The following is a 226,673-nucleotide window of genomic DNA, read 5'->3' as shown; positions in this document are numbered from 1 at the left end:
AAACAGCATTGGGATTGTCTAAGTCAGCTTTGGAGATAAACATCAAAATGAAAAACTAAATTTTTCTATTATACTTTAATATTAGTTCTTTTTCTCTTTGGAATCTGTATTTTTACAAATGCTGTCATATTTCTGGGCATATATCTTCTTATATTTTTACCCAGTATATCTACTGAAATTTCCAAATGGAAAATCATGAAACTTGATTTTTCAGGAAGCATCTTTCACTCAATTGATCAATTTCAGACTGCAGAAGTTGGTAAAAATCTTCAGTTCCTTCATCTTTGGCCTTAGTGGTTGGTGTATAAATTTGAGTAACAATCTTATTAACTGGTCTCCCTTGTAGGCATATGCATACTATCCTACCACTGATAGTACTGTACTTCAGTATAGATCTTGGAATATTCTTTTTGGTGATGAATGCAATGCCATTCCTCTTCAATTTGTCATTTCCGGCATAGTAGACCATATGATTTTCCAATTTAAAATGGCCAATACCAGTCCGTTTCAGCTCACTAATGCCTACGATGGGGCCCTGGTGGATCACTGCTTAAGAGCTGGGATGCTAACCAAAAAGTGAGCTGTCCAAATCCACCAGCCGCTTCTTGGAAACCCTATGGGGCAGTTCTACTCTGTCCTTTAGGATTGCTGTGAGTCAGAATCGACTCAACAGAAATGAGTTAAAGCAGTTAAAAAAAAAAAAGTACAAGAAATTACACCCATGGTGAGGAGGATGTGGGTATTCATAAATTTGCCGTGCCAATATAAAAATCACACCAAAAAATAATACTTAGAGCATTCCTTAAATTCTATTTGTACCTAGAAATGTTCACCTGAAAGAACTGTCAGCACCTACCTTCAACAACCCCAAGGAGTGACTGATGGATTTGAACTGCCGACATTTTGGTTAGCAGTCGAGCTCTTAACCACTGAATGCCAAGGCTCCTTAACAGCTTTATTGAGATATAATTCACATACCATACAATTCACCTACTTTAAGTGTTCAATCCATCGGCTTTTAGTATGTTCACAGAGTTGTGCATCCATCACCACAATTTTAAAATATTTTCATTACTCCAAAAATTAACCCTGGTTTCTTTAGTATCACCCTCCAATTCCACCACCCTTCCTATAAGCAACTACTAATCTACTTTCTGTCTATTTCAAACATTTCATATAAATGGAATCATACATTATGTTAGTCCTTTGCGACTGGCTTCTTTCACTTCACATAAGGTTCAAGTTTCATCCATGCTGCAGCGTGTTGTCAGTACTTCATTTATTTTTATTACCTAATAATATTACATTATATCCCTGTATTAACTTTTTAAAATAATTTTTATTATGCTTTAAGTGAAAGTTTACAAATCAAGTCAGTCTGTTACATATAAGCTTATATACACCTTACTACATACTCCCATTTACTCTCCCCCTAATGAGTCAGCCCGCTCCCTCCTTCCCATGTCCTTTCGTGACCGTTTCGCCACTTTCTAACCCTCTCTACCCTCCCATCTCTCCTCCAGACAGGAGATGCCAACACAGTCTCAAGTGTCCACCTGATACAAGTAGCTCACTCTTCATCAGCATCTCTCTCCAACCCATTGTCCAGTCCCTTCCATGTCTGATGAGTTGTCTTCGGGAATGGTTCCTGTCCTGGGCCAACAGAAGGTTTGGTGACCATGATCACTGGGATTCTTCTAGTCTCAGTCAGACCATTAAGTCTGGTCTTTTTATGAGAATTTGGGGTCTGCATCCCACTGTTCTCCTGCTCCCTCAGGGGTTCTCTGTTGTGCTCCCTGTCAGGGCATTCATCGGTTGTGGCTGGGCACCATCTAGATCTTCTGGTCTCAGGCTGATGTAAGTCTCTAGTTCATGTGGCTCTTTCTGTCTCTTGGGCTCATAATTATCTTGTGACCTTGGTGTTCTTCATTCTCCTTTGATCCAGGTGGGTTGAGACCAATTGATGCATCTTAGATGGCTGCTTGTTAGCATTTAAGACCCCAGACGCAAAGGCTGTAATCTTTACAGAAGCAGATTGCCACATTTATCTCCTGCAGGGCAGCTGGTCGGTTCCAACCACCAACCTTTCAGTTAGCATCTGACCAATTAACTACTGTGCCACCAACCCAAAAAACCAAACCCATTACCGTTGAGTCGATTCCAACTCATAGCAACCCTATAGGACAGAGTAGAACTGCCCTATAGAGTTTCCAAGGAGTGCCTGGTGGATTTGAACTGCCGACCTTTTGCAGCCATTAGCAGCCAAAGCTCTTAACCACTATGCCACCAGGGTTTCCACCAGGACTCCTTATTTTGTTTGACAGGCCTCTTTTTTTTGAATACTAGTTATTATTGGGATTCCTGTTTGTCAGTTCTTTTCTTCTCTTTCTTACATTGTATGTTCTAATACTGACTTCTATTGTGAATAATAATTTCAAAAGTTTTAGTTATAAGTGATTTGAATACACCGTAATATGTTCTAAATTTCTTGTCCCTTTTGCTGTATTATTATTTGGTTGTTTGTGTTTTATAGGTGTTGGTGTGTTAAACAACTTGTTTGCTGTAGGAGGTCATGATGGTCCTTTTTATGAAAAAAAGGTTGAAGTGTATGATCCCACCACCAATGGATGAAGGCAGGTGGCAGATATGAACATGTTGGGAGACGTCAGTTAACTTATAATTTCTACTCATGACTACTTTTTATTGATGAATAGAGACTAATTAATTAGGGTAAAAAACCAATAACGTTGTAGTTGAGTCAATTCCGATTCACAGTGACCCTATAAGACAAAGCAGAACTGCCCCATAGAGTTTCCAAAGAGCAGCTGGTGGATTTGAACTGCCATCCTTTTGGTTAGCAGCTGTAGCTCACTGTAGCTCTTAACCACTGTGCCACCAGGGCTTCATTTAGGGTAATTCAATTTGATACTTGAATTTGTTCATTCTTAGCACACACATTTTTGAGTGCCTACTGTGTGTCATATACTTGAGATCACAGTTAGATAAGCTATGATCCCAGCTCTCAGGGAGTTTAGTCTAGTGGAGTAAATAACATGCCAGGTTAAAAAACTAGCTATTATCTGAATCTGGACAGGAAAGCCTGAGAAAGGTAGACCTGGTTTACACAATTCAAGATCTGCAGAAAATGGAAGAACTAAAGCAACAACAACAAAAAGATCTTAAGAAATCTCAACCAATATCAGGGGAAGCTCTGGAGCTGGGATACCCAACCACAGTAGTCCTAAACTAGGGTGAACGGCTGGGCCTTTATTACAACTGCATCAACTAGTCACTGAACTCCACCTGGTCCCTGAAAAGAAGGAGTGGTCTGGGGAGAGGTGACTCTCTGCCAACACTTGGCAGGTGGAGGAATGCCCATTTCAGTCCCAAAGAGGGGAATCTGGGTGGTGCACTACAGCATTCACCACGTGACATGACTCACATTCCTGCATACACCTCCTAAATACTGAGGCCCCAAGGCTTCAAAGAATAGGTCCCATCTCTTTTCACTTAATGGGGCTTCTCTATCATAATTTGTTACAAAGAATGTGTGCCAGCCACATGAGGCAGTTGGATGAATGAGTAGAGGTCACTTTTAACCTAACAAGAAGGGTACCTCCCTCAAGAGGGTCGTTCCTTAAGGAGACGGTACCTGAAGTGATGGGGAGGGATGGGCACGTGTGATTAAAACAAGTTTAAATGCCAATTTGAGCAAAGGCATGGAGGAGACAAATAACAGCAGAAACTACAAAGGACCTTCATCCTCAAAAGGGGCCCTTGTCCAAAGTTGCAAAAGGCACCCTGTTTCCTTAACTGAAAGTTTATATATTATTAAACTTTCTGAACCCCTGTACACAGTAGTTTAGTGTTGAGAGAAGGCATGAGATGAGGCTAGACAAGAATAGAAGTGTGTCGACTCTTCCCTGACAGCAATCTTGGTGCTTACTGTTCAAACTGTCCAGCACAGGAACGGCAACACCTGGAAGGTCTCTAGGCCCGTGTGCTCTGTTAGGCCAGTGCCTTAACACCCACAGGGGAGCACATTTAATGGCTCCGAGGTCCGTGCTGTCACCTTCTGTCTTAAGCTGGGTTCTCTAGAGAAAGAAAACCAGTAAAGTGTATAAATATATATAGAGAGAGATTTATATTAAGGAAATGACTCAGGAGGTTGTAGAGGCTGGAATGTCCCAAGTCCATGGGTCAGGCTGGAGGCTTCTCCTGATTCACACAGCTGAAGGGGCAGGCAAATCCAAAACCAGCAAGCCAGATAGCAGGGCTCTGGCTCACAGGCTGTGAACACCATCGAATCCCAAGATTGGCAGGCAAGATGGCAGGTAAGCTGCTAGCTAAGGTCTCAAGAACTGGATGGATGTCAGACAAACAGGAGCCAGCTACAGGATCCAGTGCAAATAAAAGCCCCGGAGCCTTACCAGAAAGTCTAACTATATTGGATGCAGGTCACACCCCAAGGAAACTCCCTTTCAACTGATCAGCTACTCACAGCAGATCCCATTGTGGAGGTGATCACATTACATCAAATCCCATTTAGGGGTGATCACATCATTATACAACTGCCAAACTACATCATAACTGCCAAACCACTGAGAATCATGGCTCAGCCAAGTTGACACGCAACCTTAACAATCACACTTCTCAACCTGCTGTTATGGCTTTAGAAACAATAAGACCTGAACAGTAAAACAGATCAACTACCTATTAAAAATGTGAGAGAAAGGTAGAAGTTTAGAAACTGTCAGTTCTACAGAAACTGTTCCAACTATTGCAAAGTGGTTTTTTTCCTCATATGCCATTCACAATCTGGTGATAAAAAATGTACAGTTCTACACAATACAGGCGAGGTCAGCACAACTGGACTAAACCAAAAGCAAAGAAGTTTCCTGAATAAAATGAATGCTTTGAAGGGCAGCGTAGCAGGAGTGGGGGTTTGGGGACCACAGTTTCAGGGGACATCCAAGTCTATTGGCATAATAAAATCTATTAAGAAACCATTCTGCATCCCACTTTGAAGAGTGGCGTCTGGGGTCTTAAACGCTAGCCAGCAGCCATCTAAGATGCATCAGTTGGTCTCAACCCATCTGGACCAAAGGATAATGAAGAACACCAAGGACACAAGGTAATTACAAGCCCAAGAGACAGTAAGGGCCACATAAACCAGAAACTACATCAGCCTGAGACCAGAAGAACTAGATGGTGTCCAGCTACAACCAATGACTGCCCTGACAGGGAACACCACAGAGAACCCCTGAGGGAGCAGGAGAGCAGTGGGATGCAGACCCCAAGTTCTCATAAAAAGACCAGACTTAATGGTCTGACTGAGACTAGAAGGACCCTGGTGGTCATGGCCCCCAGACCTGCTGTTGGCTCAGGAGAGGAACCATTCCTAAAACCAACTCTTCAGACAGGGATTGGACTGGACAATGGGATGGAGGGATGCTGGTGAGAAGTGAGCTTCTTGGATCAGGTGGACACTTGAGACTATGTTGCCATCTCCGGCCTGGAGGGGAGATGAGAAGGTAGAGGGGGTTAGAAGCTGGGGAAATGGACATGAGGGAGGGAGTAGGCTCTCTCATTAGGGGGAGAGAATAATTTTTTTTTTTTTTTTTAGCAAGGGTCAGGGTAGCAAGGTGTACCTTTTGTGTGAGAGACTGACTTGATTTGTAAACTTTCACTTAAAGCACGATAAAATTTTTTTTAAAAATGTACAGTTGTTCTTCAAAGGTTATACAGTGGTGAAGAAAAACAAAGGGCACACAATACATAAAATCCTAGAGATGCAGGTTTTGGAAAAAAGAAACTTTTAGGTTAAATATCTTTAAAAAAAAATTTTTTTTTTATCTACCATCTGTTACTTCAAAGTGACCAAGGTTCTTGGGAGAATAAGAAGAGAATTCTTCAGGGATCAATGCAGTTTGGTTACAAGCATCGCTGTGAGTCGGGATCGTCTGGACGGCAAAGGGTTTGGTTTTTGTGTTTTTGATTTAATGATAAAGGCACCCAAAAGTCTTGGAGCTCTGTCCAAGCTTCTGTGAAGTTATTTAATTTTAACAATGGTATCATTTTCTAAATTTCCCTGAGCTTCGCTTCCTCCTCTACCAAAGGAATAATAGCGAGTGCTTCTCTGGGTTGTTGCCGGGGTTACATTGCATTTGCAATCCTCCAACTTCCATATACAGGGGTTTATTAAAAGACACTAGGGCTCGGGGAGCAAAGGTAGCCCTCACAATGATGTAAATCCAGGATAAACCAGACAGAGGTGGCCGCCTATAAACACAGAAAAAAAACATTTCAAAACTCATTGACACTATTTTCATCCCAGGTTTTAGCTAAGTGGGGACCACGGAGGTCACATTTTAGAGTAATCCTGGACTCCACCGTGCTACTTACTACTCACTTCCCCAGGCAGCGCGGGCGCGAGCAGGTCCCTTACCAGAAAGTGCAGTTGCCATGGCGACTGTTCGCCCTTGGCGCAGGGCTGACGACAGGGCCCGCCTCCTCACGCCGTCCTCGCCCTGGCGCTTCCCCGCCTCCAGGAGCCCTACAGCGTCGGCCATTGGCTGTGCACCGGGGTCTCACTATCCTCACTCCATTCGCGGAGCCAATGGGAGAGGCCGTCAGAGGTTCGAGTCACACGTTGAGGGCAACAGCTTAGACCAATCACAGTGCCGTGAGGCCGGGGCTAACGTCCTCGTAGGCCAATAAGGGCAGGAGAAGCCAGCTCGCCTAACTCGGCTCCACCCACCAGCACGGAAAAGCAGGTTTTAAGGTCAAAGCACCTGACAAAATTCAGGTGCCGGTGGCCGTCAGTCTCCACGAAAAAGTCCAGGTGAGGCGGCCGGGCAAGTGTCTGTGCGCGAGGAAGAGGGAAGCGGGAGGGTTCGGAGCCTGTGCTCGGCGGGTGGGAGGGAGGCATGCTAGATGAGAAAGAAACGGATGAAAAAGGCTAAAACGCTTAAGTGACGAAATAGGACCCTTTAAGAGTTTACAGTCATGGGGAGAAGAGGTATATTAGAAGATGGGCACAGCACAGTGATAGAATGGTGAAAGTTTTACAAAAACAAAATTACTACAGGGGAGATAAGGTCATTTGCTATGTGCGTTTCGGGGAGTGGGGTTGGGGAGGACCTCTGAAAGAAGGTTGCTGCAGGATGGATAGGAGTTGGGTAGAAGGACGTTACCGGTGAGGGAAAGATGTTTTCATTGGCAGAGATAAACGAAGCAGCAGGAACAGTGAGCGGTCTAATATCGTGAGAATGTGAAGTGCAAGCTGACGAGAGGCGAGGGGAACTCTGGCTGGGCGTCTCGGGAATCAGGGAGGAGCTTCGTCTTTATCCGCAGGGGAAACACTGCCGTGGACTTTGGGGTCTGAAGAAGGGGGTTAACTCTGCTGTTTAGATAGATCAGGCATTGCTTCCTAGAGGTAACCAAAAAAAAAAAAAATCGTTTTTTGGTGGTTTTCTAGAGGTACGTTTTGAGAAATACAATCTTGGAGGCAGGGCGACTAATGCAGGTGAGGGAACGTGTGCAATCTGGACTACCTAAGATAAAATGTCAAAGGACAGACACTGGCAGACAGTACACAAAGGGAATCCACAAATAACTACAGTTCTTATTTCTGAGGATCAGCTTAGCCAGAGCAGGTTGTCCAGACTTCTTTGATAGCTCCCAGTCTGTTAGGCTGCCCACAACAGAGAAAACGAAAAGTCACTCTTGGGAGAGTTTTTGTTTTTTTTCCCCTCCTCTGCTTTTCTCTTTAATTCCTATTTTTGACTTCGTTCAGTTGGCAACTCTCTATCCCCTTTTTCCCTTGTGTATGGAGACCAAGCTCCTGCATCTCAATTAAATGAAACATCTCTAAGTTATGTGAGAGTTTGAAGGCTTCTAATGGAGGAAGCAGAGATAGGGGACGGAGTGGGGGAGGGCGGCTCATTCTTTTTAACATTTCAGAACATTCTGCCTGAGATGACCAAGTAGATGATGATGCAGTTCAACAAGTTAGGAACTAAAGAAGGCAGAAATTATTAGGACAGGAATTGAGAGGAGCAGTTTTTCAATCGTTTGGACATGTTGAGTTTGACATGCCTCTGAGCCGTCTAACTGGAGAAGGCCAGTAGACTGCTGGATACTCAGAATCTGGCGCTTAAGGGAGAGGGTTAGAAATAGAGATGGAGACACATCAGCATATTTTTAAAACAGAAAAGTGGTTAAGATCACTCAAGGAAATCTGGAATAGTTAGAGGGGAGTAAGGAGGGCACAGATAAGAAACTTTCTAGCCTCATTTCTCCAGTCTTCTCCAGGTCTATACCACAGACATACAGAATCATAAAGTGCTGTATCCTTTCTTATCTCCTGGTTGAGTTTTTGGACCTGCTCATCCTCTAGCTGAAACAATTACCATAGCCGTCCTAACATCACAAATCCTACTTTACCTCTTTTTAATCTGATCACCTCTCCCTCTTGCTTCAGGTCTCTGTTTAGATAGCATCCTCTAGAAACTTCTTCCTAGCCCACTGTGTTCTCATCCAGAAACCAAAACCTGTTGCCCTCAAGTCAATTCCAACTCATAGCGACCCTATAGGATAGAGTAGAACTGCCCTATATGGTTTCCAAGCAGCTGATGAATTTGAGCTGCCTGCCTTTTGGTTAGCAGCTGAGCTCTTAACCACTGCGCCTTCAGGGCTCCTGTGTTCTCATAAAACCCCATGCCATCGAGCCGATTCGGACTGACCTCAGAGGACAGAGTACACCTGCTCTATAGGGTTTCCAAGGAGCAGCTGGTGGATTTGAACTGCAGACCTTTTGGTTAGCAGCCATAACTCTTAACCACTGTGCCACCAGAGCTCCTTTTGCACTCTGTAATTCTCCCTTTAGTGCTTTTATCACATACTTTTGGTTTGGTTACTTTATATTCCTCATTAGAGTTTATGTTCTGTGAAGTCAGGGGTGAGGGTAGCAGACAGTGCAGTGGTGGTAGTAAGCACAAATTAAATAAATGTTGGAGTGAATACATGTGAATTTCAAGAACCAAGGAAGGAGAACATTTGAAGAAGAGAAGTGTCAAATCTTGCAGATGAGTGAAGTAAAATAAGCGGAGAGAATTTTTTTTTTATTTGGCAGGTGATCCTTGGTGATTTTAGTAATACTAAATTCCTTGCAGTGTTGGGAATAGAAACCCAATTGCAGTTGCAGTGAGTTGTGTGGTTGGGAGTTACGCAGTTAGAGACTTTGTGTAGATCTCTCCTTTGAGACAGAAGCTGGCTGGTTCAAAGAAAGAGAAATGGGATGGGGTTGGGGGGAGAGGTAATAAAGATCAGGGAAGCTTTTCTTAAGAAATGAAAATTCGAGTGCATTTTTAGACTTGAAGGGATAGGCTTGTGAAGAGGGAAAGATGAAAGTGAGAAAAGATAAGCGAAGGACGATATATTGATGAGGTAAGGCCAGATATGGGAGACATCAGTCTTAGAGGAGAGGATAAATGAACAAAGGGAGATCTTGAGGGTGGAGTGTCACGTGATGTAAAACTATAGCCTCCTTATGTAAGTCATTTCAGAATGAGCGGGACAGATGAATAAGGATGCAAAGTTAATCCAGAGACCTGAGGAAGTTGGCTAAGCTTCCCAGCATCCTCTCTGAGGAATGGGATGAGGGGTCAGTAGGGGGATAGAGGAGAAAGGTGCATTTTAAGCACTATCGAGGACTCCCTGAGGCTTTGAAATATTTATTTTTAGAGTGGTCCATCATAATTCATAAATTAGATACAGCACTGAACATTTTTGAGAGGTGACATTATTTGTGTTTTTTTTAATTTGTAGACTATTAAGTTTATTTAATATGTTGCTAAAACATGCTTGTTAAAAAAATTAAAATGGTACAGATGGTATAAAATGGAAAGTGAAATTTTTCTCTTGTCCTCCATAACCCTCCTCCTACACACATACACAAACACACACCTCTTAATCTCTTCCTAGGGGTCACCGCTCTAAATTGTTCCCTTTTTATCCCTCCATTTTTTTTTTCTTTTTCAGTTTCTGTGTGTGTCTGTACATACCTGTGCCTGTAAGTGCATAAATAAAATATCCTTTCATAAAAACATAAGTGGGGCTGTTGCTTTACATATTATTCTACAACTTGCTATTTCACTTAACACTGTATCTTAGACATCTTTATATGTAGAACATACATTTTTCACATTCTTTTAAATGGCTGTATCATTATTTATATGGAAGGACTTTCCCTAATTTCCTCCCTTGTTGTTGGGCTTGCCTATTTAGGTTTTGTTTTTCTTTCCTTCTCTTTATTTTTGCTGTTACAAACAATGCCTCCTTTAGTCTTAGCATGCGTCTTTGTACACTTGAGAGGAAATTACTGGGTCATTCATTGTTAGTTGTGAATTTTCCCCGTTATGTAATTTTATCCCCCATCAGCAATGTGTGATGAAGCCTTTCTCCCCGCAGCCATACCAGTACTGGATATTGGGCATTGCTAAACTTTCAAAGATTTGCTACTCAGGTAAAAAGAAATTCCTCTTTTAGGCTGCATTTCCTTGTTTTGTGAAGTTGAGTTTCTTACTTGTTTAGTGACCATTTGCATTTATTTATCTGTGAACTGCCTGTGAATGACCTTTGTTGTTTTTTTATAGGGATTTTGTCCTTTTTCTCTAAAGCACACTGTGTAGCCTTTTTTTCATAAGCCCTTTGACATATTTTCCTAGTTTGTCATTTGAATTTTTATTTTGTTTATGGCTGTCTTTTTATTCCCCAGGTAGAAGTACTTAATTCTAATATAGCAAGTTTGGCATTTTTTCCTTATAGGTTCTTGTGGTTTTAAATGACACTTTTAAACTCAATTAGTATTCATTGAAATTAGAAGTTTCTTCCATGGAAACCACACTTAAAGTCCCTTTAAATTCAAAATTCATTATCCACCGTCATTCTTGTAGATAATGCTTTTGAAAGTATATGTGGCTTTTAAATCAAGATCCAGAAATGGAGGTGATGACATCTATGATTTTTTGTTTTAATCACATTTGGGATCTGAAAAATTGGTACTCCTCTAGTAGTTGTTATTTTTAAAATTATCAGAAGCTACATTCTTTTTTAACTATTGAAATGTCATTTTTACCTCATTTATTTATTTTTACAGAATTTTAAGGCTGCCCACAGAGATTTGGAAAATGGCAGCAAATGAAAATGTCAGCATCTTTAGTTCAGCATCCTTGGCTGTGGAGTACGTAGATTCACTCCTACCAGAGAATCCCCTGCAAGAACCATTTAAAAATGCTTGGAATTATATGTTGAATAATTACACAAAGTTCCAGATTGCGACATGGGGGTCCCTCATAGTTCATGAGGCTCTTTATTTCCTGTTCTGTTTACCTGGATTTTTGTTTCAATTTATACCTTACATGAAAAAGTACAAAATTCAGAAGGTGAGTGCCATGGACTTTAAAAGGAATATTATCATTAGTGTTGTTGAATATGTTTAAATGGAATATAACTTTGTTTTGAGAGATCTCTGGTGGTGTATTGGTTAAGAGCTATGGCTGCAAACCAAAAGATTGGCAGTTTGAATCCACGAGGCACTCCTTAGAATCCCTATGAGGCAGTTCTACTCTGTCCTGTAGGGTCACTATGAGTCAGAATCAACTCAACAGCAATGAGTTTGGTTGGTTTTAAAGTTTTTTTCTTCAAGATATATTTTACATTATTATTCTCATCTTAAGTCTTTGAAATCTAGTGTGTGTGTGTGTGTGTGTGTGTGTGTGTGTGTGTGTGTGACTCTTACATTCCATCTCAATTCAGACTAGCCATATATAAAATGTTTACAAGGTGTGGTTTGCTAGTGGCTACTGCACTGGACAGCACAACCCTATATCACCATTGATAAAGTCTCAGAATAGTTTGTTAAATTGGACTTAAAGTAGATAAGATAGCTATCTAACTTGGGTTCATAAATTTTAGTCTTTAACCTAGCTAGAAGGAAAAAAAATGGGAATCTGTGGGTATTATTACAGTTTACCCAATCCCCTGGTATCCTAGCAAAGCTAAGTGTATGTTAATACAATAAGACCCTGACCAGGGTTATGAAAGTTGTGTTTTCCCCCTAAATATATGGTGGGTAGTTAGTTGTGCAGCAGTCATGTCGTCCCTAATAAGGAGGTGATGCTCCTAGTTCCTAGGTATTTGATTCAATGCACTAAATATTTCTTAGGAGCCCAGTATGTATATGACAAGTGTTGAGGTATACAAAATGCCCCTTCTCGATTATAAACATAGGGAACACAGCAAACTCTGCTAGTGTGTATGCTAATGAGCTTGACATGATTTCCAGGAAAGCATCAGAATTCATTTATTATTTATCAGCATTTGGTAAACCCATGATATTTCAAATGCTTCCTGTTTACCTTTCTAAAAATTCATGCCAAACTAAAACTCAGGGGCTCCAAGTGTTGCTAGAAAGTAGGCATATCAAGAGCGTTCATCACTGGAAAGTAATTTGCACTCACTGAGGAAACATCCGGGGGCCAGTCAGCGCGCACAGGCCCTCCTGTCAGTCTGTCAGCTTCACAGCCTCTCCCAGTGAGTCTCACTTTAAGCAAGTGCTGACATCGAGCCTCTACAGTGATGGTACAGGAGGCGAGGTGATGTGGACTCTCAAGAGGAAGGAATAAAAAGAGTGGTGTCCCAAAGAGAGTCTCCTGTCACTCTAAATTAAGGACACTGAAGTTCCAAAAATGATTTTTATGAAAAGGCCTGCTACAAAAAACAGTTCAGTTTGGATGTCTAGTTTCTAATGTGTCTTTAGGCGGCCAGGTGTCACCTGTTGTTTATGTATAGGGCTGACTGGTTACATGACAAGGTAGACAGAAATGTCCTTTCCCTTCTTCCCTGTCCTTATGGGCGTTCCGTGCTGCAGAGGCCTCATTGGTCAGAGGGGGGACGACCTTTTTTCATTAAGAGTATGTGAGTGGCTTTAAAATAAAATGCGGCAAAAGAAAGGCGAAAACAGTATGCTAGTTGGTTACAACTGGTTGTTTAAAATCTGATATCAGAAGCATCAGAGATTGAAAAGCTGTGTAGTATGTATTTAAGTCTATGCTCAGCATATCTTTTGAGCTTCACGACCTTAAAGTCCATACTTTGAGCTTTTTTGATACTGAAATAAATTGTGGTGGTAAATCAGTACAAGTTTTCACAATGTAAAGGGATTTAAAAGTTGATGGCCTTAATAAAGGGATTCCTTCATGTCAGAACCCAGTTATGTATAAAGAAGTAAAATATATTTAGGTGTGTTAGGTGTGACTTTTTTATTATTCGCTGTCTTTAACTAATTTATGTATACTTCAGACAGTATACTACGATTTTACTATCTATAGTTGGTTACTTTCCATGATAATTCTGTAGCTGCGTGGGTATCAGGTCTAGCCAGGAGTTTCTGTAGGAAACAGTGCCTTCGTTAGCTCAAGCCTGAGTCTTCAGTTTATTTTGTTCCCAATCACAGACCGGAGGTCTGGAGGAGAGGCCTCAGATAATACTCGAAACAGAAGTAGAAGGACAATTATAAATATCTTGTCTAAACCCCTCATGTTATTGCCCAGGAAACTGAGTTATACTCATCACAGAGCTAGTTAACGGCTTAGTGGTGGCCTTGGGGTTGGAACCTGAGCCTCCAGATTGATTCCAAGTTCAATGTTTTCCTATTCCTGTCGGGAAAAATAATTCTTCATTTCAAAAATCAAACTGGGTCTAGAGACCTAGATTTTAGTTAGACCAAGTTCTGCTAAGAACTGCCAGTGTGATCCTGGGCAAGGTGGTGGACCTCTTTGGGCCTCTGTTGATGCACATTCCACATTTGGATGTTGTGGTTCAGTTAAAAAATTGATTTGGCAGCATTCTGAATTTTAAAAAGCACTTTTTTATTTTCCCATCACCAAAAAAGTCTAAGTATAGCCCTATAAGTTGAACAAATTTAGTTTTATTATATGGCTTGCTAAGCAAATCAGCATTCCGGTGAGGTTTTATGAACACTTCACCACATTGGTCTCACTTTTCACATTCTGACATTGATCTGTGAAGTCGATCATCTCTAGGCAGTAGCTCACCTTTTGGAATCACAGGACACGTCTCTGAAGTTCCTCAGCCCGAGAATTTATAATCCTGTCGCTGTATATGAACAAACATGCACTTATAGGCAATCCTTGGGTTACGAACTTCCAGCTTACAAACAACTCGTGCTTAAGAACAGACTGCGTTTAAGCCTCTAATATTAGAAATTTGAGTTAAGTACAATGGTTGGTAATAACAAATGCAGGCACTACTTTGTGACACTCATGAAAATACTGCTTGGTTTGGAAGTGTTTCTTAAGTCTTTCATACGCATTGAAGGGTAAAATATATAGTATATATTAAGACAAACATTTGACTAGCTGATGGTGAATAAGAACCACATGTACCTGTTCTGACTTACCTACAAATTCATCTTAAAGAAAGAGTTAGGAACAGATGTCATTCATAACCCAGGATTTGCCTGTACTTTCTTGGAATGAGTCACAAAATGACCAGAAGCATCTGTTTACCTCTGTAATAAAGGCTTCCCATGTTAGTGTGTACGGCTCCTTCAGTAGCTGAGGGGGGCCTAAGTCTAATCTTACCATCACACATTCTTTCTTCTCTAAAACTTACAGTAAAAGATGTGAACTATCTGTGGGCAGCAAAGATTGGAGGGTTATTGATTCTGTAGTACTTCTTTGGTTTATATGAAAAGTCTTTATGCTTGGGTTTCTCTATTAAGTTTCTTCACCTTGTTAAAGTAGTCACAAGAGTTGTCAAGAATTTAGAAGAGAAGGTTATTGTGATTCCTGGGCCTTAGAGTAACATAAAATTATAATCCCATATAAACATTAAATAAAAATCAGGAATCCACTTCTAATTGTCAAGCTAAACTACTGATAGCAGAGGTTAACATTAAAATTTTTGATTTCTCTCCACAGGATAAACCAGAGTCATTGGAAAATCAGTGGAAATGTTTTAAAGTGCTTCTGTTTAATCACTTTTGTATCCAGCTGCCTTTGATTTGCGGAACCTATTATTTCACAGAGTTTTTCAATATTCCTTATGACTGGGAAAAAATGCCAAGATGGTATGTACGTTAAAATTTGGTTTTTATACTCAATCGTAGTTTATTGCTCAATTAAAATATAAACAGTAACCAATTGGTTATTACCATAACCAGTTACGATAACAGTGACAGTAAACCAATGACCAGTTGCCATCAAGTTAAGCTGACCCAACTCATGGCAGCCCCACATGTGTCAGAGTAGAACCGTGCTCCATAGGGTTTTCAATGGCTGCTTTTTCTGAAGTAGATTGCAAGTCTTTCTTCCAAGGTACCTCTGGGTGGACATGAACCACCAGCCTTTCAGTTAACACTGGCAATCTTAACTGTTTGTTTCACCCAGGGACTCCAATTAAAATATACATAATGTATATTTCTTTTTAATTTGATTAAGTTCTGTTTGATCTAAACTTTGGAAATAAATAAAACACGCATAGGTAAACCATAGTAGAAACTAAAAGTATTACCATTTTTATGTCTTTCTTTGTAAAATGTAATATTTTATTGGAAGGACAGTTTTTAGGATCGAAAGTTTCCATAGCGTCCTTTACACCATGACATACACATAGCATGCTTATATTGAACCGAAGATAACTGGTATAAAAAGATAGTGAGGAAAAACATTAAAGTCTAAAATGAATGAAAGAAATGAGAGAATATAAAAATTGTGCCTATAATGGGGGCAGTTCTACTCTGTCCTGCAGGGTCACTATAAGTCGGAATCAACTTGACAGCAGTGGGCAGTGGGTTATATAAACACAAATATATGTTATCCGAGTGCAAGTATTTGTAATCAAGTAATATTTGTATTCAGCTCTCTGTACCTGATATTACCTGAGTATAGACAAACCAATTTATAAATACATATTTTTCCTATGTAATATATATTCAGCATATAATAGAATTTCTAGGTATGTGTGCATTTGTATAGAAAATAATTTTTTACCTATAGCACTTAAGTTACGTCTTTCACTTTGGTGGAAAAAGGATTTTACTATTTATTAATCTTAGTTCAAGCCCTTTATCAATATTATTTTTTTCCTGTAAGTTTTCAATTTTGTTTCTTAACTCTGATTTCATACCTGTGAATTTGTGTCAAAGTGAATTAGAATTGGTGTTATGTTCGGTCTGTGCCCTTCAGTTTGTATCAATGTAGCCATCTTGCATCTAGTAGTTTTGAGAAAAAGTTGATCAATATATGCAATTAGTTCAGGCTGATAAGTGTGGGTATTTTGTTTTATGTAGTTTCTCAAGCCGTGATGTCACGTAAGAGTTTGAATTGTTTATGTAGAAATTATTTCATTCTCATTACTGTATTTTCACCTTAAAGGTACATGCTTCTGCTAAGATGCTTTGGCTGTGCCGTGATTGAGGATACCTGGCACTATTTCCTGCACAGACTCTTACACCACAAAAGAATATATAAATATATTCATAAAATTCATCATGAGTTTCAGGTATGTTAGAATTGTACTTAATACATTTTTTTTTATTAGACATAAAATGTCATTATTTTTACTGGGTAAGCATTTCTAAAAATAGTGATGTTTTTCTTTCTCCTTTGGCATGATTACTAGCAACGTAACACATATGCACAGACAACCCAGTTCTACAGCTTTTCTTTAGTGTCTAAATTTCATAGTAAATTGAGAACTGAAAAACAAAAAATTACATGAAATCGTTCAGTTTTCTTGTTTCTTTGGCCACAGTAGTATCCTGACACACACAGCTGGATATCTGACAATTTGATAGCAGCTGCAGTGATGCCAGAGTCATTCAGAAGGGCCCTAAATCAACCACCCTTTAATGGGGAAAGTTCTAAAACAGTTACCAGCTTACGTTTCACACATTTTCACTGCATTACTGGCTGGTGCTAAAGGTGGTGATTTTAGATTTTATTTGAACTGCTTTGACTTGGCCTTGACAAATGGGCTGTGTCAGAATTTTCTGCGTTGATCCTGACTACCTGGTGTACTAACACTAAATCAAGCAGCCTTTTCTTCTTAGAGCAAATTCATTGGCAAAGATCAAAATCAGAATTCAAGTCAATTGTTAAATTTCTTATTTAAACCATCACAGAGAGTTATTAAGCTTTTATTAACAGCATCCCTATGCCGTTCCATGTTGGTGTATATGAAAGGCTATTTTTATTAAGAATTACTATTTTTATGTATGTATGGCTAGATATACTATTACACGTAGGAAGAAAATATTTTATAAAATTGTATGCATAAGTAAGTTTGAATGTATTAAGGAATTCTCACCTATTTGTTTTAGGCTCCATTTGGGATGGAAGCTGAATACGCACATCCTCTGGAAACCCTGATTCTTGGAACTGGATTTTTTATAGGAATCGTGCTTTTATGTGATCACGTAATTCTTCTTTGGGCATGGGTGACCGTTCGTTTGATAGAAACTATTGATGTCCATAGGTGAGTTATGGTTGCTAGTCAGGTGATTAGGTATCATAAAATATCTTTATTTTCAAAAAGATACTAATTGTTGGAAACCCTGGTGGCATAGTGGTTAGGAGCTACGGCTGCTAACCAAAAGGTCAGCAGTTCGAATCCACCAGGCACTCCTATGGGGGCAGTTCTACTCTGTCCTTTAGGGTCACTATGAGTCAGAATTGACTCGATGACAATGGGTTTAATCATTGGATGAAGTTCAAGTAATACAGATATTTTTATAATACAAGTAGACTTTTGCCCTATCTATCCTGTTATCGTTTTTATACTGCTGCAGTTGTTGTTGAGTGCCATCGAGTCAGTTCCAACTCGTAGTGACCCTATAGCGAGAGAATATATTTTTGCGTCATTTGGGCAAATAAAATTTTGATAGTTCCTGCCAGACTACCCTCTCAAAGGGTTCCTTCTACTTGCACTTCTACCATGAGAATGTTTTCCCTTTCCCCAGCATCCTTCCAAACCTAGGTATTACACACTTGTAGATGTTTGTCAATAATAGGACAAAAAGAGCTTTCAGTTTTTCTATCTCCATTTACTCAGTGATTAGTGAGGCTAACCATTTATTTGTATGTTTATTGACCAATATTACTTTTTCTTCTTTAAATTACCCCTTTATGTCCTTTGCCTGTTTTTCATTAGGTTATATGTCTTTTTCCTAATGGTTGTATAAGCTTTGTTTGTTTTATGTATATGTTGTAAGTATTTTCACCCTATCATTTGAATTTAACTCTCGATGGTTTCTTCATGGTACTAACATTTTTAGTTTTCATGTAGTCAAATCTGTCAGTCATTTCCTTTATGGCTTCTAGGTTTCATGCCTCCTTTAGAAAGGCCTTCCCTGAAAGATTAATGTTCAAATAAAAATATTTTTGTCATTTCTTAAAAATTTGGTTAAATACCAGAATTCAAGATTAGCAATTCCGTTATCCTTCTTTAATGAATCTAAAGCTGTCTCTTACTTGAAAAAAATATGGAAATGTTGAGCCTTCACTGAAGAAGAATATTTCTCATATCTTCTGCCCTGCAGTTTTCTTTATTAATGACAAAAGCACTCACTGGTAATATGTACATATTTCAGATGCTTCTTGTCTGTCTACTGGAAGATATTTTGTGGTACATTATTTATATATAATGACGTTTTAAATGCCTAATAGCCTAATTTTTTTATTATTTTAAAATTATTAAATGCTCATGGCATCTGACTTGGGGCTTATGCCTAAAGGCATATTCTAAGAATTATTTTAAACCACTAAAGTAGCAAGATTAATGCTTCTCATCTTACCAAAAAAAAACCAAACCTAATGCCATCGAGTCAATTCCGACTCAGAGTAGAACTGCCCCCATAGAGTTTCCAAGGAGCGCCTGGCGGATTCAAACTGCTGACCCTTTGGTTAGCAGCCATAGCACTTAACCACTACGCCACCAGGGTTTCCCTTCTCATCTTAGGCAGAGAATATTCTACAGATGAATTGTAACTAACTTATTAAACTCTCCTTTTCCTTCTACCTTTCATTCCATTTTTCATTCTTTTTCTCCCTCCCTCACCTCACCAAAAGGAGGGAAAGTTTGGGGTGATTCACACTGCTATTGTGCAGGCATCACTGGATATCAGATGTTAGATATTTTTTAGTCAGAAATAAAGGAAAATACTCCAAATGTGACTCTTTTCTGCCAGCTATAGAAAGCAAACTCATATTCTAATTAATCATGATATGTTTAATCTTGTTATGTCTTTTGTAAACATAACAGAAATAAAATGACTTGCAAAGTAGAGTGCTACTTGGATTAATCAGTAGGTGCTTATCAATGAAAATGTCACCTATTTGAGATGTATTTATTTCCTTAATGATCTTTACCACTTTATTTCAGTGGTTATGATATTCCTCTCAACCCTTTAAACCTCATCCCTTTCTACGCTGGTTCACGGCATCATGATTTCCACCACATGAACTTCATTGGAAACTATGCTTCGACTTTTACATGGTGGGATAGAATTTTTGGAACAGACTCTCAGTTTAATGCCTACACTGAAAAGATGAAGAAATTGGAGAAAAAGACTGAGTAACCCTCTCTGTAAACCTTCTTGAAGATACACGTTTTTCAGGATTGAAACTAGTAGTAACATTGCTTCTGGGAGCAGAAATAAGCGCGTGTGTTGGCTACATAGTGATAAAAAGAACGTTAACAACCTTTATCTTCCTAGTGGGTACTTTTTCTACTTTACACACAAGTCCCATTTATGTACAAATAAAATGTACATTTAAATATGGTTTTTATAAGGAAATCTTAAAATGCCATTTTGTTAACCTTAAAAAAAGGTTTTAAGTACTGGAAGAAGTATTAATCTATCAGCTGGCCCCATGGTTAAGCGCTCGGCTACTACCTGAAAGGTCGGCAGTTCAAACCTACCAGCTGAGAAAGACGTGGCAATCTGCTTCCGTAAAGATTACAGCCTTGGAAACCTCATGGGGCAGTTCTACTCTGTCCTATAGGGTAATTATGAGTCATTATCAATTCGATGGCAGTGGGTCTGGTTTAATGCCATAGGTCAGAAGTTGAAACTGGTCTTTAATTCTTTTAAAAATGTAGTGCCCGTTTCAGAAGGCTCTTCATTGTGGTGTTGGCCTCATACTGAACTTTACACACTTCGTTGAATTTGCCTAAGGATCAAAATATCATGGGTTGAACCACAGAGACTAATACAGTGAGTAACTGAAGCTGTACTGAAGACTTTGCTGTAGCCTGGAGCTGACCATTTGAGGTGATTCTCCCTTTGGGGAGTTCTTTTTGATTCAGCGCACTACTGGCGTCTGTAAATTAGAGCTTTTTTGAACTGGTGTAAGTGGAATATTTTAGACTAAAGGTTCTCACAGTTACTTGAATTTTCTAAAACTCGAGGAGCTTTATTTCTGCTATTACACTTTCATTTTTGTATTTGAAGTTTTCATTGTACTTAAATCTGTATCTTGTAATTTTATGAACTGACTTGCTGTATTTGCACTTTGAGCTATGAAATAAATGTGATTTTTGTCTCATCTCGTTTCCATTTTTGAGCAGCATACCTTTCATTTTATTTTTTATATGAAAAATTACAGAAATCATGAAATTATTGTTTTATAGTAAAAGGAATATTCCTGCTTTAAAACTATTTCATTTGCTAAATTGGTTCCTGGAAGTTTCAAATGTAATTAGTAGGCTGCCTATTGTGAGAAAGTCCGTTGACGTGATAAAGGAGAAGATACGAGCAGCTCTTTTCACTCCACAGGAAATTTGTTTTCTGCACAGATGAAAATACTGAGCTAAACATTTCTAGGGCTGATTAATCTCAAGTATCTAAATTCTAACTCAAATCAGGAGTTGATAATTAGTATTCCAACTCATGGTGACCTCATGTAGGTCAAGAGTAGAACTTTGCTTCAGAGGGTTTTTAGTGGCTGATTTTTTGGAAGTGTATTGCCAAGCCTGTCTTTCAAGGCACCTCAGTGTGGGCTCCAATCTTTTATCTTCTACCTTTCACTCCCTAATCATGGAATGCAGAGACATCTGAAGTGGCACAAACTGTTAACAAGCTCGGCTGTTAAGTGAAAGGTTGAAGGTTCGACTCCACACAGAGGATTCTCAGAAGAAAGGCCTGGCAGTCTACTTCCCCCCCAAAAATCAGCTTGTTAAAACCCTATAGAGCGCAGTTCTATTTTGACGCACATGGGGTCACCCTGAGTCAGAGTCTACTCGATAGCAATTGGTACTGGTATTCAGCACTTAGGTAGAGAGTGACAGCTGCTGGACACTCAGCTAAACATGTGCTAACAATTTGGTGCATTCGCATGCACTCTTCGTGCACGTTAACACAGGGCAGGCAATTACTCTGTCACGGGCTCTCAGTGCATGCTCTCGCGTAATCTCGCTGACGTATATGACATGCCATTTCTCCGTTTCATAGTTGAAGGCTGAGAGGGATTAAGGTGCTCAAGATCACAGGGCTGGTCTTCAGAAGCTATCTCTAAAAATCACGGAATGCTTTCCAAAAATTTCCCCTCATTTTATTTACAACCTTTAGAAGTAAGTTATTTGAAAAGGAAGATGGTTCTGAACCAGTCTGGTTATTACCCAGACTGTAGTAATACTCATTCACAATCAGCTTAATACATAATAGATGTTAATAGAGTTTACTGGCAACACTTTTCCATTTAAAGTTATCTGGATTAAGCTTCTATCTTACGTCCTAGCACTTCACAATGAGACCAAAAAAAAAAGGAACAAAGTTGAAGACTAGCATACAAAACCAAGATACATGATTGTGATTCTACTCTAGGAATTAAGTTCTTTCTTGGATTATCTATTTTGGATCATACTGAAGTAGTAGTTTGAAAGCTTAATATTGTCATCAAAAAATATGCTTATAGTTATCATGACAGTTAAATAGCATGTTTTCTACATATTCTGCTAAAGACATTTAGGCCTTTGGACATGATTTAAGAGAAAAAAAAATTTTTTTTTTAGGTCTGTGTTATTTAGTAAGAGATGCTCACCCCAACTGCCAATTCTCATGCTCTTAAATAAAACCCAAACCTATTAAATTCCATGTTCAAGTTCCACATCTCCATAGCTGAAGACAGTGTCTAAGCTCTTCATGAAGAGTCAGTAGTTGAGGATATTCATTTCTGAAGGTTTAGATCTTAATCTATTCTTCAAAAAGATTTGAATATTTTTAGCCAGTATTCAGAATGGTGATATGTTGTTGTTAGGTGCCATTGAGACAGTTCCGACTTATAGCGACCCCATGCACAACAGAACGAAACACTGCCCGGTCCTGAGCTATCCTTACAATCATTATGCTTGAGGTCATGGCTGCAGCCACTGTGTCAATCCACCTCGTTGAGGGTCTTCCTCTTTTCCACTGACCCTGTACTCTGCCAAGCATGATGTCCTTCTCCAGGGACTCATCCCTCCTGGCAACACGTCCAAAGTATGTAAGATACAGTCTCACCATCCTTGCTTCTAAGCAGCATTCTGGTTGTACTTCTTCTAAAACGGATTTGTTCGTTCTTTTGGCAGTCCATGGTATATTCAATATTCTTCGCCAACACCACAATTCGAAGGCGTCGATTCTTCTTTGGTCTTCCTTATTCATTGTCTAGCTTTCACATGCATATGATGTGATTGAAAATACCATGGCCTGGGTCAGGCGCACCTTAGTCTTCAGGCGACATCTTTGGTCTTCAACACTTTGAAGAGGTCCTTTGCAGCAGATTTACCCAATGCAATGTGTCTTTTGATTTCTTGACTGCTGCTTCCATGGCTGTTGATTGTGGATCCAAGAAAAATGAAATCCTTGACAACTTCGATCTTTTCTCCATTTAGCATGTTACTCGGTGGTCCAGTTGTGAGGATTTTTGTTTTCTTTACGTTGAGGTGCAATTCATACAGAAGGCTGCAGTCTTTGACCTTCATTAGTAAGTGCTTCAAGTCATCTTCACTTTCAGCAAGCAAGGTTGTGTCATCTGCATAATGCAGGTTGTTAATGAGTCTTCCTCCAATCCTGATGCCCTGTTCTTCTTCACATAGTCCAGCTTCTCGGATTAATTGCTCAGCATACAGATTGAATAGGTATGGTGAAAGAATACAACCCTGACGCACACCTTTCCTGACTTGAAACCAATCAGTATCCCCTTGTTCTGTCCAAACAACTGCCTCTTGATCTATGTAAAGGTTCCTCATGAGCACAATTAAGTGTTCTGGAATTCCCTTTCTTCACAGTGTTATCCATGGTTTGTTATGATCCACACAGTCAAATGCCTTTGCATAGTCAATAAAACACAGGTAAACATCCTTCTGGTATTCTCTGCTTTCAGCCAGGATCCATCTGACACCAGCAATGATATCCCTGGTTCCATGTTCTCTTCTGAAACCAGCCTGAATTTCTGGCAGTTTCCTGTCAATATACTGCTGCAGCCGTCTTTGAATGATCTTCAGCAAAATTTTGCTTGTGTGTGATATTAATGTTATTATTCTATAATTTCCATGTTCGGTTGGATCGCCTTTCTTGGGGATAGGCATAAATATGGAGCTTTTCCAGACAGGTGGCCAGGAAGCTGTCTTCCATATTTCTTGGCATAGACAAGTGAGCACCTCCACCACTGCATCTGTTTGTTGAAATATCTCACTTGATATTCCATCATTTCCTGGAGCCTTGTTTTTTGTTAATGCCTTTGGAGTAGCTTGGACTTCTTCCTTCAGTACCATCGGTTCCTGATCATATGCCACCTCTTGAAATGGTTGAACATCGACTAATTCTTTTTGGTACAATGACTCTGTGTATTCTTTCCAACTTCTTTTGATGCTTCCTGGGTCGTTTAAATATTTTCCCCATAGAATCCTTCACTATTGCAACTCGAGGCTTGAATTTTTCGTTCAGTTTTTTCAGCTTGAGAAACACCGAACGGGTTCTTCCCTTTTGGTTTTCCATCACCAGCTCTTTACACATGTCATTATAATATTTTGTCTTCTCGAGATGCCCTTCGAAATCTTCTGCTCAGTTCTTTCACTTCATCAATTCTTCCTTTTGCTTTAGCTGCTCAACGTCTGAGAGCAAGTTTCAGAGTCTCCTCTGACATCCATCTTGGTCTTTTCTGTCTTTTCAATGACCTCTTGCTTTCTTCGTGGATGATGTTCTTGATGCCATTCCACAACTCGTCTGGTCTTCGGTCACTAGCGTTCAATGCATCAAATCTATTCTTCAGATGGTCTCTAAATTCAGGCAGGATGTACTCAAGGTCACATTTTGGCTCTCGTGGACTTGCCCTGATTTTCTTCAGTTTCAGCTTGAACCTGCATATGAGCAATTAATTGATGGTCTGTTCCACAGTTGAACCCTGGCCTTGTTCTGACTGATGATATTGAGCTTTTCCATCATCTGTTTCCACAGATGTAGTCAATTTGATTTCTATGTGTTCCACCTGGCGAGATCTATGTGTATAGTCGCCGTTTATGTTGGTGAAAGAAGGTATTTGCAATGAAGAAGTCGTTGGTCTTGCAAAATTCTATCATTCGATCTCCGGCATTTTTTCCATCACCAAGGCCGTATTTTCCAACTACTGATCCTTCTTCTTTGTTTCCAACTTTCGCATTCCAATGGCCAGTAATTGTCAATGCATCTTGATTGCATGTTAGATCAATTTCAGACTGTGGCAGCTGATAAAAATCCTCTATTTCTTCATCTTTGGCCCTAGTGGTTGGTGTGTAAATTTGAATAATAGTCGTATTAACTGGCCTTCCTTGTAGGTGTATGCATATTATCCTATCACTGACAGCATTGTACTTCAGGATAGATCTTGAAATGTTCTTTTTGACAATGAATGCAACACCATTCCTCTTCGAGTTGTCATTCCCAGCATAGTAGATTATATGATTGTCCAATTCAAAATGGCCAATACCAGTCCATTTCAGCTCATTACCCAGAACTAAAACCCAGTGCCGTCGAGTCGATTGCAGCTCACTAGTGCCTAGGATATCGATGTTTATGTGTTCCATTTCATATTTGATGATTTCCAATTTTCCTAGATTCATATTTTGTACATTCCAGGTTCTGATTATTAATGGATATTTGTAGCTGTTTCTTCTCATTTTGAGTTGTGCCACATCAGCGAATGAAGGTCCTGAGCTTTACTATATCCACGTCATTAAGGTCGGCTCTACTTTAAGGAGGCAGCTCTTCCCCAGTCATCTTTTGAGTGCCTTCCAACCTGGGGGGCTCATCTTCCAGCACTATATCAGACAATGTTCCACTGCTATTCATAAGGTTTTCACTGGCTAATGCTTTTCAGTAGACTGCTGTGTCCTTCCTCCTGGTCTGTCTTAGTCTGGAAGCTCAGCTGAAACTTGTCCTCCATGGGTGACCCTGCTGGTATCTGAATACCAGTGGCACAGCTTCCAGCATCACAGCAACACACAAGCCCCCACAGTACGACAAACTGACAGACACGTGGTGGAATGGTGATGTGCCCTGGTCAAATGAACGCCCTCTATGACTGGTAACCATCAAATGCTGACATTCTTATATAAAATCACTAGAGGGTCTTTGTAAAAAGACTTTAGGACACGTGCTTAGAACACTATTGTGTTCTGAATGTCTATAGAAAGAGAAAGCGTGAGGCTAGAGTCCAATATAGGAAATATTACCTTCAAACTTAAGCAATTTGCTCAAGGGACAGGTGCAGGCTCACTGTGCAATCACAAAGGAAAGGAGCTGGGACAAAATATGAACTGAGGATAACCAACCATACAGCTGCTCATGGGAGATTGAAACCAGCACTGTAGGGATGGTAGCCTCTTGCTCCATAGCTCAGGCATTATGATTGTGAGGATGGCACAGGACCAGTCACTATGTACAACAGAACTGCACCTAACAACAACAACCTATAACCAAAAGGTCAGCAGTTCGAATCCACCAGCCACTCCTTGGAAACCCTCTGAGGCAGTTCTACTCTGTCCTATGGGGTCACTATGAGTCAGAATGGACTAGACAGCACACAACAACTTGTTTTGCTACCTCTCTTTAGTCAAATAGAAGCTCTGGTGGTGCAAAGGTTAAGCATTGGTGGTGGATGGTTTGACTCCACCAGCTGCTCTATGGAAGAAAAGACCTAGGGATCTGCTCCCATAAAGATTACAGCCTAGGAAACCCTTCAGGACAGTTCTACTCTGTCAAGTGGGGTCATTTAAGGTTACTGAGTCATAATCAACTCAATGGCACACAACTTTAGTCAACAATTTTTATTTTGCAGTATGTATCGTCATTCTTCTCTACTTTTGCTCATATTTATCTCAGCCTGAAACCGAGGCTTGGTCAGGGTTATTAACGTGGTCAAAGTCATGCAAGTGGTGAGTAACAGAGCTGACTCCAGAGTTTGGATTTTCCTATTATATGTGTATTTTCTCACTTGTATGCTTGTTGTGCCTTTTATATAGTAAAAAACAAAACACTAACCAGTTGCCCTCAGTCAATTCCTACTCATGGTGACCCCGTGTTTCAGAGTAGAACTATCCTCCGTAGGGTTTTCATGGTGATGACCTTTCAAAAGCAGATCACCAGGCCTTTCTTCTGAGGCTTTTCTGGGTGGGTTCAAACTGCCAACGTCTTGATTAGTAGCCCAACACTTAATCATTTGTGCCACCCAGGGAAGGAGCTCAATAAATGTCTGTTGATTAAAAAACAGAGAGTGAACATTACTGTAGTAGCATCTTAATGGTAGGATTTGGCAATTAAGTTGCCATTTTAACAATCAATTCAGACAGTTTTAAGTAATAATAGCATATGGTGTGCGGGTAATAGGCAAGGAGAAAAAAGGGCCTTGAAATGCATACCAAAGCCAGAGTCAGGTGTGGGGATGCTTGGCTCACCTGAAGTCTGACTATACTAACAATTTGGCATCTTAAAGTTTGATTTCAGTAGTGCAAATTCTTGTGTACTATACAGCTTGATATATTCTTTCAGGGAACAAATTAAATATTACAGTGCATTTGTGGCAACTTAACTGAACTAAAGACCTTATTCAACTACTTAAAAATAAATACTTAGTTTAGTCTTTAGGCAGATTTGATCAGACTTTTCATATTCCATGAAGGTTCTCTGAGTTTTCCTTTACTATAAAATAATGTATCTGATAAAAATGAAATATCATGATCATTTATAGAAGAAGAACTAAGAGCAAGGACTTCGTCCCTGCCCAGGAGTAGATAATGTACTCTTAACATACTAGAATGGGATTCTAAGCTACTTAAATCTTGTGTTTCTATATCAAAGGAAAATGATCTTCCAGTTGGAAAAGGAAGCAAAAATAGTCCTTGTTATGGATTGAATTGTGTTCCCCCAGGATGTGTGTCAGCTTGGCTAGGCCATGATTCCCAGTGTTGTGTGACTGTCCACCTTTTGTCTTCTGATGTGATTTTCCTATGTGTTATAAATTCTGCCACTGTGATGTTAATGAGGCAGGATTAGAGTCAGTTATGTTAATCAGGAAGGACTCATTCTACAAGATTAGGTTTTGAGATATAAAAGAGAGAAGTAAGCAGAGAGATGGGGGACTTCCTACCATCAAGAATGCAGAACCTGGAGGGGAGCATATCCTTTAGACCCAAGTTCCCTGCACTGAGAAGCTCCTAGGCCAAGAGAAGGTTGATGACAAGAACTTTCCCCTGAGCCAACAGAGAAAGCCTTCGCCTGGAGCTGGTACCCTGAATTCAAACTTCTAGCCTCCTAAACTGTGAGAGAATAAATTCTCTTGTTAAAGCCATCCACTTGTGACATTTCTGTTACAGCAGCAGTACATAACTAAGACAGAATTTGATACCAGGAGTGGGGTGCTGCTCTAACAGATAACTAAAATGTGGAAGATGTTTTGAAACTGAATGGATAGAAGCTGGAAGAGTTTTAAAGCACCTAATAGTAAAAGCCTAGATTGCCCTGAAGAGTCTGTTGGTGGAATTCTAAGACAATTCTGGTGAGGACTCTGAAGGAAATGGAGAGAGCTGTTACACTGGAGACACAGCAGCACTAGATGACTAAGACAGTACTGTTAAGAGGAAACTGAATCCTAATATGGGGAAGGAGGTACTCAACCAAGTTTCTAATTGCTTTAAAATGAGTTTTAAAGTCTCCAAATTCAAATGAATTGTATTCTCGAGGACAGAGAGAATTTGCAAATGTGATTGTAAATCCATTTTAGATGACCAGGGAGCAAGTCAGCCTTTTCATCACAGGCTCCCCAGATGTGGAGAGCCAGAGGCTCTTTGGAAGACAGGCCTGGTGATCTGCTTCCAAAAGGTCACAGCCTTGAAAACCCTATGGAGTAGTACGATTATGCACACATCAGTCACCATAAATCAGAATAGATTCAACGGCAACTAACAACAACCACATGTGGGATGGGGGTCAGTTTCTCCAAAGAAGAATGTTCTAATCTCTGTCTGGGGGAGACTACGCCTAGATGCAGTCATTCTGGGAATCAAGTGTGGAAGGGAAACTGAGGATCCCAGTTCAGTGGGTGTCCTTTCACAGAGTCCATCTGTTCTCAGCCATATGCCCACTTCATAAGGCTTTGCCTATGGTCTTGTCCTATTAAACATGTTTATCATTGACTTGGATAAAGCCACTGATGGCCAGCTTATCAAATTTATCACTGACACAAAGGAAAGAAGGAAGCCAACATTTGTTTCTACACGACAAGCTCAAGATCCAACAAAATTTTTGCCTTGATTTATGGTCCAGCTGTGCAAATGGAAGATGGGAGTTATAGACCTGGATTAACAGCAATATACGCCTGAAAGATTTAGGATTTTAGTAGATGGCAAGTGTTAATTCCTAAAAAGTTAAGACAATTTTTATTTTTTTAAGCTGAATGGTTCCATTTTACTGTGTTTTGGTTTGGCAAACATGGAAAAGCATGTTATATTTATGGAAAAGCATGTTATATTTAGTGCATCATATTTTGACTAAAATTCAAAAGAGAGTGGTAAAGGGTCTTTGAAGGTATAGCAATAATGACACAAAATAGTTTAAGAAAATATAGTTGCATAGCCTAGAGCAGCTCTGTCAACTACGGTAGCCACTAGTCGTATGTGACAACTGACATATTTGACAGTACAGATTATACACAACTATTTCCATCACTGCAGAAAGTTCTACTGGGCAGCACTGGTTAGGCAAAGGAGAACTAAATAGAAGTATCAGTTTTCTTCAGATATATAAAATGCTCTTGGGTAAAAGAGAGTGAGGTATTCTTTGTTTCCCCAGCGGGCATAATTTTACTAGGAAATAAAGTTATAGGAGGTATTTTTTAAAGCCAATTTTTGGAAGAACATTATAACAACTAGAGCTAGTTGACAAGCTACCTGATGGTTTAGAGAAAGGCTAAACCTAAAACGTGTTGCCCTGGAGTCGATTCCAACTCCTGGGAACCCATGTGTTACACCGTAGAACTGCTCCATAGGGTTTTCTTGGCCGTAATGTTCATCGAAGCAGATTACCGGATTTTTCTTCCAATTTAGGTTAGCCAAATTTTAGGTTACTGGTCGAGCACAATACATTTGAGCCACCCAGGGACCTAGACAACAGCTACACGACCCTTAATCGGCATGTAACAGAGGAGAGTTCAGAAATGAGGGGGAGTTTGAGCTGAGTTATTTCTAGTGATGTTTCCACCTCTTAATGGTCCGTGGTTCTCATGCAGATATTTTATTGTTACAACTATTTTAGATATGGTTTACAAGCTTTTGCCTCGACCAACTGTATTTGTACCACTAGTTCAAGTAGCTTTCACCCTAAGCTTCTTTCTGTTCCTGGGAAGAGCATGTTCTGTCTTGCTTTTTGGCATTTGCACTTTCGTTTCCTGATGTGTATAACAATCTTTCCTCTCCAGGCACTTCTGCCCCCATCAACTGGCTAACTCCCACGCATTCTCCTGTCTGGGCTCAGGTATCACTTCTGGAAATCACTTGCTGACCTTTTCCTCAAGTCTGGTTTAGGTGCTTCTGCAATGTACTCCCATATTACTATTTCTTCTATCATGAGACTTATCACAGTGGATTAAAAGATGAATTTGCCGTCTGAACCCCCTACTACGAACTGTCGTAGTGTGTATCTTATTCACAGTACCTTCCCCAGCCTCTAGACAGTACCTAAGTATTTCTAGGAATGCTACAAAATAAAAATATGACTACTTTAAACTAAGACAAGAATAGGCTGATAAAAATGTCTAAAAGAAAAATAATTTCAAAGTAAATATTTATTGAATGAATAAACATTCCATCATTGTTGACCATGATCAGAATGACAAAAATCGAAAAACTTGGCAGTGATGAGAGAGAGAGGCAAAGAAAGAAAAGAAATAGCAATAGCTTAAAATTCAGTTAACTTTCATTCTATGGGGCCATACGTTCCTGATGCCAAAAAGCAGGTGAAGACATTACAAGAAAAATTACAAAAAACCGTATGGAGCCCAGTTCTACTTCGACATATATGGGGTCTCCATGAGTCTGAATTGAAGATAAGTGAGATTTTATTTCCTGAATTGCTTTCCTAGTATACTTCAAATGGACCAACAACAAATTAAATTCAAGAAAATGGAAAATTTGAGAGCCAGTGCAGAGCCTTCCTGGAAACCCTGGTAGTGTAGTGGTTAAGTGCTGTGGCTGCTAACCCAAAGTCGGCAGTTCGAATCTGCCAGGCGCTCCTTGGAAACTCTATGGGGGCAGTTCTACTCTGTCCTACAGTGTCGCTATGAGTCAAAATCGACTCGACTGCACTGGGTTTGGTTTTATTTTGGTTTTGCAGACCCTTCCACTGAAAATTATTATTTTTTTGACGTACATACCATTGATATGTACAGCTTTTACAAATCTTTCTCCATAAAAAGTCCCGTGTAGATATATTCAATAAACAAAAATAAATGGATATAATGGCACACATTTAAACTTAAAATAGCTATATATTCAACGTTTTATCACTTAGAGGATTTAAGAATAAAAACTTTTAAATTTTGTTTTCAGTTTGATGTGAAACTTTGCATTAAAATGCTTGTCAGTCATTTTATCTACCAGTCTTTCATAATTTAGTCCAAATGAATCATGTTTTATTTTGTAGCATCTCGTATAACACCTCAAAAATAAAAGTGATTTTCCTGTTGCGAGGAGTGCAGAGTTGGGTTGAAAGTTTAAAATAATGCAGGAACTTGATCATCCCTTAGACAATTTAATTAGCCAAAATAAAGGGTCTTTTCTGTGCTATTTTTATTCTATTCCAGTTTATTTCTACCATTTAGTCAATGGTATTTTCTAGCTAGCTCCTGGTTACTCCATCAAGCTCACATATTAGAAAGAATTCCTTAGAAAAGACTGTGAGAATTGACTAAGAATTGTTCTCTGAAGTGCTAATTCAGTGCAGTGAGATAAGCAACAAGGAAGCAACAGTATTGGGAGACTTCACTATTAAGAAATATCCCATTTTTTTTTAACATGGCAGCATGCCTGTTCTACAGCTTTAATCATTTATAGCCTGAAAAGACGCAGAATGAGAACTTGGCAATGACTAACATCTAATCTTGGCCAAGAGATGATTGGGAAAAGAGATTTTCTTCCAGAAACAAGGAGTGAGTTAGAAGTAAGACACAAAGCATTTTCTTGGCCTTTACCAAGATAACGAATATTGTTTAAAAGCACAACTCTAGTCTAAGTAGTTATATAAAGAATTCCACATAACAGGAACCATTCCTGAAGCCAACTCTTCAGACATGGATTGGACTGGACTATGGGTTGGAGAGGGAAGCTGGTGAGGAGTGAGCTTCTTGGATCAGGTGGACACTTGAGACTATGTTGGCATCTCCTTCCTGGAGGGGAGATGAGAGCGTAGAGGGGGTTAGAAGCTGGTGAAATGGACACGGAAAGAGAAAGCGGAGGGAGATAGCGGGCTGTCTCATTAGGGGGAGAGTAATTGGGAGTACGTAACAAGGTGTATTTAAGTTTTTGTGTGAGAGACTGACTTGATTTGTAAACTTTCACTTAAAGCACAATGAAAATTATATATATATATATATATAAAAAAGTCCACAAAGTCTGAAAACAGAGATAGTATTATTTTACTTACAGGCTGAATTTGTTCTTGATGATATTGTGTCTTTACCTGTGTTTCTAGTAGTACCCTGTAGATACTGGTGTTTGAAGTTTGCTTCCCCTTGCCTTTTAGAGCTCAAATTTTAGGCTTAACCTATCATAACACCACATTTTCTTGCCTCCAGTGATTGGCTTGTGAGTAGACAACTCATCCAAGCCAGCCAGACTAATCCCACAACATTTCTTTGGGATTTTATGTATGGACATTGAGAGGGACACTTAAAGTGTCTACGGAAATTCCTGTATGAAGTCTCTCCAAATTGAATAGAACGCAGAGACTAAAGCAAGAAAAGGACGAAGAGATGGATATATGGATATTCGTGATGCTGAGGGAGTCTCTGGAAGAAGCTGGGGAGAGGCCAGTTCCAGTTATGAGAATTAACAATTTTTTTCTGTCTTTTATTAATCCCTTCTTCCCCCTTTTCTTCCGTCTCTCCTTCCCTCCCTTCTTTCCTTTCTTCCTTCCCCTCTCCCCTTTCTTCCTTCCTTTCTGCTTAAGCTATGCTGAACTCACTTTAGTTGCATAAAATCAAGTTCTCACAGGTTCCACTACTCAAGACTTCTGAGTCAGGTTCCACTACTCAAGACTTCTAAGTCTTAGAGCTACATTCCAGGTTTCCCTTTGGTTACAACGGATATTTCCACATGAAGTGGCAGATGTAGGCAGCAGCGATGGGCTCCTCATCAAGCTCAGAACAATACTTCCCTCAGCTCTGCAAATGTCCAGAAGCACAGCCTTTTCCCGTAATTATGGAAGTCGTTGCAGCTTGCCGAATGTAGACGTTGAGCCAAGTATTTTGTACCGTTGAAGCTTGATTTAAATGGTGGGGTATCTGATATCAACTGATGAACATAGCTTGATCTCTTGAAGAATTTATATATTCATTCAGCCAATAAACACTTAGTATCCAGTAATCCCACTTCTCAGAACATATCCTAGAGAAATAAGAGCCTTTACTCCAACAGATGTATGCACACCCATGTTCATTGCAGCACTATTTACAATAGCAAAAAGATGGAAGCAAACAAGGTGCCCATCAACAGGTGAATGGATAAGTTATGGATATATTCACACAATGGAATGCTATGCATCAATAAAGAACAATGACGAATCCATGAAACATTTCATAACATAGAGGAATCTGGAATATGTTATGCTGAGTAAAATTAGACAGTTGCACAAGGACAAATATCGTACAAGACCCCTATTATAAGAACTCAAGAAATACTTTAAACAGAGAAGAAAATATTCTTTGATGGTTATAAGGGGAGGGGGAGGGATTTTCACTAATTAGATAGTAGATAGGAACTATATTAGCTGAAGGGAAAGACAACACACAATACAGGAGAGGTCAACACAACGGGACTAACCCAAAAGCAAAGAAGTTACCTGAATAAACTGAATGCTTCAAAGGGCAGCATAGCAGGGGCAGGGTTTGGAGACCATGGTTTCAGGGGACATCTAAGTCTATTGGCATAATAAAATCTATTAAGAAAACATTCTGCATCCCACTTTGGAGAGTGACGTCTGGGGTCTTGAATGCTAGCAAGCAGCCATCTAAGATGCATCAATTGGTCTCAACCCATCTGGAGAAAAGCAGCATGAAGAACACCAAAGACACAAGGTAATTACGAGCCCAAGAGACAGAAAGGTCCACATAAGCCAGAGACTACATCAGCCTGAGACCAGAAGAACTAAATGGTGCCCGGCCACAACCAATGACTGCCCTGACAGGGAACACAACAGAGAATTCCTGAGGGAGCAGAAGAGCAGTGGGATGCAGGCCCCAAATTCTCATAAAAAGACCGGACTTAATGGCCAGTCCCCAGAGGTCATGGTCTCCAGACCTTCTGTTAGCCCAAGACAGGAACCATTCCCAAAGCCAACTCTTCAGACAGGGATTGGACTGGACTATGGGATGGAAAGTGATACTGGTGAAGAACGAGCTTCCTGGGATCAAGTAGATGCATGAGACTATGTTGGCATCTCCTGTCTGGAGGGGAGATGAGAGGGCAGAGGGGGCCAGAAGCTGACAGAACAGACACGAGGAGAGAGAGTAGAGGGAAGGAATGTGCTGTCTCACTAGGGAGAGAGCAATTAGGAGTGTATAGCAAGGTGTACATAAATTTTTATATGAGAGACTGACTTGACTTGTAAACTTTCACTTAAAACACAATAAAAATTAATTAAAAAAAATTTTACTTAGTTTCCATTATGTTGGTACTCTGCTAGGCATTAGGATACTCCAGTGGGCATAAGAGACATAATTCCTACCATGACACAATTTATAGTATAAAGGAGATTATGGTCAATTTATTATTTAAAAACTGAGAGAGGCACAAGGAACTTGAGGTTCAGATAACACCAGGATTTTTCTTGCCTGATAGAGGCTGTTAGGGAAGATCCGCATAGGAAATAATGTTTAATCTGAGACCTGAATGGCAACCAAATTTGCCAGAAATGGAGGGGAGTAGAAGAGGAAGAGTAATCCAAATAAAGGGAATGTGTGTGCCAATATCTGGTGGTAAGAGTGGCTGTGGAAAACACGAAGTACTGAAAGAAGGTCAGCATGATTCAAAGGAATGAGGGAGATGGTGAGAGGAGATTGGAGAAATGAACCAAATTAGCTCATGATGGAAACCCTGGTGGCGTAGTGGTTAAGTGCTACGGCTGCTAACCAAAGGGTTGGCAGTTTGAATCCATCAGGTGCTCCTTGGAAACCCTATGGGGCAGTTCTACTCTGTCTTATAGGGTCGCTGGTACTCCTTCGAGCTTGTTTCTGCAGGGTTTCAGACAAGGGAGCTTGCCATGCTGTGAGGCTGTGCACAAGAGGCTACTGAGGTAGAAGGGTGATCACGGGCTTTGCGGATCATTTCCTTTCATATAACCTTCACTTGGAAACCCTGGTGGTGTAGTGGTTAAGTGCTATGGCTGCTAACCAAAGGGTCGGCAGTTCAAATCCACCAGGTGCTCCTTGGAAACTCTACCGGGCAGTTCTACTCTGTGGCACTGGGTTAACCTTCACTTGCTTTCTATTTCCTCTGCTGCTTAAGCCCATCAATTCAAGGTACCATGTGAGCCTTTTCTCTGTGTGGTGTTGTTGCACGAGCCTGTTAGCTGTGCAGTCAAGCGTATCTATGGGTTAGTCATAAATATCTAGAAGAGGATGAATTCAATGAATAATGAAATAGCAGAGGTGCCCTGGTGGCAGTGGTTAAGAGCCACAGCTGCTAACCAAAAGGTCTGCTGTTCAAATCCACCAGCCGCTCCTTGGAAACCCTATGGGGCAGCTCTACTCTATCCTATATGGTTGCTATGAATCAGAATCGACTTGATGTCATTATATTTGGTTTTTGGTTTGTTGGATTCTGACTCAATGGCCACTCAATGTGTCAAAGTGCTTCATAGGGTTTTCAATGGCTGATTTTTCAGAAATACAACATCATGCCCCTTTTTGCCAAGGTGTCTCTGGGTGGACTCAAACGTCCAACACACACACACGCTCCTCACTTATTATCTCGTTACCTGTCTTAGTCGCTAGTGCTGCTATAACAGAAATAGCTTCAACAAAGAGAAATTTATTCTCTCACGGTCTCATAGGCTAGAAGTCCAAATTCAGGGTGTCATCTCCAGGGGAGGGCTTTCTCTGTTGGCTCTGGAGGAAGGTCCTTGTTATCAATCTTCCCCCAGACTTGGAGCTTCCTCACACAGGAAGCCCAGGTCCAAAGGACTTGCTCTGCCCCCTGGCACTGCTTTCTTGGTGGTATGAGGTCCCCACTCTCTACTTGTTTCCCTTTCCTTTAATCTCTCGTAAAATTAAGACAAAAGGTGGTGCAGGCTACACTCTAGGGAAACCCCCTTTACATCGGCTCAGGGATGTGACATCAGTAAGGGTATTACAATCCCACCCTAATCCTCTTTAACATAAAATTAAAATCACAAAATGGAGGACAAACACACTATACTAGGAATCATAAAAATCCTAGCCTAACCAAATTCACATGTATTTTGGGGGACACAATTCAATCCATGACATTACCTGATATTTTGCATTTACTAAAATATTTAAAAAAAAATCCACTACCTATTTTGCACATTAACAACGTCCATCTGGCACTAATGAACGCTGAGGTGCGAGAAGAGAATAATACTGGCTGTGATAGTTAAGGTTATGTATCAACTTGGTTGGGGCAGGATTCTCAGTGGTTTGTAGTTACGTAATGATATAGTCAACCTCCATTTCCACATAATGCCAATTTTTGCATAACAATCTGGTCTTTGGAACCTAACTGTGTCAATAAGGGAGGAGAGGGTGTATCTCAGCCAGCTCTACTTCTCTACTTGTGTTTTCTTTTCCCACTGCCAGGTGAGCTCCTTGAGGGTAGTGACATTGTATGCCTCGTGTGCTGCTGTATCTGGAAAATAGCTCTTAAGAAGGATTTAATGAATATTTGTCTTATAATGACTTATATGTCTGTTAATAATAAGGAAACTGAGGCCCAATTTGACACAATGATTAAGTCATTATGAACAAACATATAAGACATTGATTCTTTCAACAAATATTTATTAAATCCCTTTTATGGGCTAGGTTCTGGTGACAGAGCAGCACACAAGGCAGACAAAGACATCTAACTATAAACTAGCTCAGACTTTATCTAACACAGAGAATGTAAATTTAAGTAATCTCCCTTGCTTCCTGAGAGATTATCTTTGGATTTCTCTAATTTTAAAAGCTCCAGACTACACTGAAGATTTGTGCAAATGAATGGGGACACCAGCCAGGCCGTAGACCACCAAGTAACCTAATGCCAGCTGATCTCAATAAGGGGGGAGGGGATGGCAATGGTTCCAACAATCATGTTAAGACTTGCCAGTGGTTGATTTTCTATTCTACTCTTGCCTTTTCTCTTTAAAAGTGTCATTGTAACTAACCTACATTGAGCCATTTGTTTTTCAGAAACAGAAACATATAGACTAAACGCCCAAATAAACCCTATGTTTTAATTGGTTTTATTTCTTCATAGGTCCTAACATTCTAGTTGGAAACCCCGGTGGCATAGTGGTTAAGTGCTACGGCTGCTGACCAAAGTGTCGGCAGTTTGAATCCACCAGGCGCTCCTTGGAAACTCTATGGGGGCAGTTCTACTCTGTCCTATAGGGTCGCTATGAGTCGGAATTGACTTGACGGCACTGGGTTTGGTTTTTGGTTTTTAACATTCTAATTTAAATGCACATGAACTTCTCATCTTCAAAGAAATAATAAATCTATAATAAAAGAATACCATTCCTAGCAGCCTTTTTATTAAATACTTAAAAGAGGCACTGTACTAATCATTGGTTTTAATCTTCCACGCCCTTACCATCTTTTACAATTAATAAAACCAAGGCTAAAAAAAAAAAAAAAAGAGGGGTCAAATAACTTGCACACGTTTATGTAAACAGGAAGTGATGAAGCCAGAATTGTGGAGAAAAACAGTATTATTTCCACAGTGTACTAAAGGGTTTTCAATTCATTCTTTCATTCAACAAACATTTACTTAGGACTTACTAGATGGAGCCCTAGTGGTACAGTGGTTAAACACTTGGCTGCTGACCAAAAGGCTGGTGGTTCTATCCAACCAACTTTTCCACGGGAAAAAGATGTGGCAGTCTGGTCCCCTAAAGATTTATGGCCTTGGAAACCCTATGGTGCAGAACTACTCTGTCCTAAAGGGTCACTACAAGTCCGAATGGACTCGACAACAAGTTTGGTTTGGTTTTGGATATGCCGAGGAAGGATCCCTGGTGCTGCAGCAGTTAATCGCTTGAATGCTAACCAAAAGACCAGCGGCTCGAACCTATCAGCCACTCTGTGGAGGAAAGATGTGGCAGTCTACTTCCATAAAGACTACAGCCTTAGAAACCCTATGGGGCAGTTCTACTCTCCTACAGGGTCACTATGAGTTGAAATTGACTCAATGGCAATGGGTTCATTTCTTTTTTAGTTAAATGCCAAGGTCCCCTGGGTGGCACAGTTAATTGCTTGAAGAGTGGCCGAAAGGTTGGTGGTTCAAACCTAACCAGGGGCACCTCAGAAGATAGGCCTGGCAATCTGCTTTCAAAAGGTCACAACACTGAAAATCCTATGAAGCATAGTTTTACTCTGACACACATGGAATAGCCAAAAGCTGGAACTGGCGGCAACTAATACTAACAACAATCACAACATTATATGCCAGGTACTGGGTAGTTAGTTATCGGGTAGGGTGTGGTCAGTGAGGAATGGAAAACTGATTAAGATGTGATGCAAACGGTTAATGCCATCACCTGCTAACCAAAAGGCTGGACGTACAAGTCCACCCAGACCTGACTCACAAGAAAGGCCTGGCAATCGAGAAAAATCAGCCACTGAAAACCCTATGAATAGAAATTGAAAAGAAGAGGCTCTGGATACTGATACTGTAGGGGATTTGGGTGAGTGGACATGTGGCTGAGGACACAGGGATTCCGTGAAAGGGAAATTCTACTAAAAGTCTAGAGTTCAATCTGAGGCCAACACCAAGATTAAGAGCTTTCTGAAATGGGCACTGCATATTTAAAAAATTTAAAGACCAAATTCCGCTTCAGATCTATGGCATTCCTGGAGGAAAAAAGATAGATTAATATGTCTCCCAGTACTTAAAACCTTTTTTGTAAGGTTAGCAAAATGGCATTTAAGATTTCCTCATGAAAATGACCCTTAAATATGTATTTATTTATTTGTACATAAACAGAATTTAGATGTAAAGTAGAAAATGTTCCCACTAGGAAGATAATTAAACATTGTTAATGTTCTTTTCAAGCCCCGTTAGTTCAGTGTTTAAGAGCTTTGCTGCTAACCAAAAGGTCGGCAGTTCGAACCCGCCAACTACTCCTTGAAACCCTACGGGGCAGTTCTACTCTGTCTTCAGGGACACTAAGAGTCAGAATCAACTCGACAGCAACAGATTGGGGTTTTTTAATCACATAGAACCCAAGACACATGCTTATTTTTGCTCCCCGAAGCAACTAGTTTCAACTTAGGAAAATGTGTATCTTCAAGTGAGTTTACAGGAGAGGTTTATTCCGTCTTTTTTTCCAATTTCTTCATCTTTTCAGTGTAGGCATTAAACTGAGAGTCTGTTCCAAAAATTCTATCCCACCATGTAAAAGTTGAAGCATAGTTTCCAGTGAAGTTCATGTGGTGGAAATCATGATGCCGTGAGCCAGCGTAGAAAGGGATGAGGTTTAAAGGGTTGAAAGGAATATCATAACCACTGAAATAAAACGGTAAAGATCATTAAGGAAATAAATACATCTCAGATAGGTAACAATTTCATTGATAAGTATGTGCTCTTTAACTAATTCAAATAGCATTCTACTTTGCCTGAGTCATTTTATATCTATTATGTTTACAAAAGACAAAAATTTACAGAAAAGGGTACATATTTGTCATGGATTGAACTGTGTCCCCTCAAAATATGTGTCAATGTGGCTAGGCCATGATCCCCAGTATTGTGTGGTTGTCTTCCATTTTGTGATCTGATAAAATTATTCTTCATTTTGTGATGTGTTGTAAATCCTAATCTCTACATGCTAATGAGGTAGAATCTTTATGGGATGTATCTTGAGTCATACCTTACAGATGGGTGTGACTTGATGATTCATACCTACAAGACATAAAAGGAGAGAGAAGAGAGCAGAGAGGAGAGGAGCCGACCTACCACCGAGAAAGAAGAGTCAGAAGAAAAGCGCATCCTTTGGACTCAAGGTCCCTGCACTGAGAACCTCCTACACCAACAGGAAGATGGATGCCAAGACACTTGGAGATCCCCAAGGAAGGCTGGGCAAACAGATGTTGAAAGGACACAAGGGTCTTCCACCAGAGCTGACAGAGAGACAAAGCTTTCCCCTAGAGCTGGTGCCCTGAATGTGGACTTCTAAACTCCTAAACTGTGAAAGAATAAATTTCTGTTTGTCAAAGCCATCCACTCGGTAGTTCTGTTATAGCAGCACTAGAGAGCTAATATTCTAGAAAACACAGTAAGAAAAAAAAAAAAAAAGATCTATGGAAACTGTGTATTAACTACTTCAGGGGATGAAAGACAATAAATCTTTTGACATAGATTTTCAAAAACTGTTTTTCTTTTCCGTTTTAGAAGAGAGTTCTCACCACAGATTATAGCAGCTAAATAATGCCACAATACTACATATGCCTTTAATAAAGGTCATGTGAAATTAATATCAAGAATTAAAAAAGTTATATCAAGAATTACTGTGCAGCTACTTCTTTTATTTCCTTTATTTCTGACTGTATATCTAAAACCTGATACCCAGTTATGCTTGGCTACAATGAGAAGCATCAATCTTGCTACTTCAGTGGTTTAAAATAATTCTTAGAATATGCCTTTATGGGCAGAATAAGTCCCAAGTCAAATGCAATGAACATACAATAATTTTTTTGAAATAATAAAAAATTAGGACATTAAAAAAAAATTTTTTTTTTTAGGACATTAGGCATTAAAAAAGTCATTAAATATAAATAATGTGCTGCAAAAGGTCTTTCAATGGACAGAAAAGAAGCGTCTGAGATATGTACATATATAGGTCAGTGCCTCTGTCAATTAAAAAAAACCGCCACACAGAAAAAACGAGAAATGTTCTTCTTCAATGAAGCCTCACTGTTTCAATTTTTGTTTTTTTTTTTTGTAAAAGAGATTGCTTTAGATTTATTAAAGAAGGATAAAAGAATTGCTAATCTTGGATTACGGTATTTAACTAGATTTTTAAGAAATGACAAAAATATTTTTCCTTCAACATAATCTTCCAGGAAAGGTCTTTCTCAGCAAGGCACAAAACAAGAAAGCCACAAATGAAGTGACTCATATACTTGACTACATGAAAATTTAAGACTTTAGTACCATGAAAAAGCCATTGAAAGCTAAAATTCAAATAACAGGGAGAAAATATTTATAACGTATTTAAAAAAACAAAGCTTCTGCAACCAACAGGAAAAAGATGCATAACCTAACAGAAAAATGGGCAAAGAATAAATATAGTAAGGTAACTTAAAGAAGAAAAAGGTAACACTGGTCAAAAAATATACACACAAAAATAGACTTTAAAATTAAATCCACCAAAAAGGACAAGGAAAGACACTATACAATGGTTAAGAGGACAATATACCAGGAGGACATAACCATATTAAATATTTATGCAAACAATGACAGGGCTACAAGAAACTCTAACATCATTAAAAAGTGAGATAGACAGCTCCACAATTACAGTAGGAGACTTCGACACACCACTTTTGGTGAAGGACAGGACATCCAGAAAGAAGCTCAATAAAGACACGGAAGATCCAAATGCCACAATCAACCAACTTGACCTCGTAGACATATACAGAACACTCCACCCAACAGCTGCAAAGTATACTTTCTTTTCTAGTGCACCTGGAACAGTCTCTAGATAGGCCACATATAAAGCAAGACTTAGCAGGATCCAAACCATCAAAATATTACAAAGCATCTTTTCTGACCATCAGGCCATAAAAGTAGTTATCAATAACAGAAAAAGCAGGGAAAGAAATCGAACACTTGGAAACTGCACAATACCCTGCTCAAAAAACACTGGGTTATAGAAGACCTTAAAGATGGGATAAGGAAATTCACAGAATCCAGTGAGAATGAAAACACTTCCTATCAGAACCTTTGGGACACAGCAAAAGCAGTGCTCAGAGGCCAATTTATACCAATAAATGCACACATCCAAAAAGAAGAAAGGGCCAAAATCAAAGAATTATTCCTATAAATTGAATAAATAGAAAGAGAGCAACAAAAGCGTTTAAAAGAAACCTTCAGGCACCAGAAGAAAGCAAATAATAAAAATTAGAGCAGAATTAAATGAAATAGAAAACAGAAAAACAACTGAAAGAGTTAACAAGACCAAAAGCTGATTCTCTGACAAAATTTACAAAATTAATAAACCATTGGCCAAACTGACAAAAGAAAAACAGGAGAGGAAGCAAATAACCCGAATAAGAAATGAAATGGTTGATATTACAACAGACCCAACTGAAATTAAAAGAATCATATCATATTACTACGAAAAACTGTATTTTAACAAATTTGAAAACCTCGAAGAAATGGACGAATTCCTAGAAGCACAGTACCTACCTAAACTAACACAAACAGAGGTAGAACCACTAAATAGACCCATAACAAAAGAAGAGATTGAAAAGGTAATTTAAAAAACTAACAACAACAACAACAAAAAAAACCCTGGCTCAGATGACTTCACTGCAGAGTTCTACCAAACTTTCAGAGAAGAGTTAACACGACTACTACTAAGGGTATTTCAGAGCATAGAAAAGGATGGAATACTACCAAACTCATTCTATGAAGCCACCATATCCCTGATACCAAAACCAGGTAAAGACACCACAAGAAAAGAAAATTATAGACCTATATCCCTCATGAATGTAGATGCAAAAATCCTCAATAAAATTCTAGCCAATAGAATTCAACAACATATCAAAAAAATAACTCACCATGATCAAGTGGGATTCATACCAGGTATGCAGGGATGGTTCAACATTAGAAAAACAATTAATGTAAACCACCACATAAATAAAACAAAAGACAAGACTCATATGATTTTATCAGTTGATGCAGAAAAGGCATTTGACAAAGTTCAACACCCATTCATGATAAAAACTCTCAGCAAAATCGGAATAGAAGGAAAATTCCTCAACATAATAAAGGGCATTTATACAAAGCCAACAGCCAACGTCATCCTAAATGGAGAGAGTCTGAAAGCATTCCCCTTGAAATCGGGAACCAGACAAGGATGCGCTTTATCACCACGCTTATTCAACATTGTGCTGGAAGTCCTATCCAGAGCAATTAGGCTAGGTAAAGAAAAAAAGGGCATCCAGATTGGTAAGGAAGAAGTAAAAGTATCTCTATTTACAGATGACAAGATCTTATACAGAGAAAACCCTAAGGAATCCTCAAGAAAATGACTAAAACTAATAGCAGAGTTCAGCAGAGTATCAGGATACAAAATAAACTTAAAAAAATCAGCTGGATTCCTCTACACCAAGAAAAAGGACATCGAGGAGGAAACCACCAAATCGATACCATTTACAGCAGTCCCCAAGAAGACAAAATACTTAGGAATAAATCTTACCAGAGATGTAGAAGACCTATACAAAGAAAACTACAAGACACTACTGCAAGAAACCAAAAGAGACCTACATAGATTGGAACAACATACGTTGCACATGGATAGGAAGGCTTAACATTGTAAAAATGTCTATTCTACCAAAAGCCATCTATAGATACAACGCAATTCTGATGCAAATTCCAATGACATTTTTTAATGAGATGGAGAAAAAGATCACCAACTTCATATGGAAGGGAAAGAGGCCCCAGATAAGTAAAGCATTAGTGAAAAAGAAGAACAAACTGGGAGGCATCACGCTACCTAATTTTAGAACCTATTATACCACCACAGTACTCAAAACAGCCTGGTACTGGTACAACAACAGATACATAGCCCAATGGAACAGAGTTGAGAATCCAGGCAGAAATCTATCCACATATGATCAGCTGATATTTGACAAAGGCCCAAAATCAGTTAAATGGGGAAAATACAGTCTTTTTAACAACTGGTGCTGACATAACTGGATCTCCATCTGCAAAAAAATGAAAAAAGACCCATACCTCATACCATGCACAAAAACTAACTCAAAATGGATCAAAGATCTAAATATCAAATCTAAAGCGATAAAGATCATGGAAGACAAAATAGGGGCAACGTTAGGAGCCCTAATACATGGCGTAAACAGTATACAAAACATTACTAACAATGCAGAAGAGAAAGTAGATAACTGCGAGCTCCTAAAAATCAAATGCCTATACTCTTATATTATTATTATACTCATCGAAAGACCACCAAAAGAGTAAAAAGATTATCTACAGTCTGGGAAAAAGTTTTTTGCTATGACATTTCTGATCAGTGCCTAATCTCTAAAATCTACATGATAACTGCAAAAACTCAACTACAAAAAGACAAATAACCCAATTAAAAAAAGGGCAAAAGATATGAACAGACATTTCGCTAAAGAAGACATTCAGGTAGCTAACAGATACATGAGGAAATGCTTACAATCATTAGCCATTAGAGAAACGCAAATCAAAACTACAATGAGATTCCATCTCACTACAACAAAGGCTGCCGTTAATCCAAAAAAACAGAAAATAATAAATGTTGGAGAGGTTGTGGAGAGACTGGAACACTTATACTTTGCTGGTGGGAATGTCAAATGGTACAACAACTTTGGAAATCGATTTGGCGCTGCCTTAAAAAGCTAGAAATAGAACTACCACATGATCCAGCAATCCCACTCCTTGGAATATGTCCTAGAGAAATAAGAACCTTTACATGAACAGATATATGCACACGCATGTTCATTGTAGCACCGTTTACAATAGCAAAAAGATGGAAACAACCAAAGTGCCTATCAATGGATGAACAGATAAATAAATTATGGTATATTCACACAATGGAATACTACGCATCGACAAAGAACAGTGACGAATCTGTGAAACATTTCATAACATGGAGGAATTTGGAAGGCATTATGCTGAGTGAAATTAGTCAGTTGCAAAAGGACAAATATTGTATAAGACCACTACTATAAGGACTCGAGAAATAGTTTAAACAGAGAAGATATTCTTTGACGGTTGAAGGGAAAGACAACACACAGTACAGGAGAGGTCAGCACAACTGGACTAAACCAAAAGCAGAGAAGTTTCCTGAATAAACTGAATGCTTCGAAGGCCAGCACAGCAGGGACGGGGGTTTGGGGACCATGGTTTCAGAGGACATCTAAGTCAATTGGCATAATAAAATCTATAAAGAAAACATTCTGCATCCCACTTTGGAGAGTGGCGTCTGGGGTCTTAAACATTAGCAACTGGCCATCTAAGATGCATCAATTGGTCTCAATCCACTGGGAACAAAGGAGCATGAGGAATACCAAGGACACAAGGTAATTATGGGCCCAAGAGACAGAAAGGGCCATATAAGCCAGGGACTACACCAGCCTGAGACCAGAAGAACTAGATGGTACCCAGCCACAACCAATGACTGCCTTGACAGGGAACACAACAGAGAACTCCTGAGGGAGCAGGAGAGCAGTGGGATGCAGACCCCAAATTCTCGTAAAAAGACCAGACGTAATGGTCTGACTGAGACTAGAAGGACCCCAGTGGTCATGGCCTCCAGACCTTCTGTTAGCCCAAGACAAGAACCATTCCCAAAGCCAACTCTTCAGACAGGGATTGGACTGGAGAATGGGATAGAAAAAGATGCTGGTGAAGAATGAGCTTCTTGGATCAAGTAGCCCCTGGAGACTATGTTGGCATCTCCTATCTGGAGGGGAGATAAGAGGGCAGAGGGGGTCAGAAGCTGGTGGAATGGACACGAAAAGAGAGAGTGGAGGGAAGGAGTGTGCTGTCTCATTAGAGGGAGAGCAATTAGGAGTATACAGCAAGGTGTATATAAATTTTTGGGTGAGAGACTGACTAGATTTGTAAACTTTCAATTAAAGCACAAGAAAAATTAAAAATAAATATACGAATAGATGCTTAGGCTCAGGAGACACAGAAGAAATGCAGATGGAAAAACTGAAAGCACTTTCTACCAAATATTGAAAACATTTAAAAGAGTTTAATATGTAGATTTGGAAGGATGTTGGGAAAAGGGAAAACATTCTCATACATTCATGGTAGGAGTATAAGTAGGGGCCTCTATGGAGGGCAGTTTGGCAGTACCTATCAAAATCTTATTTGCTGGAATAGTAATGAATATATTTTCACTATATAAAGGATAACAGTATAGAGATGTATTATAAAAACATCTCTATTACTTGAACTTTTATCCAATGATAAGTCTTTTTTCTTTTAAATAATAACAGTTAACAAAATTTAATTTCTCCTGTTAGTCTACAGATAATCTTATGGGCATGAAAAATCAAGCTATTTCATGGTTTTAATTATCTGACTAGAAACCGTAACTTACCTATGGACATCAATAGCTCCTATCTAACGAAAGGTCAGCCATACCCATAGAAAAACTGCATGATCACATAAAAGCACGAATGCAAGAACAAATCCAGTTTCAAGAATTAAGAGATCCAAGGGATGTGCGTATTCAGCCTCCATTCCAAACGGAGCCTAAAACAAATGGATAAGGATGCTTTAATATATTCTGTTACTTATGCATATAGTTTTTAAAATATATATCAGTAATATATATTTAAAAAAAAAGTTGCAGTCGAGTCGATTCTGACTCACAGCAACCCTATAAGACAGAGCAGAACCGCCCCATAGAGTTTCCAAGGAGTGCCCGGTGGATTTGAACTGCCGACCTTTTAGTTAGCAGCCGTAGCAATTAACCACTGCACCACCAGCGTTTCCAATAATGTATATAGTCATATATAATAGTAATAATTCTTCATAAAAATATCCTTTTGTACACACCAAAAATCTAAAGATCTAGGGATGCCCTTAATAAAATCTTAATGGCTATCTTTCATGGTTTAAATGAAGGCATTTAACAACTGACTTGAACTCTAATCTTTGCCTTTCAATTTGCTCTAACAAGAAAGGCATGTTTGATTTAGTACTAGTACACCATGTAATCAGGATCAGTGCAGAAAATTCTGACATAGCCAACTTGTCAGTGCCAAATCAATAAAATAATAAATAAAAATAAAATTTAGAAAAAATTTAAAAGTCATGACTTTTGTGGCAGTCAGTGGAAATGTGTTAAACGAGCTGATAATGTTTTAGAACTTAAAACATTAAGGGGTGGTTGTTTTGGGTCCCATCTGAATGACACTGGCATCCCTACAGCTGCTATCAAATTCTCAGATATCCAAATGTGTATGTCAGCATATTGCTCTGGCCATAAAAATGAGAAAAAAAGTATTTCATGTAATTTTTTTGTGCTTCGGTTCTCAATTTACCATGAAATTTAGGCACTAAAGAAAATCTGTAGAGCTGGCTATGTGTGTGTGCCTGTATTATGTGCTCAGCAATCATGTTAAAGGAGAAGGAAATGAAAACATCAACAATTTTTAAAAATGCTCACACAATAAAAATAATGACATTTCGTGTCTAATAAAAAATGTATTAAGTATAATTCTAACGTACCTCAAACTCATGATGAATTTTATGAATATATTTATATATTCTTTTGTGATGTAAGAGTCTGTGCAGGAAATAGTGCCAGGTATCCTCAATCATGGCACAGCCAAAGCATCTTAGCAAAAGCATGTACGTTTAAGGTGAAAATACTGTAATGAGCACAAAATAATTTTTATGTGAACAATTCAAACTCTTACTTGAGATCACGGCTTGAGACGTTACAGAAAAGCAAACACCCACTTAACTTGACCTAATTGGATATACTGATCAACTAATTCTCAAAACCATTAGATAAAACATGTCTATATGATACAAATTAAAGTACAGAGATTTAACATAACACCAATTCTAATTCATAGGTATCAAATCAGAGTTAAACAAAATCGAAAACTTATGGGAAAAAAATAATATTGGTAAAGGGCTTGAACTAAGGTTAATAATAGTAACATCAAGTTTTTCAACCAAAGAGAAAGACACAACTTATGAGCTATGGGCAAAAAAATATTTTATATACAAATTTGCAGAAATTCTATTATATGTTGAACATATATTACTAAAAAATACGCATTTATAAGTCGGTATATCTACGTTGCTAGGTGCCATCAAGTCAGTTACACTCATTGCGACCCTGTGTACAAAAGAACAAAACACTGCCTGGTCCTGCGCCAATCTCATAATCATTGTTATGCTTGAGCCCATTACTGCAGCCACTGTGTCAACCTGTTGCCAGCGCCTCTACACCTTTAATTGAAGAAGGTTCTTGCCTTTCGCTGGTTAAGAACAAACAGGTGAGGCATGGAGAATTTTCCATAGGAACAAAGCTTTACTGAAGAGGCTTGCAAGCGGAGACAAGGAGAGCCTAGGCAACGCTTACCCCTGTCTCTCAGAGCAAAGAATTTCCATGGGTTTTTAAAGGTTTTTTTTTTTGGAGAGGGTAAGATTTATGTTTATTCATAGGTATAGACGAGGCTTTCTGGTAAATGGCCCATCTGGGCCGGGATTTGTTAACTACGGTGCACACCCAGCAGCTTTATAAGATGGCTTTAAGATGGCTCCTGTCCCGGATGCTTCTGGGATTTGGTGCAGGCCTTATTATGGGGTGTTGCGTCTGCACAGTCTTTCCTGTGGTGCCTGGTTAATTCCTGTCTTGGGTATTTGCATCAGGCATAAGTCATCCGTCGGTCACCTTGCAGAGGTCTGCGCATGCTCCAGGGACCAGATCTGGTCAGTCCTTCTGAAAAAACATCTTACAAGGGAGTACACTGTTTGTTCTTTTCTTATCGCACATTCCAGGATGGGGGTTTTGCTTAGCCAAACACATTGTAAGTAAGTTGCAAGTTGTAGGTGTTGCAGGGCTCCTTGCCTAGGGGCTCGGTCCCTGTTTCTTTCCTATCTTAAATGCATCTCATGGGGAGTCCTCCTCTTTTTTCAATGATCTTCTTCTTTACCAAGCATCATGTCCTTCTCCAGAGACTGGTTCCTCCAGATAACATGTCCAAAGTATGTCAGACAAAGTCTCCGCCATCCTTGCTTCTAAGGAGCATTGTAGCTGTGTTTCTTCCAGGACAGATTTGTTCGTTCTACCGGCAGTCCGTCGTATATCGTATATTCAATATTTTTTGCCAACACCATAATTCAGAGCTGTCAATTCTTCAGACTTCCTCATTCATTGCCCAGCTTTCACATGCATATGAGCCAATTGAAAACACCATGGCTTAGGTCAGGCACACCTAAGTCCTTAAAGTGACATCTTTGCTTTTCAATACTTTAAAGACATCTTTTGCAGCAGATTTAACCAACACAACACGTTGTTTAATTTCTTGACTGCTGCTTCCATGGGTGTTGATTATGGATCCAAGTAAAGTGAAATCTTTGACAACTTCAATAGTTTCTCCATTTATCATGACGTTGCTTCTTGGTGCAGTTGTGAGGATTTTTTTTTTTTTTTTTTTTTTTTTTTTTTTGTTCTTCTCAGGTTTACTATTTCTCAAGATCTTATAATAGTGGTCTTATACAGTATTTGTCCTTTTGCCTCTGACTCATTTCGCTCAGCATAATGCCTTCCAGGTTCCTCCATGTTATGAAATGTTTCAGAGATTCGTCACTGTTCTTTATCGATGCGTAGTATTCCATTGTGTGAATATACCACAATTTATTTACCCATTCATCCGTTGATGGACACCTTGGTTGTTTCCAACTTTTTGCTATTGTAAACAGAGCTGCAATAAACATGGGTGTGCATATATCTGTTTGTATGAAGGCTCTTGTATCTCTAGGGTATATTCCGAGGAGTGGGATTTCTGGGTTGTATGATAGTTCTATTTCTAACTGTTTAAGATAACGCCAGATAGATTTCCAAAGTGGTTGTACCATTTTACATTCCCACCAGCAGTGTATGAGAGTTCCAATCTCTCCGCAGCCTCTCCAACATTTATTATTTTGTGTTTTTTGGATTAATGCCAGCCTTGCTGGTGTGAGATGGAATCTCATCGTAGTTTTAATTTGCATTTCTCTAATGGCTAATGATCGAGAGCATTTTCTCATGTATCTGTTGGCTGCCTGAATATCTTCTTTAGAGAAATGTGTGTTCATATCCTTTGCCCACTTCTTGATTGGGTTGTTTGTCTTTTTGTGGTTGAGTTTTGACAGAATCATGTAGATTTTAGAGATCAGGCGCTGGTCGGAGATGTCATAGCTGAAAATTCTTTCCCAATCTGTAGGTGGTCTTTTTACTCTTTTGGTGAAGTCTTTAGATGAGCATAGGTGTTTGATTTTTAGGAGCTCCCAGTTATCGGGTTTCTCTTCATCATTTTTGGTAATGTTTTGTATTCTGTTTATACCTTGTATTAGGGCTCCTAGGGTTGTCCCAATTTTTTCTTCCATGATCTTTATCGTTTTAGTCTTTATGTTTAGGTCTTTGATCCACTTGGAGTTAGTTTTTGTGCATGGTGTGAGGTATGGGTCCTGTTTCATTTTTTTGCAAATGGATATCCAGTTATGCCAGCACCATTTGTTAAAAAGGCTGTCTTTTCCCCAGTTAATTGACACTGGTCCTTTGTCAAATATCAGCTGCTCATACGTGGATGGATCTATGTCTGGGTTCTCAATTCTGTTCCATTGGTCTATGTGTCTGTTGTTGTACCAATACCAGGCTGTTTTGACTACTGTGGCTGTATAATAGGTTCTGAAGTCAGGTAAGGTGAGGCCTCCCACTTTCTTCTTCTTTTTCAGTAGTGCTTTGCTTATCCGGGGCTTCTTTCCCTTCCATATGAAATTGGTGATTTGTTTCTCTATCCCCTTAAAATATGACATTGGAATTTGGATCGGAAGTGCGTTAAATGTATAGATGGCTTTTGGTAGAATAGACATTTTTACTATGTTAAGTCTTCCTATCCATGAGCAAGGTATGTTTTTCCACTTAAGTATGTCCTTTTGAATTTCTTGTAGTAGAGCTTTGTAGTTTTCTTTGTATAGGTCTTTTACATCCTTGGTAAGATTTATTCCTAAGTATCTTATCTTCTTGGGGGCTACCGTGAATGGTATTGATTTGGTTATTTCCTCTTCGGTGTTCTTTTTGTTGATGTAGAGGAATCCAAGTGATTTTTGTATGTTTATTTTATAACCTGAGACTCTGCCAAACTCTTCTATTAGTTTCAGTAGTTTTCTGGAGGATTCCTTAGGGTTTTCTGTGTATATAATCATGTCATCTGCAAATAGTGATAACTTTACTTCTTCCTTGCCAATCCGGATACCTTTTATTTCTTTGTCTAGCCTGATTGCCCTGGCTAAGACTTCCAACACGATGTTGAATAAGAGCGGTGATAAAGGGCATCCTTGTCTGGTTCCCGTTCTCAAGGGAAATGCTTTCAGGTTCTCTCCATTTAGAGTGATATTGGCTGTTGGCTTTGCATAGATGCCCTTTATTATGTTGAGGAATTTTCCTTCAATTCCTATTTTGGTAAGAGTTTTTATCATAAATGGGTGTTGGACTTTGTCAAATGCCTTTTCTGCATCAATTGATAAGATCATGTGGTTTTTGTCTTTTGTTTTATTTATGTGATGGATTACATTAATGGTTTTTCTGATATTAAACCAGCCTTGCATACCTGGTATAAATCCCACTTGATCAGGGTGAATTATTTTTTTGATGTGTTGTTGGATTCTAGTGGCTAGAATTTTGTTGAGGATTTTTGCATCAATGTTCATGAGGGATATAGGTCTATAATTTTCTTTTTTTGTAATGTCTTTACCTGGTTTTGGTATCAGGGAGATGGTGGCTTCATAGAATGAGTTGGGTAGTATTCCGTCATTTTCTATGCTTTGGAATACCTTTAGTAGTAGTGGTGTTAACTCTTCTCTGAAAATTTGGTAGAACTCTGCAGTGAAGCCGTCCGGGCCAGGACTTTTTTTTGTTGGGAGTTTTTTGATTACCGTTTCAATCTCTTTTTTTGTTATGGGTCTATTTAGTTGTTCTGCTTCTGAATGTGTTAGTTTAGGTAGGTAGTGTTTTTCAAGGAATTCATCCATTTCTTCTAGGTTTTCAAATTTGTTAGAGTACAATTTTTCATAATAATCTGAAATGATTCTTTTAATTTCATTTGGTTCTGTTGTGATGTGGTCCTTCTCATTTCTTATTCGGGTTATTTGTTTCCTTTCCTGTATTTCTTTAGTCAGTCTAGCCAATGGTTTATCAATTTTGTTAATTTTTTCAAAGAACCAGCTTTTGGCTTTGTTAATTCTTTCAATTGTTTTTCTGTTCTCTAATTCATTTAGTTCAGCTCTAATTTTTATTATTTGTTTTCTTCTGGTGCCTGATGGATTCTTTTGTTGCTCACTTTCTATTTGTTCAAGTTGTAGGGACAGTTCTCTGATTTTGGCTCTTTCTTCTTTTTGTATGTGTGCATTTATTGATATAAATTGGCCTCTGAGCACTGCTTTTGCTGTGTCCCAGAGGTTTTGATAGGAAGTATTTTCATTCTCGTTGCTTTCTATGAATTTCCTTATTCCCTCCTTGATGTCTTCTATAACCCAGTCTTTTTTCAGGAGGGTATTGTTCATTTTCCAAGTATTTGATTTCTTTTCCCTCGTTCTTCTGTTATTGATCTCTAGTTTTATTGCCTTGTGGTCTGAGAAGATGCTTTGTAATATTTCGATGTTTTGGACTCTGCAAAGGTTTGTTTTATGACCTAATATGTGGTCTATTCTAGAGAATGTTCCATGTGCGCTAGAAAAAAAAGTATATTTTGCAGCAGTTGGGTGGAGAGTTCTGTATAAGTCAATGAGGTCAAGTTGGTTGATTGTTGTAATTAGATCTTCCGTGTCTCTGTTGAGCTTCTTACTGGATGTCCTGTCCTTCTCCGAAAGGGGTGTGTTGAAGTCTCCTACTATAATTGTGGAGGTATCTATCTCGCTTTTCAGTTCTGTTAAAATTTGATTTATATATCTTGCAGCCCTGTCATTGGGTGCGTAAATATTTAATATGGTTATGTCTTCCTGATCAATTGTCCCTTTTATCATTATATAGTGTCCTTCTTTATCCTTTGTGGTGGATTTAAGTCTAAAGTCTATTTTGTCAGAAATTAATATTGCTACTCCTCTTCTTTTTTGCTTATTGTTTGCTTGATATACTTTTTTCCATCCTTTGAGTTTTAGTTTGTTTGTGTCTCTAAGTCTAAGGTGTGTCTCTTGTAGGCAGCATATAGATGGATCGTGTTTCTTTATCCAGTCTGTGACTCTCTGTCTCTTTATTGGTGCATTTAGTCCATTTACATTCAGGGTAATTATAGATAAATAAGTTTTTAGTGCTGTCATTTTGATGCCTTTTTATGTGTGTTGTTGACAATTTCATTTTTCCACATACTTTTTTGTGCTGAGGCGTTTTTCTTAGTAAATTGTGAGATCCTCACTTTCATAGTGTTTGACTTTATGTTAGTTGAGTCGTTACGTTTTTCTTGGTTTTTGTCTTGAGTTATAGAGTTGTTATACCTTTTTGTGGTTACCTCATTATATACCCCTATTTTTCTAAGTAAAAACCTAACTTGTATTGTTCTATATCGCCTTGTATCACTCTCCATATGGCAGTTCAATGCCTCCTGTATTTAGTCCCTCTTTTTGATTATTGTGATCTTTTACCTATTGACTTCCATGATTCCCTGTTATGTGTATTTTTTTTTTAATTAATCTTAATTTGTTTGTTTTTGTGATTTCCCTATTTGAGTTGATATCAGGACGTTCTGTTTTGTGACCTTGTGTTGTGCTGTTATCTGATATTATTGGTTCTCTGACCAAACAATATCCTTTAGTATTTCTTGTAGCTTTGGTTTGGTTTTTGCAAATTCTCTAAACTTGTGTTTGTCTGTAAATATCTTAATTTCGCCTTCATATTTCAGAGAGAGTTTTGCTGGATATATGATCCTTGGTTGGCAGTTCTTCTCCTTCAGTGTTCTATATATGTCGTCCCATTCCCTTCTTGCCTGCATGGTTTCTGCTGAGTAGTCAGAACATATTCTTATTGATTCTCCCTTGAAGGAAACCTTTCTTTTCTCCCTGGCTGCTTTTAAAATTTTCTGTTTATCTTTGGTTTTGGTGAGTTTGATGATAATATGTCTTGGTGTTTTTCTTTTTGGATCAATCTTAAATGGGGTTCGATGAGCATCTTGGATAGATATCCTTTCGTCTTTCATGATGTCAGGGAAGTTTTCTGTCAGAAGTTCTTCAACTATTTTCTCTGTGTTTTCTGTTCCCCCTCCCTGTTCTGGGACTCCAATCACCCGCAGGTTATCCTTCTTGATAGAGTCCCACATAATTCTTAGGGTTTCTTCATTTTTTTTAATTCTTTTATCTGATTTTTTTTCAGCTATGTTGGTGTTGATTCCCTGGTCCTCCAGATGTCCCAGTCTGCATTCTAATTGCTCGAGTCTGCTCCTCTGACTTCCTAGTGTGTTGTCTAATTCTGTGATTTTATTGTTAATCTTTTGGATTTCTACATGTTGTCTCTCTATGGATTCTTGCAACTTATTAATTTTTCCAGTATGTTCTTGAATAATCTTTTTGAGTTCTTCAACAGTTTTATCAGTGTGTTCCTTGGCTTTTTCTGCAGATATCCTAATTTCATTTGTGATATCATTAAGCATTCTGTAAATTAGTTTTTTATATTCTGTATCTGATAATTCCAAAATTGTATCTTCATTTGGGAAAGATTTTGATTCTTTTGTTTGGGGAGTTGGAGAAGCTGTCACGGTCTGCTTCTTTAAGTGGTTTGATATGGATTGTTGTCTCCGAGCCATCACTGGGAAACTAGTTTTTCCAGAAAATCCGCTAAAAAAAAACTGCAGTCAGATCCCTATCAGAGTTCTCCCTCTGGCTCAGGCTATTCAGATGTTAATGAAGCCGCCTGGGGAGGGTGGGGGAGGGAACAGAGAGATAGGAGAGTAGCGCCTCAGAATATAGCCAGAGTTGCTTGTCTTGCTTGGAATGACTCTTATATCTGAGATTCCCGCGGGCGCGTCGCCTATGTGTGCTGTCTGTGTGGAGATTGCCCCCGGGGGGTCTGGCCCGCTGGAGTCACGGTCAGATCCTCCGCTTCCAACCCCACGCCCAGCGTCAAGGCTCCCCTACTGGGACGGTGCACTCTCGACTCCAAAATCAGTCGCTGCCTCCCGGGGACTTCCCGTCCCTCCAGCCGCGTGGCCGTGCCGCCCCCGTGAACCAGGTGGGCCCCCTCCCGGGGTTAGTTCAGATGGGTGGAGTAGCTCCCCGTGCTTGTGCCGCGACCGAGTGTCCCGGCTGGAACGCTGTTCTCCCCGCTCCAATACCAGTCGCTGCCTCCCGGGGACTTCTCCTACCGGCTGCGTCCCACGCCGCCCGCGCGACCCGGATGGTCACCTTCCCGGGGTTAGTTCAGGGGGTGGAGCAACTCTCCGTGTTTATGGCGTACCTGCGTGCAGTCCAAATCCCTGTGGGACGGTTCCCCGGCTCGGATGCTACTCTTTCTGCTCCAAGATCAGTCACTGCCTCCCGGGGACTTCTCCTAACGGCTGCGTCCCACGCCGCCCGTGGAACCGGCTAGTCCCCCTCCCGGGGTTAGTTCAGGGGGGTGGAGCAGGTCTCTGTGCTTGTGCCGTACCTGACTGGTATGCTGGCTCCAGGCTCTGGAAACAATCGCTGCTTCCCCGTATTAGTTCGTTCTCCGTCTCTAAATCTGTGTTTGTTGTTCAGGGTTCGTAGATTGTTATGTATGTGATCGATTCACTTGTTTTTCCGTGTCTTTGTTGTAAGAGGGATCCGAGGTAGCGTCTGCCTAGTCCGCCATCTTGGCTCCGCCTCCCAGTTGTGAGGATTTTTGTTGTCTTTATGTTGAGGTGTAACCATCCTGAAGGCTGTAGTCTTTGGTCTTCATCAGTAAGTGCTTCAAGTCCTCTTCACTTTTAGCAAGCAAGGTTGTGTCGTCTGTATAATGCAGGTTATTAATGAGTCCTCCTCCAATCCTGATGCCCAGTTCTTCATATAGCATAGCTTCTCAGATTATTTGTTCAGCAAACAGATCGATTAAATATGGTGACAGGATACAACCCTGATGCACACCTTTCCTGACTTTAAACCATGCAGTATCCTCTTTTTCTGTTCAAATGATATGCCTATTGGTCTATGGACAGGTTCCTTATGAGCACAATTAAGTGTTCTGGAATTCCCACTCTTCAAAATGTTATCCATAATTTGTTATGAACCACACAACCTAATGCCTTCACAAAGTCAATAAAACACAGGTAAACATCTTTCTGGCATTCTCTGCTTTCAGCCAGGATCCATCTGACATCAGCAATGATAACCCTCATTCCACATCCTCCTGAATCCACCCTGAATTTCTGACAGTTCCCTGTCAATGTACTACCTCAACTCCTTTTGAATGATGTTCAGCAAAATTTTAATTGCATGTGATATTTATGATACTGTTCGATAATTTCCACTTTCTATTGGATCATAAGTCTTTGGAATAGGCATAAATATGCATCTCTCTAGTCAGCTGGCCAGGCAGCTGTCTTCCAAATTTCTTGGTACAGACAAATGAGCATTTCCAGCCCTGCATCTGTTTGCTGAAACATCTCAATTGGTATTCTGTCAATTCGTGGAGCCTTGTTTCTTTCCGGTGTCCTCAGAGCAGCTTGGACTTCTTCTTTCAGTAGTATTGGTTCTTGATTATATGTTACCTCCTGAAATGATTGAACATTGACCAATTTTTTTGGTATAATGACTGGATTTCTTCCATCTTCTTTTGATGCTTTCTGCATTGTTCAATATTTTGCCATTAGAATCCCTCAATATTGCAACTTGAAGGCTGAATTTTTTCTTCAGTTCTTTCAGATGCCATATACCCAAGGTCATACTTTGGCTCTCATGGACTTGCTCTAATTTTCTTCAGCTTCAATTTGAACCTGCATATGAGCAATCGATGGTGTGTTATGCAGTTGGCCCCTGCCTTGTTCTGACTGATGATACTGAGCTTTTCCATCATCTCCCTCCACAGACGTAGCCGATCTGATTCCTGAGTAGTCCATCTGGCGAGGTCCACATGTATAGTCACCATTTATGATGTTGAAAAAGGTATTTACAATGAAGAAGTCATTGGTCTTGCAAAATTCTATCATGTGATCTCTGGTATTGTTTCTATCACCAGGCCCATATTTTCCAACTACCGGTCCTTCTTTGTTTGCAACTTTCCCATTCCAATCACCATTAATTATCAGTGCATCTTGATTGCATGTTTGATCAATTTCAGACTGCAGAAGTTAGTAAAAATCTTCACCTTCTTCATCTTTGGCCTTAGTGGTTGGTGTATAAATTTGAACAACAGTTGTATTATTAACTGGTTGTCCTTACTGGCAATAATATGGATATTTTACCTCAGGGTATGTTTTGCAATATTCTTTTTGACTATGAATGCAACCCCATTCCTCTTCAATCTGTCAGGTTATGTTAAAGTTATATGTCAACTTGGCTGGGCCATGATTCTCAGTGGTTTGGGAGTTATGATATAGTTTGGCAGTCATATGATCATGTGATCACTTCCATGATGAGATCTGCTGTGAGGAGCCAATCATTTGAAAGGGAGTTTCCTTGGGGCTGTGACCTGCATCTAGTATAAGTGGACTTTCTGGCAAGGCTCAGGGGCTTTTTTGCTCACTCTGGATGCTGCAGCTGGCTCCTGTTCCTCTGACCTCTGGTTTTTGGGACCTGAGCTAGCAGCTTATCTGCTGTTTTGCCTGCTTATCTTGGGATTCATCAGTCTTTGCAGCCTGTGATCCAGAGCCCTGCTATCTGACTTGGCGATCTTGGGTTTACCAGCCCCTGGGGCTACGTGGGCTACATGAATCAGGAGAAGCCTACAGCCTGACCCATGTTTCAGCCTTTACAACCCCTTGAGCCATTTCCTTGATATAAATCTCTCTATAGATATATTTATACACTTGAATGGTTTTGCTTCTATAGAGAACCCAGCCTAAGACAGTAGACCATATGACTGTCTGATTCAAAATGGCCAATACCAGTCCAATTTCAGCTCACTGATGACTAGGATATTGATGTTTATGTGTTCCATTTCATTTTTGACAATTTCCAATTTTCCTAGGTTCATACTTCATACATTCGATGTTCCTATTATTAATGGATGTTTGTAGTTGTTTCTTCTCATTTTGAGTCATGCATACCAGCAAATGAAGGTCCTGAAAGTTTGACTCCATCCACATCATTAAGATCCACTCTACTTTGAGGTGGCAGCTAGCTCTTCCCCAGTTGTATTTTGAGTGCTATCCAACCTGAGGGGTTCATCTTGCGGCACTATATCAGACAACATTCTGCTGATAGTCATAAGGTTTTCACAGGCTAACTTTTTTCAGAAGTAAACCATCAACTCCTTCTTCGTAGTCTGTCTTAGCCTGGAAGCTCAGCTGAAACCTGCTGGTATTTGAATACTGGTGGCATAGCTTCCACCATCACAGCAACACACAAGCTACCACAGTATGACAAACTGACAGATGTGTGGGTAGTAAATCTATATTGAGATAATATAAGGTACAGAGAGTTGAATACAAATATTAGAACACAAATACTTGCATCCTCCTAGTATATATATTTGTGTTTATATGGGCACAATTTTTACACACCTCACAAATTATTCAATTCTTTCATTCATTTTAGCCTTGAAATTTAATGTTTTCCCTTATTACCAGTTCTCTTCTGTTCCATATAAGCATGTGTATGTGTATAAAATGATATAAAGGATGCTACAGAAACTTCTGGTGCTAAAAAATCTCCTTCTAATAAAATATTATATTAGAACAAAGAAAGATTTAAAAATGGAAATATTTTAAGTTTCTAGTATGTTTTATTTTTGTACATTGTATTTACTTCTAAAGTTTAGATCAAACAAGTCTTAATCAAATAAAAAAAGATACACATTATGTATTTGTTAATTGGAGTTCCTGGGTAGTACTAACAGTTAAGAGCTCCACTGCTAATCAAAAGTTTGGTGGTTCAAGTCTACCCAGAAGCACCCTGAAAAAGGGCCTGGCAATCTACTTCTGAAAAAATCAGCCACTGAAAACCCTACAGAGCACAGTTCTACTCTGATGCATTCCGGGTCGCCATGAGGCGGGTCAACTTGACGGCAACTGATATACTCTTATTGCTATAGCAATAACTAATTGGTTACCGGTTATATTTTAATTGGGTAAAAAATTATGATTTAGTATAAAAATCAAATTTTTATTTACATACCATCTTGGCATTCTTTCCCAGTCATAAGGAATATTGAAATATTCTGTAAAATAAGAGAGTCCACAAATCAAAGGCAGCTGGATACAAAAGTGATTAAAAGATATCACTTTAAGACATTTCCACTTGTTTTCCAATGATTCTTGTTCATTCTGTGGAGAAAAATCCCAATACTTAGCATTAACCTCTGCTATCGGTTAAAAAAAAAAAAAAAAAAAAAAATTTTTTTTTTTAATCAGTAGTTTAGCTTGACAATTAGAAGTGAATTCCTAATTTTTATTTAATGCTTATATGGGATTATAATTCTATGTTACTCTAAGGCCCAGAAATCACAACAACCATCTCTTCTATATGCTTGACAACTATTATCACTACTTTAAAAAGATGAAGAAACTTAATAGACAAATCCAGCATAAAGATTTTCAAATAAACCACAAAAGTACTAGAGAATAAACAACTCCCCAATCTTTCCTGCCCACAGATCATTCATATCTTTTACTGTAAGTTTCAGAGAAGGACAAATGCATTTTGGTAAGATTATAGTTGCCCCCCTCAACTTTAAAGGAGTGGTGTACACAATAACACTGGGAGCTTCTATTACAGAGGAAAATTGATGCTTCCAGTTATTCAGTAACATTCATTTCAGAACATAAATACATTTTTGTTTATACAACGACAAGTTATAGACTCTCTGGGCTGAAGAACTCCAGAGATGTGTCCAGTGGTTCCCAAAGGATGGAACACTACTGCCTACAGATGATGAAGTTCACAGATCCTTGTACAAATGAGAAAAGTGAGATCAATGCAGTGAGGTGCTCATAAAATCGCACTGGAGTGCTGATGTGCTCAGCAAGCAATATCATAAAATTAAATTCATTTAAAGTGAGGAACATGCTCCTTAGTTCCGCCAAATATACAAGACCAAATGGGGAGCTCCTGCCCAAAAGCAAAAAGGGAAGGCAGGAAGGGACATGACTGAACAAATGGACATAGGGAAACCGGTGTGGAAAGGGTGAGAGTGCTGTCACATTGTGGGGATTGCTACCAATGTCACAAAACATTACGTGTATAATTTTGGAATGAGAACGTAACTTCAACTGTAAACTTCTACCTAATGCACAATAAAATTAAATAAAGGGCTACACTCATACTTTTTTAGTGATAAGAAAACGTACTTTTCACCTTACAAAAAGATAGCAATAAATACTAGTTGTTGCTTGATTTTAAATGTCCTTACTTAAAAATTCAGAAAGCTGCCAAATTAATTTTTTTTTAACTGGACCACAACATCCAAACTGGGAAGCACTGTTCATCAACAGAGGCCCAAAGAGGTCCACCACTTTGCCAGGGATCACACAGGCAGTTATTAGTAGAACATGGTCTAACTAAAATCTAGGTCTCCAGACTGAGTGGGATTCTTGAAATGAACAGTTTATTATTCCTGAAAAAAATAGGAAAACATTGACATGGGAATCAACCTGGAGACTCAGGTTCCAACCCCAAGGCCACCACTAAACAGTTACCTAGCTCTGTGATGCTTACAATTCAGTTTCCTGGACAATAACACAAGGTGTTTAGACAAGATATTTATAATTGTCCTTATCTTTCTATGGTGAGTATTATCTGAACCTCCTCCTCCAAACCTCCAGTCTGCGACTGAGAACAAAATAAACTGAAGATTCGTGCTCTGGTCAACAATGGCACTATTTCAGATAGAAAACTATTGGCTAGAACCTGATAACTGTGCAGCTACAGAAATTACCACAAAAAATTAATCAGCTATGGACAATAAGGAGCCCTGGTGGCATAGTTAGTGGTTAAGAGCTACAGCTGCAAACCAAAAGGTCAGCAGTTTGAATCCACCAGCTGCTCCTTAGAAACCCTATGGGGCAGTTCTACTCTGTCTTATAGCATCACTATGAGTTGGAATTGACTCCATAGCAACAGGTTTTGGTTTCTGGTTTATGGATAATAAAATCACATAGTATAATGTTTAAAGTATACACAAATTAGTTAAAGACAGTGAAAAATAAAAGTCCCACATAATGCAATATAATATGAGTTTATCATATTTTACTTCTTTATACATAACTGGGTTCTGATATGATGGAATACCTTTATTAGGGCCATCAACTTCCAAAAGAATGATTTTAGTACATGCACCTTTAAGAAAACATTTCTGGAGAATCAATCTATATGACTATTACTTCAGGAAAAAGATCCTGCAAGATCTCTTTTATCTTACTTTCATTCTTATAAATCTTCCCACTGTTAGTGAGCGTGCCCATTACCTGTCAAGTTGTCTATTCGCAAGCAGAAAGTTTTTACTATTATTTTATCACTATCACCAAGTTTTACACCTGCTTTGTTATTTCAGGTATTTGTGTTCCAAAAGCATAAACTCATAGTTAATATGTACTGACAGTTTTGTTTGCTTTTAAATCCCTTTTTATTGTGCAGACTTGTACTGAATTACCATGACAATTTATTTTTATCATCATAAAAGTTCAAACTATGGACTTTAAGATTGTAAAGCCCAAAACATATGCTGAGTATAGACTTGAATCCATACCACCCAGCCTTTGAATCTCTGATGCTTCTGACATCAGATTATAAACAACTAATTCTAACCAACTTGGTTACTGTTTGTCCTTTCTTCTGCTGCGTTTTATTTTAAAGTCACTCACATATCTTTATCTGAAAAAGGGTTCTTGTCTCTCTGATTAGTGAGGCAACTGCAGGATCGAATGCACATAAGGACAGTGAAGAAAGAAAACCACTTGTTCGCCCTGTCATATAACGAATCAGCCCTATACATAAATATAGGTGACACCTGGCAACCAGAATCACCCTAAAGACACATTAGAACATAGACATTCAAACTGAATTGTCTTTCATAACAGACCTTTTCATAATAATCATTTTTGGAACTTCTGTGACCTAAGTGTAGGGTGACAGGAGACTCCTTCCTCTTCAGAGTCCACATCAACTGACCTACTGTACCATCCCTGTAGAGGCTCGATGTCAGCACTTGCTTAAAGTGAGACTCACTGGGAGAGGCCGTGAAGCTGACAGACTGACAGGAGGGCGTGTGCGCTGACTGGCCCCCTGATGTTTCCTCAGTGAGTGCAAATTACTTTCCAGTGATGAACGCTCTTGATATATCTACTTTCTACCAGCACCTTGAGTTTTAGTTTGGCATGAATTTTCAGGAAGTATTTGAAATTATCATTGGCTTATCAAGTACTGATAAATAATAAACAAATTCAGATTCTTTTCTGTGAAGCTCATTAGCATATGTATTAGTAGAGCTTACTATGTTCCCTATGTTTATAATTGAGAAGGGGCATTTTGTATACCTCAACACTTGTCACATACATAGTGGGCTCCTCAGAAACATTTAGTGCATTGGATCAAATACCTAGGAACTAGGAGCATCACCTCCTTATTAGGGACGACATGAGTGCTGCACAACTACCCACCATATATTTAGGGGAAAAACACGACTTTCATAGTCCTGCTTAGGGTCTTATATTAACACACACTTAAGATTTGCTAGGATGGAGTAAACTGAAGTATTTATACCCACAAATCCCCATTCTTTTCCTTCCAGCTAGGTTAATAATTAAAATTTATGAATTCAAGTTAGATAAATATCGTATCTATTTTAGTCTAATTTAACAAATTATTCTTGAGACATTATCAATAATGATCAAGGGCTGTGCAGTCCAATACAGTAGCTATTAGCAAATTGTGCCTTGTAAACATTTTATATATGGCTAGTCTGAATTGAAATGGGCTACACGTGTAAATCACACACTGGATTTCAAAGATTTAATACGAAAATAAATCATTAAATTTTTAAAAAATTTTGATTACCTGTTGAAATGACAATAATTTAGACTTACTGGGTTAAAGTATATGAAAATTAATTTCACCTTTTTATTTTATGGATTCCACTAGAAAATTTAATTGTACATAAGTGGCTCACATTATATATTGGACAGCACTGATCTAGATCTCTAAAACAAAGTTATATTCAGTTTCAAAATATTTAACAACACTAATGATAATATTCCATTTAAAGTCCATTATACTCACCTTCTGAACTTTGTACTTTTTCATGTAGGGTATAAATTGAAACAAAAATCCAGGTAAAGAGAACAAGAGAAAAACAGCCTCGTGAAGTATAAAGGATCCCCATGTTGTAACCTGGGATTTTGTGTAATTATTCAATATATAATTCCAAGCATTTTTAAATGGTTTTTGCAGAGGATTCTCTGGTAGAAGTGAACCTACATACTCCACAGCCAAGGATGCTGAACTAATAAAGATGCTAACACTTTCACTCGTTGCCATTTTTCAAATCTCTGCCGACAGCCTTAAAATTCTCTAAAAAATAAATAAATGAATAGGGTAAAAATGAAATCATAATAGTTAAAAAATACCTAGCTTTTGATAATTTCAAAAATAACAATTACTAAAGGAGTACCGATTTCTCAGATCCCAAACATGATTAAAATTCTAAATGTCATATCATCTCCATTTCTAGATACTGATTTAAAAGCTGCATATTACTTTTAAAAGCATTATCTAAAAGAACAATAGTGGATAATGAATTTCAAATTATGTTTAAAGAGACTAAGTGTGGGCTTCATGGAAAAACTTCTAATTTCAATGAATAATTATAAGGTTTAAAAGTGTCATTAAAAACCACAAAAACTTATAAAGAAAAAAAACCATACTTGACTAGGTAAGAATTAAATACTTCTACCTGGGGAATGGAAACCCTGGTGGTCTAGTGGTTAAGAGCTATGCCTGCTAACCAAAAGGTTGGCAGTTCAAATCCACCAGGTACTCCTTGGAAACCCTATGGGGCAGTTCTACTCTGTCCTATAGGGTTGCTATGAGTTGGAATTAACACGAGGGCAAGGGTGTGATCTGGTCTGACGACCTGGGGATAAAAAGACAACCATAAACAAAACCAAAGCTCAAATGACAAACTGGAAAAATACATCAAAAAGCTTAAGACAAAAGGCTACAAAGTGTGTTTAGAGAAAAAAGGCAAAACACAACAAAGGTCATTCACAGGTATTTCACAGAACAATCAATGCAAATTGTCACTAAAAAGTAAGAAATTCAACTTTATACAAGAAAATGCATCCTAAAAAGTAACCTGAGTAGCAAATCTTTAGAAGTTTAAAAGTGCCCAACACCCAATTGGTAAGCATGGGGGAAAACAGGCTTCATCATATATTGTTGGTGGGAGTATAAATTATGTAACATTGGAGGAAAAAATTCACAATTATGAATATACCCTTTGACCCTGCAATTTTCTCTCTAGTTTACAAAGAAGCATGCTAAGATGAAAGGAAGCACTGCTTAAAATTGGAAAAAAAAAAAAAGAAAACCAAATCGTAAATAAGCAAGCCTATCAACAAGAAAGGAGTTAAATTAGGGGAAGTCCATCCACACACACTTATATAACCATTTAACAGAATGAAGAAAATGTATGTTCTATGTATAAAGATGTCTAAGACACAGTGTTAAGTAAAATAGCAGGCTGCTGAATAATATGTATAGCAACAGCTCCACTTAGTTTTTGTGAAAAGGATATGTATTTTATTTATGCACTTACATGTGTGTATGTACTGACACACACACAAATGGAAAATGTAAGGAAGGGCATAGAGGGAACAATTTAGAGTGGCAACTGCTAACAAAAGAGATTAAAAGGTGTGTGTACGCGAGTCTGTGTATGTGTGTGTGTGCACCTGTGTGTAGGGGAAGGGTTAGGGAGAAAAATTTTTACTTTCCATTTTATACCTTCTGTACCATTTTAATTTTTCTTAACGAGCACGTTTAGTGACTTATTGAATAAACTTAAGAGTCACCAAATACAAAAAAAAATAATGTCACTTTTCTAAAAATGTTCACTGCAATTATCTAATTTACGAATTATGATGGACCACTCTAAAAAAAATATTTTAAAGCCTCAGCAAAGTCATTAGCAGTGCTTAAAATGCACCCTCCCCAATGGCCCCTCATCTGGGAAGCTTAGCCCACTTCTTCAGGTGTCTGGATTGACTTTGCATCATTACTCTTCTGTCCTACTCTTTGTCAAGCGACTTAAAACATGGAGTCTATAGTTTTCTGTCACATGCTACTCCACGTCAAAAATCTGCTTTGCTCTTTTGTCCTCTCCTCTAAGATTGACCAGTCCTCCCGTATCTTACCTTATGTCATCAAGATATTGTCCATCACTTATTCTTTCTCTTTCATCTTTCCCTCTTCACAAGTCTCTCCCTTCAAGTCTAAGAACACACTCAAGTCTTCCTTTCTTGAGAAAAGCTTCCCTAACCTCAATTACCTCTTCCTCCAGCCACTATCCCATTTCTTTGAACCAATCAGCTTCTTTCTCAAAGGAGAAATCTACAAAGCCTCTGACTGTATAACTCCCAACCACATAACTCACTCATCCACATGCAATCGAACTCCCCACCACACCAAGATATCTTCAATGATCCTCTAAATTGCAAAATAAAACAACTTTCCCAATCCTCAGTTTTGGTGAAGTCATTATCAAATTTGGCAATGCTGAACCAATACCACTTACTAGCTGTGTGACATTGACCAAGTTATGTTGCCTCTCTGAGCCTCAGTTATATCATCTGCAAAATGTACATAACAATAATTCTTCCAATGAGTCCATGAGATAATGTGTGAGACATGCTTAACATAGTACCTGGCACATAGTGGCTACAAGAAGGTAACAATACTGAGCACTTTGTATATGAGAGGAAATGTGTTCTAAGAGTACTTACATTTTCTCTCTATATTAACAACTTTAACCCTTATCACACCTTCATGAGGTAGGAGGCACTTTTATTACCCCCATTTTATAGATGCAAAACTGGGGTGTAGTCAAGACTAAGCAACTCACCCAAAATTATGCAAATGATAAGTGAGGCTGCCCATGCTCTCATCCATTATGCTACACTGTAATAATAAATAAGCATGCAGTAAATATTACAGTAAGAGGGTGTCTAGTTATCTAGAGACGCTATGACAGAAATACAAGTAGGTGGCTTTCACAAACGTAAGTTTATTGTCTCATGGTTTAGGGGGCTAGAAGTCTGAATTCAGTGTGCCGGCCCCAGGGGAAGACTTTCCTTCTCTGACAGCCCTGGAGGAAGGTCCTTGCTCCTTTGAGCTTCTGCTCCTGGCCAGTCTTCATATGGCTTGGCATGTCTCTTTCCCTGTCTCTGTTTCTTTTGCTTGCTGTTATACGTCCAAAGAGACTGATTTAAGATGTACCCTCTATTAATCTTGTCTCGTTAATGTCACAAAGACAACCCATTCCTCAATGGGATTATAACCACAGGCATAGAGGTTAAGATTTGCAACACATATTGGTAGCAGACACAATTCAATCCATAACAAAAAAAAAGCAAACAAACAAACCGACTGCTGTTGATTCCGACTCATAAAGGCCCATTAGGACAGAGTATAACTGTCCCATAGAGTTTTCAAGGAGCGCCTGGTGAATTTGAACTACCAACCTTTTGGTTAGCAGCCGTAGCTCTAAACCACTATGCCACCAGGGTTTCCAAATCCATAACAGAGGGTAATAAAGCTTTTAGTTTATTTAAGCCTCCTGAAAGACTATTCTACATTGGATGTCTTCATTGCCTCATTTTCCACTTATCCTCTAGCAATTGCAATCTAATTTCTATTCTCACCACCGTACTCTATTTACTTTTACTAAAATCATGAAAGACCGAAAAATTTCTCAACATTTTATTCTTCTCTTCTGGAAATATTCTCCACCCTTGGTTCTTGAGATTCACATGTATCCACTATGACAAATATTTAATTTGTTCTTACTGTGTGCAGCCACTGTGCTGGCTGCTACCTTCGCTCCTGCCTTCACAAAATAATAAATCTAGTGAATAATACAAAGAAATAACCAAACTAAAAGCATGTGATAAAAAACACTACAGGGGGATTTATAGGGTACTACGGCTGCTAACCAAAGGGTCGGCAGTTTGAATCCGCCAGGCGCTCCTTGGAAACTCTATGGGGCAGTTCTACTCCATCGTATAGGGTCGCTGAGTCTGAATCGACCCGAGGGCACTGGGTATCTGGGATGAGAACACAGGAGCCTTGGTGGCACAGTAGTTAAGAGCGTGACTGCTGACCAAAAGGTCTGCAGCTCAAATCCACCAGGTGCTTCTACTCTGTCCTACAGGGGTGCTGTAAGTCGGAAGTGACTCAAAGGCAGTAGGTATGGTTTCTTTCTTTTTTTTTTAATGAGAACACAGAGGACTAGGAAGACGTTACTAGAGGATGCAAGCAAAATTGAGACCTGAAGCAAGGAGAGGTAACCAGATAAGAGAGAGGTAAAATATGGTTTGGGGTGGGAGGGTTAGGGTAAATGTTTCAGGTAGAGGGGCAGTAGGTTCAAAGACTCAACCAGGAAATGAGAAAGGATACAGCACTTTCTGATTCTGTATGTCTGTGGTACAGATTTTGAGAAAACTGGAGGATTGAGGCTGGAAAGTTTCTCATCTGTGCCTTCCGTACCTCCTTCTAACTATTCCAGATTTCCTTGAGTGATCTTAACCACTTTCCTGTTTTAAAAATATGCTGATGTCTCTCCATTTCTATTTCAACCCTCTCTACTAAACTCCAGATTCTGATTACCCAAAACTCTACGGGCCATCTCTAATTCAATAGTTCAGAGGCGTATCAAACTCAACATGTCCAAAAGTTTCAGCAGCTGCTCCTCTCAACCCCTGTCCAAATACTTTCTGCCTTCTTTAGTCATCTACCTCGTCAACTCAGGTACAATGTTCTGAGATGTTCAAAGAATGACCCCTCCATCTCTGCTTCCTCCATTAGAAGCCTTCGAACTCTCATTCAACTTAGAGACATCTGGTTGAATTAACATGCAGAAGTTTGCTCTCCATAAACAAGGGAGAAAGGGGATACAGTGTTGCCAACTGAACAAAGTTAAAAATTGGAATTAAAAAGGAAAGCAGAAGAGAGGGAAAAAAAGTCTTTGAATTTTCTTTTTGTTTTCTCTTTCGTGTGCAATCTGATACATTGGAAGCTATCGAAGAACTCTGGACAGTCTACTCTGGCTAAGCAGATCCTCAGAAATAAGAAATTTACTTATTCGTGGATTCTCTGTGTATGTCAGCCAGTGTCTGTGCTTTGGCATTTTATCTTAGGATCTTGGATGAAAGCAGAGGATACCAGAAAGATGTTTACCTGTATTTTGTTCACTAAGCAAAGGCATTCAATTATGGGGATCATAAAAAATTATGGATAAGATCTTGAAGAATGAGAATTCCAGAACACTGAATTGTGTTCATGGGGAACCTATAATTAGACAAGAGCAGTCATTCACACAGAACAAGGAGATGTTGTGTGGTTTAAAATCAAGAAGTGTGCATGTGAGAGTTTTAACCTTTCACCATATTTGTTCATCTGTATGCTGAGCAAATAATCCGTGAAAGTGGACTATATGAAGAAGAACGTGGCATCAGGATTGGAGGAAGACTCACAAACAGTCTTCTATATACAGTTGACACAACCTTGCTTGCAGAAAGCGAAGAGCACTTAAAGCACTTATTGGTGTAGATCAAAGATTACAGTCCTCAGTTTGGAATACACCTCAACATAAAGAAAATGGAAATTGTCACAACTGGACCAATAAGCAACATCATGATAAACAGAGAAAATACTGAAGTTGTCAAGGATTTCATTTATGTGGATCCACAATCAACGCCCATGGAAGCAGCAGCCATGAAATTAAACTATGTATTGCATTGAGCAAATCTGCTCCAAAGGACCTCTTTAACGTGTTAAAAAGCAAAGATGTCACTTTGAAGGCTGTCTTAGGTTGTGTTTTCCAGAGAAGCAAAACCAGTAAAGCATATAAATATATACATAGAGAGAGAGATTTGTATCAAAGAAGTGGTTCACGCAGTTTAGAGGCTGGAACATCCCAAGTGTAGGGGTCAGGTCGAAGGCTTTTCCTGACTCGTGTAGCCCACGTAGCGTCAGAGGCTGGCAAACTCAAGATCGGCAAGTCAGACAGCAGGGCTCTGGCTCACAGGCTGCAAAGATAGATGAATCCCAATATTAGCAGGCAAAATGGAGATAAGCTGCTAGCCCAAGTCCCAGGATCCGGAGGTTAGAGGAACAGGAGCCAGCTGCAGAATCAAGTGAGCAAAAGCCCACGAGCCTTGCCAGAAAGTCCACTTATACTTGATGCAGGCCACATTACAAGAAAACTCCCATTCACCTGATTGGCTACTCACAGCAGATTCCATCATGGAGGTGATTACGTTATATCAAATTTTATCATGGAAGTGACCATATCCTTTAAGGGCTGACAAACTACATTGTAACGGCCAAATACTGAGAATCGTGGCCCAGCCAAGATGACACACAACCTTAAGAGCCACAAAAACTAAGGTGTGCCTGATCCAAGTTATGGCATTTTCAATTGCGTCATGTGCACACAAAAACTTGACAGTGAATAAGACCCAATAATTTATGACTGAATTATGGTGCTGCGCCACAATACCAAAAATACCGCGGACTGCCAGAAGCATGAACAAATCTGTCTTGAAAGAAGGATAAACACAATGCTCCTTATAATTAAGGATGGCAAGACTTTGTCCCAGGTACTTTGGACGTATTATTAGGAGGGACCAGTACCCGGAGAAAGCCATCACGCTTGGTAGAGGCTCAATGAAAGAGAGGAAGACCCTCGGTGAGATAGCCTCAAACATAGCAGTGATTGTGAGAATGGTACTGGACCAGCTACTGTTTCATTCTGTTGTGTATAGGGTCGCTACGAGTAGGAATCAACTCAATAGCACCTAACAAGAAGAACAATGAAGTCCAGATTGCACAAGTTCCCTCATCTGCAGAAGTTGCCTTGCATTTCTCAAACCTTATCTCTAGGAAAAAAGGCCAGAATCTATCTAAACAGCTGTGGGGGCATTTCCCCTAAATACTAAGCTCCTCCAGGACGCACAAAAGGTCTTGCCAGACTTCCCACCACTTGTCACTCTGCACTTCATATTCTCACAATATCTGACCACTCATTGTTCCTGCTGCTTTAGCTATCTCTGACAATGAAAACAGCTTTCCCTCACTGGTCATGTCCTTCGACCCAACTCTTATTCATCCTTCAGCAACCTTCTCTCAGAGGTCCTTCTCGACCCCACTCCCCCCAATGCAAATAGAAAAATGACCTTATCTTCCCTGAAGTGCTTGTTTTTGTAAAACTTTCATGATTCTATCACACTGTGCTGTGACTACCTTCTAATATATCCCTTCTCCTGATGATTGTAAACTCTTAAAGGATCCAGTTCCATTACTTAAGCATTTTAGCTCTTTTCATCCATTTCTTTCCCATCTATCATCTGCCCCCCTTACCCACACTAACCTGACTGGGGAATATCTCACACCAATTACATAGCAGTTCCCCCTCCCTCTACCTCTCACCTCTACTAACCTGATTGGAGACTCTTTCATACCAATTACACAACAGTCCACCCCGTCCTTTGCCTCTCACCCATACTAACCTGACTGGAGACTGTTTCACACCAATTACACAGCTGTTCTCCACCCTCTCACCTCCCACCTGCATTCACCTGACAGGAAACTCTCACACCAATTTCACAGCAGTCCCCCCCATCATGTGCCACCCACACTCATCTGATTGGGCAGCCTCTCATACCAAGAGCCTCTCATACCAAGAACACAGCAGTCATCCCACACTCACCTGACTGAAGGATCTCTCACACCAACTACCCAGCAGTCCCCCTCTCACCTCCCACATGCATTCAACTGACTGGAATTTCTCTCACACCAATTACATCACAGCCCTTCCCTCATCTACCACCCAAACTCACCTGACTGGAGATTCATACCAATTAAACAGCAGTGCCCCCTCACCTCCCACTGGCATTCACCAGACTGGAGGCTCTCACCCCAATTACACAGCACTCTTCTCCTCACCATGGTTTCCAGTACCCATGTAACTGGGCTGTTAAAAGTCTTATTTTTTTCTAAAACTATGTCAACATTTGGGAGGTGACAGCACTGACCTCAAAGCCCTTAAACATGCTCCACTGTGGGTGTTAAGGCACTGGCCTAACCCAGCACATGGGCCTAGAGACCTTCCAGTTGCTGCTGTCACTGTGCTGGACAGTGAGAACAGTGAGCTCTGAGATCGGGTCGGGCAAGAGTTGACCCACTTTTATCCCTATCTAGCCTCATCTCACGCCACGCCGTCTCTCAACACTAAACTACTGTGTACAGGGGTTCAGAGGGTTTAATAATATACTAACTTCATCTTTCAATTAAAGAAATTGTGCAGATTCGCACAAGTGCCCCATTTGAGGGTGAAGGTCCTTTGAAGTTTCTGCTGGTGTTTCCTCCACACCTTTGCTCAGATTGGCTCTTTTACTTGTTTTAATCATCTAGCAGCTCCTTAGGGAAGTACCCTCTTGAGGGAGTTGTCCCTCTTGTTAAGGTTCACGGTGACCTTACTCATTCATCTAACTGCCTCATGTGTCTGCCACACATTCTTTGTAACACTTTTTTGATTAAATTCTTTGTATTTCCACTTACAACAGAAAGTTGAACTAAGTATTAAGTACAGTTCTGTGTTTAACCTTTTAAATTCCTCTTCTGATGAACAGTTGGAATACCCCATCACATCCTGCCTTTTCTGTGTCCTGAACATCGACTCTTCACCCCACTCCTCTTTCTCCCATATTTCCTTGATCTCTTTACCTGGTACCAAAATTTATCTCTCAGCATAGAGTAGATATTTTTTTCTATGACTTTCTTTTTAGTTCATTGCTATCTGTTTTATCTTTCTTGGTGTCCTGCCAAACCATATTACGGACCAAGGAATACAAAATCTTTGAGTTTCATCGACCCTTGGGAGACTTTTCCTCAACCCCTTTCTCAAAGAAAAATTTTCAGTGATTTCAATTATTGATTTAACAGCCTTGTTTTAAAGGTTCCTTCAGCAACAAATTAAAACTATAGATTTGTGAAGCTGGAAACACAAATATTACAAAAGAACAGAAAAACTAACCAGGTAACTTTCTTGACAGCAAATTAAAAAGATAAAAATCAAGAAGTTTGTGAAACAAATAATATACAAATTTTTATTCAAAGATAATTCAAGAAAGACATGTTCTGGTCATTTTAAAAGTGAGAATTAATTGAAGATCTCAGGGAAATTACATCTGATCAATGCACATGGCTACTCAGAAAGTTCTCTCTTCTTTAATACCAGCTAAATTTGTACACACAGAAAAAATTCTTAAAACCATGCAAATTAACTGAACTCCACACATTCATATATTCATCAAAAACCTGAAGTAATGTTCATGCCAATGTGTCACTTTGAAGAAAAAAAAATTAAAAATACACACCAAAACATGACCAAGATTAAACAAAATAATAAATAAGCATAATTTATATTTTATTCTAAAAAGTTTGGCATCACACATATTCAAGTGTGTTACACCATGTTCATTCCTTAGAAGTGGCATTTTAAAGTGTTAAGCATTGTTAAATATCAAAAAATACAACTCTGTTTTACAATGTAGTACTGGCATAATTCAAGTACTGTGCCAATTATTAATAGTATAATCAAGTTTCAAACATCTTTTCAAACATACTTAAAGGAAAGCATATAGACACACACTATATGCACACAATTTATGATACTCATGTAATCAAATATGTTTTATAAAAGCAGACAGTTTTATCCCTCAATTAGTTTGTATACTTACATAGATTTTAACACCTGTCCCAAGATTTTCGGTTCTTGGGTATACAGGTTTTCAGGAGAAGGAATAAAGATAAAATTTAATTTTACAAGAACACACATTACTTTATTCTCCTTCACAAAATAGTCCACAGTCATTCAAGGTTGGTAAGAACCAGTCTTTAGGAAGCAACTGTTGTCTAAAGACTACAGAGTCAGTGCTGCAGTCCAGGTTTCTTATTAAAATTCAGTCAGCTGCTGCTCATTGCAGAAAAAGCCTACACGGTGCTTCTACCAAAAATAATCTTCAGTATCCGAGGCCTATAAAGGCAGACGATCTTATCCTCTGCTGAGACTTAAAGTGCAGCTACAAGTGGAGAAGTGCTAGATTCTCAGTCACTTCTGAAATACTTGCTGAAGACTCTTTCTCCTGTATGAATACGCTGAAAATGTCCTTCAGGCTCATAATGGTTTATCAATAACTGTGACCCCTGAACAAAGAAATGAAAAAATAAAACACAAGTCATAGGCAGCATTCTGTATCTCCCAGAAAATACTGAATTCTTTGTTATTACTAAAGCAACAGGAACTGAACAAACCACAATGTTTCAAAATCTCTTTATTTAACCTTCATAGGACTATCATTTTCATCGAAACGACAGCGGAATCTGTTTTGTTATGGAGCAGGACTACTATTTCATCCAGAAGTAGTCTTTTGCCCTCTGTAGTTACAATCTAGGGAAAATAGTTTTATTCAGGAAATACCAAAATTCATCTAACACTCAAAGGGGTACAAGGAAACTTTTGGGGTGATGGATATGTTCATTATTTTGATCGCGGTGATGGTTTCAGAGATATATAGATACGTCAAAATTAATCAGATTGCATGCTTTAAACATATGCTGTTTATTCTATGTCAGTTATACCTCAGTAAAGCTGTTAAAAAAATTCACCTAATATTGAGCCTTGCTATTCTGGGATCCTACTATATATAGCTCTTCTACTGGGTGGTGTTTTGGAAGATGCATAAACAACAGTGATGGTTAAATAGTATAATTTTTTTCCCCTCCACTATTACATCAATTTTGTCACTAAAACATCCTAATTTTTAATGCAACATAAATAATAAATAAGCAGCATACGATTTTAAAGACTCGTCATTAATGTCTAATTTTTCACAACAATCCAGTTTTTATGTGTATTGAAGAGTACCATCATTTCTGTTACTAAGGGAATGGACCAGACGTGACATTATTCAACCAGTGCTGTGCTTAAGAAAGAAGTTATCCCGTAGCCTCACTCTAACACAGCCTCATGGAGCCCTGCCGTGGGGTTGTAGCAGGGGTCACATTTCACGGCCCTCTGAATAATTAAAGCCTTGCCACATAGTAAGTTCCACTCCACTGCAAGCAGATTTTGGCCATATTTTACTTTACACTATGATTTTGCATTACAAAGATTTGGGATTTTGAACACAAATGACTGTAGAGTGACAAATGATACTGGTGCTTAATTTTGGGATATATAAATCTGATGTTAATTATTTTAAGAATAAAACAAATGTTCAGAAAAGACTTTCTTCTTACAGTAGAAAAATTTTCATAATATGAAAGTCATAATGACGTAATCTTTTTTGTGGTACACTGGAAGACTGTAAGAAAATTAGACAAGTATTACCTGCATAGCTTCTGCCTGTGCTCATACAAGATGACACGACTGTCCATTTATCAGTTGTTGGGTTATAATATTCCACTGATGCCAAGTTACAGGAGCCATCATCCCCTCCAACTACATATAACAGACCATTAACTGCACAAACTCCTTTAAAAAAAAAATCACAGAGAGAAAACAATTACTTTAACGAATATAAATACGCTGTACATGTTTGGTGAGTGATCCAGAGGCACTTATCAGCATGAAAAAAGGCAAGAAGATGGTGAATATGTAAAGACTTCCTTTTATACATGGAAGCCCAATACCACTTCTAAGTTCCTACCATGCATCTGTTAAGCAATAGTTGCTTTATGTAAGTATAATTTCACTTAATCTTCGTGATAACCGTATTTTATAGATTAGAATTATTTTCATCCTCACTTTATACAAGTTTTGTAATTTTTCCAAAGTCAGCTTTGTGGGAACCCTAAAAGAATTTACTAGCAGGAGGTAAAAATTATTCTTAATTTTAATTATTATACTGAATGGTTAACTATTTTATCTCCCTTAAAAGGGGGGAACAATACTATTTATTAGAATACTAGAAATAACTCATTTCTCATAAAAATTCCAAATGTCTAGAAAAGTATAAAGAAAAAAAAGATCACCTGTAATTCAATACAACTGAGAATAGCTTCCATTAAAATTTTCGTCTCTACTTTTTTCTTCTTTTTCTATGTATATATACTCTGATCCTTCTTTTTTCAATTCAAGGTGGCTCACTCTGCTCATTATTTTATTACCCACCCACCTGCACCAATGTATCAGAGACATCTCTCCAAGTTAATAAATATAGATCTGTATCATTTTTAATGACTGAATGTATAATACAGTAATTTATTCAATCATATTTACTCAAGGACATTTATTTTCTATTTTTTTTTTCTCTCATCAATGATGTTGCAATGAACAGGATCACCCTGCAGACTTCCTTGCTTACTTATCCAACTATTTTCTTTACATAAATTTTTAGAAAACTGGTGAGTGAAAAGGTAGACATTTTTCAAAAGTTGCTTATTTCAATTTAATTTTGTTTACATCATACTTAATATTCTAAAAGTAGGTTTAGCATTATTATGAGCAGGTAACTGGAGGGCTTCAAAGAGTCCAGAAGAATACCGTCCACACGCTGGTTTTTAGATAAATCCACAGACGATATGCTAACATAATTCACAGTTGCTTGTAGATTTTTAACATACTAACAAAGTAATAAGCCTAAACCTCTACATAGCATTTAAAAGTGTACTAGCAATAACACTCTCTTCTGTGTAAATGGGGCGGATCTTCTCCATGTTACTCAAATTTAATCTGTGAAGAAATCAACATTCTAGTTGCTTCACAAGAAGCAAACTCCTATCACTTTAAAGTAGTTCAAATACTTGGGGAAAAAAAGAGCTCGATATTGCTGCCACACCACCTCCCCAAAGTAGTTGCTTATATGTGTATGTAAGCCTTGATCTTAACCCACTGGCAGACGAAACACAACTGCTTGGAGATAAGCCCCGGTGGCGCAGTGGTTAAGCACTTGGCTGCTAACCAAAAGGTCAGTTTGAACCCACCAGCTCCTCCACAGGAAAAACATGGCAGTCTAGTTTCGTGAAGATTACAGCCTTAGAAACTCCACTGGGCCGTTCTATGCTATCACATGGGATCACTCTGGGTCAAAATTGACTAGGTGGCAATGGTTTTTTTTTTTTTTGGCAGGGGGACTATGTTATCCTAAAAGACATTCCCAGTTAGATCTACTAGCGGCTCATACGTAAGAGTGTCCCACTGCAAAGGAAGAAGGCAGTCCGCACATCCTTTTGAATACATGACATATATAGTCAAAAGGCTTCAAATTTACGAATCACTTGATAACCTCCGGATTCCTTTTAGGCAAGAGGAAAAAGCCAAATCACTCTGCCAAAGGATGCACCTTCCTGCAAATAGTGTTTAGCTCAGTTTAGTTCATCACAATCAGACACATGTTGAGTACCCGTTATAGATGTGCTAAGCATTATAAGCTAGTCCAAATTTACTTCATTTTTCCTACACATTTGATGTCACAGTTTATCACACCTTTGCAAAATTCTGTAGATTCCTTGCTATTTCAACTTTATATGGACCTGGTCACTTTCCCCAATCAAAGCTGAACACATAGCCTCCTCTCCTTGCCAGCTTTGCCCCTTTTCTTCCCAATTTATGTACTTGTGTGAGGTCCTCATCCTAAGATATTAAAAAGGAAGAGCTGGATAGATCTTACCTGAAGCTTGTTTTACTTTTAAAATACTCTTTTATGAGTTTACATAAATAAAGCAAAAATAAGGTGTTCAGGATAGGATTATACTGTATGTTTTAAATTATAGAAGTGAATTATTCAAATTCCATTATTTACATACAAAATATAAATACTAAGTCTATTGAGGAAAAAAACAAACTACAGAGCATGCTTTCTTATTTTCTTCCTTTCGTGATGATTACCTAAATAAAAAGTTAACTGTTGTTCCAATCAAAGTATTAAATAACTTTTCGATGGAGACTTAGGGAAAGTTCCTTCCTAAATAACACCCTTCCCCACAATATTTTCAAAGAGCAAGACAACAATAGCTCCACATACACAAATTATCTCCTTATTCTCCTGGTTGGAAACCCTGGTGGTGTAGTGTTTAAGTGCTACAGCTGCTAACCAAAGGGTCAGCAGTTTGAATCCTCCAGGTGCTCCTTGGAAACTCTATGGGGCAGTTCTACTCTGTCCTATAGGGTCGCTATGAGTCGGAATCGAGTCGACAGCACTGGGTTTTTTGCGTTCTCCTTGTTAGAAGAGATAAGCTAATTTTGATTTGATAAGATTAGAACATACATAGAAAAAAAAATAAGATTACTCCAATCTTTGGGAAAATACTAATGAGGCTGAAGTTGTAAATGAGTTTCTTAATTCAGGGATATATACACACACAGTTCTACCCTGTCCTATAGGGTCGCTGTGAGTCGGAATCGACTTGACGGCAGTGGGTTTTTAGTGGATATACACGCACAAATTCCTTTGCTTTCTTGACTCAATACGTACTGGAGTCACGCACTTATTCCACTTACGGCCAATTATTTGTAGGTCCTAGTATGGTTCTGACCTACCTACAGCTGAGAGGCTTTTAGTACCTTACGAATAAAACTGACTAAATGAGATGCAAGATCATGTAGAATTAGTGATAAATTCTGTTCTGCTTTTGACAGTTCTTGCGGTTCCACATACTTAGTATCACTTAGTCACTACATTTACATTAAAGAGAAATCAAGAGAGTATTTTTTCTTGCATCTTGCAACATCATCCAATGGTGCACAGTGAGTTTGAGAATCATCAGGAACGTATTTCGGATGATGGGAAATGGTGTCAAGATCATGGCATTTTAAAGACAACTAGCATTTCCTGAAAGACTAACTAGCTATGGTGAATCTATTTTCCAATTCTTTTTCCCTTCCATGGATCTTCTTTTCAAGTAGTTTGCTCCCTAACCTCGAAGACTTCTGCTTTCTTAAAATTATTTTGTTGTTGCTTTAGTTCTTCCATTTTCTGCAGATCTTGAACTGTATTAAGTTAGGGCTACCTTCCTCAGGCTTCCTCGTCCAGATTCAGGTAATAGCTAGCTTTGAACCTGGTACAATATTTACTCAAGTAAACTAAACTCCCTGAGAACTGGGATCACAGCTTACCAATGTCTGATCTCCAGTACATGGCGCACGGTAGGCACTCAAAGACGTGTGTGGTAAGAATGAACATTTTCAAGTATCAAATAAAGAGGACTCTTACCCTACTTAATTAGTCCCTATTCATCAATAAAAAGTAGTCCCCAGTAGAAATTATAAGTTAACGGAAGTGTCCCAAAAGGCTGTTACATTGTAGTCACTATGCTAGGTGCTCACTACATAGAATTATTACAAGTTTCCACCTTTAAAGAGCTCAAAGTCTAACAGGGAGGCCAGATCAGTAAATTTAAACAAAATTCACTAGACAGATACCTGCATTTCTTCTACACATGTTCATATCTGCTACCTGCCTCCATCCATTGGTGGTGGGATCATAAACTTCAACACTTTTTCGTACTAAAGGACCATCATGACCTCCTACGGCATACAATAAGTTGTTTAACACACCAACACCTATAAAACACAAACAAGCAAACCGTAGTACAGCAAAAGGGACGAGAAATTTGTAACATATTAAGGTGTATTCATATCACTTATAACTAAAGCTTTCAAAATTATTACTCATAATAAAAGTAAGTCAATATCGGGGCACATAATTTAAGAAATAGAGAAGAAAAGAACTGACAAACAGGAATCCCAATAAGAACTATTATTCTAAAAAAAAGAGGCCTGTCAAACAAAACAAGGAGCCCTGGTGGCGCAGTAGTTAAGTGGTCGGCTGCTAACCGAAAGGTCAGTGGCTGGAACCCACCAGCTGCTCTGTGGGGGAAAGAAATGGCAGTCTGCTTCTGTAAAGATTACAGCCTTGGAAACCCTATGAGGCGGTTCTATTCTTCCTATAGTCTCTATGAGTTGGAACAGACTCTGCCGCAAGGGGTTTGGTTTGGGTTTTGGTGAAATGAAATAAAAATATGTAGGTGGAACACAGAGAAGGATAAAGTTCGTCAATATAATCTTTCTAAAAACAAGTTTTAAAATGATAAAAAGTAAAACAGTATTAAAAGCACAAAATTTCAAAGAAATGAAGATGAACCCAAGATATTACACAAGCTCCCCTGTAAGCACTAACACCAAAAATTGAAAAAGAATGCCAAACAATGTATTAGTGAAACAGAGAAGAAATCTTTTAATATAGTGCTTAGAAATTAAATTTTATGAAGTGAAATTTAAGTACAGCTACCTAACATTACCTGCATAATTCCACACATTTAAAATTGTCATTAAAATCAGCACGTATTTCCAGATAATACAGCGATGCCAAGGAATCATTTCACTTTTTTAAGGATCTGATCACTTTCCTGCTGCAATCGCTAAAAGGGGTTCACACTCACCTGCTCCACTCCGTCTGGTGCTCATTTCCGCTATATAGGTCCACTCGTTTGTTGTAGCATTATAGCATTCTACCGTGCTGAGACACTGACGTGAAGCTCCATCATAACCCCCGACAGCATACAGCAGACCTAAACATGGGATCACAAAGAAAGCCAAATTCATAAGAAGCTATTTTTCCAAATCAGGAAATAGTCATATATTTTCCTACATGGTAGAAATCTTCCTCTGGAAGTGATACTGATTTTTATGGCGTGTATTTAGACCTTGACTAATGCTGACAGGTGGCGTGAACGAGTTGTATTACGAAGAGCTGCAGGGCAGACATGATGGTGTTAAGTTACATTTTCATCAATAATCTGAGTGACAGAGCTGAAGTACATTCATTTATGTTTGGATAACACAATTTGGTAAGTGAATAACATTCTGGAAAACACTTAGGTATCAAAGTTATTTTAGTAAATTAAAAAAAAAGTAATACAGGGACACAATGAAATATTATTCAGCAATAAAAAGAACTGAAGTAGTGATAATATGCTACAGCATGGGTGAACTTTGAACCTTAAGCAGAGAGAAGGAAGCCAGTCACAAAGGACTGCATAGCGTACAATTCTATTTATATGAAATGTCCAAAAGAGGCAAATCCATAGAGACAGAATGTAGATTAGCAGTTGCCTATGCTGGGAAGGATGGGGGAACTGGAGAGTGACATTAAGGAAACCAGGGTTAATTTCTGGAATAATGAAAATATTTTGAAATTGATTTTGAAATTGACTGCAGTGATGGATGCACAACTCTGTGGCCATACTAAAAGCCAGTAGACTGTACACTTTGAATAGGTGAATTTTATGCTGCGTGAATTATATCTCAACAAAGCTGTTAAAAAAAAGAGCACAGGAAACTACAACCATAGTGAGGAGGAGGTGGGAACTCTAACATTTGCCAAGCCAATATAAAAATCACCCCAAAAAATAATACTTAGAGCCTTCCTTAAATTCTATTTCAGGACAAAGTAGGATATAAATAAATAAGTGGGAATCCATCCCTTAAATGTAAACAGCGCTTCTTCATACATATACACATATATGTGTATGTATAGATATGTCATCTAATTTATTCACATACAAGTATATTAAAATCACCTGACTGCCTTGAATAGGACACACACACAGATAGAGAGAGCAGCTGGTAGATTCGAATCACCACACCTTTTCAATTAGCAGTCGAGCACTTAGCCACTGCGCCATCAGTTATATAGATAGGTAAGTTCATATGGGTAAGCCAATTTTAAAAACATTTCATGACAACTATTAGTTTCCTTTTTTTAAATGATCGTTTGCTTGCCCACTTGTAACATTACTGTTTAGATTATTGGAAGAACCCACTCCACTCCCAACTATCAAGAAGACATATGTACCTGGAAATGTTCACCTGCAAGGACTGCCTGCACCTACCTCCAACAACCCCTACGCCAACACTGCTCCTCCTTGTGTTCATTGGTGCTACATGAAACCACTCATTAGACTTTATGTTATATGCCTCCACAGATGACAGACCTAAAATAAAGCACAGCACCCTTCATTTCCTCCTCTAAAAAGTTTAATTGCTCTTTTTTACATACATATTTGATTAAAGGAAAATACTTCAGGTATGTTAAATTGGGCTAAAATTACAAGAAGAAAATGGTGGAACGTAAACATATCAATTTTATGGTAAATAGGAACAGCCTCTTTTCCAAAGTGCTCCTCCCAAGCTACTGACATTTATCAGCTTTTTAAAACTCGTGAGATGACTGACATTGATGTTAAGAAAGAAAACGTATATAATTTGGACTCTTACATCATTAAAGAATTCTTGATGCAATTTAAAAACTTATGTTTAAATATAATACCTGTTAAAATAGTCAAATGTCTCCTAATCTTGCCACGATTTGTTCCATAAGCGTGGTTACTGTGTTAGTGCTAAGAGCAGTATAAAAAAAAAATGAAAAGGAAATTACCTGTACTCCCATCAAAACCTCCCACAGCATACAATAATCCATTTAACACAGCGGCTCCCAAAGTGCTTCTCCGGTCTCGCATGTTAGCAACACTGGTCCACTGATCCTTCACAGGGTCATAGGAGTCTACAGTGCGGACTCTTAATGACCCATTAAAGCCACCAACAGCAAAAACAAGCCCAGCCATGTACACCATCCCTGTAAAATGAACACAGAGCTTCAATATAAATATGACACCGAACTACCACCACTATCTAAGGACTGCGGTCCAGTAAGTCCACAGGTGTTGTCAATGTAAGTTACTCTTGAAAGGATCCTGATTGAATAGGTCCTAAGAAAGGCTATTCATTTGCAATACATAACTACTAAATTGTATTTCTTTGTATGGCTCTTAAAATACCATGGTAAAGGTTCTCACAAGCCCTCAGAGGAGACAGGTCCAGCCATCCTGGAGGACTATCCAAAACACGATGCCAATCCTTCAGAGGAGGTGGCAGGGTGAACATACTTGGATGCTGTAGATTGGAGTCAGCATTGCAGGCAGAATGTGGACAGGTGAGAGGGGATGGATAGGTGGATGAAAGCCCACACCTGGTCCCTGAATCAGCCTACGGTAAATGTGAGGGAGAGTCAGCCAAAATCAATGTGTCAGCACCATTCTGGTAGCCCAATACCATGTAAACCCTTGGAAGAAATATCATAGCAGCAAGCAAGAGCAATCTTCTGACCAGGCCACCTTCCGGAAACCAGGCCCCAGGCACTGGGATTGTGAAAAAAAATTTCATAGGCATGAGTCCAGGAGGTCCTCAGGGCATCTGGTTGCATCCATACACAGAACAGTGGATCAAAGAGTAACTCAAAGAGGAGAAATGGGATGAGGCACCCTGCCTACCATCCTGCCTGGCAGATGGCACTGCTAGCCCCAGGCATGCCCAGGTACCAAAGGAGGACTTAAATATGTCAAGAAGTTACTCCAAAAAACGGGAACCTCTGAGGCACAAGGCAACAGCACGGGTCCCATTTGCCCAAGTCCAAGGACAATACTAGCTGTTGATCTTTAATAAACATACCCAAACTCCATCTGAGTGACTGCTTCCTGAGAACCCTGCTGTGACAATAATTGACTTGTGAAATTACTTATAATAACCATAAGTTATTTGAATGAATAACAAAAGCAAAACTTGGAGGAAAAATGCTGTCACAGCCTGGAGTACCATTTTGACTCTTGGCCTTTTCAAATATTTATTTACAAGCTTAAGAAACGAGACCATATTTTCTAACTATTTGAATCTACAGAAATCTTCCATGGCTTTCAATTTTGAATTTTCTATTGAATGTTTTTAAATGAAACTCATATGTTTCTATTTATATATGGCCTATGAACTGTGAATTATTTTTAATTTTTAAATGGTTGAATGAGAATCAAAAGAATATTTCACAACGTGTAAAAAACTGTATGAAATGCAAACTTTAGCATCCATAAATAAAGTTTTATTGGAACCAGCCACACCCTTTCATTTACATATTGTCTATGGCTGTAGCAGAATCTGGCAGTTGCAACAGAGACCATATGGCCCATAAAGCCTACAATACTTACTCCCTGGCCATTTAAGAAAAAGGCTGCAAACACCTGAGCTGAAGAGAAGCTAGAGGGTCTCGGGATGGGAAATTAGATTGCTAGACTCAGGGTTTCAACCATCACTTCACTTTTCTGAACTTTTGTTCATGCCACTATACTGACCTGAGAAGTGCCTCCCAACATCCACTCTGCTTTCTTGAACTGTCAAGCCCCCTCAAATTTCACATTCTCTATGAGGCCTCACCTGAGCCATTTTAGCCTGAAGGGATTCCTTCCAGCTCCTGAATCCCTACAGCAAATAACACCTATATAGTGCACCTGAGGTTACTAAATCTTGTATAGTCTGCAATATCACTGCTTTAAACTGTCCAAGTTTCTATTGTTTTTAATTCTGAACATAAACACTCTGCTTATGTCACTGCCCCAGGTAGATTATTAAACTACTTGAGGGCAGGCACTGCGCCTCCTATGTCTGTGAACTCCAGCAGAGAGAACTGAAACCACCAGCAGTAAGTGTTTGACGAGCTCAATGTTTTACATGGTGTTTGTACTTGGATGTCTTCAGGTGAGACATGTAGCCCCTCTCCCTGATGTCTTACACTCTGGGCTATAAATCCCCCTGGGCTATGAAAATATATGGATGTTCAGTCCTTTGTGAGCTATTGAGACCCTTCAGAAGTCAAACGAAGCTGGCTGTGTAGAAAGCTGCATATCAGGGTAAAGGAATAACTTTTCAATCCCTTGTTCAAACAGGAAATGAATACTCAAGCTACTTCCTGGTAAATCCAGATAGTCTGAAGAGAGCTGTAAGCAGTGGACTAGCAAATTATCAAAGGTAATCACTTGTTGTAATCACTAGATTTTCTGAGGGCCCCCTGCTGGCAGGGAATGTGGTAGGTCTTCTAGAAGGGCTTGAGGACCAGTGAGCAGTGACACAGCAGGAAGCATACTTCAGTGTGAAAAAAATCCTGTATTCAAAAATCAACTGTGACACTGGGAATGTTCACTGTGGGAATATGAACCAGAGCAATTTTCATTTTTCTTTCTCTAGAAACAAAACAAAAAACTATAATCTCTTAGGAATATTATAATATGCTTACAAAGTATTAGGGTATTTCAGGTGAAAGAGAAGAGAAATATGAATCAATTTGCAAAGTAAGCATTCTCCCCACCTTTCTGACTGGAGAGGGGGTTTGAACTAAAAGAAATGTGATAACCTCCAAAAGTTACTAGGGACCTAGAGTACCTAGAAGTTCAAGTAGTTGGCCATGATAATACAATTAGAGCTCTCTGGAAACCCTGGTGGCGTAGTGAGTGGTTAAGAGTTATGGCCACTAACCAAAAAGGTCTGCAGTTTGAATCCACCAGGCTCTCCTTGGAAACCCTATGGGGCAGTTCTACCCTGTTCTTTAGGGTCGCTATGAGTCAGAATCAACTTGACAGCAACGGGTAATGGGGCTCATCTGAAGGAAACGGGGAGTAGGGTGAGAGAGAGGGAGAATGAGGGTACAAAGAGGGCAAAACTTACTCATGGTTAATCAGTAAGCAAACAGCACACTCTGGAATAAATCATGTCTAGTAACTTACAGCACAATGACAAGGAGATTGTTTCAGGAATCAGATGTGAATTAAGAAACCAGTTAGTAAATATATTGAAAAATTGCATTTCCAACAGTAACAATAAAGATAAAATGTCTAAGAATAAACTTGCCATGAAACATATAAAACCATATAAGGAAAATGTTAAACATGGGCAAAAAAGACATGAATAAATGGAAAGCTATAACTCATTCTTAAATGAGAGTATTAGTATTATAAATGCGACAATTTGCCCTAAATTATTCCAGAGAAGCTAAGAAAATTCTGATTAAAAAGGAGTGATGAGGAAGGAACTAGTCCTATCATGCATTAAAAAATATTATAAAACATAGTAATTAAAACTGCTTTGTTTTGATGCATTAACAGGCAAGACAAATCAATGGAAGGGAATAGGAAATTCAGAACAAAACCAAATAAACGTGGAAATTTAGTATATGATAAAGGCAGCATTTCAGATTAGTCAAAAAGGGTGTTGGACAACTAGCTAGCCATTAAAAAATATGAAGTCCAAGTATTTTAGGTATGAAAATAAAAATTACAACTATAAAGAACAGTAAAAATTCATGTTTTCAAGATAAAACTTTGTCACAAAGTGGAGAAACCAGACAAATAACACCGGAACCAAGTGACCAAGGCTGGCATCACCAGAAACAATCATGTTGCTTATCGTATACCCCGATATGATCCTCTAAAAAGGAAACATTACCTCTGTGGTTTTTCTTCCAAAAATCCAGCACCTCAATTTAATCCTGATGAAACATCAGACAAGCTCAAATTGACAGACACTTCCACAAATTACCTGATCAGTACTCTTCAAAAGAATCAAGGTCATGAAAGACAAGGAAAGACTAGGGAACTTCCATAGATCAGAAGAGGCTAAGAAGAAATGAGAACTAAATGCAATAAAGGATCCTGGAACAGATTAAGGACACTAATGGAAATGCTGGTAAAATCCAAGTAACACTGTAGTTTAGTTAGTTGTAATGTACCAATGCTAATTTCTTAGTTTTGGTAATTGTACCACAGTTAGCTAAGATGTTAAGATTATGTAATGTTAGGTTATGTAATGAAGCTGTGAAGCTGGGTAAACAGTGTACCAGAACTCTTTGTACTATCTTTGTAACTCTTCTGTAAGTCTAAAATTATTTCAACATCGTAAGTAAAAAAACAAAAGTGTGTGTGTGTATAAAAAGTTAATACAAACAAAAGATTAACACAGATATTCGTACCAGGTATGATAAACAAAAGGCTACTTTCTTTAATGTGATAGTTAATTTTATGAGTCAGCTTGGCTAGGCTATGGTGCCCAGTTGTTTGGTCACTCACCTAAATGTTGCTATGACATTGTTAAATGTGATTACCATCTAAATCATTAGCCTAAAGTAAAGCAGACTACTTTCCATAATGTGGGTGGGCCTCATTCAATCAACTGAAGGCCTTAATTTCCTTGGTAGAATTCTGCCTCCAGACCATAAACAGGCATTCTGACAGAACTCCTCTGCTCTTCTACCTACAGACCTCTGGACTTGGAATACAAGACTGACAGAATTTCCAGCTTGTTGCATGACCTACAAATTTTGGACTTGCCAGTACCCTATCACATGAGCCAATTCCTCAAAATATCTATGTATCTACCTACCGACCTACTACCTGTCTAACTGGTTCTGTTTCTCTAGAGAGCCTAAGACACTTTATGTAAATACATCTGTCAAATTGAAGAAACAACACAATCCAAAATGGCAAAAATCATGAACTGACAATTTAGAGAGGAAGGTGTCAACTTTCCCCACAATTAAAGAAGGTCAAGATGAGACAGCTTATTTTACCTACAAACTTGGTAAGGCTCAAACTATTTAATTACAAGATGTTGTCAACAGTGTAGCGAAAACTGGCATTCTTATCTTTTACTGTTACTGGGAATAATTAGAATATCCTTTAAATAGATAAATCCAATGTTACAAATTTTTTTTCGAGTTTGAGGTTGCTTTTTTATTCTAATTTTAAAAAATATTTTACTACATAAAGGTGACCTTTGAATTTCAATAAACTTAAATATGACATACTGATTCAGTTTTGCCAATTTCTCTAAGAACTTGTAACGAAAGGACCTAAATTGTTTGGAATTCACCTTCAATTTAAGGTTTAATAATAGAAAGATAATTAAGTAATATCTGCAAAATGATGTAGGGGTGATTTTGAAATTAATACTTTTATTGTCATAAAAATCCTCTGTTTTAGCACTTAGGGGATGCTGCTCCTGTCAAGAGTGATGGGAAAATCCAGGAACGGTGATGGCTGAACAACACGTTTAATGTCACTGAATTGCACATGTGAAGATTGTTGAAATGGCGAATGTTTTGTTACCTATGTATTTAGCAAAATTTAAAAGAATCCTGTTTTAAGTACACACCAAAAAAAACTAAAAACCCGTCGCTGACAAGTCGATTCTGACTCATAGCAACCCTATACGACACTGCCCTGTAGAGTTTCCAAGGAGCAACCGGTGGATTTGAACTGCCAACCTTTTGGTTAGTAGCTGTTAGCACTTAACCTTTACACCACCAGGGTTTTCTAAGTACACATACCCGCATATATTTGAACACGTACATAATGATGTATGTATAAAGAAATTCATTGCGGCATTGTTTCAGATTAACAAAAAAATTAATGTCCTTCAATTAAAAACTAGTAAACTCATACCACATCTGGACCAAAACAAGAGGACAGCTCTTATTAAAGAATGATGTACCTTGGATATGTTAACATGTTAATACACAGAAATGTTCTATTACACTTAGAACTCATTTTGCTATGAAAAATAGGAACTCAAAGAAATATGGATCCAAGTTTGGGTCCCAGGAAGAATCCAAAGAGTTTGCAACTGCCTCTGCTGATTGTCATTTTCACTAAATAAGGTCTGTCAAAAAAATCTGTAAAACAAATGCTTGAAAAAATGTGTTATGGATTAAACTGTATCCCCCCAAAATGTGTGTCAACTTAGCTAGGCCATGATTCCTAGTGTTGTGTGGCTGTCCTCCATTTGTAATCTGACGCAATTATCCTAAACCAAAAAACTCATTGCTGTGAAGTGGTTTAGAAAATCTCAGGTAAAATATTTGAGAATTATTTTACTTAAGACATGCAATAAAATATTTTTATTTTAAAAATTATCTATAAAAGGTATTTTTAACTAAGTTACTTATGTAAGTTCTTTAAAGTTACAAAGTTGTAGTTTAAAAATATTTTTTCTTTTTGCTTTTGACTAACCACCCCTTCATGAAAAAGGCTACCTTGTTTTATTTATTTATATTTAATTTTTTTATCGTGTTTTAGGTGAACGTTTAGAGAGCAAAGTAGTTTTTCATTAAACAGTCAATACAAAAATTGTTTTATGACAATGGCTGCCAACCCTGAGAAGTGTCAACACTCTCCCCTTCGCCAACCCAGGTTCCCTGTTTCCATTCGTCCTGTTTTCCTGTCCCTTCCTGTCTTCTCATCTTTGCTTTAGGGCTAGTGTGCCCATTAGTCTCATATACACGATTGAACTACAAAGCACATTCTTCATATGTGTTCTTGCTGGCTCTATAAAAAAAAAAAAAAAAGGCCTGTTTAATCTTTAGCTGAAGGGTGAACCTCAGGAGTGACTTTAGTACTGAGTTAAAAGGGTGCTTGGTGGCCATACTCTCAGGGTTTCTTCAGTCTCTGTGGGACTAGTAAGTCTGGTCTTTTTCTGTGAGTTTGAATTTTATTTTACATTTTTCTCTAGTACACAGTTATTTTAACCAATACTTTCTAATAGAGACAGCCTTAATAAATAAAATAAGACCTGAAAGAGAAGTTCCTAAAGGCCCTGCAGTAGGGAACTGACCATAATGCATCACGCTTACCTGCCCTGCACCTCCTGGAAGGTAATTCTGCTACTTGGTGCCATCGTTCTTCTTTAAAGTCGTAGCATTCCACACTTCGGATAGCCTTTGGGGCTTGGCCTCCAACCACCACCATCAACTGGAATGGCAGAAATGTAAGCATTTGAACAAATGACTACTGCATATTCAGGGATATAAAATGTCCTACAAAGACATTGGTGTGGAGAGTATTAGGGTGGAGATGGTAAGGTGAGCTGGGGAAAACAATCATCTAAACAAAAAAAACAAAAAAACCAAACCCAGTGCCGTCGAGTCGATTCCGACTCATAGCGACCCTATAGGACAGAGTAGAACTGCCCCATAGAGTTTCCAAGGAGCGCCTGGCAGATCTGAACTGCCGAACCTTTGGTTAGCAGCTGTGGCACTTAACCACCACGCCACCAGGGTTTCCAACAATCACCTAGACAACATTTAATAAACATCAACAAAGGGGGCACATGTTAGAACTAAAATTCCATTATCTAGCACATTTTGTCAAAAATAAGGATGTCAGAAACTAAAATAAGTTTCTGATCCTTCAAGCGAAAGCAGAATTTAAGCCAAAAAATAGCAGGCAGTCAGCACTGGCAAGGCTGTGGTATGTCATAGTGCTTGCTATAAAGTCAATCCTGATTTTGCAATGACCAGAGATTAAATCTCCAAAAACTAGGAGAGCAGGCTGAAATGAAATTTATATTAGTGGGTAGGTGAGGTGAAAAGGACAGTAAGGTATTCAAGAAAGATGAAAGAAGTGAGGGAAAGAAACCTATTGATAAAGGAGAAGTGATTGAATTCGAGTTCATAAGAAAGCACAGATTCCTTGATCTCAAGTAGAGACCTCCCTTGAAGCCCCACAAATAAAATAGCCAAATAGGAGACAGAAATCATAATGAACAAATGTACAATAGTCTAGTGCTGAGAATAAATGAAGTCTATGAGTTTCTTCAATTCAATTCAATCCAACAATTATTTACAAAGTGGCTACCATCTGCATCTGTACAGAACTGTGCTGGGTGCTGTACCCAAGAAATATAAGACACAGTCTCTGCTCTCTCTGAAGTTATAGATCTCACTGAAGAGACAAGATCCATGAAGCAATTCAAGAATACACGATTATATCTGATCATAAACCTATATGAACAGTTCATGAATGCTACTGATTTTCAGAAAATAGAAAGTTGCCATAATTTAATGAAAGAATTCTGGAGGGGGTGGAATCTAATCAAATGACTTGAGAGATGGACGGAATTTATACACCGACGTGTTTGTTTTTTACTGGGTGCATACGGGCACCCTCTGGCAACAGTGAAAACACAGATGTCAAATCAGAACATAAATGTTAATACTGTCTCATATGGAAAAACTGTAAAGAAAGGTAAGGATCTTTGGGGAAAGATGAGATGAAAGGAAAAACAGATGTTAAAAAGGAAAAAAAAAATAAGAACAAACAGAACACAGAGTAATTCATACAAACAAAAAGGGGAGGTCTGCAACCCTGCCTGAGCAACGACCTACGCGTGCTTACAACTATGAACATGGGTACACAGAACACATGATTCCTTAATCGGAGCAAATCCCAAGTTTCCAAAAAGAAATCTCTTCTAGTAGTTTAATAACTGGGGAGTAGAATATTAAAGGTCTTAAAAAGAAGACTGAACATAGACCAAACATGGTATTTTTCAGTTCTGCATTCCTCTAGTATTGAATGCAAATGAATAAAAGGAAGAATTAACAAAGAAAACCCACAAGTACCAACCTTTCCTACCACCAAAGGGAAAAAAAGGAAGGGTTTAAGGTTGTAAAATCACACAGGGAGAAGGCACGGTGAGACCAATATCGTACTTGGCGGTTTTTGTAGGATCTGTGTTCAAAACTTCCAAACTCTCCCCAGCAGAGTTAGACACCAGTTGAAAGAGGCTCGGGATAATGTATCTGATGAGGAGCAATTAAATAAATCTCAGAAGAGAAACTTATAAAAAAATCTATGCAAAACAATACTGATTTACAGATTTCATTATTTTCAAAGTATGAATCTCATGATTTCCATGCAAAAGTTCACATTTGCACATCGAGGATGGAAAGGAAAATGTGCTCCTACATACAGAGAATCAGTAATATTTGTCCTTCACTCCCCAACAGAGGTAAGACAGGTGGGGATTTGGGGCTTTAGGAACCAGGCATAACAGGAAGAAGGTAGCATACACACAGGAAAACAAGGATATTTGTATGAGATCAAGGGACTGCTAAAAAAACACTGTCTGGCTACCACTGAAAGGGCTGCTCAAAACTCTATGTAATTTGTAAAAGCCACCTGATGTCATCTGAGACACACCATATTAATTATGTTAATATAAAAGATCTAGAAAAGTGGAAAGACGTTTTGTATGCAAAAGTCAAATGTGACATATTTGAGGAAGGCAAAGAGTGAGGAGTTAAGACATTTCAAGAGGGGCCGTGGTAGTTCAGTGGTAGAATTCTTGTCTTCCATGTGGGAGATCAGGGTTTGGGCCCAGTGCATTTCATGAGCAGCTTGGGCGTTGCTACGATGCTAAACAGGTTTCAGCAGAGCCGCCAGACTAAGATGAACTAGGAAGAAAAGCCTGCTGGTGTACTTCCAAAAATCAGCCAGTGAAAACCCTATGGATCAGAACAGTCCTATTCCACTGCGCATGGGGCGCCATGAGTCGGGAGCCAGCCCTGTGGCAGCTAACAACATCCTGAAATGTAGACCAAGTACATTCTCAATGGGTAGGTAAAGATGAAGGAAAGATTTAATATCTCATGCTTACAGACTTCATACTTATTCACTTCAGTTTCTTCACCTATTAAATATTAGTCAAAAATTGCCTCCTGAAAAATCAAGTTTCATGATTTTCCATTTGGAAATTTCAGTAGAAATACTTGGTAAAAATATAGGCAGGTATATGCCTAGAAATATGACCAAAAAAAAAAAAAAAAAACAACAACAACAAAAAAAAACCAAACCCAGTGCCGTCGGGTTGATTCCAACTCATAGCGACCCTATAGGACAGACAGAACTGCCCCACAGAGTTTCCAAGAAGCGCCTGGCAGATTCGAACTGCTGACCCTTTGGTTAGCAGCCGTAGCACTTAACCACTACGCCACCAGGGTTTCCAAGAAATACGACAGCATTTGTAAAAATAAAAGTTACAAAAATTACTAATATTAAAGTACAACAGAAAAATAGTTCTACATTATGTTTAAATCCAAAGGTGCCTTACTTTACTATTTATTGAGAACGCAAAAGTAATGTTTGAGTTATAAAAAGAATCATTCATGTGAATTAGTACCAGTCCACAGAATCAGAACCTAATATTAAAGTACTAAGTCACATTATGGTAGAAATATGATCAAAACCTTACGATACTTTGCTCAGCACTACTACCACACTTTGTCGAATTTGACTCACTGTTGTAAAAACACACCATTGCTACAAAATACGTAAGCATGAGAAATTAATCTGTCCTTCATTCTTATCTACCTACTTAGAATTAATCTTGAATATACCTCTCTAAAATGACAAATGCCATCATTGAAAGAGCATCTTAACATAAGCAACTTTGAGAAATTAAAAAAAAAAACCACTGCCATCGAGTCGAGAAATTACATGGGTATAAATAAACTCTGAAAAGGGATCATGAGAATGGATGGAACACGCAAAGTCAAAGCAACAGAGTTGCTCGTTGTTATTCACCAGGTCAGCTACCCCTCCTTCCTAGCCGTTCTGATAGAGTAGAATAAGAGAGAACTTCCATGAGTCAGTACACTCATTATAAAAAAAAAAGAACCAAAAAACCCCAAAGTATAACATGGGTGGAAGGGCCACTCCAAGGTCACAACTAGAGAAGCCCAGAAACAATGTAAACTAAACAGACAACTGCAACTCTACAAAAGAGAGGAAATAAGATACTTGATAGGATTTTACCAAGAACTCTTCGGAAGGTTTTGAAAAATGGCATGCTTATTCCAGAAATTAGACATCAATTAGTTTTTACTGTAAAGGTCGGCAACAAAGTTAATGACAGCAATGCAAAAGATGCCAGAAGAGGGGTTATATAAGTTGAGATTTTTTTTTTTACAAATGTGAAATGTTTAAAAAGTTATTAGAGATAAAACAAACCATTTAGAGAGAAATTAGAAAGACCAGCATAAGAGAAATGGTAACTTCAAGTTGGCCACGACTCTGGACATTTTTTATCAGTATATTATTTGTAAGAACAAAAACTGACAAAACAAATATGAAGTAATGAAGACTTATAAAGATGGCCACTTATGAAAGCAGGTGAAAGGGATTTGGGAAACATAACACTTATAAAATCAGCAGACCCAGATGGCATGCATACTAAGGTGTTAAGGGAACTAGCTAATGTACTTACTGAGCCACTTACAATTATTTTTGAAAAATCTTGGAGAACTGAGGAGAGATCAGAAAATTTAAAAAAGGCAAATACCAATTTTCAAAACAGGGTAGGAAGTGAATGCCTTGTAAATACCTTTTGTTAAAGAACAATAATTCTCAGTAAGAACACAGAATATTTTGATAAAAGTATTCAAACCTCTAGGGGCCAACAAAATGGGAATATGCAGAGGGATGTTAGAAAAATCATGCCAAATATGAATCCATTTGATCTTGAATCTCACTGGATGCTATATGCCAAAATACTTATTTTTGGCTTGAATAATAAACATAATCATATGGACTGAAACCTTCTACAAATGGACTGTCAGTGGGTGGGTATTTCTAATAAGTGGTCACCAGAGGGAGCAGTGAGGTGCACTATCAAATATTTACTAATGATCTAGAAAAGAGAATGAACAGCCATTGGCAAAATCTGCAGCTGATTCTAAATTGAGAACTGTTGTCAACACAGGGCATAATGGGAAAACAACACCAATACAGGCTCGAAGCAATTATAAAAATGTGGACTCCAGAAATAAAACTTGGAAAAACATTAAATAAAAGTATTAAAGTGAAAGAATTTAAAAGACACCATTCAATGAAAAGGATAGGGAACAATAATTGAAGATGAAAGATATAAGAAAGCAATGGGTATCAGATTAATTCTCATTTTTTAACCCATCATTGCCTCAAACACACATAAGAGTAACCTAAAAAATAAAAGCATTCTATAAGAAGTCATTCTGGTAAGACCACACACCAAGTGGTGCTTAAAGTGTTGGTCTTCTGGTACTCTACAGATGAAAACGGAGCAGAAAGAATTGCAAAGAGAGATACAGAAACGGGGGGTATTTTGAAAGAAAAATTAAATCAGTAAAACAGGAATGGCTTCAACTAAAACGACAAAGGTGTGATACGAGCTTTAACACAGGAAAATACGAACACTGGAGATATGGGAAGACGTGGGAAATCTATGCTGAAATGGCGACATATGATGCGTGGGTGAACCGTCAAGTATACAACAGGGAATAGCAAGATGAACTTAACAATCTATTTTATCATCCTTCGTTCTAATATGTAATTCTGGGAACCACTGTGTTTCCAGTTAAAACACCTAATTTATAAAAAAACCTTTTTACCTAATCTTTCTTCTTTCTATTACAACTAGAGAGTCCCTGGGTGACACAATTGGTTGAGCATTCAACTACAACTTGAAACACTGGTGGTCTGAACACACTCAGAGGCGACTAAGAAAAAAGGCCTGGCCCCCTGCTTTCAAAAGGTCACAGCCTTGGAAACCCTGTGGAGCAGTTCTACTCTGAACACATGGGGTCACCAGAGTCAGAATTGACTCAATAGCAACTTTTATTTTTCTTATAACTAGAAACAATAAGGAGCCCTGGTGGCACAGTTGTTAAGAGCTTGGTTGATAACCAAAAGGTAGGCAGTTCAAATGCACCAGCTGCTCCTTGGAAACTCTATGAGGCAGTTCTACTCTGTCCTATAGGGTCGCTGTAAGTCGGAATTGACTTCACAGTGACAGTTTGGTTTTTTTGTTGCTGTTGTTGTTTAGAAATAATAAAACTGACAAGGGACAAAAACCAGTCATTTTCTGTTTCAGAAAAGTGACATCTTGCAGTTTATAAATATTAAGTGAACCAAACAACTCCCACCCCCAACAAATATAACAGAGGTTGAATTATATAGACTACAATGAATTCTTAGGCACATTCTCTGTTGCAGGGAAGCTAGACAATAAAACACAGAAACTCAGGCAAGTAAAAATATTAACAGTTAGCTTCACTACATGGGCCTCAGATGAGGAACGAGTATGAACAACAGCTCCTACTTTGGGAAGGTTCATGGGTGTCCTCAGTCGCGTCCGGACACTCTTCATTAACACACGCTGCTCTGTTGGCAGCAAATGATACTTCATAGCTTCAATGAGGTAATCTTTGCAGGCACTGCTGTTCTTGACCAAGGCTTCCTCTTCAACCCTCTGAAAGAAGAAATCAAACACACCCCATGAGGGAGCTGCTGTTTTATAGTAAAACTAACACTGAAACAGAAATAAAGAAGACAAAAAGAAAAAGCAATCACTATCCTTTCCAGTTCAGTCTAAAAGTAACAGAAATGATTATAAGTGACACCAGGAGAAAAATAAATTTTCAAACATCTCACGTATTTGGCCTACAGAGAAAAAAGATATTCAAGTAATAAAGAGAAGAACTGCAATGAAAATGATATACTTCAATGACAACTATAAAACAGGATAAACTCATTAGATAATACTGTAATTATATGTTTTTTATCCTTAACCATCAAGACAAACAGTAGGAAAAGAAAATTTAGATAATGAGTGCTTCAGGTGGCACAGACAGTAAAAACCAGCTGCCGTCAAGTCAAGTCCAACTCGGAGTCACCCCACGTGCGTCCGAGGAGAGCTGTGCTCCACGGGGTTTCTGATGCCTGATGTTTCAGAAGCAGGTTGTCAGGACTTTTCTTCTGAGGTTCCTCTGGGTGGATTCGAACCGCCAACCTTCAATTAACAGTCAAGCATATTAACTGTTTACACTACCCAGGAACTCCTCCTTATAAATTGAAAACACTTTTTCAAACACAAAAAAGGCAAACAAAGTATCCAGGGAATAGATACAAAAAAAAAATTTTTTTCCAAAATATTTTTAAGTAATGGTCCTACACTACAAGTAAGTCTTGTCCTTGCTATACCTGACCTCAAAAGCAAGAGTTTTTTTGTTAGTTCATTTTTTAACAGTACAGGAATGATTATTCAGATCACAACAAATAATGAAGAACAAGTAATCATAAAAAGCTCAGATCAAATCTCTTAATAAAGAAATGTTGCTTTAGATACAGCTTCAATTATAAAAATACTGAAATTTCCACAGTACGATGGTAAAATAAAACAGTAAATTTAAAATTGTCCTATGGGTTACTAAAGAACCACTTATTCCTATTTATTTCAAATGACTTAATATTCTTCAGTTTAGAAATAAAGATAAAGGAACAAATGTATGCCATTGTGAAATTACGAAGTAGAATTAAATAGCTGTTGTTGTTAGGTGCCATCAAGTTGGTTCCTACTCATAGCGACCCTACGTACAACAGAACGAGACGCGGCCCTGCTCTGCGCCATCCTCAGGATCGTTGTGCTTGAGCCCACTGCTGCAGCCACTGTGTCAACCCATCTCATTGGAGGTCTTCCTCTTTTTCGATGACCCTCTACTTTCCCAAGCATGATGTCTTCCTCCAGGGACTGACTCCTGATAACATGTTCCAAGTCTCACCATCCTTGCTTCTAAGGAGCATTCTGGCTATACTTCTTCCAAGACAGATTTTATTCCATTTTTCGGCAGTTCATGGTATATTCAATATTCTTCACCAACATCAAATTGAAAAGCATTAATTCTTCTTTAGTCTTCCTCATTCATTGCCCAGCTTTTGCATGCATATCAGGTGGCCTGAAAACACCATGGCTTGGGTCAGGCACACCTTAGTCCCTAAAGTAACATCTTTGCTTATTAACACTTTGAAGAGGTCTTTTGCAGCAGATTTGCCCAATGCGATGGGTCATTTGACTTCCTGACTGCTGCTTCCATGTGTGTTGGCTGTGGATCCAAGTAAAATGAAATCTTTTGCAACTTCAATCTTTTCTCCATTTATCATAAGGTTTTTTTATTGATCCACTTGTGACAATTTTCATTTTCTTTATGTTGAGGTGCAATCCATACTGAAGGCTGTAGCCTCTGATCTTCATCAGCAAGTACTTCAAATCCTCTTCACTTTCAGCAAACAAGGCTGTGTCATCTGCATACTGCAGGTTGTTAATGAGTCTTCCTCCAATTCTGATCCCCATTCTTCTTCATATAGTCCAGCTTCTCAGATTATTTGCTCAGCATATAGACTGAGTATGGTGAAAGTTTACAACCCTGACGCACACCTTTCCTGACTTTACCACACAGTATCCCCTTATTCTGTTTGAACAACTGCCTCTTGATCTATGAGAGTATTTGGATCAAATCTCCAAATTCCATTTCTGCAGGAGACTCAGAAGATACTATCAAAGGAAAATGTAGCAGAGATGCAGAGCCATAGGCACATTTATTTATGTGCAGTTAAATGATCACCAGTGTCCCTGTGGAGTACAAATGGTTAAGCACCTTGGAATGCTTACTAACCAAATGGTTACTAACCAAAAGGTTGGCAGTTCGAATCCACCCAGAGACACCTTGGAAAAAAAGGCCTGGCGATCAACATCAGACAGATCACAGCCACTGAAAACCTTATGAAGCACTGGGTTACTCTAAAACACATGGGATCTCCATGAGTCAGAATCGATTCAATGAAACTAGCTAAACCACCACCACAAACACTGCCTGGATACGTTCTAATACTTGCTCACCCAAATCAGAAATAGAGGCTGCCAGCAAACCTCTAAGAATGGGGGGTGGCCTAAGACGGAGTAGCTGCCAAACACTGCAGGTGGCTTTACCGTTCTCGGTCTTGTACCCCTTGGACCTGTGTTCTGTAGCTCTGTGGGACAGGGGTCTCCATGCCGTTGGGGCTGCTGACACAGCGCTACGCACACTTGTGTGTTTCGCATCTAAGCTTACCTGAACTAAATATTCCCGAGGAAGCAGAGGTAACCGTACATGTTCCATCAGCCGAGCCATAAACTCTTGCCTTACATCCTTGTCGTGGTTCACCCAAGCTATTACTGCTTCAAACACCTTTCAGAAAATATGGGGAAAAGAAAAATAAGGAATGAGTTATGTACCAAGGCTTCTGGATAAATATATGAGACTATTTTTTACTTGCAACTAAGACGTCCAAATTTAACCTATGACTCAATTTTTTTTCAAAATCCTGACTTGTGATATACTTACAAAGCCATTCACTCCCTTCCTTTCTTCTCCCTGCCCCGCCCCCCACCATTTGGTATTTAGCTAGTATATTTGGTATTTAATAAGCACTTGCCAAGTACATTACCTAATCTTCTTCAACTTGAGTGTAGTTTTGATAGTTTGATGATACATGATCTGTTTCACTGTTGGCAACCTTTTTAAAGTAAACTTAGTTTTACTTACCTGGGTTTAAATCTCAAGTCCTAGGGACAGTGAAACACCCAATATAATAAAACAAAATGATATTGTAGAATGAAAATCATGAACCCTTACAAACTCATTTTTGGCTTTTTCTTTAAGTTTACAAAAAATGTTGCACTATGCATCTACAAATTGAGGGTGTGAAGAGAGATTAACTCTGCGTTTTCACAATACTAAGTATATTAAAATATTAAAATTCTGACTTTTTTTGTAAACTAAATAAGCAGCACTACTTACAACATATATCTGTGAGAAATCAGACAAGCTAATATGAAGGCTGCATTTTACTAAATAATATCCTCCCAGACTGATAAATATATCATCTGATGATATTTAAAAGGCTATCTTTTTTTTTTAGAAAACGTCTGACAATATATAAGTGGTTACAGTCATTTTGATGCAGGAATAGGGCAAGAAGCTAAAAATAATCCACATTATAATTCATATCCCTCTTTAATTCATTCAGTCAACAAGTATTTATCGAAAGAAGTGAACTAAACAGACTGCATCCTGTCAATTCTACTATTTCTCAGTTCTGTCTCCTCCTCTTCACCCCTACTTCTACCATCCTACATCAGATCCTTACTGCTCACTGCTATGACTTCAGCAGCCTCCTATCGGGCCCTAGTATCCACTCCCAGTCCACTTCTAATCCATTCTACACACGACCAATATGAAGGCTAGTCTCTAAAGATGGCCCCCCTAAAATCACATCTCCCAATATTCACAGCTTTATGGAAGAACCTCTCACACTGAATATGACGTCTCCTACAAAACCAATAAAATGTGGTGGAGGCAATGCTACATGACTTCTGAAGCTGAGTCATAAGAAGTCTTGTGGCTTCTACTTAGGTCTCTGGAACTGCTTGTTTGGGGGAAGCCAGATGTCATGAGGAAATCTGACTACCTTCAGACAACCATGCTATCAGAAATCCAACCTAGCTATATGGAGATGGAAAAAAGAGAGAAAGAGGTTGAGAGAGATGCCAAACAAACCAGCCCAGGATCTAGAAAAGTAAGTGGAGTAGTTATCCTGGACATTACGGACCCAGACGATGCCATGTGTAGAAGTGAAGCCCTAAATACATGGCTCCAGCAGAACCATCCCAGACATCTCCAGTCATTTGATTCCCACTCCACCTTGAAGAGAAACCCTGGTGGTGTAGTGGTTAAGAGCTACTACAGCTGCTAACCAAAAAGGTCGGCAGTTTGAATCCACCAGGCGCTCCTTGGAAACTCTATGGGGCAGGTTCTACTCTGTCCTACAGAGTCACTATGAGTCAGAATCGACTCGACAGCAGTGGGTTTGTTTGTCTGCGTGGCCACCTTGAAGTCTCAGACATGGCAGAGCTCAGACAAGCTGTCCCTATTATGCCTTGCCTGAAGTCTGGCCACAGAATTGTGGACATAATAAAACGGTTATTATGTTTTGCCACTAGATTTTGGGGTGGTTTATTAGAAACAATGGATAACCAGACCAGCCCTTGTAATATTTTTCTAACAGATCTGACATCACTCTTCTATTACTTAAAACTCTTTAGTGGCTCTTCATCATTAGGATGAAGTCAATCTGTATGGACCATGACTATGCCCCCACCCCAGAAGATATAAATCTGAGGGTTCCCTCAACCCCCTCAGGATAACAGCCTTAAACACAGGGATCCCTATTCCCACTTAGTTCTGACCTGCTGGCTCCCATTACTCCCTTGAGTTCAACAACTGGCTATGGAACTCATACAAAGTGCTATATGTACAATTACACTTTTATTATAGCAAAAAGGTTATAAATGAAGAGATGCACAGGGCAAGGTCTGGGAGGATTCCTAACACAGAGCTTCCACATCCCATAAAGGAACGGGCTAATACTCTCTCACATGAACCAATGTCTGTAACTAGTCAGGAAGCCCAGGGAGCTTTCCTGCCCAGATCATTACTGGGGATCTTATTGCATAATTCAAACTCCAGTCCCTCTCCTCTGAGGTCAGTCAATAGCACGAGGTTGCATGAGGTTGATATCATGCAACGGGTCTTTCTAGCATAGTCAGCCCCCACCCTACAAAAGTAATAAACCCTCAGGTGTGCTCTGGATGTTCTCATCAAAGACACTTCAATGATTAGGGAAATTCCAAAGGTTTTAGAGGTCATCTGTCAGGAACCAAGGACAAAGGCCATATTCTTTTGGTAAAGTTAAGCCCCATACAATCTGATCTCCTATCACTCTCCCAAACATATTCTAAGCTCCAAGCACAACAGACCCACAGAATGCAATTCCTTCTCTAGAATGCCTTTCCTATTCTCACCCTTCCTTATCTCTCTGGCAAACTCATATTTCTTTTTAAAGACTTAGATCATACATCTGAGGCTAGCTACAGCATTCTGTAATCATTTATTTACCCCACTGGCTATCACTCTAAGGAGCCCTGCTGACACAGTGGTTAAGTGCTTGGCTGCTAACCAAAAGGTCAGCAATTGGAACCCACCAGCCACTCCATGGGAGAAGGATGTAGCAGTTGTTTCCACAATGATTACAGCCTTGGAAACCCTATGGGACAGTTGTACTCTGTCCTATAGGGTCGCTATGAGTCAGAATTGACTCAATGGCAGTGGTTTGGTTTAGGTTTTGGGGACTAGTCCTTTAGTTTGAGTAAGAAATTTTGTTTTGCTAATCTTTTCGTATCTCGGGCTCATGACAGTGTCTGATACATAGTTGGCACTCGATACATGTTTACTAAATCTAAAAGGTAACGTCTTCCTCCTCTATTCTAGAGTGGTAAGGTTATACATCTTACAACTCCCTTTCACATATTTTCTTGTACTTTAAATATTAGAGTAAATGTGTCTTTTTACCCTCAAGTGGAGTAACTGTCCTTGAGGGAGAGAATCAGAGTTTATACAACTTTAAATGCAAAGCAAAGAAAATAGAAACTCAAGTCTCATTTCCTTTAAGAGCAGTGTTTTCACAAGCATTTGTGCCCTGATTCCCGTGTGCTTCAAAATCCACCCAAAGAAAACAGCCAACTCAGAAAACCTTCTCTCTCCAACTATATGAAAAGTGCATGTGGCTGAGCAAGGCAAGCCAAACTATGAGGATAAAGAAGACTGAAAAAGACAAGCAGGGAACCAACCTAAGGAAAGAGGACAATGAAGGATATCCAGGCTGAAGTCAGCCAAACTTTGCCACCCTGGGAACTTCTCCCTACTCACAAGATAGTAAATGTCTTCGGTTTGAGAAATAACTACTTTTGGATCACAATTCTTATAGGCATCTTGCTGTGTGAAGAAACTCATTTGCAAAGAGGCAGCTGTTGCAGACAGTTTAATGTGTGTAAGCTCTTGCTGAGGAGGTCCAGCGCAAAGCTCTAATGTCTAACAATTCAGGGAAACCAACCTCCTGAGAACTGAAGAAACAGTAATCGACACAATCAACGAGTGAGCTGAGTTTCTTAACCTCTAGATCAAAGATCACAACCGACTATCACTATACATACAGGATCATCCAGTTACCAAAAAACTGAAATAAAGGGCAAATACTGTGTTACTGTATTCTGGGGCAAGAAAAATATATTTACCTTCTCTTCTGAGGAAATGGTAAGTTTGTCGCTTGAGATTAAGCTGCATACTTGTTCTATGCCAAGATTCAGGAACTCTTCACTGAGTACGACATCTGCAAAATGTTGTTCTGTTTGGGATTAAAAGGAAAATCCATTAATACCAAGATTCCATTATCAGAGTTTCAAAATCTGCTTAAAAAAACAAGAGGCCACACAACCTAAGTATGAGAAAACCAACTGACTTCTACACCAGAACTAACAAAACAAACACAAACTCAGAGACACCTTATACTCTGGGGTGAAATAAGGGAAGTGATTTGTTTACAGTACGACAAAGCAGAAACACAGGTAGGAAAGTTGCCGTGATATATACTTACTTAGTTGAATCATTTCTGTTTTCCATAGTGACATTCTACAGTTAAATATCCATCCCTTATATAGTGACAAGAACATAAGTATTTAAGTTTGTAAAATCTTTTTTTAATTTTTAATTGTGGTAACTATATAGGTAATAAAACACATGACATTTCTACAATCTTCACCTGTACAGTTCATTGACAATTATGTTCATTCATCATGTTGTTCAACTATCACCATTAAATGTTCCTGAATTTTTCCATCAGCCAAAAAACTTTTTATTACATAAATCGAAAAAAGCACATGTGCCATACAGTCACATACTGGAATGTATTATTCATTATGGAGTTATGAAGAACACTCTGCTTTATTTGAAGAGCTAAAAAAAAATGTGCATAATAACCAACAATAATGTTAAGACTCATATTTTGAATTGTTCCTAAAGTCTCAGCATTTACTAAGTCTTTGATCTGAAAAATAGTAAAGTATCCATTTGTAAAACCAGGTACCTTTTCATTGAACCATCCAGAACTAAACAAAGAAACCTTAAATGGTCGCTATGAGTCGGAATTTACTCAATGGCAATGGGTTTGGACAATCTGAATATATGACTTTTACTTAAAAAAAAAAAAAAAAGAATAAGTTTATGATAAAGCTCTGAATTCTATGTAACCAGTTTACATGGAATCAAATTACTTTATACCTTAATTGCTTTAAAGAAACTAGGAAAATTAGTATTCTTAAAATACTTAAACTTTGATTTCACAAACAATCTTAGGCAAGTTACTTGATTTTTCTAAGCCCTGGTTTCCTCATCTGTAAAATGAGGATAATAAAAATACCTTACCTAATTTTTTTTTAATAGGATTATGGGGAGAATTAAGTAAGATAAAGTTCTATAAAGCACCCAGAAGTATGTCTGGTACACAGTAAGGACTAACAAATTCTGTGGGATGATCCCTAAATTCTAAAGTAAAAACTTGCTAGGAAATCTAGGTTTTTCTAAGGTGAAATAAAGGAGTCATTTCAAATATGTTTTAATATACCATAAAAAGGAATATAGCTGACTTCCCTTTCAGCAACACATAAAAATTAATATCTGCATTTACGCAAATCTCATAATTAACTTCACTCTACAAAAGATTCATCACAGGATGATTTTAAAAATAATAAGCAGCTCTAGGGTAATTATAAAATGATTGGATTGACAAAAATACAACTGACACACCATTTTTTTTTATGTAGGGTTACAGATTTTAAGAAACCACTGTGACTAATTGCAAAGGTCCTTTTTACAACTAAAAAATGACAGTTCTAATTTTCTCCTCCACCACTTGCTGTCAGTTTGTCGTACTGTAGTGGCTTCTGTGTTGCTGTGATGCTGGAAGCTATGCCACTGGTATTTCAAATACTAACAGGGTCACCCATGGTGGACAGGTTTCAGCAGAGCTTCCAGGCTAAGACAAACGAGGAAGAAAGACCTGGCAGTCTACTGAAAAAATCAGCCAATAAAAACCTTATGAATAGCCGCAGAACACTGTCCGATACAGTGCCAGAAGATAAGCCCCTCAGTTAAGAAGGCATTCAAATTGTGACTGGAGAAGAGCTGCCTCCTCAAAGTACAGTCGACCTTAATGAGGTGGATGGAGTCAAGCTTTTAGGACCTTCATTTGCTGATGTGGCATGACTCAAAATGAGACAAAACAGCTGCAAACATTCATTAATCATCAGAATACGGAATGTACGAAGAACGAATCTAGGAAAACAAGAAGTTGTCAAAAGTGAAATAGAATGCATAAACATCAATATCCTAGGTATCAAGTCAGCTGAAATGGACAGGTATTGGCCATTTTGAATTGAACAATCATATAGTCTTCTATGCCAAGAATGACAAATTCAAGAGGAATGGCATTGCATTCATCGTCAAAAAGAACATTTTGAGACTATCCTCAAGTACAACAATGTCAGTGATAGAATAATATCCATACGCCTTCAGGAAAGACCAGTTAACATGACCACTATTCAAATTTACACACTAACCACTAAGGTCAAAGATGAAGAAACTGAAGATTTTGACCAATTTCTGTAGTCTGAAATTGATCAAACATGCAATCAAAATGTATTGATAATTATTGGTGACTGGAATGAGAAAGTTGGAAACAAAGGAAGATCAGAAGTTGGAAAATATGGCCTTGGTGACAGAAATGATGCCAGAGATCATATAATAGAATTTTATTGCAAATATCTTTTTTTCAACAACATAAATGGTGACTATACACATGGACCCTGCCAGATGGAATACACAGGAATCAAACTAACTGCAACTGTGGAAAGAGACAATGGAAAAGCTTAATATCATCAGTCAGAACAAGGCCAGGGGCTGACTATGGGATAGACCATCAACTGCTCATATGCAAGTTCAAGTTGAAGCTGAATATAATTAGAACAAGTCTACCGGAGCCAAAGTACGACCTTGAGCATATCCAACCTGAATTTAGAGACCATCTCAAGAACAGATTTGAAGCACTGAAAACTAATGACCGAAGACCAGACAAGTTGTTGAATGTCATCAAGGACATACAGGAAGACAGAGGTCATTAGAAAGAAAGAAAAGACCAAAATGCACGTCAGAAGAGACTCTGAAAGTTGTTCTTAAATGTGGAGTGGCTAAAGCAAACAGAAGAAATGACCACGTAAAAGACTGAAGAAGACAAAGTATTATAATGACACGTGCAAAGACCTGGAGTCAGAAAATCAAAAGGCAAGAACACACTCAGCATTTCTCAGGCTAAAAGAACTGAAGACAAAATTCAAGCCTCGAGTGGCAATACTGAAGAATTCTATGGGAAAAATATTAAATGATACAGGAAGCATCAAAAGAAGATGGAAGGAATAAAGAGAGTCACTGTGTTAAAAAGAACTCCTCAGTGTTCTACCACTTCAGGAGGTAGCATAGGATCAATGTCTTAGGCTGGGTTTTCTAGAGAAACAAAACCAGTAATGCGTATAAATAGAGAGAGAGATTTATATTAAGGCAACAGCTCACGCGACTGTAGGGGTTGGAACATCCCAAGTCCTTGGATCAGGATAAGGTCCTTTCCCAATTCATGGAGCCACAGAAGCAGAACCCAAGATGAGCAGGTTGGAGAGCGGGGATCCCACTCACAGGTTGTGATGGTCGAGGAATCCCCAAGGTTGGCAGGCAGGGCCACAACGTTTCTCCTGAGTCACTTAGCTACAGAGGCTGGAGAACCGAAGACAGGCAGGTTGGGGAGCAGGACCCTTGCTGGCAGCCAGGAAGATCAGCGAATCCCAAGATGGACAGATAACCTCCTGGCTCAAGTCCCAAGAACCAGAGGTCAGACAAGAGACAGCTGCTGGATCCAGAACAAGCCAACAACCTTTGCAAGGTGGTCAGGAAGCAAGTAAGCAGCCGAAGGCAGAGAGATGAAGGCTGAGGGGCTGGTGAACCGCTACAGACCCCACCCCTACCAGTACCCCTCAGCAGATTCCATCATGGGGGTGATCACATATCAAATTTCAACAAGAAAGTGATCACAACATTATACAACTGCCAAAACACTGAGAATCACGGCCCAGCCAAGGTGACACACCATCTTAACCATCACATTCAAGAACTGATGGCACTGAAGGAATAAGTCCAAGATACACTAAAGGTATTGGCAAAAAAACAAGGCTCCAGGAATTGACAGAATACCAACTCAGATGTTTCAACAAATGGATGCAATACTGGAAGCACTCACTCGTCTATGCCAAGAAATTTGGAAGATAGCTACCTGTCCAACCACCTGGAAGAGATCCATATTTGTGCCCATTCCAAACAAAGGTGATCCAAGAGAATGTGGATATTATCAAAATCATTAACCTCGGAAACCCTGGTGGTATAGCGGTTAAGTGCTACGGCTGCTAACCTAAAGGTCGGCAGTTCAAATTCACCAGGTGCTCCTTGGAAACTCCATGGGGCAGTTCAGCTCTGTCCTATAGGGTCGTTATAGGGTCGCTATGAGTTGGAATCGACTCGACGGCACGGGGTTGGTTTTTTTTTTTTTTTATCATTAACCTCACACGCAAGTAAAATTTTGCTGAAGATAATTCAGAAGTGGTTGCACCAGTACACTGACAGGGAGCTGTCAGGGATTCAGGCTGGATTCAGAAGAGGGCAAGGAACAAGAGATACCATTGCTGATGTCAGACAGATGCTGGCTGAAAGCAGAGGATATCAGAAAGATGTTTACCTGTGTTTTACTGACTATGCAAAGGCATTCAGCTATGTGGATCACAACAAATATGCATAACGCTGCAAAGAATGGGAATTCCAGAACACTTAATTGTGCTCATGAGGAACCTGTACGTAGACCAAGAAGCAGTAGTTAGAACAGGACAAGGGGATACTGAGTGGTTTAAAATCAGGAAAGGTGTGCATCAGGGCTGTATCCTTGCACCACACTCATTCATTATCCATATGCTGAGCAAATAATCCAAGAAGCTGGACTATATGAAGAAGAATAGGGCATCCTAATTGGAGAAGACTCATTAACAACCTGCGATAGGCAGATGACACAACCTTGCCTGCTGAAAGCAAAGAGGACTTAAAGCACTACCTGATGAAGATCAAAGACTACAGCCTTAACTGGACCAATAAGCAACATCATGATAAACAGATAAAACAATGATCCATTTTACTTGGATCCACAATCAATACCCATGGAAACAGCAGTCAAGAAATCAGATGACGTATTGCATTGGCAAACCTGCTACAAAAGACCCCTTTAAAATGTTAAAAAGCAAACGTGTTACCTTGAGGACTAAGGCGCGTCTGACCCAAGCTATGGTATTTTCAATCACTGCATATGCATGTGAAAGCTAGACGATGAATAAGGAAAACTGAAGAAGAATTGATGGCTCTGAATTATGATGTTGGTGAAAAATACTCAATATACATACTACAGACTGCCAGAAGAATGAACAAATCTGTCCTGGAAGAAGTACAGCCAGAATGCTCCTTAGAAGCAAAGATGGTTACAGCATGCTTGGTAAAGTACAAGGTCAGCAAAAAAGAGGAAGACCTTCTACAAGATGGACTGACTCAGTCGCTGCCAAGAATGGGTTCAAACATAACAACAATTCTAAGGATGGCGCAGGAAAGGACGATGTTTCGTTCTGCTGTAGATAGGGTCTCTATGAGTCGGAATCAACTCCATGGCACCTAACAACAACCACAACAATATTCTCCTAACTTCAATACAAGTCTATAGAGAGAAATTATTTCAAAGGATTTTTTATACACTACGAAAATTTTTTTTCAGTAATTTCCTTTGCTTAAATTCTAAAGAAATTTAAGAAATGCATAGATTTTTTTATATTAAAAGTTATAAAATATTGAGAAATAAATTCATCGTGATGAACATCTGGTAAACAGCACATACATTTTAAAATATTTATGTACACTGACTTGGAACTTCAAATAGGAAACACAATACCCGTTGAACAAAAGAGAAGTTATAAACGTCTTCCTCTCAGTCAAAAATATTTTTACTTCCATAAATATATTTTGGACTAAGCTATTTATGTAAGTTTTAAGTTTGAATGAAAGTAAGCAAATGGGGGCCTCCTCATACTTTTCAAGGGAAGAAATACTCTCCAATGGTAACAAACATAGAAGAGAGAACAGAAGTTTTTTATACTGTGAGAATACATGTTGTCCCACTGTGGTTCACTGATCAGAAAAGATGACTTGCTAAAACACAGACTTGGTCTTTTTTTTTTTTTTCATTTAATTACATAATTTAGAAGTAAGGGTATTAGTAAGCTATATGCAAAGTCAACTCTGAGACCTAAATTCATTGTTTCTCTTTACCAGTGTATTCAAAGAGGTTAAGAGAACATCAGTCCAACATCATCCTAAATGGAGAGAGCCTGAAAGCATTCCCACTGAGATTGGGAACCAGACAAGGATGCCCTTTATCACCGCTCTTATTCAACATTGTGTTGGAGGTCACAGCCAGAGCAATTAGGCTAGATAAAGAAATAAAGGGCATCCAAATTGGGAAGGAGTAAGTAAAATGATCTCCATTTGCAGATGACATGATCTTAGAAAACCTAAGGAATCCTCAAGAAAACTACTGAAACTAATAGAAGAGTTCAGCAGAGTATCGGGATACAAGATAAACATACAAAAATCACTTGGATTTCTCTAGACCAACAAAAAGAACATCGAAGAGGAAATCACCAAATCAATGCCATTTACAGTAGCCCCCAAGAAGATAAAATACTTAGGAATAAATCTGACCAGAGATCTAGAAGACTTATACAAAGAAAACTACAATACATTTCTGCAAGAAATCAAAAGGGACTTACGTAAGTGGAAAAACATACCTTGCTCATAGATAGGAAGACTTAACATTATAAAAATGTCTATTCTACCAAAAGCGATCTAAACATTTAATGCAATCCTGATCCAAATCCCAACGACATCCCTTAATGAGATAGAGAAACAAATCACCAACTTCATATGGAAGAGAAAAAGGCCCCAGATAAGTAAGGCATTACTGAAAAAGAAGAACAAAGTGGGAGGCCTTACTTTACCTGATTTTAGAACCAATTATACTGCCACAGTACTCAAAACAGCCTGGTACTGGTACAACAACAGAAACATAGACCAGTGGAACAGAATTGAGAATCCAGACAGAAATCCATCCACATATGACCAGTTGATATTTGACAAAGGCCCCAAAACAGTTAAATGGGGAAAAGGCAGTCTTTTTAACAAATGGTGCTGGCATAACTGAATATCCATCTGCAAAAAAAATGAAACAAGACCCATTCCTCACTCCATGCACAAAAACAAACACAAAATGCATCAAAGACCTAAATATCAAATCTAAAATGATAAAGGTCGTGGATGAAAAAGTAGGGACAATGTTAGGAGCCCTAATACATGCCATAAACAGTATACAAAACACTATTAGCAACGCAGAAGAAAAACTAGATAACTGGGAGCTCCTAAAAATCAAACAGCTATGCTCATCCAAAGACTTCACCAAAAGAATAAAAAGGTTACCTACAGACGGGGAAAAAGTTTCTAGCTGTGACATTTCCGCTCAGCGCTTGATCTCTAAAATCTACATGATACTGCAAAAACTCAACTACAAAAGATAAAAAACCCAATTAAAAAATGGGCAAAAGATATGAATAGACACTTCACTAAAGAAGACATTCATTTACCTAACAGATACATGAGGAAATGCTCACGATCATTAGCCATTAGAGAAATGCAAATCAAAACTACAATGAGATTTCATCTTACTCCGACAAGGCTGGCATTAATCCAAAAAACACAAAATAATAAATGTTGGAGAGGATGTGGAAAGATTTGAACACTTACACACTGCTGGTGGGAATGTAAAATGGTACAACCACTTTGGAAATCGATTTGGTGCTTCCTTAAAAAGCTAGAAATAGAACTACCACACGACCCAGCAATCCCACTCCTTGGAATATATCCTAGAGAAATAAGAGCCTTTACACGAACAGATATATGCACACCCATGTTTACTGCAGCACTGTTTACAACAACAAAAAAATGGAAGCAACCAAGGTGTCCATCAACAGATGAATGGATAAATAAATTATGGTATATTCACACAATGGAATACTACGCATTGATAAAAGAACAGTGAGGAATCTGTGAAACATTTCATAACATGGAGGAACCTGGAAGGCATTATGCTGAGTGAAATTAGATGCAAAAGGACAAATATTGTATAAGACCACTATTATAAGAACTTGAGAAATAGTTCAAACTGAGAAGAAAACACTCTTTTGTGGGTATGGGGTGGGGAGGGAGGGAGGGTGGGAGACAGGTATTCACTAATTAGATAGTAGATAAGAACTACTTTAGGTGAAAGGAAAGACAACACACAATACAGGAGAGGTCAGCACAATGGGACTAAACCAAAAGCAAAGCAGTTTCCTGAATAAACTGAATGCTTCGACGGGCAGTGCAGCAGGGGCAGGGGTTTGGGGACCATGGTTTCAGGGGACATCTAAGTCAACTGGCATAATAAAATCTGTTAAGAAAACATTCTGCATCCCACTTTAAAGAGTGGTGTCTGGGGTCTTAAACGCTACCAAGCGGCCATCTAAGATGCATCAATGAGTCTCATCCCACCTGGATCAAAGCAGAATGAAGAACACCAAGGACACAATGTAATTACGAGCCCAACAGACAGAAAGGGCCGCATGAACCACAGACTACATCATCCTGAGACCAGAAGAACTAGATGGTGCCCGGCTACAACCGATGACTGCCCTGACAGGGAACACAACAGAGAACCCCTGACGGAGCAGGAGAGCAGTGGGATGCAGACCCCAAATTCTCATAAAAAGACCAGGCTTAATGGTCTGACTAAGACTAGAAGGACCCCGGTTGTCATGGCCCCCAGACCTTCTGCTGGCCCAGGACAGGAACCATTCCCGAAGCCAACTCTTCAGACATGGATTGGACTGGACAATGGGTTGGAGAGGGATGCTGGTGAGGAGTGGGCTTCTTGGATCAGGTGGACACTTGAGACTATGCTGGTATCTCCTGCCTGGAGGTGAGATGAGAGGGTAGAGGGGGTTAGAAGCGGACAAAATGGATACAAAAAGAGAGAGTGGAGGGAGGGTGTGGGCTGTATCATCAGGGGAAGAGTAACTGGGAGTATGTGGCAAGGTGTATATAGGTTTTTATGTGAGAGACTGACTTAATTTGTAAATTTTCCCTTAAAGCGCAATAAAAATTATTTAAAAAAAGAGAGAACATGAGTCAACTAGTACGACCATACTGCCAAAACCATGACATACCCACTACTCAAATAAATGAGCCACCCCATCACCAAAGACAAAAAGTTGGACAAAAGGAAGAATGAAGAAGAAATGTTGAAAGTAACTTTCATTTCAGATATACATGTTTTTAAATATTCCCAGCTCTCACATACTTTCTACTTTGTAACTGCATAGTCTTTCTGTCTTAGTAAAATCTTTTAATATTGGTATATAATGTTTAAGAAAACAAAAAAAACACCAAACCAGTTGCCCTGAAGCTGATTCCAACTCATGGTGACCCCACGTGTGCAGGGTAGAACTGTGATCCATAGGGTTTTCAAGGATGTAACCTTTCAAAAGTAGTTCACCAGGCCTTTCTTGGAAGATGTTTCTGGGTGGGTTAGAACCACAAACCTTTCAGTTAGTAGCCAAGTGAGTAACTATTTGCACCACCCAGGGACTCCTCTACTGTATTAACTAGTAGGAAATTTCATGAGATGGCTGCCTGTAACACATTCCCCAGGGATCTACCACGGTATCCCATACCCATAGTCAGGACATATGAAATGATAAGCTGAACCACTCTAAAGTATGCACCCGTTATGAACCAGGTACTATTCCAAACGGTTATGTGCTCAACTACTAGCCAAAATGTTGGCAGTCTGAACCCATACAGAGGTGCCTTGGAAGATAGTACTGGCGATCTGCTTCAGAAAGATCACATCCTTGAAAATCCTATGAAGAAGTTCTACTCTGCAAACAAGGGTCACCATGCCACCAACTCAACAACAACTAACAACTACTTACCTACAAGAATTCACACCATTTGTATGTCTTGACTCCAACCCATAGACCAGCATGACTTGTGGATGTCCTAGAGTCACTATCCCTGGCCCAACCTTTATTGCTTTGTGCTTTCACACTGTCCACAACGTGTCTGATGCCTCAGTTTGCAGTTCCCTTAGTTTCTTATCAAGAAACAAGCATGGAAACTGCATGATCCTGCCATCCCTAACACTTCAACCAATCTGCTTAGAATTAAACCAAAAACATTAAAATAGTATCCAAATCTATTACTGTATTTTCAAAGGTATCTATCATCTTTCCTTCTTTCTAATCCTTCTGCTATAACGGAAGAAAAAAAGAAAAGATTTAGTATGGAAACACTACTATTAAGTTTGGGGATTTAAGCTTCTGGCAAGCACTACTGAAAACTGGGAATAGAGGAGTGAATTAATCATTAACGAAATATTTTTGCTGAATGGCAAAGACTATAACACTTCTAACTCCTAAATAAGACTGCCATATAGTTAATAAACCTACTACCTTTACAGTGATGATTTTCAAAGTTTACGGTGAATGTGACACAGACTGCTGCAATGAAACCATCCTGCTTTTTGGGCTAGAATGGAACTGCTGTGAGAAACTCAGACTAGTGTTATAAAACGGTTAAGAAGGGCAATAAGGTTCATTATCAAGAGGAATCACTGCAGATTTGTATACATTTTACTGTGTATAAACCAAAAACCAACCGCTTGAGTCGATTCCGACTACAGGGTCACTATGAGTCGGAATCAACTGGAAGGCAACGGGTTTGGTTTTTGGCTTATACACACCTAGTGTACAGACACGTGCATATTTAAATTGTTAGCCACATTTTACTTTGATTTACGTTCATGCCCTCTGGGGTAAAAAGAAGGGCAAACGGCTTTTTTGAAAGTATCTACAATTAATTCTCTTCAGCTAAAATACAACACATTTTGTCATTTGAAGGAAAAAGTTCAGTGTTACATTTATTAGGAAAAATTACTAACATAAAAATTTAAAGGCAAATAGAACTTTACAAAGGAACAAATAAAATCTAAAACACATTTCTAAAGGGAATCTCTCAGATTTTCAACTTTGGGTGAGATGAGATGACAAATTTTAGTCAATTTATGTGAGACATGGCCCATAAGGCAAGTCATATCTCAAAAAAGAAAAAGCATGACTTTCTAACAATATCCTTTTCTGAATAAATCAGCCAGCAAAATCTTGGGTCTGTTTTCAAAAAATGTTAAAATATCATGAATCTGGTAAGACTGATAAGGGCATTTGTCAATTCTAAGATTCCTACACATCTTCAAATTTCTAGTTACGAAAAGCAACTGAAAACATGTTTGGATAGAAATTGGTTCGCAGGAATTCTGTGAGAAGGCAAGAAGGTAGTGCTGCCCATCTGCTATTTGACATGTTCTTGATGCAAATTATTTCTCTCTCTGATATTTAGTTCCTGTTTTAGCTCTAGTATTATCGCTATTACTAATAAAAATTACATGAGATTCACATTTCTTCCCTGACCTCTAGCCACAAAACCATGAAGATTAAAGTTTAGAGGAAAAAAAAAAAACCTACTCTGAAACAGGGGACTCTCATACATTGCTGGTAGGAGTATTCATGTATACAGGCTCCACAGACAGCAATTCTGAACTTTCATCTACAAACACACTTTAGCACTCATGAAACAGCACATTCAAAGTTATTCACTGCACCATTGTTTTCAATATTGACAGAGAATTCATCAGTAGGCACTAGTTAAAATATGGGGCATCCACACAATGGAATATTCTTTAGCTGTGGGGAAAAAAAAAAAAAAAACATGAGGATGCTCACGATATGAAAAAAGCTTCAGGAAATCTTGTCAGGCACAGAACAGTCAGAACAGTGCACACAGCACGTTAACTACCTTTTGTATGAGAAAGGGGAGAGAGAAGGCTCTCAGATACGCTAGAAAGATACGCTAATAAAAACAGTTATGTATAAAGGGCATTAAGGGAGATGGCAAGTGGGACAAGTGTGTGAACAAGGTTTTTCCATGTATATACAGTTTTTTATATTGTTTTGTTATCTGAACCATGTGAAGGGATTACCTAGTCCCAAAAACAACTAAAAAAACAAAACAAAAAATGGGAACTAATCAGTAATTATATTTGGGGAAGGGGAGGATAAAGGACAAGGGTGAAACAGAGACTTTTTCAATGTATATCTTTCAAATATGTTTTAAAAAATGTTCAACCATGTAAACATATTAGTGATTTTTTTTTTTTTTTTAAATTAGGTCCAACTAGCTTTCTTCCTCAGTGAGAAAGAAAAGCGTTGCTGTGGACATTCAATGCGTCTTATTACTTCCACTTCATGGATAAATATCCACTATTCTTAAAAAGACTACTGGCTTATCCTCCTGCCTTGGGCTACTGACCTACTTGACTGGCCTTTCTACCACACTCTTTGAAGTCAGATCTTACCAAAATCTCTGTATCCTGAGGCATACTCACACCTTTATCAGTTATAATATCACCTCTGTTACTTCATCTCCTGAAACTGTTCTTTGAAAGCCCTGTTCTTTGGACTAGTCCTTCCCAACTCCTCAGTAGTGTTTAACCCTAGAGACATTCTCTCCTCTCACTCTTACCAGTCTGAATTCCAAAATACCATGTTCTACCTTTCTGACAACTCAGAAAGTGTGGTTCTGCGCTCGGTCTTCTTTTCATTGTCTGCTTGTTCTCTTAACCATCCAGTTACCTTCAACTACCACCCCAGTATGGTTGCTCTCTGGACCCCATCTCTTTCGCGAACCCCAGTGTTTGAATTTCCAGGTGTCTGCTAGTCTCCATGTGGATTATGATCTGTCTAAGCCCCATGGGGAAACCCTGGTGGCGTAGTGGTTAAGTTCTATGGCTGCTAACAACATGGTCGGCAGTTCGAATCCACCAGGCACTCCTTGGGAACTCTATGGGGCAGTTCTACTCTATCCTATAGGGTCGCTATGACTTGGAATTGACTCGACGGCAATGGGTTTGGTTTTGGTTTTTTAACTCTCATCGCTTTTAAACAGGCAGATTCACCCCGTGCCATGCAACCAGCAACACATACAAATGGCCCTCTAACGCCCTCACACTGCTTATTACCTTACGCTCCTTACCATGCTCACTTTTCTTCATCGTTTATGGAGCTGATTCATTCCTTGCCCTGACGCTTGACAAACGTTCTCTGGCTGTGCTTTCTTCGGCTCTGCCAGCTAAGTGTCCTGCCCAGTCTGAGAGCCTCTAAACGGATTCTAACTGCTGGTTCTCCCGCCTGCATTTGCACCTTCATTGCCTTCTTTCCTACACCTGCTCAACCTCTATTGTGCCTTTGTGTTGTAATGGTTCCACTATCTACTCTCATGTTAAGGTTGGATGAAGTCTTAATCACAGTTGATTCCTGACTCCCTTTAAACTCTAAATAAATCATTTCCCAAATCCTGTGGATTCTCTCTCAGTAATACCACAGAAATAGTAAGATTTACTGGCATAAGGGATCTGAAAGGTCACCTGACACAATCTTCATTGTATGTATGAGTAGCCTCTAAAACGTTCATTATAAATGGCTATCTGATGACAGTTTGCAAACATCAAAAAGCAGTAACACTGAGGCAGAGCCAAGATGGCAGAATAGACAGATGCTTCCAGCGAGCCCTCTTACAACAAAGACCCCCCCACCAAAACGTGAAACGAGTATATTTAAGAAAAGCTAGGAGCCCTGAACATCAAGGGCAAGCTTACAAAACAAACTGAGGGGCAGGGGGAGGAGGAGACGGTTCAGAAGCAGAGAGGAGTTACCAGACCTGAATCACAGGGAGCCCTCAAGCACCATTCCCAGAACGGCGGCGGGCTGGTACTAGCATTCGGCTGCACTTTCCTCAGCGAGAAGCAGCCAGCCACACAGCCTACTCACACCTCCAGAACCAGAGAAGAACGGCACTCTCAGAAAAGCTAAGTACTTGCATATATTTTACCATGTGCCCTCCCACTCCCCAGCCGGCTTCAGCGGCTGAATTCCCTGGGCCTGAGATAGGCCCTATTGAGCACCTAGAGCCATCCTCCCAGCCTTGGAGAAGGAATAAAATTGCAACTGGAGGAAAAGATAATTTCCCAGCTTAACTAACAGGGGAAGCTCAGGACACAAGCAGCTCCTGTCTAGGCATAAACAGTCCATGGACTTTCAGTACCCTTCCCATCTGCATGGACCTATGTGGGCCTACTTCAGGAGAATAGGCCCTTCTTGGGGGATTCTAACCATTTCACCTGTGCACACTACCTACCTAAACTAACACAAACTGAGGTAGAACAACTAAATAGACCCATAATAAAAGAAGAGATTGAAAAGGTAATCAAAAAACTCCCAACAAAAAAAAGCTCTGGTCCGGACGGCTTCACTGACGAGTTCTACTAAACTTTCAGAGAAGAGTTAACACCACTACTACTAAAGGTATTTCCAAGCATAGACTAGGGCGGAATACTACCAAACTCATTGTATGAAGTCACCATATCCCTGATAGCAAAACGAGGTAAAGACACCAAAAAAAAATTAGAAACCTATATCCGTCATGAGCTTGGATGCAAAAATCCTCAACAAAATTCTAGCCAATGGAATTCAACAACATATCAAGAAAATAATTCACCACGACCAAGTGGGATTCATACCAGGTATGCAGGGATGGTTCAACATTAGAAAAACAGCTAATGTAATCCAACACATAAATAAAACAAAAGACAAGAATCACACGATTTTATCAATTCATGTAGAAAAGGCATTTGACAAAGTTCAACACCCATTCATGATAAAAACTCTCAGCAAAATAGGAATAGAAGGAAAATTCATCAACATCATAAAGGGCATTTCTACAAAGCCAACAATCAACATCATCCTAAATGGAGAGAGCCTGAAAGCATTACCAACATGCATTATGCAGATGACACAACCTTGTCTGCTAAAAGTGAAGAGGACTTGAAGCACTTACTGATGAAGATCAAAGACCACAGCCTTCGGTATGGATTATACCTCATCAAAAAGAAAACAAAAATCCTCACATCTGGACCAATAAAGAATCTTACAACAAATGGAGAAAAGACCGAAGTTGTCAAGGATTTCATCTTACTTGGATCCACAATCAACACCCACGGAAACAGCAGTCAAGAAATCAAAGGATACATTGCATTGGGCAAATCTGCTGCAAAAGGAATCTTTAAAGTGTTAAAAAGCAAAGATGTCACCTTGAAGACTAAGATATACCTGACCCAAGCCATGGTGTTCTCAATTGCCTCAAATGCATGCAAAAGCTGGACAATTAATAACAAAGACTGAAGTAGAATTGACGCCTCTGAATTGTGGTGTTGGTGAAGAATAATGAATATACCATGGACTGCCAAAAGAATGAACAATTCTGTCTTGGAAGAAGTACAACGAGAATGCTCCTTAGAACCCAAGATAGCAAGACTTCTCACATATTTTGGACATGTTATCAGGAAGGATCAGTCCCTGGAGAAGGACATCAAGCTTGGCAAAGTAGAGGGTCGGCAAAAAAGAGGAAAACCCTCAATAAGATAGACTGACATGGTGGCTGCAACACCGGGCTCAAGAATAACAACTGAGGATGGCACAGGACCGGGCAGTGTTTCATTATGTTGGATGGGGTCGCTATGAGTTGGAACCAACTTGATGGCACCTAACAACAACAACAATAACGCATTTACCTAAACATAATGCTAAAAGGCAGGGCTTCTCAAAGTTTAGTCAGCTTCTTCTATGCCTCATACTCTACAGTTAGTTTCCATATTCACGATCTTCCTTTGACCATCTCCTCTCTATGTTCATCACTGCTACCCTAGGTCTCACTCTGTTACCAATTGCAACTATTGTTTCCAATCCTTTCACCCATATGCTGACAGATTAATCTGTGTATAGAACACAGCTTTCACTGACATTAACAGTTTGCCTTCAGAAGTCATCAAAGTCTACCGGATAAAGCCCAACCTAGTTACACTGGTATTCGATAATCAGTTCCTTCTGTCTGAGCTAATACTATAACTGCAGCAGGTCCTAATTCTCAGTACTATAAACATACCATGACAACACAAAACAAAAAAGCCCAGGAATTTGCAATATACATGAAACATGTTGTATGTGTGTGTGTAAAACATGCAACATATATTCTTCCTTACACGTATTCTGTAAGGATTCTCCTCACTCTCCAGAGCAGCTGAACTTCCTGGTGGCTTCCCTCCAGCAAATAAAATAAGCTGCTCATCAAAACTGAAAGACAATCCCCAGAATCTGTCACACCAGGTCTACAGGCCACATCAGGTCAGGTCCCTCATCCCAAATTAAGTCCAAAGAAATCAAGAATATATAACTTGTTGATATATATATATAATAAGTACACATGCTATACATGCCTGTCAATATACAACAAAGTTTTGCTCATTTGGTTTTATGCCTTTAATAAGCTACAAAGGGCCCTTGATTTCTAAACACCTTGCACCCTTTCTAGCAAAATTAAATATCATGAGAGGGTGCCTATAATTCCTCTGTATTCTACTTTGTACTGAATCCCATCTGAGAAGTAAGGGTACATGCGTGGGTAACGATCATATCTTAGACCCACAAACAGCCGACCCCTAACGCAAAGTGTTTTGGAAAAATAAAAGTACCTCTGGTTTTCATTCTCCCAATTTATAAAATGAGAGTGTACGGCTAGATAACTGCTAGGGCTCTCTACAAGCGCTAAAACTCCATGATTCTTTGGTTCTGAATAATACTAGTCTCGGGGTGGGGGTGGTGGTGGGAATAGATTTATGAATATATGTATCTCCAGCAGTTACATTAGCATAGACAGTTTTTGGTGAAATCTGAAAACAGCTAACTTATCTCAGCTAGAAAAACTGTCAACAAAGCAGGGCTGAGAGATTGCATGCAGTTTATGAAGACATAAATGAAGGCTATAATGAGTGCAAGAATATAAAAATGATTATTTTAAGGAACGTCATTTAAGGCAGCATGAATTCAGGCAAGAAGTGCTGTATACAGTTCTCCAAAGGAAGAATCTGTATCAGTAAATTAACATTGCAACAGGCCCTCGAATCATTAGCATCTACTCTTTAGTATGCACAGCACAGAGTCGAGGCTAGTAATACCATTATTAATATCACTGTCTTGATACAGATTTCTTTCAAGGGGGCAGCTTTCGAAATCATGGGCTTATTTTGACAGATGTTTACTCTGAGCAGTGATTCCTGGTCTAAATTATGCGAGGGTGGGTAAATGACTAAGTCAACTGATTACAGAAGAAAAGGCTACGGCAACCACTTTTACAGAAATAAGGCATAAGCTGAAATACTTAATTTAGGTGCGAGTTTACCACTGTTGTTGTTGTCAGGTGCCATCAAGTTGGTTCTGATCATTATGACCCTATACATATAACACTGAACATAACACTGCCCAGTCCCCCACCATCCTCACCATTGTTGCTATATTTGAGCCCACTGTTACAGCCGCTGTGTCATTTCATCTCATTGAGGGTTTTTTCGCTGATCCTCTACTTTACTAAATATGATATCCTTCTCCAGGGACTGGTCTTACAAAATCTTTGTAAGCAGGGCCTAAAACTTATAGAGCCCATTATCAGTAGCAATGAGGTACAGAGGAAAAATACAATATAGGTCAAAGGTAGAAGTATGCCTGGAAGCCTACAGAAATAGTGGGCTGCAGAGAGAATGCTGTGGGCTGGCAGCCAGCCAATGCAGAACCGAGGTGGGTAACAGTGACAAAACAAGAGTCTAGAAATAGCACTCTTCTATTTACCTTTCCAGTGAGTTGGAGGAGTGGCCCTCAAAGAAGTTGGCCCCCAACATGCAGGCTTTTGGGGAAAACCAAGTTTCAGTTAAGACCTACTGAGCTGGGACACACATGAAAACAGTTAAGGATGTAACCGATCATTTCACAGGAAGGAGAAAGGCTAGGAGGGCAATGTGGGATACTGGAGATGCCTGGGTAAGGGTAGTTACTACCACTGGGCCTGGAATGTATAAAAATGCAGCAGCGTTAACCACAGGAACAGAATGGGAAAAAACTGGGAAGCATGTTTGTGACTGGGGAAGAAGAGGACTTCCTCATAGGTGGTCCTATTACTGATGGAGGTTGAGTGTTTACCAACCCCAGAATTTCACCCAGAGTACCAGTTTGAAAATGATACTGCAAATTTCCTCCAAAGCTTAGTTAGAACTGGTGATAAGAAGCTTCTCAACTCTTCATCATGTGGGGTGGTAAGGCATGGAACAGCTAAGAATTGGCAACTATTTTTTCTCTTAAATTCGCTTAAAATTCTGGAAATTCAACTACGGGCAACTCTTGATTATCAACAAGGAAGGTGAAATGAAATCCATATTTTGATTTATAATTACACAATTTATAGCTATAATATAAATTGTACAATTTATATTTACAATTGAATTTCCAAAAGTCTTTACTGGGACTGTTGAATGCTGTTGAGTTCAATTTCTATCTCACCTATATTGTTGATTACAAAAAATGCAAAAAGCAAATCAATGATTTGGAAAATGGCTAAAATATGGACACCACTCCAACTTGAGAAGCAGAAGAGCCGACAACCAGCATTCTCTATAGAAGTCAGTGCACTTGTAGTTGTCAAAATTTGCAGTTTTACGGATAAAGTAAAGAATAATTTCACACAGCTTTTCAGCTAAGTAAATAATCATTCAAGAGTATAAGTAAGGCAGACTATAGTTCATAACACCACGCCCTGTGTGCAGGTCATTTAACCTGCTGGTCGAGTCACCCTCAGATGTTAACTGGCTTAAAGCCCTTCACTGCCACGCCTTGGAGAAGCAGCTGGGTCAGCGCGAAGGGCAACGGCTGCCAGTATCACGCTGCTGGAGTTAAGACAGCGCATCAGAGTGAGCAGGGTGATTCCACACCCTCCCCCATCAGCCTCTCTACCCGTCACCTCTTGGTTTCTCACATTTTTACTTCCTCTAAAAATGTTGACAATAGTAAGAATGAGTTCACTGAATAGATTTCCAGGCAGCACTTTTATTCTTTCATTGCACCTGTACAATTTAATTATAATAAACACTAGAAATCATATTTCCAATCTGCAAGAGAAAGGAATAAAGCTGATCCTAAGTCTAGAATCTCTGGTGAGTTCTTCAAGGATAAGGACTGCTCTGGGCACTGAAGTATAGTCATATCTTAGAACAGAAAGTACACAGAGACTATGAAGATTTATTCCCTTTCCCATCCTTGCTCTCCCTTAGCTCCTCCTCTTCCTTATGCCTTCTTCTTTCCTATGCATCTCCTCCTTTCCTTCTTTCATGCCTGGATAGGCCCTTCACAGGTCCTACTTAGACTAGTGCTTATAATAAAGAAAAGAAAACCTAAGATATTATCTTCCTCTACTGTACTCATTTCGCTCTTCTAGATCTTTTCCCACGCTATATACCGTTTGGCTTGGGTAGATTTTTCTGGACACATTAAAAAAACCCATTGCCATCAAGTCCATTCCAACTCATAGTGACCTTATAGGACAGAGTAGAACTGCCTCATGGAGTTTCCAAGGAGCAGCTGGTGGATTCATACTGCCAACCATCTGGTTAGCAGCCGAGCTCTTAACCAATGCACCACCAGGGCTCCACGGTACTTGAATTATTAAAAATAGATAGATACATTCATACATACACAGACATATAGACACACACACAGACAAGGACACTAAAAAAGAATTGTTTGTTTATGGCAGAAAAACAGAGCTACGGCTATCTTCCCTCATGGACTCCTTACAACATCATCACCTATTTACTTAAGATATAAGCAGCAATCGGCTAGTTTTCATTATTAAGAACTTTTTTATTATTATACCAGATTATTTATTTTATAAAGTTTGCTATAACTAGTTGTCAAAATACCAAAAACATGAGATTAGCTTCATTATATGAAGTTGGTCCCTGGAATTGTACAGGATGAAACAGTGACAGAATTTATTTCAAAATAAATTTATCGAGCTGTAGACTTAAGATTTGTACAATTTTTTCTACACGTATATTAAATTTCAATAAAATATTTACATATAAAAATAATAATAAGGAAGAAAGAAGTAGAGAGGGGTATAGCAGAAACAGTTAAAAACTGTTAAGGTTGGATGATGGGTACTATTCTAATTTTGGATATGTTTGCAATCTTCCATAAATAAAAAGTGTGTTTAAATGTTACCTATAAACCTAAGATACTTAAGGAATTATAAATTTCAGAACTATGGTATGAATGCAGTACTTCCTCTAAGACTAGATCCTGATTTAAAATACATTGAATTAAAAAAGAAGAATCAGTATTTCATCATAATTTGATGAAAGTGACAATTTCTCCATGAAAAACTCTTGGCATAATTATGAAAAAGAAATCTATAAACTAAGATATGGAGGTATTCTAATTCTGGTAGAAAATTGGTCATACTTTATACTATACTACAATAAATTTAAGATTTTAAATAAGAGAAAACAGTAAAAGAAAATCTATCACCTACCGGGGGGAAAAAACTAACAAGCTAGTGCTGATGTAAGTGAAACCAAGAGCTCTATTACATTACATGAAGTACGTTTGGACATCCTTCCCATTAAACCTGCTTTGTTCATTCTCTCCCTCCCTGCTACTCTCTCTCTCTTAAGAGTCAGTAACTTTTATCAAGCACTATGGAGATGAATAAGGAGACCTGATGGTACAGTGGTTAAGCGTTTGGCTGCTAACTGAAAGGTCAGTGGTTCGAGCCCACCAGCCGCTCTTCCGGAGAAAGATGTGGTAATCTGCTTCTGTAATGATTTACAGCCTTGGAAACTCTATTGGGCAGTTCTACTCTGTCTTATAGGGTCGCTATGAATCAGAATCGACTCGATGGCAATGGAGTGTTTTTTGGTTATGGGGATGACTAGCAACCCAAAAAAGGCATTTTTGTTAAGCAGCAATTGCTACAGGCAAAAAAAAAAAAACTATCGAAAATACACAAGTCTACTTGTTGTTTTTCCTAACGTAAGCCACTTATAATAGGTTCATTATATATAGCAGTTAGTGCAGTTTGTATTTAGAAGAAATACTTCGTATTTAGCTGACGAACAGAATTGGTCGCATCGCAGAACACCAATGAATCCAAATTTGTCTTTGGTTCTTAAAGTGCCTCACTCCACTCAAAAGAAGTACATGAATACCATTACATATTATAGGCATTCCCCAGCTTACAAATGGGTTGTATTCTAATAGGTCATTCCCAAATCAGATTTCTGAAACTCAAATCACATTTTCTCTGAAACAAATTTATGAAGGGTAGTTGGACCATCAGGCCACCCCACAGAAATCTAAAAAACTCAAATTTATAGGGCTACTGGGTTTACTGAAGCACTGTGTTTTTTCAACAACCATAGGGACCTAAACCACCTTGTACCATTATTTCTTTGATAAAATCAATAGAGGTTCTAGAACTATTTCTCCTCCCCAGTGCTCTAAACCCAGCCACTTTCTAACAGAGGTCTGTTCTACTTGCCTGCATAGGTGTTGGCCTTGTTAAGGAGGTCTGTGCATGCGTGCATATCAGCAAAAGCCCGGATTCCTAAGCAGTTGACAGGGTGTAGCTGGGATTCCAAAAATTCACAGCAAGTCTTCTTTACATCCTGTAACTGTAACAGGCCAGCTGCTGGAAGAAGTACCTGCAACACAAAAGGAAGCTTGATTAGTCAATAGGCTCTTTACTGCTTCCAAAATAGGGCACAAGTCCAGCTACAGGTTATAACCTGTATCCAGCACCAAATATTCCATAGAAAAGAAATACAAAGATTTTCAAAACAGTGATGGTTCTGTTCATTCTTCATAATTTCCATGGAGTCTTTCCAAGGCACCATCTTCTTGGTCACAAGAATATAAAAGCTATGGGATCATATTACATTAACAGTCCTTTTTATAAGTATAAATAAAATGGTTTTTTGAATTTTAAAGACACAAACTATTAGGATGCTAGGGGGTGCTATGGTTCAAGCAGAATGGTTTTGTTTCCACAGTTCTAACAATCATGAGCTTCACTAATTTCTGGGGGAGCGCTGAGCTCAGGGTAATACAGACTACAATAAAGCTTCATTTTGCTGAAGGCCCCTTGTTATTCTACTGTCTGAATTACACAACACACTGCTTTCCTTCAGGGTAAAACAATTCTAAATACAACAGTCTCTAGCTACAAGCGGGCAATTTCTCTAGAATGTAATATATGTGCTAAAAAGGAAAGCATAAAAGTAAATTGCCCAATAATCACTTTTTACTTTGTATTTTTATTTGAGTAACTCAAGCAATTTTATATTAATTATAGGTTAGATTCTGTTAGATTTTGCACTGTTTTTCACTTGTAAGTGCTCTATTCAACACTACAACTGCTTTTCAAACAGGTCAGTAATGGAAATTTTTTTCCTTTGTGAGTTGGTAAGGTGCTATGTAGAGAACCGTATTAGAAAGTCAAATCATGGAGGAAAATTTTATAAAAAAGAACTTACTGAACATCTGCTGTTCTTTTATAAAGCCAAAGGGAGGCCTCTCAACTATTAGAATGGTCAATTTTAGAAAAGATCACATTAGCATAAAAACATAAATAAAACTGTTTAAGTTTCTTTAGGAGTTGACTTTCATAAATGCACAGCTACAGCAGAGAAAATAAATACTGGTTTATAAGTATCTTTTATAATTTTTATAAATCTATTTAATAAGTCTTCAATGAGAAAGACTGTTCATGTCCTTCTATAACATAAATGACTCTGTTTTCTTAAAAAAAAGCCCAGAAGCTTTAGCTCTCAGAGTAAAGGGTGTGAGTACGTGTGTGTGTACACACAATCAACTAATAATGGGCACCATTAAGGACATGGAGGATCACTTCTTGTATCTTAGCTGAATTCCACCAACTAATATCAGTTTTCTCCGGAAAAATGGATACAATATCTAGGGAAAAAATTAAAAAAAAAAAAAAAACATAATGCAAAAGATGTTATTATAGTCAAATCTTTTCCATAATATGTGAAGTGTGTTTCATTATGAGAATGATTCTCCACGGAAGGCTTTAATTTGTTGGTAATGTGCAAATTGGAGGTTTTTCTACACTGGTATAATTGTGCTCTGAAGCAACATAAAATAAATTCTAAGATGTTTAACAGTGCAGCCATTTAATTCAGCAAATACAGAGTTTAGAAAGTAGTCTTCAGTGTAATATTCAATCTCTGAAATTTGCACAAATAGTAACGATCCGCCGTCCAGTCAGCGCTTTCCCAGAGACTACAGTGTTGTATTGTTGTTGTTGTTAGGTGTCACGTCTTGGCCGTGGTTAACTAAAAGGTCTAGAGAATAAATTTAAGTCTTTCAGGGGCATTCCAGCCTATTATATTATAGACATAGCGGATGTGAATCTGCTTAACCAGAAGTGTACAAAATGGGCAAATTAATTTAGGAAAAGTGAACAAAATGGGAAAAAACTTTGAATATGGATACACTTAGCTATAAGAATATTAATTAATGTTAATTAATTATAATGCTGTTTAAAATATCAAAAATTGGACAGAACCCAAATGTCCAATAACAAGAGACATATCAAATAAATTCTATAATATCAATAAAGTTGAATATTTTGTAGCTATTAAGATACAGAGTAGATAAATATTTAATGACTTGGAAAAATGTTCCTAATATATCAAGTATAAAAAACTAATTTCTAAACAGAATATACAGTATAATCTCTTTTTTTGTAAATACACATACACATAAATTGAGAAAAACAGTACTAGAAGAATATACCCCAAATGTAAATGTGGCTTATCTCTGCTTAGTGGTAGTATGAAGGCTTTCTATTTTCCTTCTTGTTAAGTATGTGTATTTTAAAGTTTTCTATAATGAATATGCATCATTTATATGGTTACATATTATTTAAAAGAACAGAGAGGGAGAAGCACGTAAAGGAATGCTTTCTGAATGGGTAAAGCCAGCTGCCATCCCGTCGATTCCACAATCCCTTGTGTGTCAGAGAAATTATCTCCACAGGGCTTTCAAAGGCTGATTTTTCACAAGTAAATTGCCAGGCCTTTCTTCGGAGGTGCCTCTGGGTGGACTCAAACCTCTTAACCTTTTGGCTAGCAGCCAAGGGTGTTAACCATTTGTACCACCCAGAGATATAACAATGGATACTCATTGCTGTCCAGTTGATTCCAACTCATAGTGACCCTACAGGACAGAGTAGAACTGCTCCATAGGGCTTCTAAGGAGCACCTGGTGGATCTGAACTGTTGACCTTTTGGTTAGCAGCTGAGCTCTTAACCACTGTGCCACCAAGGCTCCTAGCAATGGTTAAAAAAAAAAAAAATAGAGGGAACTATTTATGGGATGTAGCTTTTCCAGTAATTATCATCCACAACCCCCTGGCGACTGCTTCACTTCAGCCTGTCCTCTGAGTACCATGAGTCTCAAAGGCCTCTGACCATCAAGCTAGTGTTTTGTAGGTTCTACATATTATTCCTTCTCATGCGAATAGCAGTATCTTTAAATGTCAGGAGAAACACGAAGTTAAAAACAAAAATCATGATCAGCTGATTAAATAAACTCAACTCCAAATGCTATCATTTTGTAAAATTGAAAAAAAAAATTTTTTTCATCCATATTATATTGATTTCTAACATATGGAGACACATGAAAGACTAACCATTTTATACCGTGGAGATGCTTTCTGCAGTGAACAAAGAAGTGGAGGGGAAAGCTACTACTGATTAGTGAAGACAAGCAGAACACTGGACATGGAAGACGCTCTAGCCAAACCATCAGCATCCGTCTAACACTCTCACACCAGCTGCACACTTTAAAGTGAGATACTTTCATCCTACTTCATGTTACTCGACAAGCCAAATTACACACAGACGTTTCACTGAGACAAGTATACTCCTCCTGCTTGGCTATTAAGACCTGTAGTTTATTTTCAGCTTGGGCATTCACTCCATGGGAGAAATAATTTAGGTAGTAAATCTTCTAAATTCAGAGCCATTAACAGTGTATTTATCAGAAGAGTCTACCAAGAGGTCTGATTCCTCTTACTTATAAAAGAAGACTCCCAGATGTCTATGAAAACATGGAAATATGAAGCTCACATCTCACTGTTAACGTTATAGTAACTACACTGCTAAAAGCAGATATTTTATTAAGTTCCAAGTCATGTTATATCTTATCAGAAACACCTACGTAAGTGCAAGGGCCTTGCATTCCAGAAAGAACTTAAAAACAAAAAGGAAACAGCCGTCCAAAGGGCTTGAGCAGAGGAAAGAAGTTATCTGCAAACATAAAGAAGCTGTATGTTGTTGGACTGAAAAGAAATTCTATAAAATAGCATATATCTCTTTGATTAGCACACATCTTCTAAAATCTGCATTCAGTCCCCAATTTATAAGTAAGCCATGATCCACAAGTTTATTTTTTCAGTTGGCGGATTGGCACTGCACATTCACTTGCAGAAGTAGTACTGTAAGTGGTTATAAGTTGCATTATCGATGAGCATAATATCACTACTACCTGACTGCTATGACCTCAGGAGGTGTGGGGTGTAGGAAAGGAGGAAGAAGAAAGTTTCCTTCCTCTTTCTGGGATGAAGGTAGGGCTGGCCCAGAGCAGACTTTTGAAATAGGAAACGTTTGTCCTTGGCAGCCTGCCACCCCCTTATTTACACTTCCATATCTGAAGGCTCCAGGCCTCAGCCACCCAGAGCCAGCCCTCTGCTCTACCCACCTATGACTCTCCACCCAGATCTGCCCTTCCTGACTGCTAAGTGTTTCAGTCTCTAAACACGCCTACCTCACCTCTCTCTTCCCAACACACCCCAACCCAAGGTTCATCCCTCAGGACAGCTACTGCTAGCAGAGTCAAAAGGAAAGCTGTCTACTTGTTAACACACATTATGGGTTAATAATGCAAGATCTTCCAGAACAAACCCCTTCCAGAGATATTTAAAATTTTAAGAGGGGCTGCCTCTTAAGCGAATGCATCTCTCATTGGTAGGGTTCCAATGGGGAAGTACGTAGAAAAGCACAGAAAGTATGGAAGGAAAGAAGAAACCTGGGGACAGTGCAGCTTCCAAGGAGGCTTCCTGAGGGCCTATCCTTCCAGTCACCTCTCCTACACTGTCTGTTCTTTTTACAATTTCATCTTCTATTACCTTTAACTCAGTGCTTCTCTGAAATCTCCAAATTATTTGAGTGGCTCAAATGTAAAGACAACATCTACCTGGTAGTGTTGCTTAAATTAAACAAGCTGGTCAGCAGTGCTTGGCATGTGACTGGTGTAACACATTAGCTCAAATTCAAGACTTTTTTTCTTGGGCTGCATTGAATATTCAACCCAGGACAACGGAATGCCAGTATTTCCAAGTTGACGTTCTATCCCGGATCGCTCACAATAAGTATACTTCTTTTTTCTGATCAAATATTTCAAAAGTAAAAGACAAGCAGGGATAATTTACAGAAGAACCACAATTATTTGATACCTTATTAGTTATCAAATAAACAAATTAAAACAATCAAAGAGCATTTTATAACTATTGATATAAGGTTTTTTTAAAAAAAAAAAAAACATTCAGATTAAGGTATAGTAAGCCTTAGTCCCTGGCACAATTTTGTAGTCAACCCTCTTACAAAGCAAATGTGTAATAGTCACCAAGAGCTACCAAAAATAATAAAGTTCAAAAGAAATCAACTTGACAACACATAACAAAAACATCTCCCAACTTTGTTTCTCAAGTCAAATGCTTCAGGTGAAACAGATTGTAAGACAAAATCAAATCACTGCTAGAGAAATAAAAAGAGAGAAAATACGTAATAGCAGAGCGTATGTTAAGCAAAAACATCAAATTCCATCTATAAGCCAAGGAAATAACTTAATCAATCATGATAGCCTACCCCTGGCCCGAACTATAGTTTAACTATACAGTATGCATTATTCTCAATGTTTGCTATCAAAGTGCTTTAAGCCGTATTCATAACAGCCAAAAATTTAAACATACATGTTCATTAATAAGATAAAACCAAAAACCAGACCTGTTGCCGTCAAGTCAATTCCAACTCACAGTAACCCTATAGGACAGAGTAGAACTGCCCCATAGGGTTTCCAAGGAGCAGCTGGTAGATTCGAACTGCCGACCTGGTGGTTAGCAGCCAAGCTCTTAACCACTGTGTCACCAGGGCTCCATCGATAAGATAAACAGTGGTAAATCCATACAATGAAATACTCAGCAACTAAGAGGAACAAACTACTGAAACATGCAACAAAGACCAATCTCACAAATGCTATGTTACACAAAACAAAGCAGCCTCAAAAAACATATTCGCACAGACTCTTTATGTGAAGTTCAAAAATGGGCAAAATAAATCTATTGTGATCGAAATCATATCAGCAGTGCTTGGGATCGGGACTGGGACCCTTACTGGGAAGGGGTATGAGATTATTAATTGATTTGGGTGTGGGTTAAATGGTACATGCATTTGTTAAAACTTACCAAACTGAACAGTTAGGATCTATGGTATGTAAGTTATACCCAACCAAAAAAGAAAAAAACTGTCTTAAACTCACACTAAAAGATTCCCCAAAGGTCAATGGAAAGCATTTACTATTAAAAAAAATTTTTAATGGAAAATAGTAATCCTATCTTATAGGATCCAAAATAAGAAAGTAGACAATAAAAAATTTTAACTAAGTTACCAAATTTCTACATTACCATTCATAAACTTAATTTTAAAACAACAGCTTATACATATAAATTAGTGATAAAGCTATATTATACTTTTCACAAGAAATATAAAATTTTCATAAATTATATATTTTAAGGAAAGCCACAAGTACACTTATACCAGAAGATCGGAAGCACACTAATTTAGAAAATACCGAATGTTGGCAAGGATGTGGGGCAACTGGAACCCTTATCCATTGCTGGTGGAAATGCAAAATGGTGAAACCATTGTGTTTCTAAGATCTTGCTTAGAAATCTCATCAGCCAGATATTCAAGTTTATCACTTACAAGTTCTACCTTCCACCAAACGTTTGAACACAATTAAGACAAGTTAGTTTTTTGCCACTGCAATAGACTCAACAGAAGCACATTTAATGTACACATTCTAGCAACATTCTATTGTTAATGCCATATGTATTCTCTAAGATGACAAATACTTTCTCTATAGCTCTCTTTACTTCCTTCTGAACCCTCACCACAATTGCCTTTAACATCCATAATTCCACCAACAGTCTCTTCAAGGCAATCGAGGTAGTGTATTAAAAAAAATAATTTTTTTTTTTTTTTTTAGTGTATTAGGCACCTTAAAACTCTTCCATCCTATACCCATTACCCAATTCCAAAGCCGCTTCCACATTTTAGGTATCTGTTAAAGCTGCACTCCACTTCTTGGTACCATAACATTTGAGCATTATGCTTTTCTAAGAATTATCTAGATGGGATCAAAAAACCTTAGTGGGCAGTAAGTATATGTTAATGGGGGAGGAACAACTCAGAAAAGGAGCGTGAGAATGGCTGTATAACTCGCAGAATATAATCCATGTCACTGAACTATACGTGCAGAAATGGTTGAATTGGTGTATGTTTTGTTTGTGTATATTCTCAACAACAAAAAAAATAAAATTCAAAAAAAAAGAGAAAAAAAGTAGCACATTAATTTTACTAACTTAAAACTTAGATTAAGACATTAAGGTCCAAAAGGTAATATTTTTTAAAATAATATATCAGTACTTGTAGAGTTTATACAACCTTTGGCTGATCTCAAACCAAACATGCAGAACCACAGATAGTCTAACAACTGTAGACCCTCACCACCTAAACTGGTTTGTCTAGCCATTTTTTTAGGTCCTTGGAAAGAGGTACTCTGAATACCCGCAACAAGCCTGATATAAATGCACTCTCCCCCACCACGGATTCCATATGGAAACATGAGGCAAACATCAAAAGTCAAGGGAAAAAAACGCCAATAAAAACTTTGAATTATTCCTAACTTTTCAGATTCCTATTCAAATTACTAGGACATTGCTATATGATGCTAAGTCATAATCAGGATGGAGTCTCTTTTTGTTTGTTTTTATTGTTGTAAAAATATAGATAATATAAAAAAACAAAACACAACCCGTTGTCGTTGAGTCTATTGCCACTGCAATAGTCAATTCTGGCTCATAGAGACCACATAGGACAGAGCAGAACTGCCCCGTAGAGTTTCTAAGGGGTACCTGATGGATTCGAACTGCTGACCTTTTGGTTAGCAGACACAGCTCTTAACCACTACGCCACCAGGGTTTCCACAGATAATATCCCAATACCAGTGCCGTCGAGTCAATCCCGACTCATAGTGACTCTATAGAACAGAGTAGAACTGCCCCACAGAGCTTCCAAGGAGCGCCTGGCGGATTTGAACTGCTGACCCTTTGGTTAGCAGCCGTAGCACTTAACCACTATGCCACCAGGGTTTCCGTAGATAATACAGTATCTGCCAATTCAACATTCATTATCAACTTACATCAATCATGTTGTGTAACCATCACCAACATCCCTTTTCATAGGATGGAGTCATTTTTGTTCAGCAAGATAAATGCCTTTTATGTACGACATGAAGCTATTTAAAACACAAATTGCAAAATGACTCAACTGTGTGGACGTCTTCAAAGATTATATATTTTAATGATTTAAAGCCATATTAACTTAATTACTAATGCCTTTAGAGTAGTTAGCTTTTTCTCAAGCAAAAAACTTTAAAAAACCACTTCAAATTTGATGTCTATCTAGCTTTATAAGATGTTCTTATAATAAGGTTTCTAGGTTTTCTTGAACTAGCTGACCTAAATTCTAATAAATAATAAGCTGTTCATTTGTTCTGTACTCTTATACAGAGTAAAATATAATTTAACTGGCATGTTTGTTGAAAGGAAATTCTACTTGCTCAAATATCTGGACTAAAATTATGCAGATTTTCAAATTTCAAAGACGAAGTATAATAAAATACATTAACATCAAAACTCAATTATAATTTAAAATTTAGAGTAATTACCAATGTAAAAGATATCCATCATTTTGTGCCTCTGGATAATAACAGTATGCTTAAACTATGACCATCCTGGAAATGTGATAAAATTCTAGGCCGACAGATTTCTGGGTATCAGAAGGCCACACGAATTCACTGCAATAATAAGACTTCCCACTGCTGTACCATGAACAGCCACTAGCCATGAAGGTTTGATTCCAGGGATTTCCTGTGTATTTTTTCAGTTTTAACTTGTGTATTCCAAGCACATCTTCTGTTAAATTTTTTTCTTTTTTCTTTTAAAGGATTTACTCTCTATTGTAAGAGAAACAGAACACGAATGCACAAGCAGTAAGCTGTCTATAGGCTCTGCTGAAAGACACATCACTTTTCCTCCCCCAGCCACCATGTCAGACCAACGAACAAGGGTTGTTATAAACGAAAGATGCAGAAAGGTACTGCCCCCATCCCAGACTGCTGACTCTACACTAACCCAAATACACGATACTCCTTGCATGGAAAGAAATCTATGGCAAATTAATAATCTTTTTTGTCACAAATATACGTCCTGATTCAGAATACAAAGAAAGGTTACATGAGCCATTTTCTACCCAGTGATCCCAAAACATCTTAACGACTTATTATTCTTCTTCCTCATGGCTTCAAGTCTTTACTGCCATCCCATTTCTTAGTTCTGTTCAACATTAACAGAGTGCTTTAATGTTTTTACGAGCTTTACCTGTATATTTCACAGCATTTCTATGAGATGTCAGAGCATTATTAGTCTCATTTAATAGCTGAGAAATGGGCAGAAAGGTTAATGTCTTGCTCAAGGCCATTCTTGAAGTAAATGGTAAATTCAAAATGTGAGTATCTGAATTCTAATATAATTGGCCAGAGGCCACTGGACCATGAAGTTTTTTTTACAGAGAGTCCTGTAGGGTTCCTTTTTATTATCTTCTGAGTTGTTCAACAGTAATTTAAGTATATGGTATAATACACTTAATTTAGATGATTTTATCCTAAAGATACCACTAAGAACATTTATAAAACTCTCCAGTACATGTCTTTGTTGACCTTGAAGATGAGCCTTCTACTGAACTCCTTTGGTACTTGGGCAGCTTCTAGGCATGTGGCTGAGAACGGAGAATGGGCATCCAACCGAGATGACTGAAGGGCACTGTTGGAGGAGCAGAGATCTGGAACGAAACTATAAACTTAAAACATAATCAAGTGTACAGTCTCTGTACACTTTTAATAAAATAGCCCATGTTATCAAATCTTCACATGGAGATCAATGAGAATTCAAAATACCCAGGCCCCCTGCTCTTTATTTCAATGAGCCAGAAGACAGTTTCTGAGTTCCATTTGAAGTAAACCGCTGACCTTTCTTTCCTCCAATTCTATGCTCACCAAATGATCCTGTGCTTACGAATTCTTTTACATACCTGGATCCTCAGAAGGGTGCACCTAGAATAATGTACACTGGGATACGATCACTAGAAACACCTATTATACCAGTAAAAATCAGTTTAAGACCATTAGGGTTCACATATCAGCTTTTTGGGTTTGGCTAGTCTGAGCCATTCCCCAAGAGTTTGATCAGTTCTGAAGGAGCTGGCAAAATAGTTTCTAGACCTGAAAAGCCAAGTCCAGCCACCCTCTGCTCTGACATCACTCTCATCATACCCCCGTTCCTAAGGGGTCCATCTGTATCTCATTACACTGTTTCCGGGGCTGCACCTGTTAAGCCAGAACAGGTAACAAGCATACTTCTTGGATTATTACTGCATAGATATGTCTTCCCGATATTCAAGTAGTCAGCATTTATTAGTCACCTATTGGGCTCTTCTGTGTTAGAAATGTGTCCTAAAGAATACAATCTAGGAAAAAAAAAGGAATCAAAAACACATAAAGAAGCAACCAAGATAGCCCTCAATAGGTGAATGGATAAACGTTGGCACATCCATGCAACGGAATATTGCCCACTGCCGTCGAGTTGATTCCGACTCAAAGCGACCCTGTAAGACACAGTAGAACTGCCCCATAGAGTTTCCAAGGAGTGCCTGGCGGATCTGAACTGCTGACCTCTTGGTTAGCAGCCGTAGCACTTAACCACTATGCCACCAGGATTTCCAACGGAATATTATTCCAATGAATAATTCCAGCAGTACAAAGAAATGAGCTATAAAACCACAAAAGACATGCAGTATCCTTAAATTCATATTGCTAAGTGAAAGAAGCCAGTCTGAAAAGGCTACATACTGTATGATTCGAACTATATGACATTCGGGAAAGGTCAAAACTATGTTGTTGTTATTGTTATCAGGCACCGTTGAGTCGGTTCCGACTCATAGCAACCCTATGCACAACAGAACAAAACACTGCCCAGTCCTACGCCATCCTTACAACCCTTGTCATGCTTGAGCTCATTGTTGCAGCCACTGTGTCAATCCACCTTGTTCAGGGTCTTCCTCTTTTCCACTGACCCTGTACTCTGCCAAGCATGATGTCCTTCTCCAGGGACTGATCCCTCCTGACAACATGTCCAAAGTATATAAGATGCAGTCTCACCATCCTTGCCTCTAAGGAGCATTCTGGTCGCACTTCCTCCAAGACAGATTTGTTCGTTCTTTTGGCAGTCCATGGTATATTCAATATTCTTTGCCAACACCACAATTCGAAGGTGTCAATGCTTCTTCCATCTTCCTTATTCATTGTCCAGCTTTCACATGCATATGATGTGATTGAAAATACCATGGCCTGGGTCAGGCGCACCTTAGTCTTCAGGCGACATCTTTGGTCTTCAACACTTTGAAGAGGTCCTTTGCAGCAGATTTACCCAACGCAATGCGTCTTTTGATTTCTTGACTACTGCTTCCATGGCTGTTGTTTGTGGATCCAAGTAAAATGAAATCCTTGACAACTTCAATCTTTTCTCCATTTATCATGATGTTGATCATTGGTCCAGTTGTGAGGATGTTTGTTTTATGTTGAGGTGCAATCCATACTGAAGGCTGTGGTCTTTGATCTTCATCAGTAAGAGTTTCAAGTCCTCTTAGTTCTCAGCAAGCGTATGGATATTATCTTATTGCTGACAGTGCTGTACTTCAGGATAGATCTTGAAACATTCTTTTTGACGATGAATGCAACACCATTCCTCTTTGAGTTGTCATTCCCAGCATAGTAGACTATATGATTGTCCGATTCAAAATGGCCAATACCAGTCCATTTCAGCTCACTAATGCCTAGGATACTGATGTCTATGCGTTCCCTTTCATTTTTGACGATTTCCAATTTTCCTAGATTCATACTTTGTACATTCCAGGTTCCGATTATTAACGGATGTTTGCAGCTGTTTCTTCTCATTTTGAGTCATGCCACATCAACAAATGAAGGTCCTGAAAGCTTGACTCCATCCACGTCATTAAGGTCAACTCTACTTTGAGGAGGCAGCTCTTCCCTAGTCATCTTTTGAGTGCCTTCCAACCTGGGGGCTCATCTTCCAGCACTATATCAGACAATGTTCCACTGCTATTCATAAGGTTTTCACTGGCTAATGCTTTTCAGAAGTAGACTGCTGGGTCCTTCTTCCTAGTCTGTCTTAGTCTGGAAGCTCAGCTGAAACCTGTCCTCCACAGGTGACCCTCATGGTATCTGAATACCAGTGGCATAGCTTCCAGCATCACAGCAACACACAAGCCCCCACAGTACAACAAACTGACAGACACATGGGGGATCGTGGTGGTAGTGGTTGTAAACTATACAGACAAGAAAAAGATCAGTGGTTGCCAGAAGGATGGAGGAATGAACAGGTGAAGTATAGGGGATTTTTAGGGCGGTGTGACTATTCTGTATGAACTGTAATGGCAGATACATGACATTATGCATTTGTCAAAAGCCCCAGAATTAGATAACACAAAAAGTGGACCCTAATGTAAACCATGAACTTTAGTTGATAACAGTATGTCAATATTGGCTCATCAGTTATAACACATGTATCACAGTAATGCTAGATGTGAATAATAGGGGGAACTGTGTATGAGGGAGAGGGGCATACGGGAATGCTCTATACTATCTGCTCAATTTATCTGTGAACCTAAAACTGCTCTAAAAATGAAAGTTCATTACTTAAACACAACACAAAAACCAACATACTCATGAATAACCAATAACACATACATATTCATTCACATACCTACTGTGTATAAAAGCATGGCAATTTTTTTCTCCCACATTCTGGGAATCTTACGGCCAAAATTTCAAACATTTTTACCACAATCCACAGTAAGAAGTACTTTTTATATCACATCCTGCATCTCTAAGTTTCACAAAACACAAATTGTTGCTAGGATCTGCTATTTTTCTATTCGAGATTCTATTTTTTTTTTCTTAAACGCTAATAATGGCTGGCTAAATTTATTTCTTGCTCCACTAATTGATCACCACCCACACCTGGAAGACAAAAATACTACTTTAAGGCATAGAAATGTAGCTCCACACTGCTGCTTCCCTTCTCTTTCCACCAAAAATCACAGCTCCTTAGAAGCACAGGTCCCCTCTTCAGTCTCCTTGTTGGGATTATCTAGCAACATTTCAGTCACTCCCACTAATTTCCAGATGACTTTTTAAAACCAAAGTCACCGTTCTTCTCTCCATCATAATTTCTGGTGACCTTCAACATCTACACACAACTCAGTTCCTGGAGTTTCAATAAGCTCTTCCTCCACCTCTCCTCAACTACTCACTCATGCTTCCTAGCTTTAAACTGTGTCATCCCAGGAGGATGAAGGAAACGTGGAGCAGAGCCAACCACCCAGTCAAGTCCAGCCTAGATTAGTCAACCCTCAGCCAGTCTGCAGATGCTTAAATTATTGTTTTAAGCCACTGAGCTCTGGCATAATTTATTGTGCAGCATTTTTGTCGCATCTCCATGTCTATATGTAAGTGGCTGAAAATGGCTGAAGGAAAGGACACAACCATTCTCCCTGTACCACTAGACTCAAATTTATGACCACAAATCTCAACTGAGCTCTCCACATGGAGTGACAATTTTAACACACTGCACTAGTAAATTTACCTTGGTCCTTTCAAAGACAATGATTTAACACCTTTATTCTCTTCTCAAATCTCTAACATCCCCCTTTCTCACCTCCTTCTTGACTGATGACTTGCCACAGGCAGTCAGGCCAACAGAAAACTACCCAACCTTTCCTGCTAACCTACTTTTATCTGTAAACATATGCTGTCTTTCCTCCTCCAGTTAACAATGGGAAAAGCTTCCCTGCTCCTATCTAAGGTAAATTTTGTTTTAGATCCTAATTCCTCTTGCTTTAACAAAAACTTATCTCCACTGTACCTTTTCTCTCATTCTTTCTGCCTTTATTGCATCAACTCCTGCTTCTCTACTGAGTCAGTCTGATTGGCACGTAAACATGTTTTATTACCAGTCAAAACAGTAACAATAAAATCCCACAACAAAAAACCTCCCTGGACCCCATGAACCCCTTCACTTAACACCACATTTCTCTGCCCTTTTATAGCAAAATGCTGTGAAAGTGCTGTCTGTACTCTTTACCCCCTTCCTCTCCTCAATCCACCCCAATCCAGTTTTCCTTTAATTCACATCAGCACATCTAAACAACTACTGTCAAGGTCGACCACACAATTTATCATTTACACTGGATAATTTCTGAATAAATAGCACTAACCAGACAGGATCCCAGGATAATAGGTATAAAATGGGACTATCCCAGACAAAATGGGAAGTAAGGACACCTAATACTGATGTCACTTACCACAGTCAATGGTCAGTTCACTCCATTGACTTTCTTCACCTATCAGAAACACCTGACACAGCTGACCAGCCCCTTCTTCTTGAACCACTTTCGTCTCCAGAACTAGAGTTCTGTGATATAAAAATAAGCGGTCTTCTTGCTATATTTCTAGTCTCCCTCATCTGAATTCTGGAATTCCCGAACTGTGTCTTTGACCTTCTTTCCTTCTCTATCTACACTGCCACTCAAAGTGATCACATACAATTTAATGATACCTTTCTAAGCTGGCCCTTTACCATCACAAAGCCAAATGCCTACTCAACATCTCCACTTATATGTTCAAGAGGCAAAAGTAAACGCGACCAAAATAGAACTCACCAACCCGAAAAGGTGGCCTCATCAAATGTCTTCACCAACTCGACAATAGCATCATTACCCGCTGAGCTGCTCAGGCCAAATATACCTAAGTCATCCTTGATAATCTCCTTCCTACACCCTCTCATGCGAGTCCAAATTCTGCTGGGCCCTATCCCCAAATATATCCCCAGTGTGCCTGCCGCTCACTATCTCATGCCAAGAACCCAGGTCCAAGCACAGCATCACCTCACTCAGCCCACCACAACAGAAACCTAAATGGCTTCCCCGCTTCTACTGGTGCCCACAACAGTCCACCCCACACACAGCAGCTGCTGGGCCACTGTCTGAAACAAAACCAGTAAGTCACCAGTTGCTGTGGAGCCAACTGCAACTCATGGCAACCTCACGGATGTCAAACTGTGCTCCGTGACTGATTTTTCAGTAGATCCCCAGGCCTTTCTTCCAAGGCACCCCTAGGTGGACTCAAACTTCCATCTATCAGATATCAGCTGAGCACATCAACCATTTGTGTCAACCATCTGCGTCAACGAGGGATTCCTCTAAACTATAAATCCTGTTAAAACCCTTGTTGTTGTCGCTGGGTGCTGTCAAGCTGGTTCTGACTCATAGCAACACGAAGTGCAGCAAAACTAAATAATGCCCGGTCCTGTATCACCCTCAAAAATCCTTGCTACATCTGAGCCCATTGTTGCTGCCATTGTGTCAATCCATCTCATGGAAGGTCTTCCTTTTTATGGCTGGCCCTCTGCTTTAAAAAGCAGAATGTCCTTCTTCAGGGACTGGTCCCTCCTGATAACACGTCCAAAGCACTTGAGGCAAAGTCTCACCATCCTCGCTTTTAAGGACCATTCTGGCTATACTCCTTCCAATATTTGTTCATTCTTCTGGTAGTCCATGGTATATTCAATATTCTTTGCCAATACCATAATGCAAATGTATCAATTCTTCTTCAGTCTTCCTTATCTCCATTGTCCAGCTATCACATGTATATGGGGAGACTGAAAATACCATGGCTTGGGTCAGGCACACCTTAGTCCTCAAGGTGACATCTTTCCTTTTTCAACACATCAAAGAAGTCTTTTGCATCAGATTTGCTAAATGCACTATGTCATCTGATTTCCTGGCTGCTGCTTCCCTGGGCATTGATTGCAGATCCAAGTAAATTGAAATTCTTGACAATTTCAATATTTTCTCCATTGATCATGATATGTTGCTTATTTGTTCAAATGTGAGGATTTCTGTTTTCTTAATGTTGAGGTGTAACCCATACCGAAGGCTGTAGTCTTTGCTCTTCATTAGTAGATCAAAGTCCTCTTCACTTTCAGCAAACAAGGTTGTGTCATCTGCATATTGCAGGTTGTTAAGAGGCATTCCTCCAATCTTGATGCTGTGTTCTTCTTCATATAGTCCAGCTTCTCAGATTATTTACTCAACATACAGATTGGGTAAGTATGGTGAAAAGATACAACCCTGACACATATCCGTCCCAATCCCAAACCACCCCTTGTTCTGGTCAAACAACTAACTGGTCTATGTACAGGTTCTGCATCAGCTTACAGTTAAGTGTTCTGGAATACTCATTCGTCACAATGTTATCCATAATTTGGTATGATCCACATAGTCAAATGCCTTTGCACAGTCAATAAAACACAGGGAAACATCTTTCTGGTATTCTCTGCTTTCAGCCAATATCTATCTGACATCCATGTCCTCTTCTGAATCCAACTTGCATCTCTGTCAATGTACTGCTGCAACCGTTTTTGAACAATCTTCAGCAAAATTTTACTTGTTTGTGATATTAATGACATTGTTTGATAATTTACACATTCTGTTGGATCAATCACCTTTCTCTGGAATGGGCACAAATATGGATCTCTTCCAGTTGGTTGGCCAGGTAGATGTCCTCCAAATTTCTGGGCACATAAGAGTGAGTGCTTCCACTGTTGCATCCGTTTGTTGCAATATCTCAGTTGGCACTCTGTCAATTCCTGAAGCCTTGTTTTTTCATCAGTGCGTTCAGTGCAGCTCGGTCTTCTTTCTTCAGTACCATCGGTCCTTGATCATATGCTACCTCCTGAATTGGATGAACATCTATCAGTTCTTTTTGGTACAGTGACTCTTCTTTAGATGTTTCCTGCGTCATTCAGTATTTTATCCATACACTCCTTCAATACTGCAACTTGAGGCTTGAATTTTTTCTTCAGTTCTTTCAGCTTGGGAAATGCTGAGCATGTTCTTCCCTTGGGGTTTTCTAAATTCAGGTCTTTGCACGTTATCATTATAATACTTTGTCTGTTCGAGGTGTCCTTTGAAATCTTCTCTTCAGCTCTTTGACTTCATCATCTTTTCGTTTCGCTTTAGTTATTCTACATTCAAGAGCAACTTTCAGAATCTCTTCTGACATCCAATTTGGTCTTTTCTGTTTTTCTTTTTTTAATGATCTTTTCATGTGTGATGTCCTTGATGTCATCCTACAACTTGTCTGCTCTTCAGTCATTAATGTTCAATGCATCAAATCTATTCTTGAGATGGTCTCTAAATATAGCTGGGATACACTCAAGGTTATATTTTAGCTCTCATGGACTTGTTTTAATTATATTCAGCTTCACCTTAAACTTGCAAATGAACAATTGATGGTCTGTTCTGCACTCAGCCCCTGGCCTTCTTCTGCCTAATGATGCTGAGCTTCTCCACTGTCTCTTTCCACAGATGCAGTCGATTTGATTCCTATGTATTCCACCTGGTGAGGTCTACGTGTATAGACACCCTTTGTGTTGTTGCAAAAAGTTATTTACAATGAATAAGTCATTGGTCTTGCGAAATTCTATCATGGGTTTTCTGTCATCTTTCTATCACCACGGACACATTTTCCAAACACCAATCTTTCTACTTTTTTCAATTTTCACGTTCCAATCACCCGTAATTATCAATACATCCTGACTGCATGTTTGATCAATTTCAGACTGCAGAAGTTGGTAAAAATCTTCAATTTTCTCCATCTTTGGCACTAGTGATTGGTGCATAAATCTGAATAATAATCATATTAACTGGTATTGTGCGCAGGTGCGTGGATATTATCCTATCACTGACAGCACTGTACTTTAGGATAAATCTTCAAATGTTCTTTTGACAATGAATGTGACACTATTCCTCTTCAATTTGTCATTCCGGGCATAAGCCTTATGATTCTCTCGTTCAAAATGGCCAATACCAGGCCATTTCAGCTCACTAATACCTAGAATATCGATCTTCAAGCATTCCAATTCATTTTTGACAACTTCCAATTTTCCTAGATTCTTATTGTATACATTCCGCATTCCAATTACTAATGGATGTTTACAAGTATTTCTTTTCATTTTGAGTCGAGCTGCATTAGCAAAGGAAGGTTCTGAAAGCTTTACTCCAAACACATTATTAATGTCGACTCTACCTTGAGGAAGCAGCTCTTCCCCGGTTGTATTTTGAGTGCCTTCCAATCTGAGGGGCTTATCTTCCAGCACTGTATCAGACAACGTTCCGCTGCTATTCTTATTGTTTTCGCTGGCCAATATTGTTTACAAATAGATCGCGAGGTCCTTCTTCCCAATTTGTCTTAGTCTGTAAACTCCTGAAACCTATCCACCATGGGTGACCCTGCTGGCATTTGAAATACCTATGGCATGGCTGCCTGCATTACAGCAACATGCGAGCCACCACAGTATGACAACTGACAGGCAAGTTTTGGCCTTCAGAGAGTAATAATGTAAAATCGTTCTTTTTACTTATTTATGTGTTTATTACTTGTCTCATCCCCCTCCCTTTCCACAATGTAAAGACTTTCAGGACAGGGACCTTATCTGTCTTGCAATGAGAATACAGACTCTCCACAATCCCAAACTGATTTGGCTGTGGTCTTCACAAATGCCCCCAAGTCGCCTTCTAGACAAGATGGAACATAGGAGCTGAAGTCTGTGTTCACCCCCGGCAGCTCCTCTGGATCAAAGACATTGTCACCAGCCTAATAGCAAGCGGCAGCACCAGCAGCAGCAGCAGCACAAGATTCCTGCTGCTGTGCCTCCTGTAGCACCTCACTCAGACCTGAGTAGTCACTCACTCTGAACATTTTAATTTGCACCGCATGCTACCCTCAGTTTGGTAAATATTTACTGAGTGCTTGCTATGACTACATGCCAGGTTTACACCCAGGTCAGCATCCCTATTCCTGACCCATTCATTTCTGGCCCAAGCCTCGCTCCCAGTCAACATCTCTCGCCTATACATAAACCAGAGATCTAATGACTAATGTTCCACAAGCTCTTATATAAGGAAGAACAGCGTTAACCCCCTTTTATAAATGGGAAAACGAGGTTCAGAGAGGTTAAGGAATTTGAACAAGATTACATAACATTTAAATGACAAAGTCATGATCCAAACCCAGACAAAATCTATTCTTTATTATGCTTTGCTTCCTTGTTCATTTTTTGTTGTGCCAAGACCTAGCAAAGGACCTAGTACTTAGCAAGTACTCCACCAATGTCTACTTAACTGATAAAACCGAAAAACCAAACCTGCTGCTGTCAAGTCGGTTCCACCTCATACGACCTATAGGACACAGTAGAACTGCCCCACATGGCTCCAAGGAGTGCCTGGTGGATTTGAACTGCCGACTTTTTGGTTAGCAGCCATACCCCTTAACCACTACCCCACCAGGGTATCTTAAATATCCGTTTTCTTAATAAAATTAATGGGGATTTCATTTCAGTGTTTACCTACTCAATGCAGAAATATACACAGCAAAAGCACTCTTTACTGGTTTAAACACAGAAGAAAACATTCTTTGATGGTTACGAGGGTGGGGAGGGAGGGAATGGGGAATTCACTAACTAGAGAGGAGACAAGAATTATCTTCGGTGAAGAGAAGAACAACACACAATACAGGAGAAGTCAGCACCACTGGATTAAACCAAAAGCTAAGAAGTTTCCTGAACACAACCAAACACTTTAAGGGACGGTGTAGCAGAAGTGGGGGTCCAGGGACCATAGTTTCAGGGGACATCTAGGTCAACTGGCATAACAAAGTTTATTAAGAAAATGTTCTGCATCCTACTTTGGTGAGTGGCATCTAGTGTCTCAAAAGCTAGAGAGAGGCCATCTAAGATGCATCACTTGGTCCCAACCAATATGGAGCAAAGGAGAACGAAGAACACAAGAAAAATATTAGCCCAAGAGACAAAATGGGTCACATAAATCAGAGACTCCATCAGCCTGAGACCAGAAGAACTAGGTGGTGCCCAGTTACCACCAATGATCGCCCTGACAGGGAACACAACAGAGAATCCCTGACGGAGCAGGAGAAACGTGGGGTGCAGAACTCAAATTCTAGTAAAAAGACCAGACTTAATGGTCTGATTGAGACTAGAGAAATCCCAGAAGACATGGCCTCCTGACTCTCTGTTAACGCAGAACTAAAACCATTCTTGAAGGCAACTCTTCAGACAAAGAATAGACCAAACTTTAAGACACAAAATGATACTCAGAAGAGTGTGTTTCTTAGTTCAAGCAGATACACGAGACTAAATGGGCAGCTCCTGTTCTGAGGCGATACAAGAAGGCAGAAAGAGCTGGTTGAGTGGACACGGGAAATCCGGGTGGAAAGGAGGAATGTGCAGTCACATTACAGGTATAGCAACTAGGGTCATATAACATAAAAATTTCTACACATGTGTGTATGAATTTTTGTATGAGAAACTAACTTGAGCTGTAAATTTTCAGCTAAAGCAACAACCTCCACTTATCCTGCTTACCTGATTAACCATCCTCCTCACACCCTCTGTGAAGTGTACTCTCTAATATGCTCACACACTTCTGCCTCTCCAAATAAGCTGCATTTTACTAACTCATGCATTTTGGACTTGCTACCAAATCTTTTTTTTTTCTTTTTTCTCACCAAATCTGTTTATGACACTTAAACGTGTTACTGAAATAACGTTATTTAAATAAATATATGTAAATCCAAGAAAATGTTTGAGTGCAAAAAGAAAATTAGGTTGAATGTTTTAGAACGAATTATTCAACATATTACTACAAAAATACTTTTTAATCAAATAAGTCATGGAAGACAACTGTGTAGGAAGGGAAGAGAAACTATAATTTGAGGAAGATTCTGAACTGAGATTTCTTTTCAATTGTCTCAGTTCTTGCTGCACTTTTAAAAAGCCTGAAAATTTTGGTTGATATATCATGGTGTGGTTTGTGCAAGAAAGAATATGTGGCTTCCCAATTAACTGACCATATCTAGTCTTACAGAAAAGGCTGGCACACAATTATACAATTACAGGTTTAAAATATTTAGGATATATATGTACCTTTTTTTTTTTTTTTTTTAATGATTTCCCTACTTAGTAGCCTTTTTTTTTGTTAAGTAGTCAACTATGCCAACAGGCTTCGTACTTCTTAAGTCCGTCCTTGTGATGATCATCTTTTAGGAATGCCTCATGGATAAAACACTATCAAAACAACATACTTCTAATTATTGTTAGCTGCCATCGAGTCAATTCTAACTTATGGAGACTCCATGTATGCAGAGTAGAACTGCTCCAAAAACAACCCACCATACCCCATCAATAAAATGGACACATGCTGTTGTCTACTGTACTGATGTTGTATCAAACATTCTTTTGTTTATTCCCAACTGATTTGAAATGACACTTGAAAATTTTTGACTTAAATTCCTTTTTTAAAGGGATGAGATGTTTCTGTCTCAAATTTCAATTTATGCAACATATGAAGTTCATGAACCCACTAAAACACCCACTGCCGTCAAGTCGAAAGTTCATGAGCTACTTAAAATCCATCCATTCAAAATTATCAGATGCTTCTTAAATTCCTCCAAGATGACAACAGTTCTAATGTAAACAGAATTTGTGGCTACACACTCATATTAATTTGGGACTGAGAGCATTTACTTATATTGGCATCATCTATTAACAATCCTTATCTTTTTCACACTCACATCAAGTGAAAAACGGACCTACTTTTGGCAAGCCAAAACAAATACCCAAAAGCTGAGGAATCAAAACGCATGTAATAAAACTAAATTTAGCAATGAAGTAAATGTTTTAAAAATTCCAGATCTTTTAGGATTCTACAAAAATGTAAATCAGCACACCTAATAAAGAAGCGTAAATCTTGAAAAAACCTCAGAAAATGAAAAAATTATTTTTCAGTTATAGAGGTATTTGTATTTTTCAATACATGAATTTTCTTTGTAAACAGCGTTAGTTAATGACTGAGTTCCTAAACCTACTATATCTACTCCTCACTTATTGGCTCCCTTGTTATACATTTCACATTTATACCAATAGTAAAAAACCTACTATCCAACTATTTTGTGCATTAACAACATACATCCGGCAGTAATGAATGCTGAGGTACAAAGTGAGAGTAACACTGGTTCTGATGGTTAAGGTTATGCACCAACTTGGCTGAGCCAAGATTCTCAGTGGTTTGGCAGTTATGTAATGACGTAGGCATCCTCCATTTTGTGATATGACATGGTCATCCTCGATTTTCACATAATGCCAATTTTCACATAATGACCTGGACTTTGGAACCTAAACATGTCAATAAGTGAGTAGTGGGTTATCAAAAGCACCATGAGAAAACTAGAAAGGAAACAGATTTTGGAACCAAATATGGTTCAGATCCAAACTCCTAGAACTTAATAGTTGCTGTGTGGCACTGAACAAATTCTTTAACCTCCCTGAGTCTACTTCCTCGCTTGCAAAAATGGGGATAATATCTACTTTATATGGTGGTGAAAACATAAACGAGATATATGTAAAATGTCCAGCACATAGCTGGAGATAAACCCACATGAAAACTCTTAAATTATATATGTAACAAAAATATACTTGCATACACACACACATATAGATATATAAACATCTAAAGCTAATTATTTTTTAATTTTGGGAGAAGGGAGACGCACATGAATTCTCTGAAAGTGTATGAAGAACTCCGTGTACATAAGCTTATGTACACTTGGGAAAGGATACACAGTTTTTCATAAGATTTTTCAGTGGTGTTCATAACCACAGAAAATTTTATAAAACACTTTAGAATAGCCTTTGCTTGATTTTCTCTGTTCCCCAGATTTATAAAGTTCGTTTGGAAACTCTAGGTTAACTCACTCAAACAGCAACAACATGAAAGTTGAATTAAAATATGTGTTCTTTTATGAGATTATATGGGCAGCTCCTGTCTGGAGGGGAGATGAGAAGGCCGAAGGGGACAGGAGCTGGCGGAATGGACGTGAGGGAATACAGGGTGGAGAGAAGGAGTGTGCTGTCTCATTAGGGTGAGGCCAACCAGGGGTACACCAAACCAAACCTGTTGCTGTTGAGTCGATTCCGACTCATACCGACCGCATAGTGGTTAAGAGCTATGGCTGCTAACCAAAAGGTCAACGGTTCAAATACACCAGGTACTCCTCGGAAACCATATGGGCCAGTTCTACTCTGTCCTATAGGGTCGCTACAAGTAGGGGTACACAGCAAGGTGTATATAAATTTTTGTTCGAGAGACAGACTTGATTTGTAAACTTTCACTTAAAAAAAAAAAGCACGATAAAAAAAAATGTTGTTTTATCGCTTTTTTTAAAATGAGCATAAATTCACTTCTCTAAAACCATGGCCCAACTTTAAATATATATATATATATAAATATATAAATCAAATAGCTAAACTCAAAATCAGTTTCAAAACCTAAACAAACAAACAAAAAAAAAACAGCAAAAAGAATTAGGGAAACCTGAAATAGACAAGAATTAAAACCCTACTGCTTCGGAGTTAATTTGTCAAATTACTTCATTCCCTCGTTCTGACTCAAAGTTAACAAGCTTCATTTCAAACAGCTATTACATACACATTTTTAAATGTGTGTACTAAGGAGATGGTACAGTATCACGGAAAGGACCTTAAGCTGTTGTTGTTGTTTGTTGTTAGGTGCTGTCGAGTCAGTTCTGACTCATAGCGACCCTATGCACAACAGAACGAAACACTGCCCAGTCCTGAGCCATCCTTACAATCGTTGTTATGCTTGAGCCCATTGTTGCAGCCACTGTGTCAATCCACCTCGTGCAGGGTCTTCCTCTTTTCCGCTGACCCTGTACTCTGCCAAGCATGATGTCCTTCTCCAGGGACTCATCCCTCCTGACAACATGTTCAAAGTATGTAAGACACAGTCTTGCCATCCTTGCTTCTAAGGAGCATTCTGGTTGTACTTCTTCCAAGGCACGTTTGTTTGTTCTTTCGGCAGTCCACGGTATATTCAATATTCTTCACAAACACCACAATTCAAAGGCGTCAATTCTTCTTCAGTCTTCCTTATTCATTGTCCAGCTTTCACATGCATATGATGCGACTGAAAATACCATGGCTTGGGTCAAGCCCACCTTAGTCTTCAGGGTGACATCTTTGCTCTTCAACACTTTGAAGAAGTCCTTTGCATCAGCTTTACCCAATGCGATGCGTCTTTTGATTTCTTGACTGCTGCTTCCACGGCTGTTGATTGTGGAGCCAAGGAAAATGAAATCCTTGACAACTTCAATCTTTTCTCCGTTTATCATAATGTTGCTCATTGGTCCGGTTGTGAGGATTTTTGTTTTATGTTGAGGTGCAATCCATTCTGAACGCTGTGGTCTTTGATCTTTATTAGTAAGTGCTTCGAGTCCTCTTCACTTTCAGCAAGCCAGGTTGTGTCATCTCCATAACGCAGGTTGTTAATGAGTCTTCCTCCAATCCTGACGCCCCTTTCTTCTTCACGTAGTCCAGCTTCTCAGATTATTTGCTCAGTATATAGATTGAATAGCCATGGTGAAAGAATAAAACCCTGATGCACACCTTTCCTGACTTTAAACCAATCAGTATCCCCGTGTTCTGTCCCAAAAACTGCCTCTTGATCTATGTAAAGGCTCCTCATGAGCACAATTAAGTGTTCTGGAATTCCCATTCTTCTCAACATTATCCATAATTTGTTATGATCCACATAGTTGAAAGCCTTTAAATAGTCAATAAAACACAGGTAAACATCCTTCTTCTATTCTCTGCTTTCAGCCAAGATCCATCTGACATCAGCAATGATATCCCTGGTTCCACGTCTTCTTCTGAAACCGGCCTGAATTTCTGACAGTTCCCTGTCAATATATTGTTGCAGCCGTTTTGGAATGATCTTCAGCAAAATTTTGCTTGCGTGTGATACTAATGATATTGTTCTATAATTTTTACATTCAATTGGATCACCTTTCTTGGGAATAGGCATAAATATGGATCTCTTCCAGTCAGTTGGCCAGGAAGCTGTCTTCCATATTTCTTGGCATAGATGAGTGAGCACCTCCAGCGCTGCATCTGTTTGTTGAAACATCTCACTTGATATTCCATCAATTCTGGAGCCTTGTTTTTCACCAATGCCTTCAGAGCAGTTTGGGCTTCTTCCTTCAGTACCATCGGTTCCTGGTCGTATGCCACCTCTTGAAATGGCTGAACATCGACTAATTCTTTTTGGTATGATGACTCTGTGTATTCCTTCCATCTTCTTCTGATGCTTCCTGCGTCATTTAATATTTTCCCCATAGAACCCTTCACTACTGCAACTCGAGACTTGAATTTTTTCTCCAGTTCTTTCAGCTTGAGAAATGATGCCAAGCATGTTCTTCCCTTTTGGTTTTCCATCTCCAGCTCTTTGCACATGTCATTATAATGCTTTACTCTGTCTTCTGGAGATGCCCTTGGAAATCATCCGTTCAGTTATTTTACTTCATCAATTCTTCCTTTTGCTTTAGCTGCTCGAGGTTTGAGAGCAAGTTTCAGAGTCTCCTCTGACACCCATCTTGGTCTTTTCTTTCCCTCCTGTCTTTTCAATGACCTCTTACTTTCTTCATGGATGATGTCCTTGATGTCATTTCACAACTCGTCTGGTCTTCAGTCACTAATGTTCAATGCGTCAATTCTATTCTTCACATGGTCTCTAAATTCAGGTGGGATATACTCAAGGTCATATTTTGACTCTCGTGGACCTGCTCCAATTTTCTTCAGTTTCAGCTTAAACTTGCATATGAGCAATTGATGGTCCGTTCCACAGTCGGCCCCTGGCCTTGTCCTGACTGAGGATATTGAGCTTTTCTATCATCTCTTTCCACAGATGTAGTCAATTTGATTTCTGTGTGTTCCATCTGGTGAGGTCCATGTGTATAGTTGTCGTTTATGTTAGTAAAAGAAGGTATTTGCAATGAAGAAGTCGTTGATCTTGCAAAATTCTAGCATTCCATCTCCAGCATTGTTTCTATCACCAAAGCCATATTTTCCAACTACTGATCCTTCTTCGTTTCCAACTTTTGCATTCCAATTGCCAGTAATTATCAATGCATCTTGATTGCATGTTCGATCAATTTCAGACTGCAGCAGCTGATAAAAATCCTCTGTATCTTCATCTTTGGCCCTAGTGGTTGGTGTGTAAATTTGAATAATAGTCATATTAACTGGTCTTCCTTGTAGGCGTATGGATATTATCCTATCACTGACAGCGTTGTACTTCAGGACAGATCTTGAAATGTTCTTTTTGACAATGAATGCGACACCATTCCTCTTTAAGTTGTCATTCCCAGCATAGTAGACTATATGATTGTTCGATTCAAAATGGCAAATACCAGTCCATTTCAGCTCACTAATGCCTAGGATATCAATGTTTATGCGTTCCATTTCATTTTTGACGATTTCCAATTTTCTTAGATTCATACTTTGTACATTCCAGGTTCCGATTATTCATGGATGTTTGCAGCTGTTTCTTCTCATTTTGAGTTGTGCCACATCAGCAAATAAAGGTCCGAAAAGCTTGACTCCATCCACGTCATTAAGATCAACTCTACTTTGAGGAGGCAGCTCTTCCCTAGTCATCTTTTGAGTGCCTTCCAACCTGGGGGCTGATCTTCCAGCACTATATCAGACAATGTTCCACTGCTATTCATAAGGTTTTCACTGGCTACTATTTTTCAGAAGTAGACTGCTGGGTCCTTCTTCCTAGTCTGTCTTAGTCTGGAAGCTCAGCTGAAACCTATACTCCATGGATGACCCTGCTGGTATCTGAATACCCGTGGCATAGCTTCCAGCATCACAGCAACATGCAAGCCCCCAAAGTACGACAAACTGACAGAAACGTCGGGGGACCTTAAGCTAGGGATCAGGAAACCAGGCTTATAGCCTGTTCTGTCCCCGAATGACTCTAAGACAATGGCACTATAATTCTACATCAAAACATTGAATCCTAAAATAGATTACTAACATACCTGTTATCCTAATCTTATACTTTATTACTAAAACAAACACTTACAAAAGGGAGGTCACCTGACAAGAGACTTGATTCTAAGTCTAATGAGAAAACATACCTGCAACAATAAACATGTGAATTACAAAAAATTCTGTCCCTACTGTTGGCACTCTGTGGTTAAGTGTAGTCCAGGCAAGTCTGACATGGTGACCTCACGTGGCAGAGTAGAACCGCCTCATAGCGTTCTCTAGGCTGTACTATTTATAAGATTAGATTGCCAGGTCTTTCTCCTGTGGAGCTGCTGGGTGGGTTCGAACCGCCAACCTTCTGGTGAGCAACACAGCGCTTAATTGTTGTGCCACCAGGGCTCCTTGTCAGCACTCTAAAAGCAGATACACTCACAGCAGGACTTAGCCTAACAAGAACACCAGAACACCACCATATGATCTTTTTCTTAAGGTGGAGAGCATCTACAGGGAAGATTTAACAAAATTTATATAAACAAGAACACACAGAACAGAGGAAAGAGCAGTTTGGTGTATCTATTTTTAAGCCTACTTTAATTCTAAACTGCCTTTTCCAAAATAAGTGTCTTTCAATGGAGTATAAAATAAGGCTTTACATACAAGGATACTCCTATCCTGAAGAGATCCCAAACAAAACAAAAACAAAAAAACTATACAAATGTTAAGCGGTTAATAAGTCTGCCAAAAGTAACTCTGAATGTGTTCCTGTAAGAGCTGAGCAATACACACAAAAGAAATTGGCAAGGCAAGAGGTTTTCTGAAAGGCTGTGATGACTAATATTTCAGGACTGGAACGTGATGGTTCTTTTAATAACTTAATGAAAGAAACATGAGAGGCGTTCTCCCAGTTCCTAAAAGGCCAATGTCCCCATAGCAAGAACTACTACAAACAACACTCAGGGCTGAGCTCACACAGTCTAGTCTCTTTGGCCTAAATCATCTTTTACAATTTCCCCCCATGTGGCCCATTATGTGAAATCAAAGAAACTAATCTGTAAACCATTTGTTAAAGGTCAGACACAGGGTACAATTAGGCCCACGCAGCAAATGGATAAAAAGAGGAAGCGGACAGAAATCCAAGATACACTCTTGTTGAAATTAATGTCCCAGAATCCAGCAAACAGTGTAACTGTACAGCAAAGGGTGGGGGCAGCGGTGGTTCAGCAGTAGAATTTCCCCCCTTCCATGCAGGAGACCTAGGTTCGATTCCTGGCCAGTGCACCTCAAGTGCAGCCGCCACCTGTCTGTCAGTAGAGGCTTGATGTTGCTATGATGCTGAACAGGTTTCAGTGGAGCTTCCAAACCGAGAATGACTAAGAAGAAAGGGCTGGTGATCTACTTCCGGGAATCAGCCAGTGAAAACCCTGCGAATCACAATGATTTGATTCCACTGGGTCACCGTGAGTTGGGGGCCAACTCAACAGGAGGTAACGAGAACAACAACACGAAAAGAGCAGAACTGGTAATGTTATCTCAGGACACAGACCACACACTGTCTTCCATGTTAAAAAATGATCATCTAGCATCTGATTTGCTATCTTTATATACAATCCCAAACCTAACCAAGGCTTTTCAAATGCTTAAGTCATACACAGACCTTCCAGGCAAAGGCTAATGAGGTCATCTGGGAGAAATCACCAGAAGGTCTTACTACTGCCAATATTTGATATAAAAATCAACAGCATTTCTTAAGTTAAAAGTATAAAGATTTCAGTCTTCAAATTCAAATGTTTTGTAGCATATTTCAACTAATGACAAGAGACAAAAGACTAGACCCACAATTTCCTATTTGTGCAGGTAGAATTCAGAGATTATTTCTTAAGTATTTAGTCCTAGTTCTTTCTGTTGTCTAGTGTTCCTGCTGGAAGGAATATTAACGAATAAAAATTTTAGATGGCAACTTGGCATATCTATCAAAAATTAAAACGTTCACATACTCTCTGATCCACCAATTTCATCTTGAGAAATCTATCCTATGGAAGTAATGATGCAAATATAAAAATGTCCACTGCAGCATTTTTGTAAAGGTGAAAAATTATAGTGCTGGTGAAAACATGGAAGCCCACACCAGAGAATAAGCTGGACTCATATGTACTGATGTCTAAAGAACTTCAAGACATCTTGTTCGGTAAAAACACAAGCAGCAGAATCACATATACAGTATAGATGAATCTATGTAAAGAAAAGTGTGTGTCTGTATGTGTGAATACATAAAAAATGGTCTGCAAGAATTCATACCAAGAGTAGCAGCTTTGAGCACCTATGTTTGGACAACATTTGACAGAGGTTATGGAAAAGGAAAATGGATCCATGTGTGTGCATGGGTGGGGAAGGAGAAGAGCAGTTTTACTTTCCTACTTTCTTACTCCATATGTTGTTGTTCTGTGCCGTCAAGTTGATTCTGACCCATACTAACCCTATACATCTGTATTACTTAGATATTTACATCACATATACATATATATATATAAAAAAAATTGTTCTCTATAGAGAGAAAGATGCAACATGACATTTTAGCTAAACCCTACAATCATTTATGGAGGATGCTTTAAACAGTAAAAGAAGTAAAGGCCGTTGGCAGTCAAAAACATCCTTTGTACCTCTGTAGACTTTACCCTTCAAAGGAATAAAGAAAAACTGTGGGCAGCATCAGTCAGTAATTTGAAATGAACATGACAGTGTTTTCACGAAAGAACAAGCATTGTTCAAAGAACTAAGGGATTTGTATCTCAGAACTTCAAGAATATAAAAGATTGAAATCAGAAACGTTAGAAAGACGTCATCATTTCAAACAGCCCTTCAAAATACAATTTTAACAACAAATCCTATGACTCTGGTACAAAATGAATACTGTGTGGGTAGGTTTGTCTATTTGTTTTAATTTTTAAAAATGGCATGTATAAAGAGTTAAAGGGTGTGAAGTGTTGACACCTACCTGTACATTTTCTTCTGTGACCTGAATTTCTGCAGTGTAAACATAATCAATGAGCATCCTCAGGGTCCAGCCATCGACCTCTTTTATTCGAACTCTCTTTGCTCGGCTCTCACTCATCTCACCTAAAAAAAAGAATAAGAGTAAAGCTACAGCAAGGAACTGTTGAGAAAATACCAGCGCCAAGTTAAGGTAACCCATCTTTGTGCCACTCACTATACGCAGCAGGAAACTTCATCAGCCACTTTTTAAAGGCCTAAAACCCTCCCCTATCTCCCACCAAAACTTAGCTGAGCATACTGTAAAATTTATCTTTTGTCCTCCACTTGTAGCTGAAAATCACATCACACAATGAATATATGTGTCTAGCTGCAAGAAATACAATACCTGGGCCTGTAAGATCTGCCCATGCTTTTGAGCAGGGCACTTCCCACCCCCCACTCCCTTTATGGATTTCTACTCATGACTTGAAGAGTAACGATATTACCACCTTTGGCTAATGGCAAGGAGCACCTGCTGAAAAAGACCCACCTGGCTGGCATCATTCATTCCACAAGCACTGGAATGCTTGGCAGAAGGACACAACCCTCATGCAGGAAACAATTAACAAATTATATAAGATGATGAGGGAGCAAGGTAAAAGAGGAATCAGAAAAGGATTAGTCAATGGCAGAGGCTTGTTACAGAAATCTTCTAGCCCAAGTTCAGTTCCTGTTTGTCATCTGTGGTAACCCCATCCTGAAGTCATCACCAGACCACCACTTATTACTAAAGCTTGGTACAGTACCCTTCTATAGCACTGCTTCCTAAAAACTGCCACAAGACCTCATTGCTAACACCCACTGAGCTAACTTCACGTTCAGGGATCATAAATAAGATCCTGTCTCATGGAAAGAGGTAGGAAAGCAGAAAAGACAAGGGATAGCTCCTAGACCAAAGAGGGTGGAAAGAGTAGCGTCTCTGAGCGCACCTATGTTTGGACAACATAAAATGCATCAAGATATAGGGGACATAAGCAACCAAATGGTGGGGAAAGAAAACAAAACCTTAATTAACTAAAACCAACAGAACCAGTTGCTGTCAAGTCGATTCCTCTCATGGGAACCCCACGTGTGTCAGAGCAGAGCTGTGCTCTGTAAGGTTTTCAACGGCTGATTTTTTCAGAAGTAGATCAGCAGCCTTCCCTCCGAGGCACCTCTGGGTAGACTTGAACCTCCAAGCTTTCAGTGAGCAGACAAGCACATTAACTGTTTGTTCTAGCTGGGGAGGAGGGTCCAAAAATTATATTGAGTGCCATAGGACACTCTTAGCAAAAAAAGGTTTGGTTCTAGAATTCATTAGGATTCAAAATAAAATAAGCACGAAAAATTATGCCACCATCCATCACTTTTGCCTTAATCCAGCATCTCCTATTATAAACAATGACAAAATGTCCTCAAGACTTCAAGGACACTCATTTCTTTTTCAGATACCATGCACTGTCAGCAACCATAAACCATCAAAAAAGCTTATGGGGATCCATAATTACACAAAATTCCTTTGCAAACACAAACCCTGGGAGGAGAGAAATGATAACGGTGATGTACATTTAACTACCTGCTTCCCTGGAGGTTATCTCTGACAAGATCGCAGAAAGAAGTTGCTTTTCTAAGAGCCAAAATATCTCAAAACGCAACCCTGCTACTTCCCAGAGGGAGAAAAAACATTCATCTGTATTATAAGAGAAGGGGGAGAACTCATGAGAAGAGGAACACGATGCCTAGCTAGCAGGAAGAAACAGAACTCAATTATGCGTTTGTTGCTACAGCAAAAATTTCTTCCCCTCTTAAAGTAAGGGAAAAGAGGAGCATCAAGGTTGAAAAACAATTCTTCATCTGCTTGGAAGGCACCTTTCTGTATCCCACTCTCTGGAGCCTGCAGGTGGTTACACGAGTTTGTGGATAGACTCTACAAATCTGTCCGTGGCGCTCAAAACCCTTCAGCTGTTCCCCATTACCTGGGCATCAAGTGAAAACATGCACAGACCTTCCAGGCCTGGCCCCTGCTCTCCTGTCTAGCCTCATCTCTCTCTCCCACTTCTAGCCTTAAAATATATTAATAAGGAACTTTTTCTAGCTTTCCACAAACACCAAGCAACTTCGTACCTTGAGGCTCTTTTACTGAGCTTTGTCCATTTTGTCCCCCACTTCCCAGTGTAATCCCCACACATTCTTCAAGATTCAGCTGGAACCTCTCCAGGATGCCTTAGCTGTTGCGACCCAAGGCTGGGTTAGGCTCTCACTCTGAGTATGTGCAAATCTCACTCTGTCATTATCAACTGCAGGAATCAAGTCTCTCTAATCACTGTATCCCACAATGCCTGGTATTTAGTGGATACCCAAAAAATATTTGTTGGATGAATGCTTAGATAAACGAAAAGTAAAAGCAAGCGTCAATTTAAAATGTTAATGTCTTAACATTATGACTAAAACTTAGTCTTGAGCATGAGCATTCTAGCAATGAAGAATTTAGGCCAACAAACATTTACTGGACATCATTATACACTGCAGGCTAAGCCAAGCACTTTTATTAGTAAATACCACACCATGTCTACTCTTCTTGAGAAAGAAATGAAGTCCTCCAAACTTTAAGAGCTTAAGGACATATGTGTAGCTAGAAACATTTCTACCTCAAGGACCTTTAATTAGAGCTCCTGAAGTCCGGCACACACTGATAGCTTCATTTATCCTCTCTGAAGTTCTAAAACGTGATAGGTTTAAGATGGTAAACCCTAGCATCCATTTTAATTAAAAAATTCTCTTTGATTCTAATCGCAGTTATCATTCAGCATGTAAAAACATTTGAAAAAATTAAGATATCATTCAGAAGCCTTTACTAAAATCCTGAAAGTGAGTGACAAATTTACAGCTACTTTTAATAACTAAATTTGATTCCACTGCTTTTCAAGTTCCACTCATCATCTACTCTAATCATTACTGCCCTTTTTGTTCATTATTACTGTTGGATTATGGAGAAGCTACCAACACATACAGGCGCTTTCAATGTGGCAATGCCCCCACCAGCCATTCTCTGTGCTGGTCATGATAGATAACTGCCCAATTTTATAACTAATCAAAGGCAAACCCGGTAAATGCATTCTCTAACAGGTTTTGGTCTGGGTTTGGATAACTTCTGGGAAAGGTTTCCTACCTCCTACAAGAGAGCAAAAAAGAAAGACAGTCCTCTTCTTCCTCAAGATGTTGGGTCCATTCCCGTAGGCATCTTGCATCTAGGAGGGGAATCTGCTTCAGGATAAAATTTTTACTAAGGATGTGTAAAAAGACCATGGGAGCGGTAACTGACCTCCTCCAACCCCACAAGCAGGAAGAAGAGCCAAGATCAAAAAGCACAAGGCTGACTCCCATGAGGCGGAGGCCAGGCAAGCCTCCTCTCTCCATCATCTTTACCAAACCCTTCTCCAGGGACTGGTCCCTCCTGATAATCTGTCCAAATTACATGAGATGAAGTCTCACTTCTAAAGAGCTACTTTCTTCGTAGCATTCATCAATATCACAAATTATCTCTTCTTTACGTGCTCACTGTCTCTCTAATCTTTCCTCCTCTCTCCTTGAGGACATGGACTTGTCTGTCTTGTTCACCTTTTATTTCCCAAAGCCTAGGACAATGCCTAACACACAGAAGATGCTTAGTAAATATTTCTTTACGAATGAAAGCATGAATCTTAGACAAACATAATCATGCATACAACTTAAAAAAAAATGACTTCTTAATCATTCAAATAATAATCTATCTTTTCCTGGTCTAATTTACCTTACTGAACCACATTTAATATGACAAAAGAATCATCAAAAAGTACAAAAGAAGACAGAAAAATAAAAACTTCATATTTCTTACCAGATTTAGGACAATTTAGTCTGTGGCACTAAATAAGCCTCAAATATATCTGTTAAGCAAATGTTAACAAAATTTTAAGGCCACATTTTCAATGGCTTTTTAAATGCCACATTTATAACAAATGAGTAATCTAAAAACACAAGAATCCAATTTGACAAGTTCTTTCTCAAGTAAAACAACTTGGTCTTACACTAAGTAGGCTTATACTTCACAAAGCAAAAAGGCGTAACTACATCAAAGAATCACTTTTCACCTCCCCTTCTCTGCTCTAGTACTTGCAACTATGATGCGAAACAGAATTCTCTCTTAGGTGATATAATCTGAATGAAAAATTTACCTGCAATTTAAGAGAGATTAAAAACAAGAGCCAAGAAAGAATATCTGAATATTCTCCATTTCCTAACAAGTGAGTCACGGGGAAACAAAAGAAGAGAAGGGTAACACTTTGCCACTGCCAACACTTATCCAAGGAGCAAGACACTATAAATACACGTAGTGTTTGATGGAATGGAAGTATCAAGGTCTACTCGTTGGCTTCACTGTATTTTTTATAATAAAGTTTAACTGGACTTCAGACCAAGATAAACAGATAAAGAAATAATTAACTCGTATCTGGCAAATCCTTAAATACTTACACTAAACCACCTAGACTGTATCTTCTTATCTTCTTTACCTAATCTCTGCCAAATCGTTGACTATACAGTGAATTCGAAAGCACAAAACAGTACAAAGATTGCCAGAAAGGTAAACAGTATCTATTGCTGAAGAACCGTAAAAGTTTAGCCTAACTAATAAGCACAGAAAAGACGCTCAAAAGTCATGAGGGAAATGCAAATTAAAATCACGATTAGCTGTCATTTCACACCCATAGGATCAGCCATAATAAAAACACAGACAGTAACAAGGGTTGGCAGAGATGTGGAGAAATGGGAGCCTTCATACATTGCTGGTGGGAATGTAAAATGGTGCTGCCATTTTGGAAAACAGTTTAGCAGTTCTTCAAAAAGTTAAATATAAATTTACCATATGACCTAGCAATCCCACTCTTAGCTATCTACCCAAGAGAAATAGAAATATATGTCCACACAAAGACTTGCATGCAAAGTTCGCAGCAGCATTATTTATAACGGCCAAACACTGGGAACAACCCAAATGTCCACCAATTGGTGAATGTACAGTCAAAATGTGGCATATCCATAAAATGAAATATTATTCGGCAATAAAAAAGCACATACAATGATCCATACCCCAACACGGATGAATCTCAAAAGCATTAAATAAAAAAAAAAAACCCAAACCCATTGTTGTAGAGTCGATTCAGACTCATAGCAACCCTATAGCATTATGTGAGGATAAAAATGCTCTAAAACTAATTTATGGTAATGGTTGTACCCTCAGTAAATTTATTAAAAATCTTTGAATTGTGTACTTGAAATGATCAAATTTTATTATTTGTAAAATATGCCTCAATAAAGTTGTAAAAAGTACAATTTAGGTACTCAAAGTAATTCACATTTTATATGCATTAAAAATTAACATAGTATCCCTGTTTTGCATCTACCTTACCTAATAGCAATCTAAAATCTGACCAAATATAGAATGTGTATTCTCAGGTAGAACGAGCTGAAGTACAGTTAACTACTACCAGTTAAATGAGATACACTAGAAATACTTATGAAACTACAATGTCTCCAGGACCCCATTTCCTTCATTAGGAAAACTCAGCATATATATTTTTTTTTATTAACTTTTATTGAGCTTCAAGTGAACGTTTACAAATCAAGTCAGTCTGTCACATATAAGTTTACATACATCTTACTCCGTACGCCCACTTGCTCTCCCCCTAATGAGTCAGCCCTTCCAGTCTCTCCTTTCGTGACAATTTTGCCAGCTTCCCACTCTCTCTATCCTCCCATCCCCCCTCCAGACAGGAGATGCCAACACAATCTCAAGTGTCCACCTGATATAATTAGCTCACTCTTCATCAGCATCTCTCTCCCATCCACTGTTCAGTCCCTTTCATGTCTGATCAGTTGTCTTCGGGGATGGTTCCTGTCCTGTGCCAACAGAAGGTCTGGGGATCATGGCCACCGGGATTCCTCTAGTCTCAGTCAGACCCTTAAGTCTGGTCTTTTTATGAGAATTTGGGGTCTGCATCCCACTGATCTCCTGCTCCCTCAGGGGTTCTCTGTTGTGCTCCCTGTCAGGGCAGTCATCGATTGTGGCCGGGCACCAACTAGTTCTTCTGGTCTCAGGATGATGTAGGTCTCTGGTTCATGTGGCCCTTTCTGTCTCTTGGGCTCTTAGTTGTCGTGTGACCTTGGTGTTCTTCATTCTCCTTTGCTCCAGGTGAGATGAGACCAATTGATGCATCTTAGATGGCCGCTTGTTAGCCTTTAAGACCCCAGACACCACATTTCAAAGTGGGATGCAGAATGTTTTCATAATAGAATTATTTTGCCAATTGACTTAGAAGTCCCCTTAAACCATGGTCCCCAAACCCCCGCCCTAGCTCCGCTGACCTTTGAAGCGTTCATTTTATCCCGGAAACTTCTTTGCTTTTGGTCCAGTCCAACTGAGCTGACCTTCCATGTATTGAGTGTTGTCTTTCCCTTCACCTAAAGCAGTTCTTATCTACTAATTAATCAATAAAAAACCCTCTCCCTCCCTCCCTCCCTCCCTCCCTCATAACCAGAAAAGTATGTGTTCTTCTCAGTAGGAAAACTCAGCATATTTATAAATTGAATGGCAGCTAGAATATGAAGGGTAGAGAACCGATAAAAAAAGAAGGAAACTGAAATTTAGTTTAGATTGTAAAGTAAACAGAAAAGCAAGCTAAAGACATGACAAGCTTTTCTGTCTCTCTCTAGCATCTATTTCTCTGGATGTCTAAAGCTTGGGGGTTTAGAGAATCTAAGTGCTGCCTTTTGAGGGGCAAGAAAACTATCCCTGATCTTGTTATTCAAAGTCAATCACTGTATTTTTGTTATTTGTCAAACATAAAACATTTACTCAAATTGGGGGGAAAAAAAAAACCCTAAGCTTTCTCAATCTCCTATTCTTACAGAACAAAGAGGAAAGCAGTTAAGAATTTGCAGTAAAAAAAATAGTAACAATGATGATGATGAAAATTACTGTCAACATAATTGAGCATTTTCTATGTGTCAAGTAAAGTACTAAGAAATTCGTATCTATGAGCTCGTCACAAAATCCTACGAAGTGGATAATATTATCATTCCCATTTCCAAATGGGGAAACTCAGGCACAGATTGTCAAGTGAGTTTCCCAAAGGTCTAGTGGTTCTGACAAGGAAATAGCAATAGCAGTGTCATCTGAGGAGACATCTAAAGGGGACAGCACTTCACTAGGAAATGCCTGATATATTCCAGATCAGGTCTTCTTTTTAAGGGCCTAAAGCCTCTCTCTGGGAGTCCTAGTGGCATAGTGATTAAGTGCTACCGCTGCTAACCAAAAGGTTGGTAGTTCAAATGCACCAGCCACTCCTTGGAAACCCTATGGGGCAGTTCTACTCTGTCCTATTGGGTCACTATGAGTTAGAATCAACTCGATGGCAATAGGTTTGGTTTTGCATTTAGAGCCTTTCTCTAGACAGCGTCCAGGGTAATAAATAAGATATAAACCATGAGACTGAAGTGAATACCAGGACATAAAACTCTGCCTGGCCCTACTTTATTAGTACGACTTTTCAAATCAGCCTCAGCCAATGGCACCCTCCCAAGAAACTTCGGCAAACTTAGTTCACAACCCCTCTGGCATCCTTGCTACATTCCTGATTATTTAACTCTCTTCGAGAATACCAGGACTGCAATGAGCTGAAAAGTGAGGGAGGTTCCAGTCCCCTCTCTACTCCGGAGGCACGCCATGGAAAGCTCTTACTAAGCCCATTCTCACCACATGGGCTTCTGTACTCACCTTCATCTGAGTACACCCTTTACATCCACTAGGCTTCAGGAAATGTCAGACCTCCTTCTTGTGGCACTCTCTCTAACAGCCAGGGTTCTCAATGCTTTCACACACTCTCTGCCCACCACAGCTACCCCAGTCTCCACCACTGCTTTTGGCACACAATCTCCCATACACTACTACTCACTTAAAGTGTGCATATCTCACCTCCCCAACTACACAATAAGCTACTGGGGCCAGGGAGCATGCTCACATTGCTTTTGTATTCCCTGCAGTACCTAAAAAAAGTTAGGTACAGGAGGCACATAATAGTTCCTTATGAACAGCTTTGTATTTTTGTATAATTACATTTGTATTTATTGGTATTTTCTGTTTATCTGACCAATACTCTTAAGATTATAAACTCACTGATGGAAGAGATGATAACTTCATTTCTCTGTACGTTATTATATATTTAATTTTACAAAAAAAGAGGTTAGGATGGACTTTGCCAGGCACATTTACAGATAAACAGAAGCTTAGGGAATTTGCGAAAACTACAAGAAATACTAAAGGGAATTCTCTGGTTAGAAAATCAATAATATCAGATATCAACCCAACACTAGGACACAGAACAGAGCAACCAGATATCAACTCAGATAGGGAAATTGCAAAAATAAATCAATATAAAAAAAACACTCAAAACAGGGAATCAGTGATGTCATTACATAAAAGATGACGTTAAATCAATAAAGAGGGACTAAATAAAGTAGGCAAAGATGTTCCACATGGAGAGGAAATCAAGGTGATATAGGGAGATACAAGTTAGGTTCAAACTTAGAACAATAGCTGTAAATATTAAGGTAACCACAAAGAAGGCTAACAATCCTACACTTCAAAATAAAAAAACAAGATAAACATAAGGACTCAGCAAAACCAATTCAACTACAATGAAAAAAAGAAACATACAATTTACAAAGAAAAACTTCTCAGCACAAAAAAGTCAGTGGAAAAATGAAACTTGTCAACAACACACCAAAAAAGGCATCAAAATGATAGCACTAAACTCATACCTATCTATAATCACACTGAATGTAAATGGATTAAATGCACCGAGAAGAGACAGAGAGTTGCAGAATGGATTAAAAAACACGATCCAGCTATATGCTGCCTACAAGAGACAAGCCTTAGACTTAACAATACAAACTAAAATTCAAAGGATGGAAAAACACACATCAAGCAAACAACAATCAAAAAAGAGCAGGAATGGCTATAAAAAAAAAAAATTTTTTTTTTTTTATACTGTCTGACAAAACAGACTTCAAACTTAAATCTACCAGAAAGGATAAGGAAGGACACTATATAACGATTAAAGGGAGAATATACCAGGAGGGGAAACCCTGGTGGAGTAGTGGTTAAGCGCTACGGCTGCTAACCAAAGGGTTGGCAGTTCAAATCTGCCAGGCGCTCCTTGGAAACCCTATGGGACACTTCTACTTTGTCTTATAGGGTCGCTATGAGTCGGAACCAACTCGACGGCACTGGGTATGCCAGGAGGATATTACCATGTTAAATATTTACGCACCCAATGACAGGGCTGCAAGATACATAAAACAAACTCTAACAGCATTGAAAAGAGAGATAGACAGCTCCACAATAATAGCAGAAGACCTCAACACACCACTTTCAGCGAAGGACAGAACATCCAGAAAGCAGCTCAATAAAGACACGGAAAAGCTAAATGTCACAATTAACCAACCTGACCTCACAGACATATACTGAACACTCCACCTGACAGCATCCAAGTGTACTTTCTTTTCCAACATACATGGAACATTCTCTAGAATAGACCACGTATTAGGACATAAAGCAAGCCTTAACAGAATCCAATACATCAAAATATTACAAAGCATCTCCTCTGACCATAAAGCCATAAACTAGAAGTCAATAACTGAAAAATTAGGGAAAAGAAATCAAACACGGAAACTGAACAACACTTTGCTCAAAAACAATTGGACTACAGAACAAATTAAGGACGGAATAAAGAAATTTATAGAATCCAATGAGAACGAAAACACTTCCTACCAGAACCTTTGGGATATAGCAAAAGCAGTGTTCAGAGGTCAATTTAGATCTATAAATGCACACATCCAAAAAGAAGAAAGGGCCAAAATCAAAGAACTATACCTACAACTTAAACAAAAAATGAGGATGGAAGCTTGAAATGTAATGGACATAAATTACTTTTCTCAGAAATACAAAAACCAGTTTGCATATTTTTACAGTTGCCTAAAATCTAAGCATGTCAATAAACCACCCTATTTTCTTATATTTCGAAATCAAGAACATTAAATAAATATTCCTTTGTTCACTATAAACAGTGAATGAAGAAAAGTGAAATTCGTCAGAAAAATGTAAAATACTAAAAGTGCTTTCTTTTTGTCAAAACAGGAACTTGTCAAAAGCTGTTATAAATGACGGAGAGGTGAACTGAGCAAATATATGTAAATATAAGGGGAGAAAGTTGAGCAAATAATTGTGTGTGTGTATATATACATATTCACTGATCACAACACTGAAAAACAAAGACAAAGGGGAATTTAGAAGGAAACAAGACTATTTTCTTCCATTACAATGCCTAATCTCATGATAAATAAAATGTTAATAACAAAAGAAAACGTGATAAGAAAATAAAAGATCAGATCTATATACATTAAAAAACAATGCCCATAGCTAAAATATTTCATACCTGTAAACATGGCGTGAAAATAAGGACTACAGGCAGCCAGCACCACTCTATGAGCAGAGATTTCCATGTCTTCGGCCACAATTGTGACATCGCACAGCAAATTCTGACTGTTTACAAATTAAAGAAGAAAAAAAATTAAGATAATACCAATAATAAACGTACGGAACACCCTGTGCAAAAATATTACAGTAAAAGCTTGCTATTTAGAAGTTGAGACTTACTTAATAAAACTGTCATCCATTAGAACAGGGTCCCTAAACAAGAAGTATGAAGAATACAGTCATGACAAAGGCCCAACACACACGGGGCCCTCCCTCAGAATCTTGCCTTCACTTAATAGAGAAATCTTCCCAAAATTGATTATTGCTTTATCAACCGAAAGGAAATTACTGGCAGCAAACCATCAGTAGGCTGTAAAAGTGGAGGTTGAATTTAGAACAATAACGACAGAAGTGGCAGATGACAGTCTGACACTAAGATGAAAAGAAAATAAAACATATGCAGAAAACTAAATTGTATCAAAGTACAAAAAAGAAATTTAAAATGACCCTAGGCCACCAAATAAAGGCAAAATTATACTCATTACCTGCTGCTTAAAAGAGATTTGGGCATTTGAAGCTTAACTTCATGAGAACATTTTACCAAACCAAAATATCTCATTCCTCAAGGATAGAAAATAATCCCATGTGTAAAATTAAAAAGCATTTTTTTCCATCCAACATCAGAAGAATACACTTACTTCTCAGTACACATGGATCATTTTCCCGAATAGGCCACATGCCAGGTCACGAAAAAAATCTCAATAAATTTTAAAAGATTCAAATTACATAAAGTATCTTTATAGGCTATAATAGAATGAAACTAGAAATTCATAACAGAAGGAAAACTGGAAAATACACAAATATGTAGAAATTAAGCAATACACTATTACATCCAATGGTTCAATGAAAAAAATCAGGGAAGAAATCAGAAAATACTTAAGAGTCAAATGAAAATGAAATCACAAAATATCAAAACTTCTGGGATGAAGTGCAGGCAGTGCTCAGAGGGAAATTTTGTAATGGTAAACCCTAGATTAGGAGAGAACAATCTCCAATCAAGAATGTAACTTTACAACTTACCTACCTACCTGTTGCCATTGAGTCGATTCCAACTCATAGCGACTCTAAAGGGCAGAGTAGAACTGCCCCATAGGGTTTCCAAGGAGCGGCTGGTGGATTCAAACTGCCAACCTTTTGGTTAGCAGCTGAGCTTCTAACAACTGCACCACCAGGGCTCCGAAGGAAATTAAAGAAGACCTAAATAAGTGAAAAGACACCCCATGTTCTGAGTTGGAAGACTTAACACAGTTAAAATGTCAATACTACTCAAAGCAATCTAAGGCAAAATCCCAACAGCCATTTTTACAGAAATGGAAAAGTTTGTTCTCAAATTGCAACGTCATTTGGAATCGCAAGGGCCCTAAATGGGCTTTCTTCTGGGTTAAATAGCCAAAGCAATTCTGAAAAAAAAACAAAGTAGGAGAACTCACACTTCCCAAGTTCAAAATGTACTATAAAATACAGTAAGCAAAACCATCTGGTACTGGTATAAGGACAGACATGTAGACCCATGGAACAGAAGTGAAAGTCCAGAAATAAACCTACAAACCTACGGTAAATTGATTTTTGACAAGGGTGCCAAGTCCATTCAACAGGAAAAGAACAGTGCCTTCAATAATGGTGCTGGTACAACTGGATCTCCACATGCAAAAGAAAGAAAGTTGGACCTATATCTCTCACCATATAAGAAAATTAACTCAAAATTGATCAAGGATCTAAATATAAGAACTAAAATTCTTAGAGCAAAACACAGGAGTAATGTTTTGGGGCCTAGTTTTTGACAATGGATTCTTAGGATGCCAAAAGCACAAGCAGTAAGACAAAATAGATAAATTGAACTTCATCAAAATTAAAAACTTCCATGCATCAAAGGATTTTATCAACCAAGTAAAGAGACAATCTATAGAATGGGAGAAAATATTTGGGAATCATATATCTGATAATAACCCACTGCCACTAAGTCAATTCCGACTCACAGTGATGCTACAGGACAGAGTAGAACTGCCCCACAGGGTTTCCAAAGAGCCCCACCAGGGCTCCTATATCTGATAAGGGTTTATTATCTGGACTACATAAAGAACTCCTACAACTCTACAACAAAAAAGACAGCCTAATTAAAAAAAAATGGGCAAAAGACTTGAATAAATATTTCACCGAAGAAGGTATACAAATGGCTAACAGCACAAGAAATGCTGTTCAATGTCATTATTCTTCAGGAAAAAGCAAATGAAACCCACAATGAGATACCACTTCACTCCACAAGAATGGCTATTATCAGAAACATGAAAAATAACAAGTTTTGGTGAGTATGTAGATAAACTGGAACCCTGATCCATTGCTGGTGGGAATTTAAAATGGTGCAATCACTGTGGAAAAGTCTGGGAGTTCCTCAAAAAGTTAAATCTATCATTACCATAAAACCAAAAAACCAAACCCGATGCCATCGAGTTGATTCCAACTCATAGCGGCCCTATAGGACAGAGTAGAACTGCCCCACAGAGTTTCCAAGGAGTGGCTGGTGAATTCAAACTTTTTGGTTAGCGGCTGAGCTCTTAACCACTGCAAAACCAGTGTTCCAGAATTACCATAAATAAAAAAAAAAAAACCAAACCCAATGCCGTCAAGTCGATTCCGACTCAAAGCGACCCTATAGGACAGAGTAGAACTGCCCCATAGTGTTTCCAAGGTGCACCTGGTGGATTCAAACTGCCGACCCTTTGGTTAGCAGCCATAGCACTTAGCCACTACACCACCAGGGTTTCCAGAATTACCATATGACCCAATAATTCCACTACTATATATATATGCAAAAGAAGTGCCGTCAGGGACTCCAACAGATACTTGGATACCAATGTTCACTGCAGTATATGTATAGTATACATAGTTCATAGTTGCCCCCACCCTCATTATTCTGCTTATTTCCTACTGGGGACCTGTCTGCTTCTGTAACCTTCTAGTTGCTTACGAGCCACATTTTCACACAAGATTCATCAAGTCCTTGAAGTTACCCACTTGTCCACACTGCTTACAAACTTGTTCCCACTGAATTCTCACCAAAATTTTCCGGAGCGCCTACTGACATCTATCCTACCCCCGGTCTAGGAGAAACTGTCAGAAAAAAAGAGTACTGCGGCCTCAGTGATGACTGCATTCCAGGGCCTTAATACTGATGAGTTTGCTATGCCATCTGGACAGAAGCATCGTTCATGGAAGAAGCCCTGGTGGCATAGTGGTTAAAGCGCTCGGCTGCTAACAGAAAGGTCAATGGTTCAAACCCACCAGCCCCTCTGCAAGAGAAAGATGAGGCAGTCTGTTTCTGTAAAGACTGAACACCAAAAAACCAAACCTGTTGGCGTCGAGCAGATTCTGACTCATAGCCACCCTACAGGACGGAGCAGAACTGCCCCACAGGGTTTCCAAGGAGTGGGTGGTAGATTCTAACTGCCAACTTTTGGGTGGACAGCCAAGCTCTTAGCTACTGTGCCACCAGGCCTCCTATAAAGACTACAGGCTTGTAGCAGTGCTACTCTGTCCTACAAGGTTGCTATGGGTTGGGATCAATGGGCAGTAGTGATATGGTTCATGGGTGAAGCTGATTTAATGGCTCACAACGCTATATGAGATACCAGGCAGGTCCTATCTTAGAGTCATGCAATGGGGCACAATGTCACTAATTCATAATTCCTTCAGATCAGTGTGGAGAACTGACAAAGTCTACCGCCTGCTCTGAGAATATCAAACTACTCTGCAATTTCATGAATTCCATGGGTTCACAAACAACTAGGGTGGGAAAAGTCAGTGGTGGTTACAAGACGGTACCATGCAAGATCTTTAGGTATGGGTATCATTTCATTTAATCCTCACCACAACCTATTGTTATTATTATCCCCCAATTTATGGCTGGGGAAACCAAAGTTAAAGATAAATAACCAGGCTAATGTTCCCCAACTAGTATCAGAGCCAGGATTCAAATCCACAGAGTCTGACTGCAGAGCCTCTTAACCGCTATGCAAAACTACCTGAAGCTGTGTGATTTTATGATTTGTTAAAGCTTGAATAAAACACAGAATAGCAATTATAAATAACAACTATCAGTTAACATACTATATACTAGAACTTTTTTTTTTTTTTAAGTTCCATATACAGCTTATAAAGGCCCAATTTTAGTGGACCCATACAAAATATTTAGAAAAATGAAGTTTTAACAAAGCAGAGCAAAACTACCTCTGCCCTTAAGGAAACTAGTAGAAAGGCCTGGCAACACAATGATTCCAGGACACAGTAGAAAACACTGTACTAAAGATGTTATAGGAGTAGGGGAGCATCTGAATCAGACTGGAGGTCAGAAAAGACCTCCTGCTGCTACCGACCTTAAGCTAAGTTTTAAAAACAAGTAAAAGTTTGCTGGACCATGAAAGGGCAAGAGAACGCTGAGCTGAGGGAACAGTGTGTGCTATGGTCTGGAGACCTGAAGCAGCAAAGAGAAGGGTGTGAGTGAAGGAGGGGAGGAAGTAAGTCAGATATCAGTTGAGTTAGCATGGAGTCTCTCTAGAACAGGCCCATCTGGGTTTTGCTATCATGGCCAGGGGATGTGGACACAACTTAAAAATAAGCCAAGTGCACCTTTACGCTTATTTTCCTTTCATTGGTAATCGTTCCTAGTACTCTAGTTTTGTGATGGAACTTAAGTGGAATTACACTTGAACACCTCAAAATCACATAATTAATTACATCCAGCTTCACTGACAATTACTTGTTGATCCAAACTGTTTTAACATAACACCGGCTGGCTATCACTTACATAATTAGCCTACTGGCTTATCAGTTGATGTTAGTTAACCAATTAAGTTAAAACACTGTCAAAATTATTATGCAGCCACACCCTGGGTTAATTCACACTGACTCTATGGGCTACAGTACAAATGAAAAACATACTTGGTTTTGGTGTTCATTTTTTTTATCTGTTTGTCTCTAGCAGTAACATCTTTTAAAACAGCACACAAAGACGAGATCTGACCAACCTTTTAGCCAATGTGTGTACGCTACATCTGGCCCTTACATCTTTTCAAATGTGCATGCTTAGAAGGTGAATGGCTTTTGGGTGAGATGGAGAGCGCTAAGAATGAAAATCCGGCAACTTAAATAAAAGAAACTTGTTTTAGCAGTCTATGCTCAGAGTCTTAGGTGGTGAGTGTCTGGGTTTATGTTCCTATTATTTGAAATCTAGTGAAGGAATGGACTATAGAAAAAAAGTTCTCAGAATAATGGAATAAATAAAAGTTGTTACTTACAAAATTTCCATTTATTCATTCACCAAGTATTCAGAGTGCCTTGTAGTTGTTGCTAGGTGCCTCTGAGTGGATTCCAACTCATAGTGACCCTACAGGGACAGAGCAGAGCTGCTCCTAGGGTTTCCTCAGCTGGAATCTTTACAGGAGCAGATTGCCAGGTCTCTTCTCCAGCAGAGTGACTGATGGGTTCGAACTGCCGACCCTTCAGTTGGCAGCCGAGCACTTAACCATTTTACCCCACCAGGGCTCCATTATCCAGAGTGCCTACTAGGTGCCAAGTACTCTATCAGGTACCGTGATAGCACAATAAGTAAGATAACATCACTGATAGAAAGGAGCTTACGGCCCAGCAGGGGAGAGAGACAAGGTAACAGGCAAGCACAAAATGGAGCTATGATTATTAAATTGAGACCAGTGTAGGGTGTTTGAGAACACAAAGGAGAGGCAAAGCCCAAACTAAATGGATGGCTTTGGAAAGAAAGTTGCTTCTAAGCTCATATCTAAAGGGAGAAGAACAAGAGTTACATCGGCCTTATGTAAAAGTCAAATGGCACAGAAAAAAGGGCACTCCATCTCCTAAATAAAGCAATACCATGAAAACTGGTCCTTTTCAGGAAAAAAAACTACTTTGAAAATGAATGAAACCTATGACTGAACATACCAAAACAACCTTTGGTTTTCTGATATAAAACTAATGAATTCCTAAGACTAGAAAAATTATCACTGCTTTTAAGATACAGTGTGTATCTTCTTAAAGTAAAATGTGCCATCAGCGCTGAGATATAAAAATAGCTGCTGGTTATACGAAATAAGAATTTACTTTCTACAGGGTGGATAGAGTGTAGAGATTATATGGCATCTGTCCACCTTTCTTCCTCAGTTTCCAGGGAAAATGTGGAGGGCTTTCCTGCCACATGGAGCAGAATGAGAATACCATCCAAGGTGCCAGGCGGGTGAGACGAGTTGTAAGCCACAGCCCACGGGTGAAACATGTAGTGTAGCCTAGGAATGGGCCCAAAAGTTGGTACCAGGGAACAGTATCAGGTGTTAGGCCAAAAAAAGAAGTGCAAGACAAAAAGAAATGATGCAGAAGGCCAGAAGCCAAGGAAATTAGAAACTGATTAGGAAGCAGAGGGCTGAGGCCAGATGTGGAGATGCTGTTCAGGACACAGCTGTAACACAAAGCATGGGCTACTTAGCACAAAGGGTAAAGAGATGAGCTGTTTTAAAGGTGAAAGGCTTCCCGATAGTGAATTTAAATTGGTTACCTTTAATCCAACCTCTTCTAACTGACAATGTCATCTAATAGACAAGGCAGATGCAACCTGGCTAAAATGTCAGCAACCTCAAAGAACCACAGACCTCCATGAAAAGTGTCACTGCTGTCTTGTTTTTCTTCTTAGAACCATGATGCTAAGTAGCATCTTTAAATTTTGGTGGCAGGTAAACACAGGGAAAACCTGGATGTTGAGTTTAATAAGACTAAACACCACAATCAGTACTGAAAAACACCAAAGCCCCCTCAATAGATTTATACTTGCTGAGATTTTCTAACAGGAAGATGAGACAGTCAACTTGGAAAGTCATAGAAAACCCTACTAAAGTCAATGACTCAGAAACTGCTTTAAACCAGTCAAGGGTCCCAGAAACAGAGAATTTAGCGTTCTTTTCGGATAGAATTAAGATGGGAGAATAACAGTGAAAAATGACAAAACAGAGCCACAAGAACACACTGGAGAAAGCATGTCAATGAATCGGAAGAGAAGGGAAGGTCGTATCTCCAGATTTAAGAACTGTCAAGAAAACCTGGTCAGAGGAGAAGATGAAGAAAATAATCCTAAGTAAAGTGAACAAAGGGACAAGGAACAGATGGACAGGGAAAAGATGGTGGGGAGAGGGCAGAGTAGCGAGATGAAGATGCTCAAGGATTCCAGAGGGGGAAAAAGTAATGCAGAGGTGAGTTTCTGAGCGTGCGGGTAAAAAACTTGATTTCGTGGGTTTTTAGACGGGTAAGATATATAAGATGTTCAAAGGAAATTTCCCTGTTAAAAAAGTATCACTTCGTAAAATAAGTCATAAGAGGTAGATACTCTTAGCCATAACAATTTACAAGAAAATCACCAAAGTAAGAAGTATCTCATTAATAGGGGATAAACCCAATGAAACCAAACTCAGTGCCAACAAGTCGATTCCAACTCATAGCGACCCTACAGGACAGAGTAGAGCCGCCACACAGGGTTTACAAGGAGCGCCTGGCGGATTTGAACTGCCGACCCTTTGGTTAGCAGCCGTAGCACTTAACCACTAGGCAACCAGGGTTTCCTAATAGGGGATAAAAAAAAATTTTTTTTTTTTTTTTTTTTATACTGAAGGTAAATTCGGAAGTAGCACAGAATCTCACACGTGGTAGGTATCCAGGAACCTGGGTGAAAGGGAAGAAGAAAAGGAGGCTGGATTAGTACATTCATTTACTACCAGCCATTCTTTTCTTCACGTTCTATGAAATGTTTAATGATCCTATCCAAGCTCAATACGTACAACTTAAAAAGAAATCAATTGCAAGTGCTTATGAAACACTGAAGAATATTACCAATTCAATTGAGACTGTTGGCTTCAAAATGACACTTTAACTTTCTTAAACAAGTTTGCTTTATTTTGGGGATCTTCCTAAATGCTCTGTCCTTCAAGAATTGTTTTATGTTCTACTCGAGTACAACATGAGAACAAAAGAATCTGACAATGTGCTACGCTGCAGAAAAGAAAAATATATATATTCACAACAACTAAAAAAAATTCACACCGTATGTAATTTCCTAAAATTCCCCTTTTAAAGAAAAAAAAAAGTGACATAAAGCTATGAAGGGAAGGGCAGGCTCACTTGAAATTCATTATTTAAATCACCTGCCATCTAAGCAATAAAATACAAATTAACAAAGAATAGCCACAACTAAAATTTTTCAAGGATGCACAACAGATAATCTAATCCCAGCAGTAACCCTAACAGTGATCTGGGTCTATGAGTCTAGAAGTCCTGGGAGGGTTAATACAGTGACTACTCCTCCAAGAGAGAGCTTCAGGCTTTTGTGTTAAAATATCTCCTGGAATGTAAGAACTGCTGTTATTACTGAATAAATATTCATGGCTCGTGTGTGATATAAAGGAGAACATTTGAGTTGTTTCTTATGATTTTCCCTGAAATACAACTTAAAGATCAAAATTATCTCCCTTTTAAATACATGCAAAACTAAATAGGTTGGCTCCTACTAATACTCATTAAAATTTTTAATGTTCAAGCATGGTTTATCCCATAGCCTAAAAAGCAGGTGTTTATTATTTTTTTTATTTATTTTAAAGGCTAAAATGCTATCATTTGACCGTTTCTTTTTAAACCACCTCAAAAATCTCACAGTCTAATTTTCTCAATGCAGCTTGTGTCTAGGATACAGTCTGTTCTTTTGTCTCCTCCATGGACCCAATTCAATGTGCCGTGCATAATAAGCGCTCTGTAAAGAACTACTGGTTTGATTTCGAAGACGGTGTTCTGAAAAACTTCCCCACACCCATGCTCGAGAAATTTAAAGTTAAGAACTAAATTTCTGCCAGAGATTTGCTGCTGTAGTGTTGTTACCAGTAGCTGTTGTTAGTTGTGGTAGGTTGGCCCCCAACTCATGGTGATCCCAAGCACAGTGGAATGAAACTCTGCCCAGTCCTATACCATCCATCAACATGATCATTGCTGACTGAACCACTGTGATCTTATAGGGTTTCCACTGGCTGATTTTTGGCAGTAGATTGCCAGGCCTTTTTTTCTAGTCTGTCTTAGTCTAGAAGCTCCACTGAAGCCTGTTCAGCATCATAGTAACTTGCAAGCCTCCAGTGGCAGAAGGGTGGTGGTTGCACACAAGGTGCACTGGCCGGGAATTGAACCCAGGTCTTCCACATGGAAGGCAAAAATTCTACTACTACACCACCAGACCCATCCTTTGACATCCCAAATTTTTCCTCCATTATCATTAATCTTACAATGCTACTCCCTTTCTCAAAAACCTTCACTAATTCCCAAAGCCCAGAAGATGAAGTCCAAAATCATCATGGTATTTACGCTGCCACAATTCTGCCCCCTCTTACCTCCTACGCGGTTCTACAGACCCCCCAGCATAAACCCTTTATTCACTTTATCCAACAGGCTCCCTTCCCCCTGCTCCTAGATCATGCAGTTATCCAGACCAGAAACTACTTCCCCTCTCCCGTTCCCTATCCAGATCCTACTGCCCTCTTTTCAGGGCCCAGCTGAAGCCCACCCCAGGCCGTGCTGATTTCTCCGGTGAGAATGCTTTTTGGTATCCACATTTTGCACACAATCTTCCACAACCTCCTCCTCTTCTCTAAACTCCAGCAGCTGTCTATAAACACTTGAAGGGCCTAGGCCAAGTCTGATACTGTTTTTTAGACAGCCTTTTTTTTTGGGCATGCTAGCTGATTTCAAAGGAAAGGCAGGTGCTTACTAACACTTGTTCAAAAAACTGTTAAAACTCACCACAGGGTTTAATCGAACATACACTTTAAATTTAAAGCAAGTAATTTCAAATTACTCCAGCTCACACTGGGCTGGGATATAGAGCTAGGCCTCTGGGCCTCCTATCTAAAAAAATGAGACAGAAAAGAAAGTGTCACATTCCTTTAGTACAAAACAATTTTAATTCTACACCCTAAATCTTACAAAATTCCTATCTCCACACCTCCCCAAGTACACCTCACGTGCTATAAATGGAAGAAAAGTGACTTTTACTTCTAAAATTTTGTGTCCATCAGCAAACGGTTCACAAAAACACCTTAATGCATAGCTGATATTCTACCTCTTACAGAGCTCGAGAGCAGAGTGCTGAAAACAAGGAAGTTCTCCCTTCCCAGAAGTCAGGAAACCACTCTCAGCTACCCTTTCTGGGCAGCGGGAAGTTGATGCAAGGACAGGAAATAATGATTTTCAGCCTCTTCAGAGATTGTTTTTCTTTAAGAATTACTCAAATTGGCTATGAGGGGTAGAAAGAAAGAGACTAACATTTCTGAAAAAAGATTCTGATGAACCCAAAAGACAGTTCATTTTTTAAAACACTGTTGGCTGACTTCATTACAGCAATCCTGGTTAACAGACCAGGCAGTCAACACTCTGGCTACGCAAAGGTCATTCGTTGTTCTGAAAATCAGCATCAGCATGTGAAATGGTGCAACACAAAGAATAAGAAGGCATTATATTATTTCACAGCAACACCTAAAATGTGACAAACAGATGAATGAAGGTCAGAGCTAAATAATCCCTAGAAAAAGGCTAGGATACTTCAAGACTTGCAGCAGATAAGCAAGGGGAAATCTCACAAGCTCAGAGAATGTCCAAGCAGCAACGAACCTCAGAAACAAGGCTGTCCACTCCCCTTTTTATAGTTAAAAAAAAAAAAAAATTTTTTTTTTTTTTTTTAAGGCTGAAATAATTAAAACTATCGGCCCAAGGACAAAGAGTTTGTCCCAAAACTCAGGTCATTCACCTCAGGGGAAAAAGCACTAGGAGCTACCTTCCCTGAAGCTTAATGAGTCGTGCTCAGGTCAACAAAGACCCACTCACACAACACAAGTGGAAAGCCAAGGTACCTGTGCACTCTGGGGTGAGAAAAATACGTGAATACTCAGTCTTTCTCAACTTTTCAAAGAAAAAAGTCATGAGAGATCCCAGTCTTAAAATAACCAGAGTATTTTTCTTACTTGTCTTTCAGTTCCACTTAGTACCACTGAAAAAAAACCAAACCAAACCAAACCCACTGCCGTCGAGTCAATTCCAACTCATAGCGACCCCACCGTCGAGTCAATTCCAACTCATAGCGACCCCATAGGACAGAGTAGAACTGCCCCACAGAGTTTCCAAGGAGCGCCTGGCGGATTCTAACCGCCAACCTCTTGGTTAGCAGCCATAGCACTTAACCACACTACACCACCAGGGTTTCCACTACATTTTATAATTCTAATAACTATTGTCACAACAGGATTAAAAAACTGAAACAGTACGGCCAGACGAGTGGATTATTCCAGCATTATAAACTCCCGAAGAATAAATGAAAACGCACATTTTTAAAGTGTTGTCAGCGTAGAAAGCAAATCAAATAATCCAATATTCAGTTTAACTTTTTCTCATCCCTTTCCAAACCATTCTCCACCCAGCAGTCAGTGTGTTCTTTTCAAAACAAATCTAATCATGTCGTATCTCTGCCTAAAACTCTTCTTCAATGACTTCCTGTCATGATAACACCAAACGCTGTTGTTGCTCGTTATCTGGTGCCATCTAATCAGTTCCAACTCATAGTGACCCTATGTACAATCTCATGAAATACCACACAGTCCTGCACCATCTTCACAATTGTTGCTATATTTGAGCCCACTGTTGCAGCCACTGTGTCAATCCATCTCACTGAGGGTCGTCTTCTTTTCTGCCAACCCTCTACTTTACCAAGCATGATGTCCTTCTCCAGGTAATGGTCCCTACTGACAACATGTACAAAGTATGTGAGGGAAGGTCTCGCCATTCTCGCTAAGAAGCAGTCTGGCTGTGCTTCTTCCAAGATAGATTTATTCCTTCTTCTGGCAGTACATGGAATATTCAATTTTTTTTGCCAACACCATAATTCAAAGTTATCAATTCTCCTTCGGTCTTTCCTTATTCATTTTCCAGCTTTCGCATGCATATGACGCAATTGAAAATACCATGCCATGGGACAGGCGCACCTTAGTCCTCAAAGTGACATCTTTGCTTTTTAACAGGTCAAAGAGGTCTTTTGCAGTACATCTGTCCAATGCAATATGTCCTCTGATTTCTTGACTGCTGCTTCCATGGGTGTTGACTGTGGACTCAGGTAAAATTAAATCCTTGACAACGTTATTTTTTGTCTGTTTATCATGATGTTGCTTATTTGTCCAGTTGTGAGGATTTTTGTTTTCTTTATGTTGATATGTAATCTGATACTGGATGCTGTGATCTTTGATCTTCATCAGTAAGTGCTTCAAGTCTTCTTCACTTTCAGCAAAGTTGTGCTATCTAAATAGAGAAGGTTGTTAACGAGTCTTCTTCCAATTCTGATACCCCGCTCTTCTTCATGTAGTTCAGCTTCTCAGATTATTTGCTCAGCATGCAGATTGAATAACTCTTACGCACACCTTTCCTAACTTTAAACCACACAGTATCCCCTTATTCTATTTGAACACCTGTCCCTTAGTCTATATACAGATTCTGCATGAGCACAAGTGTTCTGAAATACCCATTATTTGCAATGTTATTCATAATTTGTTATGATCCAGTCGAATGTCTCTGTATAGTCAATAAAACACAAGTACACATCTTTCTGGTATTCTCCACTTTCAGCCAAGCCCATCTGACATTATCGATGATATCCCTCGTTCCATACCCTCTTCTGAATATGGCTTGGATTTCTGGCAGTCTCCTTTTGATGTAAAGCTGCAACCATTTTTGAATTGTCTTCAACAGTATTTTACTTGTGTGATAGTACTGATATTGTTCAATAATTTCTGCATTCTGTTGCCTCACCTTTCTTTGGAATGGGCACGAATATGGATCTCTTCCGATCAGTTGGCCAGGTAGCTGTCTTCCAAATTTCTTGGTGTAGACAAGTGAGTGCTTCCAGCATTGCATCTGTTTGTTGAAACATTTCAACTGGTATTGTCAGTGGCTAGAGCCTTGTTTTTCACCAATGCCTTCACTGCAGCTTGGACTTAATCCTTCAATACCACTGGTTCTTGATCATATGCTACTTCCTGAAATGGCTATATAACGACCAGTTCTTTTGGGTACTGTGACTCTGTGTATTCCTCCCACCTTCTTTTGATGCTTCCTGTATTGTTCAACACTTTGCCCACAGAATCCTCCAATATTACAACTCGAGGATTGAATTTTTTCTTCAGTTCTTTCAGCTTCAGAAATGCCAAACGTGTTCTTCCCTTTTGGTTTTCTAACTCCAGGTCTCTACGTATGTCATTATAATACTTTACTTTGTCTTCTCAAGCTGCCCTTCGAAATCTTCTGTTCAGGTTTTTTACTTCATCATTTCTTCCATTCACTTTAGCTACTATACATTCAAAAGTAAGTTTCAGAGTCTTTTCTGACATCCAGTTAGGTCTTTTCTTTCTTTCTTTACTGTTTTTTAAATGACATTTTGCATTCTTCATGTATGATGTCCTTGATGTCATCCCACAACTCATCTAGTCTTTGGTCATTAGTGGTCAATGCATTAATCTACTCTTGAGATGGTCTCTAACTTCAGGTAGAATATACTCAAGGTTGTACCCTGGCTCTCATAGACTCATTTCAATCAGCTTCAACTTGAACTTGCGTATGAGCAATTGATGGTCTGTTCCACATCGGTCCCTGGCCTTGCTCTAATGACATTGAGCTCCTCCATGTCCTCCTCCTCCTTTCCACAGATGTAGTCGATTTGATTCCTGTGTATTCCATCCTGTGAGGTCTACCTGAATAGCTGCTGTTTATGTTGTTGAAAAATGGTTATTTGTAATGAGTAAGTCATTGGTCTTACAAAATTCTATCACATGATCTCACATCTAAGTCTCCATCACCAAGGCTTATTTTCCAACTATCAATCCTTCTTTGCCTCCAACCTTCATATTCCAATCACTAGTAATTACCAACGCATCTTGACTGCATGTTTGATCAATTTCAGACTGCAAAAGTTAGTAAAAATCTTCAATTTCTTCATCTTTGGTATTAGTAATTAGTGTATAAATTTGAGTAATAGTCATATTAACTGATCTTCCTTGTAGGCCTATGGAGATTATGTTATCACTGACAGCACCGTACTTCAGATCTTCAAATGTTCTTTTTGACAATGATTGCACCGCCTTGCCTCTTCATCATTCCCAGCATAGACCATATCATTGTCCAATTCAAAACAGCCAACACCAGTCCATTTCATCTCACTAATGCCTAGTATATTGATCTTTATGTGTTTCACTTCATTTCTGACAACACCCAATCTTCCTAGTTCATACTTTACACATTCCATGTTCCAATTATTAATGGATGTTCGCAGCTGTTTCTTCTCATTCTGTGTCATGTCACATCAACAAATGAAGCTTTACTCCATCCCCGTCATTAAGGTTGACTCCACTTTGAGCAGGCAGCTCTTCCCCGGTCATATTTTGAGTGCCTTCCAACCTTAGGAGCTCATCTTCCAGCTCTATGTCCAACAATGTTCCACTGCTATTCACCAAATGTACAGGACTCTAAAGAGGCTGGCGCTCACCTATATCCCCTCCAGCCTCCTCTTACCCTGATCCCACTTTACTCCCCTTTCGGTTCCTCCTATGAGGCCAGCTCTTGCCCACCACAAGACTTCAGCACTGCTGCTATGCCTGGAACACTCTACTTTAATCTCTCCCAACTTCTTCCTAATTTTATGTTATCTCTATTTTCCTATCAGGTCCCAGCACAATTATTCCTTTTTTTCTCAGGGAAGCCTTCCCTGACTACTCTTATCCACCTTCACAGCATCAGGTAGCCCTCCTTTGTAGCACTGCCATTAAAATTTACAGTTACATGCGGTCTGCTTCCTGCAATGAACCATAAGCCACATTGGGGTAGCAACCAACTGTTTTTGTTCACCATTATATCTCCAGCACTTAGCAGATAAATATTTACTGAACGTTTAATTAAAGAAGAAATGAACAAACAAGTGATAGACTAAAACGGTGGGCTTATAGGAAGACACAGCACAGAGAGGCTAGGGGAAACGTTAAACCAATTCCTTCTTAGCCCAAGCTTTCAACATTACAGGGAGACACATGTGGTGTACTTTAACAAGAAGAATAACAGAAAAAATGTTATTCATAAAATGCTAAGAAAACAACTAAAACTGTTAATATATAATTGGCCTTATAATTAAAAAAAAAAAAGTTACTCATTTCTCAAATCAACTTTTAAAGTCACTCTTGATTGCAGTAGCTCCTAACATACTTGAGAACTACCATCTTAGCAACGAAGCAGGTCGCTAATCCCCAAAACAACTACCACCACCCACCAAAAAAGAGAAATACATTTTTCTCTGTCCAAGAGTCTTTCCATATTCTTTGTGCTGATAAGTTAGAAGCCCTAGACCAGCACTGTCCAATACAAGTATAATGTAAGTCACAAATGCCAGCCATATATGTAGTGTTAAATTTTCTAGAAGTCACATTAAAAAAGTAAAACACAAGTGAAGTTAATTTTAGCAATATATTTAGCTGAAAATATCCCAAATATCATTTTGACATGGACTCAATATTTTTAAAAATTATTAATAAAAAGTTTTACATTATTTTTTCACAGTAAGTCTTAGAAATCGGTGTTTTCCACTTACAAAACATCCCATTTAGACCAGCCACATTTCAAGAACTCAGGAGCCACATGTGGCTGGTGGCTACCATATTGGACAGAACGGAACTACTCTCCAACCACACTTCTGACAAATGATTTGCAGTCTCCCTTCCTTTAATAAAAGATCACAAAAAAGGATTTTAACGTTCTCTGTTTCAAAAGAAACAACCACTGGTGGGTGTATTCACTACAAACAACTGAAAGATAAAGAGAAGGGGCCCATAGTTACATGTACATTAATGTAACGATACCTTCTTAATTCGTTCATGACTTTAAAAGCTTTCTTCATGTGCCAAGGATTCACTGTCACTGGGCAGTGTTTTTCGGTATTATCATCTTTTGAATCGAGAGGCTTCTGATGACTCTGCTTTGTGCATCTGTACGTAAAAGAAAAGAACAAAAAGCAGAAAAAGACCTTATTAAAGATAATTTTGTTCCGGCTTCTCAGGCTACAAGAGGCACAATAAAATGCTTCCCCCGCTCACTGGGAGGAAATTACACTTACAGTGTATCCCGTCCTAAGATTAAAACACATTTCAGAACACCTTCTGATGGTCACTACGGTTTCAACAAAAAAGTGGGTAATTACTTCCATGGTGTCAAAGATGCCAAAGATGAGCAGAGAAAATTCAGTCAAGTGATGTTGCAGATACCTCCAAATAAAAATGCTGGGGAACAATTTTCTCTGTTGGAAATTAACTCGCTCTTCCGATCTCTCATACATTATTTACAAACCAAGACAAGAGCAGGATTACATTTTGTACAATCTTCAAAAGCCTAGAATCGGATTTGAATTTTGCTCTCTGACTGCAAGGATATTGATCCCCATGTATTTTAGACCTACTCTAAAAGAGATTAATCATGTTAGCTAATGTTTGTGGAGTATTTACTACATGGTAGCCACTGTGCTGCAAGGAGATTACTTTTATTATTTGGTAAATCATCATAATAACTCTCTGATCTAATTACTACTATTATTACCCATTAAACAGATGAAGAAATTCAGGCAAAACAGTTTGGGTAATTTGGTAAATGGTAGAGCTGGATAAGAACGCAGCCAGTGTAAGTCTCAATCTCGTTCTTTTAACTAATGTTCAATATTATTTCCTACATTAACCAATGGATATTTAATTTTAAACTTAAAATTTTTAGGGGCACAAAGCTATATTACTACTGCTTATGAATTATTCTTTCGAGACATAGAGGCCAAAAATTATTGAATAAAATCAGGATAACACAGGAGGTGACAGAGATTAACTGCAAAGGAACCCAATGGAACTATCTGGGATGATGGTTGCACAATTCTATAAATTTACTAAAAATCACTAACTTGTACAATTACAAATGATAAATTTTATGGTATGTAAATTATACCTCAACAAAGTGATTAAATAAAAAACTCAGGTTACCAAACTAAGCCTAAAAAAAACCTATATAAGTACATATATATACATATATATATATATAAACACAAAGAACGGCAAGCAAACATCCATGTTTATTGTTGCATTTTTCATACATCTTCTTCTACTTACTCATTTCTGAAAGGATGATTCATTTTAAAAACACTACCACTCATAAATTCATTCAGCAAAGATTTTTTGAGGGCCAAATATGTACCAAGCATTATTGGAATACATCAGTAAACACAACAAATATCCCTACGCTCACAAAGCTTTGAGTCTAGTGGGGTGAAAATACAGGCAGTCCCCAACTTAAGATGGGGTTCTGTTCTGATCACTCTGTCATAAGCCGGTTCTGACGTTAAGTCAAGTGGATACCTCGTCATTTTTTTTTTTTTTTTAGTTTTCATTATTATTGCCTTTTATTATCAGTATCTTTATAAATCTCACCTGTATGTCTTTGGGGGTTGGCATGAGAACGATGACATCAGCAAAGTATGTGCTACAACACTGTATGCAGTAGGTATTACTAACAATAAGGTGTACCAAAAAAAGAGACGGCTGCGGTTCATCATAACTCAAATGTGTTGTAAGTCAAGACTACCTGCACAACAAATACAATGTTAATGAAGTAGAGGACATATTAGAAAATAAGTGCTATGGAGAAAAGAAAAAGCAGGGTAGGGTAAAGAGAGACAGAAGGGAGGGGTGATTGACAGTGGTAGAGGGTATTAAATAGGGTGGTCAGGGAGGGCCTAATTGAGAATTGAGTTTTGAACAAACATTAGGAGGTAAGAGAGTTATCCAAAAAGATACCCTGAAGAACATCCCGAGAAAAGGAATAGCTAGAGTACAGGCTAGTAGGTGCCTGGTGTGTTCCAGGAACTGTGAGACTAGTGTGGCTGAAGCAAAGAGCTATGGCTGAGGGTGGCTGGGTGCAGATCACATAGGACATTGTCAGAACTTTCGCTTTTACTCTGAATGAAAAGGAGATGTACTGCAGAGGAGTGATATAATCTGACTTACATTTTAAAAGGATCACTTTGCTCACCTGTTGAGAATAGTCTATATAAGTCAAAGATGAAAAGGGGGAAATTAGGAGCATATTGCAGTAATGCAGTGGGAGAGCAGGGTAGTAGGAATAGAGGTGATAAGAAGTGTCTGGGTTCTGGATATATTTTGAAGGTACAGCCAACAGGATTTGTTGACAGAATGGTTGTGGGATGTCAAAGAAGTGAGGATGACTTCAAGTTTTTTGGCCTGAGCAATTGAAGGATTGAGTTTTCGTTAACTGAGATCAAGAAGGCTGTGGGTCACCTGCAGATATTTGACAACGGTCAAAAGTCCGTTAAATGGGGAAAAGACAGTCTTTTTAACAAATGATGCTGGCAAAACTGGATGTCCATTTGTAAAAAAATGAAACTGGTCCCATGCCTCACACCATACACAAAAACTAATTCAAAATAGGTCAAAGAACTAAATATAAAACCAAAAACCATAAAGACCATGGAAGAAAAAATAGGGTCAACATTAGAGGCTCTAATATATGGCTTAAAAAGGATACAAACCATAATTAACAATACACAAACACCAGAAGATAAGCTAGATAAATGGGATTTTCCAAGAATTAAACACTTATGCTCACCAAAAGACTTCACCAAAAGAATGAAAAGAGAACCTACAAACTGGGAGAAATTTTTGCCTATGACATATCTGACAAAGGTCTAATTTCTAAAATCTATAGGAAGATCCAACATGTCTACAATAAAAAGAAATAATCCAATTAAAAAACGGGCAAAGAATATGGACAGATACTTCACCAAAGAAGACATTCAGGCAGCTAATGGACACGTGAGGAAACGGTCGCAATCGCTAGCCATTACACAGATCCAGCGCCATCAAGTCGATTCCGACTCATAGCTAGCCATTACAGGAATGCAAATCAAAACTACAGTGAGATAACATCTAAATGAATAATTTCTTTTATAAGGATCAGCACAAAGCTGGTTCCTATTAGGCGGAGGTTAGAGCTGTCCCAAATGTCCAACTTTTCCAAGCTGCTGTACCGCTCCATCACCTCTAACATCACTACTTACTCCTTCTCCTCTCCATACTCTCCCTCCTGTCTTTGGGTTCCCTAATTCGCTGTAACATCTCACAGAACTCACAAACCATATAAAGGAAATGGTTCTCAAGGTTGTGGAGGCTGGCAAGTCCCAAATTCTGAGTCAGGTATAGGCTTCTCACTGGCCCTTAGTCTCTGCCCAAAGGCACTCAGCTTTCCAGCTCTGCGGGCCAGGAAATTCACTGTGCTGTCTCCTGCCAGTCTCTCCTTCCTTGGTAGTGGTCGGGTCCTCCTCTCTGCCCTGGAACTGGCTCTTTTTTAAGGCAAAACTGACCAATACCCTTGGTAGGCCACAATTACCCTATCACACAGTATGGCCCAATCACCTGGGTGGGAGTTACAAGACCTTAGCTGTCACCTGGGTGGGAGTTACAAGACCTTGGCTAGAAAGGCCACACACAAATGTAATCACACCGTACCATCTCACTCTGACATTACCGGCACAAATCAAAAAAACAGAAAATAAGAAATGTTAGAGGGGTTATCGGGAGACTGGGAACTCTCATGCACTGCTGGTGGGAATGCAAAACGGTACAGCCATTTTGGAAAACAATATAGCACTTCCTTAAAAAGCTAGAAATAGAAATACCATACGATAAAGCAATCCCACTCCTAGGAATATATCCTAGAGAAATAAGAGCCATCACACAAATAGGCATATGCACACCCATGTTCACTGCAGTGTTATTCACAACGGAAACAACTTAAGTGTCCATCAAAAGATGAATGGATAAATGAACTACAGTACATACACACAATACTACACAACAATAAAGAACAATGATGAATCTGCAAAACATCTCACAACATGGATGAATCTAGAAGGCACTATGCTGAATGAAACAGGTCAACCACAAGAGGACAAATATTGTATGAGACCACTATTATAAAAACACATGAAAATGCTTAAATACATAAGCAATCTTTGACGGCTATGAGGGAGAGAAGAGGTGGAGAGGGAAAAACACTAAATAAATAGGTAACAGATAAGTGGTAAGGGTAAGGCAGTACACAATATTGGAGATGTCAGCATAAATTGGCACAGGCAAAGTCACAGAAGCTTCACAGACACATCCAAACACCCTGAAGGACTGAATTACTGAGCTAAGGGCTGAAGACCATGGCCTTGGGGGATATCTAGCTCAATCCGCATAACAGTCTATAAAAAAAATGCTCTACATCCGACTATGGCGACTAGCATTTGGGGTCTTTTCTTTTTTTAATTTTTATTGTCCTTTAAGTGAAAGTTTACAAATCAAGTCAGTCTCTCACACAAAAAGACATACACACCCTGCTACACACTACCAATTACTCTCCCCACAGTGAGACAGCCCGCTCTCTGCCTACACTCTCCCCCTTTTGTGCCCGTTTCGCCAGCCTCCAACCCCCTCCACCCTCCCATCTCCCCTCCAGGCAGGAGATGCCAACATAGTCTCAAGTGTCCACCTGATCCAAGAAGCTCACTCCTCACCAGCATCCCCCTCCAACCCACTGTCCAGTCCAATCCATGTCTGAAGAGTTGGCTTCAGGAAGGGTTCCTGTACTGGGCCAAAAGAAGGTCTGGGGGCCATGACCAGCGGGGTCCCTCCAGTCTCAGTCAGACCATTAAGTCTGGTCTTATGAGAATTTGGGGTCGGCATCCCACTGCTCTCCTGCTTCCTCAGGGGTTCTCTGTTGTGTTCCCTGTCAGGGCAGTCATTGGTTGTAGCTGGGCACCATCTAGTTCTTCTGGTCTCAGGATGATGTAGTCTCTGGTTCATGTGGTCCTTTCTATCTCTTGGGCTCGTAATCGCCTTGTGTCCTTGGCGTTCTTCATTCGGCTTTGATCCAGGTGGGTTGAGACCAATTGATGCATCTTAGATGGCTGCTTGCTAGCGTTTAAGACGCGTCTGGGGTCTTAAAAGCCTGACAGCACCCGCCTAAGATACATCTACTGGTCCCATTCCAGCTAGAGCAAAGGAGAATGAAGAAGACCAAAGACACAAGGAAAAGATTAGTCCAAAGGACTAAATGACCACAACTACCACAACTGCCACCAGACAACTAGATGGTGGCCGGTCACCACTGACTGCTCTGACAGGGATCGAAATAAAGGGTCTCAGACAGAGCGGGAGAAAAATGTAGAACAAAATTCAAATTCACCAAAAAAAAAAAAAAAAAAAACAGGCCTGCTGTTCTGATACAGACTGGAGAAACTCTGAGAGTATGGTACCCAGACACCCTTTAACTCAGTACTGAAGTCACTCCTGAGGCTTACCCTTCAACCAAAGATTAGACAGGTCTACAGAGCCAACAAGAACACACATCAGGAACGTGCTTCATAGTCAATCATGTATATGAGACTAATGGGCACACCAACCCAAAAGCAAAGAAGAGAAGGCAGGAAAGGACAGGAAAACTGGAAAAACAGAAACAGGGAACTCAGGATAGAAAAGGGGAGAGTGTTGACACATTGCAGGGTTGGCAACCAATTTTACAAAACAATTTGTATATTAACTGTTCAATGAGAAGCTAATTTGCTCTCTAAATTTTCATCTAAAGCACAATTAAAAAAAAAAAAAGGCTGCAGGTGGAACCAGTTTGGGGATAAGAAAAGCCACAGCTCAGTTCTGTACATGTCGATTTTAAGGTATCAGACATTCAAGTGAAGATGTCAAATCGGCAGTTGAATATTCAAGTGGAAACGGACAGAAAGGTCTAGTTGGAAATACAGATTTAGGCATCACTGGTTATACGGATGATATATGAAGATGAATCTTAGTAAGATCACAAAGATAGAGACTGTAGATTGAGAAGACAGCCAAAGACTGAGACCTGGGGCATGCCAACATTAACCATGAGAGCCATCCCTGTTCCTCTCCCCACCCTCCAAAACCAACACTAGCTGAGGTACTAGATTCCTCAAAGGACTTGCCCATTGAAATGGACATCAGCCCTGCTCCTCCACTTCTTGAGAATATTTAAAGGGGCCTTACAAATGAAGTTGGAAACCCTGGTGGCAGGAAACCCCGGTGGCGTAGTAGTTAAGACCTACAGCTGCTAACCAAATGTTCAGCAGTTCGAATCCACCAGGGCTCCTTGGAAACCCTATGGGGCAGTTCTACTCTCTTCTATAGGGTCACTATGAGTTGGAAGTGACTTGACGGCAACAGGTTTTGGTACAAATGAAGTTAAGAGGCCCGGTGGCACAAAATTAAGTACTTGGCTGCTAACCATAAAGGCTGGCAACTTGAACCCACCCAGCAGCTCCATGGAAGAGGAACCTGACAATCTGCTCCTGTAAAGACTACAGCCTAGAAAACCCTATGAGGCCCTTCTACTATGTCACATAGGGTCACTATGAGTCAGAACTTACTAGATAGCACCAAACAACAAAAATGAAGTAGCCCAAGGCACTCCTCCAGGGGAAAAGTCCAAAGCTTAAAAAATTAGGAATTAAAACCTCCTGCAGTTGAAAATTAACTTTAAGACAGCTATCATGGAATGATCAATGTTCATATTGGTGCTTCCTTAAAGGTATATTCAGCTCCTGCTTTTTCTGATATACTCCTTCGTGGGGCAAGGAAAACACCTGAGAGACCAGAAATTCTGCAAAGAAAAGGCTTTATTCAAAAGGCTGAAAGGAATAAGAAAGAAATAACACTGAATTAAAAGAAAAAGAGTGTTCTCTGTACTAAGAGCCACTTACAAATACAAATACAGCACAGGTCTATTTTCAACACTAATGCCCTTTCCATAACTTTCCATTTCCTATGTGGCTTTGTGTTGCACAAACGGTCTCTCATTCAGAAGCAGAACTGAGTAACAGAAAATGACGCATTAAAAAAAAAAAAGCTATAGATGTGGAAAATGTACATATACTAGGAATGAGCAACTAAGTGACAGGTGAAGGTTTACGCTTCAAGTTATACCATGTTAAGTTCGGATTTACACCTTCTCCCTGCTTCCTTCCCTTCAGGAGCATAAAGCCAGCCTTTTCCAGAAGAGCTTCTCATCCTGAGAACTGCCTGCTTTAAAAGTTCTGAAGGAGATACTTTTTCAAGGTCTTATTTCACTTTATCTTTCCCGAGCTTTACATGCCACAACCAGTCTAACAATTATCCAATAGCCTCTTGCTATCAAAACAAACTCTAAATAGTTGAGGTTTCAAAGGATTTGGATTCCGGTATAATAAGTAATCCTAAAGTCCTCCTTCAATGACTGACCCTTCTGCAAATTCCCAGCTATGGGTAAGGTTGGCTTCTTAGACAAGGTAACTTTCTGACTCTCCCTAAGAACACACCACTGACAACAACTATTCTCAGATAGGAAGAAAATAAAGCACTCTAATGGAGCTGCCTCCCCCAAATAGTCAGGATTCCATAACCAAGAAAAGTTTTAAACCTACTCAATTCTGAAGACACTTTAGAAATGAGGTATAATTTTTTTTAGATATGTATCATTTGCTTTGAACAGTGATTTTCCGTGGAGGCTGGGAAAAGGAGCAGAATGATCTGAGTAATTTTCCCAAACTATGTATGACCACCCCTCTCACTGTGGAGTTTCAGACAGGCCCTTTTTAGGATTGGGTATACCAGGATGACAGCATCCCCTGGGTTAGGGGTGAAAGAAAGGCTGCCATGTATGATTCCAAACAAACAAACAAAGGTGGTTGTAATATGCTCTGCCACCCACTTACCATTCCTCCCCACCCCAGATTGACAGAGAGCATGAGGAGATACGGCCTATGTTTTTAGTGTTTTCTGGTGAAGACAATGCTATAACTCAAGCGAATGATGCAGCTGCAAAGTTTAGCACAGACCAAAGACATTTTCGCATTCAGGACACAAATACTTGGCCCCTGGGTGGTCACCATCTCTACTTTTCCCCCCTCCTCCCCTCTGCCTGTTCACCTCAAAAGCTGCAAGACTCCCTTGCTTGCAATGAGTCACCCACCATTACTCACAAATTTCTGCCAAGTTCAAGCCAGCAGCTGTTGTTTTCAAAGTTACCATCCATGCTGCACTGCTTTCAAGTTTCTCTACTACTGTATAACTTTTTTTTATTTTCTCTGCTGTCTTTCTATTTAAACCTACACTGCAGAAGCCTGTATCTTATTAACATTGCTCCCATAAACAAGTCCAGACTACTCGAATAAGAAATTCAGCCAAACTAATACTTGTTACCTCACTCTACGGTTCCCAACAAAACATTCTCACATCCTTCACCTCACCCAAATAACCGCCCTATTACTTAGAAGCTGTGAAAGCAGAGGGCTTTCTCCACTGGAAAGGTGTTTTGGTTTGTGGTAGGGTTGAGGTTTCAGTTTGCGTAATTAGCTAAAGGCAAAGAGACACACTCTGCAAATTCTGTTCAAGTGTCTGGAATTTAAACCTTTACGGGGTACAGAAAGGCAGTAGACTAACTGTAATCTATAAACATATGGTCACCTTACCAAGTAAAGTTTTAAAAAAAAGTTAATGTTTGCTCCATAGACGTACAAGAATTTGGATGGATCCTTCAGCATGTAGACCCTTAGAACTGAATATGAAGCATCTTGTGAGGTGAAAACTCCTATCCAGCATCAAGTCACAGAGCATCTTACAGGCATCATAAAAAATGCCACTGAATACATTAGCTGTAATACACGCATTGCTGAAAAATTATATTCTCAATTTCCCAAAGCTGGAAAGGCAGCATGTAGAAAAGCTGGAAACCCCAATTTTACTGAAATGAATTAGCAGTTAAAAAGCAGAACACTCTACCTACTGGAAAACAAGGGAGGTATTATATACTCTCCTTTCCCACCCAGGACTTGGTTGTGTGACTTTACGTTAAACGTGTGGGGTAGCACTGGCAGGAGGAGGTGGTTGGGATGTCGGAGGTGGAGAGGTTGATGGAAGTTGGAGTATAATTGCTCTCTGATAGTAGAACAATAGAGCTGTAAAAAGCTCTGCTTCAGCTCAGCTCAGCTCTCTCTCCTTTCCCTCCCACCTACATGACAAACAGAGCACAATCAGGCACTTTTTGTCCCTGACAGTGACTATTACAGGAAAGAGACTGGGGTAAAAGCATGTCTTATGCAAGATCAATCTTTTAAAGAACATTTCACAAACAATTAACGAAGCATTTGTCAGTGTAAGGCGCTAAAATAGGGAGAAGGGGGTTGATGATCCACTCCTAGACTTCCATGTCTTCTATCACTTATATTTCTGACCTTTCCTTTCCCAATGCTCCTAGTATTGGGAAGTGAGGGTGGCAGGATGACTTGGCAATTCAGGTGACTGGACTACATCTTCTAGCACTTGAGTAAAAAAGCACTAGAAGAGGACCAGAAGGAGGCAGAAGAAATGAATGTGAGTCCTGCCTATGCCAAACACTAATCAAGTGACCCTGGATTAGTAGTTTAGTCTCTCTGGGCTTCAAACCATTTACTTTTAAAATAAATTTCTGTTATTCCACAAATATGTCTAATGTGATATGTGACATAAAAGTCAAAAACAGTAACACCTCATCTACTTATCTCTGGGAGCTGTACAAGCACTAAACACGATAACCAGCCAAAAAAAAAAAAAACACTGCCCTCGAGCCAATTCTGACTCACAAGGAGCCTATAGGACAGCACAGAACTGCCCTAATAGTGTTTCCAAGGAGCAACTGGTGGATTCCAACTACTGACCTGGTTAGCAGCCAAGCTCTGAACCACTGCGCCACATTCTCAGATGCTCACATCCCTTATATAAAATGGTGTAGTATTTGCATATAACCTACACACATCCTCCCACATTAAATCGTCTCTAGATAACTTAAAATACCTAATACAATGTAAACACTACGTAAACAGTTGTTAATGCTTACGCTTAACACTGCTTTCTCAGTCTTTGCAAGCTCAGAGTGCTAGATAGAGACTTAGGATCTGTTAGATGGAGGGAGGCTACAGCAGGGTACCCTAAAACCCAGTGCCGTTGAGTGGATTCCGACTCATAGCAACCCTATGGGACAGAGTAGAACTGCCCCCATAGAGTTTCCAAGGAACGCTTGGCAGATTTGAACTGCAGTCCCTTTGGTTAGCAAGGTTTCCAACTCACAGCACTATATTTGCATGGCTTCAGTGTAGTGCTCGGCACATGGCAAACTCAAGTTGTGCTTTTTGGAACCTTTTTTTTTTTTTTGTAGTATTTTCAACTCAAGGTTTACTGAATCCGTGAATGTGCGAACCCTGTGGACAATGGAGGGCTGACTGTAGTCCATACGACCATAACCCAAAAAACCAAACCCGGTGCCGTCGAGTCGATTCCAACTCATAGCGACCCTACAGGACAGAGCAGAACTGCCTCAGAGTTTCCAAGGAGCACCTGGCAGATTCGCACTGCCGACTCTTTGGTTCGCAGCCATTGCACTTAACCACTACGCCATATGACCACAGCTGTTAATATATCAAGTATGTAAGCACTGCCTAGATGCTCACTGCATGTCCTGCACTAAACAGAGCGAGGCACATAAAAGAGGCTGAACAAAGGACCCTTCTCCAGTTACCATCTAACTGGGGAAGCACATCTGAAACCCCTAGGGAACAGCACAAGTACACAGGTGCAAGATTACACGCTACGGATTATAAATATTATAGGAATGCAACAATACGCTGGAGTGAGTTGGTGTAAATAGGGAATTTTCTGGTTTAGGAGCTGGGGCTCAGACTGGGCCCTGGAGCAACACCAGTTTTAACACAGAGCAACACGATGGGAGCACTGGAAAAGGCTGGTGAATTGTGGTTCATGACAGAGCAGAGTTTATGCTGGAAGGCTAAAGAACACAATAATTTTCAACACAAAAGATAAGGTCAAAATGATGAAAAGCTGTGACTGCTCAGCTGAGATATCTGGATTTGATAAGTCATTTGCTGTGACCCTAAGATGAAAGTAGTAGGTGGAAGCCTGAAACCAGAAGAACTAGATGGTGCCTGACTACTACCACCAGCCACTCTGACAGGGATCACAATAGAGGGTCAAGGACAGAGTAAGGGAAAATGTAGAACAAAATTCATACTCACAAAAAAGGCCAGACTTACTGGTCTGACAGAGAATGGAGGAACCCCCAAGACTATGGCCACCCTCACTCAGAACTGAAGCCACACCCGAACTCCACCTTTCCGCCAAAGATTAGGCCTATAAAAGAAACAATAACATAGGTAAGGAGTGCTTCTTAGGTCAATCAAATATATGAGACCAAACGGGCAACACCTGCCCAAAAGCAAAGACAAGAAGGTAGGAAGGGGCAGGGAAACTGAATAAATGAAAACGAGGAGTTCGGGGCAGAAAGGGGGAGAGTGCTAACACATTACAGGGATTGCAGCCAACGTCACAAAACAATTTGTGTATAAATTTTTGAATAAGAACCTAATTTGCTTTGTAAACTTTCACCTGAAATGCCATTTAAAAAAAAAATTAGTAGTATATGGATTTAAAAGGTGGGTAAAGAACACACAGGGTTCAGTAGGAGACTACTGAAAAAATTCAGGTATCAAGTAATAAAATCTGTTCATCAGAATACTGGTAGACAGAATGGACACTTGAAACCAAGACTCTGCAGTGCCTGGGGACTGAAAAGATACGGAAGATGAAGAAAGAGAGAAATCAAAGACTACTGCAAGTTTTAAGCCATCAGGGACCAGGAGAATAACCACATACTAAATAACTGGAGATGCCATAAAGGGAAGTCAGTTTGAGAACAAACATTATAAACTCAATTTTAGACATTTTGAGTTGAGGTACGAGCTAAGAGGAAATATTTCGTTAAGAACCTAAAAAATTCAGGACGGAAGCACAGATCCAAAACTGATGCTGACGATACATATGGGGCCATAACTCAGAGACTAACGGTTGTAAAGAAGTGTTGACCCAGGCCTGAGTCTGTGAGAACAGCCACTGCCAACAAACAGTAATGGAAGAGAAGTCGTGTAAGACAACAGGAAAAAAGTAACCGATGGAGACAGATTAAAACCCCAGTTTTTCTACTTGGTGAGCTTGGGAAAGTAATTTAACCTCTATTTCCTTATCTGAAAAGAAAAGGAAATGAAGACCTCAACTACAAGCTTGTTGACAAGATTATCTGAAATAAAATAACAAAGTATGAGACTCACATTTGGCAAACTGTAAAAACTAAAGGAGAAAACCAAGGAAAAGAGTCATGGAAAGCAAAGGCTTGTTTTTCAAAGTAGGGTCAAAGAAAAAAAACTGGTCAAAAGTGTACTTTAGAAAATGCCAACAGTCAGCAATGTGAGAAAGTACAGAGAGTATCCTGACTCACTACAGTTTTGTGGACATGAATCACCTCAGTGGGGAGAGAAGACAAGAATGCCTTTGCACTTAACTGTTCTCTCCGCCTGGAATGCCCTTCCCTCTTCTGAACTCTGCTCAAATTATCACCTCATGGACCGGAAGAACTAGATAGTGGCCAGCTATCCCCAATAACCACTCTGACAGGGAACACAACAGACAGTCCCTGCTGGATTGGGAGAAAAGTGGGGTACAGAACTCAAATTCTACTAAAAAGGCAAGACTTGATGGTTTGATTGAGACTGGAGGGTCTGACTGAGACTGGACTCTCGATCAGCCCAGAACTAAAACCATTCCCAAAAAGCCAGCTCTTCAGACAAAGAATTAGACTGGACTAGGAAACCCTGGTGGCATAGTGGTTAAGTGCTATGGCTGCTAACCAAGAGGTCAGCAGTTTGAATCCACCAGGCGCTCCTTGGAAACTCTATGGGACAGTTCTACTCTGTCCTATAGGGTTGCTAGGAGTTGGAATAGACTCGACGGCAGTGGGTTTGGTTTTTTTGGTATAAGACATAAAATGATACTGGTGAAGAGTGTGCTTCTTGGCTCAAGTAGATCCAGGAGAGTAAACGGGCAACTCCTGTCCGGAGGCAAGATACAAAAGCAGAAGGGGACAGCAGCTGGTTAACTGCACACAGGAAATACAGGGTGGAGAGGAGTGTGCTGTCACATTGTAGGGAGAGCAACTAGGATCATATAACAATGTGTGTACAAGTTGTTGTATGAGAAACTGACTTGAATCATGAACTTTCACTTAAAGCACAATAAAAATAAAAAAAATTATCACCTCATGGCTCAGCGGTAAAGAGCTCAGCTGCTAACCAAAAGGCTGGCAGTTCAAATCCACTAGCTGGTCCTTGGAAACGCTATGGGGCATTCTACTCCGTCCTATAGAGTCGCTGGGAGATGAAACTGACTCGACAGCAACGGGTAACCCTACCTGAAACAGCACTCCCCAGTCCTCATCATCGTCTACTCCCTTTACCTGCTTTGATTTTTCTTCATAATACTTGCCACTACCGAAATTACATATTCACTTACGATCAGTTTCTCAACCAGGAGGAAAAGAACATTGTTTTGTTTCCTGAGATATAGCCAAAGCCTAGCCATAGTAGGCACTCGATAAATATGATTAAGAGAATTCCACATGCCTAATTACAAAGAGTAAATGCATTTGGAATTTGGTAGAATATAACAGAAGAGCATCTGAAAAACAATTCTCATTCTCTGTACTGCCTTGAAAGAGCCTTCTGCCTGACCTTAGGAGAAAAGTTCAATGGTTTTCATAACACTCCTGGTGCAGTTCCATAACAGGCAGAGATAAGCAAATCTCCAGTCATCTTCACAAATGCACATTTATTAATATTTATTGAATGCCTACTATGTGCATTAGAAAATGTGAACTATAAATGTAGGGCTTTTTTTGGTGGGGTGGGATGATTTCCAGCATCAGAAATTTTTAAGACTACTACTGACAAAATACTGAAGTTGTCAAGGATTTCATTTAATTGGGTCCACAATCAACGCCCCTGGAAGCAGCAATCAAGAAACTCTTTAAAGTGCTGAAAAGCAAATAAGTCACCTTGAAGACTAAGATGCGCCTGGCCCAAGCCATGGTGTTTTCAATCACCTCATATGCACGTGAAAGTTGGCCAATGAATAAGGAAGACTGAAGAAGAACTGACGCCTTTGAATTGTGGTGCTGCCAAAGAATACTGAATATACCATGGGCTGCCAGAACAAGGAACAAATCTGTCTTGGAAGACGTACAGCCAGAATGCTCCTTAGAAGCAAGGACAGCAAGACTACGTCTCACATATTTTGGACATGTTGTCAGGAGGGATCAGTCCCTGGAGAAGAACATGATGCTTTGTAAAGTAGAGGGTCAGTGAAAAAGAGGAAGACCCTCAATGAGACGGACTGACAGTAGCTGCAAGAATGGACTCAAGCATAACAAGGACTGTGAGGATGGTGCAGGACCTGGCACTGTTTCCTTCTGTTGTACGTAGGGTCGCTATGAGTCGGAATCAACTCGACAGCACGTAACAACAACTACCTAAATTCTACCTATTTCTAAAATCCATTTATGCTCCCAAATGCACCTCAAATTTTACCTTATATCTGACACTTTCTTCAACACACATTGATCCGTTTGTCTTCTTTCAACATTATCTTGTAGATCATTATAGCTCCTAAATATTTTAAACATCTTTGTCTGTCTGAGGAAATTCAACTATGATCTGAGAGAAACCCAACTTACAGTTAGGACTAGCTAAACAAAAACAAGAATACATTCCAACGTGCTAGAAAAGACAAATGAACGAACACTGAGGTAACCTGCAGCAAGGTTCCAAATTCACAGTAATTGAATCTTAGAATTAGAAAGAACATTAAAGGTCATCTGGTTCATGGATCACAAATGTCAGGCTTTGATGAACTTTTCACTGGTCTGTAACAAAATGAGGACAATGTAATGTGTCTGAATAAAATTAAACTTACTCCATTTATGGTTTATCCTTTAGTCTGGGATGATGTCCTTCCATGTATTTGGGGTGGGGCATTAACATACTTTTTTTTTTTTTTTTTTTACAAAAAGATGAATGATAGCAGTTGGTAATTATTGTTTTATCAATAATTATTTTACTTGGCAAAATTAAAAAGCTGGCAATTCTATGTTAGACTCCAATTTTTTTTTTTTTTTTTCATTTCACAGGTCAGTAAAATCCCACAACCTGGGAACCTCTGATCTTATCCAACCCATCTTCTGATGCCTAAATCCCTTAGAACACAGTCAACAAGATATCTGTCTGCCTTTGCTTGGACACCTCTAATGACAGTCTCAGGTGATGTGGAATCACTGACTGAAAAAAGATGTAGTTGAATCCAAGGCACGTTTGCTTTTTGAGAAGGAAAAAGCAAGGCCTCCATGTAAAAAAAGGAGCCAATATGTAAAAGAGGAGTCAGTGGGAAAATGAGGGCCAGGAAAACGGTTCAGTGAGGGATGATCAAAAGGGTATACTCAGTTCTATACCTTGTATCTTCCTTCAACTTAAGAACTATGAAAATCCTTTACAATAAGTATAAAAGCTAGAATGCACAAAACATTCCTGAGGTCAGAGCTCATCAGTCTACATTTTCTTCTGCACATCTCAGTTTACTACCTGAAATTCCTTTACAACTTTACATCTAGTTTCCAGTTGCATGCCTTTCAGGTTCAGTCAGAGGCAAATGTCACACAGTCTTATTATCATCCAGACTCCAAAATGGAAGGGGAGTTAAATGGAGAATGGAAAAAACAATCAGCAGAGACATAGAGCCCATTGACAACCTATGTGAAAATCAAAAAGGATGAAAGAGAACTTGGTGGCAAGGAGTAGAAAGAGTACAGGAGACCAAAATCTAATTTCAGTGAGGCCATCCCGAAGGAAATAGGGAACCTGGGCACAGATGCCTGCCATCCTGCCAAGACAATGTGCTAACAGACCAAAGAGGAGCAAAGTGGGATTTGTGAACATAAACCTGGCTGTTAAAAGAGAAGCGTGAGCAAAAGCACGACACACAGTACCAGGGAAACACTGACGTCCAAACATTTCCAGAACGAATGAATTGATAAATAAACAGAGACTCTCACAAAGAAGATCTGAGTCGCTGCTTCAAGCCACATCATCCCAAACACTTTAAATCCAGGTCAAACATCTTTCTTTGCTTTAAAGCTTAGGCTATAAATCAAACCTTATGAAAAGCTGAGCCCTTCCAATAACTTCCACTGGTCTCTGTCCTAGCCCAGCTCCAGCGCAGTAGAGTTCCACAAAGCCTTCTCCCAAAGGCACTGCTTTCATTTCTCCAATCGGGCACCCATGCTCCAATGCGGAAAGAAAAACGAGTTAATGGAAGTGGAGGCAAACAGGTCCAGGAATGGGAAAGAAAAAAAATCTACAGAAAGGTAAATAACACTATAATGAATTTCGGAATTAAAGTTAACCCTAGATAAACCAAGAGAAAACAAAACCTGTTTATAGTTATAATCAAATGGACAGAAACAACGAAAAAGTCCTGCCAACTTTAGCCACCCATGACTGAAAGAAGTTTTAACGATTCTTTGATCCACGCTGGCATTCCAGGCTTCCTGTTACAGCTAAGCATCTCACTGTTGCACCACTACTGATGTGGTCTCAAAGAACTGTGCTGGACACTGAAGTTTTTAGCTGATCTGTCCTAAATTCAGCTTACCAATATTTTCATGCCCACATCTGTCTCATTTTTAATTATTTCAATTTAACTCATGTTCTACGACTCTACTACCTCCCTCCAGAGCCTGCTTTTCTACACCCTTCTTTTCATCTGCATTCCAAGATCACTTTGTCCTTTCCTTTAGCTCCTTCTGCTCCAAAATTAAAAAGGGATTGCAGAGAACTGATATGAACGAAGCAGGTTTACTACAGAAAACATACCCGCATCGTATATGGCATACTCTATATGCTATCTATATACAGGTAGCATAGCCTGTCTTACATGCCACTGAGCCTGGACAGAACCCTCACCCGCTGGTCCTGTGCTAAGGCTGCTGATGATAACAACCCACCATCATGTTTCCTGGGGATTCAGGAGCCTTCCTGAACCTACTTCAGAACAGGACCAGATCACAGAGCCCTCAAAGTCACAGCAATCAAGGAGCAGCTGAGGCCCTGCTTCTATCACACCAGGAGGATCAATTCAAGAGTCTTATCATCTGCTTCTTAGCTCCCCAAGACCTGTTCCACTCAAGCTAAAAACGCTGGAAGGCACTTTTAGAAATTGTAGTCCCAGAATCCTATTAGCTCTCCTAAAAGGACTCAGCATCAAAAAAAACTATTTAACCCAAGCCAAATATTCACATTCTGGCTGGAATTTTGCCAAATAACCACAAGAAGCTGGGAGTGCCATGGAGTGAAGCTAGCCAAATCTAACTGAAAAATGGTCAGGCTCTATGAAAAGGTACACGGTTCTTCAGAATGATCGTTTGCCTGAGGTTTGAAAAGTCAAATTCAACCAGCTCTCGTTCCTTCATAAAGGTTAAACTGAAGAAAGCAAATATAAACTCAAAATTTCAAAACTCCTGGGGAGTTCACTTTTAGCAAGATGCTTAAAAAAACTAACAACAAAAAAAAACCTTGCACCAAATAATGCAACGACATTTTCCACCAAGAATCTTGCACTAAATAATGCAATAACATCTTCCACATAATTTTTCTGCTGTTACGATTTCTGGAAAGTAAAATTTTGTTGCATGTAATCTTGGATGTATTTGGGTATCAAGTGGAAAAAAAAAAAAAAAACTGTGACCGGGAAGGTCGATATACTCCTAATTTGCCCAGAGTACCAAGGAAACAGGAGATGCTCTCTGATTTCTGGATAAAATTTTCTGCAGTGCCAGGTAAAAGAGGTCACATGTTCAGAACAGCCGCGGCTCATTTAGAGCGATGTAAAAGCTTCTCAGATATTGTGTTAAAAATTCGAAGAAGCAAAAAACCTTAAGATCAATTCACTTGGACACCGGGCTCCTGGTACTTTCCCGTTCCCCACTCCCCCCACCCCAATGGATTCCCGTGCATCCCATCACTATCCCTTAGAAACCGGTCGGCAAGCCGGGTACCAGCGGGGCAAGCATTTCAGGCAGGTATGCACAGACGGGCAGAGTCCCCATGCACAGCCCCGGTCCGAATTCCCCGTTCGCCTGGGGCAGACGGGCAGAGTCCCCATGCACAGCCCCGGTCCGAATTCCCCGTTCGCCTGGGACTGGGGAGACCTCGGGAAACGCCGGGCAGCGTTTTCAGTCACTGCCTAGCCAAGCTGAGTTTCCGTCCGCCTCGGGACTGCGGGCATCCGCGCCTCGTCACGCCCCGCATCTCCCACCTCCTGCCGCCCCCGGGCGCCCGCTCCCCCGCGGCACCGGCGGCCGTCCCCGGGCAGCGCCCGAGCCGGCGACACACGCCGCAGCGGCGCGCTTATCATCAGCGGCGCAGCCCGCCCGCCCGCCGGCTCACTCACGCGGGAGGCAGCGGCGGCGTCTCCATTGTGGCTCCTCTCGGGCTTCAGAACGCAGGCACCGACCGCCGCCGCCAGCACCATTCCAGCCGCGGACACCGGCACTGCCCGCCCACCAAGCCGCGTTCCATCCGCCCCGGAGAGGGCGCGCCGCGCTCGCTTCACCGCGCGCCACCACCTGCGGCGGCGGCACCCGCGGCCATGGCCCGCTCGGCTGGGCGCGCTCCTCTGCCTGCGCGGCTCCCGCGCTCGCACGGGTGCGGGGCGGTGGCGGGACGGGCGGGCGCGCCGGCTGGGCCACTTCCGGGTTCAGCCCCAGCCGGCGCCGGCGCCGTGACGGGACGGCGGTGCGGCCTCCCGCGCGGCGAGGACCCTCCCTCGGCACCGCCCCTTCCTCCTGCCGCTGCGGCTACCTCTGCTGGTGGAGGCGGGCGGGTCCGGAGCGGCTCGGGGTGCCCAGACGGCGGCCCGCGGTGTGCTGTGGGTCACCAGGGCGGCGGAGCCACAGGACGGGAAGGGGGTTTCCCGTGCAGGGAAGGGGCGCCCGAGCGCACAGCCTAACACTCTGCTTCGCGGGCGCGCTCACGTTATTCTCTATTGATTTCAGCCTGTGCCCAGGGAGATGGGACGTGTAGGCATCGTCCACCACTTCCTTTACAGATGGTGAAACTGAGGCAAAACGAAATGAATTTGTCCTCCCTCCTTACTATACTATCCATTCGTTAGACAAGCGAACTGAGCACCTACTAGGCGAAGTTGTGGTGGGAAGACGACAGAGCAAAAACCAAGGCTCTGTGCTTGTGGAGCAGTCGATCTAGGCGGGGAGAAAAACAAACGATGCCAGCTACGAAGAAAAATCAATCCGGGTGAGGGGAGGGGTTGCTCTTTTAGACAGCGTGGTTAGGGAAGCTTTCTCAAAAGGTATCTTCTAAAAAGAGACGAATAAGATGAACCGTGAGTAATCCATAGAGTACCCAGGGCAGAGGGAAGGGCAGTGCACAGACCCCTATGCAAGATCCTGGATGACTTATTGTGGAACTGTAAGGAGAACCATGTAGCTAGGTGGTTCTTGAAGAATCCCCACTGGACGGGAGCAACACCTAAAAAACAAACCTGTTGTTGTGGAGTGGTTCTGACTCAGCGTGACCCCACGTGTTGCGGAGTAGAACTGCCCCATAGGGTTTTCTTGGCTGTAATCGTTACAGAAACAGAACGCAGGCCTGTCACCGTGCCGCTGGGTGGCTTGGATCCTCCAGCTTTTTTTAGGTCAGTAGGAGATGCATTCACCACCCAGTAACCTGGGAACTTGTTAGAAATACTACTTCTAGAGCACCGACTTCAGACCAACTGAATCAGAAACTCAGGGGAGGGGCCCAGCAATCTGTGTTTTAATAAGGCCTCTGGTTGATGCTTTTGTTATTGTGTGCCCTCTAGTCCATTCTGATTCATAATGACCCTATAGCGATCCTGGTGGTGCAGTGGTTAAGAGCTACATCTGCTACAAAAAGTTGGCAGTTCAAGTCTACCAGGTGCTCCTTAGAAATCCTTTGGAACAAATCTTGGTCTTGTAGGGTCGCTATGAGTTGGAATCGACTGGATGGCAACAGGTTGTTTTGTTGTTGTTCCAGTTGACGCGGTTGCCTGCTGTCTTAGTTATCTAGGGCTCCTATAACAGAAATACCACAAGTGGATGACTTTAGCAAAGAGAAATTTATTCTCTCATACTTTAGGAGGCTAGAAGTCCAAATTCAGGGTGCCAGCTCTAGGGGAAGTCTTTCTCTCTGTATCGGTTCTGGAGGAATGTCCTTGTCATGAGTCTTCCCTTGATCTGGGAATTCCTCAGTGCAGGAATCCCAGGTCCAAAAGATACACACTGCTCCTGGTACTGCTTTTTTAGTGGTTTGAGGTCCACCTGTCTGTCTGCTTGCTTCTTTCTTTTATATCTCAAAAGAGATTGATTTAAGACACAACCTAATCTTGTAGATGGAGTCCTGCCTCATTAACATAACTGCTTCTAATCTTGCCTCGTCAATGTCCTAGAGGTAGGATTCACAACACATAGGAAAATAAGATCCAATGACAAAATGGTGAACAATCACACAACACGGGGAATCGTGGCCTAGCCAAACTGACACACATTTTTGGGAGACACAATTCAATCCATAATACCCACTAAGGTATCAGAACCACCTGAAGCTGAGTGAATACAGGGGACAGTGGTCAGATGGGGTGGGAGAAGTATGACAAATCACATAAGCCTTGTAGTCTATCAGAAAGGATTTGGCTTTTCCTCTGACTGAGATGGGAAGAAACTGGAAAGCTGTGAGCAGCTTGTTCTGATAATCAGAAGAATGACTTTGCTGGGGTTTGTTTTAAAATACCACACCAAAAAAGGGGTGAAGGGAATGGATGAAACAAGATAGTCATAACGTGAATTTTTGAGTCTGAGTGATGGCTGCATGGATTTTCTCTATGTGCGTATTTGAAAAAAGTTCATAATACAAAACTTCTTTCTAAAAGATGACCAGTTACTAGATGGGTTGTTGTTGTTGTTATTAGGTGCCCTCAAGTCAGTTCCAATTCATAGTGACCCTACATACAACAGAAAAAAACACTGCCTGGTTCTGCACCGTCTTCACAATCCTTGCGATGTTTAAGCCCATTGTTGCAGCCACCGTGTGAATCCATCTCGTTAAGGGGCTTCCTCTTTTCCCTGATCCTTTATTGTACCAAGCATGATGTCCTTCTCCAGGGACTAGACCTAACTGATAACATATCCAAAGCATGTGAGATTAAGTCTCGCCATCCTCATTTCCAGGGAGCATTTCAGCTGTACTTCTTCCAAGATATATTTGTTCCTTCTTCTAGCACTCCACAGTGCGATCAATATTCTTCAGCAGTGCCAAAATTCGAAGGCATCAATTCTTCTTTGATCTTCCTTATTCATTGTCCAACTTTCGCACGCATATGAGGCAATTAAAAATACCATGGTTTGGGCCCTTTGCACCTTAGTCCTCAATGTGACATCTTTGCTTTTTAACACTTTAAAGAGGTCTTTGCAGCAGATTTGCCCACTGCAACACATCGTTTAGTTTTTTGACTGCTGCTTCCGTGGGTATTGATTGTGGAACCAAGTAAAATGAAATCCCTGACAACATCAATATATTCTTTGTTTATTATGATGTTGCTTATTGGTCCAGTTGTGAGGATTTTTGTTTTCTTTATGTTAAGACATAATTCATAATGAAGGCTGTGGTCTTTAATCTTCATCAATAAGTGCTTCAAGTCCTCTTTACTTTCAGCAAGCAAGGTTGTGTCATCTGCATATCAGTGATTGTTAATAAGTCTTTCTCCAATTCTGATGCCATGTGCTTCTTCACATAGTTGAGTTTGTTGGTTCTTTGCTCAACACACAGATTCAATAAGTATGGTTAAAGGATACAACCCTGACACACACTTTTCCTGATTTGAAACCATGCAATATCAACTTGTTCTGTTTGAATGACTGCCTATTGATCTAAGTACAGTTTCCAAATATGCATAATTAAGTGTTCTGGAATTCCCATTTTTTGCAATATTATCTATAATTTCTTATGATCCACACAGTCCAATGCCTTTATATGGCCGATAAAACACAGGTAAACATCTTTGTGGTATTCCCTGTGTCTTAGTCACCTAGTGCTGCTATAACAGAAATACCACAAGTGAATGACTTTAACAAAGAGAAATTTATTTTCTCACAGTCTAGTAGGCTAGAAGTCCAAATTCAAGGTGTCAGCTCCAGGGGAGGGTTTTCTGTCTCTGTTGGCCTTCTCATCAATCTTCCCCCCAGAATAGGAGCTTCTCAGGCTCAGGGTCCTTGGGCCCAAAGGACACGCTCTGCTCCCAGTGCTGCTTTCTTGGTGGTATGAGGTCCCCCACTCTGTTTGCTTCCCTTTCCCTTTAACTCTTGTAAGATAAAAGGTGATGCAGGCCACACCCCAGGGAAACTCCCTTTACATTGGATCAGGGATGTGACTTTTAGTAAGGGTGTTACAATCCCACCCTAATTTTCTTTAACATAAAATTACAATCACAAAATGGAGGACAATCACACAATACTGGGAATCATGGCACAGCCAAATTGATATACACATGTTTGGGAGGACATAATTCAATCCATGACACTCTGCTTTCAGCCAAGACCCATCTGACACCAGCAATGATATTACTTGTTCCACATCCTCTTCTCAATCCGGTTTGAATTTCTGGCAGTTCCCTGTTGATGTACTGCTGCAGTTGTTTTTGAATTATCTTCAGCAAAACTCTACTTTCATGTGATATTAATGATATTGTTCGATAATTTCCACATTCTGTTTAAGCACCTTTCTTTGGAATGGCCGCAAAAATTGATCTCTTCCAGTCTGTTAGCCAGGTAACTGTCTTACAAATTTGTTGGCATAGACAAATAAGTGATTCCAGCATTGCATCTGCTTGTTGAAACATCTCATTTGGTATTCTGTCACTTCCTGGAGCCTTGTTTTTCGCCAATGCCTTCAGTACAGCTTGGACTTCTTTCAATACCAAAGGTTCTTGATCACATGCTACCTCCTGAAATGGATGAACACCAACAAATTCTTTTTTGTAGAGTGACTCTGTGTATTTCTTCCAGCTTTCTTTGATGCTTACTGCATCATTTAATATCTTTTGTTCAATATCTTTCCCATAGAATCCTTCAGTACTGCAACTCCAGGCTTGAATTTTTCCTTCAATTCTTTCAACTTGAGAAATGCTGAACATGTTCTTCCCTTTTGGTTTTCTAACTCCACGCCTTTGCACATTTCATTATAATACTTTGTCTTCTCGAGCTGCCCTTTGAAATCTTCTATTCAGCTCTTTTACATAATCATTTCTTCCATTAATGTTAGCTACTCTATGTTCAAGAGCTAGCTTCAAAGTCTCTTCTGACATCTGTTTGGTCTTTTGTTTCTTTCTGGTCTTATTAATGACCTTTTGCTCTCTTCATGTATGATATCCTTGATGTCATTCCACAATTTGTCTGGTCTTCCGTCATTAGTGTTCAATGCACCAAATCTACTCTTGAGATGGTCTCTAAATTCAGGGGGGATACTTTCAACTTTGTACTTTAGTTCTCTTGGACTTGTTTTAATTTTCCTCAGCTTCAGCTTGAACTTGCACATGAGCAATTGATGATGGCCTGTTCCAAAGTCAGCCCCTAGCCTTGTTCTGACTGATGATATTGAGCTTCTCCATCGTCTCTTTCCACAGATGCAGTCGATTTGATTTCTGTGCATACCATCTGGTGAGGTCCATGTGTATAGTTGCCATTTATGTTGTTGAAAAAGGTTTTCCAACTACTGATCCTTCTTCTTTGTTTCCAGCTTTTGAATTCCAATCACCGGTAATTATCAGTGCATCTTGATTGCATGTTTGATCAATTTCAGGCTGCAGAAGTTGGTAAAAAATTTCCATTTCTTCATCTTTAACCTTAGTACTTGGTGTGTAAATTTGAGTAATAGTAGTATTAACTGGCCTTCCTTGTAGACATATGGATATTATCTATCACTGACAGCATTGTACTTCAGGATAGATCTTGAAATGTTCTTTCTGACAATGAATGCAATACCATTCCTCTTCAAGTTGTCATTCCCGGCATAGTAGACCATATGATTATCCAATTCAGAATGGCCAATACCAGTCAATTTCACCCAATTAATGCCTAAGGTGTCAATCTTTGTGCGTTCCATTTCATTTTTGATGACTTCCAATTTTCCTTGATTCGTAATTCATGCATTCCGTGTTGCAAATGTTAATGGATATTTTCTGCTGGTTCTTCTTGTTTTGAATTGTGCCACATCTGCAAATGAAGGCCCAGAACCTGTACTCTATCCACGTGGTTAAGGCCGACTCTACTTTGCGGAGACAGCTCTTCCTCATGGGTGTTTTGAGTAGGGTTGACTTAAGACACACCCTACACTAATACTGTATCATTAAAATAGTACAACCAATTCCCAAATGGGATTATAACCACAGGCATAGATTTAGGATTTACAACACTTTTTTTTTTTTGAAAAAATTCAATCCATAACAACTTCCTTCTTCTGTATACTAGCTGTGTGATCAGCCATTTCAGAAGCTCTTCCAGGAAAAAAAAAAAACTCTTCTATTGCTTTTGTATTCTCCCACTCAAAATAGTGTTATGTGTACAAGTAAATACTAAAAATGAGGACGTATCCCTCTGACAAGAATACACACAACTCCAAACCACAACCTCTTGCACATCGGCCTCTGAATTAACCTTGTTTCTTACAGCTTTCTACTTCTTAAGCAGTCCAGCTTATCACCTAGCATGCTAGATGTCTACCAAAACCTTTTCTTTTTACTCCCCTTTCCCCTGCCCCTCTCCAAATTAGCAGGTTTTAAAAGTGGAGTCAGAAAAATTGTTTTTTCACCCACATGCAGTCCAACCTTGTTAAGAGTTAAATGTCAACCCACAAGTTCAAACATCCTAATGTGATGGCACCATGTAGATTTGAAAACAACCCTTGTTTCTAATCCAAGTCTCTACCCTGGGCCCTAGTCCCTGAAGAGAAGAAGGAGAGCTGAACCCACAAGTCAGACCCTGAAATCTAGATTAGGCTAATATTTAATCAAGCATCTCATCTAAGAATCTTGAAGCAATTTGAAAAACTAATTAATCCATACTAAACCTTTTTTGCTTTCTGAAAAGTCAATGATGGAATCCTTGGCTTTGGACATAAGAGATCAGCAACAATTTAAGAGGACAAATTTTGATTTTCATCTTTATGTGGGCCAAGCAACATAACAAAGCTGGTGCTCGGCCAGAAGAAGCCTCTTCACTTATCTCTGACTCACCATTCATGAGAAAAGTGAACAAAAATGCCAGAGAGGATGAACACAAGTCATTACTACTGTGGGGGAAAAATTTTAATACTTCTTTGTATATGTCACTTTCACCATCTTCTCAAGTAAAGGACACAAAGGATTAGGAAAAAGCTACCCAGGACCACCAAAGACTTCTCATTTCCACATCCCTTGGCAGAAAAGCTGACTAGATGTGCAGAGGTATTTGACCTCTTGCAGCTTAGGTTATTAGCTGCATCCACCTTCAGATCATTCTTTAGATGAACCCTTCACCCCACATGTGGATGAGATCTTATAAAATTCCATCCATTTGTTACACTGTTTGTCTTAGGCTGGGTTCTCTAGAGAAGCAAAATCAGTGAAGTACATACGTATATATATAATACACACATACACAGATAGAGAGAAAGATTGATTTATCTCAAGGAAATGGTTCACACATTTGTAGAGGCTGGCAAGTCCCACCCCTCTAGCCTGGGTGAAGTGTCAGGCTAGAGGCTTCTCCTGACTCACCTAGCTTCAGGGGCTAAACAAACCCAAGATCAGCAGATCAGGCTCCAGGCCTCCAGCTCACAGGCTGTGGAGGCCAGTGAGTCCCAAGATCAGCAGGTAAGCTGCTAGTGAAAGTCCCAAGAACTGGAGGTCAGATGACGACAAACTGGGTGCAGGATCCAGAGCAAGAGCCTTGCTGGAACATCCATTTATATACTGGAGGCAGGAAACTCACTTTCAACTAAGTGGCTGCTCACAGCAGGTCCCATCAGGGAGTTGATTATATCATTACATAACTGCCAAATTACATTATAACTGCCAAACCACTGAGAATAATGGCCCAGCCAAGTTGACACATAACTTTAACCATCACACTGTTGAAATATAACAATTTCTTAGCCATATTAAAATAACCATAATCTAAAACTAATATATGTTATCAGAATATATCACTTGCAAAGAAGTAACCACACAGAAGAGCCACGTCTGGTGGCAAAAATGATTTAGATTAAGTTGAAATTAGATGTTGCAGTAGAATGAATGACAGAAATGACAGGCACAAAAGCGTCATATTACTGAGAAAAATCAGGGGGTGTTTGTGGTGGTAACAATCACATGGCAACCATCTGGGAACTGCCAGTTGTTCCTGTAAATAAAAAGACTTAATTTTACCAAAGAATATAAGCCATAAAAGCCAAAAACCAAACCTGTTGCCATGGAGTCAATTCCCACTCATAGTGACCCTGCAGAACAGAGTAGAACTGTCCCACAGGGTTTCCAAGGAATGGCTGGAGGATTTGAACTGCTGACTTTTGGGTTAGCAGTCGAGGTTTTTACCACTGCACCACTAGGGCCCCTTAAAGCCATAAGATCCTGTTTTTATAAATCCTTCCAGTGTATAAAAGTTGAAAGTACAAAAAGGATCAATGATTCAAAAATAGGATACTAAAGACGATAGAGATGTTCAAAAAAAAACTTATTTTCTGTGCTAAAGAGCCTAAAAAGCATTACATGAGTTGTTTTTCTACCTGTGAATTTGGGTTTTTGTCTTATTCTTGATTTGGAAGCAGCTTAATGTATATATTACAAAACAATTCAAAATATTCTTGTGAGATTTTGCTATTTATCAAAAGGATTTGTCAATACATCAATGTATTTATTACAAGTTTGTGATATCAAATGGGGTGGTGTGGATCTCCTGCTCCAGACCAATAGGAAATCTCTAATTGAAGGAGCCCTACATTTCTGAGTTCTATTTGCTCTACCAATGCTTGCTTCATTGTTTTCATGTTACTTCCAGCACACCTGCCCATTATCCTGTATGAGTTTTGTGGAGAAATGAAAGCAAATTCTTTGCTGCAGAGTTTAATTGTAAATCTGCTGTGATGGGTACAGGAAATACCCAAAAATTGATTTCACACAGCTGTATATCAGGTAAACAGTTTCTCTGTGCTTTTTTAAGAAAAGGAACTTAATTTTTACATCTGTTTATGTAGCCTGATGATGTAATAAATAGATACCATATAACTATATACATGTAAAAATAAAGTTCCTTTTCTTAAAAAAGCACAGAGAAACTGTTTACCTGATGATATACAGCAAAGTGAAATAGAAACCCTGGTGGCATGGCGGTTAAGAGCTACAGCCACATGACCAAAAGTTAAGAAGTTCGAATCCACCAGGAGCTCCTTGGAAACTCTATAGGGCAGTTCTACTCTGTCCTATAGGGTTGCTATGAGTCAGAATCGACTCGACAGAGGTGGGTTTAGTTTAGTTTTTTTTTTTAAGTGGGTGATGTAATAACCTCATGATAAAATTATCTGGAACTAAGCATCGTTCCACACAGTCAGCAATGTTGGAGAGTGGAAGAAAGCAAGCGAAAATTCTTGATAAATTATGTGAAGCATTATTTTGTTGTTGTCATTCAACACAAGTTATGCATATGCACACCCAAAAAACTTGTGTTTGTCCAGGCACAACTAACTGTTAATAGTACAAGACCTAAGCAAAATTGCAAAGTAAGTTTGTCTTTGACATTTTCATCTTCCCTATTCTATTCCTATTAGCATCAATACATCTGTCACCCATGACTGTCACCATCTGCTGGTCCCCAGTGTCCTCTCTCCACCTCTGATCAAACTTAAAAATTATCTGATATCTGTCAATTAACGGACTGATTACCTAATTTCACTTAAATATAAATGGTTTTTAGACATGGGCTAACTTCATATTGGTGTTATTTTAACTAAATAATATCTTTATACCCTATCTCCTATTCTCTTCTTCCTAGAAGGTATTGCAATGCCTTCTATATTATTTTAATCACACAATTTTTTTACAACAAAGTGTGAGGTTGAAATATGTCTTTTTATATTAATAGAGATATCACAATATAGCACTGCAAAAGGAATGCTGTACTTTAATAAGGGACAGCCCTCAGTAGAGGAAATGAAAAACATTCTTCTTAAACTTTAAACCTTTTGAGACCAAACCTCTGAATGTTTGTATTATTTGTTCAAATGGTAATGTAACAAGATAAGTCTTAAGTTTCCACATAAATCCTAAAATTTGAGCTCAGCTCAAGCCTTGGAATTATTTTTGCAAGTAAGGATCCTTTGCCAAGAAATCCTTTCTATCTCCTAATCTGGTACTAGTCAGTTTCTGGATACAGAGAGGCATGTTTAATGCAGGATATAAGTGGTTAGTCAATTCCTAAGGCATCCATATTTCTTCCTTTTCCTTGTTAAGATCTTGGTAATAATCCAACCCAAGAAATAAAATTGAATCCAGGCTGCATATGTATGAGAACTATTCTTCACTGAACTAAAAATGAACCTAAACTACCATTTTGAAGTCTTTGTTAAAAGCCAACTAAAATTAAATCATGAGAAAAATATTCCTAGTCATATTTTCTAAGACAAACTGTTCAAAACAATTTTAATTATATTATACTTACGTATTATATCAACTCGACGAATAGCCAGATTGAGAAAATACTGACAACCCTATTTTAATTTGCAGCTACCCTCCACACCCCCTATACTCTACACACTCCTTTTCTGATTTTTCCCCCACAGCACTTATTACAATCCAACAAACTATATGCTTTACTTATATATTTCATTTATTACTGTCCTGTAAGTTGTATGAAGACATGGATTTTAGTCCGTTTGATTGCTGCCGTATCTTTGTTGTTATTATTGTTGTGTTCCATTGTGTCAATTCCAACTCTTAGTGACCCTATAGGTTAGAGTAGAACTGCCCTATAGGGTTTCCTAGGCTGTAATCTTTATGGGAGCAAATCACCAGGTCTTGTTTCCCATGGACCTGCTGGCGGATTCAGATGCCTGCCTTTTGGTTAGCAGCTGTAGCTCTTAACCACTGTGCCACAAGGGCTCTGTAACAGGCATATACTACATCTATATATTAAATTTTCATCTCTTGATTTTTAATCTTTTTTACTTTTGGAAGCACATAAGCAATGTTCCCCAGAAATAAATAGGTGCAGAGAAACTTCCTTTGATTTCAGTCAGTCCTTTAACACTTATCGAACAATGTGATAGGTATCAGACAGAGTGGTAGGAATAATATAAAGCTTAAGGCAAAGATTATTCCCTTAAGAAATTTGCAATAAAATTGAGAATAAAGAAGTAAATCTAATGTATTAAATAAAGCTAATTAAACAATACCAGATAACTAAGTCTTTACAAGTAAGATGAATATTGACTTGAGCACTTAAGAAAAGGAAAAGTATATAGTGGGAAAAGGGAATGTATTCAGAGGACGGTAAAGGGGGGTTTTATACAAATGATTCGGAGAATGGAGTATTGAGAAATAAAGCCGAGTTCTTAAAGTCAGAGTCCATGGATCCTTGAATGAATTTTAGGTTTTGTATGAAGAAGCCAATCTTTGGAGGACAGAGAGTGTATGTCTGTGCGTGTGTGTGCGAGTGCATACGCACATACACATTTTATTCAGGTAGCAGAATAAACAATCTCTACTATACAATTTTTGATCTGGCACTGATGTACAAAAATTAATGACAGAAGAGAGATACTGGTCTGGAAGTAAGAAGATTAGTTGGACAACTATTACGATAGTTCACGTGTGAGGTGATAAAAGCTTGAAGTCAAGTAAACCAAAACCAATAACCAAACCCATTGCCATGGAGTAGATTCCTACTCACAGTGACTCCATAGGACAGAGTAGAACTGCCCCATAGGGCTTCCAAGGAGCGGTAAGTGGATTCGAACTGCCGACCTTTTGGTTAGCAGCCAAGCCCTTAACCGCTGAGCCACCAGGGTCAAGTAGTGCAGCATAACTGAAAAGAGAAGGACAAATGGGAAAAGTGGAATATCGGTAAGCAAGACTTGGTGACTGACTGGATAAAGGCAGCAAGGAAGATCAAGTAGCCAAATATTCCAAGGTGTTGAGCCTGAGAATATGGTGATAGAATTGATAAACAATTTTTAAAAATCACATGGGATAGATAATGCCGTGTGTAGTTTCAGGCCTGCCGAGTTTGCAGTAATAGCAAGATATTTAAGTAAAATGTTCAGTAGGAAGTTGTAGATAAGCCAGGACATAGACACTTGATACAAAGAAAGAATCAATCTTGCAAAGTTACTGACCCCTGAAGAAACTGATAATGCAACTTTCTGTGGTGAGATACTTTATTACAAGAAATAAACCTTCCTGCATGTTTTTCACATTTCTCTCTATATAGGTTGGCATCCCAATGTTGCTTTCTTGTTAATTTTTTTTTTTTTAATTAGGCAAAGAGTACATGATTTCATCCTCACAGTAAAAATTCAAACCATAGGTGAAAGTTCCCATTGACCTCTCCCCCAAACCCCTCCTTGGCAGTAACATGTTAACCATTTTATGTGTCATTTCAAACATTTTCCAATGCAGTTACATACATATGTGGTGAATTTAGAATATATGGGTTTCTGGTTGTTTGTTTTACATAAGTGAAAGCATGCTGTCTGGTACCATAAGCCTGTTAGCAGCTGCTAAAGAAGCTTTACTGCCAATTTGCTATAGCCGTGGGGAACCTAGGCAGGGAAACTCAGCTGCCAGTTGCCAATACTTCCAGGATTTAAATTGCTACTGATTTCAGGGGAGATTTTGAACATCAGAAGGTTGGCTAATGCATTAGATTAAAAAGTACACTGCCAGGTTGATACTCCACCGCATCTTCATACCATGGACACCGTCTCCCTCCTGTCACCAGAACACACACTCTCTTTTGGAAATTTTATTTTTGCTCCAATCCTTATGGAGCTAGATTCGAAGCCACTGCTTCTCCAATATAGATGGTTGTTGTTATTTTTGTCGTTAGCTGCTTTCCAATCAGTCCCCAATTCATGATGACCCTGTGATAGAATTGCCTCAGATAGTTTTCTTTGCTATAATCTTTATGAAACCAGTTTTCCAGGCTTTTCTTCCTCGGAAAACTGGGTGGGTTCAAAATGCCAACCAACATTTAGGCTACCAGCTGATCACAAACCACTCGCACCACTCAAGTCCTTCAATAAAGATTAGTTGTTTTTTTTTTTTAAGAAATATTGGATTTTACATTACCACAAATCCTTAGTATGTCTAGATTCTCTATTTATATTTTTCGTATCTTTTGTTCCAATCTGTACTTTTTTTCCTCCATAAATTTTCACTCCAATTACCTTGTCTAAGAAGGATTTAAAGATGGCACAGGACCTGGCAATGCTCTGTTCTGTTATACATAATGTCGCTGTGAGTCAGAACGGGCTCAACAGCAACTAAGAATAACAACAAGGCTTTCTCTTTAAAACTCAGAATATGAGGAAGATCTTGCATGACGGGTTAGGAGAGCTGAGGAATGGTGGATGTCTGTTCATTGTTATGTCCGTCAAGATATGCTGAAATTTTATTGTTTTGTGCTGTAGTTCCTTGGTTAAACCTCTCAAAAACCATAGTAATTACATGCCTACTTATAATAATGATTTACTTTAAAGCATGTTTAAATATTGCATCAACATGCATCTTATTTAGCTCAACCCATTTTTAAGTTCCAACTGTGGAAAGCTATATATGTTCATAATCACAGTTTACTTGACTATGTAGTATTTTTGGAACAGTGAAGTACCATACTTTAGGGGGGCAGAATGAAAATAATTTATGTATTTTTAAATGAATTAAGGTTTTTTTTAAATGTTCAGTATCTAGGGTAATTTTAAAATTCATTGGATCTGTTTTATATCATAAGCTATGAATAAATATGTCTTCAAACAGTGGAGCCTCACTAATGTGGTTTTCAAAATTTATGTGATGTGACCACCACTAACTACTTTGGTAATTAGGATGATTAAATCATACTTGAGAGATTTTTCCCTTATATTGAATTCCATACTAAATAATTTTTGACAAGGGAAGGTACAGCTGAAAATTATTTATAATATTTTAGTAATAACTTATTATAATCATATTCTTAGAAACATTTAGCTAAAAGCTATTTTCAGAACTCATCTAGTCCATCCACCTGATTTTGCGGGGGAGGGAGTTTGACCTATTTTAAAGGCATTTAGGGAATATTCCAGAGCTTTCCCCAGTACCTTATTCCACAATTTACAGCCCTTTTCAAGCAAGGTTCAGTACCTACCACTGTGTTTGCTGTGGAGACATTCAAATTATAAGCCATCCAGGAAGAGTTTGCCCACTCTAAGGAAATTTTTTAAGGAAAGGAGATACACATACCTAAACATACAGAGGACTATGGTTCATGAATGAAAGGGTCATGTCGGGTGGGATCACCCAAGAAACACTTCCTGGAAGAGGTAAAATTTGATCTGGGCTTTGAGGAATATATGGAATTTAGATTGATAGAGAAGCAAAGGATACAAGTTACTCATGTCCAGATGGAGAAAAACAAAACAGTGGACCTGGCAGTAGTTGTAGACCTGCCCTAACTGGCGTGGAAGATTAATAAATGAGGTTGGACAGGTAAGGCAAAATGGTTCCCCAGGGGACCCCCAAAGCATGGATGATGGGGTGACGGGTGACTTGAAATTGACCTAATAAGCTAGGAGCAACTAAGTCTTTTTAACAACAAAGTAAAGTATGCAAGCATTGTTTTAGAGAGACTTATCTGGATGAAGGGTACAAACTTATTTGGAGTTTGAAGACTTTAGAAGGAAGGGTGTTAATTAAGGAGACATTACATATGCATCAAAAGTTTTAGCAAATAAGTGCACCCTTTGACATGGCAATTCTACTGCTAAGAATTTATCCTAAAGAAGTAATCATATATACACATGATGAATCAGCTACCAGAATGTATAATGCAGCATATTTACATAACAATAAATTGAAAACAACCCAAATTCTCTAATAGACAACTGGCTAAATAGAATGTTGTTATTGTTGTTAGGTGCCATCAAGTAGGTTCCAACTCATAGCGACCTCATGTACAACAGAAAGAAACACTGCCCGGTCCTGCGCCATCCTCACAACCATTGTTATGCTTGAGTCCACTGTTGCAGCCACTGTGTCAATTCATCGCGTTGAGGGTCTTCTTCTTTTTAGCTGACCCTCTACTTTACCAGGCATGATGTCCTTCTTCAGGGATTGCTTCATCCTGATAACATATCCAAAGTATGTGAGATGAAGTCTCACCTTCCTTGCTTCCTAGAAGCATGCCAGCTGTACTTCTTTCAAGACAGATTCGTTCGTTCTTCTGGCAGTCCATGGTATAGCCAATATTCTTCACTAACACCATAATTCAAAAGTATCAGTTCTTCTTTGGTCTTCCTTATTCATTGCCCAGCTTTCGCATGCATATGAGGCGATTGAAAACACCACGGCTTGGGTCAAGCACACCTTAGTCCTTAAAGTGACATCTTCTTTGCTTTTGAACAATTTAAAGAGGTCTTTTGCAGCAGATTTGCTTAGGCAATGTGCTGTTTCATTTCTTAACTGCTGTTTCCATGGGTGTTGATTATGGATCCAAGTAAAATGAAACCCTTGACAACTTCAGGTTTTTCTCTGTTTGTCATGGCATTGCTTATTGGTCCATTTGTGAGGCTTTTTGTTTTCTTTACATTGAGGTATAATCCATAATGAAGGCTGTGGTCTTTCTTTGATCTTCATCAGTAAGTGCTTCAAGTCCTCTTCACTTTCAGCAAGCAAGGTTGTGTCATCTGCATAACGAAGGTTGTTAATGACTGTTCCTCCAATCGTGATGCCCCATTCTTGTTCATATAGTCCAGCTTCTCCAATTATTTGCTCAGCATATAGATTGAAAAAGTATGGTGAAAGGGTGTAACCCTGGCGCACACTTTTCTTGACTTTAAACCATGCAGCATTCCCTTGTTTTGTTCAAACAATTGCCTTTTGGTCTACATACAGGTTCCTTATGAGTACGATTAAGTGTTCTGGAATTTCCATTCTTGGCAATGTTATCCATAATTTGTTATGATCCACACCGTTGAATGACTTTGCATAATCAATAAAATACAGGTAAACATCTTTCTGGTATTCTCTGCTTTCAACCATGATCCATCTGACACCAGCAATGATATCCCCTGTTCCAAGTCCTCTTCTGAATCTGGCCTGAATTGCTGGAAATTCCCTGTTGATGTACTGCTGCAACTGCTTTTGAATGATCTTCAGCAACATTTTACTTATGTGTGATATTAATGGTATTTTTCAGTAATTTCTGCATTCTGTTGGATCATCTTTCTTTGGAATGGGTACAAATAACGGATCTCTTCTAGTCGGTTGGCCAGGTAGCTGTCTTCCAAGTTTCTTGGCATAGACAAGTGAGTACTTTCAGGGCTGCATCTGCTTTTTTGAAGCACCTCAAATGTTATTCTGTCCATTTCTGCAGCTTTGTTTTTCGACAGTGCTTTCAATGAAGCTTGGACCTCTTCCTTCAATACCATTAGTTGTTGATCATATGGTACCTCCTCAAATGATTGAATGTTGACCAATTCTTTTTGGCATAGTGACTCCGTGTATTCCTTCCACCTTCTTTTGATGCTTCCTGTGTCTTTTAGCATTTTCCCTGTAGAAACCTTCAACAATGCAACTCAAGCCTTCAATTTTTTCTTCACTTCTCTCAGCTTGAGAAGCACCAAGTATGTTCTTCCCTTTTGGTTTTCTAACTCCAGGTCTTTGCATATTTCATTATAATACTTTACTTTGTCTTTTCCAGCTGCCCTTTGAAATCCCTCCTGTTCAGTGCTTTTACTTCATTATTTCTGCCTTTTGCTTTAGCTACTCCATGTTCAAGAGCAACTTTCAGAGTCTTTTCTGACATCCATTTTGGCCTTTTCTTTCTTTCCTGTCTTTTTAATCACCTCTTGCTTTCTTCATGTATGATGTCTTTGATGTCATTCCACAGCTTGTCTAGTCTTCAGTGTCCAGTGCATCAAATCTCTTCTTGAGACTGTCTCTAAATTCTGGTGGGATATACTCAAGATCATACTTTCACTCTCGTGGACTTGTTCTCATTTTCTTCGGCTTCAACTTGAACCTGCATATGAGCAATTGATGGTCTGTTCCACAGTTGCCCCTGGCCTTATTCTGTCTGAGGATATTAAGTTTTCCATTGTCTCTTTCCACAGATGTAGTTGATTTGATTCCTGTGTATTTCATCTAGCGAAGTACACGTATATAGTCGCTGTTTCTGTTGTTCAGAAAAGGTATTTGCAATGAAGAAGTCATTCATTGGTCTTGCAAAATTCCATCATGTGATCTCATCATTTCTATTGTCAAGGCCATATTTCCCAACTACCATTCATTCTTCTTTGTTTCCGGCTCTTGCATTCCAATCACCAGTAATTATCTATGTATCTTGATTGAAAGTTTGATCAATTTCAGACTGCAGAAGTTGGTAAAAATCTTCAGTTTCTTCATTTTTGCCCTTAGTGGTTGGTGTATAAATTTGAATGATAGTAGTATTAGCTGGTCTTACTTGTAGGCGTATGGATATTATCCTATCACTGACCAGGATGTTCTTCAGGATAGATTTTAAAATATTCTTTTTGACAATGGGCATAACACCATTCGTCTTTAATTTGTTACTCCTAGCATAGTAGACCAAGTGAGTACTGGCCAACACCAGTACATTTCAGCTCAGTAATGCCTAAGATATCAATCTTTATGTGTTCCATTTCATTTTTGATGATTTCCAATTTTCCTAGACTCACACTTTGTATATTCGTAAATATAATACCACCATATAGTGGAAGAAGAATTGATGCCTTTGAATTATGGTGTTGATAAAGAATATTGAATATACCATGAACTGCCAGAAGTCTGAACAAACCTGCCTTGGAAGAAGTACAGCCAGAATGCTCTATAGAAGCAGGGATGGCAAGACTTAGTCTCATGTACTTTGGACAGGTTATCAAGAGGGACCAACCCCTGAAGAAGGACATCGTGTCTGGTAAAGTATAGGGTCAGTGAAAGAGAGGAAGACCTTCAACAAGATGGTTTGACACAGTGGTTATAACAATGGGCTCAAATGTAGTAATGATCATGAGGATGGCACAGGACCGGGCAGTGTTTTGTTCTGTTGTACATAGGCTTGCTATGTGTCTGATGGCACCTAACAACAGCAGTGAGATCATTAAAATTGATAGAATATGAAAATACTTAATGTCATCAAAAGGTGGCAGATTGTTGGATAGAAAAAGCAAGTTACAAAGTACTGTGTAAAGTATGATCCCATGTACATAAAAGGAAAAAAAGTACTTGTGTGTGCATTTCTGTGTGTGACTGGTAAGTTGAACAAATATGACACATTATGATTGTGTGGAAAATGCAATTTTATTTTTGTCTTCCACTGTCTCTTTAAACATTTATTCGTTGATGTGGCATTTTCCTGCCCTTAGACAAAGTATTGAGCAGGCTCAAGACTCTTAGATAATAGAAAGTCCTCTATGCAATCACAGTCCTTGAAAGCCACAACTCAGTCCTAAATGAAAGTCAAAATTCTACGCTTAACTTTGTGTTAATTTTTCCATTTTCCCCAATCCTTGACCTAGCTTAAGCAGCAATCTTGCAGTGAGAAGTGTGAAGGGAAGAGGGGTGAGATCCCTCTGCAATGCTCTTTAGATTTAGGATAGCCAATCAGGAAATTTGAATTCTAGAACCACCTTTACACTTTGGACCAGTAAATTAACCACTTTACTATTTTCATTATCTCATGTGAAAAATGGAGGTAATAATATTTTGCCTACCTACTTCTAAGATTTATTGTAAACATCAAATTATATCATAGAAGCAGAGTTATTTTGAGGAGTTAAGAAGTATCTTAGTAGTGTATTATCAAATAGGAAACCCTGGTGGCATAGTGGTTAAGTACTACAGCTGCTAACCAAAGGGTCAGCAGTTTGAATTTACCAGGCGCTCCTTGGAAACTCTATGGGGCAGTTGTACCCTGTCCTATAGGGTCACTATGAGTCGGAATTGACTTGACAGCAATGGGTTTGGTTTTGGTTTACTATCAAATACAATTCACTAGACTAGGAATCCAGAACCCAAATGCCTGCAGGAGGCTAGGAAGGTAGTCTTAATGACTAAATCAGGCCAGGTGTAAGTTGATAAATAACAACTGACACCCCACCTTAATGCTGGGAAGCAGTACATAGTGGTAGGGAATATGGTAGAGTTGGAGAGTTCACAGCCAGTCAGAATAGAGGTCTCAGGCCCAATCTTCTTATGCCATGTAGAAATACGTGGTCTTCTGATATTTCAAGGGAAGCCAGAAACTCTGATTTTTATGTGAAATATCCTAATTTTCCAATGTTGACAACTGATTTAAATATCAAAGTCACATGGACCAACAATGTGTGAACTAACCTAATGAATGAAGACTAGATTCAGTCATTCACCTCATAATTCTGCACTAGACTATAAGCAACTCGAAGGCAGAGACTTGGACTTTATCTCTGGGGTTTCAGAACTTTTACCGTATCTGACATGTTAGGCGTTTAATAAATGTTGGTCAAATGAATGGATGTATGCTGCTGAATTGAAAGACCATTTCTGCAGGTGAAGATGTCAAACAACTCAACACTGGATTTTTTTGCATAAGAGTTCTTGATATAAGTAAATTTAATTGTAAAACATCCTTTTATTTTTCCCAAGAGGTTGCAGTAGAGTGAAGGAAGGAAGTTAAAGAAACAGATGCAAAATAAGCGACTAAAGTGAGTAACCAGATAAATGGTAGAGGAGAAGACGGGCAACACCTGACTTATGGGATGTGAATGTCTGTTGTGGGGATAGCAGGTAGTCAGAGAAGACTTCCTGAAGATGTGATACTGCTATTTAATTAAACAAATATCTATTGAATGTTTCCTATGGAATGCATTAGTGAACAAAACAAAAACTTTCAACCCTCATGGAACTTGTATTTTAGTGGGGGGAGAGAGACCACAGACATAATAAATTAGAAAATTACACAGTATGTTAAAAAGTGTGATGGTGACTTTATGTGTCAACTTGGCTAGGCTATCAAAAAAAATGTGTTGCCATGGAGTTGATTCTGACTCGTAGCAACCTTATAGGACAGAGTAGAACTGCCCCATAGAGTTTCAAAGGATGTAATCTTTACAGAAACAGACTGCCACATCTTTTTCACATGGAGTGGCTGATGGTTTTGAACCACCGACATTTTGGTTAACAGCTGAGCATTTAATCACTGCGCCACCAGGGCCTCTTGACTAGGTTTAGTCTCTATTTATTGAAACTTTAATCTAGGTGTTGTTGTGAAGGTTATCCTAGATAATCTGGCTGGGCCTGATTCAATAAGATGAAAGCAGGGCTTCCAACCAGTTCTTCCCTATTCAGTCATGGCCGATGAAGTGAAATCGCCAAAAGACTTGAATTTTTAAATGTGGCTGAATCAGAACAATAAACAGAATGGGAAAAATTATAGGTTGAAGCCTTGCTAGAAACTTAATCTCTCTCTTGGAAAACAGGGCAGCATGTGCATTGAGTAACAACCAAATCTCTTGACCAGTAAAGTAGGAAACAGCACTGCCTGACTGAAACATGGCGGCCAACCACATCACTTTGGATGTGTGTCACTCTCCACAGTCTTGCCAGTAATCCAATCTCCTGCATCAGGCTCCTGAAAGGGCTCACTAAGCCTCCTCTGAGTCTCCCATTCCAGGGCTTCTCCTGTAATTTTTTCCATTCTGGTTTACCCACATTTTAAAAATTGAGGTCCGTTGCAATTTCACTTTCTCAGCATGATTGAACTGGTTTGAATCCTGAATGAAGGGCCTTAATAATCATAAACAACTACTGACATCAAGTATATACCACACGCCAGACACTTCTATAAATATAAAAGGTATCTGTCTTTGTGTCAGTTAACTATTGCTGCATCACAAACCACCCCAAAACTTAATGACTTTGTCTCCACATATTTGCTCAAGATTCTGTGAGTTGGCAATTTGGGCCGGGTTTAACTGGGACAGCTCATCTCTACTCCATGTAATGTCACTCATGTGTTTGCAATTGTCAAGTTATCTGGGACTGGCTAGTCCTAGATGGCCTCACTCACATGACTAGCGGTTAGCTGATGTCGTGGGGTCAACTGGGACAGGTGTCTCTCATCATCCAGCAGGCTAGCCCAGGCTTCTTCACATCGCGGCTGGGTTCCAGAAGCAGCAAGCAAGAACGTGAAAATCTCAATGTGCGAAGACTTATCAAGCCTCTGCTTGTGCCACTAGCCAAAGCAGGCCTCGTGGCCAAGGCCAAAATTAACATGGCAGGAGACTTCACAAGGGCATGGGTGCAGAGAGGCATGATTAATTTGGTTTGCCATTACTGTAGCAAGCGCAATAAAGTCATTGCTGCAACAGCCCACTACAGTCTTTATGAAAACTCTTTGAAGTAGTACTGTTATTATTCCCATTTTTTAATAATTTTTATTGTGCTCTAAGTGAAAGTTTACAAATCAAGTCAGCCTCTTACACAAAAACCCATATACACCTTGACACACATTCCCAATTACTCTCCCCCTAATGAGACTGCCTGCTCTCTCCCTCCACTCTCTCTTTTTGTGTCCATTTTGCCAGCTTCTAACCCCCTCCACCCTTTATCTGCCCTCCAGGCAGCAGATGCCAACATAGTCTCAGGTGTCCACCTGATCCAAGAAGCTCACTCCTCACCAGCATCCCTCTCCAACCTATTGTCCAGCCCAAACCATGTCTGAAGAGTTGGTTTCAGGGATGGCTCCTGTCCTGGGCCAACAGGAGGTCTGGGGGCCATGACCACTGGGGTCCTTCCAGTCTCAGTCAGACCCTTAAGTCTGGTCTTATGAGAATTTGTATTATCCCCATTTTTTAGGTGAGGAAACTGAAGCCCAACAAGGTGTTAAGTAACTCATAGATCGTTGTTAGCTGCCATCAAGTTGTCCCCAACACATGGCAACCCCATGATCAACAGAATGAAGTGCTACCCTGTCCTGCAGCATCCCCATGATCAGTTGCAGACTGAACCAGTGTAATCCATAAGGTTTTCATTGGCTGACTTTCAGAGGTAGATTGCCAGACCTATCTTCCTAGTCCATCTTAGTATGGAAGCTCCTCTGCAGCCTGTTCAACATCTTAGCAACACACAGCCTTCACTGACCGACGGGTGATGGCTGAGCATGCATTGGCTGTGAATCAAACCAGGGTATCCTGCATGGAAAAATGAGAATTCTACCACTGAATTACCAACGCCCTAACCCGTACCTGGGAAGAGGCAAAGCCAAGATTTGGACCCAGGCGGTTCGGTTCCAGAGACCGTGCTCTTAACCACTATGCTATACATGAGGAAAAGTCATGGGAGGAGAAACCAGAGAGGTGAGTGAGGGTAGAACATGAAGGGTTCGAGTACGGTCAAAGTCCCATCCTTCCGACCAGTGCAGACTGTAAGGGCAGGGTACAGGCAGCAGGGAGTAGGGTGCTTGTGAGTTGAAATTCACGGAAAAAAAGAGAGAGAAAAGCTTTCACCGAAAAATGGAGTCAGAGTCACAGACTGGGAGAAAATGCACCCTGTATCAAACTGTAGAAGGCAGACAGAGGCATAAAAAGAAGTCAGCATCTTGGAAGTCAATACTGCAAAAAGTCAAGAGAATGGAGGGAAAACAGAATGTTCTACCCATTGCTGCTTAAAAACCAGAATTTTGCATCTTTGCGGTGAGGTAAAAATGATATCTAGTTTTGTAGCAATTTATCTTGAATCGTGGTCATCATAGCAGAAATAAAATTCAGTTTTACTCCTTTTTGTGAGGGTGCGGGTATATATAAGAACTGGAGATAGTGAATGTGCTGAAATAACAGTGAGCAGCTTTGAGCAGCCTCTGAGTGTATTTATAGATATCAAGCACACGAAACACGCCCACATCATACACCCTCTTCCCAGGAATCCAGGATGTATGAAGAATAATACAAGGTGTACATTTGGCAGTCTGTACCACACATGGGATGCACTGGGCGTAACAGCTTAAAAAATCCTTTGAAGTACTAGTGCTTTATCAAGGTTATAAAATCAATTATTGGAAGGCACTTAGAATTCTTTTGAAAGTAAGTGTGATGATTAACGTTTTGGGTGAACTTGGCTAGGCCGTGATTCTCAGTATTATGTAATTATCCTCCATTTTGTGGTCTGATGTAAGGGGAGTTTCCTTGGGGGCGTGGCCTGCATCAATATACACCTGCTCCTCACTTATAGACTATCTTATTATCTGACATTTCACATTTATGACAACAGTAAAAAATCTACTGACTATTTTGCACATTAACCCTGCAAGGAGAAGTGTGCCACCCCCGGGGTATTAAACCCAGTCTGGAATCCAACGGGTGCCTGATGCTGTGGCTCCTCCTGGGTCCCACCTCGCCTCTTTCCTCTCAGCTCTCTCCTGGGGTGCCTCACCCTGCACCCCACACTTGCCTCACACACACAGGGGCTTATGGGCGCTGGAAGTGGGGCATGGGTGGTGGAGGCCAGTTGACTCTGTGGAGCTGATCCCTGGTTGAGGCTGCTGCCCATGGTCCATCCTGTGCCACCCCGCTTCCCCTGCCGAATGCACTGTGGAGCCTGATCTGAAGTCGGGCAGCTGAGGATGCTCAACCAGCAGCCTGCAGCATGGATTCGAATTCTGGTGAGCAGAGCAAGGGGTAGCCCATGACCAACCACAGGTACAGAGAGGCCACAGCTGCACAGCTGAGAGAGCTGGGACAGGGGCCAGGGAGGAGGAGAGGCCAGGGCAGGAAATCACAAGTATTTTACATAACGCTGATTTTCACACACTGACCTGGTCTTTGGAACTTAACAATGATAATACGTGAGGAGTGGGTGTATATCAATGTTCTGGAAAATCTCTCTCTCTCGATCTTGCATCTGACTCATCATCATCTGACCTCTGGTTCTTGGGACATGAGCCAGCAGCCTGCCACCTGACCTGCAGATTTGGGGTTTGTCAGCCCCTGCAACCACGTGAGTCAGGAGAAGCCTCCAGTCTGACGCCTGACCCATGGATTTAGAACTTGCCAGCCTCCACAATTGTGTGAGCCATTTCCTTGAAATAAATCTCTCTGTATATATTTATACATATACAGTTCTCTTGTTTTTCTCCTTTAGAGAACCTTGCCTAAGACAGTAAGATCTTCTGGTTTTGAAATGTTAGCGCTGATAAAATTTGCCTGAATTTCTCAAGGTCAAGACATGTCAACTGTGACTTCAGGTGAATGGACTGACAGTGAGGACTCTTAATTTTTGCTCTATAGTGGTCTCTACTATCACATTTCTTTCTTTTCCCTTTTTTAAAAACAGTCTTATTGAGATATAATGTATTTTATACAAATAACACACGCCTTCTATGTTTGTTTGCCAGCCATGCCCTCCTCCAGAAAGATAATTTCATAAGCAGCACTATGCCAACTTTCTTACATGATTCTATAAAAAGAAAAAATTAGCAAAGCAAGCTTATGAAATACCCTATGGGGGAAGGAGCAGCTGGCAAACAAATGTAGAAGGTGTGCTTATATGCATAAAATTTGGTAATTTGCTCATTTAAAGTGTGCAATTTAGTAATTTTTAATATACTCACAGATATATGCATCCATCACCACAGTCAATTTGAGAACATTTCTATCACCTTCCAAAGAAACCCTGTACCCTTTGGCCCTCATCTGCTACCTTCCCAGCTACCTACTCCTAGTGCTAAGCAATCCCTAATCTACTTTTCCTAATCTGTAGATTTCCAGGTTCTCGGTATTTAAAAGAATGGAATCATATTATTTGTGGCTTTCGTGACTAGCTTCTTCTACTTAGCTTAATGTTTTCAAGGTTCATCCATGTTGTAACATGTATCAGTACTTCATTCCTTTTCATGGCAACCCTAAGTGCTTCTAAATAGAACATGCCCCATAGATGTTCAATGGGTGATTTTTTAGGAGTGGGTCACTGAACCTTTCTTCTGAGGCATCTGTAGGTGAACTTGAATCTCTGACCTTTCAATCAGCAGTCAAGCATATTAACTGCTTGCATCATTCAGGGAAATCTATGGTTGAATAACATTTCACTATGTGGATATTAAAGATAAAGATGGAAATCAATTTGGCACTTCCTTAAAAAGCTAGAAATAGAACTACCATACGATCCAGCAATCTCACTACTTGGAATATATCCTAGAGAAATAAGAGCCTTTATATGAACAGATATATGCACACCCATGTTCATTACAGCACTGTTTACAATAGCAAAAAGATGGAAGCAACCAAGGTGCCCATCAATGGATGAATGGATAAATAAATTATGGTATATTCACACAATGGAATACTATGCATCGATAAAGAACAGTGATGAATCTGTGAAACATTTCATAACATGGAGGAATTTGGAAGGCACCATGCTGAGTGAAATCAGTCAGTTGCAAAAGGACAAATATTGTATAAGACCTCTATTACAAGAACTTGAGAAATAGTTTAAACAGAGAAGAAAATATTCTTTGATGGTTACGAGAGGGGGGAGGGACGGAGAGTGGGAGAGGGGTATTCATTAATTAGACAGTAGATAAGAACTACTTCAGGTGAAGAGAAAGACAACACACAATACAGGAAAGGTCAGCACAACTGGACTAAACCAAAAGCAAAGAAGTTTCCGGAATAAACTGAGTGCTTCAAAGGCCAGTGTAGCAGGGGCAGGGGTTTGGGACAATGGTTTCAGGGGTCATCTAAGTCAATTGGCATAACAAAATCTATTAAGAAAACATTCTGCATCCCACTTTGAAGAGTGGCTTCTGGGGTCTTAAATGCTGGCAAGTGGCCATCTTAGATGCATCAATTGGTCTCAACTCACCTGGATCAAAGGAGAATGAGGAACACCAAGGACACAAGGTAATTATGAGCCCAAGAGACAGAAAGGTCCACATAAACCAGAGACTACATCATCCTGAGACCAGAAGAAGTAGATGGTGCCTGGCTACAACCGATGACTGCGCTGACAGGGGACACAACGGAGAACCTCTGAAGGAGTAGGAGAGCAGGGGATGCAGACCCCAAATTCTTGTAAAAAGGCCAGACTTAATGGTCTGACTGAGACTAGAAGGACCCCAGTGGTCATGGCCCCCAGACCTTCTGTTAGCCCAAGACAGGAACCATTCCCAAAGTCAACTCTTCAGACAAGGATTGGACTGGACAGTGGGATAGAAAATGATGCTGGTGAAGAATGAGCTTCTTGGATCAAGTAGACACTTGAGACTATGTTGGCATCTTCTATCTGGAGGGGAGATGAGAGGGCAGAGGGGGTCAGAAGCTGGCAGAATGGACAAGAAAAGAGAGAGTAGAGGGAAGGAGCAGGCTGTCTCATTAGGGGGAGAGCAATTAGGAGTATATAGCAAGTTGCTGGGTTCCAGGTTTAGCAAGGCGTATATAAATATTTGTACGAGAGACTGACTTGATTTGTAAACTTTCACTTAAAGCACAATAAAATTTTTTTTAAAAAATAAAGTACAATTAAAAAAAATAAAATAAAGACTAAAGATGTGACTTTGAGAACTAAGGTGAACCTGACCCACGCCATGTTATGTTCAATTGCCTCATATGCATGCAAATGCTGCATAATGAAAAGGGAAGACCAAAGATGAATTAATGCATATAAGCTATGGTGTTAGCAAAAAATATTGAATAAACAGTGAACTGCCAGAAGAATGAACAAATCTGTCTTGGGAGAAGTACAGCCAGAATGCTCCTTACAAACAAGGATGTCGAGACCTTGTCTTTCTTAATTTGGACATATTATCAGGAAGGACTGATGCCTGGAGAAGGACATCATGCTTGGTAAAGTAAGCGGTCAGCGAAAAAGAGGTAGACCTTAATGAGATGGATTGACACAGTGGCTGCAACAACGGGCTCAAATGTCACTACTATTGTAAGGGTGGCACAAGACCAGGCAACATTTCGTTAAACGTAGTCTCTCTGAGCCCTGACTCAACAGCACCTAGGAACAACAATAACAAAATATTTTATTCTTCTTAATACTACTATAAAAGGAATGTTGTATTAATTTTATTTTTGGATCCTACTATCACTTTTTAACAATAAATATGGATTGCTTTTTTTTTTAATAATTTTTATTGGGCTTTAAGTGAAAGTTTATGAATCAAGTCAATCTGTCACGTATAAGCTTATATACACCTTACTCCATACTCCCACTTACTCTCCCCCTAATGAGTCAGCCCGCTTCCTCCTTCCAGTCTCTCCTTTCCTGAGGATTTTGCCAGTTTCTAACCCTCTCTACCCTCCTATCTCCCCTCCAGACAGGAGATGTCAACAGTCTCAAGTGTCCACCTGATACAAGTAGCTCACTCTTCATCAGCATCTCTCTCCAACCCATCGTCCAGTCCTTTCCATGTCTGATGACTTGTCTTCGGGAATGGTTCCTGTGCTGGGCCAACAGAAGGTTTGGGGAACATGACCACCAGGATTCCTCTAGCCTCAGTCAGACCATTAAGTCTGGTCTTTTTATGAGAATTTGGGGTCTGCATCCCACTATTCTCCTGCTCCCTCAGGGGTTGTCTGTTGTGCTCCTTGCCAGGGCAGTCATCGGTTGTGGCCGGGCACCATCTAGTTCTTCTGGTCTCAGGTGATGTAAGTCTCTGGTTCATGTGGCCCTTTCTGTCTCTTGGGCTCTTAGTTATTGTGTGACCTTGGTGTTCTTCAGTCTCCTTTGATCCAGGTGGATTGAGATCAATTGATGCATCTTAGATGGCCGCTTGTTAGCATTTAAGGCCACAGACTCCACACTTCAAAGTCGGATGCAGAATGTTTTCATAATAGAATTATTTTGCCAATTGACTTAGAAGTTGCCTTAAGCCATAGTCCCCAAACCCCCGCCCTTGCTCAGCTGACCTTCGAAGCATTCAGTTTATCCCGGAAACTTCTTTGCTTTTGGTCCAGTCCAGTTGAGCTGACCTTCCATGTATTGAGTATTGTCCTTCCCTTCACCTAAAGTAGTTCTTATCTACTAACTAATCAGTAAATAGCCCTCTCCCACCGTCTCTCCCTCCCCCACTCGTAACCA

The 226,673-nt window shown here is 39.4% G+C and overlaps 2 protein-coding genes and 1 pseudogene across 6 annotated transcripts; 1 reads left to right on the top strand and 2 right to left on the bottom strand.

Moving 5' to 3' along the window:
- Positions 1 to 6,736: 6,736 nt before the first annotated feature.
- Positions 6,737 to 20,619, top strand: LOC126064694 (methylsterol monooxygenase 1). 2 transcript variants are annotated; one of them, XM_049863913.1, is made up of 6 exons: positions 6,737 to 6,844; positions 11,162 to 11,447; positions 15,009 to 15,157; positions 16,464 to 16,590; positions 17,411 to 17,565; positions 19,471 to 20,619. In XM_049863913.1, exons 2-6 carry the CDS (start codon positions 11,193 to 11,195, stop codon positions 19,664 to 19,666), a joined length of 882 nt encoding a protein of 293 aa, XP_049719870.1. In that variant the 5' UTR covers positions 6,737 to 6,844; positions 11,162 to 11,192; the 3' UTR covers positions 19,667 to 20,619. The 2 variants fall into 2 exon arrangements, with proteins under 2 accessions (XP_049719870.1, XP_049719871.1); XM_049863914.1 differs by lacking the exon at positions 11,162 to 11,447 and having other exon boundaries at positions 6,752 to 6,844.
- Positions 20,620 to 39,244: 18,625 nt separating this feature from the next.
- On the bottom strand, positions 39,245 to 63,612 carry LOC126064696 (methylsterol monooxygenase 1-like; annotated as a pseudogene).
- Positions 63,613 to 72,487: 8,875 nt separating this feature from the next.
- Positions 72,488 to 199,032, bottom strand: KLHL2 (kelch like family member 2). 4 transcript variants are annotated; one of them, XM_049863876.1, is made up of 15 exons: positions 198,732 to 199,032; positions 180,114 to 180,239; positions 164,048 to 164,154; positions 153,505 to 153,626; positions 123,561 to 123,723; positions 101,993 to 102,102; positions 97,932 to 98,048; positions 95,147 to 95,296; positions 88,860 to 88,977; positions 81,795 to 81,992; positions 81,250 to 81,351; positions 79,798 to 79,926; positions 78,779 to 78,919; positions 74,747 to 74,890; positions 72,488 to 73,560 (listed from the first exon to the last, which is right to left on the bottom strand). In XM_049863876.1, the coding sequence occupies exons 1-15, from the start codon at positions 198,755 to 198,757 to the stop codon at positions 73,532 to 73,534; spliced, it is 1,782 nt and encodes a 593-aa protein (XP_049719833.1). In that variant the 5' UTR covers positions 198,758 to 199,032; the 3' UTR covers positions 72,488 to 73,531. The 4 variants fall into 4 exon arrangements, with proteins under 4 accessions (XP_049719833.1, XP_049719832.1, XP_049719835.1 ...); XM_049863875.1 differs by lacking the exon at positions 198,732 to 199,032 and adding an exon at positions 181,716 to 181,867; XM_049863878.1 differs by lacking the exons at positions 164,048 to 164,154; positions 198,732 to 199,032 and adding an exon at positions 181,716 to 181,870.
- Between the last annotated feature and the right edge of the window lie 27,641 nt (positions 199,033 to 226,673).

Source organism: Elephas maximus, chromosome 21 (genome assembly GCF_024166365.1).
Source record: "Elephas maximus indicus isolate mEleMax1 chromosome 21, mEleMax1 primary haplotype, whole genome shotgun sequence".
Lineage (NCBI taxonomy): Eukaryota > Metazoa > Chordata > Mammalia > Proboscidea > Elephantidae > Elephas > Elephas maximus.
The sequence above is the reverse complement of the archived record's forward strand: the minus strand, read 5'-3'. Positions and strand labels throughout refer to the sequence as shown.

Excerpts from the sequence above, each read along its gene's own strand:
- KLHL2 (XM_049863875.1), bottom strand. The coding sequence starts at position 181,840 with ATGATGAACCGCAGCCGTCTCTTTTTTTGGTACACCTTATTGTTAGTA. Across the intron at positions 98,049-101,992 it reads CCATTTCCTCAGAAGAGAAG|GTGTTTGAAGCAGTAATAGC; the intron begins GTAAATATATTT and ends ATTTTCTGAAAG. Across the intron at positions 73,561-74,746 it reads CACAGGCAGAAGCTATGCAG|GGGTCACAGTTATTGATAAA; the intron begins GTAATACTTGTC and ends TTCTTTGTTCAG.
- LOC126064694 (XM_049863913.1), top strand. The coding sequence starts at position 11,193 with ATGGCAGCAAATGAAAATGTCAGCATCTTTAGTTCAGCATCCTTGGCT. Across the intron at positions 16,591-17,410 it reads AAATTCATCATGAGTTTCAG|GCTCCATTTGGGATGGAAGC; the intron begins GTATGTTAGAAT and ends TATTTGTTTTAG. Across the intron at positions 17,566-19,470 it reads GAAACTATTGATGTCCATAG|TGGTTATGATATTCCTCTCA; the intron begins GTGAGTTATGGT and ends ACTTTATTTCAG.